The sequence below is a fragment of the Xenopus tropicalis genome, chromosome 6 (assembly GCF_000004195.4).
Source record: "Xenopus tropicalis strain Nigerian chromosome 6, UCB_Xtro_10.0, whole genome shotgun sequence".
NCBI lineage: Eukaryota > Metazoa > Chordata > Amphibia > Anura > Pipidae > Xenopus > Xenopus tropicalis.
The window spans coordinates 145,829,528-146,116,728 of NC_030682.2; the positions used below are offsets into that span (position 1 = coordinate 145,829,528).

Below are 287,201 nucleotides of genomic sequence, written 5' to 3' on the forward strand. Positions count from 1 at the left end.
GTGCCTTTATATGAGCACAGAACCCCTCAGTGACTGCTAATATCCTTATCATTTACAGTAGGGGGTACATTATCCCTTATAATACATGAGTGATACTCAGAGTTCCCTGTATAACTCAGCCTGCAGCCTTGTGCCTTTATATGGGCACAGAACCCCTCAGTGACTGCTAATATCCTTATCATTTACAGTAGGGGGTACATTATCCCTTATAATACATGAGTGATACTCAGAGTTCCCTGTATAACTCAGCCTGCAGCCTTGTGCCTTTATATGAGCACAGAACCCCTCAGTGACTGCTAATATCCTTATCATTTACAGTAGGGGGTACATTATCCCTTATAATACATGAGTGATACTCAGAGTTCCCTGTATAACTCAGCCTGCAGCCTTGTGCCTTTATATGAGCACAGAACCCCTCAGTGACTGCTAATATCCTTATCATTTACAGTAGGGGGTACATTATCCCTTATAATACATGAGTGATACTCAGAGTTCCCTGTATAACTCAGCCTGCAGCCTTGTGCCTTTATATGGGCACAGAACCCCTCAGTGACTGCTAATATCCTTATCATTTACAGTAGGGGGTACATTATCCCTTATAATACATGAGTGATACTCAGAGTTCCCTGTATAACTCAGCCTGCAGCCTTGTGCCTTTATATGGGCACAGAACCCCTCAGTGAACCCCTTAAGTTCAATGTCAGATCTACATTCCTTGTGGTTCTGGACTGCTCTTTGTGTTTGTATTTATATATATATATTTATATAGAGAGTGAGAGAGAGAGACAGAGAGAATCAAATCTCAATAACTAAGACATTGTCCTTCTCAGAAGAAAGGAAGGTAAATAGGCTGAGACCATAGTAATTATACAATGTACTGCAGGACCTGACATGTTTGTTTACATTGTCAACATTCAAACATTTAATGGGATTTTGTCCTTTATTTACAGTTGAGATGCAATTAAATGATAGTACATATCTCCCAACCCAATTCTCACAGGACAGTTCCGATATTAACAGCTCAGCCCCCAGTCCCGGATTCTTACTCAAAAAGTCCCTAATTTCCCTTTAATCTCCTGCACTGAACACCAAAAAAGATACAAAGTTTCTCAAACTTAATTAAATAAGTAGCTTTTGGCAGAGCCCAGAATACTCACCCCCTTCACTGAGATACAAGTGTAACTAATAAGCTAAACAGGTCTCTTGGGGGAACTGAGACTCACAGCTTAAAGGGCAATTTCAGCTTTTTTAGTAAAACTGTAATAACACATAAAACAAGAGCCCAGAACCCCCCGAAATGTGTTCAAACTTTACATAACCTGCCAAATTTAGTAAAATGGGAGTGGTATTTAGGGGGTGTGGTCACAAAAAAGGGCATGGCCAAAAAGTGCTACCAAATGTCTGTAGCCACTTTCTTTGGATTTTTCACCTATAGGGTTTGACTAGGCCTTCGGGACACTGGGAAAAAACCCGGTGAGCCCCGGCAGCCTAGATCCGATGCTGCTCCCCCGGTCGCCGGTGTCCTGATGCGTTTCACTTATGCGCGCTCAGGGGAGGATGTTGGGAGGGGGCCCCTGCAGGGGGTTAGGAGGGCACGTCAGGGGACAGAGCTCGGTGGGGGCACCTTGGGGGGTGTGGTAGTCCCGGTGGGCCCTGTACCCCCAGTTCGACCCTATTTGCCTGTACCCTGCAATCCTTCCATTTCATTTAGACCGTATGTCTAGAGCTACATTTTTTTTTACTTTTGTATGGTAAATTCCAACCGACCAATGGAGCCTATTCCCAGTGTAGCTATTGAATAGCGATAAGCGAATCTGTCAAGAAAATTTGCGAAACCCATTTGTTGCCCGCAGTCTCTTTGTTGCCCATGTTTTTTTGTCGCCCACCTTTTTTTTTTGTCGCCCACGTCCATTTTTTATGTGACCACACCCAATTTTGATGCGACCACAGCTTTTTTTTTTCACCGCCCACGTTTTTTGTCTCCCACGTCCATTTTTTGACGTGACCACACCCAATTTTTGACGCGACCACTCCCAATTTGAGGCGACAGCAGCTTTTTTTTTCGCCGTACATGTTTTTTTGTCGCCCACGTCATTTTTTGTGCGACCACTGCCAATTTCACACGACCGCAGATTTGTTTTCTCCGCCCATGTTTTTTTGTCGCCCACGTCCATTTTTGACGTGACCACGTTCATTTTTGACGTGACCGCGTCCAATTTTGATGTGACCACACCCAATTTTTGACGCAACCACACCCAATTTTTGACGCAACCACACCCAATTTTGACGTGACCACACCCAATTTTTTACGCGACCACACCCAATTTTTTACGCGACCACAGCTTTTTTTTCACGCCCCGCGTTTTTTTTGTCTCCCACGTCCATTTTTTCACGTGACCACACCCAATTTTGATGCAACCACTCCCAATTTGAGGCGACCGCAGTTTTTTTTTTCACCGCCCACGTTTTTTTTGTCGCCATTTTTGGTGCGACCGCTGCCATTTTCACACAACCGCAGATTTTTTTTCGCCGTCCATGTTTTTTTGTCGCCTGCCTTTTTTTTGTCGTCCACATTTTTGACGTGACCACACCCAATTCTTGACACGACCACACCCAATTTTTGACGTGACCACACCCAATTTTTGACGTGACCACACCCAATTTTTGACGTGACTGCAACTTTTTTTTGATGTGCGGCGAATTTTTCCGCAGCCAATGGCGAAATGCAGAAATTCGGTGTGAATCCATGCCCAGCGACAAAAATTCGCTCATCACTACTATTGAAGCCTCAAACTATATTCTAATCCTATATTAAAAAGAATATTACAAGGTATCTAAACAGATTTTACCCTTCAAAGAGTCAAAAGCCCCATTTTAGAAAACAATATCGCCGCAGGCCTAAAGCCTCCAGGAAAGGGCTCATTACAATAAATGCGCAATAAGTGAACGGAATTAAAACACAAAAGGCTGTTTATATTACAGCGGTTTATTTCATTTCCATTAAACAAGGCAGAAGCACTGATGCAAACACCGCAAGTCACCGGGAAATGTTCCAACAAGGGCAGAAAGCGTTTCTGTACGGGACATTTGCCGCTTCATTAGCCAATAAGTACTTTGCGTTATTTAAACTAAGGGTTTTGGGGAATTGTTCAATTTTTTTAAATTTTTGTCTTTTTGTGATTTTTAGAATTTAATAATAAAAAAAAACCCCACCAAGAAATAGAATAGTCAGTGGCAGCCTGACCTTGGCACATTTTCAAGGGGAATTATTGTTTTCTTTTTCACACACTTTCAAGGGCAACTTAAACACATTTTTTTCCGTTTCACACATTTTTCAAGACGAAGTTAAACACAGTAGGGCTGATTCACTAAAGTGCGATAAAATGTGCGCTATTTATAGCGTACGTTTAAAATTTTATACTTTTCACACGATTCACTATAACCATACTTGCGCTATTTTACGCGCAATATTGCATGCATTATTTAACTCGCGAAGACTATTTCCATGCGGTATTTGACGGAACATGCGCTAAATAACGCACGCTAATAGTCGCCGGATATAAATAGTAGCATATTTCCAAACTAAGATATAATTACCCTTTATCGGTGGCAGAACAGCCCTATTGGGTTTATTTAATGGTTAAATGATTCCCTTTTCTCTGTAATAATAAAACAGTACCTGTACTTGATCCCAACTAAGATATAATTACCCCTTATTGGGGCAGAACAGCCCTATTGGGTTTATTTAATGGTTAAATGATTCCCTTTTCTCTGTAATAATAAAACAGTACCTGTACTTGATCCCAACTAAGATATAATTACCCCTTATTGGGGGCAGAACAGCCCTATTGGGTTTATTTAATGGTTAAATGATTCCCTTTTCTCTGTAATAATAAAACAGTACCTGTACTTGATCCCAACTAAGATATAATTACCCCTTATTGGAGCCAAAACTATCCTATTGGGTTTAATTACTTTCTAAATATTTTTTTTAGTAGACTAAGGAAGGAGATGCTAATTACAGACCTAAAGACCCCTTATCCGTTAAACCCCAGGTCCCAAGCATTCTGGATAACAGGTCCTATACCTATTCTGTATATGAGGTTCCATGTCTTTGCCGGTGGGCGGGTCATTGGGAGCAGGTTTGTTACATATGTTCATGCATTATACATGAGATGGATTTTATACAAACGACTGTTAAATTGCCCTGTGAAATTGAGTGGAACTTGCAGTTCAGGTTGTTCAGGAGTCGTATCTGTTCCATAAGGGAATCTGCGTCTCCCCTTGGCCTCTCGGCTGCCATGTTGCTCGCTGTATATTGACTACGGACAGAAAATCCATAAAGGCAATTACTATTTGTGCTTCCAGTGTTGTTCCATCTGCAGCCCATTTCTACTCTGTATCCCTCACCGCTTCAACTACTTTATTCACACAGAAAATATACAGGAATCTGGAAACCCTTCCTGCCGAGTCTTTCTGCCTTTTCTATGAATCCCCTTACTGGCAGGAACATCCAGAAACCTCCGCTTAATGGGAATGCTGGACGCAAAAAAATTATTATCACTAAAATTTATATTACAGGTATAGGAGCCATTATCCAGAATGCTCGGGACCATGGGTTTTCCAGATAAGGGGTCTTTCTGTAATTTGGATCCCCATACCATTATAAAATCAATAAAACATTAAATAAACCCAATAGGATTGTTCTGCCCCCAATAAGGGGTAATTATATCTTAGTTGGGATCAAGTACAGGTACTGTTTTATTATTACAGAGAAAAGGAAATCATTTAACCATTAAATAAACCCAATAGGGCTGTTCTGCCCCAATAAGGGGTAATTATATCTTAGTTGGGATCAAGTACAGGTACTGTTTTATTATTACAGAGAAAAGGGAATCATTTAACCATTAAATAAACCCAATAGGGCTGTTCTGCCCCAATAAGGGGTAATTATATCTTAGTTGGGATCAAGTACAGGTACTGTTTTATTATTACAGAGAAAAGGGAATCATTTAACCATTAAATAAACCCAATAGGGCTGTTCTGCCCCAATAAGGGGTAATTATATCTTAGTTGGGATCAAGTACAGGTACTGTTTTATTATTACAGAGAAAAGGGAATCATTTAACCATTAAATAAACCCAATAGGGCTGTTCTGCCCCAATAAGGGGTAATTATATCTTAGTTGGGATCAAGTACAGGTACTGTTTTATTATTACAGAGAAAAGGGAATCATTTAACCATGAAATAAACCCAATAAGGCTGTTCTGCCCCCAATAAGGGGTAATTATATCTTAGTTGGGATCAAGTACAGGTACTGTTTTATTATTACAGAGAAAAGGGAATCATTTAACCATGAAATAAACCCAATAGGGCTGTTCTGCCCCCAATAAGGGGTAATTATATCTTAGTTGGGATCAAGTACAGGTACTGTTTTATTATTACAGAGAAAAGGGAATCATTTTTTAAAATTTGAATTATTTGCTTATAATGGAGTCTATGGCAGACGGCCTTACTGTAATTCGGAACTTTCTGGAAAACGGGTTTCCGGATAAGGGATCCCATACCTGTATTTCCTATTTATGAAGAACCAATGCATTTCCTGTTTATAAGGAAGCAATGTAGCACTTTGCCATTTGCTTCCAGTATCTCAGTAAATTCCCTCGTTGTATACATGTTAAATGTCGTGTTGGTGTATGTATTTGTAGGGTAGGAGAGAACCCTTTCCTCTGTTTTTTGGTCTGCCTGGTTACAGGCTGGAGAGCAATCCAATTGAATGGGAGCCCCCGACCAGAGAGAGACAGGGTTTTGGTGCCAAATCCTTGGGGTGGGCAGGAGGGGTTATAAAGGGACCCCTGCTGCAGGTCCAGCCAGATCCATGGAAAGAGAACACAGAGAGCAAAAGAACAGCGAAGAAAGTGAAAGAACTGCTAGTAATGTGAAAAGGCTACGGTGTTCTCATCTTGGGAGAAGCCTTCAGATCCATCCACATAGAGATAGGTTTTGGGGTTAACGTGAAGAAAACAGCACTTTTCACCCAATTGTGTTCCCTGGTTTTCCATCTAAATAACAGAAGCTAAGGGGCGTAGAGCCGACAGTGCTGGGTTCATGGGAAACGGTTCAATTCAGGGTGCAAAGCTGGAAAAGATTACTCTTTGTACCCAGTTTTTGTACTTTGCTCTCTGCCTGCTTTGTAAATGAGGCCCAAAGAGTTTCCACCAAGTTATTTCAGTCTTTTTACATTTAGCCCTGTTACATTTCCATTTAACACAACCACAATGTAGATCTAAGCCAACTTCAGATTGTGGTAAGGTGTTCTCGTATATTTGTGTGATTTATTAAGGGGACCCCAAACTGCTATAAGTAAAATGGCGGGCTTTCAAAGCAAAGAGTAGAAAATGCCACCCTTGGGGCCATGAGTTTTATATGAATCTACTGATTGTGGGTTATAATTGTATTACTTGCTGTATCTAGGGTTGCCAGCTTTTCTGAAAACAAAATACAAACCTAATGCCTATAAGAGGGGCCTGGATGAGTTCTTGAACAAGCAGAATATCCAAGGCTATTGTGATACTAATATCTACAGTTAGTACTAGTGGTTGTATTTATAGTTTATGTATGTGAGTGTATAGATTGGTAGGTGTGGGTGCTGGGTTTACTTGGAAGGGTTGAACTTGATGGACTCTGGTCTTTTTTCAACCCTATGTAACTATGTAACTATGTAACTATTTAACCTTCCTATATTTCTATCATTCTTACCTATTAATAACATGAGAATCAATGTTTAATCATTAATACCAGCGAGCCTCTTGCTGTGTCCGGTTCTGTACTTGAGTTTGAGGCTACCTTCTGTGACCTGGATAGGCTGGAGAGCCTGAAGAACAATATGCTGCTCAGACATCTCACATGAGAACCATTCAACAAAAATCCTATTTTCTGTAAGTTAAGCAAAAAATTGTCTGAAAGAAAAGAAAAACATTCAAATGCCTCTGCCTTCCTGCGAGCCTGAGTTCATTTAAAATTCCCTGGATGATAAATTGCATTTGGCTTTATTATACAATTGAATGATAGAATTCTGGGAAAAGGGCCAGGCAGGTGCGGTGCCAAACCACCTGTTCCTAAAGCCCAACGTGTACATATATATATTCTGCCGTTCTATCCTTGCTCCAGGTTTTGTTGGAGCTGTGGCGTAATGGCTGCAATGTTATGCTATATCTGCAGCCCTTGTTATTAGCTGAGCAGGCCCTGACTATATGTTGTAGGGGCAAATGTGGGGCTCTCCTGGGAATTGAACTGGGGACCTTCTGGTCTTCTCACTCCCTTCCTCTAACCACTGGGCCAGGAGCTGAGAGGTTCCTTGTTAGTGTGGGCTTATCTGCTTTGCCCAGTGTGTGTATATCAAATCCCATCAGACTTGTAGGCTAATTAGGGCCACACAATTGCAACAGAGTCCTCCCAATATAAACTTTCCCTTTCTTCACTCCTGACAAGATGAGGATGAGGTTGAGTCCCTAGCTTTTCCTACTCCTGTGTAGCCAGAGTGCTGTGGTCTGTCCCTAATTCTTGGTCCTACTGCCTTTAGCCTGAGCTTGAATACTTACCTCTGAATATACCTGTTTTGCTTTGCCATTGAATGTCCTGTTCCAGTTTAATCTGTTCAGCACTCATTCCATTCTGCTCCAGTCTGTCCTATTCTAAGCCCACTCTATCCTGCTCCAGTCTTTCTTCTTCTATGCCCACTCCATTCAGCTCCATTCTGTCCTCTTCTATGCCCACTCCATTCAGCTCCATTCTGTCCTCTTCTATGCCCACTCCATTCTGCTCCAGTCTTTCTTCTTCTATGCCCACTCCATTCAGCTCCATTCTGTCCTCTTCTATGCCCACTCCATTCAGCTCCATTCTGTCCTCTTCTATGCCCACTCCATTCAGCTCCAGCTTGTCCTCTTCTAGGCCCACTCCATTCTGCTCCAGTCTTTCTTCTTCTTTGCCCATTCCATTCAGCTCCATTCTGTCCTCTTCTATGCCCACTCCATCCTGTTCCAGGCTGTCCTCTTCTATGCCCACTCCATTCTGCTCCAATCTGTCCTCTTCTATGCCCATTCCATTCTGCTCCAATTTATCTTCTTCTATGCCCACTCTGTCCTACTCCAGGCTGTCCTCTTTTATTGCCCACTCCATCTAGCTCCAGGCTGTCCTCTCCTACGCCCACTCGATCCTGCCCAGGCTGTCCTCTTCTACGCCTACTCCTTCCCACCGTAGACTGCCCTCTTTTTTACACCTTCTCCATCCTGCTCCAGTCTGTTTTCTTCTACACTCACTTCATCCTGCCATCATCTTCTACTCCCACTCTGTCCTACTCAAGTCTGTCCTCTCATTATGCCCACTCCGTCTTGCTCCAGACTGTCCTCCTCTATGATCACTCTGTCATGATCCAGGCTGTCCAGTTCCAGTCTCTGTAGATCATCAACCACCCCAACTTGTCCCAGCTTATTTTTAAATACCCTTTGGACCCTTGTTGTATTTTTCCAGAAAGAGCCACCATCTTCACCCTTACACAAAGGTGCGCTGGTAGGAGAGTGGCACCCCCTCAACTGTGCTCCCATAGTGTGATGTTAAGCAGCCAAAGGAAAAAATATTTTCCTACATAAACCCCCATGAATCTGCCTACAGAGAAAACATGGCCCTAGGTCAGGTGGGTTAAAATCAGTGATAACCTTTGGCACATGGAGAAAGTCACAGCTATCCGTCTGGCACATGTGCCATGTTGATGGTGCAGATGCCCCCCCTCCCCGTATCTGAGGTTGGGAGGGGACACCCCTAAATGCTGGGCTCACCACACACTGCTTGAACGGTATAACTTCTAATAAATGGTTTTAACATAAGGATATCATTCTCTATTGAAATAGTGTGTGCTTGCCTGGACTCTATAGCAGATGACCAGTTTAGCCATCTGCTCTCAGTTATTCTAACAACACACACAACAGATGTACAATAAGTCTGCAGCCGGCAGTGAAAACCCACAGCGCCCAACTGCAATTATAAATAGCCAGATACACCCGGAAATACTACAATACACAGATGGACAAGCAGAAAAAATGATAGACAGATGATAGATAGATAGACAGATAGATAGATAATAGATTGATAGATAGATAGATAGATAGATAGACAGACAGACAGACAGACAGACAGACAGATAGATAGATAGATAGATAGATAGATAGATAGATAGATATGGGAGGCCCATAGATACATAGGTAGATACTGTAGATAGATAGATAGATAGATAGATAGATAATAGATTGATAGATGGATAGATAGATAGATAGATAGATAGATAGATAGATAGATAGATAGATAGACAGGCAGATGATAGATAGATAGATAGATAGATAGATAGATAGATAAATAGATAGATAGTTAGGGGAAGCCCATAGATACATAGGTAGATACTGTAGATAGATAGATAGATAGATAGATAGATAGATAGATAGATAGATAGATACATAGATAGATAGAAAGATAGGTAGATAGATAGATAGATAGATAGATAGATAGATAGATAGATAGATAGATAGATAGATAGACAGGCAGATGATAGATAGATAGATAGATAGTTAGGGGAAGCCCATAGATACATCGGTAACGATAGACCTGTAAATGTTTTTCTAGCAGAGAAGTAAATGATATGTCGGATGTAGTGTTTATAATTATATTATTTACAATTCAAATACAGAATTTACATTATTCTACATTATAAACACCGCTTACTTTTTAAAACGACACCATCAACAGCATTAGGCAAATGTGCAAGAGTAAGTCTCAGTGGCATTACAGGGAACAGCAGTTAATTATCCCAACAGAAGAAGAAGCAGAAGGAAAGGCAAGTCTCGTATTTATAGCTGTACATTTAACCCTTAGGTGCCACAGGGTGGGGTACATACTGCTCACTCTTCCTCCTCTAATTGCACATATTCAGCCAACAGTACCCTATAGGCACCTAATGCCCTAATGGGCTGCTGATTAATGACTCCCCCCCCCCCCCCCTCCATTGGCCATTGGGTACAATTATCTTTGCACCAAGAGTGGAGTTTGTAGTCTTTACCTGGAACCATTTATTGAACTGGTGCCCCCTAGTGTACAGCTATATGGATGTGTGCAAATTTATGGTCTGTATGTGCATAGCTCCCAAGAGCTTATAATATCAGTGCTTATAATGCTATACAAACAATACAACTTAAAGCTATAAGACATGTTTCCCAGATACAAGAGCTCATAGTTCAGTTATACTCCCTCTTAAAGAAGGTAAATTAATAGTTCATCCCGTACAAGTAAAGGTATGGGATCCGTTATCCAGAAGGTTCCAAATTACGGAAAGGCTGTCTCCCATAGATTCCATAATAAGAACATAATTCTAATTTTTAAAAATGATTTCCTTCCTTTCTCTGTAATAATAAAACAGTACCTGTACTTGATCCCAACTAAGATATAATTACCCCTTATTGGGGGCAGAACAGCCCTATTGGGTTTATTTCATGGTTAAATGATTCCCTTTTCTCTGTAATAATAAAACAGTACCTGTACTTGATCCCAACTAAGATATAATTACCCCTTATTGGGGCAGAACAGCCCTATTGGGTTTATTTCATGGTTAAATGATTTCCTTTTCTCTGTAATAATAAAACAGTACCTGTACTTGATCCCAACTAAGATATAATTACCCCTTATTGGGGCAGAACAGCCCTATTTGGTTTATTTAATGGTTAAATGATTCCCTTTTCTCTGTAATAATAAAACAGTACCTGTACTTGATCCCAACTAAGATATAATTACCCCTTATTGGGGCAGAACAGCCCTATTGGGTTTATTTAATGGTTAAATGATTCCCTTTTCTCTGTAATAATAAAACAGTACCTGTACTTGATCCCAACTAAGATATAATTACCCCTTATTGGGGCAGAACAGCCCTATTGGGTTTATTTCATGGTTAAATGATTCCCTTTTCTGTGTAATAATAAAACAGTACCTGTACTTGATCCCAACTAAGATATAATTACCCCTTATTGGGGGCAGAACAGCCCTATTGGGTTTATTTCATGGTTAAATGATTCCCTTTTCTCTGTAATAATAAAACAGTACCTGTACTTGATCCCAACTAAGATATAATTACCCCTTATTGGGGGCAGAACAGCCCTATTGGGTTTATTTAATGGTTAAATGATTCCCTTTTCTGTGTAATAATAAAACAGTACCTGTACTTGATCCCAACTAAGATATAATTACCCCTTATTGGGGGCAGAACAGCCCTATTGGGTTTATTTCATGGTTAAATGATTCCCTTTTCTCTGTAATAATAAAACAGTACCTGTACTTGATCCCAACTAAGATATAATTACCCCTTATTGGGGGCAGAACAGCCCTATTGGGTTTATTTCATGGTTAAATGATTCCCTTTTCTCTGTAATAATAAAACAGTACCTGTACTTGATCCCAACTAAGATATAATTACCCCTTATTGGGGGCAGAACAGCCCTATTGGGTTTATTTAATGGTTAAATGATTCCCTTTTCTCTGTAATAATAAAACAGTACCTGTACTTGATCCCAACTAAGATATAATTACCCCTTATTGGGGCAGAACAGCCCTATTGGGTTTATTTAATGGTTAAATGATTCCCTTTTCTCTGTAATAATAAAACAGTACCTGTACTTGATCCCAACTAAGATATAATTACCCCTTATTGGGACAGAACAGCCCTATTGGGTTTATTTAATGGTTAAATGATTCCCTTTTCTCTGTAATAATAAAACAGTACCTGTACTTGATCCCAACTAAGATATAATTACCCCTTATTGGGGCAGAACAGCCCTATTGGGTTTATTTAATGGTTAAATGATTCCCTTTTCTCTGTAATAATAAAACAGTACCTGTACTTGATCCCAACTAAGATATAATTACCCCTTATTGTGGGCAAAAGGTGGACATGTGTTCATGAAACAACAGTGAAATCCATGTTATAAGTATTGTTATGACAGTATCAAGAAGAGGAGAAATATTCTTTGATTTGTTGAGGTCCCCCCATGCAAACATCTAAAGGTGGGTTGTCCAGTGGATTCCCATGGAAATTAAATGAGCAGTAATTGTCCCCCCAGTCCAGCATTGCAAGATTTCCGAAACTGGCAGGTAGTTCTCTGATGTTATTGTTCCCCAGCCACAAACAATGCAATTTGGTCAGCGAGCAGAGCTCCTCCGGCAGTTTGTTTATGCCGTTAAACAGCAATAAAAATGTTTCCAGGTTTTTCAGGTGATCAATGGTGGGTGGAATTATTTCTATTTTGTTATCGCTGATGTCTAGAAAGGTTAGGTTGGGATAACGACAAACCACAGAGGGAAAGATTGTGAAACTGTTATTCGCCAGGTGAATGCTCTGCAAATGTTGAAGCATCTCCAGTTCTAAAGGGAGGTCGCACAGAACATTGTTGCTGAGAACCAGTCTCTTTAAATTCTTCAACATTCCGACTTCCGGTGGGATTTCTTGAAGGTCGTTGGAATCAACGTACAGAGCCGTTAAGTTCATTAGATGGCTGATCTCTTTGGGGACAAAGCCCATTTGGTAGTGCAGGCAGCTCTCCCGTTCTGGACTCATTTTCAATATCCGGGTGTCTTCAAAGGCAAACAGTTCTGCTGGCAGGGAGGAAAGCTCTTTGCCCTCAACTTTCAGCTTTCGTTGTGCCTTTCCACTCATGCTTGTCTCTGAGAGCAGTTTCCAGAAAGGTTTGTAGGGAAAAGATGGTCCAGAAGGAGCTGCCTTCATTCTAAGTCTCTGTAATGGAAATGAGAACAAACCCAGTTTGGAATGTGCTTCCTTGAGATGAAGCCCCTTGGCCTGCCTTGAGCTGAAGGGTTGGTTGGAGAGCTAAATGCACATTTTATAGTTCCACGCACTAAGAGCACTGATAATACATGTCATACCTGCTTCAGTTCTGCTCTTTATAGCATTTTGGTAGTTGCTTAGAGATATTATTAAGGCCTATCAATAAGTGCCCTTCCCACTTTACTCTTGGGTTAAGGCAGCTAAGTGATGCAGCACATTGCTCGGTCAAGCACAATGGCTTAGAAAGGCTTATTCTCTTGTTTACTTTCACGTTTAACCCTAATGAGTCACAGAGAATTTATGAGATAACACAAAAGGACCAATTGCTAAAGAAAACTCAAGGTTTGTTTTGATAATCTTGTTTAGAATTTATCCTTGACTTGAATACGGTTCTGAACTGATCTGCTGACTGTGCCAACCAGGATTGATTGAGTGCTATTGAGATATTTATTCTTGCTACTGTTGTTTGCCACTAGGTTATTCTACTAGTCAATATTTTCATATTTTCTACCTGCCAACATGCCAGTAATTCTATACATGTTGTGCCAATGTACACACTGAACTTTTCACTAAAACCATTAGGGGTCATTTACTTTGGCCCTAGACACAGGGCAAAGAGTAAGCATAGGGCCCTATGGGGATTCTTATGGGCTTCCCCAACTCCTTACAATGACCTGTCCATCCAATATCTGACATGGGGCTGGCAAGAGCAGGTCTGATAACCATGTTTGGAGAGGACTACCCAGTGGGACCCCTTGCTGATCCAACTGGATCCAATTCCTCAATAGTCCCCTGCTGATCCAATTGGTTCAGCATAATTTGGCTCACCCCTTTGGTGGCTAAATCTGCTATAGATCAGCACAAGCATATAATTCTGGATATGGCTTTAAAAGTCCTGGGGGGCAGCATGCCAAAATAACATCTGAAACTATGTTGTGAGCTTTATTAATTGGAACCTGAGATGGGAAACGAGAAAGATGCATAATAAAAGCCGCATTTCACTTTTCTTAACTCTTCTTTCACTTTTGAAATGGCTCAGATGCACTTGGGGGGTTCTATAGTGCAGCCATGGTAACTTTTATTTATTTTCATCTGCTAAGAAAGTCAGTTATATAGACTCTGAACAGCTACAACCTCATTGTACAATCTGATCTGCTGGACAAAGCACACAGTTGCATTGTATAATTCAGTTGGCCAGTATAGAGGTGCCCAGTGCTGCTCTCCATTGCAGCTGGATAGACAAACTGCCATAGCTGTACTCTATGACCCAGTTCAACTGGTAAAGCAGCCATAGAATGCCATCGTGCAGGGCCATTGCTATATGAAACTACAGGGGCGCCCAGTTACAACTGCATTTGCCCTTTATTATGGGCCAATTTACTGATGCCAAACCGGGGCACATGTACTTGGTTACTCCGGGTCAGGACTAGGAGTAGGCAACATGTGCTTTGGGTGCAATAGGGTTACCCAGTTTAAGGGGGACCATCAGCTTCAGAAGAAGACCACTGCCTGGATTGAGTAGTGGGTGGGGAATGGTTGGCCTGGGCTGTAGCAGGGGGCATTTAACTGAGCAAATGAGCATGGGGGGGCAGACAGGGCTCAGGGGCAAGTAATATTACCTTAGTCACCAATAATTCTTGGGCAGAACTGTGATAAATGGCAACTGCTAGGTGGGGGCCCAAGTCTGCTCACCTTACTCCTCACATTCAGTAGAAGGTACAATTGGCACATTGGTGCACAGTGCAAGTATAGAGGAGAGACGATGCTTTGTGCAATTATTTTTCTTTTTGTACTTTTATGCATCATTTTTTTTTTCTTATGTTGCCCCTCTAGTTTGAGGGAACTGCCCTACCGTTAAACTGACCCTGATAATACAGCCAAAGCCTGTAGGTATTTGATTCTCCCTTCTGATCACGGAACAATCCTGTTGCGCCCGATGCCCTTAATTATACATGCCCGTGCTGTTTAACAGCTTCTCTTATTATAAATGGCCAATATGATCAAAAGGAAATGAAAGCCCCGCTAAACACACACACACAGTGCCACGGGCATGACATAAATATTTAATTAATCCTATGTAATTACAGCGCCGTGTCTGCATGCGGAATTTCCATTTACCAACAGCAATTACTAACAATGTGCCTGACATCCATTTCCCAATAAAAAAAAAAGCAAAGAGCAGTTAAACCGTAGCTACACCAGAGTGGGACGAGGTCTCTATGACAAGGGACCTATTCCTTTCCAGGCTTTACCTTGTCTTTCTATGTAGCCTCTGTCACTTGCATATAGGCTTGGGCTTGTCTTGCCATGTTTGAACTATGCCTTTTGTCTAAGCCAGTGCTGTCCAACTTCTACGGTGCCGAGGGCCGGAATTTCTCTAGCATACATGGTGGAGGGCCGCTAATGGAAGCCAGTTTTGACCACTCCCCTTTTTGAAACCACACCCACTTCAAACCACACCTATTTTATCACAATGGTGGTAGCACAGCAAAATCCCAAATGCTTGGTCCTTACTGTGGGGATATCAACCATCATTCATATGTGAAAGAATTATGTCATATTAAGATATACCCTTAAATTCCATATGCCTCCTCCCCTGTGGATAGCAGAGCAACCCCCAGTACATAATTACACACCTTAGGGACCATTTAATGGCTATTTCCAACTGCTAACAAACTCCCACAACAAACCCCTGCCAGGTTCACCTCACACAAGCAGCATAGGGCAAGCGGAATATGGCACACACAGGCAGCACTCTGCCTGTCCTATGCTGTCTGTGTGTGCCATACTCTGCCTGTCCTACCCTGCCTGTGTGTGCCATACTCTGCCTTCCCTATGCTGCCTCTGTGTGCCATACTCTGCCTGCCCTACCCTGCCTGTGTGTGCCATACTCTGCCTGCCCTACCCTGACTGTGTGTGCCATACTCTGCCTGCCCTACCATTCCTGTGTGTGCCATACTCTGCCTGCCCTACCTTTCCTGTGTGTGCCATACCCTCCCTGACCTATGCTGCCTGTGTGTGCCATACCCTCCCTGACCTATGCTGCCTGTGTGTGCCATACTCTGCCTGCCCTATGCTGGCTGTATGTGCCATACTCTGCTTACAGTACCTATGTCTGAGGTGTGAAGAAGTGAACAATGGGAGTGATTACAGTCTGAGCCTGAGGTGTGAACACTGCAGGGGGGGAACAATGCAGAGATTAAAAGGTGTGAAAAACACAGGGGATTACATTTTTAAACAATATAGAGGGATTACAGCCTGAATCTGAGGTGAGAACCAAGCAGGGGCCAGTTAATCTCAGTACTGATACCATTTAATGCTTACTCAAAGGTAAGCCATCAAAGCAGCCAGACAGGTGGGGGGCCACACAGAGGGGGGTCGCGAGCCGCCAGTTGGACAGCACTGGTCTAAGCTATTAGGTCTACACCAGTGATCTCCAACCAGTGGTCCTCAAGCAACATGTTGCTCACCAACCCCTTGGATGTTGCTCCTGGTGAATTCTTTGCTTGGAGGCAGGTTCTGATTGGCAGTTCATATAGAGGCTACCAAATAGCCAATCACAGCCCTGGACTACACTGACCCTGGAAATATCTCAACAATCCATTACCAGCTATGCATTGAGGCTGAGGGTTTATGTGAAGGTACCCAGGATTATCTCTGCTGAAGTTCTTGGAGAAGAGCCACTTGCTAGGGGACATGGTCACTTTTTACAAGTACATTAGAAGGCAATATAGACAGATAGCCATGGATCTTTTTCTGATAGAAAAGAATAACAAACCAGAGCCCCCCCTCCCTCTTTACATTAGAGAAACAGAACTTTCAGTTAAAGCAGTGTAGGGGGTTTCTCACTGTGGCAAATTCTATTAACGACTTTATGAGTGGCTTGGACAAATTCTAGAACAGGCATAATATCCAAGGCTATTGGTATCTTAAGACCTTCAGTTAGTTAGTAAAGGTACTTGATGATCTTGACGATGAACTTGATGATCTTTGGTCTGTTTTCAACACAATTTAACTATGTAACTATTTAACAATATTTTAGACCAGATTTCTTTTTCTGGTGTGAGTTATATACCCTATGACTCTCCTATATAATGTAATGTAAACCCTATATATGACAAGAGTATGAATAAAAATGTTTCATTTTGCACATTCTAGAGAGATGGGGGTTGTGTAGACTATTAGGAATTAACCTGAGATTACAAACGAGCTAAACAATAAGCAAAAATTATAAACAACGCAGCTTTCATATTTTAGCCAATGTAAAGTCATATTAACATACTATGGAAAGGCAATTCAACATGAATTTACCCCAGTGGTTCTCAAAACACATATTTCCGATGGTTTTAGGAATAAATTTATGGTTGGGGGTCACCACAACATGAGGAACTGTATTAAAGGGATTTACACCATGATACTTGCCCACTTACCCAATAAATGGTAGGTATGAGTTTTTGTTTTGGGAATATCCCACAGTTTCAGAGAATCCCTGTAGGGGATCTATTGCCCCCATTCATAATACTGTTTCAGGGGTCACATTGCCGCCTCATGGTTAGGTCTTATATTTAATGAACATCAAAAAAATGTTCTGCGAAGGGTAACATTTCCACAGCTCTTAACAAACCTGAATGAAAATTCATTAGTTCCTTGAGCATGAAAGTCAACTCCAGCTTCCCATTAACTCGACACGACCAAATATATATTTTATCTCAGTGATGCTTTGAAGTATTTTATTCCAGCCTGTGGCTATGTCTCAGCATACTACAGAATGAAAGCTATGCCTGAAATGAGAACAGTATTCATAAAAGGCAAAGCAGCTCATGAAATTTGTCTGGGACCAAAGAGAACCAGCCGGTACCTGTGACCCCCGCTTAAGAAAGAAACAGCATCAAATTCAACTATAAGGGGGCTGGTGAGAAATGTAGGTCATCAACAGCTGCTGGGCAGAAGAGTGGACATGTTAGGATAGAATTTATGTTGGATATTATGCAATATAATGATAAATCATTTATGGACCTTGCAGTGGTTGGGTGTCCAGATAAGATACTGTACTAACAGGGCCATCCCTGCTTAGCTTTTATAGATCAATCAAGATCAGGTTTATTTGGGCCACAGGCGTCTTGGTTTAAAATTTTTGAAATACATTGGCAAAGTGTAAAAGTCCAGAGAAAGAATCAAAGTTGAGAAAGGCGGCAAGCTAAAGTCAAAAGGGCCATGACAAAATTCAAAGAGTTAGGAGACCAGCTGTACACAACAGTCTCCCTTCCAAGTACTAAACAGGGCCAGCCCTGCTTAGCTTTCCAAAACAATCCACTTTAGACTTATGTGTGTGGCTGGAAATCAAACATTGCCAATACCACTACAAAAATAGAACTATATTCAATATACAGATTCAGCCAAGTTCCTTTACCATGTTGTCACACCGGGGGGGTAAAAAAATCCCAAAATTTGCCACCAGGTGAAGCATGGTCTATGACATTTTCTATTGTGTTTTGCTAGCGCCATCTAGAGGCAGGATTTAACTCTCAATAAATGGTGTCTGAACATGGTGAGACAAAATGTGAAAACTCTTCCATTCTGTTTCATGCTCTTCTTTTCTTTCGTAGGGTTATAAATAAATATTGGCTTGCTTGTGAGGGGTGGGTTGGTGTCACGGTCGGTATCCCAAAACTCAGAACAGTTCCCAAGGGCCTGGTCTCGGCTCACGCTTCTGCCTATAACCGCCGCCTTTCACGTCGGGAGGAGCCCTTCGCTACTCGGATGCCGCCAGGTCTTACAGTGAGGAGCCCAAGGAAAGGGTTCTGAGCAGTCAAGGGAACCAGACCCACGCTACAGGGAGAATGGGCACAAGGAGACACAATCGGAGATCAGGCCAGGGTCAACAACGTTCAGAGAGTAAAGTACCAAATCAGAATCCGGAAGGGTAGTCAGTAGTCAGGCCGGGGTCAACAACAATAAGGCAGCGTGGTACCAACAGAATCCGGAAGAGTAGTCAAAATTCAGGCAAAGGTCGGTTCAGGCAGCAGTACAGGAAGGTCAAGGACAGGCAGAGGTCAAAACAGATCAGCAGAACAGGAAAACACACCCAGGAACTCACAGGAGGAAAACCTACGTTGGGCAACCATTATGCTGCAGAAACCGCTTTAAATAATTCAAATTTGGCGCCATAGTGACGTCACACGCAGCGCCGGATGCTAGAAGCAAATGCGCATGCGCGCGCAGCCAGAGAAGGAACGCGCATGCGCCGAACGCGTGTATGGGACAGAGTTTAAAGGGCTGCACGCCGAGCGTGCGCAGCCCTAGGAACAGTCGGCGGGCGTCCCCGCAACGAAGGAGGCGGCGGGCGTCCCCGCCGCCCCACTGGACCACCAGGTAACCTTACAGTTGGCTAGTGACATGGGTGGGCGTGTCCATGCCATAGGAGGGGCAGGCAAACTACACAAAGGGGTGGGGCTATAGAGTAGACTGTTGGTGCAATGGTATTGAAGGGCGGGTTTCCAAAAATGGTAGGAAATGGGTGAATCAGGAGCGGAACAAAAGGTAATTACAAATACACGTATTCTGTCATATATATTGCCTTGGCCGCTATTTTATTGCTTAAGCTGGTAGAATACTGGCAGGGTGGCAACCTTACTCTTTTATTTGATACATTTTTATGGACCCCTATTTAATTTTCTGCTGCCTTTGTCCCTTTTTATTTTGCTACCAGATTGTCCTCTGGTTAAGTTGCCCTTTAGTTCTTCCTCCTGTTTCTTTTCTTCCTTCCCTTCAGCTCTTTGGCTTTCCCATTCTGTTCTCACTGTTACTATAATATTTCCATGTTTTCCCTCGTCTCCTGTCTCTCAGACTTCTCCTTTATGTCTGATTTCTAATCCTGGAGGGGGGTAAAAACATTTTGAATTGACATTTATCTCTATTCTGTAAATGTAGATAGTGTCTTGCAAGCAGATGTGTTTTATTATGGAATATTTGCTCTCAGCTCTTCTTCAACTTTCCCTAAAAATCTCTACCAGAAAAAGAACCACTGGCGGATTTTTTTCGTGAAATGGATGCAAACATTTACCAATGGCGTAATGCAGAATTTTCGCAGTGAATCCATGCCTACGTCTGGACATTTATGCCAGGTTAGGGGGCTTTTTTGCCAGGGGCATAAATACAGAGGAAGCAGGCCCTGCGGTTGCAGTGGGGCCCTGTAGTGTAGGGGGGCCCTAAGGGCCCTAAATAAATGAACAATTTCAATACATATTGGTAGAACAGGTCAATTTACTAATGTTTTGGGGGCCCTAAATTGAAGTTGCTGTGGGGCTCAGTAACATCTAGTCATGTCATTGTTTTTTGCTTAATCGTTCTGTGATCCTATTGGAAACAATGTTTAAAAATGTAGATTTACCATCAGTGAGTGTATGGGGTATTGATGGAGTTGTAGCTCCTCTTCACTTAGTGCAGTTCCAATCTTTGGGTTGTCAGCGCCAGTAAGTAGAACAATAAGTAGACGGCTATAAGCACCATCAAGTCTTTAGGCCCCCCCTGGCCCCCTCGCCACTGGCGAACATTGTCCCTTCCCCCACATACAGGACACTGTTACCCCCACAATACAAGGCAGGGCCTTTCCTTTGGCAGCAACAAAAGGAACAGAGACAGGGACAGGCAGCAGGATTAGGCTGGGGGGCCAGGACTAGGCTTGGGGGCCAGGATTAGGCTGGGGGGCCAGGACTAGGCTTGGGGGCCAGGATTAGGCTGGGGGGCCAGGACTAGGCTGGGGGGTCAAGACTAGGCGGGGGGGCCATGACTAGGCTAGGGGGCCAGGACTAGGCTGGGGGGCCAGGATTAGGCTGGGGGGGCCAGGACTAGGCTGGGGGGCCAGGACTAGGCTGGGGGGGCAGGACTAGGCTGGGGGGGCAGGACTAGGCTGGGGGGGGCAGGACTAGGTTGGGGGGGCCAGGATTAGGCTAGGGGGGCAGGACTAGGCTGGGGGGCCAGGACTAGGCTGGGGGGCAGGACTAGGCTGGGGGGCCAGGATTAGGCTGGGGGGCAGGATTAGGCTGGGGGGCCAGGACTAGGCTGGGGGGTCAGGACTAGGCTGGGGGGCCAGGACTAGGCTAGGGGGCCAGGACTAGGCTGGGGGCCAGGACTAGGCTGGGGGGGCAGGACTAGGCTGGGGGGGGGGCAGGACTAGGCTGGGGGGGGCAGGACTAGGCTGGGGGGGCCAGAATTAGGCTAGGGGGGCAGGACTAGGCTGGGGGGCCAGGACTAGGCTGGGGGGCCAGGACTAGGCTGGGGGGGGCAGGACTAGGCTGGGGGGCAAGGATTAGGCTGGGGGGCAGGACTAGGCTGGAGGGCCAGGATTAGGCTAGGGGGGCAGGACTAGGCTGGGGGGCCAGGCCCCACTGGGATATTCATTAAGGGAAATATATGATTTGCTTTATTTTCCCACAGAGGTTAAACATTTCCTATTGCCCCTAGATGGTTCCTATTGAAAGCAGCAGTTGTAGTGCATAGATTGCCAGATATCTCTGTTCGGCCAAGAAACTCTGCTTATTGTTGTTTACTCGAGCTGATAATTAGTGGGATGATTAAATGCAGGTTATGGTGGTGCTTTCCAAATATCTATGTCACGTGGGATTTATGGGATTTTCTATGAAATGTGTTCAGTGCATTTGGCTGCTGCGTCTCAGTGTTCTGTACTTAGCAACGCGTGGGTCTGGAATTAGCATTTTCATATAAATATACTTGTTTAGCAGTATGTGCCATTGGGTAATCCTAAATAGGAAACTGCCATTTTAAGTACTAAGGGCCGCCCCCTGGGATCATAGGAGTCACAGTGCACACAAACAAGCCAAGGCACACATACATGCTAGGCCCCATCAGCCAATGAATGGACAGAGTTCTGCCTTTTGCTCCCACACTACTTCCTGTTAGTTAGAGCTGCATCACTTCCTGTCAGCTGATCTCTGAGGGGGCACACAGCCCATCACTAAATGGCGGCTCAAGGGAAAGGATGTAAAAGGGCAATATTTACTGATATATATATTCCAGTTTGGGGAGATTCTTCAATAGGCCACTTAACATAATATAAACTGTCTGTTGGTTACGTATTCATTCTGGGGGTTTAGTTTCCCTTTAGGTTGAAATAAAAACCCGGACTAGATACATCTATTGGGCGACAGGCAGGTTCCGCTGTGATGCCAAAGAGGAATACGGGGAATGGAGAAGATTTAACTGCACAGACAAGAGGCACAATATTATATTTACACATTTCAATAAATCCACAGAAGCTGCCATTTTACAAAAAAAACAGCATTATTTTTAAAAACATTTATAAATATCAACATCACAACAAGAGGTCCATCAGATGAAGGCAATGCTTTGACAGATTACGGATATATCTGTGTGCGTTTTGTATCGAGGGTACGAGGCCTCTGGGACTTACATACAGGAATTAAAGCTTTGAATTAAAGTCGGGCGGAAACCTAAATTCCGTTCCGTTTGTGCCGCGGTTGGTTCATTCCAGCAATCGGCCTCGCGCACTTCTAGCCAATGCGCTCAGCCCTAGTATTTCTTATACTCTCTATGGACTGAATCAAATGTACCAACTAGACACCAGGGGGCACTTTTTCAAAAATCCCTTAAAACTAGGGATGTTCCGAATCTCGGATTCGGTTCGGGATTCGGGCAAATCCCGGCTTTTTTTTTAAGGATTCGGTTTCGGCCGGATCTGCGGTCCTGGGCAAACCGATTCCGAATTAACATAAATTAGCATATGCTAATTAGAATTCAGAAAGGGTTAAATGGGCAGTGAAAACAAATTTTGTCGCGTGCGCAGCCATATGCTGATCAGGATTCGGATTCGCGATTCGCCCAAATCCTCCTGGGTGGGTTCGGCCCCCGGTTAAAGCAGGGATCCTCAAACTACGGCCTGCTGGCTGGATCTGGTCCCCCAAGGTAATTTACCAGGCCCCCCAATAGTTTGATGACTACAGTCCGGCCCCCCCCAATAGTCTGAGGGATCAGGAACTTAGTGTCAAACAGCTGAACATGAGGGGTGTATTGGGCAAATTTCAAACAAGGCAGGTTTTCCGCTGTACGTTTGATAAGACTAGATATATGGGAAAAAATATCTTTTGTTTTCTATGAAAGGGGCATATTTACTATTGTGTGATGTCCACTTTGCAGCACTACCAGAAACCAAACTTTTCAGCAACATTTTCTCCTATAGGCAAAAGTTAGCAAACTGCTATTTTGCTCCCTTCCCATTGTTCTGCTGATCGGCTGCTGGGGGGGAGGGGGGGGATATCACTCCAACTTGCAGCGCAGCAGTAAAGTGTGCCTGAATCTGAGCTTTCAGAAGGAGCCAGCGCTACACATTAGAACTGCTTTCAACTAACCTATTGTTTCTCCTACTCCCATGTAACTGGAGGAGTCCCAAGCCGGACTTGGATTTCTTACTATTGAGTGCTATTCTGATACCTACTGGGAGCTGCTATCTTGCTCCCTTCCCATTGTTCTGCTGATCGGCTGCTGGGGGGAGGGGGGATATCACCCCAACTTGCAGCGCAGCAGTAAAGTGTGACTGAGTCTGAGCTTTCAGCCAGCGCTACACATTAGAACTGCTTTCAGCTAACCTATTGTTTCTCCTACTCCCATGTAACTGGAGGAGTCCCAAGCCGGACTTGGATTTCTTACTATTGAGTGCTATTCTGATACCTACTGGGAGCTGCTATCTTGCTCCCTTCCCATTGTTCTGCTGATCGGCTGCTGGGGGGGAGGGGGAGATATCACTCTAACTTGCAGCGCAGCAGTAAAGTGTGAGTGAAGTTTATCAGAGCACAGGTCACATGGCTGTGGCACCCTGGGAAATGAAGAATATGGCTAGCCCCATGGGAAAAACAGATTACAATGCAGGATTCTGCTGGAGAAGCTCTATTAACTGATGGGTTTTGAGAATAAGCATGTTTTCCCGTGACAGTATTCCTTCACACTATATCAGATCATGACAAGATGTAACTTAATATTTTTTAAAAAATAAAGGTGTTAGAATCGCATGTTAAAAAAATATAAACATAAAATCTAAAGAATATATTAAATACTTGCGAAGCGCTTACAATGTAAAACCGCTGTCATTACAGCTGAACTTAAATAAATATCACATGCACAAAACTATTTTAACTTTACAAAATTCCGGAACTACTGTTCTACAATAAAAACAAAATGACTGTTCTAGCTCTATCAGTGCCTCGGGCTCCTACAGAAGCACCATAGAGTTGTACATGGCGTCACCGACTGAGTAGGAAGCTGCGTGTAGCCAATTTCCCTCTCTGGGGACCATTTAGCTCCTTGTACCAAGTTTTAACTCCTAATAAAACAATAGTATAATACAGAGCAGCTTGACTTTGTTGCCAAATGAATGCTGATCATATGGTCAATGGAACAAGTCAACAAAGTTGGAAGATCTTCCTGTCCATATGACCCTCACATCAAGATGGGATGTGGTACCAAGGGTCTGCCAGACCCAACTGATTTCCAAAGACAGGTGACCCACCACTTTGTACTGTCGCCCAGTCCTTGAAAAGTCAAGGGGGTGATTTTATCAACAGTCGAGTTTGATTTTTTTCTTCTCGATTCAAGTTTTTTTTTGCGTTCAAAAAAATTGAATGTGAGTTATGGTTCCAAAACTAGAATGTCTGGTTTGCCGGGCCAGAACTAGGGGTAGGCAGAAGAGGCAGCTGCCTAGGGTGCAACGACTGGGGGGCGCCAGACAGGAGCCTCTCCTGCCTACCCCTAGCTCCTTTTTCATTGCCCCCGTCACTTGTCATTACGTGGTGGGGGCAATGAACTATTCTGTAGCCGCCACCCCAGTGGCTGACCGGGTTGCCTAGGACGCCTGGTCGGCTTGGCCCGCCCATGCTGGTTTGTTATGAACTTTCAAGATGCTCAGGGAAGTGCCAATAACTGTGAAAATGATAGCGACTGCTATAAATACTCAAATTCTGCCTGTGTAAGCCTGCATTCTTATTAAGTGTAAAAAAACACCCCAAAACTGCCATCTAAAAAGAAAATTGATAAATGAGCCCAAGTGTGGTTTTCCGACCACGTTCATTCTATTTCTTTCTGGCTTTTGCTTTCCAGGGACCTGAAACAACTATTGCTTCCTGCACCCTAGGGATGTAATGGTTTTACTTCTATTTTATAGGCTGATCTTGTCATTTGGTTGCCATGGGTCACTAAGATAGAAACACCACCCAGTAAACACTAGGGCAATGGTTTCCAAAATTTGGGCTCACCCTCATGTTGGGGTTCAGAATAGGGTGAGATCTGGGGAGAATGAATAATTGTTCTCCTAAAGCCCAACACGAATGTCATTTTGGGTGATTTTTGGGGGCAAATACTTATTTAACTACTTATTTACTGCCCTATATATTCATGGAACTATAGCTAAATGGTTGAACCCCCAATGTTTCCTATAACCGTTAAAAGGTCAGGAGTAATCTGGACCTGTTCCTGTCACTAATTTATCAAGTTATAATTACAGCTTATAAAAAAGATAATAGTAAGAAGTTCCTGGTCACAGGAATTATTAGTAGTATTTTTACCACTTTCTAAATTGTTAGTGTGTTAGAGCTCAGAGTGCTCTAACGCCCATAGGAGAGAACTCAATAAAATGACTAAAAGTTCTCAGTTCTGTTCTGTGATAAATATGTCTGGTTTGTTATGAACGTTCAAGATGCTCAGGGAAGTGCCAATAACCGTAAAAAATCATAGTGACTGCTATGAATTCACAAGTTCTGCCTGTGTAAGCCTGCATTCTTATTAATTGTAAAAAAACAAAACCAAAACTGCCATCTAAAAGCTTGCGAGTTTATATAGAAGTCAATGGGAGTTGTCCTAGGCCAAGTCAAGCCGTATGTTCAAACTCAAATTTTTCAACTTTTTGAGTTTTTTTTTTTATTCAGACGAATTTTCCTTATTATAAATAAGTGGGTATAAGATATGCGAGTTTATTCGATTTAGAAAATTAAACTCGAAAATCCATAAATAAGCCGGTAAGTGTGGTTTTCCGGCCACATTCCCTTTCTTTGTGGCTTTTGCTTTCCAGGGAACTGAAACAACTATTGCTTCCTGGGAATGTAATGGTTTTACTTCTATTTTATAGGCTGATCTTGTCATTTGGTTGCCACGGCTCGCTAAGATAGAAACAGCACCCAGTAAACACTAGGGCAATGGTTTCCAAAATTTGGGGCTCACCCTCATGGTGGGGTTCAGAATAGGGTGAAATTTGGGTGATTTTTCTGGGGCTAATATTTATTTACTGCCCTATATATAGCTAAATGATTGAAACCCCAATGTTTCCTATTATTGTTAAAAGGTGAGGGGTAATCTGGTAATCTCACTGATCTACCAGACAGGGACCTGTCCCTGTCACTAATGTATCAATTTATAATTACAGCTTATAAAAAAGATAATAGTAAGAAGTTCCTGGTCACACACATCAGAATTATTAGTAGTATTTTTACCACTTTCTAAATTGCTAGTGTGTTAGAGCTCAGAGTGCTCTAACACCCATAGGAGAGAACTCAACAAATCGACCAAAAGCTCTCAGTTCTGTTCTTTGAGAAATATGTCAGTTTGTTATGAACGTTCAAGACGCTCAGGGAAGTGCCAATAACCGTGAAAATGATAGCGACTGCTATAAATCCTCAAGTTCTGCCTGTGTAAGCCTGCATTCTTCATTGCATGAACTTTACAGCACATGTGTTGATTGCAGATGTAAATGTCACTGAAGATATGTGAGAGGGAAAATGGCCGCCAGGTGAAAGCTAGTATTTGTTTTGGTGTGGTTTGGGTAGGAAATGTAGGGTTTATATGACCTACAGAGTCACATATATCCACTAGAAAAGGGCATAGCAGGATCTATTGCTAGATACTGGTTATAAGGTTCTTCTGAAGTCTATAGAGTCCATCTCTGTAAGCACCATCACTCTTACCTTCATGCACAAATTCAGATAATACTATATACTATATGGAACTGCTAAAAACACAACAGAAGCAGGGTATAGTTTCCCTTTTAAACATAGGTAGGATATTTCATAGTTTCCCTTTGGGACACCTTCAACATAATGTTACAGTACTTTTCAGGGTTTGAAATGATCGACTGAGGAACCTTGATTATTTAGCACCCTGGTTAAACACATAATAGTGGGAGTTTGCTTGACTATGAAGCGCTATACCCACACATTATGAATTGATAGAGACCAGTCTATGGTCAGCACCTTAGGAGGGTCCTGTTGCACCTACAAAAAAACATCTCTGAAAAGAGCGAAGCATTGTAGCATTGTACGATTCTATCTTCAAACAAAAGATATAACGAGAGAGCCAAAAATATATGTATATCCCAAAAGAAACGGAGGAAATCGATTCATCTTCACCGACCTGCAGTAATTGGTGGTGTCTTCTGTTAAAAATAAAAACAAACCCTAAATCAAACATCTCCCTAAGGAATTCGCCTTAGAGTGAAATAAACCTATCAAATATTCTTGCACTCTTCAGTTTTTGGGTGGTTTAAACAATATGTTCAGGTTTCAGAAACGAGTTCGTAGGTCCTTCAGGAAATTAAGGTCCCTTGACGTTGCCAGGTCTTGAAGCAAGACTTGCATAGTAGGCACATTGGGATAGATCACATTGTCCGTTTTGACCTGGTGGTCCTTGAGGTCCAGCAGATCCTGGTAACCCTGGTTCTCCTTGAGGTCCTGGGGTTCCTGGTAGACCATCTTTAGCATACCCCGGCTCACCCGCCAGACCTTGATCAAGAAAGGAAACATGGTTGAGGCCTCAAGAGAAGCTAAAAGAGCACAGTACACATTTAGGGGCAGATTTACTACAACTAGAATAATTCTGGCATTGAATCTCGTATAAACTCAACTTGGTATGTTTTTAAATAAAACATGATCATTCTTGCATTTATTAAATATCACCATAATGTTGGTTGGGTCGAAAGAGAATATTGAGTTTATTGTCCAAAAATCATTTTTTAAATGCCCATTTCCATGAATCCTCTTTATTTTCCCCAAACAAGAAGTGCTCCAGCGGCCATTTTAGGAGCATTAGAGTTCATTCTTGGAAAACAATAATGTGTTTAAGTTTCACTTGAAACTGTGTGACTTTTTTAAATGCCCATTTCCATGAATCCTCTTTATTTTCCCCAAACAGGAAGTGCTCCAGTGGCCATTTTAGGAGCATTAGAGTTCATTCTTGGAAAACAATAATGTGTTTAAGTTTCACTTGAAACTGTGTGACTTTTTTAAATGCCCGTTTCCCGTGGATCCTCTTTATTTTCCCCAAACAGGAAGTGCTCCAGAGGCCATTTTTGGAGCATTAGAGTTCATTCTTGGAAAACAATAATGTGTTTAAGTTTCACTTGAAACTATGTGAAATAGAAAACAATGATGTGACTACCTTCCCCTTGAAACTGGGTGAATTAGAAAACAATAATGAGATCAACTTCTCCTTGAAAATGTGTCAAGGGCAGGCTGTGACTGACTATTCTATTTCTCTATCCTAAGCCTCCATAGTACTCGTCATATTGTTCTCGTCAGCTTAAACCTGGCATACTTTTTGTCGGTCTAAAAAAGTCACACAAAGGTTTATAAATCTTGAACGTTTTAAAAAAATTCTTGAATTTCTTGAGAAAATACTCAGAATTATCCCAAATTTTTCAAGAAAAAAACCCAAAACAATCGTATACTGCCGAAAAACACATACATAAGTCTCGAAAAAATCTAACTTTTCTTAGAAAACCTTCTCAGTAAATAGGCCCCTCCCTCACTATACTGTACACCTTTATAGGTCAAGGGAAAGCTCCATCACAAATTACTAGTCTTCCATTCTAGGGTTTCCATAATAAATTCAATATATTTTACGTGCACTGCAGCCTTTGGGGAAAGAATTACTTCCAGGTGAAGCACTGAAAGAGCTGTATAGCATATAAACATTGTAGGAAGGTCTACTGCTCTATTTACTGCAACTGTTCATCATAAATTCGACAGCAACATATAATATACCTGGTGTTCCCGGGGGGCCAGGGTCTCCCCTCATTCCAACTCCAGCTTCTCCTCTTTCTCCTTTGAGGCCTCTGTCACCTATAAGAGATCAAATTCAGTTAATATCATTTACACACAAAACTCTGGTAACCCTACTGGGCCCTAGGAAAAATTGGCATTTATTGCCTCCACAGAGAGCCCGGTTAGGACTAAATGGGTCCCTGGGCAAGTAGTACTTTTGGGGCCCCCCACCTCCAACCACCTAAAGCTACAGCTGCAAAAGTAGCGCATCTTTATAACTGCTCTGCACAGTTGCAACACTGTTCGAAAACTGACAGGAGGTATTTATTCAATGTCTTCTGGTTTGTGGCACTTACTAGCATATTTACAATACACCAAGTGCATAAAGGGTTAGTTTGTTTATCATTTCAACTTAAGGTTGTTTATCAGTTCAACTTAAGGTGGCCATAAACGTTACCCAACCAAGATCTGGCCTAAATTGGACCATATATCCGCCATTTTAATTCGATAGTATGGCCCTAGGGCCTATGCCTGTCGGTTCCATTTGATTGTTTGGGAAAAGATCCGCTCATTTGGTGACCTCGCCAAAAGAGGTCCTATCTGGTGACCTCGCCAAAAGAGGTCCTATCTGGTGACCTCGCCAAAAGAGGTCCTATCTGGTGACCTCGCCAAAAGAGGTCCTATCTGGTGACCTCGCCAAAAGAGGTCCTATCTGGTGACCTCGCCAAAAGAGGTCCTATCTGGTGACCTCGCCAAAAGAGGTCCTATCTGGTGACCTCGCCAAAAGAGGTCCTATCTGGTGACCTCGCCAAAAGAGGTCCTATCTGGTGACCTCGCCAAAAGAGGTCCTATCTGGTGACCTTGCCAAAAGAGGTCCTATCATTTGATACCATATGTCTTGGCATCAGTCTCTTCTTCTATAGTATCACTGATACTTACTTTTATAGTATGCCTCAATACCATATCCCTTGGCATCACTATTTATCCGTGGAGTCTTTTTGCATTTTATCCTACTTTATATACCAACACAAAGAGCTCGGACAAATAGGACCACAGTCCTAGGCCCCCCACATAGTGGAGCTTTGCAGATCAGTATTTGAAGGTAAAATTGGTACATCAAGATGTCATTACTAAGGCAACAAAAACCAGTTTATATTAGTTATATAACGTTATATAAGGATAATGCTTTGTATCAATGTTGTCCCAACTGCAACCCTTTAGCTGTTGTTAAGGTTAAACTTGATGCACCCACACACATACCCAAGGGCATTTCAGGAGTCTTTGCACGGATAATGCTTTCTAATTATAAGATGGCCACACAAGGTTCATTTTGTCCTCCAACACCACCACAAAACACATTTCTGTCCCAATTAGTTTGCAAGTCCCTTATTATATATACAGCTACAACCAAGAAGAATAAATTAACCAACCTTTTGGACCCATTGGTCCTGCTGGCCCCTCGCGTCCCATTTGCCCTGGTATTCCTGGTTCTCCTGGTGGCCCAGGGCGACCATCATGTCCATCTTTTCCGGGGGTGCCTGGGGGTCCGGGTCTGCCTTGTGAAGCTTTGATATGTGCTGGTTGCATCTGAGACATGAGGTAGGCTATTTTGTCTGTTTAGTTCATTAAAACAGAAACAGTTAGTTGCATACATTAATAGATAATACCATCTCTGACCGCACTGTAGCAACCAACCGAGCCTTTCTTAAAAACTATCTATTTTATGAGCCAGAACAATCCCTTTGGTGAATGATTCCCACAATTTTACTGTAACAACTGCAGAGACGACGGAAGGAGAGAACTCCGCATTATCAAGAGGACAGTTTTCACCTTTAATCGAGTTAAACGAAATGAATAAATAGAGCGGGCAGGGAGCAGCTCCTATTCGCTAACTGGCACAGTAGGTAAATAGGGCTCAGGAGAAAGGGAATAACAAGCGAGCTTACTCTCAAGCTGTTTCCCAAGTTCTTCTTGGATGAGCCTTCGGAGAGTATCCAGCGACGGGGTGTCTCCCTGTAACAGCAGATTTCATTATTATTCTCATATTCTTTTATTCTTCCTTATAGTCGACTGCAGTAGGCAAAAAAAATTCCTTTTGAAGAAACAGGCTGGCAACAAAACCGGAGATGCTGCTTATTAAGAACTTAATGCATCTTATTCAAAGTCCATTCAAGCTCTACGCGTTTTGTGCTGGGCACTTAATCTGGACAATAATGAGTAAAAGTGGCCATACACGTTAAGATCTTCTCCCAATATCCCCACCCATGGGTGGGCGATATCGGGCAAATGTAGGCTAAATGTAGGCCCTGGGGCCAAGCAATCAAATTCTAACGACGGCAATGGCACAGTCGGTTCGGGGACCGCATCAACGAGCCGATGTGGTCCCCGATTCGACTAAATCTTTTAACCTGCCCAATCTATATCTGCCCAATTTCAGGTCAGACATCGGTCGGGCATGGCTGTAGTTTCTGCCCCTACACGGGCCGATAAGCTGCCGAATTGGTCCAAGGGACTGATATCGGCAGCTACAATCGGCCTGTGTATGGCCACCTTAAGTGCCCTGCATAGGCGTGAAATGCGTAGGGCTTAAATGGACTTTGAATAAAATGCATTAAGTTCTCAATTAACAGCGTATTTAAGCCCATTTCTTCAAGAAGAATTTGTGGTTACTCCCCATAGCTGAAGGTCTGGGGCACGTGTACCCGGAACCACCTGTTCAAGTGGTGAGTTCTACTCTGAATGGGACTTATTTTGATTTGTGTGCAGTAGGCAAAACACTGAATAGGAATATACAGTATTCATTCCGGGCACCATTTGATCATTTTCTGAATATTGTCACTGTACATTGAAGTTGGGGGGTGCCATGTTGCTTTTTTTGTCTGACTTGTCTTCAATAAAGTCAACAACTAAGTGTGTAAAGGGATGGTTCACCTTTAAAATCAACTTTGTATCTGTTGCACACATTGATATTCTGAAATAATTAGCATTTGGTCTCTATGTATTCAGTTATTTAGCTGTTTGTTCAGCAGCTCTCCATTTAGTTGCTAGGTTCTTTTCTTACCCTAGTAACCAGGTTGTGGTTTAAACAAGAGATGGGAATATGAATGGTAGAGGGCCTGCACAGAAAGATAAGTAATAAAAAGTAACAATAATAATAGAAATGTAACCTCACAGAGCAATAGTTTTTTGCCTGCTGGGGTCAGTGACCCCTGTTTGAAAGCTGCAAAGAGAGCAAATAATACAAAAACTATAAAAAAAATATAAAAAGGAAGACCAACTGAAAAGTTGCTAGGAATAGGGCCATTCTATAACATACTAAAAGTTAACATAAAGGTGAGCCCACCCCTTTAGAATAAATTGGATGTTGTTATATTGTCTGTGTAAATGGTTCTGTTTGATCTGGATCCTTCTGTCATTATCCCCCATGCTGTTCCCAGATCCAACTCTTAGGAAGCACTCAAGCGCCATGCACATTTGGGGTTTCATTGAACAGACTACAGGAGGTACTTATGGACTTATGAAACCTAAAATGGTGCCTTTTTTGCAGGTCTGTGTCCTTTTTCCCAGAAATAACTACTCCTGCCAGATTTTGTAGGACAGTAGAGCCACCATACATGGCCAAAGCTTGAAAGGACCACAAAATTGGTTTTAACTTCTAATAGGGCCAGGTGCAGGGTAGATAGTACTGTAAAGGAAATCCAAGATGGTGTTTTAATAACTTATTTATATTGGCTGAGCTCAAACAGGCACTAAGCCAGGAAGAAGCTCTAGGACCTTCTAGACATGACTGGTTCCACAGGGTAGAAGTCCCATTTGGTTTTGAGAATAGGAACACTGAGGCATACAATTTAATTGTATTTTGTGCATTAATCCCTAAAGATTATTGTCTGGCCACTGAAAGATGAAGCTGAAGTATGAGAGATGGAGGGCTAATGCATTGCAGGGAAGCTCGGGGTCCCAAACTGAGGAAGGCTGGGAATGTGGTGCTGTAATTGAATATGGGGGTCTGTAGGTTGGGCTTCTTTAACACATCCCCCCCTAACGTATCTACAGGAATAAAACATATGACATTTTTCTGTAATTATATGTTTTTTTAATGCAGGCTCCTCTTCCATTGCCATTTATGGATTACATGAAATATATATACATATGTATAGGGCCCCAAACTAGCGTTCACTGGTTATCGTGTCAAATTCTACTCTTCAGTAATGTAGAGAGTTTGTGCAAATTAATGCAAAAATAGGTGTAAAGTTTGTTTCAGGTCTAGTAACCCGGGGCAACCAAGCATATGTTTACTTTACATGAAACAAAAGATCTGTAATTGTTACCTACTGATTGGCTGCTGGGGGTTACTAGACCTGAAGCAATAATTTCATCTAATGGAGTCAGCCCACCTCTAATTTCATTATTACTGCTGATAGCACAATCGCAATCCATGACTGTCCGGACAAACAGTAGTGAGCCCTGGACCCACTGGGTGATGTTGCCCTGGCAGGCCAGTACGGCCCAGTAAGTAATGAAAAGGATAACTTGGCTACCTGATTCTGACACTGTAACGACCTTATCAATATGTGAAATGCTTAATTAAGTAGGCCCATTAACGTCTCCCAGTCATATCTTGTATCAAGCTATTAGAAAGGCCATAGTAATTTCTAATCAAACCAATAGGCAAAAAGTATGCAGAGAACAAGCCTACTGATTGGACCTGAGCTGAACAAGGAGTTATGTTAGTTAAACAAGATTACCCTCGGACCAGTTAATCCTGGTGATCCTGGTGGACCTGGCATCCCAGATTGACCCCTTTCTCCTGGTGGTCCTGCCGGCCCCATCAATCCAGTGTGACCTTTATGTCCAGGTGGACCAGGTTCTCCAGCTTGACCTTTGTCTCCTTGCATCCCCTTGTCGCCTTTGTTGCCAGGATCTCCCTATACATGACAACACAAAAGCTAAGGTAAAGTAAATGCACTGGACCATCTTCTATTATATTAATAGGACATGACTATTTCTAGATGTTTAGCATCTCGGCCACTGGCTTCTTTAGAAGGATGGATGTAAGAGATAAAGGCCATTCGGAATGGTTATCTAGAGCAGTGATCCCCAACCAGTGATTTGGGAGCAACATGTTGCCCCCCAAACCCTTTGGATGTTGCTCCCAGGGCCCAAAAGTAGGTGCTTATTTTTGAATACTTGGCTTGGGGGCAAGTTTTGGTTGCATAAAACCCAGTGTAAAGCCAAACAGAGCCTTCTATAGGCTGCCAGGCCACATAGGGACTACCAATAGCCAATTATAGCTCTTATTTGCACCCCCAGGAACTTTTTCCATGCTTGTGTTGCTCCCCAACTCTTTTTCCATTTGAATGTGGCTCACGGGTATTAGAGGTTGGGGATCCCTGATCTAGAGGCTCCCATACCGAGACACCCAGAGAACTGAATACAAACAATTATAGTAACATCAAGCTTACGCGGTCTCCTTTGGTTCCTCGGTCACCAGGTTTTCCCATTAAGCCCTGAAAAGAAAAGAAAGTCATTTTAGTCCCAAATTGGGCTTAAACCTTTCCAAGATTTTATAAGGTCAAGGAAAAGGAAAGATGAAGTAGAAAGCAAATAAACCCAGGTAATGTATAAATGATTATTATTATCAGAATAACAATTGTTACTTATACCTAAAATAAAAAAAAGACACTGATTAGTACCTTAACTATAATGGTACAAGACCTGAAATATTTTTTAATGTTCACAAAACTCCTCCTTATCATTTACAGTAGGGGGTACATTATCCCGTATAATACATGAGTGATACTCAGAGTTCCCTGTATAACTCAGCCTGCAGCCTTGTGCCTTTATATGGGGGGCACAGAACCCCTCAGTGACTGCTAATATCCTTATCATTTACAGTAGGGGGTACATTATCCCTTATAATACATGAGTGATACTCAGAGTTCCCTGTATAACTCAGCCTGCAGCCTTGTGCCTTTATATGGGCACAGAACCCCTCAGTGACTGCTAATATCCTTATCATTTACAGTAGGGGGTACATTATCCCTTATAATACATGAGTGATACTCAGAGTTCCCTGTATAACTCAGCCTGCAGCCTTGTGCCTTTATATGGGGGGCACAGAACCCCTCAGTGACTGCTAATATCCTTATCATTTACAGTAGGGGGTACATTATCCCTTATAATACATGAGTGATACTCAGAGTTCCCTGTATAACTCAGCCTGCAGCCTTGTGCCTTTATATGGGGGGCACAGAACCCCTCAGTGACTGCTAATATCCTTATCATTTACAACAGGGGGTACATAATATGTGACATGACTAAGTACTGCTGAATTGATTACATCACAGATAACCACTATAAGAATATATTTTGCTGGAGATGACAATCCAGTTGGCACTGTTTAGCCCAATGCTGATAGTGAGAACACCATGGTAATTATATACAGATTACATGCACGCCGGCAGTAGCAATGTATTATTCCTGAATGAGAACAGAGAGAGAGAGAGAAGGAATGGATAGGGATTTGCGATGTGATTTATCACTGTGTATGGCGGATACGAGCCTCCCGTGCATCTCATTACCCTGAGACTCGGCAGATCAGTGTTGTTCTCTCACACAAACGTACTGTGCGCTCTAAACTGCTGTCACACAAACCCAAATGTGGAGCAATAAATGTCATTAATACTTATTTTTGGATGAATGCAGTATTTCACAAACCTAAACCTTTCCTCATGCCCTGGGGTACACGGTAAGGGTGGGGCTTCCTGGCACCTGTATACAGTAAGGGCGGGGCTTCTTGGCACCTGTATACAGTAAGGGCGGGGCTTCCTGGCACCTGTATACAGTAAGGGTGGGGCTTCCTGGCACCTGTATACAGTAAGGGTGGGGCTTCCTGGCACCTGTATACAGTAAGGGTGGGGCTTCCTTGCACCTGTACACAGTAAGGGTGGGGCTTCCTTGCACCTGTAAGCAGTAAGGGTGGGGCTTCCTTGCACCTGTAAGCAGTAAGGGTGGGGCTTCCTTGCACCTGTAAGCAGTAAGGGTGGGGCTTTCTTGCACCTGTACAAAGTAAGGGCGGGGCTTCCTTGCACCTGTACAAAGTAAGGGCGGGGCTTCCTTGCACCTTGCATTGGGCATCATTAAATGATCCCCAATAAGTCAAAGTGATTAGCTAATACCAACATTTCAGGCCGCATTTACATTCATTGTGGAAGTGGCAGGTTCCAATGCTCCAGTAGCCCAATGACCCGTAGTAAAACGTAGGGAAGCAGGGGCATGACAGACGCGTTGGACAGACTTAGCCACTCCCAGTTACAGGTGATTGGTTAGTTCGTAAGGGGTATAAAATGCGGGTAACTGTTCCCGCTTCTCACTACATTTTAGTCAGCAGAGTAAAACGCCCACCCTCCCTCCCTATAGAGGTGGAGGTAGCGGAGTGTCGTTGGCGGGGTGATTAAGTTGGGGGAAAGCAATGGTTGGGTTAAGAGGGGAGTTTTATAGTTAAGTGGGGCTGGCATGCTTGGAACCTCAGGGGTAAGAAAGTGGATTAGGAGGTGAGTTTTGTTGGGTAGTTGGTTCCGGGCCAGAAGGGCAGCTGGCAGCGCCAGTTGCGCTGCACAGTTATTGGATTGTTACAGTGTTTGGCTATTTAAAAGTTGATTTGTTTGTTATACAAACATTTGTGTTATGTTTGAGATGTTGTTTCACATTTGTTATTTATGTTATGTTTTTAATTAAAACTTCACTTGTTGTTAATAAATTTTCTGCGGCCATTTTTATCCCAAGAATTGGTGTCTGTGTGTTTATTGGGGATGGTAAGTAAAGAGGTAAAAGGGGGTTGTTGGTTGGGAGAAGGGCGGGTCAAGTTCCAACGTTGCTCATGTCAAGAATTAAAGTGAGGGCACTTTTTTGGAAACAAAGACATAAGCTGAGCCTGGGCAAATTACCAATGACTGCACAGCCTGGAAACTGCCCATAGCAGTTAACAATAAAAAATAAGGGAAATAATTCAAACACTTACCTCTTTTCCTGGTGGGCCACTTTCTCCAGGCTCTCCCTAAAATATACAATGAAGCAATTTAAAGCAATACTGTCATGGGAAAACATATTTTCTTCAAATCCCATCAGTTAATAGAGCTTCTCCAGCAGAATCCTGCATTGTAATCTGTTTTTCCCATGGGGCTAGCCATATTCTTCATTTCCCAGGGTGCCACAGCCATGTGACCTGTGCTCTGATAAACTTCAGTCTCACTTTACTGCTGCGCTGCAAGTTGGAGTGACATCCCCCCCCCTCCCTCCCCCAGCAGCCGATCAGCAGAACAATGGGAAGAGAGCAAGATAGCAGCTCCCAGTAGGTATCAGAATAGCACTCAATAGTAAGAAATCCAAGTCCGGCTTGGGACTCCTCCAGTTACATGGGAGTAGGAGAAACAATAGGTTAGCTGAAAGCAGTTCTAATGTGTAGCGCTGGCTGAAAGCTCAGACTCAGGCACACTTTACTGCTGTGCTGCAAGTTGGAGTGATATCCCCCCCCCCCCTCACCCCCAGCAGCCGATCAGCAGAACAATGGGAAGGGAGCAAGATAGCAACTCCCAGTAGGTATCAGAATAGCACTCAATAGTAAGAAATCCAAGTCCGGCTTGGGACTCCTCCAGTTACATGGGAGTAGGAGAAACAATAGGTTAGCTGAAAGCAGTTCTAATGTGTAGCGCTGGCTGAAAGCTCAGACTCAGGCACAATGCACTGAGATTGCGCCTACACACCATTGTCGATAAATGTGTTATTTACTCACCCTTGGTCCTTTGGGTCCTTGAAATCCTGGCATACCGGCACTGCCAGTGTCTCCTTTGCTTCCCTTGGGGCCCTAGATTAAATGAATGACACAAGCAAAATAAGATCAAATAATTAAATAAAAAGGTAAAACTCAACTTATTTGGTAGCTGTCATTTATACTCACAGCGCTCCCTGGAACCCCGGAGGTCCCCGGTGGGCCTGCTTGTCCATTTTTACCCTGAAAAATAGAATGGCATTCTCAGAGGGCATTATCAAACAATGTGCTAAAGCTAAATCCTGGTTTGGCCTATATTATATAAAGCAAAACACTATAGCCATTGGGGCAAATAGGGTGAAGCGTCAGAGTGGAAACAAGATTCTGCCGGGGAGCTTGGCCATTAATCATAGTTCTCTCAACACAAAAGTCACGGGACTCGAGACCTTGTCTGATTTATTGATGCAAGTCACAGATAAGTGCATGTACAGGCTGACGCTAAAGGTTATTATTACAGTATATCCCTTTCCCGTAACGTTCCTTTCATTCTAATGAGATAGAAATTTGCCCTTTTATTCAATTCAAGTCACTGACCGAATACATTGTTACCCTGTCCTGCTCTTGGGAAAATGATCTTTTTATATTGTATTCAACACCCTCTGATATCAGAGAGAAGTTTTAAAACATTTCAAATTGATATTAATATGTCTATGCCAATGTTACAGTATAGAGTACTTATAATTTAATAATACAGGTATCGGGCCCCTTATCCGGAAACCCATTATCCAGAAAGTTCCAAATGACAGAAAGGTCATCTCTCATAGACTCAGTTTTAATCAAATAGTTCCTTTCCTTTCTCTATGTAATAATAAAACAGTACCTGTACTTGATCCCAACTAAGATATAATTACCCCTTATTGGGGCAGAACAGCCCTATTGGGTTTATTTAATGGTTAAATGATTCCCTTTTCTCTGTAATAATAAAACAGTACCTGTACTTGATCCCAACTAAGATATAATTACCCCTTATTGGGGGCAGAACAGCCCTATTGGGTTTATTTCATGGTTAAATGATTCCCTTTTCTCTGTAATAATAAAACAGTACCTGTACTTGATCCCAACTAAGATATAATTACCCCTTATTGGGGCAGAACAGCCCTATTGGGTTTATTTAATGGTTAAACGATTCCCTTTTCTCTATAATAATAAAACAGTACCTGTACTTGATCCCAACTAAGATATAATTACCCCTTATTGGGGCAGAACAGCCCTATTGGGTTTATTTCATGGTTAAATGATTCCCTTTTCTCTGTAATAATAAAACAGTACCTGTACTTGATCCCAACTAAGATATAATTACCCCTTATTGGGGCAGAACAGCCCTATTGGGTTTATTTAATGGTTAAACGATTCCCTTTTCTCTGTAATAATAAAACAGTAACTGTACTTGATCCCAACTAAGATATAATTACCCCTTATTGGGGGCAGAACAGCCCTATTGGGTTTATTTCATGGTTAAATGATTCCCTTTTCTCTGTAATAATAAAACAGTACCTGTACTTGATCCCAACTAAGATATAATTACCCCTTATTGGGGGCAGAACAGCCCTATTGGGTTTATTTCATGGTTAAATGATTCCCTTTTCTCTGTAATAATAAAACAGTACCTGTACTTGATCCCAACTAAGATATAATTACCCCTTATTGGGGGCAGAACAATCCTATTGAGTTTATTTCATGTTTAAATGGCTTTTTAGTAGACTTAAGGTAGGAGATTTGAATTACGGAAATACCCCTTATCCGGAAAACCCCAGGTCCCGAGCATTCTGAATAACGGGTCCCATACCTGTATATGTATTTATAGCAGTGGTGATTATCAATGTCTTGGTGCTGTGCTTGGGTTGGACAACCCTAAGGCTTCTTCTTTGTGCAATCTCTATATTATCAAACCTCTACAGTGTACATGTTTATGCCCTACTCCCTCCGATTCAATTTAGGAGAACTTACAGGTGGTCCTCGAATGCCTCGTGGTCCCTGAGGCCCTGGAGGTCCTGGGTCGCCCTAGTTTGAGAAGTAAATGGAGACAATCAAACATTTATTTAAAAAAAAAACAACAGGTTCTAGTAAAGGTTCTTCCTGAATATTATGCATAGCCAAAGCCAAAATGAGATTGATAAGTAAAATAAAAAGAATTTATTACCATTATACAATGAGTGGAGCAGTGGGGGAGCTTCCAACCAGCAGGGTAGTGCCCCACTGTATGTGACAATTCTCAGTTAGCTAGAATATGAATTAAGGTTCTGTCTCTATGCTCGGTTACAGCTCTCTATGTTCATGGAGGACCTACTTGCATGACTAAGAGGTTCTACTCAGGACCCAAATGGGAGGAGTCACTTACGTCCTTTCCTGGGCTCCCTTCTCGCCCTGGGGGTCCAGCTGCTCCCGGCTCCCCCTGCAGGATGAATAGTAGAGTGAATATAAAATCTTTTATACAGTCAAATACTCTTCCTTTACTCTACATTAGAGATGGGTTTCACATGCAGCTGCCAAGGTTGATGTGAGTTTAACGAGACTAAAAGGACTTTATTTAATGCTGTACATTGTATATACAGTTCATGTAATACTCACTCTGGTGCCCGGGGGCCCTGCATCTCCCCTGTGTCCCTTGAAACCCTGAAAGAGTAAATGTAGTATCTCAGGTCAGATATTTACATGTCTAGCCATCCATCTATATATCCATCCATCTATATATCCATCCATATATCCATCAATCAATCCATCCATCAATCAATCCAACCATCCATCCATATATCCATATATCCATCCATATATCCATCAATCCATACATACATCAATCCATCCATCCATATATCCATCCATCCATATATCCATCCATATATCCATCAATCAATCCAACCATCCATTCATATATCCATATATCCATCCATCCATTTACACATCATCAATACTTACAGGTAACCCTCTGGTACCTTCCCGGCCTGGGATACCCGGTTCTCCTTGTTTTCCCTTAAAAAACAAAGTGTTTTTTCCATTAAAGATTCTGTACTGTGTATAATGTTATAGATGGTATTATTATTAACTATGGTTAGATACCAATTCCTATCATAAGTAAAATGGAATCATAGAATAGCATTTGCCCCAGGTCTAGTAGCCAACAGCAAACAACCAATAACTGGTTTGCGACAATTCAATAAAGTTTTTTATGACTTTTCTCCAATCAGACATTTGGGAAAACAAAGTTTGGTCAATTTAAAAAAAAAAAAAGAATTCTTATACAATTTGTTAGTAGACTTAAGGTACTGAGATCCAAATTATGGAAAACCCCAGGTACTGGATAACGGGTCCTATATCTATAGTATTAAAATGATACATAGTTGGTTTTAGGGGCATCGGAAGCATCAAAGTCATTTTTCAAGCATTTTCAAAAAATGTCACCACTCAGTTGTCATTGGATGCTCAAAACACGACTTAAGGTGGCCATACACATTAAGATCCACTCGATTAGTGAGGTCACCAAGCGTGTGGATCTTCTCACAATATACCCACCTACGGGTGGGCAATATCGGGCAAATTAGGCTAATTCATTTGGCCCTGGGGTCCCCGATCCGACTAAATTTTTTAACCTGCCCAATCGATATCTGCCGATTTCAGGCCAGATGTTGGTGGGGCAGGCCCGTCATTGCTGCCCCTACACGGGCTGATAAGCTGCTGAATCTGTCTAAGGGACCAATATCGGCAGCTACAATCGGCCCGTGTATGGGGACCTTTAGTAATGTTGGTAAAATCCAAATACTTGAATCCAGTTTCAATGTGTTGGCCAATTTAATCGTCAATTATATTTTTGTTCAATGGCTGCCATCAAAAGGGTCATCTACGTTAGCGAGTGCAGCGTCAAAATGCCCCACATTGACCCAAATGTCCACTTTGCCTGGTTTGTCCATCTATAAATAGGCCCTTGATTTATTTTGAAACCATTAGTGGAAGAATTAATACAATTGACAAAGCGTTTCCCCCAACATGCTGAGCAAACGACACGTCCTCCTTTTCCTGCAACCATTTCTGTAGGTAAATTCCTCGTCAATATCTGCCAAGTTAATTGATGGGGAAAAAAGCAGGAAACGCAGATGTTCCAACTGACTCAATAAATCACCTTGACTGTACGTAAATGCCTTACGTTTGCCATTGGGGGGGGGGGGGTTACTCAATAAAACAGACATACTGTTTCTCCGGGAGCTCCTGGTTTTCCATCCTTTCCGTCCTTCCCAGCAATGCCCTGAATTACAGAATAAAAAGCAATAAATAAAACTGAATAAAGATTGTGCATGATATTTATTATGTAAAATGAAATTTTTGTTCTAAAATTTTCATTTATTTCTAAATGTTTTTGCAACTGAAAAATCACTAATTTCATTTTTTTTTTTATTTGTATCTTTATAACTTACCGGAAGTCCTGGTAGCCCTGGTGGCCCTTGAGGACCTGATGGACCTTCTTTACCCTGCAAGTAAAACAAATCATTTCAAATTCAAATGGAAAACAAATTAAACCTATTCAGTACCAGGCTGAAATTCAGGTGGTGCAGGAATTACATTTAGACCAGTGATCCCCAACCAGTGGCTCAGGGGCAACATGTTACTCCCCAACCCCTTGGGTGTTGCTCTCAGTGCCCCCAAACCAGGGAGTTATTTTTGAATTCCTGACTTGGGGGCAAGTTTAGGTTGAATAAAAACAAGATTTACTACAAATAAAGCCCCTGTAAGCTGATAGGGTGCATAGAGGCCCCTAATAGCCAATCACAGCCCTTATTTGGCTCCTCCATGAACTTTTATGGTGCTTGTGTTGCTCCCCAAGTCTTTTTACATTTGACTGTGGCTCATGAGTAAGAAAGGTTGGGGATCCCTGATTTAAGAGGACTAAAAAAACTTGAATGTCTGGTTTTTATTAAGTGCAAAAAAAAACCCTGAAAATTTAAAAATTTGCCATCTAGAAGCTTGTGAGTTTCTATACAAGTCAAAGGCAGTTGCCCTAGGCAAAGTCAAGCCATATTTTCTAACTCAAAGTTTTAGGGGCTGATTTACTAACCCACGAATCCGACCCGAATTGGAAAAGTTCCGACTTGAAAACGAACATTTTGCAACTTTTTCGTATGTTTTGCGATTTTTTCGGATTCTGTACGAATTTTTCGTTACCAATACGATTTTTGAGTAAAAACGCGAGTTTTTCGTATCCATTACGAAAGTTGCGTAAAAAGTTGCGCATTTTGCGTAGCGTTAAAACTTACGCGAAAAGTTGCGCATTTTTCGCGTAAGTTTTAACGCTACGCAAAATGCGCAACTTTTTACGCAACTTTCGTAATGGATAGGAAAACTCGCGTTTTTACGCAAAAATCGTATTGGATCCGAAAAATTCGTAAAGAATCCGAAAAAATCGCAAAACATACGAAAAAATCGCAAAGTACCGATCATTACGAAAAAAACGCAATCGGACTCCATTCGACCCGTTCGTGGGTAAGTAAATCAGCCCCTTAGAGTCTTTCAAGTTTGTAAACTCGAAAAATGGGAGATATTCTTTTTATTCGAACAAGTTTTCCTTGTTAATAATCAAGCCAGCATTCGATATGCGACTCGAATTCAAAAATTTGATAACTGATAAAATAGTGATAAGTGAATCTGTAGCGAATCTGTGAAAAATCCGTGAAATGCTTTTATCGCGAGACGTATTTCGCCCTCGTCTTTTTTTGATGCAACCTCGCCCATTTTTATGAGACCGTGCCCAATTTGACCATGGCCACATCAAAAACAAGTTGTTTATTTTTTTATGGTTATGTTTTTTTATGGTTCAGCTGTTTATTCAGGAGACGTTTTCTATAAATGTAATCATATGTTTAACATAGATTTTCTTTAACATGTATATCAGGAACTGGATTCAGTTCAATTACTTACAATATTTCCTGGAGATCCTGGTGGCCCCATTAGTCCTGGAAGACCATCTGCTCCCTGAATAAATTGGAAAGTGATTAAACACATTGATAGCTAAATTACATACCGCTAATTTGCTAGAGGTGTAATAGTGTAATACATATGAGTATGGGTATTAATAATATTACTACAATATAAGATATGGAGTAAGTACCTAGGGGCCTTAAGGACAGTACTGACTGTGTAACTGTTGGTGAAACCCTAGGGTAGATATTCTCAGATATCTGAGCTTCGTTTATTAAAGGAGATGAAAACTGTAGAGTCTCTATAAGGTGTATCCCCCTTTAAAAGTCAAAGGTAAACTACGAAGACCCAGTTCCCTAGCCATGTTATCAAAAGCTCTACCTGACCAGATAAATAGCATGGTAACTTTCTTCAGGTGGAAAGAAACTGCCATAGAAGTATTATGTGGGTTCCCAGAGAAATAACATAGTGTTATTAGAGTATAACATACACCTACAGACTGGGGTATTTTGTGTGTAATTTCCCCCCTATACAATTATACTTGATATGATTGTAATTCTTTTTTGAGCATAGATTACTGCTCTGTTTGCTTTTTTGGAAAGAAACTACAGTCAATAGGCTGGAGACCCTGCTCTAGCCAACTGGGTCTTTGCCTCATACTCTAGATTAGATAAAACCATAGAGTCTTTATAAGTCTTATTCCCCTTTAAAAGCTGAAGGTAAGCTACTGAGCCCTAGTCATTAGGTGGGTACCCAAAATCTACACCTGACCAGTCAAACTACTTGCCCACAGAGTCCTTCATGTGGGAGGAACCTCCAGTCAATAGGCTGGAGACCCTATGGACGTTGGTGATCTAGCCAATTGGGTCTTTGCCTCAAGCTCAACATTAGATAAAACCATAGAGTCTTTATAAGTCGTATCCCCCTTTAAAAGCTGAAGGTAAGCTACTGAGCCCTAGTCATTAGGTGGGTACCCAAAAGCTACACCTGACCAGTCAAACAACTTGCCCACAGAGTCCTTCATGAGGGAGGAACCTCCGGTCAATAGGCTGGAGACTCTGTGGATGTTGATGCTCTAGCCAACTGGGTCTTTGCCTCAAGCTCAACATTAGATAAAACCGTAGAGTCTTTATAAGTCTTATCCCCCTTTTAAAGCTGAAGGTAAGCTACTGAGCCCTAGTCATTAGGTGGGTACCCAAAATCTACACCTGACCATTCAAACTACTTGCCCACAGAGTCCTTCATGTGGGAGGAACCTCAAGTCAATAGGCTGGAGACCCTGTGGACGTTGCTGATCTAGCCAATTGGGTCTTTGCCTCAAGCTCAACATTAGATAAAACCATAGAGTCTTTATAAGTCGTATCCCCCTTTAAAAGCTGAAGGTAAGCTACTGAGCCCTAGTCATTAGGTGTGTACCCACAAGCTACACTTGACCAGTCAAACAACTTGCCCACAGAGTCCTTCATGTAGGAGCAACCTCAAGTCAATAGGCTGGAGACCCTGTGGATGTTGATGCTCTAGCCAATAGGGTCTTTGCCTCAAGCTGAACATTAGATAAAACCATAGAGTCTTTCTAAGTCTTAACCCCCTTTAAAGATTGAAGGTAAGCTACTGAGCCCTAGTCATTAGGTGTGTACCCAAAAGCTACACCTGACCAGTCAAACAACTTGCCCACAGAGTCCTTCATGTTGGAGGAACCTCCGCTCAATAGGCTGGAGACCCTGTGGACATTGGTGATCTAACCAATTGGGTCTTTGCCTCACACTAAAAATTGGCAAACATGACTGAAGAGATGTCAGAATCGGACACAGGAAATTAAGGGCATTTTGAAGTGATGTTGGTACTAGAGCCTTGTCGAAATGAGTCAGGGTCAGAATAAGTCTGTTATGTGCTCAGAAGATAAATGATCCCCCAGTATTTATTTTATAAACAGCAAATTCCCATTCCTGAACTACATACTGAATCCCAAGTAGGGGGCGTCGCTGCCTAAGATAAGGTGTTTTCAGCACAAATGATAGAAACCTTTGTAAATAAATAAACTTACCGGTGGGCCAACGACACCAGGGGGTCCAATAAAGCCAGGCATTCCCGGTATTCCCTGCGGGACACAAGAAAGAGTCCATAGTTATCACATAGTTCTAAATAATGATGAATTGCAGGGGTGCCGGTATCAGTACTGCCCATCCCCACTCGTCAGTTACAGACTCAACAACCAATTAGAAAGCCAATACCTGTATTTATGAAGCAAACCCGGAAACCACCCCCTTTGGTTAAATACAGGTATCGGCTGTTCTTGAACAGTTATCACGTGCCATTTATAATTAGAGGGTTATTTATCGAAATTTAAATTTGGGAATTTAAGGGGCTTATTCATTAAAGCACGATTGAGAAAAATTAGTATTTTTTCTAACTAATAGAACATTTCAAATATGCACGATAATTTCGTTAAAATTTCATGACTTTTTTGTGGTACGTTCGTTATTCCACAAAAAAGTCATACTTTTCGTAACTACTATGAAAATTTTGTTGTTCATTCCAGCTCTGGTACCGTGACTATCTTTTCGCCGGGTTGGGTCTGTAGGGTGCCATTGAGTCCTATGGGAGGCTTTCAACACACAGCACATTTACTAAGCAATTATGAGATAAAGTCAGATTTTTCTTACTTCTAGATAATTTTGAGATTTACAAGCAAGGTTTTCAGCAGAACTCGATTTTTTTCGTAATTTTTCCCAGAAAATAACTCCCGTAATGTCGGGTCCATACAACTTTCAATACCAGAAAAAAACGAATTTTGGTAAATGTGCCCAGGGGCAGGCCAAGCCAACCGGGCGCCCTAGGCAACCCGGTCAGCCAGCTCGCCCCCACCCCCCTACTTTCGTGCATGCGCAGTCAAGGGGGCGGGGTTTGAAACGCGATAGATCATTGCCCCCACTGCATGACAAGCGGCGGGGCAATGACTAAGAGAGCAGACTAGGGGTAGGCAGGAGGGGTTCCTGCCTGGCGCCCCCCAATGGTTGCGCCCTAGGCAGCTGCCTCTTCTGCCTACCCCTAGTTTCGCCCCTAAATGTGCCCCTAACTGAAGGTTTTCACCCCTGTTTCTTCTCTAACCTACCTTGTCCTACTACTCCTGCTCCCATTTTCCATATTTTTTCCAAATTCTCATCTGCATCTAACTCTTCCCTCTTAACCTCTATCTATTTAACCCCTTCCTCCTAATGCAACTTTTCCAGAATGATCCTTTCCCATGTATGTCTTTACCTGTTCGCCTTTTTGTCCCGATTCCCCATAAGCTCCTCTTTCTCCTTTAGTCCCCTAAAAACAGGAAACATTAGAAAACATTAAACGCAAAAATATTATACTATTTATATCATATTTCTATATTAAGCCCAAATAATATAGGGCTATAACAGTACATTAACTGAAGACGGAACTTGATCAATCTGCTGTAGGACATGCTATGATTAAGTCCATATGAAGCAAACTTTAGGGGCTACCTTCCCTCTTATAAAGCTTCCCCCCACTAGAGCATTGGGTTGGCCCATTCTACCACCTCTCCAGGTGGGACAACAACACTGATACTGACTTCTCATTGAGCTGCTCCTGATGGATGGATGAAGTGCTCACAGTGATATCTTGGCACAAATATGGGGCACTGACAAGCCCACGTGGCAGAAACTTGGAATCTTCTTTGATATGGACATACACAAGCTCTAAATCTGCAAATATCAAACAACTGTCCAAGTTGGTGGCTGCCATAGCAACTCCATGCTAATGTCAGACGCAGCCAAATAATCTGCTCAGTCAACCAATATAATGACTTATTTACTGATCAAAATGAAATCTTCGTCCAGTAACTGTTCTACTGTTCTACTTCTTCTCTTTAGCAACAGCTCAACCTCTACTAATAACTTCTCTCCAAACGTCTGGCAATTAATAACATCTGTATTTCTACTCTAATAACTTAATTGATATATTTTTCCTACTAGGTCACCTTCATTCCATCCAATCCTGTTGGGCCTGGAGGACCCATAATGCCAGGTTCACCCTATAAAAGAAGTAAGGACAATAAAATCAACAACCACATGGAAATTTTTATATGTAATGAGAGGAGTAGAGGAAAAGTCTAAGTCACTAGTTTATTACCTTTTTGCCATCAATGCCATCCCTTCCTGGGGATCCTCGCAGACCTTTGTCTCCTTTAAATCCTGGCATTCCAGGGAGCCCAGGGGGCCCCGGTGGGCAGTCTGTGCAAATGTCCTTTAAATGCAGAAATCAGAATAAGATCAGTTGCTGACTGTATATTCGGGTCAATAAAGCTGATCTGGTTAGTTACCCTTTATAGCTTATAATAAAAAACTGTAGTGGCAGAACATTGGGCCATAATTTCATACTGAAAAAAAAAGTATTGGTGCATAGTGAATCAAAGTGAATCAAAGTGTCTCAGATCCAGAAAGAGGTGTGTCAAATAGGGTGGGACTGGAATGGTCAAGAGAGTTAGGGCATGGTCAGTAGAAAGTGGCAAGACTAAAACATCCTAGCATGGCCAAAAGAATACAAAAGAAGAAAGGCAAGGCCAGTAGAAAGGGGCAAGACTAAAACATCCTAGCATGGTCAAAAGAATTAGGGCATGGTCAGTAGAAAGTGGCAAGACTAAAACGTCCCAGCATGGTCAAAAGAATTAGGTCATGGTCAGTAGAAAGTGGCAAGACTAAAACATCCCAGCATGGTCAAGAGAATTAGGCCATGGTCAGTAGAAAGGGGCAAGACTAAAACATCCCAGCAAGGTCAAGAGAATTAGGGCATGGTCAGTAGAAAGGAGCAAGACTAAAACGTCCCAGCATGGTCAAGAGAATTAGGGCATGGGCAGTAGAAGGGGGCAAGACTAAAACATACCAGCATGGTCAAGAGAATTAGGGCATGGCCAGTAGAAAGGGGCAAGACTAAAACATACCAGCATGGTCAAGAGAATTAGGGCATGGCCAGTAGAAAGGGGCAAGACTAAAACATCTCAGCGTGGTCAAGAGAATTAGGCCATGGTCAGTAGAAAGGGGCAAGACTAAAACATCTCAGCATGGTCAAGAGAATTAGGGCATGGTCAGTAGAAAGGGGCAAGACTAAAACGTACCAGCATGGTCAAGAGAATTAGGGCATGGTCAGTAGAAAGTGGCAAGACTAAAACATACCAGCATGGTCAAGAGAATTAGGCCATGGTCAGTAGAAAGGGGCAAGACTAAAACGTCCCAGCATGGTCAAGAGAATTAGGGCATGGGCAGTAGAAGGGGGCAAGACTAAAACATACCAGCATGGTCAAGAGAATTAGGGCATGGCCAGTAGAAAGGGGCAAGACTAAAACATACCAGCATGGTCAAGAGAATTAGGGCATGGCCAGTAGAAAGGGGCAAGACTAAAACATCTCAGCGTGGTCAAGAGAATTAGGCCATGGTCAGTAGAAAGGGGCAAGACTAAAACATCTCAGCATGGTCAAGAGAATTAGGGCATGGTCAGTAGAAAGGGGCAAGACTAAAACGTACCAGCATGGTCAAGAGAATTAGGGCATGGTCAGTAGAAAGTGGCAAGACTAAAACATACCAGCATGGTCAAGAGAATTAAGGCATGGTCAGAAGAAAGGGGCAAGACTACACATCCCAGCATGGTCAAGAGAATTAGGACATGGCCAGTAGAAAGGAGAAAGACTAAAACATCTCAGCATGATCAAGAGAATTAGGGCATGGTCAATAGAAAGGGGCAAGACTAAAACATCTCAGCATGGTCAAGAGAATTAGGTCATGGTCAGTAGAAAGGGGCAAGATTAACATCCCAGGATGGTCAAAAGAAGTAACACATAGTCAGTAAAAAGTGGCAAGACTAAACATCCCAGCATTGTCAAGAGAATTAAGGCATGGCCAGTAGAAAGGGGCAAGACTAAAATGTCCCAGTTTTCAAATGATGAGATGTGGCAGGTGTAGGATGATAAAGTCTTATATGGACTTTTTTTTGCCGACCTCTGGATCAAATAGAAGTCCAGAAGGATTTATTTGAGAAACAAGCCAATTTTCATGGAGGACTTTATTCAACTTTAGCTACTATGTAACATATGTAACTATACAACCAAGATCCTTCCTTTACTCTAACAATGTAAAGAACTCTTCTGCCCACAATCCCTTTGTAGCCCTATATTACAGTATAAATCCATGTTACTGGAGCTAAAATATGGCTGTTCTTACCTTCAGATTTAGCTCTCCTAGGGAAAGTGCTGATGCCGGGCCCTTTAACACAATAAAAAAACATACAACAGTGGAAATTAGTATAAGTATGGGATCCCTTATCCTGAAACCTGTTATCCACAAAGCCCTGAATTACAGGAGGGCCATCTCCTATAAAGTCCATTATTAGTAAATAATTCTATTTTTAAACATGATTTCAGTTTTTTTCTGTAATAATTAAGGTACCTGGTACCCAGCTATACTATCCATAGATAGAATCTATATTGGTGGCAACATAATTCTATTGGGTTTATTTAATGTCTAAATGTTTTATTAACAGATTTAAGGTAGGGAGATCCAATGTGATTGGAGTGCCAGGGCCTATTTTGAATTCCAGCCCAAGTCAGCCTGGTGTTACCCCCACGAACAGGGTACTTCCATCCAAACACACTCCTTGTACTTCCATCAGGGTTGGACTGGGGGGGTGAAGGGCCCACCGGGGCTCCCACCCCAGCTGCCCTGCCCCCCCCCCCCCGCAGGGCCCCCCACCCAATGTCCTCCCCCAGTCGCATAAATTTAATGGGTCAGGGGAGGAGCGGTCAGGCGGGGGAGCCGGAAAGGGTCAGGTCTGGGCCGCCGGGGCCCACCGGTCCGACCATGACTTCCATGGTAGATATGCTAAGGGCGAGAATGTCAATAACGTAGGTGTATTTAACAATAACAGGTCTAGATTTCTGATCTATTTTCTACTAAACACTTACTTTTGAGTAATTAGGGACATCCTATTTTTACATGTAGGAAAGTATACTATATCATATTTGATTAATTACCAAAAAGCTAGAGTTTTACACTGATACCGGAGCTAAAAATAGAAGGAAAGACGTACCGGCTCTCCGGGAAGTCCTCTCTCCCCTGGGCTTCCTGGAAAACCCTGTAGAAAAAAAACACAAATGAATGAATTAATCTGAGAAACCACAGAGCGGGGTTGGGATCGCAGTACATTCATTATTTATGGCATCTTTCATAAGTAGATTAATGTGCCTCTAATCTGTATTAATAAAAAAAAAATATCAAAAACCCTATTAATAATGAACCCAACACATGTTTTTTACTTTTAGGACAGGGTACCCAGGCTTCCTGCACTGCACCTAGTAAACGACCCCCCAGTGTATTTCCAAGAAGTCCCTACCTACCACCAGAAAAGTCTATGGTAAAAAGTGGAGTCAATGCAAGCAACCAATCAGGAATTAGCTTTCATCAGTCTGTTGCAGGCAGAAACCTAAAAACAAATCTTTGACTGGTGGTTATGGGATAGGATTGCTACCTTTCCCCATCCGTAATGGGGACATGGCATGGCGATCAGTGATTGGCCAATTGCTGCATCAATCTTGGAGAACCCTGTCTGGTTTTCTTATTTTGGAAAGCCAGGCAGGCAGTTTTGAACCGGACCCTTCCGAAAACCGGGCTGTCAAAACTGGACAGGTGGTAACCCTACTATGGGAACATTCACAAATCTATAGTTCGGCTTCAGTGTATTTCCCATTCAGTGGACACAGGCTTATTGACTGCCTAAGGTCTTCCCAAAAGGGTCAAAGGAATCTATAAGGATGCCATGATTATATGGAATTAGTTAGTAGCATTAAGAGTTTACTAGATAACATAAACAAATCAATAGGATTGAGGAGACCGCTATTGATTTGATTGTGGATCCACACCCCTGATCAGCTATTATCCCGGCTTTTGCTTTAAAACCCAGTGGCTGAGCTGTAGCCTATAGGATAAACCCATGTAAGTGGGTTTTTCTTGGAGCTGTTGGGGATTGGTCCCAGAATTCTTTGTGTTTATTTTCATATGTACAAGGGGCTCTACTCAACCCCAAGAAGGGTGAAACCAGTTTGTAGTTGGGAATCTGACCAGCTATTATCCCGGCTTCTGCTTTAAAAACCCAGTGGGAGAGCTTTAGTCTATAGGATAAACCCATGGAAATGGCATTTTTCTAAGAGCCTTAAGGAATTTGTTCCCAGAATCCCTTTGACCTATTTGTATACATATGAGGCGGTCTCCTCAACCCTTTTGACTTGTTCAAGAATCCCCACTCCTGGCTCTACCTAAGCTGATCAGAAAACCCTGCACTACACTGATGAGCCCCAAGAAGGGTGAATCTGGTCTGTAGTTGGGAATCTGATCAGCTATTATCCCGGCTTTTGCTTCAAAAACCCAGTGGGTGAGCTTTAGTCTATAGGATAAACCCATGTAAGTGGGTTTTTCTTGGAGCTGTTTGGGATTAGTTCCCAGAATTCTTTGTGTTTATTTTCATACGTACAAGGGGCTCTACTCAACCCCAACAAGGGTGAAACCAGTCTGTAGTTAGGAGCTGTTTGGGATTAGTTCCCAGAATTCTTTGTGTTTATTTTCATATGTACAAGGGGCTCTACTTAACCCCAAGAAGGGTGAAACTGGTCTGTAGTTGGGAATCTGATCAGCTATTATCCTGGTTTCCCAGTGGCTGAGCTTTAGCCTATAGAATAAACCCATGTAAATGGCATTTTTCTATAGGATAAACCCATGTAAATGGCATTTTTCTAAGAGCCTTAAGGAATTTGTTCCCAGAATCCCTTTGACCCATTTGTATACGTATGAGGTGGTCTCCTCAACACTTTTGAGGGATTAGTTTCCAGAATTCCTTTTGTCTAGATAACATAAGAATGGTCACCATACTTACATCTTGTCCAGGTGGCCCCTGAGGACCTGGAGGTCCAGCAGTTCCCCTTGCACCCTATGGAACAGAGTTATTACATATTAGTACAGACAATGTGCCATGCCGACCCCGGTAATTAGATTCTAAATATCAGTTTAGCGACAGGCAGAACAGAAAGAGAAGCTACGAGCAAGAGGGCCGAGACTGTCTCAGAATATCAATGTCTCCATTGTGCCAACACTCAATTCTTCGACGTTCTTCCCCATTAAGTTGCACCTCTGCCGGCGGAATACGTAAACTGTTTACAGACTTCGGCATTTTTCATGAGAACAATATTGATATTTCATTTATATTTCTCCTTCCAAATAATCACCTGAGCTCCTTTCTCTCCAGAAGGGCCGGCGGGTCCCTGCGGGAACACAAAAAGTGTAAACAAACCAATAATTTATGCTGCTCGTCTGAAAGACGGAATATCAATTGATTTCGAGATTTCACACTCTCCTGGAATCTGTTAAGGTGGAATAAAGCGAATAGGTTCAGACCTGGTCATAACCAATCCTTATACTACTGGTCGGCCAAAAATAAACCCCTGTTTAATTGTGCTTTGAGGGTAAAGGAAGTAGAATCATATATTTTTGGACTTGACCCAAAATAAAAGTGAATGAGCTGATGAGCATTATATGATGAAACTGGAAACTGTTAATGTGAAATAAAGCAAATAGGTTCAGCCCTGGTCATAACCAATCCTTATACTACTGGTCGACCAAAAATAACCCCCTGTTTAATTGTGCTTTGGGGGTAAAGGAAGTAGAATCATATATTTTTGGACTTGACCCAAAATAAAAGTGAATGAGCTGATGAGCATTATATGATGAAACTGGAAACTGTTAATGTGAAATAAAGCGAATAGGTTCAGCCCTGGTCATAACGAATCCTTATACTACTGGTCAGCCAAAAATAACCCCCTCTTTAATTGTGCTTTGGGGGTAAAGGAAGTAGAATCATATATTTTTGGACTTGACCCAAAATAAAAGTGAATGAGCTGATGAGCATTATATGATGAAACTGGAATCTGTTAATGTGAAATAAAGCGAATAGGTTCAGCCCTGGTCATAACGAATCCTTATACTACTGGTCGGCCAAAAATAACCCCCTGTTTAATTGTACTTTGGGGGTAAAGGAGGTAGAATCATATATATTTTTGGACTTGACCCAAAATAAAACTAAATGAGCTGATGAGCATTATATGATGAACAGTAACATTTACCAAATTTACTATGTTTCAGGGCACATTTCTAAAAATTATAGTTTTGGGGGAAAAACTTGCATAATTGAGACAAGGGGGAATGTTAGCGGGACAAATGTAGCTTGAATGTTGCAAATAACGTCCCCATTGACTCCTCTGGTGTCTTGACCGGTTTTAGTCAGCACAATTTCATTTTTATCTCTATTTTTTTTTGGGGGGGGGGGGGAATTCCATAAGATAAACCTCAAAAAACCATATTTTTTGACCAAAAAAAAGTCTGAGATAAAGAAGAAACTCAAAAACTCAAAGACTTGAATAAAATTGATTTCTTAAACATTTTGATTACTAGTTTATGTGTGCAAAAATCTTACCCCCCATATGTAATAAAAGGCCCTAAATTTGCCCAGGAACAGTAACCCATAGCAACCAATACTATGTTTGCTTTTAAACAAGTGACCACAAAATGCTACCTGCTGATTGGTTGCTATGGGTTACTGCTCCTGGGCAAACTTAGAGCCTTTTATTACATACAGTAACCCCCCTATATCTTCCCAGGGACATACCCCCATTATTGCGTAAAGTAAAGAAATAATCCCATTATTTTATTCATTTTGGCAAAAGATTATTGGTATTTTTCAACGTGTTCTGTTTTATATATTTTTTTAACCAAATTTGAATTCTTGACATCCAATAAAAACGTTGCATATTGAAGATTATGATCAGATATAGCGTGTTACGTGTCTATGGCGAGGAAGAAAATGTTAATATAGTCCAATAAACAATAAAGTTTATTTATGTGATTCAGAAAACCACTTACTTGTGATCCATCAATTCCGATCCCAGGGGGTCCCCTGCTTCCAGGTTGCCCGGGGAGACCCGGAGACCCTCTCTCCCCCTAGAGGTTAAAAAGGGAAATATCATCATGATCTTTTTAATTCTTCGTTGCAAGGAGAAAACACGGGAAAATATTCCACCATTTATTTTCATTCTTCCCTGGAAGCAACCACTGCGCTGACTCCCATACGGCTCTTTAAAAGTTTAATAAAACACTTATTCCAAGGCAAGTTGAACTCGAGTTCTACTGCTTTTAGTCATCGTTTAATGAGATTTCTAATAAAGAACGTTGTTATGAATTTAGCTTCAACTTGATTAACAAAATTAAATATTTATAATACCCGGAAACCGTCCAAAAACTCATCCTTTATGAATTCTCACAGCAAAAAGGCTTTTATCATCTACGCTCCCTTCTTAATACAGCGGCCAATTAACCTAACCAAGAACCTAATCAAGAACTTAATCAAGAACCTAATCAAGAATATTGCCCCTCCTCCCATATTCCTGACATCTACTACACTGTTTTTTAGGATTCACACCTAGAAAACTGGAATTACATTTACAAATAACTTGAAAACCATTGGAAATGTTTCCTTATTATACATTGGAAAGCTGCTTAGAGCAGTATATACTTCATTACGTGCACATCCCCTTTAAACGACAGGCCAGAATGGATCTAGATAATCAGAAATGGATCAGGAGAAAATGGAAAGTGTCCAACAGAAGGAGAAGAAAGGAATAATGTTGTCCCCTCGTACCCCCATATGACAAGTTATTTCTAATAAAAGCATGGCATCCCTTATCCGGAAACCCGTTATCTAGAAAGCACGTCTCCCATAGACTCCATTTTAATCAAATAATTCAGAATTTTAAAACTGATTTCCTTTTCTCTGTAATAATAAAACAGTACCTGTACTTGATCCCAACTAAGATATAATTACCCCTTATTGGGGCAGAACAGCCCTATTGGGTTTATTTAATGGTTAAATGATTCCCTTTTTCTCTGTAATAATAAAACAGTACCTGTACTTGATCCCAACTAAGATATAATTACCCCTTATTGGGGGCAGAACAGCCCTATTGGGTTTATTTAATGGTTAAATGATTCCCTTTTCTCTGTAATAATAAAACAGTACCTGTACTTGATCCCAACTAAGATATAATTACCCCTTATTGGGGGCAGAACAGCCCTATTGGGTTTATTTCATGGTTAAATGATTCCCTTTTCTCTGTAATAATAAAACAGTACCTGTACTTGATCCCAACTAAGATATAATTACCCCTTATTGGGGCAGAACAGCCCTATTGGGTTTATTTAATGGTTAAATGATTCCCTTTTCTCTGTAATAATAAAACAGTACCTGTACTTGATCCCAACTAAGATATAATTACCCCTTATTGGGGCAGAACAGCCCTATTGGGTTTATTTCATGGTTAAATGATTCCCTTTTCTCTGTAATAATAAAACAGTACCTGTACTTGATCCCAACTAAGATATAATTACCCCTTATTGGGGCAGAACAGCCCTATTGGGTTTATTTCATGGTTAAATGATTCCCTTTTCTCTGTAATAATAAAACAGTACCTGTACTTGATCCCAACTAAGATATAATTACCCCTTATTGGGGGCAGAACAGCCCTATTGGGTTTATTTCATGGTTAAATGATTCCCTTTTCTCTGTAATAATAAAACAGTACCTGTACTTGATCCCAACTAAGATATAATTACCCCTTATTGGGGGCAGAACAGCCCTATTGGGTTTATTTAATGGTTAAATGATTCCCTTTTCTCTGTAATAATAAAACAGTACCTGTACTTGATCCCAACAAGATATAATTACCCCTTATTGGGGGCAGAACAGTACTTGTACAAATGGGCAGTATTTCAGCCCTGTATAGCTTGAACGTAGAAAGTATTTGAAAGTCATTGGATCAAACAGCGCACCCCCATTCTTAATTTCCTGCTAGTAATGAAATTGCATTCAAGTCATGAAATGCTCAGACCGCGGTTTAATTGGGGCTTCGGAATGCAGATTTGTATCAGAATTTAAAAGAACATGGGATTACAGTCTGATCTGGGGAGAAGCACAGGTTAATTAAACGTACACCAGATTTGGCCAAAGGCCTTTAGACCGAAGACATTAGAGAGACTTGATAATTAGACTGGTTAGAAAAAACGAGCAGAAGAAAATAAATATGTTTTTTGTGAATATTCACTTGGCCACAATCGCTGGAGCTGAGCCGAGACATGATATCTTTTAGCCTCTGTTGGATATCTTCTGGCCTCTGTTAGATATCTTCTAGCCTCTGTTAGATATCTTATGGCCTCTGTTAGATATATTCTAGCCTCTGTTGGATATCTTCAGGCCTCTGTTGGATATCTTCTGGCCTCTGTTAGGTATCTTCTAGCCTCTGTTGGATATCTTCTAGCTTCTGTTGGATATCTTCTGGCCTCTGTTAGATATCTTCTGGCCTCTGTTAGATATCTTCTGGCCTCTGTTGGATATCTTCTAGCTTCTGTTGGATATCTTCTGGCCTCTGTTAGATATCTTCTGGCCTCTGTTAGATATCTTCTGGCCTCTGTTGGATATCTTCTGGCCTCTGTTGGATATCTTCTAGTCTCTGTTGGATATCTTCTGGCCTCTGTTGGATATCTTCTGGCCTCTGTTAGATATCTTCTAGCCTCTGCTGGATTTCTTCTGGCATCTGTTAGATATCTTCTGGCCTCTGTTAGATATCTTCTGCCCTCTGCTGGATATTTTCATCTTTTTCCAGGCTTGAGGTATTAAGGCAAGGATCTCCAACCTTTTTTTACCTGTAAGTCAGATTCAAATGTAAAAAGGGTTTGAGAGCAACACAAGTTTCTGGGGGTACAAAATATGATCTCTTATTGGTTATAGTCCTTAAATGGACTGATTGATTGAATGAGAGCAAAATAGTGTCTGTCTTTGATCCTAGTATCAAAGGGGGGTTGAAACAAGGGCCATAGACATATCTAGGAGTAAGCGTAAACAAGTTTTAGGAAATTCCTCTAATTGGGGGCAGTGAGGACCCCTGCTGCCAACAGAGGCCGGAAGATATCCAACAGAGGCTAGAAGATATCCAACAGAGGCTAGAAGATATCCAACAGAGGCCAGAAGATATCCAACAGAGGCTAGAAGATATCCAACAGAGGCCAGAAGATATCCAACAGAGGCCAGAAGATATCCAACAGAGGCCAGAAGATATCCAACAGAAGCTAGAAGATATCCAACAGAGGCCAGAAGATATCTAACAGAAGCTAGAAGATATCCAACAGAGACCAGAGGATATCCAACAGAGGCCAGAAGCTATCCAACAGAGACCAGAAGATATCCAACAGAGGCCAGATGATATCCAACAGAAGCTAGAAGATATCTAACAGAGACCAGAGGATATCCAACAGAGGCCAGAAGCTATCCAACAGAGACCAGAAGATATCCAACAGAGGCCAGATGATATCCAACAGAGGCTAGAAGATATCCAACAGAGGCCAGAAGATATCCAGCAGAGGCTAGAAGATATCCAACAGAGGCTAGAAGATATCCAACAGAGGCCAGAAGATATCCAACAGAGGCTAGAAGATATCCAACAGAGGCCAGAAGATATCCAGCAGAGGCTAGAAGATATCCAACAGAGGCTAGAAGATATCCAGCAGAGGCTAGAAGATATCCAGCAGAGGCTAGAAGATATCCAACAGAGGCTAGAAGATATCCAACAGAGGCTAGAAGATATCCAACAGAGGCCAGAAGATATCCAACAGAGGCCAGAAGATATCCAGCAGAGGCCAGAAGATATCCAACAGAGGCTAGAAGATATCGAACAGAGGCTAGAAGATATCCAACAGAGGCTAGAAGATATCCAACAGAGGCCAGAAGATATCCAACAGAGGCCAGAAGATATCCAACAGAGGCCAGAAGATATAAAGGTAAGATGGAAGCTGGAAGGTCAGAAGAAGGCCTACACTTGTAATGGGTTTTAGGAGTAGGTAGGAGGTCAGACCATATTTTTTTTCACCCTGGTACCCATATGTGCCTTCATTGCATCTTCTTTCCTTTTTTTAGATTTATCTATTTTTCTTTTTTAAGTACTTATATTTAACCGGTCTGTAGCCTAATTTCCATATGCAAATTAAGCTTCAGGTTCGGTACGGTTTTGGCCTGAATCTTTCATGAGCCCCTAAGCCCCCTCGCAGGGCCCCCCTCCCGACGTCCTCCTCTGAGCGCGTAAATTTGACGCGTCAGGGGAGGAGCAGTCGGGAGGGGGAGCACCAGCAAGGGTCGGGTCTGGGCCGCCGGGGCCCACCGGGATTTTTCCTGGTGTCCCGGCGGCCCAGTCCGACCCTGGTTAGTAAGAAAATGATGTTGCTCTTCACATAAAAATTATGGAGGAGAGTCCTCTGCAGGGTCAGACTGGGCCTGGGCAGGGAAAAACACGGTGGGCCCTGGCAGCCCAAACCCAATCCCTGTCGCTGCTTCCCCAGCTGTCAGTCGGGCAAGTGGCGGGGGCCCCTGCTGAGGAGGTTAGGGTGGCGTGGCGGGGGCCCCTGTGGGTGGTATGGGGGACTCGGTGGGGGCCCCTGTGGATGGTGTGGGGACTCAGTGGGGGCCCCTGTGGGTGGTGTGGGGGACTTGGCGGGGGCCCCTGTGGGTGGTGTGGGGGACTCGGCGGGGGCCCCTGTGGGTGGTGTGGGGGACTCAGTGGGGCCCCTGGGGTGGTAGCCCCCAGTCCAACCCTGGTCCTCTGAGGTTTCACTGATCAGTTCTAAGCAGAGCAACAACACTTTCCTTTTTCCAACAGCTTCATTTTTCTACCTTTTTTTCCCCAAATTATTGGATTTGGTAATAATAATAACAACTACACTGAGGAATCTCAAAAAATGATCCAGTGTTACACTGGTAAGTGCTGAATACTATTGCAGTCGGTGACATTTGGACCATAAATGACAATATATTAAATATATTAAATAGGGCAACGGTTCCAAACAGAAACTTTAATTAACAACTCGGGGAGCAATTAAGGAGAACAACATAATGAATTGTACAGCGCGCTGATTAGCTAACATTTCTCTTATTCCTCCTCGACTTTGTGTCAGAAATTTAACCCTTTCCTGAGACTTTTTTTTCCCATAATTCTGTGTAATTATTTATTTATCTTATTTCATTATATTTTTCATCATTATTCCCCTATTTATTTGGAATCCCAACAGGTTAGAGAATGTATTGTAATGAACTCTATGCAGTGTCACTGAGCTGGATTAAGATACTAAGCAAATACTGTTTTTTATCTATTTAAAAAAAAATAGGAATACATATATTTATTATTATATTAATATTTAAGTAATATTAAGTGTTTGAACTAGTGCTCATAGGAGTCCTGATCCGCTTTGGGTTCCCAGACCAAAGTCAATCAAGTTCAACCTCTCCAAATAAACCCCAGTGCACATATACTGTATACTCACACTCCTACCAACCTATCTGTTAGGGATGCACTGAATCCAGGATGCGGTTTGAGATTCGGCCTTTTTCGGCAGGATTTGGCCAAATCCATGCTCCTGGCCGAACCAAATCCTATACAGCTGTTTAACTCTAATGTAGCCTAATTTGAATTCTGGTTCGGTATTTGCCCGAATCTTTTACGAACGATTCAGGATTCGGCCGAATCTGAAAAAAGTAGATTGGGTGCATCCCTACTATCTGTACAATCGCATATATAAACCATATATACCAATACCGAAACTGTAGGTATTAGTATCACAATAGCCTTGGATATTCTGATTGTTCAAGAAATCACCCAGGCCCCTCTTATAGGCATTAGCAGAATCTGTCATCAAGAAAAAACGACACTGTTTCAATTGAACCATACACTGGGTGAGGCCTTACCTGGGACCTGGTCAATTTATGTTTTCATCCCTCAAATTAATACTTTTTTTTAATGCAAGACAGCACTAAGGATCAACAACAGGATCAACAATTGGACACTGGTCCAATTAAAAAATGCTGCAATTACCCCCCCCCCCCCCCCTTTGTAATCTATCCTTCAGCCAGGTCTCTATCCAAGTACAAATATTATGCTCCAGTTTGGTACTGTAGCAAAAGCTTAAGCAAAGGTCTAAGTAGAACACATCCACTGCCATCCCACAGTCTAGGTTCCTGCTCACAGAGGGCAAATACATTAGTCTGGTAAGATCTATTACCCATGCAACCATGCTGTAACCAACTGATATTCAAGTATCTTAGCCCTTATTACCCCCTCTGTTAATAAGGGCCCCACCCCTGCTCTTGGCTTATCTGTTCTTCCAAACTGGCAGTTATTTTACACTCCTCGCAACAATATTGTACCTAGAAGCGCTGACCTTGGGAAATATAGATTCCAATTAGACGGCTGGCAGCACAACTGCCAATAACTCAATCAATTCCTGTATATGCATTGCTGTCAATGTGTTGCTGCCAATGTGGCTGGTCAACTCAAGAGCAGATTGACTAACCCCAGACCTGATTATACAAATTTGCCCTTGCGGATTCACGCCATGAAGAGGTCTTATCATGTGATTTAATGCAATGTGAGAATGGACAGACTCTTCCCATTAAATATACTAAGCATGGTGGATAGAATGCCTGATAAATGGAACAGCAGACTGGTTAGTGAGTCTTGGCCATCTTACATGTGTCCAAAAAGTCTCCGTCAATCAGTCAGTCGGGTAATCGTTTGGCCAGAGTGGCCACCATTAACAGCTGAGTTGATCCCACCTAACTCCATCCCTGTTCTTTGGCTTCAGAAGCCAGCATCACTGGTGATGTTGCCCATAGCAACCAATCAGCAATTAGGTGTGAATGGTCACTTACAAGGCAGAAAAGAAAACCAAATATCTGATTGGTTGCTATGGGCAACATTACCAGTGATTGGCTTACACACTATAATAAATTCCAGTGAAGCCAAGAGTTCCAAGGATTCTGGGAGTTGCGGTTATACAGCAGCCATCAGGATTTTCCTTGAACATCTCTATATCTAGAAATGTAATGATTACACAACATATTATGATCATGTGATCACTACCTGAGCCACAATGGAGTTTCTGTGATTAATCTCGAGCATTACAGGTGCCCCATATTTCCTTTACTCGTGTCCCCCTATGATTTATAGAGAGAATTATACACTCAGGGCACAGTCCTTATGATCTACAATCACAAAATCAATAGCTGGGATAAATGACGCCATGTTCCGTACAGTGTTGTGTTTATTTTGCTTTACTGCACATAAATGCCATCTGTTCTGTATTTGCCGCATTGTCTTTCTGTCGGCTCGGCCTTTTCAGCTGTTTCTTATTGTTCCCAGGGATCCCGGGCAACTCTGGAAAACTCCTTCCCTGGGTTATTGCTTAGAATAATATAGTGCGGCATGAAATCCCATAACCAACAGCAAACTGGGACTGACTGAAGATGGATGTACTACTATATAGGGATGAGCCAATCTGTCCCATTTCGCTCCGCCATAAAATTAGCGAAACGCCGAAAAATTCACGAAATCGCCCAATTTGTGGGCCACGTCTTTTTTGTCGCCCGCGTCTTTTTTTTTGTGACCCGTGCTTTCGAAGCGACTACACCCATTTTTGACGAAACCACTCCCAATTTGACATGACCACACCCTTTTTTATGCAACCACGCCCTTTTTGTGGCATAACATCCCATAATTATTAGCCTGACTGAAGATGGATATACTACTATATAGTGATGAGCAAATCTGTCCCGTTTCGCCATTAAATTAGCGAAATGCTGGAAAATTCACAAAATCGCCTAATTCACGAAATCACCCAATTTGTGGCCCAATTTGTCGCCCACGTCTTTTTTGTCGCCCGCGTCTTTTTTTTTTGTCACCCATGCTTTCGAAGCGACCACACCCTTTTTGACACAACCGCGCCCAATTTGACATGACCACACCCTTTTTTATGCAACACCGCCCTTTTTGTGGCATAACATCCCATAATTAATAGCAAACTGTGACTGACGATGGATGTACTACTATATAGTGATGAGCGAATCTGTCCCGTTTCGATTGGCCATAAAATTTGCAAAATGGCAAGAAAATTTGCGAAATCGCCCAATTTGCCGCGCGACTAAATTTTTTTATGCTGAATTTTTCCGCGCGAATTTTCACGGAAGTTTCAGGAAACAATGGCCAATGGCATCACTATTCCTATATTCTGATTTTTACGGGGGTCAAAAATTGTGATGGCAATGGATTTGCCATTCCAGGAGCTCTTGTACTGGTTGGACTCTCCCAAAGAGTTATATCTGGAAGAATTCCTGGGGAGGACAGAGGCATTGTGGGGAAAATGGCACTTTGCTTTGTTTTTGCCTTAGCCCCCCCACCCCCCGAACCATCCTATAACAAAAACTCTTTGGCCTCAACTGGGGTAATACATTCAAACAGAAGATCCATGACTTTTGTGACTTGATGCTTTATTATAAAGCGACTTAAAGGAGACCTGTCATCCCAATAAATAATTCAACATTATTTTCTATAACGTTAGCCAAGCAGAATAAACTTCACTTACGCTATATAAATTATTTAAATGTTGTCTCTTTCAGTCTTGGGATTACACAACTATAGCAAGCAGGAGGGCGCCATTTTGTTTGCATGGAAAGCTTTGTATCATACCAAATATCTTGTTTATGTGCCAGAATGGGGGGGACCTGATGCCCAGGCCTATACACTGGCTACACAGTTAGATGATGAGGAGGGAGGGGGAAAGTGAGGAAGGCTACAAAGTACATAGAGGCGGGGCAGGCACTATATGATTGACAGCTGGGATTTTTAAATGCCTTTATAATGGGTATGGATGTGTTTATAAAAAAAGGAATTGGGATTGTGTGTTTAATTTAAACAGGACTTTTATTATAAGGAGAAGGAAAGGCTAATAAAGAGTTAATCCCAAGCTGCAGGCATACCTTCAGTTCTCTCAATAGTGCCCTTAAGTCTCCCCATATTTCACCCGTTCAGATGATCAGAAGCCTCATAGGAAAAAAAACGCTGAGCTGTGTAAAGAAAGTTCCCATAATGCCTCACTCCTGCACCGAGAGCAAGACCCCTGTACATGCTCAGTTAGTAAGGCTATGAGGAAGCTTTCTGCTGATTGGCTCAGATCCACATTCCTTAGCATTCCTGAGGGAGGGGGGGAGCAGAAGAAAGCAGAGAGCTGCGTGTCTCTGGCACAGGAAAACAGACACAAGAAATCTTTTGATAGAGGACTCAGTGCAGCGTTTCTGTGAGTGCTTATGGCTGTATTTACACAGACCATAGGGAAACATCTCATCCCTTTCATGAAGACACAATCCCTGTCAAATTTGATGGACCAGGGTATGAAGAAAGAAAGCAACCACATAACGGTCCAATAATAACATCCCCAGCACTGGTACAAAAAGTGAATAGGACTTCCCTTTAGCATCTTCTTACCTTTGAGCCAGGAGGTCCAGATGTCCCGGGGTCACCACGTTCTCCCTGGGTAAAACAGAGATTAACATCTTCTTACTGAAAAGTTCATGCTAAGGATTTCAGGAGGAGTTCAAGGCACGGTCACTCTGGCTGGCAATTTGGCACGTGATTGGTGGGTTTCAGTGAATAAGAAGATACCTACTGAAACCCCTGAGACAACTGAGCTCTTATGATCAGGAAACAATGGGGCTTAGGACTGGGGTTAGAAAAGGGGGAGTCTGTGGCAATACAGTAATGGTGGGGTTGAGTAAAATGACATAAATCGAGGGTGGACATCCTGCAGCCCTCCAGCCATTGCTAATCCTCAACTTCCAATACCCATAAAAGCCTCTGCCAGTAGGATGCTCGAACTACTGGAGCTTGTAACTACAAATATCAAACAGTTTCTCACAATATAAAATTCTTTTTTTCTCCTGCTCTAAGAAAAACATCACATCTTGAATGAAGATACATTATCAGGAAGAAGTTTATAGGTCACTTACCGGTTCTCCAGTCTTTCCTTTGCCGGGGAGGCCTGGTATTCCTGCAAGACCTGCTTCTCCTGGAGGTCCTTGTGGTCCAACCTTTCCTTCTTTCCCAGCTTCACCCTGAAAATGGACAATAATTTGAGTGCATACGAGTAAGCAAAGAGTTGGGTTAAACAACTCAGGATTATCCTTTTTTCTTATATATTTCTTGGGACACATCAGGGAGAGACCTGAGACTTGACAGAAGAGTGCTCCATCTGTTAGTTATTTCTTATTCAAGCATCTAAGGCATCTTCCATATTAGCTACCTTACCATTATTATGTATTGCTGTTCTTGTCTATAGCTTATTCCTTATATTCTAGGGGTCACTCCTTACTTTCCCCAATAATTCCCTGTGCTGATAGGAAGATCATCACGGTCTCATTTTGGCAGGGCTTCTATCAAGCTTTCTATCCAATAGCAGCCTTGCTTTGTGGCTTTCTAATCTTCTTTATATTTACCATTTTGATCACCATTTACCTATTCCTACTATTCCGATCTTACCCCTGGGGGTGGTGGATATCATACTGGGAGAGCGAGAGGGCACTTCGCACACAATAATACAAACAAACATAGTAACACCTATAACATATAACACAACACACAGTTGTTACATTACCTTTTCCCCTTTCACACCATCATTTCCAGGCAAGCCAATGTCCCCAGGGCTCCCCTGAATAAAAACAAGTTGTTAATGGGACTTTAGTGAGTTGAAAATCCACAACAATGTTTTACTGATCACAAATATGAACGTATCTGATGGTGTATAAAATAGCTGTGAAGTATATACGTAGGGCGAGATTTACTAATCCACGAATCCCGAATGGGAAAAATTCGGATTGGAAACGAAAATTTCACAGTCTTTTCATCGCCGTCGCGGCTTTTTGCGCATTTGTCGCAACTTTTTCGTCGCCGCCACGACTTTATCGTATCTTGCGCAACTATTTCGTCGGCGTCGCGATTTTTTCGTATGGAGCGATTGCAAACGGTGGAAAAACCAATCCGATTTTTTCACGACGCCGACAAAAAAAAGTCGCGGAACATACGAAAAAGTTGTGACGCCGTCCAAAAAGGGATTCCGACGCTTTCGGACCGTTCGTGGATTAGTAAATGAATAATTAGTGGTTTCATATGTGAAGGTTCTTAGGAACTGTAGAATGAATGGGGGGAGTTCTTGAAACTATGGGATATGTGGGTAGATCTGTGTCTGTTATCTCCATCAGTGTAACAAAGTGCATGAAGATTATTCTTCTAAATCAGTGACCCCCTACCAGTGACCCGGGGGCAACAAGTTGCTCCCCACCCCCTTGAATGTTGCTCCCAGTGGCCTCAAAGTAGGGGCTTATTTTTGAATTTCTGGCTTGGGGGCAAGTTTAAAACTGTCAACTGCCAAGCAGAGCCTCCTGTAGGTGGCCATTTCATATAGGGTCTTCCAGTTGCCAATTACAGCCCTTATTTAGCACCCCAATGTGGCTTTTTGCATGCTTGTGTTGCTCCCCAATAGTGATGGGCCAAATAATTGTCATGGATTAGCAACAAATTTTCGTGTTTCTCCATTGGCGGATTGTTTCGTGAAACGGGGCGTCAAAAAATCTCCGCCATTGGTTTCCTGTGATCACCTATAAAAACCCCACACTCCCTACCAATAGTTCTTGTGCTGACGTATCATCCGGTGCCATTTTAGATAGGGGTGCACCGGACCCACCTTTTTGGGTTTGGCCGAACCCCCGAACCCACACTAAAGGATTCCTCTGAATCCTGAACCAAATCTAATTAACTTGTGTTAGGCACGTAGCAAAATTTTTTTTCACCTGGTAATTTAACCCTTTCCAAATACTAATTAGTATATGCAAATTTATGCTAATTAGGATTCGGATCTGGTTCACCTGGGACCGCGGATCCAGCCAAAACCGAATCCTTAAAAAAATGCCCGGATTCGCCCGAATCTCAAACTGAATCCGGGATTCAGTGTATTCCTAATTTTAGACTAAATGTCTGGATACTGTTGTGTCATTAACTGGTGCCCACCACTGGTTTGCCACCCTTTTTGGCTTTAAATCCCTTTTGCCCTTGCCCAAACTGGCTACCATTGCCTCAGTTCCTGCTCAAACCAGTTTTTGACTAGTGATGGGCAAAATGTTTCGACAGGCATGGATTTGCGGCAAAATTCACCGAACGTAGAAAAAATTGTCGCCGGCGTCAAAAAAGAATAGTCGCGGGCGTCAAAAGAATAGCCGCGGGTGACAAAATAATAGCCGCAGGTGACGAAAAAATAGCCGCAGGTGACGAAATAATAGCTGCGGGCGACAAAATAATAGCTGCGCGACAAAATAATAGCCGCGGGTGACAAAATAATAGCCGCGGGCGACAAAATAATAGCTGCGGGCGTCAAAATAATAGCTGCGCGACAAAATAATAGCCGCGGGTGACAAAGTAATAGCTGCGGGCGACAAAATAATAGCCGCGGGTGACAAAGTAATAGCCGCGCGACAAAACAATAGCCGCGGGCGTCAAAATAATAGCCGCGGGTGACAAAATAATAGCTGCGGGCGACAAAATAATAGCCGCGGGCAACAAAAGAATAGTCGCGGGCGACTATTGCCTTCGGCATAGAGGCGGGGCAGGCAATATATGATTGACAGCTCAGATTTTTAAATACATTTATAACTTGTACGGATGGTTTTATTAACAAAAAAAATTGGCTTTCATGTTTAATTTCTAAAGGACTTTTATTATTAAAGGCTTTTTATGTGTGGGTGACATTTCCCCTTTAAGACACAACCTCAGTTTATCTATTTTAAATGATTCAAACGGGTCTCAGCCGACCTGAGAAATGAGAAAGAGCTTAAACACAAGCGGCCCCGGTACCAGCCGCCTCCCCGCCGCTCCGGGTAATTAATCAGGATCCAGAAGAATAATCTGTTGTTTCCATCCAGGCACCGGGGACTCCCGGCCGGTGATACAGAGAAGAAACACTTACCACGCTCCCTGGCAAGCCTCTCAGTCCTGGGGGGCCGGCGGGTCCTTGGGGGCCCTGTTATGGGGAAATACAATGTAAGCCAATACGTGAGCCGACTATTAACATTAAGAGATTCCCATTTATCTCCTGTCCGAGGGTTTTATACAGAAATACGGGGAAGGGAAGGTTCCACATTGCAGGGATAGTATGATGGATGTAAAAGGCCAATACTTACAGAGTCTCCCTTAGGGCCTGATTCTCCTTTTATTCCATCTTGTCCTCCTGAGCCCTGTATGGAACAAGCAGTGTGTTATTATTCCTCTGTACTAAGCACAATTCAGCAGGAACAGCCCCCTAAGTTTGCTCATAGCCTGTACAGAGAGATACCATAAAACTATGGCACATAGGGATTCCTCTGTACTAAGCACAATTCAGCAGGAACAGCCCCCTAAGTTTGCTCATAGCCTGTACAGAGAGATACCATAAAACTATGGCACATAGGGATTCCCCTGTACTAAGCACAATTCAGCAGGAACAGCCCCCTAAGTTTGCTCATAGCCTGTACAGAGAGATACCATAAAACTATGGCACATAGGGATTCCCCTGTACTAAGCACAATTCAGCAGGAACAGCCCCCTAAGTTTGCTCATAGCCTGTACAGAGAGATACCATAAAACTATGGCAGCATAGGGATTCCCCTGTACTAAGCACAATTCAGCAGGAACAGCCCCCTAAGTTTGCTCATAACCTGTACAGAGAGATACCATAAAACTATGGCAGCATAGGGATTCCTCTGTACTAAGCACAATTCAGCAGGAACAGCCCCCTAAGTTTGCTCATAGCCTGTACAGAAAGATACCATAAAACTATGGCACATAGGGATTCCCCTGTACTAAGCACAATTCAGCAGGAACAGCCCCCTAAGTTTGCTCATAGCCTGTACAGAGAGATACCATAAAACTATGGCAGCATAGGGATTCCCCTGTACTAAGCACAATTCAGCAGGAACAGCCCCCTAAGTTTGCTCATAACCTGTACAGAGAGATACCATAAAACTATGGCAGCAAAGGGATTCCCCTGTACACAATTCAGCAGGAACAGCCCTATACAGACAGCTAGTATAAGACCTTTTTCACCTTTAGGCTGTTTTTTTGCAAATACTGTCTGGAACCCAGTGGATGTGCAGACATTTGTGGTTGAGTTGTACAAGTAATAATGAGCCAATACTTCTTCCAGAAAGGAGATCACCCAATCATAATTGTTGCCATGGACTTGAGACAGTTCTTAGTATATTGGGCCACGTGACTGTAAAGAGCAGATCATGGCTGGTTGCCTCCATTAATCACAAACATTAGATTTTTCCCTCAGCCAAACTCAAGAGTAATAAGCAGAAGGATCTGCAGCGTTCCAGCCAATCAGCAATAATACGGCACAAGTAAGTGGCGTCTTTTATTTTTATTAAAGTGGAACTTCATACAATTTGTATAATGAGAGAAATATCATTCTGAAGAATCGCTCTGCAGACAAGAGCATTTATATCCAATATAATGTTAAGAAAATGCTCATTTCCATCCCCAATTGAGAGAAAGTCCCGGCCACTCTACATTCCCGACTCCATTAGAGCAGCCCCGGGGGGGGGCCATTCCCATCGGGATATTGCACAGTGAGGATAATGGGGAGAGCTGAAGAGGAGACATGCACTTCCCTAGGCAATGAAGGGCAATGAGTTGGAAGAGTAAAGGCTCTGCCGCCCTATTCCCTGCCCTGCCCAACATTCAGTCCTGTAGAGTCATTAGCACTGAGGTGGTTTGACAGTTGCTCATTAAGGCCCTGTTGGGATTTCAGCCATGGACCTTTGGGTTTTTGGGCCAGGTGAGCAGTTAGCACGCCCACTCATTATCTATCACCTGGCCTCTCCATCCTGTTTCCCAGCTTCATCGGTGGGTTGGGTCAGCCAATCAGGGCTGACCCCGCTCTATGTAAGGCCAGCCCTCCGCACTACTGGCGCCTAAGCATTGTCCATTTATGAGCACTAAGGCACTGTCCCTGGCTCCTGTTTCCCTACACTCGCCCCTGTGCTCCTAGTCTTGTACCAATTCTGTTTCCTACTCTTGTACTTTTCTTGTTTGGTTCCTGCACTTGTTCTGTTCCTGATTGACTCCTGATCTAGTCCTGCTCCATTGTCTCTTCTGTACTACTTTATGGTCAATGTCTTGCTTTCCCAAAATCTTTGTCCCCACTCCTGACTGCCTCTGATCCTGCACCTTCTCCACCCCACATACTTCCCGATCCTGTATCCTTGCCCTCCTCATCCTGCATATCCATCACCCCTTTTCCAGCTCCTGAGACATCTAAGTGAAGGACTTTTATCTTCCTATTCTAGTGCTCAGCGCCCCCTACCACTTAACAGTTCCTTCTCTAAAACTAGCCGAATATGCTCACTTGGCCTATAGAATGCTAGATAACTCTGCCTACAGTGCCACCCACACTTACATCATTGTATCAGTCTTTAAATACTTCCTGTGGCAGTTCTAATGCAAACAGACTGTTGGGCACCCTAAAGGTCCCCATACACGGGCTGATAGTAGCTGCCGATATAGGTCCCTTAGAGCGATTCAGCGGCTAATCGGCCCGTGTATGGGCACTACCGACGGGCCTGGCAGACCGTACCTGGCCTGAAATCGGCCAGATATCGATCGGCCAGGTTAGAAAATCTAGTCAGATCGGGGACCGCATCAGCTTGTTGATGCTGTCCCCGGACCGACTTTGCCTATACCCGTCGTTATAATTCAATCGTTTGGCCCCAGGGCCAAATGATCGAATTAGCCTGGATTTTCCCGATATCGGCCACCCGTAGGTGGGAGATATCAGGAGAAGATCAGCTCGCTTGGTGACATCGCCAAGCGAGCGGATCTTATGGTGTATGGGGACCTTTACCCCCCTGTAGGGCAATGGCTAGAGAGCTGGCCAAGCTTTGCATCCCAATACCATGGTACCAGAGGACACTTTAGTCACCCTTATTCTGCTTGCTGTTGCAGTTATTTGTGGTTTCAACTGGGATCACCAACATGGGGCCGTTGTTCAGGCAACTTTGTGTTTCTTCCAGGATATCTAGGAGCTTTAATGTTGTTATTAGACTTTGTTCTAACATGGGAGCTTTCTGGACCTGCCAAGCTCACTACTGAAGGATTTTGCCTCTTCAGACCATGCAACAAATTCCTCTGGATGTAAATAGTTCTGATTTTCTGAAATCCACAACAAAGGCACTGACTCTTCAAAAGACTGGGTGGGGGGGGGGGGTTATTTTGGTTGTATAATGTAACTTGGAATTATTGGCCGGCATGTTGGTCTGAGTTATGTTAATCTTTTCTTGTGAGGTTTACAATAAAAAAACATAAAAACCCTGAGGTCCTCCATGGAAAAATATAGACTTACGAATAATAACAGAGCAATAGATAAGCAGCTAGAAGGCAACCTCCAAGCCAAACTAAGAGCAGCTGTGACAGCTATCAGTATATTGAATACTAGACTGAGTCCAAACCTGAGTCCAGAGATTGTTCCCCATTAGAAACTACTGTTAAAGAATCATTGCATATAGGCACTCATCCTGAAGGTAGTGGACGGCCACCATTATCAAGTGCCACCCCATATTCGTTCCCCATAGACAGTATGTGATATGGAACCACCTGCCATTGAGAGTTCCCCTGTTGGTGGAAGAATGGGATCACTAGGGTGGCCCTGCTGGTGATGTATGTGTCAGCTGACCCTTCCCAGAGTACCCTATTGATACCCAACCCAACAGTGTTTAGAGTTCAAGGTCTTTCTTGACAAATAAGCTCCTCGTAGCAGCTATGGGGCTCATTGTGTTCAAACATGAGCCTAACTTTGCTTTGGAGTTCTGGGTACGTAAAGCATTTCAAGCAGTATCTAAAAGAGTATAGAGGGCCCAGGAGGGGGTCCTGACTAATTCATAATATCAGTATACTGTATGTGTGTGTGGGTTAGGAGAGAGCCTACTATAAATATCTTTGGGACCAAGTGACTTGTTGTGCCAATGGGAATTGAGTATATTTTAGAGGCCAATATTGTAATAACCCACAAAGATAAGAATATCGCAAAGGGGAGACCTGAGCCTGAGAATGGCAAAGTCATGTAAAATAAATGCCCAAGAGACTGCAAGACAGCAGGTTATAAATGGTCTCTCATATTGGTAATAAAAAATACAGACGGATTCCTTCCATGGCTGCGACAGCTCTCTTTGTTTTTATTAGTGACCCAGTTACTGAGTTGCTTCCCCAGAGGCTAATATAAGCCTCTTATGGCACTTAGTATGGGAGATTTATAAATAAAACATGTTTCATTTAAGACCATGTAAAATGCAAAGGGGCGAGTCACTGAGTTATATTTAATACACTTTGAAATAATCATATTAGTATTTCTTATTTATGGGAGAAGAAATTATTCTGCAGAGGAGATGTCTGTGTCCAGCACCTCTTGGTATGTTCTAGAACATCTTCCATAGCCCTGGAGGCATGGCTGGTAACTAGCACTGGGGGTGGGGGTTCCAAACAGGCCCTGCTGTGAAGGTTGGAAGAGTGGAGGACAGCAGTTCTAGCAGGGCAAGGTGGTTACACTGGGGCAAGATGGAGAACAAGATGGAGGCAGTAGAACAAGGTGGAGACAGTAGGGCAAGATGGAGACAGTAGGGCAAGATGGAGAAAGTAGGGCAAGATGGAGAAAGTAGGGCAAGATGGAGACAGTAGGGCAAGATGGAGAACAAGATGGAGACAGTAGGGCAAGATGGAGACAGTAGGGCAAGATGGAGACAGTAGGGCAAGATGGAGAAAGTAGGGCAAGATGGAGAACAAGATGGAGACAGTAGGGCAAGATGGAGACAGTAGGGCAAGATGGAGACAGTAGGGCAAGATGGAGACAGTAGGGCAAGATGGAGAAAGTAGGGCAAGATGGAGACAGTAGGGCAACATGGAGGCAGAAGGACAAGGTGGAGACAGTAGGGCAAGATGGAGACAGTAGGGCAAGATGGAGACAGTAGGGCAAGATGGAGAAAGTAGGGCAAGATGGAGAAAGTAGGGCAAGATGGAGACAGTAGGGAGAGATGGAGAACAAGATGGAGACAGTAGGGCAAGATGGAGACAGTAGGGCAAGATGGAGACAGTAGGGCAAGATGGAGACAGTAGGGCAAGATGGAGAAAGTAGGGCAAGATGGAGACAGTAGGGCAAGATGGAGGCAGAAGGACAAGGTGGAGACAGTAGGGCAAGATGGAGACAGTAGGGCAAGATGGAGACAGTAGGGCAAGATGGAGGCAGAAGGACAAGGTGGAGACAGTAGGGCTAAATGGAGGCAGAAGGACAAGGTGGAGACAGTAGGGCTAAATGGAGGCAGAAGGACAAGGTGGAGACAGTAGGGCAAGATGTAGGCAATAGACAACAGAGCAAGATGGCAGCAGAGCAACAGAGAGACAGTATAGCAAGACAAATATAGTGGGGCAGGATGGAGACAGTAGGGAAAGATGGTGGCAGAAAAACAAGGCGGAGACAGTAGGGCAAGATGGAGAGAACAGAGCAAGATGGAAACAGCAGGGCAAGATGGAGAGAACAGAGCAAGATGGAAACAGCAGGGCAACATGAAGATATTATGGCAAAATTTTACTTTATCCTAAAATTGTGACTCACAATTCTGTTTGGCCTGTGCCATCCCACAGTTAAAGATTCCTGGCACAAAAACGGGACCAAACTGAGGCAGAGCGGTAGTAGCCGGGGGTGAGGAGGCAGTGGCAGTGAGAGGTGGGGGCCGGGGGGGAGCGTAGTTTGAAAACTAACAATAATCCGGCCCCCCAACAGGGACTGTGAACTGGCCCCCTGCTTAAAAAGTTTGAGGACCCCTGTTATATAGGCTCACAGGCAGACTTGGCGCCCCCTGCTGGCTGACCTTCACATTGCTTAAACTATTAACATTAAGGAAATAAAAGTATATATTTCATCCTCTTACAGACTTATATATTATTATAAATTGCCTCTGTTCCTGCTGAATTGTGCTACATCCGGGGAATGACTGTGTGGCATAATCTTATGTTGTCTCTTTAGGGGCTGTTCCTGCTGAATTGTGCTACATCCAGGGAATGACTGTGTGGCATAATCTTATGTTGTCTCTTTAGGGGCTGTTCCTGCTGAATTGTGCTACATCCGGGGAATGACTGTGTGGCATAATCTTATGTTGTCTCTTTAGGGGCTGTTCCTGCTGAATTGTGCTACACCCGGGGAATGACTGTGTGGCATAATCTTATGTTGTCTCTTTAGGGGCTGTTCCTGCTGAATTGTGCTACATCCGGGGAATGACTGTGTGGCATAATCTTATGTTGTCTCTTTAGGGGCTGTTCCTGCTGAATTGTGCTACATCCGGGGAATGACTGTGTGGCATAATTTTATGTTGTCTCTTTAGGGGCTGTTCCTGCTGAATTGTGCTACGCCCGGGGAATGACTGTGTGGCATAATCTTATGTTGTCTCTTTAGGGGCTGTTCCTGCTGAATTGTGCTACGCCCGGGGAATGACTGTGTGGCATAATCTTATGTTGTCTCTTTAGGGGCTGTTCCTGCTGAATTGTGCTACATCCGGGGAATGACTGTGTGGCATAATCTTATGTTGTCTCTTTAGGGGCTGTTCCTGCTGAATTGTGCTACACCCGGGGAATGACTGTGTGGCATAATCTTATGTTGTCTCTTTAGGGGCTGTTCCTGCTGAATTGTGCTACACCCGGGGAATGACTGTGTGGCATAACCTTATGTTGTCTCTTTAGGGGCTGTTCCTGCTGAATTGTGCTACGCCCGGGGAATGACTGTGTGGCATAATCTTATGTTGTCTTAAGGGGCTGTTCCTGCTGAATTGTGCTACGCCCGGGGAATGACTGTGTGGCATAATCTTATGTTGTCTTAACGGGCTGTTCCTGCTGAAGTCTGTTTTTTCCAAATACTGGAAAATGGGGTTAAATTTAATAGAATCCTAAACTCATTCATATTACCCCTTCGTATACCCCTGACTACAGTCCTATTATCATCAAGAAGTAGGTGATTAAATCAAAGGCTGAAATAGATTTTCTGCAAATGTCAAAATGTGCCAAAAAGGGGGGGGGGAACAAACTGACACTTTATCACGCAGTTTCCAGCGGCGACGTTGTGTGAAGTGAAAATTAAACAGCGTTTGGACTATTAAAAGATTCATCAGAATTAAGGAGCCGCAGAGACACCCTCCATCTACCATAGGCAAAGCCTGATTAATGCCACTAATTAAACTTCCCTGAAAAAAATTCCATTTGTATTATGGGCCGACGTCGGCATCAATAACGGATTCCTCATAAATACACATCATTCATCTGTATTCTACATATATTCAAGGAGATATATACTCTGATGTGATGCATCTGGCACGTGCAATGCATACAGCATCATACGTTACAATAGGCCAAATACCCATATATATATGTTGTATATATTCAGTTTCCTATCGCTGTCCTGTCCTCACCTAGTGCTAGGGGTTGTGCCTAGGGCAGGGCATGACGTAATAGGGGATGGAGCGCACCGTCATGGGGGTGGGGCTATGACACAGCGATCGGCGATTGGACAATTGCCCCGTCAGTCTTAGAGAATCCCGCCCGGTTTTCCAAATTGGGAAAACCGGGCAGGTAGTTTTGACCTGGACAGCCCTACCAAAACCGAACAAGTGGAAACCCTACCTAGTGCCAGGGGTAGATGTGCTGGAAGCCTGAATCATAAGGCCCCACTATCAAGCTGCGTGACCAATCACCTTAGTGAAGTCGGGGTGCAGGGACCCTGATAGCAGGTTAAAGGTAGCGGATAGAAGCTGCAGTCATAGCGACCTCATAGAAGTTGGGAGTCAGACAGGCCAGCCTAGTAAGGACAGTATTGGGCTCCACTGAGGAGTAGCAGTGGGCAGGTAATCCCCCCTGCCTAAGTGCCTACACTTAGGCGGGGGAGTTACCTGCCCATTGCTACTCCTCGGTGGAGCCAAATACTGTCCTTACAATACAGGCTGGAAAGGGGCTCAGGTCTGTATGGTGAGACTTCTCCTTCTCAATATCTATGGTTAATGGTATATGAGTGCTGTATTGTTACCCCCACACTCAATTATTGCCTCTCCATTTCCTGAGCTCATTTTGCTATTGATGTGTTTAAGAAACCTAGTTAAGGACCATCTGCACCTAATTCCTTCTATATGAGGTTTATGTTGGGAGTTACAGGTCCCCTAACACTTTGTGAGGGCCCGGCTGGGAGAGAGAGGGAGCCAATGAGTCAGAGGGTTTGGCAAAATAGATGAAATTATCATCATCAGTTCAACTCGAAATGCAGGAGTCAGATTTGCTCAGGTCCTAACGCATAGCAACCAAACTCTGCTGAGCTTTAGCAGGCCTAGTGCCTCTTCAATAATAAAAGGGGTTGCTATGGGTTACAGGACTCTGGCAGCCATCTGTTTTGGGGCATAGTTATGATATAGTGAACTGTATGGGGATTCTGGTTTTGAGGTTGCTCCTCAGAAGGAGTTGGGGATAGACACGGGGCAAGATAACATTATGCACGTACCTTTGGCCCTATTGGCCCCACTGGGCCTTCTTTGCCAGCTTCTCCTTTCAGACCCTAAAACAATTAAAAAAAAAAAAAAAACTCATTATGGCAATCAAGTTAAAAGTCCTTATATTTATTATTAGGTTCATTAGCCAAATGGACATAATCAATGTTATTGGTCAACCCATGCAGATGCCCATACTGGGCACCATCCAACCATTCGGCCTGTCTGCTCCAACCCAAAACATCATCATTCAGCCCACCTTCCGGTTTCCAGGCATCTCCATGAACAGTGCAAAACATTTACAAATGGTGATATTTAAAAAATATTCCCTTACGTGTTCTCCGGGATCTCCTTGTTCTCCCTTTTCACCCTTCTCCCCTGGGGGTCCCTAAAATGGAAACAAAAATCTTAAAAAGAACCCACATAGCACAATAAAATATGTATATCTGATCAGCCAAATAAACATATTATATATATATATATAGGCACACACACATGCACACATCCAAGATACAACTCTATCAAAGCATCTTTAATTGGTATTTATGTTGTGGGCGCCCTCTTGTGGTTAAAATGAAAATTAAAGATTTTAATAAAATATAACTTGTAAAAGGGACATTGAGCCACAGTACAAGTTCTATATCTAGAAGCTGCTGCCATGGTGCGGTATATATGTATTATAAACACAGTACATGAATTTTACCCAGCAATGTTACCCGCTGGCAGGCTTTACAAGGAAACATGAGCGAATGAGTGAATCATATATTGTGTTTAAGTGGATATTATAAGCACATATTCATTTGCTCCCTTTTGTAAACTTTATACAATGTTTCATATAGTTTAATGTTCATTGCACATTTTCGGGCACTGGTTTATCACAGATGGCCAGTAGAGGTCACTCTTTGTGGGAAGAGTGCTAGTCAGATATCACAGATGGCCAGTATAGGTCACTCTTTGTGGGAAGAGTACTAGTCAGCTATCACAGATGGCCAGTAGAGGTCACTCTTTGTGGGAAGAGTACTAGTCAGCTATCACAGATGGCCAGTAGAGGTCACTCTTTGTAGGAAGAGAACTAGTCAGCTATCACAGATGGTCAGTAGAGGTCACTCTTTGTGTGAAGAGTATTAGTCAGCTATCACAGATGGCCAGTAGAGGTCACTCTTTGTGGGCAGAATGCTAGTCAGATATCACAGATGGCCAGTAGGGGTCACTCTTTGTGGGAAGAGTACTAGTCAGATATCACAGATGGCCAGTAGAGGTCACTCTTTGTGGGCAGAATGCTAGTCAGATATCACAGATGGCCAGTAGAGGTCACTCTTTGTGTAAAGAGAACTAGTCAGCTATCACAGATGGTCAGTAGAGGTCACTCTTTGTGGAAGGAGTACTAGTCAGCTATCAGAGATGGCCAGTAGAGGTCACTCTTTGTGGAAGGAGTACTAGTCAGCTATCACAGATGGCCAGTAGAGGTCACTCTTTGTGTAAAGAGTACTAGTCAGCTATCACAGATGGCCAGTAGAGGTCACTCTTTGTGGAAGGAGTACTAGTCAGCTATCAGAGATGGCCAGTAGAGGTCACTCTTTGGGAGAAGAGAACTAGTCAGCTATCACAGATGCCCAGTAGAGGTCAGTCTTTGTGGAAGGAGTACTAGTCAGCTATCACAGATGGCCAGTAGAGGTCACTCTTTGTGGAAGGAGTACTAGTCAGCTATCACAGATGGCCAGTAGAGGTCACTCTTTGGGAGAAGAGTACTAGTCAGCTATCAGAGATGGCCAGTAGAGGTCACTCTTTGGGAGAAGAGTACTAGTCAGCTATCAGAGATGGCCAGCAGAGGTCACTCTTTGGGAGAAGAGTACTAGTCAGCTATCACAGATGGCCAGAAGAGATCACTGTTCATGGAAAGAGTGGGCCATAGCAATTACAACATTTCAAAATAGCATACGTACTGGACAAGATGGCAAATAGGTAAGTAGGCAAGATGGCAGCAGTAGGACAAGCTGCCCAACCTAAAGCCATTGCTGTTGATGTTGTCACAAGACTGGATCTGCTGTTTCCTCAATATTTTCCAACCTGGTGCCACATGCTTGTCTCTAGCAATAACACATGTGATGGTACCTGCCATTAAGGTTACTTACTGGAAGTCCAGGCTCGCCCGTTACAGGATCTACCTGAAATGATATTAAATCATTTACTTATATACACATCGTACAAATCTCTGATTCAATGCTTGATCCTGCTTGAGTTGCTGGCCCTAATGTTGGGCATTTAATAATATGCCCCTTTCTGATCTGCACAACTGCAATGATCTGCCACGTGCAGTGGCCACGGGAGCCTTGTGTGTCTCAGATGTCACACTATTGGAATATATTTATTGGGGCCATAATTGCTGATCTATAGAGGCCTATGACAAGCAACACGGCAGCACCCGTAGATATGTAGGAGGGTTGCCCTGGTAGGAGGTGCTGCATAATATAAATCCACATATTGTTGAAGAGATCAAAATTGGTAGATAGATCCAATTTATATATTAAATTTCTCTTCAGAACATGGAGCAAGGATGGAATTCCTTAGTGTTTAATGGAGAACAGTGCAACTTATAAAGAGACAGTCAATCAAGAACTTGGACAGAACTCAAGAATGTGTGAGATATTTGATGTTCTTTGACTTTTATGTTGACATTGTTATGCCGAGTTATAGGCCACATCTCAGCTAAGGGCCTATAGAAGCCTTCTATTTCTCTCTTCTGAGATTGGTCATAGTCACTGGGCTCCTATACTCTAATCTTGAGGTGTCCCTGGCAATTTATTCATGTTTTTGAGAACCTGTGTTCTAAATTCTGAATTTTTGGTGGCCCTGTCTTTCAATATTCCCATTTTGACTCTTCCTGCTGGTGCTGAGCTTTGGTCAGTTCACTAGACTTTGCCTGTTTATTGCATTCCTTGACCTTCTGCCTCTTTGTAAGAAGCCAGCCTCTAATATCTAGTCTAGAAACTGGACTTATCTGTCTGATACAAGGCTTGCTCTTTGGTCGGTTCCACCATGAACTTCCATAACTCATCATATGATCAGTCTAGAGAGTTCTGGGTAAAGTAGAGGTGAATGAATTGCCTCTGTAGAGCGCCATACTTCCATTCACCCTTGCATATCAAACCCCAGAATATTTTGTTTTCTGTCTACAGCACCAGTGGGCTCCACTTTGTGGTTGAACGTTAGGTTATTTAATACATATATGTATATGACAGTACCGTATGCGCTGTGCCAGGCAAACCAGGGGGTCCAACTGCACCCTGACAAAGTAAAGATAAAACTCTCAGTCAAGGTAGCAAGCATAACATAAATCAATAATACAAAAACAGTGGTATTTTTCCCTTTAACTCTTCAGTACATGTATAATGGGCAAACACCAGTCCCTGAATTACACATGGGGCCACAGGGATCTTACCTTTTCCTTTGGCAAAGTAAAATCACAACATATTTACTCACAATAAATAATATTAGAGTTACCTTTTCTTATATATATATCACAAGGACTCACTATTTTACCTGATCTCCTTTTTCCCCCTTAAATCCAGCTTGTCCAGCGTTTCCCTTTTCTCCCTGGACATGAAATAAGAACATAATAAGTCATTTCATAATATCATTATTACACTAAGTGGCACAAACACATGTCTAATTGGCAAGCTTCATATTCTGGTCTGCCAAACGCAAAGTTCTAATTGGTTGTTGTGTTGGCCAAGTTCCCAAACTACTGAGCTGGACACCTTAGGGGGGCCTAAAGCAGAGGATCCTCAGCCCAACCAGAGGGCTAGTTATGATGAGTTCTAGGCTAGATAACTGCAACTAGGGTCTAATTAAGGCTGAAGAGTAGGTACGACTGGTATAACAATGATTTATACATCTAAGGGGAGATTGTGTTGGTTTATAAAATGTGTTTTTAGCCCAAAAATGTCTGGAGAGTATAAATAAACCAGTCCTTTATAGCTGAGAATTGTGTAAATATGGCTGATAAAATCTATTACTATTACTAATATTGTCCCAAATGAATGTTCTATAGATGTGTCCTCCATACTCTCGCTCTGGGTGGAGTCATGTAGTCCGAGGAGAGTGCTACAAATGAGGGTCTCCCCATATCTAGGGGGCTAAGTGGTTTCAGGTTATAAACCTACCACCTCAGCAGTCTTGATGCCCTAGCAGACAAATGGAAGTGCCCTACCCCTCAGACATGGCAAATCTTTGCCAATACTATTAAGTGCCAGTGGCTGTGACTCAAGGGACTGCCAATATCCATAGTTACGCCCGACCTGCTGTGTCTGGTACCCACCTAGGCCTATAACCTATCACTTTGCAGTCTTTGTAGAAGCTCCATCATGCACAGAATTGTGGGTAAAAAACTATAACCATCTCAATTCTCATCTGTATGTTGAATAATGAGTAGAATTTAAAGTGAAAGATCACGGTTCTGCCACTGAAATATAAAATGAGACATTTTACCTTATTACTTTTTGGTTTAAATCAAGCCTACCTGATCCCCTTTGTCGCCTCTCTGTCCATCAGCTCCAGGGAGTCCTGGTGGGCCTGCTTCTCCCTGGGACAAAAAGACTCACATTTAAGATGGCACATCCTCGTAAGTTACCCCAAGTGATAAAATCCAAAACACATGCTTTCCATAAACTGCAATTAAAATGGAAGATTGTGTGTCCTTTGGTGCCACTGGGGTCTGAAGAACATTGGAACAGATATAAGAGTAGATATATTTACTGCCATTATGCACATTAAGGACAGATCTCTGCCCCACGTCTGTCAGTGGGGATGGGACATGTTCATGATGGTCATGGGCTTTGGGTGGCAGTTGGGTAGATGGCGGCATTGCCAAAATGTGATGATTGGGAGTTGAGATGAAAGTTTGGTCAGTGGTCTATATTATCTGGCAAGAGCTATTCTGTATAATCCTATTGTGTTTCACATCCCAAGGGATTGGGCAACCAGGTCTTTGAAGGTCCTAATAGCAATGGGTCTTTCCCCATTGGGGCAGGTACTAATGTTGATTTGTTTTGAGAAGAATAATGATTACATTTTCACCAGCAGGTCCAGGCCGGCCTTGCCCTCCGCTTTCTCCCTGTGAAAATAAAAAGAAAATATGGGAGTTGAAGAAGGGACTAGCTACATAGGTGCAGATGGTAAACCAGAACTGGTCCTGGCACAACGGCTGAAATGTAGGGAACTGAGATGAGTAAATAGCACCTACATCCAGAATAAGTAACGTATTTGGCTGCTTGAGGATGGGGCACCAGTAGTCATGCCCATATAATGTCATTTCTGGTGTTGCAACTATATGTACTATATGATTCAGGTTGCACCTCCTATTAAGCTGTACGTTAAAGTATCACAGTGCAATTTATTATAGAATTTGGGCTTGCAAAGAGCTTCAGCATCCAGGATTCCCCTCAGCAACCAAGGACACCAAATACCAACATGCCCCAAAGGTGCCTCAATGGATTCTTGTGACCTTGTAGGAAACCAATGAACAGTTTTGACTAAATATATTAAGAGCCCCAAACCCATCTCGCCCTCACCTGTATTTATACCATGGGCAGGGGAGGAGCAATGGGCACGGTCATAAGGGGTGATTGGTCAAGGGGTAATGACTATACTATGGGCAGGACCACAAATACCCCCAGATGTGGTTCCCTACAGGCTTTCCTCTCTGCTCAAACACCTCAATGTGAAAGTCATTACCTTGGGGCCCATTTTGCCTGGAAACCCGTCCAAACCTCTCTCTCCATGTTCTCCCTGTTGGCAGACAAAATGTCCCATGTGAATAAATCAAATATTATTACAGTTATTTTGCAATTCTAACGGCTTCACAGTGGTACAAAAAGAGAAATGTTACCTTGGGACCAATAGGTCCGGGGACTCCATCCACCCCATGTTTTCCAGGTAACCCCTAAGGGTAAATACGAGTACATGTTAAATCATGATTCATAGCAATGCTACAGGGTAAGAATATTTAGATTTGTTCCAATCATCTGCAACAACCAATCAGGAAATAGCTTTCATTAACTGTCAACAAAACTGTCAACATTAAATGTCAACAAAAATGTGTGGATGAACAAGGGCCAAATGACCCTTGCCTCACTGCCCCTCGGCTAATAACCCATAGTTCACATATTTGTTAGACTTCATTGGGGCCCATTTATCAACACTGGACAAATTAGCTTGTGGGCAATAACCCATAGCAACCAGTCAGTGATTGGCTTTTGTTCAGCCAGTTGCTGGTAGAACAATGAATGCCACAGTTAGATTGGTTGCCATGGGTTACTGCCCATGGACACATTTACCCAGTGTTGATAAATAAGGCCCATTCTTGTTTATTTCTTACACTTTAAAGCTGTGACTTTGGCTTCACCCTTGCTTTACTTTGCTTCTTTGCAGCCATTTTATAACTTTTTCCCAGTGTGCTGTGCGGTGCTGAAAGGGTACCGTTAACACATTTATTTTCTCAACCTGTTTAATTATCTCTACTGTCTTGTCCCAGAGAACAGCCCCCAGCAAGTGTTCTGTAGCTGATGCACTCTCCTCTCATGGGAGCCATCTAGTGGAGCAGCATGATATGACAGCTAACACGTCTATGCTATTTTATCAATACCAGTTATTACGAGAACAAAACATTTGGGATATGTAAACTTGAATAAACACTGCCAGTTCCAGTTGCAGGAACAAAGAACATGGAGCTAGGTTTAAAGAGATCAGCTGGGATTCTTATTGGAGGATTCTTTGGCATTTTAATTGTGTTGTTGGCCCCTGAGAGCTGGGAACAGGTTTTGTTGAGCCACATTGCTTTAAGTGTGTAGCTCCCAGAATGCTTCTGCCTAGCTTCTGCAAGTTCTGACTAAAGTGTTTTTGAGCAGCAAAAAGTCCCTTCTTATTACATTACATTACATGAGCATGTATAAAAATAAAATACAAACTAGCAATGTTCACCTCATGTAGGGGAACACCAATGTCAAATGTCTTCATCTTGCCCAACAGTCACAACATTGTCCTGCTGTCTCCTCTTGCCCTACTGTCTCCATCTTGCCCTACTGTCTCCATCTTGCCCTACTGTCTCCATCTTGCCCTACTGTCTCCATCTTGTCCTACTGTCTCCATCTTGCCCTACTGTCTCCATCTTGTCCTACTGTCTCCATCTTGCCCTACTGTCTCCATCTTGTCCTACTGTCTCCATCTTGCCCTACTGTCTCCATCTTGCCCTACTGTCTCCATCTTGCCCTACTGTCTCCATCTTGTCCTACTGTCTCCATCTTGCCCTACTGTCTCCATCTTGTCCTACTGTCTCCATCTTGCCCTACTGTCTCCATCTTGCCCTACTCTCACCATCTTGCCCTACTGTCTCCATCTTGCCCTACTGTCTCCATCTTGCCCTACTCTCACCATCTTGTCCTACTGTCTCCATCTTGCCCTACTGTCTCCATCTTGCCCTACTCTCACCATCTTGCCCTACTGTCTCTATCTTGCCCTACTGTCTCCTCTTGCCCTACTGTCTCCATCTTGCCCTACTGTCTCCATCTTGCCTTACTCTCACCATCTTGTCCTACTGTCTCCATCTTGCCCTACTGTCTCCATCTTGCCCTACTGTCTCCATCTTGCCCTACTCTCACCATCTTGTCCTACTGTCTCCTCTTGCCCTACTGTCACAACACTGTCCTGCTGTCTGCATCCTATCATACTGTCATTATCTTCATCATCTTGCCCTACTCTTTCCTTTTGCCCTACTGTCAGCATCTTGTGCTACTGTCTTCTCTTGCCCTACTGTCTCCATCTTGCCCTACTGTCTCCATCTTGCCCTACTGTCTTCTCTTGCCCTACTGTCACCATTTTCTCTTAATGTGTCCATCCTACTATTACCATCTTGTTCCACTGTCTACTTTGACTGTCACCATCTTGCCCTACTGTCTCTAATAGCCTGTCATCCAATTTATCCAGCTGTCTCCATACTGTTACCATCTTATCTCACTGTCTCTATCTTGCACTATCCTTACCATTTTTCCTATTGTCTCCAATTGGCCTACTGTCAACATCTTTCTCTACACTTGCCATCTTTCCCTGCTGTATCTATATTGCCTAACTGCCACCATTCTCTCTTACTGTCTCTATCTTGCCCTACTCTGTCCAATGTTTCCTACTGTTTTGCTATAGCTGTTATCCTAGACTTTATCTTTGCTCTGCGAGACCCTGATATATGGGGGCCCAATCAGGTGCCCCTATTTGATGCCAAACAACATGTTTTGTTCTTTGGAAATTAAATTACTTTTTTTTAAGCAAAACGATAGGCCAGGCTGGAGGAATATTGTCTACTGAATATTGTCTAATTATTACCCGCCACATTGCAACCGATCCATTATTCCATGTTATACGCAGTACTTACCGTCAGCCCAATTTTCCCTGGTTTCCCTGGAAATCCGATTTCTCCGGGCAGTCCCTAGAAGCGGAAGCAGAATTAGCCTGAGAATGTTATTGCACCGGTCTCTTTTGCTCCAATTACTGTTATGGTTGACTTGAATAAAACATGGGGCCACTCCTGGTCTCTCTTACTTCAAAGGTCTCCGTGCACCTTGGGAAATCAGAGCCCCATCTCCCTGCAGCGTGAATGTATTTGCCGGCCTCTATACACCCACAGTTACATGTGGCCTCCCAGGAAACCTTCACTGCCCACTCGTGTGATGTATAATCAACTGTATATATCAGAGGAGCCGGTGGGGGGACACCTATCAGTCTCATGTTTCCCAGAGAGAAGGTCCAGTTTTCTCTTGTGGTTACTAAACCTCACTATAAGGTGCAATATTTCCCCTTCTCCTGACCCACAGCACGTGGATATATTGCCACTGTGCAAGGACACTTTCTCTATCTAGCATTCTTTATCTGATATTTAATTATCTTTAATTTACATGATTCTCCCCTAATTCTCTCCAGCACATCCATAGCCCCCAGACAGTCTCTCTCTCTCTCGGCTGTTAGACAAGGGAGGGAGCAGCCCCTGCTCATAAATGTCTTTGCTTCATTTGGAATAACATATTGGAAGGTACAGTCACAATGTGCTACTGATGTTCAGATAATGAGGGTTCATCATGCTTTGCTTCCAAGACACATCCATGGTTATATAGAGGGAACGTGGCCAAATAATCATTATTCCCAATGAGACTTGTCATTTGGGGAGTATTTCTCCAAAAGGAGATGCAATTATTTTCTCCTGGATGTGCAATATGAAAAGGTCACTTGTTCTATAGATATATATACATTTTCTATAATGAAATACAGTATATATTCCATACCTGAGGACCAGGAAGTCCTGGGGGTCCAGCAACACCAGCAGGTCCAGGGGGGCCCTGAAATGAAATGTCAGTAAATAATCTCGTTTTTTTCTATATTTAATATGCGTCTAAACGGCTAAAAATCCAAATTCGCCAGGTAAAACTTGCCGACTGAGTTCATGTAGAAGTCCATGGCAGACTGAACTTTTTTTATCTCGAAACTTTTGTCTCAGATTTTTTTAGTAAATGTTGGACATTCAAGGAAATGAGTTTAGTCGAGTTTGAAAATTTTAAAAAATGAGAAATTATAGATTTTTAGTCAAAGTGGGGCCCTTAGTGTAACATTTTAGTAGCCTTGAAAGTTTGGGGATATTAGGGAGGCCATTGTTTCCTTCAGCTCTGCTTTTCCTATGCTCTCACAATGGTGCACACAGAGCAGAATCTTTTTGTAAAATATTTAACTTCTTAGGGTAATTGTTTCCAGCAAACTCAGATACACAACCTTGTCCATTTCTATAAGTGAAAGTAGGCAGTTTGCTAGTTCATCGTGGCACAAAGCACCAACCCAAGGGGGAAACAGTTGATGACTAGTGATGAGCGAATTTTTTTGCCTGGCATAGATTCGCAGCAAATTTCCACATTTCGGCATTGGCAAATTGTTTTGTGAAACTTCAGAGAAAATTCGGCGCCGAAAAATTTGTTGCGTGTCAAAAAAAGTCGCAATCGCATCAAAATAGCCGTGGGCGCTAATAAAAGATGCGGGCGACAAAAAAATCTTCTGAGAAACCGGTTTTGCAAATTTTTCGCCGTTTCCCGAATTTTGCTGTCGTTTCGCAAATCGGGACAGATTCGCTCATCGCTATTGATGACAAGGTGTCTTATCCTAGAGGGACGATTTTAGCTGCCGATATCGGTCCCTTAGGCCGATTCGGCCCATGTATGGACACTACGGACAGGCCTGCCCGACCATCATCTGGCCTGAAATCGCCCAGATCTCGATAGGGCAGGTTTAGTCAGATCGTTAATGCGGCCCCTGAACTGACAGACCCATATGCCCATCGTTATAATTCGATCGTTTGGCCCCAGGGCCAAATAACCGAATTAGCCCAATATCGCCCAACCGTAGGTGAGGATATCAGGAGAAGATCCAATCGCTTGGCAACCTCGCCAAGCGAGCGGATCTTAGAGTGTATGGCCACCTTAAGCCTAACCCTACATGGGCACAAGAAGGGCACAGTCTTATATAGGCAAACGGTCTGTTCTATTTAATATTATTTTGCTTTTTGGGTAACCAGCCTGACCTTCATATTCATCCTCTTGAATGTCAAGTATTTGTCAAAATTTGCTGCTTAATAGTGGATAATAGACTTATTTTTGGGTATAAAGACTGTCCTGTACCTATTTAAGTCATGTCCTTTATAAATTGGTGTCTTTACATTCTTTGCATATGGGAAATACCTGGAAGAGTCCACACCAAGGGGAGAGAACACCTTGGCTAATTGTTTTTCTTTCATTAAATCTAGTTAAGTAAAAACTGGTAACGTCTGTCATTTGCTAGCAAAGAGTTGTATTTGGGCTTAAAAGAGGCAGCCATCTTGGTTTTCGCACACTAGAGGGCACACATGCACCAAGGAAAACAGACTCTGCCTCGCTATGTAACTGTTAACTTAAGTCTGAAAATGTCAACTACCAAAATGTCAGGCTATTATTATACTCTGCATAAATATACACTGAAATAATAATATAAACAATAATACATTAGCATGTGATATAAATAACAGCCACAATTATAAAAGATTATTTCAGAATGAGCCAAGATAATGCACAACATGCACTGGGCACATATTTTTAAATACAATAAAATATATATATAATAGTGTGAAAGCCCCTGAGCATAGAACTAAAGTTCCAAACCAGTCGTTGATACACAACTTACTGAAATAAGAAGGAATGGGTAGCGGCCAGACTAAGGCAACGCAGCTCAAGCAGTGATAGGCCATAGCCCACCAACAAAATGGCCCTCAAAATGTATGGTTTTGTAGGCCAATGGCTACTGGGTTACACAGGTGGTATAAACTCTCAGGAGGTGAGTAACTAGAAGAGGTCCCAAGCCATGACCAGTTTCCTAATGTGGTCAATATCCCTCAGCCTAAGATAGTAAGATAGTGATCAGGATACTGAAGTTTTTTTGCTTTCAAAATGCTGGGTGGACCATCATTGATGTAATACTTCCCAGTAGATGTGCCCCTACTCCCAGAAACACATATCTGAAGGCAAGCCCCTAGATTTTGGTGTAAACTATAGACCCAATACTGATAAGTCTACTCTTGTTTTCCCCCAGATTACTGCCCCCCCCCATGAAGTATAAATTGGCATCATATCCATAAATAATGTAACAGTTAATTTTGTATTAAGCTACCCATGCACAGGCTGACATTGGCTGCCATCTCATCAGTTAAGACAAACCCTTATTGGCCTGTGAATGGAATCAAAATGACAGACTTTATGACCAATATCTGGTCAAAGAAAAGCAAGGGACATCGAGGAACATCGAGCCAATTATGCCTTCTTCTACCAACAGGTCTTCATAGGTCTCAATTGTGATCCAGGATCAAAATAATCACATTTTGGTCTTAATTAGTCCAAGATCCTCAGTTTGGCAACTTCATCCAACAAACTGAACTTTCCATGTATGGCCTGGTTTACTTTTCCCTTCTGCTTCTTATCTTTAGTAATCAAACTCTATTCACCTCAACTCCAGGTAGACCATCAATTCCAGCCAAACCATCTTCTCCTTTCTGTCCCTGTAAAGGCAAATACAGTGTCATGAACAATGGGCTTAATTGTAATGTGATGTATATATCTCAGATAACGATCTGTGTAAACCATGGTCAATATTTTTAAAAAATATACTAATACATAGAGGGAAAGAACAACATCCTATGAGGTGTAGCATTTCCTACATTTCCTGTAGCATTTCCTACATCTTTGGTGAAGTTGAACCCTTGTAACCCATGGCAACCAGCAAGTAGCTTGATTGGATGCCATGGGTACAAAGGCCACTGGTGTTGAACTGTTCTGGAAAAGAACCAGTTCGTTTGGACCATTTTAAGTTCTTCTAAAGTGACTTAATTTCTAGACAAATTATTGCATCTAAATGATCCATCATTTTCTTATCTTAGCCATTTTATGCTGAAAAATAGCTTAATGAGCAGAGATATTTTCCATAAAGGTCATAGATAGTCTCCATAAAGGTCAGTAGAAGAGAGTATGTACTCACTGTCAGACTAGGAACCTGAATTTTGTCCAAAAACATCTGTATTGGGTCCAAGGTTAGACCATCCTCTTGTTATTGGAATGGGAGGAGTCTCACTTCCAGTTTAAAAGAATAGAACGTTTCCCTGTTCTCTGAATTGTGTTTTTGTGGTTTATGGTGTTTATTGTATTGTGTGAATGCAGGACTGTGATTGGCTATGCTCCTCCTACTGTGCTTCTGGCAGGGACACACCCACAAATCATTACAAACACAGACATGGAACACAGGAGATCTATAGGGATCTGTATCATCAGGGTCAGACTGGGGGGTGCATGGCCCCCGCACACCCTAACCCCCACTGGGGCACCCGCTGAGCCTCCCTTACCCCCCGCAGGGACCCTGCTGAGTCTCCCTTACCCCACCCAGGGTCCCCCACCCCACATCCTCCCCTGAGCGTGCATAAGTATAACACGTTAGTGGAGGAATGGTCGGCTGGGGGAGCGCCGGCAAGGGTTGGGGCAGGGCCACCGGGGCACGTCGGGTTTTTTCCCTGTGGCCCAGTCCGACCCTGTATATCATTAATGATGATGGTCATTTTTAGCCCAGCGAACTCTGATACATATTATTATTCATTACTGCCTACAAATTTTGGGGGGGTGGGGGTTTCAAATAGAATTTTTCTCCTTTACCCCATTCCCATCTCTTATCATACATATTAACATCATCCAAACATTAGCATTTCTAATATCTCAACCAATAAGCTTTCAAGACCTTTTATTTTTTTTTACTCACCCTCTGTCCTTCAAGACCTGGAAGTCCAGGGCCTCCTATGGCTCCCTGTGGTCCCTTTGGGAAAAAAGTAATATATCAATGTTTGAGTTTGATTTTTGTTCACAATTCAAGGTTTTTTTGCACTAAAGAACATTGAACGTTCCATAAATTATCATTTAACTGCAATAAAAATATTGGCCTTGCAGCTATAGTGCCCTTTATTAGGAGAATACAGTTACAGATGCAAAGGGTTCTTCCCTTAGTTATTATCTAATAAAGATGGCATTCAGTTCTACATATTATCATGATATCTCTGCAGGCCATAATGTGGCTCAGCCCCTTTCTTATAAGACTGATAAGGGGGTAATGCAATAAATGGTCTTAGGTTTGCTACTTGCCTAGTAAAGGGAACGTAAAAAGTACATTTATTTAGGAGTAGCATTGAGCCAAATTTTTCGCCAGGCATGGATTTGTTGCGAATTTCCACTTTTCACCATTGTTGGATTTTTTCCCAAAATGGGCGCAAAAATTTGGGAGCTATCAAATTTTGCCGCGTGTCAAAAAAGTTGCATCAAAATGGGCGCAGTCAAGTCAAAATAGGCGCGGTCACGTCCAAAAAAGTCACATGTATCAAAAAAAAAAAGTTGCATTACACAAATTTTCCGCCATACGTTATTATATATAAGCCAACATACTTACTGGAGGTCCAGGTGGTCCTATAGGACCATGAGGTCCACGAGGTCCGGGAATTCCCTGGAAATAAATTAACAAAAAAAAAAACATCAAAGAAGCAGAGCAAATGATACATTTGGTATATGTACTGGTCTTCTTACCATTGGCTGAAACCTTTTATTGTTGATTAATCTTCTGATAGCACTATTACTATTATAGAGCCAAGATAGGTCTATAGAAATCCCTCAGTGATAATGGCCAATGGCTGAAGATGCGCTATCCAAGCTTTAATGCTGTTTATTTTATAATGCACAGTAATTTGCAGAAATATAATATGTCCCCCATACACGGTAAGATCTGCTCACTTGGCGAGATCGCCAAGCGAGCGGATCTTCCCCCGATATCCCCACCTACGGGTGGGCGATATCGGGGAGCTTGAAGTTAAAAAAAAAAATAATCCAGGGCCAAACGACCGGATTATGTAGGCGGCAATGGGGCAGTCGGTTCGGGGACCGCATCAACGAGCTGACGCGGTCCCCGATCCAACTGGATTTTCTAACCTGGCCGATCGATATCTGGCCAATTTCAGGTCAGATATCAGTCGGCCAGTCCGATCGTTTCTGCCCCTACATGGGCAGATAAGATGCCGAGTCGGTCCAAGGGACCCATATCAGCAGCTTCTATCGGCCCGTGTATGGGGGCCTTTAGTTAAGCTAAGCTGTCTATTCAGTCAACAAACATACAAACCCAGCTCAGGAATGTTCTCTTAATCTCCTACAGTTCCTTGTCCTCAACTTAATAAAAGAATGTGGACATCCAAATATTCCCTCATTAGGAAGCGTGAATGAGTATTATATTTATATATCATGTTCAAAAGTAGAATATATAATTGAAATTACCTTGAATACTAAATTCTTTCAAAATTTGCAAACTCCAAGTTGTCTCAAGCAATTCAGAAACTGCCTTCGGTGTCTCGCTAACTGAAACTTAGTGAAAAGACTTAGGGACATGAAATCGTTCTTCTAGACGCTTCCTTGTTTAGATGTCTCATTAAATATGACCAGTATCGGTTATTAACTCTTTTAAGTGAAGACAAAAGATGGAGGGAGTAAAGCTTGGGGCTCCCTAATGAGAGAAGATTCTCACAGGAAAGGTCAGTCAACATGAAAGGGGTCTTCTGCCCACCTAGGGCTTTGTTAGAATGACCAATAGTTCGGCTTCTTCTGCCTGGTTTTACTTTCATGTCCCGACCAATAACGTCTATATTCATTAATTCCATTTTGCTGCCTTTCCCAGGAAATATGTGCTGCTAGTGCACTAAATGGGGCTCATTATATTCGTAATGGAAAAAGAAAGAAGAAATGGCAGCTTACTTGCTCTCCCTTCAGCCCTTCAATCTGAACCTAATAGAAACAGAGAAAAAGAAAACAACATATAACACTCGGTTGATTGCAGAATGTTTAGGGTTACATATAGAAAATGCATTGAGTTTAGGTTCTGACACCATTTACTTACTGGGTTTCAAGTGACCTGTGGTCAGTAGGGGAAGTAAATATGGGGCTGGGGCACTGGTTACCCCTTTCCACCTTGCAGCATTTTTAAGTAAAAGAGACATCTTGCTCCCAGTCATGGTCAGGTTCTTGCTATAGTATTAGACATGCAGGCCTAGGCTACACTCGAGGGAGGCAGTTCTACTGATTTTAATAGAAATAAGGTTGATCATGTTCAATTATTGGGCATCACAAGAAAAGGTTTTGAACCTAGGTATGCACTCTTTGTCTGATCCACAGTTTTGACTCTTTCTAATTCCCTGCTTTTCCTCAGCATTGCCTGTTTTTTGGCCTTCTTTCCTTCCCTGAACTTACCCTGTTTGGCTACTCTCTAACTCTCTTGCTCTCCAACCTTTACCTACAAATATGTCTGACTACAAAAAACTATCTTTTCAGTTTAACCAAGATTCAGAAGATGCTTCTAACCCTTTACACAAGCCTTACGCCAGAGATGTGGTGGCCTCAACCAAAATCCAAAGGTGGCTTCAAAGAAGAAGCACACAATAAGAGGGAAAGCTGGAAAACAGGGAAAGTTCCTTCCTGCCATGAACTCATCCAGTCTGGCTACATGGATCTCTCCAACCTTTATCTACAGATATGTCTGACTACAACTATCTTTCAATGTAACCAAGATTCAGATGATGCTTCTAACCCTTTACACCAGGCTTACCACAGTAGAGATGCAGTGGCCTCAACCAAAAGCCAAAGGTGTCTTCAAAGAAGATGCACACATGAAGAGGGAAAGTTGGTCATTCAATGGGAACACCTACAGGGTGCCCTAAAGGACCCTCTCTGCTTACTCAACGGTTGGGCAATATGCTTGGGAAGCTAAGAACTGTAGCAAATATGGCTTCCTATAATACTAGCGTGCAGAATGTGGACATTAAGAGGAAACATGATCCCCACAATTTACACAAATGGGTCTTTCTTCCAATGGTGTCCCCATGTGCCAATCATTACCCTAATACATAAGCACCATAGCTTACAGCACTGCCCGGCAGTCCCGGAGGTCCGGCTTCTCCTTTGTCACCCTGCAAAAAAAATATTGATTAGATTGTTAATAAAACTCTTCTAGATTTAAGAGTCATTACTGTGGCGAATCTTCATACTGAGTTTCTGCAACGCAAGATGCCTTCTCCTAATACTTGCACAAAGGGGCAATTTATCTCTCCAAAGCCTGTTGGCCCAAAACAATGTATCATTTGTGAGTTAATAGGATTCCTTCCTGGGTGCCTGTATACTTTAGGTATAATATAATTACATGAAAGCAATTATCTTAATAGTATTCTATAAAATCGCTCTGCGCCGACCATCTGCTGGCTAAGCTGAAAACTCCGGTTGAAAAAACGGAAATTTCTATGAAAACAGAACGTAATAGGGAGCCGGCACTATATGCTGACACAGTAATATGGAGTAATTGTTCTATGCAGGCATCTCAGGGATCTAATGCATGGAAAGTGCTTGATAAGTAAAATAGGATGATGGTAAGTTGATTACTTAGTGTGCTCTGCTTAGGTAATTCATATTCCTTGATATACCAAGTCTTGGAAAGCAGTAGAGTGCCATTATAAATGCAGCGGCCTCCACCGAGGCTACAGAAGGGAAAGGTTGTTATTATAGAGTAAAAACAGCTACCGGGGTGCTTACGAGGGGAAAACTGAGGTCCTTATGGCTCTTCCCACAATGGGGCTTCACTTGTTGATAAATTATTATAGAGTAAAAACAGCTACTGGGGGGCTTAAGAGGGGAAAACTGAGGTCCTTATGGCTCTTCCCACAATGGGGCTTCACTTGTTGATAAATTATTATAGAGTAAAAACAGCTACTGGGGGGCTTAAGAGGGGAAAACTGAGGTCCTTATGGCTCTTCCCACAATGGGGCTTCACTTGTTGATAAATTATTATAGAGTAAAAACAGCTACTGGGGTGCTTACGAGGGGAAAACTGAGGTCCTTATGGCTCTTCCCACAATGGGGCTTCACTTGTTGATAAATTATTATAGAGTAAAAACAGCTACTGGGGGGCTTAAGAGGGGAAAACTGAGGTCCTTATGGCTCTTCCCACAATGGGGCTTCACTTGTTGATAAATTATTATAGAGTAAAAACAGCTACTGGGGTGCTTATGAGGGGAAAACTGAGGTCCTTATGGCTCTTCCCACAATGGGGCTTCACTTGTTGATAAATTATTATAGAGTAAAAACAGCTACTGGGGGGCTTAAGAGGGGAAAACTGAGGTCCTTATGGCTCTTCCCACAATGGGGCTTCACTTGTTGGTAAATTATTATAAAGTAGAAACAGCTACTGGGGCGCTTATGAGGGGAAAACTGATGTCCTTATGGCTCTTCCCACAATGGGGCTTCACTTGTTGATAAATTATTATAGAGTAAAAACAGCTACTGGGGGGCTTAAGAGAAGCAAACTGAGGTCCTTATGGCTCTTCCCACAATGGGGCTTCACTTGTTGATAAATTATTATAGAGTAAAAACAGCTACTGGGGGGCTTAAGAGGGGAAAATTGAGGTCCTTATGGCTCTTCCCACAATGGGGCTTCACTTGTTGATAAATTATTATAGAGTAAAAACAGCTACTGGGGGGCTTACGAGGGGAAAACTGAGGTCCTTATGGCTCTTCCCACAATGGGGCTTCACTTGTTGGTAAATTATTATAGAGTAGAAACAGCTACTGGGGCGCTTATGAGGGGAAAACTGATGTCCTTATGGCTCTTCCCACAATGGGGCTTCACTTGTTGATAAATTATTATAGAGTAAAAACAACTACTGGGGGGCTTAAGAGAAGAAAACTGAGGTCCTTATGGCTCTTCCCACAATGGGGCTTCACTGGTTGATAAATTATTATAGAGTAAAAACAGCTACTGGGGGGCTTACGAGAAGAAAACTGAGGTCCTTATGGCTCTTCCCACAATGGGGCTTCACTTGTTGGTAAATTATTATAGAGTAAAAACAGCTACTGCGGCACTTAAGAGAAGTAAACTGAGGTCCTTATGGCTCCTCACTTCACTTGTTGATAAATTACACCATTATAGACCCAGTAAGGCAATATGGGAGCAGCAGGACAACTATAACCCTTCATATCTTTGATGCCTTCAACAACACTTGCCATATCCATGTTACATACCCTCTCTCCTTTGAATCCTTGCCCGCCGGGCAACCCGGTGCCGCCCTTAGGACCCTGTAATGAAATATATTAATCACCGGTTGTTTGCTGAAAATAACTCAAAGACACAGGGATGAGTCACGGCCAATCATCACTTGCGTTCCTCTTACAAACTGTAATTGTACATTGCTATTTAAAGAGAATTTATCCCTTGGAGAACAGTGATTCTTAATTGGTTTAATATAAGGGCTTCAGACTTGTCAATCTACCCCATCCTCTGCCACTGCCCTGCGTGGGGGGTCACTTGTACAGAATACTGAGCGGTGATGTGTTCTTAGCGAATATAAGAAAGGAAAGAATGCGCTGCCTACTTGGTTGCACCATGAGTCAGAGGATGGACCCATAGAGAGATCAGTACTGTAATGAAATAATAAACACTAAATAGAAACATGTCATTGGTTCATTCCCTACAAGTCCCTTGATATCAGTGTCTGTTTAGCTGCCGATAGATAGGGGGGGCCTTTGCTCTCACTGTATATGATATAGAATAGGGATGTGGGTGCAGTGGGTGCAGTGGGTGCAGTGGGTGCAGTGGGTGCAGTAGGTGCAATGGGTGCAGTACTTACCTCTCTCCCTTCTGAGCCCGGCTTTCCAGGAAACCCATCTATTCCGTGTTCACCCTGGGAGAATAGAAACGAGCCTATTTGTACATTACATTGCCTTCCGACGCACGGCCGACTGATAAATACGGTTCAATTAAACAGCTCTATTGACTTGTTAGAGAGATTTGCTGTTCCCTCAGCGGCCATTATTTGTATGGAAATCATTTGGCTTCGCCGAGTTCCAAACAACAGATCAATCTGTTTAATGTCGGCTTGGGAAGAAGGGGGCAGAATGACACGATGGGGCAAATGGGGGGAGCCATGCAACTCTGTGCTCTGACATGGAGGTCTGTATTAAAGGAAACTATACTTCCGAGCAATGTAGGTCTCTATAAAAATATACTTTTATAGCAGTATGTGCCATTGGGTAATCCTAAATAGGAAACTGCCATTTTATGTACTAAGGGCCGCCCCTGGGATCATAGGAGTCACAGTGCACACAAACAAGCCAAGGCACACATACATGCTAGGCCCCATCAGCCAATGAATGGGCAGAGTTCTGCCTTTTGCTCCCACACTACTTCCTGTTACAGTTAGAGCTGCATCACTTCCTGTCAGCTGATCTCTGAGGGAGCACACAGCCCATCACTAAATGGCGGCTCAAGGGAAAGGATGTAAAAGGGCAATATTTACTGATATATATATTCCAGTTTGGGGAGACTCGTTAGTAGGCCACTTAATATGATACAGACTGTTGGTTACGTATAGTATAGAGGGGTTTTAGTTTTCTTTTATGCATTTTATTCTGAATACTGCCCTACAATGCCGCCCAGACAGTAAATACGATATTTTTTTTTACCCAAAATGCAGCATTTTTTCCTACAATCCCAGGGTAAGTGCACCCACCAGATGCGACGTGCTTCTACATAAATCAGATGCAATTGCACTGAAATCTTTTGACATTTGCCATTTTCAGTGCCAAAAAGTGGAAACTCCATGGTTCTACTTCCACCTTTGAGGGTCAGGGCAGCTTCAGCTTTCATGAATGCCATTGTTTTGCGCAATGATGGTGGCAAACTTGGTGAGACTACACAGCACTGAGAGCTCCTAAATGAGCCCTAAGTGTCATGGTGTAAGAGACATGGAATGGAGGTAGGTCCATGCCCTGGATAATATACAGGCACAAATAGGGGGGCAAAAGTGCATGAAGGTTTGGGCATCAGCCCTTAAAGGTCTCCCTAAAATTGTTTCCCCCACCAAAAGTGCTAGGCTGCCCTAGTGTTGGGCACATAATGAGCAATAATGTTTGGTCAGGTGTATGTGCCAGAACCTACTTCTAATATCCTTATCATTTACAGTAGGGGGTACATTATCCCTTATAATACACGAGTGATACTCAGAGTTCCCTGTATAACTCAGCCTGCAGCCTTGTGCCTTTATATGGGCACAGAACCCCTCAGTGACTGCTAATATCCTTATCATTTACAGTAGGGGGTACATTATCCCTTATAATACATGAGTGATACTCAGGGTTCCCTGTATAACTCAGCCTGCAGCCTTGTGCCTTTATATGGGGGGCACAGAACCCCTCAGTGACTGCTAATATCCTTATCATTTACAGTAGGGGGTACATTATCCCTTATAATACATGAGTGATACTCAGAGTTCCCTGTATAACTCAGCCTGCAGCCTTGTGCCTTTATATGGGGGGCACAGAACCCCTCAGTGACTGCTAATATCCTTATCATTTACAGTAGGGGGTACATTATCCCTTATAATACATGAGTGATACTCAGAGTTCCCTGAGCAAGTTCTATTTCAGAGAAGCCGGCAGCTCTTTCTGGAACCCAGCGGAAGGTTTAAATAAACAGCCTCCCTACAGAAATAATCCAAAAAGTCATTGTTTCCTGACAAGCGGCTTGTACGTTCCATGGAAAAAAAAGTGCGACAAGAAAGAAAGAATATTGGGTTTAAATATCTTTATCTCTGGCAGATCTTTTTATTCCTGGGAAGAGATGCTGAAGGTTTTCTGTTATCTGGAAATAATGTTGCTCAGCGGCAGGAAAATTAGATCCTTCTGAAGTCGAGCCAAATACTCCCACTGCCCCCCCTCAACCCTTCCTCTATGGGAACCCGTGTAGGAACAACATTCAGCAGCATAGGGATTCCCCTGTACTAAGCACAATTCAGCAGGAACAGCCCCCTAAGTTTGCTCATAGCCTGTACAGAGAGATACCATAAAACTATGGCACATAGGGATTCCCCTGTACTAAGCACAATTCAGCAGGAACAGCCCCCTAAGTTTGCTCATAGCCTGTACAGAGAGATACCATAAAACTATGGCACATAGGGATTCCCCTGTACTAAGCACAATTCAGCAGGAACAGCCCCCTAAGTTTGCTTATAGCCTGTACAGAGAGATACCATAAAACTATGGCACATAGGGATTCCCCTGTACTAAGCACAATTCAGCAGGAACAGCCCCCTAAGTTTGCTCATAGCCTGTACAGAGAGATACCATAAAACTATGGCACATAGGGATTCCCCTGTACTAAGCACAATTCAGCAGGAACAGCCCCCTAAGTTTGCTCATAGCCTGTACAGAGAGATCCCATAAAACTATGGCACATAGGGATTCCCCTGTACTAAGCACAATTCAGCAGGAACAGCCCCCTAAGTTTGCTCATAGCCTGTACAGAGAGATACCATAAAACTATGGCACATAGGGATTTCCCTGTACTAAGCACAATTCAGCAGGAACAGCCCCTAAGTTTGCCCATAGCCTGTACAGAGAGATACCATAAAACTATGGCACATAGGGATTCCCCTGTACTAAGCACAATTCAGCAGGAACAGCCCCTAAGTTTGCCCATAGCCTGTACAGAGAGATACCATAAGCAGTGTGCTTGTTGGCATTCTGTGTAATAAACATATTTTTTTGCCAATAACAGCTTCTAATTACTGTAATGTAACAGTAAAGTTATATAGGAAAGTATTCACAGACGCACATTCATTTACAGATACGTGCAGCAGCGCAGGATTCCCCCCTTTCGTCAGCAGGGGGCAGCAGAGATGCACAGATGTAATTTTTATTAATCACAAATACACACCATCCAAAGAGGTTTCATGCCAGTTAACCCTTGAAGTGCCATCATGTTACACAATGTACTACACCTGCCCATTCAGCCCTTATGCCCAGCTCTTCGCTCCGTGTCGCACCATTGTTTTTATATTGGATCACGAATAACCCAAAAGGGTTATTTCCCCTTTACAAAACTTCTAGTTTTTACATAATTCTGCACAAACCACATTATTTTTATACGTTACCGTTTCTCAAAAATGAATTTGCTGCATTGCCCTAATTATTATATCCAAGTGTCGGCTCAGTACTCCCAGCCGCCTTCTCTCTAAACTGTCTGATTTGTTGCGCTCATTTTTCTTCAATTCTAATTGAATCTGTTACAGAGCAACTGCTCCCATCTGATAAATTCAATTGGTCTTCACTTTTTATTTTCGGTGGTTTTGGAATAATTTAGCTTTTTGTTCAGCAGCCCTCCAGTTTGGAATTGCAGCAGCTATCTGGTTGCTAGGGTTCAAATTACCCTAGCAACCAGGCAGCGGGTTGAAGGAAAAACATGGTATATGAAGAGGACAGCTAGATACATAATTAAGAAGCAGCAATAGCAATAAAATTGTAGTCTCGCTAGCAATAGTGTTTGGCTGCCGGGGTCGGTGACCCCCCTTTTAAAAGCTGGAAAAAGTCAGTAGAAAATAATTCAAAAACTACTGTATACGATATCAAAAATGAAGACCAGTTAAAAAGTTGAATATGCCACATGTTTTGCCCCACAAATGGTTTGAGAAACATGCATTGAAGAGAAATACAAGCTAATGGGTAGAGGGACTCATGGGGTGGGATGTCACTTAGCACCTTAATCCCTAGTCCTTATGATATGAAAACTCACAAAGGGTTAAGGCCACACATGGAGGAACCCCCTCCCCCACCCTATGATAAAAGTTAATAGCAATTGGCTAGTACTAATTCTGTAACATTACAAAATGCATATGGTCAGTCCCCCCGCCCAAAGAGCGTCCATAAGGTTATTCTACTTGAAGAGACCCAGGTGTCCTCCAAAGAGCTCCTCCACCAGTTCTGTGGAGGCACAAATCTACTTTATTGGGTCATTAGAGTGGCTGAAGCATTTTTGTGGTAGACCGCCCATAGAGTTCCTACTGGTTTGTTTATAAGACAAAAGCTATGCCCCGCCTCCCCCATCAATATCTGATTGGTGCTCCAGATATGGATCTTGAAGGCTCGATCTGCACAGGTTCCCTGGATTCATCATTGTCCTGGGGGCCAAACCCTTGGCAGTAACTAAGATAGCATAACTCTATGTTCATGTTAAACAATCCTATTGGTTTCCAAACGTTCCGGATAATAAGTTTCACACCTCTGAAGCGTCCGTAAGGTTATTCTACTTGAGGAGACTCAGGTGTCCTCCAAAGAGCTCCTCCACTAGTTCTGTGAAGGCACAAATCTACTTTATTGGGTCATTGGAGTAGATGAAGCATTTTTGTGGTGGCCCGTCCATAGAGTTCTTACTGGTTTGTCTATAGGACAAAAGCTATGCCCCGCCTCCCCCATCAATATCTTATTGGAGCTCCAGCTATGGATCTTGAAGGCTAGATCTCCCCAGGTTCCCATGTGGATTCATCATAGTCCTGGGGGGTAACTAAGCCAGCGTAACTCTATGCTCATGTTAAACAATCCTATTGGTTCCCAAACGTTCCGGATAATAGATCCCACACCTCTGAAACAGCCAGAAATCCAGGCGAGAAGAAGAAAAGGCTGAAGCGACTGCTTTGCAATATCCTTTAGCAATGACTTTGCACTCTAATGCTCGACCCTGGGGCTTATAGTAATTCATTGGTAAGTACTTTGGTGTAATTAGATCTGGGGGAACGGGGGTCCCAAAACAGCTCAAGTAATGTATTAAGCTCAAATGAAAGGAACATTTCAGGCATTAATTGATCACCTCTGATTAAGGTGGAATATGTGCGGATGTGAAACTTTATACAGAAACTTATGTTGCACATCGTGTGGGTACGAGGGTGAAATGTTGGTTTCTTACCTTCTCCCCTCTGGAGCCCTTCTCTCCTCTTTCCCCTTGTAATCCCTAAATCAGAAATGACATGTTAATTGTATATCAGATACAGGCAAAACAGACAATGAGCCCATAGCCCTACAGCTGTTGTTGAACTACAACTCACAGTAGCCCTTCAGTCATCAATGGCCAACTGCAATTGTCTTCCTGAAGCAGCAGAAGCTCTGCGATTTTGGTCACAATTTCGCCTTACTGTCACCCCATTGCCTAGGACATCCTGCCCTACTGCCTCCATCTTTTCCTACTGTTTGTATCTTGCTACACTGTCCACATTTTACATTACTGTAGCCATATTGGCCAACATTTACCAACTTTTATTATTGTTGCCATTTTGCTACAATGAGTTCATTTTGCCTATCTGTTTCTATCTTGTCCTACTGTAGCCATCTTGTCTCCATCTTGCCCTACTGTCACCATCTTCCCCACAGTCACCATCATTTGCTACTATCATCTTGCCCTACTGTCTCCATCTTGCCCTACTGTCTCCATCTTGCCCTACTGTCTCCATCTTGCCCTACTGTCTCCATCTTGCCCTACTGTCTTCATCTTGCCCTACTGTCTCCATCTTGCCCTACTGTCTCCATCTTGCCCTTCTGTCTTCATCTTGCCCTACTGTCTCCATCTTGTCCTACTGTCTCCATCTTGCCCTACTGTCTCCATCTTGCCTAACTGTTTCCATCTTGTCCTACTGTCTCCATCTTGTCCTACTGTCTCCATCTTGCCTAACTGTCTCCATCTTGCCCTACTGTCTCCATCTTGCCTAACTGTTTCCATCTTGTCCTACTGTATCCAACTTCTCTCCATATTGCTCTATTGTCACCATATTGTCCTTCTATATCCATCTTGTCCTACTGTATCGGCCTTCTCTGCATACTGCCCTATTGCCACCATATTGTCCTTCTATATCCATCTCATCCTACTGAATCCAACTTCTCTCCATATTGCCCTATTGTCGCCATACTGTCCTTTCATCTCCATCTTGTCCTACTGATGTCATCTTGGCCTGCTGTCTCCATCTTTCTTTACAGTCATCATCTTGCTCTGCTAAAATTATTAAGCCCATTTTCTTACTGGGCCATATTTATTAACCATCATCTCACTGGAGTGTTTTTCCCCCCAAAATTACAGAGTAATTGTTTTGGCTGTAATATGTTGTACCTAGAATGCAGGTGCAAGATTTGTACTTGTTTGTAAATGTTGCACATTTGGACCCAGGCCATTATGGGCATTTTGTAGGCAAAGGGCATTCTCTTCCATGAAAAAAAAGGACCATTGGTGCAGCACAGAACTTTCTTTCCCCTACCCCCCTAAACCTAGACTTCCTTTACTAACATCCCTCCATCCCCCCCGCCCTAAATACAAACTTGTCCATGTTCTTTGATTTTTATGCAATGTTCAAAGTTGTGTTTGCTCTTTGGAATCTTGGAAATCTCAAGAAAATACTAATTCAATAATAGTGGATAAAGTACTAAATATAACTTACAGGTGAGCCAATTGGGCCGGCAAGTCCAGGTGGTCCCCTTGGTCCTTCCAGTCCCTATGGAGGAAACAAAGGCAATGAATCTATTGAATTGGCTTTAGAATATTGGCAAAGTTTAGGTCAAAATACTGATATAAAGCTCAAATTTGCACAGCTACAGAGTGCAACCTTCTATACCCACCATATCCCAAAACATTGTTTCCCCAATCAAGTGTACTTGCCCTTTAAATGTATGTGTCAAATTGCCCAGCTATTGAAATAAAAATATCCATATGAACTTTTACTTATTTGCGTAAATGATGCTAAGGGCAAGTATCTCTGACTGTGCCACTTCCTCGGGGAGCAATAATGATACAATGGAAGCTTGTCCTGGAACCAACCATGGGCCGATGCTAATCTCATATCAAAACCACGCAGAATAAGGATTTCCTAACAAAACCCCTAACAAAAATAGTATTGTTGCTCTGAACTTTCCCAGCACCAATTAGAACATTTCCTGTTAGCCGGTTGGGGGGCCCTGTGATTCATTAGACAATACTCCATACATTGTAGTTTCTGTACATTTCCCCAGCATAGAGTCATGGGCAGATCCTTATCAGTCCGTCCTCGTCAGCTTTCTTCAATGAATAGTGAGGAACCCATCGGTTCTTCTGGGATGTTTATAAAGGGTCCCTATAAACCACAAACTACAGTAGAGTAGAGTAGCTGTGAATGGGTCGGCCCAACGTCATGGCTATGGGGTGGCTCGTGGGACTCTTTCCACTGATGACTTTACTGTAATAAACTCCCCTCTTGGTGAAATCTTGGGCTAAGTTGGGCCAAGGTTGAGAAGGTGTAGGTTACTGTAGGTAAAGACTATGAATTCCTAACCTGGGCATCTTTAAATCAAATCATCAATCAAGTTCCTCCTGTTAATTCTGTATCCAGATCCAGTACATCTGTTAGACCTCATCAGTAGATGGTCATATCTGTTAGGCTCGACTGTCCCAATTTGTGGATCCCAAAGGATTTTTTTTTTGGATGTGGTTTCGTAAGGATTGGAACGTCTGGACATGGGCAGGTTGAAAATATAAAAGCAGAGGAACCAATAAAGGTAGGATGTGGAGGTCGAAAAAGAACTAAACATTCTCAAAGATGTGGTGGAAGGGAGTTGGCCCATAAGGGCATAGGTGGTGATACTCATGGGTTGTCAAGTGGGTATAGTTTGGAATCTTCCCTCCAGTCTTCTACTTCTTATTAGGACTAACAGCAAAGAAAAACATGGTGGCTCAATGGCTTCAGAGCAATCTTGCCCCAGATTCGATTCAACTATCTACAAGGTATATGTACGTTCTCCTCATGTCTGTATGGGTTTCCCCTGGGTACTCTGGTTCCACAGTGCTCCAAAAACATGCAGGCAGGTTAAATGGCTCCTGATAAAACTGACCCTAGCGAATATGATTGGGACGTTAGATTGTAAGCTCCACTGGGGCAGGGACTGATGGGAATGATGTATAATCACTGTGGAATATGTCAGTACTATATTTGGTGAGGCCCAATCTTCCCCAAAAGCCACCTAGCTAAAGGTGGCCATAAACAGGCATATTTAAGCTGTCCTATAGACCAATTTGGCAGTTTATATGCCCATGTATGGGGACCCCCAATGGATCTACCCAACCGATATCTGTCAGATCATCAGCCAGGTGTCAATAGGGCAGGTTTGATGTCTTAGTTGAATACAGAACCACTTGTTGACATGGTCCTCACTCCAACTGCTCCTATCTAATCCGATCGCTTGACCCTAGGGACAGTATTTCCCACCTTAGTTGGGCATACAGGGGAAAGATCCACTCATTGGCCGCCTTTATTGCAACCAAGGTTCTGCCTCCTCATTCCTCATTTCATTTGTAAGTCTGCAGACTCCCTTGTATTGGGCTGAGGTTCAGCATCGGTCAGCGAAGCTCGGCACAATATTCCCATCTCGGAGGACATTGTCTCTGCTGCCCGTCACGCGGCTTTGATGCTGAACTTCTGATGTCAGGTTTTTATCATTTGATATTGATTCCCAGGGTCCTTCCCTCTGTTCCTATCGAGCTATCAAACCTGAGCTGAAAAGAAACTCTCAAATAAAATTGACCTGAAAAAGGTACTTGTGTTTCTCTGCTACGTGTTTGGCTTCCCTGACTTGCAGTAATTAAGTAAATATACTGAAATGTTAATAAAAACAATATGAATTTTACCAGAAGTCCAGGGGGGCCTGCAGCCCCGGTTTCACCCCTTTCACCTCTGTCTCCCTAAAAAATAAACAAACACATAGTAAGTTAAAAGGCCTATGTGCCCTAGCCCTAGCAAGCAGCAAGTGTGTAGGGTGGGTGCAACTCCCAGCATCCTCCAGCATCTGGTTTTCAAACCAAGGGTATTATTTGTAGTACTGACTCTACTAGAGGGTATAAAGCAGTGGATTGTGGGTGCAACCTGAAGGTCAAGTAGGATGAGATATGGGGTGAGTGCTTATTTGTGCCCTGGGTACCCCTGGAACTATAGCAGGGTGACTGTTACCCCAATGTTTCTATATATCTGTAACCTTGTTATGGGCTAAGGGGGCCCAGCCTGAAGGCCAGTTAGGGGGGGATTTGGGGTGAGTGCTTATTTGTGCCCTGGGTACCCCTGGAACTAAAGCGGGGTGACTGTTACCCCAATGTTTCTATATACCTGTAACCTTGTTATGGGCTAAGGGGCCCAGCCTGAAGTCCAGTTAGGGGGGGATTTGGGGTGAGTGCTTATTTGTGCCCTGGGTACCCCTGGAACTATAGCGGGGTGACTGTTACCCCAATGTTTCTATATATCTGTAACCTTGTTATGGGCTAAGGGGGCCCAGCCTGAAGGCCAGTTAGGGGGGGATTTGGGGTGAGTGCTTATTTGTGCCCTGGGTACCCCTGGAACTATAGCGGGGTGACTGTTACCCCAATGTTTCTATATATCTGTAACCTTGTTATGGGCTAAGGGGGCCCAGCCTGAAGGCCAGTTAGGGGGGGATTTGGGGTGAGTGCTTATTTGTGCCCTGGGTACCCCTGGAACTATAGCGGGGTGACTGTTACCCCAATGTTTCTATATATCTGTAACCTTGTTATGGGCTAAGGGGGCCCAGCCTGAAGGCCAGTTAGGGGGGGATTTGGGGTGAGTGCTTATTTGTGCCCTGGGTACCCCTGGAACTATAGCAGGGTGACTGTTACCCCAATGTTTCTATATATCTGTAACCTTGTTATGGGCTAAGGGGGCCCAGCCTGAAGGCCAGTTAGGGGGGGGATTTGGGGTGAGTGGATATTTGTGCCCTGGGTACCCCTGGAACTATAGCGGGGTGACTCTATACTTACTCGATTGTTTTGGAAACCATGAAATCAGATATATACATTAACAATAATATGAAAATAATATGAATGCAGTGAATGGATTGAGCCAATTTTGTGCCACATACAGGAAACTGAAATATCAAAATATCTCTTACTCTCTCTCCTTTGGCTCCTTCTCTTCCAAAAGCCCCAGGTAAACCAATAGATCCCTTAAAAAAGTAACACATTAGTAAATTAATTACCGTAAATGATATAAATAACATGGTTAAGGTTACAGCATTCTGCATTTAAAGGCAACAGTAACGAAGATACATATTTACCCCACAAATAACCATCATGCAGCAGCTCAGCCAATCATATACAGTATCTGCCCCATATTATCAGTTATTTATCACAGCCTAGCTGGCCCTCATTGTACAAACATCTGCTTTGCAAGCATGAAATGTTATTATTTACGTGGAATTTCTTGAGAACTTACATAGAAATGGGGCCCATAGCGCTCGGAATGATTTGTTGTGCCGAGTTACGTTACTGGGAGTAGAAGATTTATGGGGTTTTGTAACTTGTGTTTATTATGATGTGTCAAATGGAAAGATCTGTAGTTTACCCAGAGCTGACAGGTTCTGTACTGAAGTATTTCTATTAGGGCTTGTGGGATATTTATCAGGATAGTAGTTCAGCGGCACATACTGTACCCAGAGGGATTCCGTCTGAACCAAATTGTTGTTTTTATGGTCCTTTATGGAAACCCAGAACCCGTTTCTGCAGCCTGGTCTCCTTGATCCTATAATATCTCCTATGATATCTTTGGTCCTACAGAAACCTCATAGGCACTGAAGTAATGTGCCCAAAAATTCATATAGACAGCAACAAAGCTCCCCAGGCCAGACCGGGGGTGAGTGAGTGTAGGACAGGCCAGACTGGGGGTGAGTGAGTGTAGGACTGGCCAGACTGGGGGTGAGTGAGTGTAGGACTGGCCAGACCGGGGGTGAGTGAGTGTAGGACTGGCCAGACTGGGGGTGAGTGAGTGTAGGACAGGCCAGACCGGGGGTGAGTGAGTGTAGGACTGGCCAGACCGGGGGTGAGTGAGTGTAGGACTGGCCAGACTGGGGGTGAGTGAGTGTAGGACTGGCCAGACTGGGGGTGAGTGAGTGTAGGACTGGCCAGACCGGGGGTGAGTGAGTGTAGGACAGGCCAGACCGGGGGTGAGTGAGTGTAGGACAGGCCAGACCGGGGGTGAGTGAGTGTAGGACTGGCCAGACCGGGGGTGAGTGAGTGTAGGACTGGCCAGACCGGGGGTGAGTGAGTGTAGGACTGGCCAGACCGGGGGTGAGTGAGTGTAGGACTGGCCATACCGGGGGTGAGTGAGTGTAGGACTGGCCATACCGGGGGTGAGTGAGTGTAGGACTGGCCAGACCGGGGGTGAGTGAGTGTAGGACTGGCCAGACTGGGGGTGAGTGAGTGTAGGACTGGCCAGACCGGGGGTGAGTGAGTGTAGGACAGGCCAGACCGGGGGTGAGTGAGTGTAGGACAGGCCAGACCGGGGGTGAGTGAGTGTAGGACAGGCCAGACTGGGGGTGAGTGAGTGTAGGACTGGCCAGACTGGGGGTGAGTGAGTGTAGGACAGGCCAGACCGGGGGTGAGTGAGTGTAGGACTGGCCAGACTGGGGGTGAGTGAGTGTAGGACAGGCCAGACCGGGGGTGAGTGAGTGTAGGACAGGCCAGACCGGGGGTGAGTGAGTGTAGGACAGGCCAGACCGGGGGTGAGTGAGTGTAGGACAGGCCGGGGGTGAGTGAGTGTAGGATAGGCCAGACCAGGGGTGAGTGAGTGTAGGACAGGCCGGGGGTGAGTGAGTGTAGGCCAGACCGGGGGTGAGTGAGTGTAGGCCAGGCCAGACCAGGGGTGAGTGAGTGTAGGACAGGCCAGACCCGGGGTGAGTGAGTGTAGGACAGGCCGGGGGTGAGTGAGTGTAGGCCAGACCGGGGGTGAGTGAGTGTAGGCCAGGCCAGACCAGGGGTGAGTGAGTGTAGGCCAGACAGGGGGTGAGTGAGTGTAGGACAGACAGGGGTTGAGTGAGTGTAGGCCAGGCCAGACCAGGGGTGAGTGAGTGTAGGCCAGACAGGGGGTGAGTGAGTGTAGGCCAGGCCAGACCAGGGGTGAGTGAGTGTAGGCCAGACAGGGGGTGAGTGAGTGTAGGACAGGCCAGACCAGGGGTGAGTGAGTGTAGGACAGACTGGGGGTGAGTGAGTGTAGGCCAGACAGGGGGTGAGTGAGTGTAGGACAGACCGGGGGTGAGTGAGTGTAGGACAGGCCAGACCAGGGGTGAGTGAGTGTAGGCCAGACAGGGGGTGAGTGAGTGTAGGCCAGACCGGGGGTGAGTGAGTGTAGGACAGGCCAGACCAGGGGTGAGTGAGTGTAGGCCAGACAGGGGGTGAGTGTAGGCCAGACAGGGGGTGAGTGAGTTTAGGACAGACCGGGGGTGAGTGAGTGTAGGCCAGACCGGGGGTGAGTGAGTGTAGGCCAGGCCAGACCAGGGGTGAGTGAGTGTAGGCCAGACAGGGGGTGAGTGAGTGTAGGACAGACCGGGGGTGAGTGAGTGTAGGCCAGACCGGGGGTGAGTGAGTGTAGGCCAGGCCAGACCAGGGGTGAGTGAGTGTAGGCCAGACAGGGGGTGAGTGAGTGTAGGACAGACCGGGGGTGAGTGAGTGTAGGCCAGACAGGGGGTGAGTGAGTGTAGGACAGACCGGGGGTGAGTGAGTGTAGGCCAGACCGGGGGTGAGTGAGTGTAGGCCAGGCCAGACCAGGGGTGAGTGAGTGTAGGCCAGACAGGGGGTGAGTGAGTGTAGGACAGACCGGGGGTTAGTGTGACACAGTTGGCCAGCTTGAATAAATTGCAATACGGGGGAAGTGGGGGGACTATAGAACTTGGCTACTAGGAAACCTGGTGATTTAACTGCTGTGCTTTATCGGAGCCCAAATGACAGTTCTCTGTTCCATACAGTACCTTCTCTCCCTTTTCTCCTCTGATTCCAGAAATCCCTTGTTTCCCTGTATCTCCCTGAAAAAGACAAAAAGAAAAACAAAATAAGTCCATGTTGCACTGGGGGTGTGTTTAGGAGAATGGTACAGCAATCGTTAATGGCAACATTAGCTGTGAGCCATAGGCAGTGAAAGCTATCAGCCGTCAGATTCATTATTTTCCTTGAGAAAGTAGAAGGGAGGCTCACACAAATGGTCCCCAAGATATTGCCCTGTATGCTCCTCAGTCCAGGACTCATCAAACTCATTGCTAGATAAATATCTTGTTTTCAGTATTTTAGTTGCCAGTCTGGGTTACTATAGAGCAGGGGTCTTCAACCTTTCTTACTCGGGAGCCACAGTCAAATGTAAAAAGCCTTGGGGAGCAACACAAGCACCATAAAAGTTCATGGAGGAGCCAAATAAGGGCTGTGATTGGCTATTAGGGGCCTCTATGCACCCTATCAGCTTACAGGGGGCTTTATTTGGTAGGAAATCTTGTTTTTATTCAACCAAAACTTGCCCCCAAGTCAGGAATTCAAAAATAACTACCTGGTTTGGGGGCACTGAGAGCAACATCCAAGGGGTTGGGGAGCAACATGTTGCCCCGAGCCACTGGTTGGGGATCACTACTATAGAGTGATCCCCAACCAGGGGTCAGGAGCAACGCTACTCACCAACCCATTGGATGCTGCCCCCAGTGGCCTCCATGAAGGTGCTTCTTTTTGGAATTTCTGGATTTGAGGCAGGTTTTGGTTGCATAAAGTCTAGTTGTTCAGCCCTGCCAGTCCACATAGGGGCTACCAAATACCCAATTACAGCCCTTATTTGAAGCCCTCAGGAACTTCTTTTATGCTTGTGTTGCTCCCCAACTATTTTTACATTTGAATGTGGCTCACAGGTAAAAAAAGGTTGGGGTTCCCTGCTATAGAGGTTGCTGAAACTAGGGGTGCACCAAATCCAGGATTCAGTTTGGGATTTGGACTTTTTTTAGAAGGATTTGGGCGAATCAATGCGTCTGGCTGAACCGATGCATCTGGTGCAAGGGGTTCACCATTCATTGTAATACCAAAAAGGTTGTGGCTCTGTGTGTGCCAGATGCTTCAATCAAGCCTCATCCATCTATATATTACCCAAGCCCAACAAGAACATCTCAGCTCATGTGATTCAGTCCATGTGATTCAGCCCATGGGATTCAGTCCATATCACTGTTTGTTTGGGCTGTTGGGATTAATTGGGACACGGCTCAATGAGCAGATAATCCTTCCCGTTCCATATGAGAACATTGGATTCACATATACGACACCTACTCGCGTCTATCTCGAATATATTAGTTGTAAAATGTCAAGTTTATTTAAACAAATTGTTACAGAGTTGGTTTTCTCTTCGTCGCCGCGTGCAAACCTGGCATTATCCATTCTTACGATGATAAATCTGTGCTAATGTTTAGACTGCTCCTTCCAGGTGGAAAGTTACTGTAAGTGCTACGTGCGTCTCTCCGTGATTAAACCCCCGGATCTACGGTATCTTTATTCTCCATAACATGAAGCCGTATTCTCAATTCCAGCTGTAAATCAGGATTTGCATTTGTGTCGGCCATTTTTAAAATCCTCAATTCAGGTCTGCAGGTAGTGAAGAGATGGGCTCCTGGTTGTCCAGGAGTTCTGGGACCCCTCTGATGCTGGGGACCCAAGATGAAATATTATTTTTGCCCTACTCAGTAAACCCTTGTGTGTGTATGAACCCATTAAATCAAAATGGCTGTAGTTTTGGGTGGCAAATCAATATGGCTGCCGTTCTAAACCTCCAGGTTAACAATACATATCTCACTGCCAGGATAGGGGTGGTAAGGTGAGGGCCATAACTAGTGCTTCTGAACCAGGGGCGATGCTATAAGGTGAGCTGAGAAAGGTAGGGGTGCCTCACAAGTTACCAGGGGCGGCAAAAAGTTGCCCCCGGTAACTTTAACAGGGGGTAATTCGGAATTTGGGCTCTTAATCGGAATTTGGGCTCTTAATCGGAATTTGGGCTCTTCTATTGCAGAGAGCACAATTGCCCTTTCTTCACTAGCAATGTGCCCTCAACCCGTGCCAAAGCTCCAAATGGCAGGTGTGGGGGGCAAGGGGAAACGGCATCTGAAAGCCCACCTCAGGGTGGCCAAGGGTGCAGAATCACCACTGGTCCGAATGATTAGTGGACAGGCAAGGGGAAAGGAAGGGGGGACAACTACATGGCTGCCCTCTCCCACCCCTCATGAATTGGCTGCATTGCCCCCGTTTTTGCATTTGGAACAATTGACCCCTGATGAATCTGGTAGTAGAGAGTTTTCTATGTTCTGTGTGGTGCAATGTGCCCTCAACCCGCGCCGAAGCTCTGAATGTGAGGTGTGGGGGGCAAGGGGAAACGGCATCTGAAAGCCCACCTTAGGGTGGCCAAGGGTGCAGAATCACCACTGGTCCGAATGATTAGTGGACAGGCAAGGGGAAAGGAAGGGGGGATAACTACATGGCTGCCCTCTCCCACCCCTCATGAATTGGCTGCATTGCCCCCGTTTGAACAAATGACCCCCCCATGAGTCCAGTGGTAGAGACTTTTCTATTTTCTGCACGGTGCCCCCTTGTTACCGAGGATAAATCCAGTGTAAACCACTCTGACCTTGTATCTCATACAGTTTTCCCTTTTTTTTTAGTCTACATCACGTTCCGAACCAGCTGTTTCGATGCTGTGACATTTTACAAGAGCATGGAGACCTGTGTCTGTGCCGTCGCTGGTGCAAGAGGGACACGTTCCTTGGCTGCGGGCAGTTTCCAGCTCGAGAATTTCAAGCATGAATCACATTCTTTCTCCCCAGCTGTCGTTACTTTGCTTAAGGATCACTCCATGTTTCATGGGTTTCAGGATGTCAGAACTGAGTGAATCATCTGCCTGAGTTGTTCCGCAATGAAATATGAAGGTTGATCCTCGGTTTTTATTAGAAATGAGAATCTGGGCCTGGGTGCTGTATCTGTGTGCGTGTTGCATTGGTGTCCATTTATTTTATATAAAGTAATACTGCCCAACATGTAATTGTTAGTCAAGAACAACTGGCATAGTCACCATATCTCCCTGCCACCTCTATCTTGCTCTACTGCCCCCATCTTAAGCTGCCTATACACCGTGGTTATTTGTATATGTATGGAGACTCACCGATCCAGAGTGATAACCATGTACTATGGATACTAAGTGCTCTGGAAACTGGAAGGGTTTGAACGTTCTGCTCACCATGAATTGCCTTATAGGGGTATCAATCAATTCATGGTGCATCAACAGATGAGAAAGTGAAGAAAGGGGGCCACAGAGATCATACTGTATATGTTCTTTGCACCAATGATCAGAGCAATAGACATGAATTCATACTGTTCATTCTCTTTTCATTCAGGCCATAGGCCAAGCAGTTGGAAAGTGTGCCCATCAGACTTTGTTTTGCCACCTTTTGCCTACTCTTGACATCTTACACTGCCAACTTTTACTACTGTCACTAATTCACCATTTGCTCTTCTGTTGCCATCATGCCATAACATCTCCATCGTAGTCTTCTGTTGCCATCATGCCATAACATCTCCATCTTAGTCTTCTGTTGCCATCATGCCATAACATCTCCATCTTAGTCTTCTGTTGCCATCATGCCATAACATCTCCATCTTGCTCTTCTGTTGCCATCATGCCATAACATCTCCATCTTGCTTTTCTGTTGCCATTGTGCCATAACATCTTCATCTTGCTCTTCTGTTGCCATCATGCCATAACATCTCCATCTTGCTCTTCTGTTGCCATTGTGCCATAACATCTTCATCTTGCTCTTCTGTTGCCATCATGCCATAACATCTCCATCTTGTTCTTCTGTTGCCATTGTGCCATAACATTTCCATCTTGCTCCAATGTCTCCATCTTGCTTTACTTTCACCATCTTGCTCTTCTTCTGCCATCTGACTCTATAGTTACCATCTTGCTCTTCTTCTGCCATCTTGTTCGCCTGTCACCTTCTTGTTCTAATATTGCCATCTTGCTCTACAGTCACCATCTTGCTGTATCGTGGACATCTTGATCTTTCCCTTCTACAATGGATCTAGCTTCCTTGGACCACCGGGAGTAACAAATTTATTCAATTGTATATAGTTCTGTTTTCTTTTCGGCATCTTCAGGACCTCCGCAGCAAACACCTGGACTCTACTTGGACTGAGATGGTATTTGCTAAGATTTATATTTTGTTTTCAATAAACTACATAACACCCCAATATTTCCCTAATAAACCTGCTATACCACATTCTTTCTACCTACAGCTGATCCTGCTCGTGGCCACATTATTTGCAGGTCCCTGGTCAGTCGACATGATCCGAACCTCCTAAATAAAAGCTCCGTAGGAGCACATTCTATCTACAAGCACTCAGCCTTAGAAGTTATTGAATTCATTATATATTCACATAGGGTCATTACATAGTACTAATGATCCTCAGTACAGGAACCCAGCACAATTACAGAGGCCTTCATGGGTCATTATAAAGACATTAAAGCACCGATTTACAAAACAGCAAATTGACATAAAATTATCATTGAATCTATTCATCTCAACACGCTTGATGTGTATCCAGCAATTGTACGAACTGATCACAGTGGGCACAGAATTAATATATAAAAAAAGACTAAAGGTAGGGTGCTGGGGAAGGTTAAAAAGTGATTAAAGAACGGTATTGACCCAAACCCCCCCCCCCCCCCCATTCCATTTGGTACATAAACATCAAAGCATCAAAGTCAATTCATCACAAAGAAGACAATGTAAAAGTGTAATTGATGCTCGTGGTGATTTCTGCTCATGGAATTAAATCATTAAGGACTCCTGTCCGGCAGTCAAAGATCTACCTGGTTCAATGGATTGTGGGTATTTAAATGTGAGTGATCTGTTCAATGAGGTGCAAGTTGGACTTTCAGTACAACTGCTGTGGGTAGGGTTGGAAACAACCAAGCTAGAAATAATGTTGGTCAACGTCTTCCGTTAACGTTAGGTGCAGATCTAGACCAACCCAACACATCTCTACAGAGACAGATTCTGTCAATAGTTGAGTTTATCTCTTTTGTTTCCATGCTCCATCTTGTTGGCCAGTTCATTCGTGTTCATCAGTCAAGAGGAGTCTATTCTAGTCTTCTATACATCTCCCACTTTGACTTTAATAAGGAATAAATATATTCAGCATTTGTTTTGCCTTACAACAATTCCTTTCTTTCAAATGCACCATCTGGCAGAAATAACCTAACTGCCAAATTGGGAAATTATACATAGTAACCGCGGTTTAGAAAAGACACAATCCTCAAGTTCTTTATATTGATAAGGAAGGGAAGTGCAATCCTTACCTACTTGAGCCCCACTAAGGGGAAATTCCTTTGTAACCAGAAGATACCATTTTTCATTAGTTCAGTAACCTTGAACAACTTTGGGAACTAAAATCCCTTCTAATAAATAATTTTTATACAGAATAATCAGCCCCGTGGAATTTGCTCAGTTCTGAGAATAAAGAGTTCCCTTGAGAAATCCCAATACTGACCTAGAATGTTTTATTCACGTTAATTAAACCACATCTAGGTCACCTTCTTGGTCAACCCTCAAAGAAAAGTCCTTCTCCATAACACAACCTTTACAACCCCTTTATTAATTTATTTGCCCTTCTGTGATATCTTTCAAGTTCATTGATGTTTTTTCTGTGCTACTGACCCATATTTTAGGTATGATCTGAAATAGCTTTATAATTACAAACAGGGAAAAAGATATTTTCTTCTCTTGCATCAACCTCTATTTTCAGACAAGACAATACATCAAAAACCCCATTAAGCTATGTCTAAAACTGAAGGAAAAGACTGAAAAGAAGGAAGGAAGGAAGGAAGGAAGGAAGGAGGGAAGGAAGGAATGAAGGAAGGAAGGAAGGAAGAAAGGAGGGAAGAAAGGAAGGAAGGAATGAAGGAAGGGAGGAAGGAGGGAAGGAAGGAATGAAGGAAGGAGGGAAGGAAGGAAGGAAGGAAGGGAGGAAGGAGGGAAGGAAGGAATGAAGGAAGGAAGGAAGAAAGGAGGGAAGAAAGGAAGGAAGGAATGAAGGAAGGGAGGAAAAAAGGAGGGAAGAAAGGAAGGAAGGAACTACTTACACTGTTACATAGCAAATAATTCCCTCTGCCATTTAACATTTTATTCTTGAACCAACAAATGTATTTGTAGCTGTAATATTGGTGTGTAGGCGCCATCTCAGTGCCTTGTGCCTGAGTCTGAGCTTTCAGCCAGCGCTACCCATTAGAACTGCTTTCAGCTAACCTATTGTTTCTCCTACTCCCATGTAACTGGAGGAGTCCCAAGCCGGACTTGGATTTCTTACTATTGAGTGCTATTCTGATACCTACTGGGAGCTTCTATTTTGCTCCCTTCCCATTGTTCTGCTGATCGGCTGCTGGGGGGGAGGAGGGGGGATATCACTCCAACTTGCAGCGCAGTAGTAAAGTGTGAGTGAAGTTTATCAGAGCACAGGTCACATGGCTGTGGCACCCTGGGAAATGAAGAATATGGCTAGCCCCATGGGAAAAACAGATTACAATGCAGGATTCTGCTGGAGAAGCTCTATTACCTGATGGGATTTGAAAAAAACATTGCAGTAAATATATTAGTGATGAGCGAATTGGTCCCTTTTCAGTTGAAGTCTATAGGCAACATTTTTTACATGCAACTTTTTTTACTCACTCCAAATCCATTAAAATCAATGGGCGTTTGTTTTTTGCCACAACTTTTTTGTCTCGGTGAGATTTTTGTCTTAGCGACTTTTTTGTCTCAGTTTCACAAACAATGCGGAATTTCGCTGCAAATCCATTCCTTGAAAAAATTCACTCACCACTATTATATATATATACTGTAGCTACTGTATATACAGCTGCTGTGGGTATATACACTTCACAGTTGCCTACGGCCGGTGCTACAGCATCTATAAACTGCGTTCCGGTACTATCTTCTCCTCAAAATAGCACTGATATATATATACAGTATCTATATATATATATATATATATATATACATGAAGGGCCTTTATATTACTGTATATAAATGATCATTCTGGGAAACACATATTGGCCCAGTTTATTCCTCATTGGGAATTTATATGATTAAGGTTGACAATCTGTTCCCTATCACAGGAGACCATGGAATCGCATTCATTATAAGCAGCAAATCTGTGGCCTCTAGTAGAAGACATAAGGGTCCAATTAAAACTCCTTTTACTTAGCGGCATAAAGCTGGCCATACACGGGCCAATTGTAGCTGCCGATATCGACCCCTTAGACCCATTCGGCAGCTTATCGGCCCGTGTATGGGCACTAATGATGGGCCTGTACCCATATCCCGTAGGTGGGGATATCGGGAGAAGATTAGGAGGAATAAGGTACAGCAGACCCAGCAGTTCGGGCCCCCCTGCTGCCTGGACCCCCCCACAACCCCGCGGGGTCTGCTGTATATATAGTTACGCCTAGGGTTGCCGCCTCTGCCGGCGTTTGTTACCGGCCAGGGGTGGGCAGTAGTGATGAGCGAATTTTTTCGCCAGGCATGGATTTGCAGCGAATTTCCGCATTTCGCCATTGGTGAATTATTTCACAAAATTTTCGTGAAAATTCGGCGCAGAAAAATTTGTTGTGCAGAATTTTTTGCCACGTGTCAAATTGGGCGCGGTCGCATCAAATGGGGCACGGTCGCGTCAAAAAAAGGTGCAGTGGCGTCAAAAAAGCACAAGCGGCAAAAAAATATATGCGGGCGACAAAAAATAGACGCGGGCGACAAAAAAGACGCGGGCAGCAACAAAAACTGCGTGACAAATGCTAATTTTTCGCCGTTTCACGAATTTTCTTGCTGTTTTGCGCATTTTATGGTGAAGCGAAACGGGACAGATTCGCTCATCATTAGTGGGCGGGGAAGAGGCGGGCAGTGATGCCACAGGGGGCGGGGAAGAGGCAGGCAGTGATGCCACAGGGGGCGGGGAGGAGGCAGGCAGTGATGCCACAGGGGGCAGGGAAGAGGCAGGCATTGATGCCACAGGGGGCGGGGAAGAGGCAGGCAGTGATGCCACAGGGGGCGGGGAAGAGGCAGGCAGTGATACCACAGGGGGCGGGGAAGAGGCAGGCAGTGATGCCACAGGGGGCGGGGAAGAGGCAGGCAGTGATGCCACAGGGGGCGGGGAGGAGGCAGACAGTGATGCCACAGGGGGCGGGGAAGAGGCAGGCAGTGATGCCACAGGGGGCGGGGAAGAGGCAGGCAGTGATACCACAGGGGGCGGGGAAGAGGCAGGCAGTGATGCCACAGGGGGCGGGGAAGAGGCAGGCAGTGATGCCACAGGGGGCGGGGAAGAGGCAGGCAGTGATGCCACAGTGGGCGGGGAAGAGGCAGGCAGTGATGCCACAGGGGGCGGGGAAGAGGCAGGCAGTGATGCCACAGGGGGCGGGGAACAGGCGGGCAGCAATGTCACAGGGACAGGGAAGATGTGGGGCCGTGACAACACTGGCCAGGGTTATGATGCGGCGGTCATTGATTGCCCCGATTGCCTCGTCAATCTCAGTGAGTCCTGCCCAGTTTATCTAATTTGGAAAACCGTTCAGTAGGTTTTGACCCGGACAGACCTTCCAAAAACCGGGCTCTCTGGGTCAAAACCAGACAGGTGGCAACCCCAGTTACATTACATTGCCTAGTTACTTAACTTTTTATTTCCAAGTGTATAAAGAGTACAAAGAATATGTATTTACCTGCTCTCCTTTCTCTCCCTTTGTTGCAAGAATCCTTCCCTGCAAGGTAAACACAAACATTTATTTGTATCCGGCAATTATAGGCAATAAGTCTGTAAGGAACGTATCGCTGGCGACACAAACGTACAGTAATGGGAAATATATTGCTGGCTTTGCAGACTTCATGGCCATTGGGAAAGCCATGTATTACTGAATAAATTGCAGAGACTTTCTTGTATAATTTGAAATAATTGAATATAATGCAGTGTATTCGTTATATTAATCAAGGGCAAATAGTGCTGCCATTATTCTATGTATAAATAATATAAAGTAGGATTGTTTTGCCCTCAGCATTAATTTCAGCTTCATTAACAACAAGTCCAAGGTTCCTGCTCTCTTTCCTCTCTACAGGCTACTACAGGACCATACAGTAAATGACCTTTGTGTGTTATAGAGATTTCTGGATAATGGGTTTCTGGATAACAAATCTCACATCTGTACAACAATATCTATTACACGGATCACAGACCCAATGAATATAGAAAGAAGCTGCAATGAACCCTCAGTACTAACAGCTGAGACAATACTTACAGGCTCCCCTTTCTCTCCTTTCAGCCCCGGAGCTCCAGACTTGCCTTCTTCTCCCTTTTTCAAAGAAATAACATGCTTTATAATATTTTTAAGAAAAAGACAATATTTTTTTTCATCTGAGATGGGTCAGATAAAGGTATGAAAGAGTATGGCTCAAGATAGATAAGAGAGCACAGTGCAATATATCTACACAAAGCACCGTTGTTTTACCCACAATGCAATTCTTTTCCCAGATGCTTAGGGGCTAATTTGGTCACCCCCATGGGGAAGAAATGTATTGTATGTGTAGGCTCAACATACAAAGAAACCCTGGAAGTGACAGTTGCTAAAGGCAGGTGTTGATTTCAGGGCTCCTTGTAGTAAAGTGTGGGTTGACCTGCAACCTTTGAGTTTACCCATAGGTCAGGCGGGTTAGGGTTGCGATTTGGCATCCATTGCTGGTTTTGCTTGGGTTTGGGTAAAATTGGCAAGATTCAAGAAGTACACTTGTAAGAGGGATGAAAGGGTTCAACAAAGTTAGTGTGGGATCATTTTAGTTATTTTCAGGTAATTACAGCATATGGCCCCTAAATGGTGTAAAGTTGGGTTAAGTTAGGTTAAAAAGTTTTAGTTGTAGTATTAGTGCCTGGCCACTAGGGCAAGGGAAATAGGGTATAAAAATAAGAGTAGGACAGGGTGCAGCTGTCTATGGCCAATGGGAAACATCTGCACAACAAGATGGGACCAAAGACAGAGGAAACACCAAGCAGGAAGGAAGTCACCGGGTGAGTATTACAGGGTAGCTAGAATTAGGGTTAGTTTTTCTTAGGATCTCACCATTGGGAATGTGAGGCAAGGACATCTAGTACGGGCAGCACGTGCCCCACCAAGGAGAGAGAAGAGGTTAGCACCTTGGTGGGTACTATGCAAGTTAGGTGTTTAGTTAAGGGTGAGGGACCCAAGAGCATCTGGTTCCATTGGGCTAAGCCCTGTGATAGGGGGTTTGGAGTCCCCCTGAGGAAAAGTACTGGAGGCTGAAGGTGGAAGGGGTGAATGAACAGTGGGAAGGGCAGTGTGTGTGATTAATAGGGACTAACTGTGTATGGAGGTGTGTTAACCTGCTTGGTGGAATTAACATCCGCTACACACTCTTCCTCTGCTCCTGTAGTTTCCCTGTTTCGGAGCCTAAGGTGCACACAGGTGTAGCCTACAGAGCGGCAAGAAGAGGGTTGGGTGCTGCTCCTACAATGGCAACATTCTGCGCGTTAGAGCTGGGGGCAAGTTGAGTATTTCCTGACCCGCACATCATTACGTCCAAGGGGCCTGTCCTGAACAAGTGCTGCTCAGAGGGCGACATCTAATCCTTTATTTATTATAAAAAAGGTTGGCTGTTGGATCAGCACTTTTGCAGAATAGAGAGATGCTAATGTTTGTCCTTCCATGGGAGCCGCTGCCCTTGCCGGCAACCAAAGCTGAATCACGCCGAGTCTCCGGTGATGAATGACTTACTGTATCACAATGTACTGACGGGTTTTTTTTTTCTCTTTTGAACAAAAGCACCAAAAAGGATTTTTAAGTCTTGCAACTAAAACCACATTAAGGCCTGGCCTGGATCCATCAGACTGCGGAAGCTCAGTTCTTAAAGGGAAACTACACCCCCAGAATGAATACGTAACCAACAGACAGTTTATATTATGTTAAGTGGCCTATTAAAGAATCTCCCCAAACTGGAATATATATATCAGTAAATATTGCCCTTTTACATCCTTTCCCTTGAGCCGCCATTTAGTGATGGGCTGTGTGCTCCCTCAGAGATCAGCTGACAGGAAGTGATGCAGCTCTAACTGTAACAGGAAGTAGTGTGGGAGCAAAAGGCAGAACTCTGCCCATTCATTGGCTGATGGGGCCTAGCATGTATGTGTGCCTTGGCTTGTTTGTGTGCACTGTGACTCCTATGATCCCAGGGGGCGGCCCTTAGTACATAAAATGGCAGTTTCCTATTTAGGATTACCCAATGGCACATACTGCTAAATAAGTATATTTATATGAAAATGGTTTATTTAGATGAAGCAGGGTTTTACATATGAGCTGTTTATGCAATATATTTGTATAGAGACCTACATTGTTTGGGGGTATAGTTTCCCTTTAAAGTGGTGCTGATGCCTCAGAGTTATTGAAGGTACTGGATTCCTCATGCATACAAAACTTACAGAATGGGTTCTATCTTTTGCAGTTCTTTGGGTTTGACATAATATTAGGGTTGAAGTATTCTTCCTATGTCTAGTGTTGCCACATATCCGGTTTTGACCCAGACAGCCCGGTTTTCAGAAAAAATTTCCATATTAGGAAAACTGGGCAGGACTCACTGAGATTGACACGGCGATTGGCATGTCAATCTCAGTCAAAGCCCAGTGACATCACTTTCCTTCTCTTGCCCCGCCCTGTGACACCATGGCCCCGCCTTTTCCCCACCCCTGTGACATCACCTCCCGCCCCCTGCTCGTCAAAAAGCCAGCAGAGGTGGCAACCCTACCTATGCCCCACCTAGTAGTGCAGGCAGGGAATTATGACAAGCTTGGGTTCCAGTAGAACAAGTTCCTTCAGGCTTCTGCCACCAATACCCTGTATTTGCACCTCCCTGTCATATATCAACTTCCAATGGAGAAAGAGGGCGCCATTTTGTACCGTGTAAGCGTGCTCTGCCTAGGTGCCAACTATAACAGCAGGGTACAAAAACAATCAAAGCAATCCCTGATGAAGATACAACCTGCAAAGTATTCTGCCACCTACTGGGTGTACTTATATACAGTGAATATCTATGGTCTGAAGAACAGAACATTCCATGGTCTTTAATGGGCCAAGCTGAAATCCCATAGCATATACTGTAACCTTCCCATGGTCTTAAATCTGCCCATTCAGTAAATACCCCAGCAACACAATTACATCTAAAATACAAATACTCACCTTTGGCCCCATTGGACCTTCTGGACCTGGTAAACCCGTTTCACCCTATAAATAAAAACATAAAATGCAGAAAAGTATTGAAAACAACCAAGTACAATAACAATATAATAATATAATAAACAATAGAACTCATTTTATCACAATTAAATAAATATTGTATTTATCAGTTAACACAGTTCTGTCTGGTTCTGTCCTGCTATTTGTTTTATATAATCATAAAGTAAAACATTTCATAATAAAGGGGTACCTTCTCTCCATAGGGGCAGTGAGAGCAGTTGAGAATGTTGTGCGTTACCCTCTGTTCAGCGGCCGTGGGTGTTGGCACAATAGGAGGTGGTTCTGTGACTACAGTGATTACACACTAATAAGGAAAATTTAAAAAATACATGAAATTATTTAAAACTTAAATTCAGGGTGCTATATAAAAAAAATTTAATAAAACTTCCTAATGATGGTGGCATGTCCCTTGCAAGTACCCTGCATGTACCCGCCATGTCCCCGGTATGTCCCCGGCATATCCCCACCATGTCCCCGGCACATCCCTAGAATACCCCCCTCGCATGTCCCAGGCATATCCCCGCCATGTCCCCGACATGTCCCCGGCACATCCCTAGAATACCCCCCTCGCATGTCCCCGGCATATCCCCGCCATGTCCCCGGTATGTCCCCGGCATATCCCCACCATGTCCCCGACATATCCCCGGCATATCCCTGGAATACCCCCCTGGCATGTTCCCGGCATATCCCCGCCATGTCCCCGGTATGTCCCCGGCATGTCCCTGCCATGTCCCCGGCATATCCCTGGAATTCCCCCCTGGCATGCCCCCAGCATATCCCTGGAATACCCCCTGGCATATCCCCGGCATAACCCTGCCATGTCCCCGGCATGTCCCCGGCATATCCCTGGAATACCCCCCGGCATGTCCCCGGTATGTCCCCGGCATATCCCTGGAATACCCCCCGCCATGTCCCCGGTATGTCCCCGGCATATCCCCACCATGTCCCCGACATATCCCTGGAATACCCCCCTGGCATGTTCCCGGCATATCCCCGCCATGTCCCCGGCATATCCCCGCCATGTCCCTGGCATATCCCCGGCATGTCCCCGGCATGTCCCCGGTATTTCCCCGGCATATCCCTGGAATACCCCCCCGGTATGTCCCCGGCATATCCCTGCCATGTCCCCGCCATGTCCCTGGCATGTCCCCGCCATGTCCCTGGCATGTCCCCGGCATGTATCCGGAAATTCTAAATCAAGCTGAACTAATTCCTGTTTAACATCTTTCTATAGTGCTGGGGAAAAGATTAGTAAATAGCCCAAACCATTATTCTTCTTAAATTTTTTAAAATTTGGTCCCAATATAAAAGTGATAAAATTCAGTTATATTCGTGGTCAGTCATTAGCATATTAATAAAAACTTATTAAAAAAAACTATTAAATAAATTAAAAAAACTTAAATAAAACTTGAATTGGAGAAAAAACGATTGAATTTAATTTAATTTTATTGTAATGAAAATCGCCTTGTTCTGTTAATATTTGCAAATCGGACTGTTTAAAAAACAAATAAAAAATGGAGAACTTAAATTTGAAAAAAATAGAGATTGTATGTTTTTACCGATTTTATTTTAATCGTAAAAAAGAAGCAATCTTGAGTTTCAATACACAGGCCCCGGGCAGGCTGATTTCTATAAGGCACGTAGAAGCTTGTAGAAGATTTTAGCTGCCCAATTATTTTCATTTGATTTTTTTGAGAATTTTTAGATTAAAAAATCTCAAAAATCTGCATTTTGGAAAAAACATTAGAGATTGTGTTTCACCCAGATTTTCTACAATCATTTTCAACTTGAAAATGAGCCTAAATATTGAGAATACAGCTGAACAAATTAGCACTTTTGCCCCCTATAGACTAGAGATGAACCGAACCCCCGAATCCATCCCAAGGGAATTGGGCGAATACCGAACTGAATCCAAATCCTAATTACATCTCCAATCGGTCATTTCTAGGAAACAGTTTCGTATCCTCGTAATGTTTCTTTGAAGCGCAATTTATTGCTATTTCTCCATCGCTGAACACTGAGAACCAAAACTTTATTTTTTATATATTTACACTTTCTTGTTTCATTTAATGACCTTTTCCCACCGCTGTGCGTGGAGGTAATTAATTCAGGATCATTGAGAATGAGATGAAGACTCGGAAATAAAAGTGGAAACAAACTCTCCTTTTCCAAAGAATTTAGATTGTAGTTAATGAGATTTTTCCCCCACTATCCGTGCACTTGTGCAGCTAGAATATTAATAGGGATTCTTATTGGCCCATTGGGAATATAAAGAGGATTTCTTACTGGCCCATAGGGAATATAAAGAGGATTTCTTACTGGCCCATTGGCAATATAAAGAGGATTTCTTACTGGCCCATTGGGAATATAAAGAGGATTTCTTACTGGCCCATTGAGAATATAAAGAGGATTTCTTACTGGCCCATTGGGAATATAAAGAGGATTTCTTACTGGCCCATTGGGAATATAAAGAGGATTTCTTACTGGCCCATTGGGAATATAAAGAGGATTTCTTACTGGCCCATTGGGAATATAAAGAGGATTTCTTACTGGCCCATTGGCAATATAAAGAGGATTTCTTACTGGCCCATTGGCAATATAAAGAGAATTTCTTACTGGCCCATTGGGAATATAAAGAGGATTTCTTACTGGCCCATTGGCAATATAAAGAGGATTTCTTACTGGCCCATTGGGAATATAAAGAGGATTTCTTACTGGCCCATTGGGAATATAAAGAGGATTTCTTACTGGCCCATTGGGAATATAAAGAGGATTTCTTACTGGCCCATTGGCAATATAAAGAGGATTTCTTACTGGCCCATTGGGAATATAAAGAGGATTTCTTACTGGCCCATTGGGAATATAAAGAGGATTTCTTACTGGCCCATTGGGAATATAAAGAGGATTTCTTACTGGCCCATTGGGAATATAAAGAGGATTTCTTACTGGCCCATTGGGAATATAAAGAGGATTTCTTACTGGCCCATTGGGAATATAAAGAGGATTTCTTACTGGCCCATTGGGAATATAAAGAGGATTTCTTACTGGCCCATTGGCAATATAAAGAGAATTTCTTACTGGCCCATTGGGAATATAAAGAGGATTTCTTACTGGCCCATTGGCAATATAAAGAGGATTTCTTACTGGCCCATTGGGAATATAAAGAGGATTTCTTACTGGCCCATTGGGAATATAAAGAGGATTTCTTACTGGCCCATTGGGAATATAAAGAGGATTTCTTACTGGCCCATTGAGAATATAAAGAGGATTTCTTACTGGCCCATTGGGAATATAAAGAGGATTTCTTACTGGCCCATTGAGAATATAAAGAGGATTTCTTACTGGCCCATTGGGAATATAAAGAGGATTTCTTACTGGCCCATTGGAAATATAAAGAGGATTCCTTACTGGCCCATTGGGAATATAAAGAGGATTCCTTACTGGCCCATTGGAAATATTAATAGGGATTCTTACTGGCCCATTGGGAATATAAAGAGGATTCCTTACTGGCCCATTGGAAATATTAATAGGGATTCTTACTGGCCCATTGGGAATATAAAGAGGATTTCTTACTGGCCCATTGGGAATATAAAGAGGATTTCTTACTGGCCCATTGGGAATATAAAGAGGATTTCTTACTGGCCCATTGGGAATATAAAGAGGATTTCTTACTGGCCCATTGGGAATGTCGCAGCAAGTCTCCAGTTCAGCATGGCGAGAATCACAGTATATAACGATGCGTTGGAGATCAAACTGAAAAGACAAATGAAAAAAAAAATCAAATCTTGGGGTACATTATCCCTTTATATGGTCACAGAACCCCTCAGTGACTTCTAATATCCTTATCATGTACAGTAGGGGGTACATTATCCCTTATAATACATGAGTGATACTCAGAGTTCCCTGTATAACCCAGCCTGCAGCCTTGTGCCTTTATATGGGCACAGAACCCCTCAGTGACTGCTAATATCCTTATCATTTACAGTAGGGGGTACAGTATCCCTTATAATACATGAGTGATACTCAGAGTTCCCTGTATAACTCAGCCTGCAGCCTTGTGCTTTTATATGGGCACAGAACCCCTCAGTGACTGCTAATATCCTTATCATTTACAGTAGGGGGTACATTATCCCTTATAATACATGAGTGATACTCAGAGTTCCCTGTATAACTCAGCCTGCAGCCTTGTGCCTTTATATGGGCACAGAACCCCTCAGTGACTGCTAATATCCTTATCATTTACAGTAGGGGGTACATTATCCCTTATAATACATGAGTGATACTCAGAGTTCCCTGTATAACTCAGCCTGCAGCCTTGTGCCTTTATATGGGGGGCACAGAACCCCTCAGTGACTGCTAATATCCTTATCATTTACAGTAGGGGGTACATTATCCCTTATAATACATGAGTGATACTCAGAGTTCCCTGTATAACTCAGCCTGCAGCCTTGTGCCTTTATATGGGCACAGAACCCCTCAGTGACTGCTAATATCCTTATCATTTACAGTAGGGGGTACAGTATCCCTTATAATATTATTATATAGTGGAATACCAAACATACTTCAATGGGCACACTGTCATAAAGGCGTTTTCCAATCACAGTTTTCCCTTGAATGTCGATATTTTCTCTCTCTTCGATGGGTACAGTCATTACAAGTTTGCAGTCGATATAAAGGGAGACCGTGTTGGACTGGACACTCATCGCTATCTTGTGCCAGTTACGGTCAAACAGATCGCTGACTTGCGTTCCACGAAAGCTCGCCTTCACTGCGTCCTTGGTGACTCCAACAGAACTATATTCCAAAGCTTTATTTTCCCCATCCAGTCTCAGAGACACCTTTTTAAATAGAAGAAGAATTTTTCTAATTTGATTGCTGTATCATAAATTACAGATATGGGACCTACTATCCAGAATGAGTAGGACCTGGGGTTTTCTGGATAAGAGGTCAGGTACAGGTACTGTTTTATTATTACAGAGAAAAGGGAATCATTTAACCATTAAATAACCCCAATAGGGCTGTTCTGCCCCCAATAAGGGGTAATTATATCTTAGTTGGGATCAAGTACAGGTACTGTTTTATTATTACAGAGAAAAGGGAATCATTTAACCATGAAATAAACCCAATATGGCTGTTCTGCCCCAATACGGGGTAATTATATCTTAGTTGGGATCAAGTACAGGTACTGTTTTATTATTACAGAGAAAAGGGAATCATTTAACCATTAAATAAACCCAATAGGGCTGTTATGCCCCCAATAAGGGGTAATTATATCTTAGTTGGGATCAAGTACAGGTACTGTTTTATTATTACAGAGAAAAGGGAAATCATTTAACCATTAAATAAACCCAATAGGGCTGTTCTGCCCCAATAAGGGGTAATTATATCTTAGTTGGGATCAAGTACAGGTACTGTTTTATTATTACAGAGAAAAGGGAATCATTTAACCATTAAATAATCCCAATAGGGCTGTTCTGCCCCAATAAGGGGTAATTATATCTTAGTTGGGATCAAGTACAGGTACTGTTTTATTATTACAGAGAAAAGGGAATCATTTAACCATGAAATAAACCCAATAGGGCTGTTCTGCCCCAATAAGGGGTAATTATATCTTAGTTGGGATCAAGTACAGGTACTGTTTTATTATTACAGAGAAAAGGGAATCATTTAACCATTAAATAATCCCAATAGGGCTGTTCTGCCCCAATAAGGGGTAATTATATCTTAGTTGGGATCAAGTACAGGTACTGTTTTATTATTACAGAGAAAAGGGAATCATTTAACCATGAAATAAACCCAATAGGGCTGTTCTGCCCCCAATACGGGGTAATTATATCTTAGTTGGGATCAAGTACAGGTACTGTTTTATTATTACAGAGAAAAGGGAATCATTTAACCATTAAATAAACCCAATAGGGCTGTTCTGCCCCCAATAAGGGGTAATTATATCTTAGTTGGGATCAAGTACAGGTACTGTTTTATTATTACAGAGAAAAGGGAATCATTTAACCATTAAATAACCCCAATAGGGCTGTTCTGCCCCAATAAGGGGTAATTATATCTTAGTTGGGATCAAGTACAGGCACTGTTTTATTATTACAGAGAAAAGGGAATCATTTAACCATTAAATAAACCCAATAGGACTGTTCTGCCCCAATAAGGGGTAATTATATCTTAGTTGGGATCAAGTACAGGCACTGTTTTATTATTACAGAGAAAAGGGAATCATTTAACCATTAAATAAACCCAATAGGACTGTTCTGCCCCAATAAGGGGTAATTATATCTTAGTTGGGATCAAGTACAGGTACTGTTTTATTATTACAGAGAAAAGGGAATCATTTAACCATTAAATAAACCCAATAGGACTGTTCTGCCCCAATAAGGGGTAATTATATCTTAGTTGGGATCAAGTACAGGTACTGTTTTATTATTACAGAGAAAAGGGAATCATTTAACCATGAAATAAACCCAATAGGGCTGTTCTGCCCCAATAAGGGGTAATTATATCTTAGTTGGGATCAAGTACAGGTACTGTTTTATTATTACAGAGAAAAGGGAATCATTTAACCATTAAATAATCCCAATAGGGCTGTTCTGCCCCAATAAGGGGTAATTATATCTTAGTTGGGATCAAGTACAGGTACTGTTTTATTATTACAGAGAAAAGGGAATCATTTAACCATTAAATAAACCCAATAGGGCTGTTCTGCCCCAATAAGGGGTAATTATATCTTAGTTGGGATCAAGTACAGGTACTGTTTTATTATTACAGAGAAAAGGGAATCATTTAACCATTAAATAAACCCAATAGGGCTGTTCTGCCCCAATAAGGGGTAATTATATCTTAGTTGGGATCAAGTACAGGTACTGTTTTATTATTACAGAGAAAAGGGAATCATTTAACCATTAAATAAACCCAATAGGGCTGTTCTGCCCCCAATAAGGGGTAATTATATCTTAGTTGGGATCAAGTACAGGTACTGTTTTATTATTACAGAGAAAAGGGAATCATTTAACCATTAAATAACCCCAATAGGGCTGTTCTGCCCCAATAAGGGGTAATTATATCTTAGTTGGGATCAAGTACAGGCACTGTTTTATTATTACAGAGAAAAGGGAATCATTTAACCATTAAATAAACCCAATAGGACTGTTCTGCCCCAATAAGGGGTAATTATATCTTAGTTGGGATCAAGTACAGGCACTGTTTTATTATTACAGAGAAAAGGGAATCATTTAACCATTAAATAAACCCAATAGGACTGTTCTGCCCCAATAAGGGGTAATTATATCTTAGTTGGGATCAAGTACAGGTACTGTTTTATTATTACAGAGAAAAGGGAATCATTTAACCATTAAATAAACCCAATAGGACTGTTCTGCCCCAATAAGGGGTAATTATATCTTAGTTGGGATCAAGTACAGGTACTGTTTTATTATTACAGAGAAAAGGGAATCATTTAACCATGAAATAAACCCAATAGGGCTGTTCTGCCCCCAATAAGGGGTAATTATATCTTAGTTGGGATCAAGTACAGGTACTGTTTTATTATTACAGAGAAAAGGGAATCATTTAACCATGAAATAAACCCAATAGGGCTGTTCTGCCCCCAATAAGGGGTAATTATATCTTAGTTGGGATCAAGTACAGGTACTGTTTTATTATTACAGAGAAAAGGGAATCATTTAACCATGAAATAAACCCAATAGGGCTGTTCTGCCCCCAATAAGGGGTAATTATATCTTAGTTGGGATCAAGTACAGGTACTGTTTTATTATTACAGAGAAAAGGGAATCATTTAACCATGAAATAAACCCAATAGGGCTGTTCTGCCCCCAATAAGGGGTAATTATATCTTAGTTGGGATCAAGTACAGGTACTGTTTTATTATTACAGAGAAAAGGGAATCATTTAACCATTAAATAAACCCAATAGGGCTGTTCTGCCCCCAATAAGGGGTAATTATATCTTAGTTGGGATCAAGTACAGGTACTGTTTTATTATTACAGAGATAAAGGAAATCATTTTTAAAAATGAGAATTATTTGATTAAAATGGAGTCTATGGGAGATGGCCTTTCCACAATTTGGAACTTTCTGGATAATGGGTTTCTGGGTAACGGATCCCATACCTGTACTTCAAATTGTTGCCCAAATGAAATTAACCTAGGTTACCGGGGAAGGTTTATAGGTTATTAGGGTGCTCTAGTGGGTAATTGTTGATATTTTTTCCATATTTTGATTGTTACTCATGCAGAATGGAAGTCAGTGGGGGCCATCTATAAAATTTGTGCAGCGCCGAATTATCCGCACAGTGAACATATTTGCCCTGCCCGTTAATCTCTAAACTGATTTCAATTGCGAGTTTATATTCACAAAGTGGAAATGGGCGCTATATTCGCACACAGAGGGCACGATCATGTAAATCACAATCTCATTCGCAAATTTTTGTGACCAATTTCGCATTTCACCATGATTCAAAAAGTCAAACAGGACAAAGAGAAGACGCGGGGCGCAGCAGGGACACGTTACCTGGGGGATTCCATATTTGTCAATAATTTGCCATATATACCAGTCCTCTCGCCTGGAAGTCTTCCTGAATCTGAATGTTGTTACAAAGGCATATTCATCCGGAAGTCCTTGTGGGAATATGTCCCTGGGAAACAGATACAGCTTACAAAAAAACAGCTTACAGGGGCAAATAGGTACGGGAAGGTACGGCAGGGAAGATTAAATTTATTATATTATATTTAATTATATTAAAAGGTTGCTATTATATAAGAAATATTAAATCCAAAAATGATTAAACTTAATGTCTACAACACTGATAGGCAACCCAAAGCCCTCCAGAGATGCCTAAATATGAGTAGTTCAACCTCAAGTGGAAGGTACCTGGGTGCTTCTCCTCTTCCCCTTCTCTAAATATTAGGAATTATTAATGTATATATATATATGTTTGTTTAAATGGAATATATGTTGAGGGAAAAGTGTAGGCCTGGAGCCACCAAGGGTCACTTTATACCAGAGCATATAAATTACTCTCCATTTCACAAAGAAAATGTATCTAAGGAAGTCTTCACTCTTACGCACAAATTGCTCTATAACAGGCCTGGCATCTAGTAAATGTGTCTCCTAATGACTGCTCTAATGGGCCTCACACGGCCCCACGTCTATCTGATACCCTGAGTGCAGCTTTATTGTCAGTAATATCAGTAAATAGACCATTGGGTTCATCGAAATGGGCAGACAAATTATTAAAGGGAATGTAAACCCAAACAAAGCAAAGCCATGGAGTTCTTACTCAGTCTGCTGCACAATGGGCATGGTTCCAAGTCGGACATAAGAACTCTGCACTCCATTCTCCTTCATTCCGAATGTCTCTTTCACGCGGAATAAGTCCATGAGATCAAAACCTGATGATTTGCCACACACAGAGAAATGGAATTAGTGAGACTCGTTATCGGGGCTGAAGGAGATAATAATCAGTTTTATCAGCGAAGGGCAACATCATCGGCACGAGATAAGGGTAAGCAAGTTATACATATAAGCAGGATTTGTAGAGAGGAATGTTCCTTGCAGTCATACTGTGCTCTGTTTGCCCCCTCCTGGGATTGACTTACTTTTCCATATGGACACACAGATCATAGGTCGATTCATCAATAGATACCACAAAGGTTCTCCATATGGCCAAAAGTATCTGGACACCTGCCTGTCCAATATCTTATTCCCAATCCAAGGGCGTTAATATGAAGTTGCCCCTCCCTTTGCTGCAATAACTGCCCCTACCCTTGCTGCTATAACTGCCCCTACCCTTCTGGGAAGGTTCCCACTAGATGTTGGAACAGTGTTGCTGGGAGTTGCTCCCATTCAGCCACAAGAGCATTAGTGAGGTTGGGCAGTGATGTTGGGGATCAGGCTCACAGTCGGGGTTCCATCCCACAGGGGGTCAGTTGGGTTGCCCCTCCCCTTGCTGCTATAACTGCCCCTGCCCTTCTGGGAAGGTTCCCACTAGATGTTGGAACAGTGTTGCTGGGAGTTGCTCCCATTCAGCCACAAGAGCATTAGTGAGGTTGGGCAGTGATGTTGGGGATCAGGCTCACAGTCGGGGTTCCATCCCACAGGGGGTCAGTTGGGTTGCCCCTCCCCTTGCTGCTATAACTGCCCCTGCCCTTCTGGGAAGGTTCCCACTAGATGATGGAACAGTGTTGCTGGGAGTTGCTCCCATTCAGCCACAAGAGCATTAGTGAGGTTGGGCAGTGATGTTGGGGATCAGGCTCACAGTCGGAGTTCCATCCCACAGGGGGTCAGTTGGGTTGCCCCTCCCCTTGCTGCTATAACTGCCCCTGCCCTTCTGGGAAGGTTCCCACTAGATGTTGGAACAGTGTTGCTGGGAGTTGCTCCCATTCAGCCACAAGAGCATTAGTGAGGTTGGGCAGTGATGTTGGGGATCAGGCTCACAGTTAGGGTTCCATCCCACTGGGGGTCAGTTGGGTTGCCCCACCCCTTGCTGCTATAACTGCCCCTACCCTTCTGGGAAGGTTCCCACTAGATGTTGGAACAGTGTTGCTGGGAGTTGCTCCCATTCAGCCACAAGAGCATTAGTGAGGTTGGGCAGTGATGTTGGGGATCAGGCCTGGCTCACAGTCAGCATACCGACTGATCCAATGGATATCGCTTGAGAATAAGACTTTTAACGTTGTTGTATAGAGAATTATCTGGTATAGACTGATATACCATGTTGGGGTAACTCTGGCTACGGAACATGACGAAGAGTCATAAGCTTCATTCCAACAAAAATTAAGAAAACTTGTGAGCACCATATATTGCATTAAAGAGGCTTCTCCCCTTAATTGTAGACTTATCAACTAATAACACAATAAATATATTTTATTTGTATTAATTTGATTTAGTTGAAGAAGACAGTGCTTTTAAATGTGTCTCCCTGGCACAGACATACATTGGTGATCTTGGGTACAGCAAAGTGTGGAATTAAGGACACAGAGATCCAGTACTGGTTGCAATACGCCATGAACAGCAACAGAGAAAAGGGGGACATGGGGGTGATAGTTTCAGGGAGCTTGAAAGTCAGTATTTAGTGAAGTGAAACGGTGGAAGCACCAGCAGAATACAAGGGAGTGCTGGGAGAAGTATCAGGAATAGGGAGAAGGAGGTTTTATTGCAGTTGGTCACTGGTGACACCTCACCTTGAGATTTGCATTGAATTCCAGGACACCTATCTACAGAAAGACATTAATAAAATAGAAACAGTTCAGAGACGGACAGCTGAGATGGTGCATGGTTTAAACAATATCACATTAGGATAGACCTCAGTACATACAGCTCAGAAGAAAGAGAGAAAAGAGTGATAGTATGGAAATAAAAAAAACTTTTGACAAGAAAGGAAAGTATGTTCCAGAAGAGGAGAAGGGCAAGAACAACAGTTGGAGCACTGTCTATTGACTGAGCTGACTGTGAAAACCATTTGCAACAAGTCCAACATTAGTGGGAACCTAGAAAACAGCCACATCCACATGGACAGCAAATGTAACCAACCGCAGTACAAGGTTCTTGGCACCAATAAACAGAGCTCCATCTGTGGTGAGCCCATACTGAAGGAGAAAGGGAGAAACTGAACATTAGAGATTTCTTCTGTAAGAAACAGTCACTGATACATGGAATTGTCTACTGGCGAATAAGATGAAAAATACCGCAATACAGCAGAGGAATGATATTAGGGATGCACCAAATCCGGGATTCTGGTCGGGATTTGGCCAAGATTCTACCTTTTTCGGCAGGATTTGGATTTGGCTGAATCCACGCATTTGCAAATTAGGATCCAGATTCAGTACGGTATTCAGCCGGATCTTTTATGAAGGAAAAAGTGGATTCGGTGTATCCCTAACTGATATAAAGAAGTGATACAGAGCAGCTGTAGGCACAGAAGCCACCTGAGATCCATGCATTCAACTTTTTGCACTAAAGGTCCTTTGGCTCCTTTGTCCAGCTCCTGCTAGCCATATGCATAAAGCCATTGCCAAGGAGTGCACACTCAAGCTTGAGTTGGCTTGAGCTTCAAGCTTGGCTGAAAGACCACAAACCATGAGTCAGGAGCCCAACACAAGCAACTCAGGGCAGATTTCCAAAATAACTGTAATCTAGAGGGATTCTCAGCAATTCAACCTTTTTTTGACATTTATTTAATGGAGCATCACCAGCCATGCACAAACTGTGCTGATCTGTAGCCAGACCACTAGTCCACCAAGCGCCTACAGCAGCCCAATCCCACTGAGCGAAGGAGGGTTTAGAGCCAATAATGGTGCTCATGTAGGGTTGCCATATTTATGGGATGATATTTGCAGATAGAACTGCCAACATCCAGACCCCCAACTTACCTAAGGCAGTAGATAGTAGAGAGCTTATCTGGCTCAGTGTTTGGTGGCTGACAAAATGAAAATAAGGATTTCCTACCAACATGTCCGTTGGCCTGAGGGCCTCCAGATGCACAGACTAGGACCAGGATGTCAACTTGAATTTTTTTTTTATTTGGAAGTGTTTATGGGGCTGCAAGCATGAGTTCCACAGGTAGCAACCAGTCATGATTGGCCCCCAAAAGGCATGTTAGAATGAGCATTCTTGTACTTGATGGCAGCCATTCCTTGGCAACGATATCATTTGTTGGTTACAAATAACCAACAAAACCTTTTGCACAACAAAGCAATACTCGTGTGCCCGACTTTCCTTAGGTCATGTGACTTACATAGGAACCCTACTGTACAGGCTCTCTCAGAGTCATTGCAAAGCAATTATTGCCCATCAAATAAAGACATTAGCCCCCACTGTGCAAGCAAATAAATGGTTTCTAGACTCCAGAACCTAATTCCCAGGCTAAGTAATTCAAACTTTATATTAATGGAAAAGGTCACTTTGCAAAACGCTTTGCTTTCCCAAATGTATGCTCAATAAGGGAATAGGGGTTGTACGTGGTAGAATGGCATGTATAAATCCCTTTATGACAGATTAATAAATAGCGCATAAACCTGTAAGATGATATTGTTACAGTTCCTGCTCTCTGCTCAACAGATGGCAAAGGCATCATTTCTGGGCTTGTGAAACTCTCGCCAATATTTTCATTGTGTACCTTTACTGCTGTTTTGACCAACAACTGCCACCAGAGCCAGGGCTACATTTCAGATCCCCATTGTGGTGCAAAATGACCCCAAACTGCAACTAGTGGTTCCTGATCATTTATCAGGTGTGTTTTACCCACAACAGTTCAGCTCCAATGAGGTTCCTCTACCAAAGATTACCAGGGATCTAGCATATACTGTATTTTAATACCTATGGACTGGACACTTCTCACTGTAGCTCTAAGCTACTCAATGTGTAGCCTCACTACTTTACACTGTTAGAGAACATCAGAGTAGGAATTTGCCCTTACATCTTCTACTTAGTAATTCAATTATCTGTTATCTTACTTGGGCTTTACTAAAGCCTTATGCCTGAAGCTCTGGACTACATCCATCCTATTTACATCTAAAAGATACAACCTTCTCCTTTATACAACCTTCTCCTTTGAAACAGTGGGTGGAATGGACTCCTGACTTATACAATACAGAAGTGTTCCTCTCTGCTCTTCCACTTCTTCTTCCCCAGAGAAAGGCAGGTAGGTTCCATGTCCCATACTCCCATACTCTCTTTAAAACAAATATATTATGTAGCTAGAGCTATGCAACTAAATACTGTACTACACACACTATATAGTTATACACAACATTTTAGAAAAGCTACGGTATATAATCCTGTAAACCAAGGACCATATTGGCCTGCATATACAGTCACTTGTCAACTGCTCTGCATGTAAATGTCCATGGTGCCGCCTAGTTATGAGGCTACAGTCAACACCCACTGAAACAAAGCAATATGATCGGCCTCAGCACATTTGTACTCCAGCATAGGCTCCAGGCCAATAACTAACCTCATATATAGCCTAAATCTTGAGTGTTTGCCTATGAGTATACAGGACTTGAGTCTGGACATCCATGTGATCAAGTCTTGAGGCCCAGTTTGGTCCTTATTGTCTCTCTCAAAGGATTGATAAACTCTTCTTATAGACCAAAGGCCTCAGGGCTATATCAGATTAGCTTTTGAACAATGATTTATGTTCAGCCTCGTTAATGTTATCAGGTAGGATTGTACCAATTGGTACTTTATACCCATGGATAATGTCAAGAGCTCAAGGTCAATTTTATAGTAAAAAATCACATTCAACAGAGGTCAGTAGGTACAACTTCAAATGCATTCTGATCCATACAGGTCTGTCCAGTTGACCATCATGACAATGGTCCAAGCAGCTTGAAACAATTAGCCCTGGTTTCTTCGGGGATCAGCATATTGTTTGGTGGAGGAGAGTAATTGTGTATAGGAAGCTTATCTGTATTATTTTATTCACTTATACTAACTTTGACCAAAAAAAAAGGTTTGACAAATTGTCCACTAGTTCAGTCGGCCACAAAACCCACGTATAAAGGAAGACGGGCAAATTGAGACCATTAAAGAAAGAGCAACATGTAAGAAAAAGGCATCCAACCCAGAGCTGTGGATAGAGGACCAAGCATCTGCAAAATGCCACCAGCAGAAGCATTAGACATCAATGCACAATTTCATTAATCATCTGTACAAGATATATTTCCAGATATCTCTGCTCACAAAATGGTTTGGCCCATTTTTGATTCCATAGTTATCTAGATACTGTAAAACGCCAAAGCTTTGTCTTCTTTTTGATTTACTTTACCTGGAATTTCATCTCTTTCGCCGTTTTTGTGTTTGAATCGGTCTCCTTCGATCCGAACATTTGGACACAGGACATCTGAAAGAAAAACACAAAGGAACTTTAGGTGACATTTGTTGGGGTTCGACGCCTGAAAACCAAAGTCTACAGGCTCATCTAGGTGACATTAATTATCCGCCCAATGCAACTGCCCTTCATGCATCATTGTAGTGTTCTACAGTGGTAGAAGACTAAAGACGGGCAGTTTTATTTACTTTTATTCACCTCTATCAATGAGCACCGTTGGTCAAAGGAAACTGAGTCAGCTGAGAACTGCACAAGGTTCCCCAACAAATTAGTGGTGAACCCCATATCAATACATCCAATGTATACAGTCCAACTGCAGACTTGACCATCCACGTAGGTTATGGGCAAAGAGTGGAAACCTCTGATATTAATGGAAACATCTCTACTCTTTGGCATTCGCACCACTTACAGATTCCGCGGTGTCGCTCGCTATCTGTCTGTGTCAGTTGCTGTCGGAATGCTACAAGAGATTATAGGAGATTATGGAATATCGGCTCCCAGTGTTCTTCCTTAACCACTTTGTACGTCGGCGAACAGTCGGAGCTTGATAACTGCACTGACGTTTATCAACAACTACAAGTGCTAATTTCCCCGGAGTGCCTTTCATGTTTGTAGGATAAAATATATAAGGGGTTTTGTGGAGTTTGTGCCAAACTGTGCACAGTTTATTTAATAAGATATTTTATTTGCATGTTGATGGTGTATCTGTAAACACATTTTCTCTTGTTGTATTATAGAACAGTCCAACTTATTACATGTAGTGGCCAATTATATCCCATACAGCAGGGGTCCCCAACCACCGGTCCGGGGGCCGGTGCTGGGCCATTGGCTGTGCTGAACCGGGCCATGTCTGGTTCCAATTACCTGTGATCCCAACTCCCCGCTATGCGAAGCCCAGGAAGGTTTCTACTGATCACGGCAAGGACCAAAGTACTTTATTAAGCTGTAATAATAATAATAACAAGTGTATAATATAAAATGTAATGATTACATTTACATTATATATGTAATTATTGAATTATATACTGTGCACTAGCTGCGCCACCCCCCCTTCCCCATCCCCGGTCCTTGGAAAAATTGTCTTGCATGGTGCAAAAAAGGTTGGGGAGCACTGTTATACAGCCTGTTGGGGGCAGATTAAATTAAAATGATGGTTTCAAATAGTATAGCCTATACATAGTATTGACTATGGAGCCTCTGTGCAGACTGGCGGGCCATAAAAATCCTTTGGAGGGCCACATTTGGCCCCCGGGGCCTCCAGTTGTGGGAATAAAAGGAGGAGGGGTAGATTTAGGAGGAAGAATGCATCAGTTGATGTTCTCTTTGACCTAGAAATTAGCTTTTTTTTAGCACTATGAACATGTATCCCTCCCTTGGTTTATTATTAATAGGACCAGGGAAAAGGGCAGCTTTGAGCCCTTACATGGAGCCCATAGAGCCCAAGTGCAAACTGTATCATTGTCAATTATGGGGGCACGTGGGTTGGACATTGGCATTAACTTACACGCTGTCTAATTTCTCACAGTTTCATTGTGCCTCCACCCCAAAAAAAACACCTATGGGTGCAGTGCACAAAGGGAACCCTGGATTTTAATCCTGATGAATAGTAGGTGTAAAGTGCTGGGGTTCTTTGCCCATTCAGCTCATGTATAACTCTGTTTCATCTAAATAAACCATTTTCATATAAAAATTATTATATAAATATACTTTTTTAGTATTAGGTGCCATTGGGTAATCCTAAATAGGAAACTGCCATTTTAATTACTAAGGGCCGCCCCCTGGGATCATAGGATTCACAGTGCACACAAACAAGCCAAGGCACACATACATGCTAGGCCTCATCAGCCAATGAATGGGCAGAGTTCTGCCTTTTGCTCCCACACTACTTCCTGTTACAGTTAGAGCTGCATCACTTCCTGTCAGCTGATCTCTGAGGGGGCACACAGCCCATCCCTAAATGGCGGCTCAAGGGAAAACATATAAAAGGGCAATATTTAGTGATATACTGTATATATTTCTGTTTGGTAAGATTTCACTTTTGAGTTAACCTGTAGTATGATTCTAAGATAATATGCAATTGGTCTTCATTTTTTATTATTTGTAGTTTTTTTTTTAATTATTTCAGTTTTTGTTCGGCAGCTTTCCAATTAGGAGTTTCAGCAGCTGTTTGGTTGCTAGGGTCCAAATGACCTCAGTAACCAGGGTGTAGTTCGAATGAAGGACTGATATATGAATAGTAGAGGACTTAAATAGAAAAATAAGGAATAAAAAGTAACAATAACAATTAAACTAAAGCCTCCTAGTATTTTGGCTGCCGGGGTCAGTGACCCCCATTTGAAAGAAGTAGGCAAATAATTAAAAAAAACTATAAAGAATAGATAATGAAGACAAATTGAAAAGTTGCTTAGAATGGTCTATTCTATAACATAATAAAAAGTCTTTTTTCCTGGGGCTAAGAGACAACAGTTCTCATTTATTACATGGAGAATGAAGGATTTTGGGCAAATGAAGCCACATAGGAACATATACATTTATTGGGTCATTTAACACAATGCAAAGACCTAATTACCAAGCAGCCGCCTATAGACCAGACCCCCCCCCCCAGAGACAGATGTCCTTACGCATGAACTGCCCCAACGCACTGAGGAATCTCGCTGCCGAGTGTAATTAGCAGGTAGGTAATGACTGGCTAAACAAGTGCTTATTGCTTTAATCACAAGTCAGGCTTTAAATTACAGGGGACTCGGAGCCACTGGCACAGATTGTTGGCTTCCCAGCCTGTAAGACGGTGAGTTGCCATCACGGCTATTTATTCTGAGAGAGATTAAGGACATGCCCTGAGCCTTGGCACTCGCTCTATATACGGTCAGATTAAAGCCGTGGGTGCAAACAGCTGGTCTGGTTCTGTGGGTTTATCTGCAACAACAGGAAATCTGACTGCAAACGACTTCTTTAGAAATCCATTCACTTGGCGTGTCTGTGCTATTAAATTGCTTGGTAAATCCCTATGTGCCATAGTTTTATGGTATCTCTCTGTACAGGCTATGAGCAAACTTAGGGGGCTGTTCCTGCTGAATTGTGCTTAGTACAGGGGAATCCCTATGTGCCATAGTTTTATGGTATCTCTCTGTACAGGCTATGAGCAAACTTAGGGGGCTGTTCCTGCTGAATTGTGCTTAGTACAGGGGAATCCCTATGCTGCCATAGTTTTATGGTATCTCTCTGTACAGGCTATGAGCAAACCTAGGGGGCTGTTCCTGCTGAATTGTGCTTAGTACAGGGGAATCCCTATGTGCCATAGTTTTATGGTATCTCTCTGTACAGGCTATGAGCAAACCTAGGGGGCTGTTCCTGCTGAATTGTGCTTAGTACAGGGGAATCCCTATGTGCCATAGTTTTATGGTATCTCTCTGTACAGGCTATGAGCAAACTTAGGGGGCTGTTCCTGCTGAATTGTGCTTAGTACAGGGGAATCCCTATGTGCCATAGTTTTATGGTATCTCTCTGTACAGGCTATGAGCAAACCTAGGGGGCTGTTCCTGCTGAATTGTGCTTAGTACAGGGGAATCCCTATGTGCCATAGTTTTATGGTATCTCTCTGTACAGGCTATGAGCAAACTTAGGGGGCTGTTCCTGTGTAGAATGTGTAGGCGAGTGATACACGGCTGTGGCTGTGCCACATATTATCCGCCCCAGTGCAATACTCCCTAAACACACAGACATTTTTATTCCGAGAGTTCAGAACAGCAGAGAATCAGTTACTGGGAGTTGGGAGAATAAAAGAAGTGATAATTGAAGGGGAGATGACAGTCGGTCAAGAGGCGCTTTAGAGCGTCAGTACGTTGCCTAATAACACTGGAAACAGTGAATCTGATGGCAGATAAGAACCACTTGGCATTTGCAGTCGCTCCCTGTCCATCTATTCAGAACTTCAAACAAACCCATTGCCCAGAGTCGGACCCTGCCCGTCCCTGTCTCTATTCACTTATTATACACAGCATTGTGCCCCTGCATCATAGGCCGATCAGGTTATGGGCACCGCTGGCAGCAAAACCAGTATATTAATATAGTAGTTATGGTTGAATAAAGATCCCCATCCTCCACAATGCTACCTACCCTTCTAAATCATGAAAATAACCCAAAACACTGTACAGCCAGTGCAGTCTGCAGCATCAAAAATGTACTGGGGATGGGGACTGTATGTGTCTAGCTTTAAAGGTTGTGGGGTGGGATTTTGCAGCCCTGATCTCCCAATACATTCTTTTGGGATGCAGCAAATCCTGCCCAACCAGTGGCTCGGGGGCAACATGTTGCTCACCAACCCCTTGGATGTTGCTCCCAGTGGCCTCAAAGTATTTAAAATTCCGGTTGGAGACAAGTGTTGGAAGCCCAGAGACACAGTTTTACCCCAAGCAGAACCTTCTGCAGGCCAGCAGTCCCCATGGGGCTACCAAATAGCCAATCACAGCCCTTATTTGGCATCCCCAAAGAACTTTTTTCGTGCTTGTTTTTAACACTTTTTACATGTGAGTGTGGCTTACAAATAAAAATGGTTGGGAATCCCTATAATAGATATTTCAAACCTGTGGTTCTCCTGTTCTAGACATCTCACCACTGGACCTAAAGGGTCTAAAGTCTGATCTGTACTGGAACCCTAAACATTACCAGTTTATCTCTGATCTGAAGCCACATTTCAACAGTTAGGTTTAAATTTATGTTTGTATCCCCTAATATCTCACTAAAGCCGTACAAATTATCCATTCATCTAACCATCTTGGTGCTCTCAACCATAAAGGGGACTGAGAGGTGCAATTTCCACCTCAACCCTTATACAGTTCCATGCATATTAAATTCATACCCCACATCAGTGATCCCCAACCAGTGGCTCAGGGTAACATGTTGCTCCCCAACCCCTTGGGTGTTGCTCTCAGTGCCCCCAAACCAGGGAGTTATTTTTGAATTCCTGACTTGGGGCAAGTTTTGGTTGAATAAAAACAAGATTTCCTACCAAATAAAGCCCCTGTAAGCTGATAGGCCTAATAGCCAATCACAGCCCTTATTTGGCTCCTCCATGAACTTTTATGGTGCTTGTGTTGCTCCCCAAGTCTTTTTACATTTGACTGTGCCTCATGAGTAAAAAAGGTTGGGGATTCCTGCCCCACATGGATAATTAATGGTTAATTTAGATCCATGTTCCCGAATATATTTTGGGTCATTTATCAATATTGGGAAAATGTGCCCATGGGCAATAACCATTGGAAACCAATCAAATTGTTTCATTCATTGTTCCTCCTGCAGCTTAACGGAAAGAGCCTGGAGATGGGCCTAGATGAGTTCTTGAACAAGCAGAATATCCAAGGCTATTGTGATACTAATATCTACAGTTAGTACTAGTGGTTGTATTTATAGTTTATGTATGTGAGTGTATAGATTGGTAGGTGTGGGTTGTATGTGCTGTGTTTACTTGAATGGGTTGAACTTGATGGACACTGGTCTTTTTTCAACCCTATGTAACTATGTAACTATGTAACTGATGAGCCCCACTGTCTTTTGTGCATCAGAGTTCTTGACCTATTGAGGTGGCATCATTATCTCCAGGAACACTGATAAGGGGGTAACTGATAACCACTAATCAGATTATTGATTTCTCTTTGACCAATCAGAGCTATTTGCTCACTAGACTTCCTTATTGTCATTTATTCCACCTTAAAGTTTATGTTCCTGCTGAAAGAACAATCCCATGATCCTTCTTTAAGGAAAAAACTCTTAGTTTGTTGTTTTTCTGTTTGTTCCAGAGCAGACAACACTTTGTGTTCAAGATAAAACACCGTCTGGCACCTCACGTTTTCCTACCAGCAACCAAACCAGCGAGGTGAAGGGCTCTACAAAGTAAAGTGCATCCATATTTTACATGGTGTCTATTTGAAGGGCTCGGATGCTGTCAGATGAAAGGCAAGAGGGATATATATGTCTTTTGATAATGTTTGTGCAATTTCATTTCATTGCTCTTCGTAACGATGAGGCTTTGGGGGAGCAGCACCTGCCTTTCAGCTGGAAAACCAAATATGAAGATGTGTGTTGAGTATTTTCCTTCTGCCAACACTGGGGAAATAGTCAATAAGGGATACAATACAACTGAGGGTCTGTTCCTTATTAAGCGTGAGCAAACACTTTCCATTGCTCTTTGGTATTCAACCAATCAACCTACCTGTGTATTGTTCTGTTCCTATGGAGCAAGAGCCTGGCCAACAACAGGAGGAAATGAAGAGGAGCTCTAATTCATCCTCATTTCTACTCTTCTACTTTGTTCTGTTTGTTTGGAACAAGAGCCTGACCAAAAACAAGTGGAAATGAAGAGGAGCTCTGGTTCATCTACTCTTCTACTTTGTTTTGTTTGTTTGGACCAAGAACCTGGCCAACAACAGGAGGAAATGAAGAGGAGCTCTAATCCATCTTAATTTCTACTCTTCTACTTTGTTCTGTTTGTTTGGACCAAAAGCCTGACCTAAAACAAGTGGAAATGAAGAGGAGCTCTGGTTCATCTACTCTTCTACTTTGTTCTGTTTGTTTGGACCAAGAACTGGACCAACAACAAGAGGAAATGAAGAGGAGCTCTGGTTCATCTACTCTTCTACTTTCTTCTGTTTGTTTGGACCAAGATCCTGACCAACAACAGGGGGAAAGGAAGAGGAGCTCTGGTTCATCTTCATTTCTACTCTTCTACTTTGTTCTGTTTGTTTGGACCAAGAACCTGACCAACAACAGGAGGAAATGAAGAGGAGCCCTGGTTCATCTTCATTTCTTCTCTTCTACTTTGTTCTGTTTTTTTGGACCAAGAACATGTCCAACAACAGGAGGAAATGAAGAGGAGCTCTCTTCAACTGGCCAACATGGCACATCAAACAACCAACCAATATGGTGCTATGATATCAGTCAGTCAATCATGCAAAAGATGTTTGTGGCCAGCTTTAAGCAATGATCATCCCATCAAAATTAGGGTCTTGACTATATAATTGGGAAGACCCCCTTGACAATATTTTGGCTCGTTTTGGCTAATGGTCTCAAGACTCTGAGCAAGACTCTTAGAACATGACTATGAAGATTTTTATTCTTCCAGGTCATGGTATATCTAGTATAAGTAAATCCATAGGAACTGGATTTGTTGAGTAATCATTACTCCATTTGCTCTAGATTTACTTATACTTCATATGCTCTTGGAACATGACCAGCAGGAGATGCAATGATGAAGAAACCAGGATGCTGGTCTTACATGGGGAACTGTGGCCATTATTTTGCCATTAGTTGGCCAGGGAAATTAGGGTATTGGTAGTAGGGCATGTGGGGAGTGGCTTGTAGGGCATGTGGGGAGTTGGTAGTAGGGCATGTGGGGAGTTGCTAGTAGGGCATGTGGGGAGTTGGTAGTAGGGCATGTGGGGAGTTGCTAGTAGGGCATGTGGGGAGTGGCTTGTAGGGTATTGGCAAAGGTTTGGGGGTTTAGGAGTTTATTTAATAATAAAATATGGGTTTTTGTACTTTTCCCAGCTGGTTATTTCTAAGGGAGGGGCAGTTCTGTCTTTGCCCTTTAAAAGACATTTAAATATCCATAACTTGCGGAAGGGCAGATTTACCCTTTATCTCTCGCGGTACATTTATAAATTATTCTTTATGCCTGAATGTTGACGTTATAGAGGAAACAATTAAATGTCTGGAAGAAACGTAGCTGAGACCTGAGGGATGTTCCTATCTAGCAGGACACGAGGAGGAACTCACTCAGATAAAGTGTTCCGCCGGCGAGAGGGAGAAACACGGAACATTTCATTGTTCTCGGTTCTTGCCGTTGCTTATTTATGAGTGTAATCTGGTGTTTGGAAGGTATTGGGGCCCAAAGACTAAGAGAGAACAGGCAGTTTGCAGTAATGGCTTCCCAAGTAGGACATCATTAAGAACAAGGCACAGATTACTCCTACCTGATACACAGACATGTATTTATTGGGGGGAAATATGGGGCCACTTGCCTGGGCCCTACAAACTCATGGGCAGGCTCAATAAATAGCCTCCTTTTTGAAGGGACTGTCCAGTTCGAAACCTCCTGTTGGTTTATATTGGTTGTAAGACCAGGAAAATTTCACCACATCATGCAACCATGTCCCCTAAACTGGCCTACCCCTAATGTCACCAGTCTGCCCCCTAATGTCACCTGTCTGCCCCCTAATGTCACCTGTCTGCCCCCTAATGTCACCAGTCTGCCCCCTAATGTCACCAGTCTGCCCCCTAATGTCACCTGTCTGCCCCCTAATGTCACCGGTCTGCCCCCTAATGTCACCGGTCTGCCCCCTAATGTCACCGGTCTGCCCCCTAATGTCACCTGTCTGCCCCCTAATGTCACCGGTCTGCCCCCTAATGTCACCGGTCTGCCCCCTAATGTCACCGGTCTGCCCCCTAATGTCACCGGTCTGCCCCCTAATGTCACCGGTCTGCCCCCTAATGTCACCGGTCTGCCTCCAGCATCACTAAACCTGTCCTTTGATGTCACAGGCTTGCCCCTTTCTCCAACTTTTGCAGTCAACAAAGGTGGTAACTCTACACCTAGTGGGATCCAATGCAGTAGATTAGGGTCCAGCCTGTAGGCCAATTAGGTTAAGATTTAGTTGTTACTTTCTTCCCTTGGTAACCCTGGAACTGTTACCCCAATGTTTCTATACCTGTATATCTGTAACCTTGTTATGGGCTAAGGGGGCCCAGCCTGAAGGCCAGTTAGGGGGGGATTTGGGGTGAGTGCTTATTTGTGCCCTGGGTACCCCTGGAACTATAGCAGGGTGACTGTTACCCCAATGTCTCTATATATCTGTAACCTTGTTATGGGCTAAGGGGGCCCAGCCTGAAGGCCAGTTAGGGGGGGATTTGGGGTGAGTGCTTATTTGTGCCCTGGGTACCCCTGGAACTATAGCCGGGTGACTGTTACCCCAATGTTTCTATATATCTGTAACCTTGTTATGGGCTAAGGGGGCCCAGCCTGAAGGCCAGTTAGGGGGGGATTTGGGGTGAGTGCTTATTTGTGCCCTGGGTACCCCTGGAACTATAGCAGGGTGACTGTTACCCCAATGTCTCTATATATCTGTAACCTTGTTATGGGCTAAGGGGGCCCAGCCTGAAGGCCAGTTAGGGGGCGATTTGGGGTGAGTGCTTATTTGTGCCCTGGGTACCCCTGGAACTATAGCCGGGTGGCTGTTACCCCAATGTTTCTATATATCTGTAACCTTGTTATGGGCTAAGGGGGCCCAGCCTGAAGGCCAGTTAGGGGGGGATTTGGGGTGAGTGCTTATTTGTGCCCTGGGTACACCTGGAACTATAGCGGGGTGACTGTTACCCCAATGTTTCTATATATCTGTAACCTTGTTATGGGCTAAGGGGGCCCAGCCTGAAGGCCAGTTAGGGGGGGATTTGGGGTGAGTGCTTATATGTGCCCTGGGTACCCCTGGAACTATAGCAGGGTGACTGTTACCCCAATGTTTCTATATATCTGTAACCTTGTTATGGGCTAAGGGGGCCCAGCCTGAAGGCCAGTTAGGGGGGGATTTGGGGTGAGTGCTTATTTGTGCCCTGGGTACACCTGGAACTATAGCGGGGTGACTGTTACCCCAATGTTTCTATATATCTGTAACCTTGTTATGGGCTAAGGGGGCCCAGCCTGAAGGCCAGTTAGGGGGGATTTGGGGTGAGTGCTTATTTGTGCCCTGGGTACCCCTGGAACTATATCAGGGTGACTGTTACCCCAATGTTTCTATATATCTGTAACCTTGTTATGGGCTAAGGGGGCCCAGCCTGAAGGCCAGTTAGGGGGGGATTTGGGGTGAGTGCTTATTTGTGCCCTGGGTACCCCTGGAACTATAGCAGGGTGACTGTTACCCCAATGTTTCTATATATCTGTAACCTTGTTATGGGCTAAGGGGGCCCAGCCTGAAGGCCAGTTAGGGGGGGGATTTGGGGTGAGTGCTTATTTGTGCCCTGGGTACCCCTGGAACTATAGTGGGGTGACTGTTACCCCAATGTTTCTATATATCTGTAACCTTGTTATGGGCTAAGGGGGCCCAGCCTGAAGGCCAGTTAGGGGGGGATTTGGACTGTAGCTACAATCTCTTTACACTGTTAAAGCACTGAAACAGTTAAATGCCTTAGATTTCAAGAGGACTATAAAGCTTTAAATATCAATATAGCAAGCATTTGCCTATTAACTCTTTGGTTCTGGGGAATAAGGTTGTTATCTATATCTAATGAATACATTCTATATCTATAACTTTGTACATCTAACCCCAAATTCTAGGAATCCCAGTGGTTCTGATGTACAGGGCATGTGGGATTCTGATACAATATTGATCCTTCTGCAGTGACTGACAAGCAGTGATTTTTTTACACTAAATGCTTGGGGGTTGCTGGGCCAGGTTGGGTCTATTTATGAATTCCGTATAGCAGTGGGTTTAGTGGCAGGAGATTGCTAGAAGTGCCAGAATCTATTAAACAAGTATAAAGTTATTACTTCTGTGTAATCATCATAAAAAAAGTAGAAACAGGACGCTTTTGGGCCTATGAGCGCGGGAGGAATTCTCAGTCTGGCCAGCAGGGGGCACTGCTGCAATAGCAAAAAGTCACACATTTCAACCTGCGCTTCTGTGCAAATTCCACAAATTCCGCATTATCATTATTATTATCCATAGCTCCCTACAGTACAAAAGTGTATACAGATACTGACCAGTACAGGGCCATGTACAAATATAAAGGAGCATTACAGTAACTGCAGACACAAATATATAATACAGCATCTATTCTTTTAAAATGCACATGTTCAGCCTATAGCCCTTAAGAGAGATACCAGAGAGATACCATAAAACTATGGCACATAGGGATTCCCCTGTACTAAGCACAATTCAGCAGGAACAGCCCCCTAAGTTTGCTCATAGCCTGTACAGAGAGATACCATAAAACTATGGCACATAGGGATTCCCCTGAACTAAGCACAATTCAGCAGGAACAGCCCCCTAAGTTTGCTCATAGCCTGTACAGAGAGATACCATAAAACTATGGCACATAGGGATTCCCCTGTACTAAGCACAATTCAGCAGGAACAGCCCCCTAAGTTTGCTCATAGTCTGTACAGAGAGATACCATGAAACTATGGCACATAGGGATTCCCCTGTACTAAGCACAATTCAGCAGGAACAGCCCCCTAAGTTTGCTCATAGCATGTACATAGAGATACCATAAAACTATGGCACATAGGAATTCCCCTGTACTAAGCACAATTCAGCAGGAACAGCCCCCTAAGTTTGCTCATAGCCTGTACAGAGAGATACCATAAAACTATGGCACATAGGGATTCCCCTGTACTAAGCACAATTCAGCAGGAACAGCCCCCTAAGTTTGCTCATAGCCTGTACAGAGAGATACCATAAAACTATGGCACATAGGGATTCCCCTGTACTAAGCACAATTCAGCAGGAACAGCCCCCTAAGTTTGCTCATAGCCTGTACAGAGAGATACCATAAAACTATGGCACATAGGTATTCCCCTGTTCTTTCTGTGGAAGTTATGAGAGATTAGGGGGGGAAGCAATGCCTCTAGCTATGTGGGTCTCTCACTCCCCAGACCATTTATAATGGAGATTAGATATGTCCCATTGTGCCACTGTATAGAAATGATTGTTTGGCTTCTTTTCATGATTGTAACTCGGGGCCCCTAATCAGGGATTTAGCCGTAACACACCGTGCCGGTGACCCGCAGGGAGAGGCTCCTACCAAGCAAAGCAGAGCCGGGCACAATGGGGCCTTCAGTCCAACCGCTTTAGCTTCTGTGCCCAACAATTCATTTGTCCCCACAAAAGCCGCGAGATTGTCAGCGTAACATTCGGATTATTAAGGCCCTGATTCCGAGTCGCCGGAGCCCGTCCCTTTATAGTTTGTGTCTATAAAGAGAGATAAGTGCAGGGGGCAGAATGCCATAGCGGGGGGTAATGTCATCATGTGTAGCACTGGCTCCTTCTGAAAGCTCAGACTCAGTCACACTTTACTGCTGCGCTGCAAGTTGGAGTGATATCCCCCCCTCACCCCCAGCAGCCAATCAGCAGAACAATGGGAAGGGAGCAAGATAGCAGCTCCCAGTAGGTATCAGAATAGCACTCAATAGTAAGAAATCCAAGTCCGGCTTGGGACTCCTCCAGTTGCATGGGAGTAGGAGAAACAATAGGTTAGCTGAAAGCAGTTCTAATGTGTAGCGCTGGCTGAAAGCTCAGACTCAGTCACACTTTACTGCTGCGCTGCAAGTTGGAGTGATATTCCCCCTCACCCCCAGCAGCCGATCAGCAGAACAATGGGAAGGGAGCAAGATAGCAGCTCCCAGTAGGTATCAGAATAGCACTCAATAGTAAGAAATCCAAGTCCGGCTTGGGACTCCTCCAGTTACATGGGAGTAGGAGAAACAATAGGTTAGCTGAAAGCAGTTCTAATGTGTAGCACTGGGTCAAGAATAAAAGGTTAAATGGCAGAGGGAATTATTTGCTGTGTAACAGTGTCATTTAGAAATAAAAAGTACCCCATAAATATCATGGCAGTGTCCCTTTAAGAGGGCATTAGCTTTAAATATGGGCTCTAAGGGGTGCAATTTTGATCCCCACAATTCTGTTCCATCTGAGGATTCCGGTGACCAGTAATAAAGCCCTGACTCTGTAATTCTTTCCTTTTAGACTTTCGCTGTATATATATATATATATTTTCTCTCTGGAGTCAGAAGGTGAAAGTTCTCAGAGTGGGAGGAAGAGCGAGTCCTACCCCGTAATTTGGAGGAGAGGATCCCAACCAACGATTGTACCGAGTAATTACTGCTCAGCTAAATCCCACCGCTCCCTACACACGTCTTATTCCTGCCCCCGGAAAGGCCAGGGTCCCCTTCTAGAATATTCCATGCACTCGGCCTACTAAGGGGACATAAATATCAATACCTGCAGCCCCCAGGCTGTTGTTGAACTACACCTTTCATATTCCCCATGAACTTTGGCCCCTAGCCACTGGGGCAGGGGCTGGTGGGAATAATGTGTAATCTCTGACTTGGAATAAGTCGGTGCTAAATAAAAAAGATAATAATAATATTAATAATAATAGCAATAACCTGCATAGAGTAACAGTGGGCAGATGGATACTCAGAGGTGCCTCAGTACTGCACAGACCATAATAACATGGGTATAAGCAGCACAACACTTGGGGCTCAGTATGGCAGAAGGATACACAGTGCAGGGGGCAGAATCTAATTTTGGGTGTGGCCGCTAAAGAGTTAAAAATACCCAGTATTGTATATTATCCCAGCTCTGAGAGTCAGCGCAGAACGACTTGAGCAGCACCTGTGGCAGCAGCAGCCACCCTGGGCTTTCCAAGGGGGCAACACAAACACACATTAACACTGTAGCACTTATTACTGTTATGGCTCTAGGCATTGCAGATGGTGAGCCAAGGCACCCGTAGTGGGCTAGGGAACTGGCAACCAGCTGGCACACTAAGAATGGCATGCTCTGGGCCAGGCTGGACCGGAAGGAAATGTACATTCTGTATATGTTACTGTGTATGTACTAGTAGCAGCTACTTTCTACAACAGTAGCTCTGTGTGTCTTCACCTTTAATGAGACAGTTGTACTGGCAGATACATTAGACAGCTTTAAGAAAGGGCTGGGCACCTGTGTAGCGAACACTAAACTGTTACATATACAGAAAGTACATTTCCCTCTGGTCCAGCCTGGCCCAGAGCTTAGTGTGCCAGCTGGTTGCCAGTTCCCTAGCCCACTACGGGTGCCTTGGCTCACCATCTGGAATGCCTAGAGCCATAACAGTAACAAGTGCTAAAGTGTTAATGTGTGTTTGCCCAGGGTGGCTGCTGCTGCCACAGGTGCTGCTCAAGTCATTCTGCGCTGACTCTCAGAGCCAGGCTGGGATAATATACAATAATATAGAGTTATTTTTAACTCTTTAGTGGCCGTAGCCAAACTTATATTCTGCCCCCTGCACTGTGTATCCCTCTGCCATACTGAGCCCCAAGTGTTGTGCTGCTTATACCCATTTGCTTGAAGATTTGCTTGTTTGGCGAGGTCGCCAAATGAGCTGATCTTCTCCCGTTATGCCCACCTAAAGGTGGTCAATATTGGGCTAATTCAATTATTTGGCCCTAGGGAATAGGCGCCATTGGACCAAGCAAAAGCAAACCTGCCCCATCAAGATCTGGTCAATTTTAGGCCAGATGTTGGTCGGGTAGGCCCTGCTGGGGTGCCCATACACGGGCAGATAAGCTGCCGAATCGGTCTGAAGGAACAGAATCAGTACATGTATAGGCACCTTTAGATATCAGTCCAGGGTTGGACTTGGGGGTGCAGGGCCCACCGGGGTGCGATTGCCATCCGTGTCCACCGCAACCCCTGCAGGGGCCCCTGTCGACCCCCCCCCCCGACATCCTACCCTAAACACGCGTAAGTGAAACGCGTCAGGGAAGGACAATGGCGGCCGGGGCAGAGGTAACAGGGATCGGGTCTGGGTTTTTTCCTGTTATCCCAGTGGCCCAGTCAGACCCTGTATCAGTCACTCCGGTCTGGAGCATATTGAGCTGATGGGGCTGCCTAGGCCCCTATTATGCTCCAATCATTGGAGTTTTATGTATAATTCCTCCAGACCTGCACCTAGTAACTGGGTATTTATGTATCTAATGATTTATTTCCTACTCCCCCTCCTGGGAAAGTAAATCCGATCATAAAGAGGGTCCAGCAGTCATTTTCCTATAAACGACCCGTAATTAAGGAGTAACTATATAAATATACATACAAGAGCCGGCACGCGGAAAAGTAATATTTTCCCTTTTCTATGGAAACGCACGCAGGTTGTTTGGGGCCACTGTCAGTATTTTGTCAGAACATGATTTTTTAAACATAATTAAAAATGCTGCCAATATTTATATGTTTTCTGAATTTATAGGCGTGGGGTTTCATTTGCCGGCGGCACAAACCACCCGCCGCGGTCGCATTCCGTATGTATCGATGCTGCTAGAAACCAGTTTTCCCTCGTAAAATAAATTTCATTCAGTTTGTAATGAGTAACAAGCTCACAAGGATAATTTACTTCAACCACGATCTGGCCACTAGGGGAGCTGTTACATTGGAGTCCACAGAGGCTATTGTAATAAAGGCGGCCATACACAGGCTGATTTCAGTTGGTCCTTTAGAGCAATTGGGCAGCTTATCTGCCCGTGTATAGGAACCACCAACGCCCCCCCCCCCCCGCCTGAAATCAGCCAGATCTCCATTGGGCACCCATCAGAACGGGGGCCGCATCGGCATTTTGATGTGGTCCCCGAACCGATGGCGACCTATGCCCTAGGGCCAATTGATCAAATTAGCCGATATCGCCCACCCGTAGGTGGGTATATTGGGTGAAGATCCGCTCGCTTGGCAACCTCACCAAATGAGGGGATCTTACCGTGTATGCCAGGGTCGGACTGGGGGCTCTAGCCCCAGTGGCCCCACACCCCCCAAGAGGTCCTCAGTTCTCCCCACCCCCCACACCCCCCAAGGGGTCCCCAGTTCCCCCACAGGATGCCTCCCACACCCCTGCTGGGGTCCCCACCACCTGCCCCTCCCCGAGTACACATAAGTTAAATTTACCTTTAATGCATCGGGGGAGGTAGACCAGTGGCCCAGGGGAAGTATCCGGCGGGGATCAGGCCTGGGCCCGGCCCTGGGGTATACCAGGCACCAGGCACCCTCCTACGTTCTCGGGGTGCTGCCATTGACAATATGTTTAATCAGCATTAAACATTAATACATTAAATACTAAAATCTGATTGGCTCTGGGCTCCTTCTTTCATTGTAGAAGTTTCCTGCTCCGCAGAGAACAATGGAATCAGTGAAAGATGTTGTTACTCAGGAGACTCTCTCCCTTTCTTGGCCGGCCAACAATGATTTATAATAAAAGCGCTCCTTCAATTACCCACGGCTCATTGCGGCCGCATCACAGGCCACTTCAAACAGATCCTGATTAGGTAGGAAAAGGGGAGGGAGATAAATTGGGATTCTTCAATAAAGATCAGTCAGGAAGCAGGTCCTACACCTTCTGGTTAATATTAAAGCACAACTAAACTTTATCTGTGTGTCTCTCTTTGTATCTGTCAAAAGGCAGCAGGGGAGATTGACTATGGAAACATATATTCAGCCTTGCATAGGACACCATTGTTCCCTAGAATCTTACCACACTCTTCCTCCTCTGTATGCAACTCTTTATGGTACAGGTATAGGACCCGCTATCCAGAATGCTCGGGACCAAGGGTATTCTACTAAAAAATCAGTAAAGCATTAATAAACCCAATAGGGCTGTTCTGCCCCAATAAGGGGTAATTATATATTAGTTGGGATCAAGTACAGGTACTGTTTTATTATTACAGAGAAAAGGGAATCATTTAACCATGAAATAAACCCAATAGGGCTGTTCTGCCCCCAATAAGGGGTAATTATATCTTAGTTGGGATCAAGTACAGGTACTGTTTTATTATTACAGAGAATAGGGAATCATTTAACCATTAAATAAACCCAATAGGGCTGTTCTGCCCCCAATAAGGGGTAATTATATCTTAGTTGGGATCAAGTACAGGTACTGTTTTATTATTACAGAGAAAAGGGAATCATTTAACCATGAAATAAACCCAATAGGGCTGTTCTTCCCCAATAAGGGGTAATTATATCTTAGTTGGGATCAAGTACAGGTACTGTTTTATTATTACAGAGAAAAGGGAATCATTTAACCATTAAATAAACCCAATAGGGCTGTTCTGCCCCCAATAAGGGGTAATTATATCTTAGTTGGGTTCAAGTACAGGTACTGTTTTATTATTACAGAGAAAAAGGAAATCAATTTAGACATTTTTAGACAGGCTTTTCGTAATTTGGAGCTTTTTAGATTACGGATCCGGATTACGGATCCCAGACCTGTACCAGCACAACTTTTTACATATTTTTTCTCTCTAGGGACAAGGGGTTCCGTTCTCTCCAGGCCTGGATATTTGGGAATGTGACAGAGCTGAGCCATGGTGGCCAAGGTGGCCCTGTGACAATCACAAAATTCAGGCCTGGAGAGAAGGGGCTTTAGCCAGAGAGTAACGCAGTCTAGACTGGGAAAAAAAGCTTCTAATCTCTGACCTGCACTTATAAGTTAATTACTGAATTATAGGGACTCCCTGACTATGAAGTGTAATTGGACAGTGAGTGTTGGCTGGACGGCTGCCCGGCGGGATCCCATTGAAGGGAAGGGGATTATCAGGGGTTATAGTTTTCAACACTTGGTTAGAAAATGCTAACAAGGAGCGTCGTTACAGTATCTCAGCCAGACTGACATTTCCTATTCAGTGACTTGGTGAAAAGTGACAGCCCCTTCCAGCCAGCAGTCTCTTCATGTGACCGACTAAAGGCTGCAGCATAATGTGCCATAATATCCATTATGTCTGTGTTTATCTACAAACCTGATATATATTCTTACTGTGATGAGTTCTCTATTCCTCTATACTATACTCAGTTGTAAATGCTGCCACCCAGTCTTCTAATAGGGAAACTGAGTAATACTCAGACTTCTAATATCCTTATCATTTACAGTAGGGGGTACATTGTCCCTTATAATACATGAGTGATACTCAGAGTTCCCTGTATAACTCAGCCTGCAGCCTTGTGCCTTTATATGGGCACAGAACCCCTCAGTGTCTGCTAATATCCTTATCATTTACAGTAGGGGGTACATTATCCCTTATAATACATGAGTGATACTCAGAGTTCCCTGTATAACTCAGCCTGCAGCCTTGTGCCTTTATATGGGCACAGAACCCCTCAGTGACTGCTAATATCCTTATCATTTACAGTAGGGGGTACATTATCCCTTATAATACATGAGTGATACTCAGAGTTCCCTGTATAACTCAGCCTGCAGCCTTGTGCCTTTATATGGGGGGCACAGAACCCCTCAGTGACTGCTAATATCCTTATCATTTACAGTAGGGGGTACATTATCCCTTATAATACATGAATGATACCCTGTATAACTCAGCCTGCAGCCTTGTGCCTTTATATGGGCACAGAACCCCTCAGTGACTGCTAATATCCTTATCATTTACAGTAGGGGGTACATTATCCCTTATAATACATGAGTGATACTCAGAGTTCCCTGTATAACTCAGCCTGCAGCCTTGTGCCTTTATATGGGGGGCACAGAACCCCTCAGTGACTGCTAATATCCTTATCATTTACAGTAGGGGTACATTATCCCTTATAATACATGGGTGATACTCAGAGTTCCCTGTATAACTCAGCCTGCAGCCTTGTGCCTTTATATGGGCACAGAACCCCTCAGTGACTGCTAATATCCTTATCATTTACAGTAGGGGGTACATTATCCCTTATAATACGTGAGTGATACTCAGAGTTCCCTGTATAACTCAGCCTGCAGCCTTGTGCCTTTATATGGGCACAGAACCCCTCAGTGACTGCTAATATCCTTATCATTTACAGTGGGGGGTACATTACCCCTTATAATACATGAGTGATACTCAGAGTTCCCTGTATAACTCAGCCTGCAGCCTTGTGCCTTTATATGGGCACAGAACCCCTCAGTGACTGCTAATATCCTTATCATTTACAGTAGGGGGTACATTATCCCTTATAATACATGGGTGATACTCAGAGTTCCCTGTATAACTCAGCCTGCAGCCTTGTGCCTTTATATGGGCACAGAACCCCTCAGTGACTGCTAATATCCTTATCATTTACAGTAGGGGGTACATTATCCCTTATAATACATGAGTGATACTCAGAGTTCCCTGTATAACTCAGCCTGCAGCCTTGTGCCTTTATATGGGCACAGAACCCCTCAGTGACTGCTAATATCCTTATCATTTACAGTAGGGGGTACATTATCCCTTATAATACATGAGTGATACTCAGAGTTCCCTGTATAACCCAGCCTGCAGCCTTGTGCCTTTATATGGGGGGCACAGAACCCCTCAGTGACTGCTAATATCCTTATCATTTACAGTAGGGGGTACATTATCCCTTATAATACATGAGTGATACTCAGAGTTCCCTGTATAACTCAGCCTGCAACCTTGTGCCTTTATATGGGCACAGAACCCCTCAGTGACTGCTAATATCCTTATCATTTACAGTAGGGGGTACATTACCCCTTATAATACATGAGTGATACTCAGAGTTCCCTGTATAACTCAGCCTGAAGCCTATATCTTATTATTGTATGTGAAATATATACCATAGATATACAAGTAATGTTGCACCATTCATATGCATCACACTAGTATACTGAGAGGGAATGTTCTGTGTGTGTTTGCACAATAAATTAATACCTTTGTACAATACTGTGTATAGGAAACAACATGGCAGCTCCCACCTATATATAGTTTTGCATTGTACTGTACTGTCTGAGCTATGAAACACAACCCCCACACTTTATTGTCGGAATATCAGAAATAGAATAAAATAAGCTCTGCTTTTAAAAAGGGACCAGTTTCCAGTTACTTAGTTCACTTTCTATTAATACAAATTGATTGGCTACTGCTCCCCAGCCAACCAGGACGCGAGCTGTAACTTCAGAACATACCCAAATGCATATTTTTAGCCGATTCGTTAAGGTGTTTCCTGAATAAATAGACTCTCAGATTAAAATGATTCTCATTCCGGAGCCAGTTATGTTGCCTTCCATCCTTTTTCCCCCTCTTATGCTATAACGAGCCGGGGCAGATCCATGAATGTAGGGCATTAGCCGAGCTGTAACCTTATAAATACACATGCCCGGACTCAATGGAGCCTTCCAAAATAGAGCGAGCAGATGAAGAAGTATCTCTGGTTGGACTATTTCAGTCAGTGGTTGCTGGAAAATTCTTCCATCCCGACAGAGCGGGCAGACTGACAGCAGGGCTGGGCTTTAGTTGTGGTGGGACTTGGGGCTAAATAGGGGTTGCAGGACCCCTGCTGCTTATATAAACTAGGATCGTATAGCATATGGTTCCCTGCCTGTACTTGTGCTGGAACGCCAGCTGGAAATACTTTAACAACACAAGGGCTACAGGTTGATATGAAGTTTTACTATTTCCATCTTGGTTCTCTGTTGTTATTTTGCTTTAGTGCCACCATCTTACTCTACTGTCATCATCTTGTTCCACCAACTTACTGTCATCATCATGTTCCACCAACTTACTGTCATCATCTTGTTCTATTGACACCATTTTGCCCCACTGTTGCTGACTTTCCCTACTGTCCCCTTCTGACTTTGTTGTCACCATCTTATCTATTTGTCACCATCTCGCCCTACTATAACCATCTTGTTCTGCTTTACAACACATTTCCCCAGGGTCCCAGTGCACCATCTTGTTCTACTGTCTCCATCTTGTCCTACTGTCTCCATCTTGCCCTACTGTCTCCATCTTGCCCCACTGTCGCTATCTTGCCCTACTGTCTCCATCTTGTCCTACTGTCTCCATCTTGCCCTACTGTCTCCATCTTGCCCTACTGTCTCCATCTTGCCATACTGTCTCCATCTTGTCCTACTGTCTCCATCTTGCCCTACTGTCTCCATCTTGTCCTACTGTCTCCATCTTGCCCTACCGCCGCTATCTTGTCCTACTTTCTCCATTATGTCCTACTGTCTTCATCTTGTCCTACTGTCTCCATCTTGCCCTTCTGTCTCTATCTTGCCCTACTGTCTCCATCTTGCCCTACTGTTGCTATCTTTTCCTACTTTCTCCATTGCGTCCTATATGTCTCCATCTTGTCCTACTGTCTTCATCTTGCTGTACTGTCTCCATCTTGTCCTACTGTCTCTATCTTGTCCTACTGTCTTCATCTTGTCCTGCTGTCTCCATCTTGTCCTACTGTCTCCATCTTGTCCTACTGTCCCCATCTTGCCCTACTGCCTCCATCTTGTCCTGCTGTCCCCATCTTGTCCTACTGTCTCCATCTTGTCCTACTGTCTCCATCTTGTCCTACTGTCCCCATCTTGCCCTACTGTCTCCATCTTGTGCTACTGTCCCCATCTTGTCCTACTGTCCCCATCTTGTCCTACTGTCTCCACCTTGTCCTACTGTCTCCATCTTGTCCTACTGTCCCCATCTTGCCCTACTGTCTCCATCTTGTTCTACTGTCTCCATCTTGTCCTACTGTCTCCATCTTGCCCTACTGTCTCCATCTTGCCCCACTGTCGCTATCTTGCCCTACTGTCTCCATCTTGTCCTACTGTCTCCATCTTGCCCTACTGTCTCCATCTTGCCCTACTGTCTCCATCTTGCCCTACTGTCTCCATCTTGTCCTACTGTCTCCATCTTGCCCTACTGTCTCCATCTTGTCCTACTGTCTCCATCTTGCCCTACCGCCGCTATCTTGTCCTACTTTCTCCATTATGTCCTACTGTCTTCATCTTGTCCTACTGTCTCCATCTTGCCCTTCTGTCTCTATCTTGCCCTACTGTCTCCATCTTGCCCTACTGTTGCTATCTTTTCCTACTTTCTCCATTGCGTCCTATATGTCTCCATCTTGTCCTACTGTCTTCATCTTGCTGTACTGTCTCCATCTTGTCCTACTGTCTCTATCTTGTCCTACTGTCTTCATCTTGTCCTGCTGTCTCCATCTTGTCCTACTGTCTCCATCTTGTCCTACTGTCCCCATCTTGCCCTACTGCCTCCATCTTGTCCTGCTGTCCCCATCTTGTCCTACTGTCTCCATCTTGTCCTACTGTCTCCATCTTGTCCTACTGTCCCCATCTTGCCCTACTGTCTCCATCTTGTGCTACTGTCCCCATCTTGTCCTACTGTCCCCATCTTGTCCTACTGTCTCCACCTTGTCCTACTGTCTCCATCTTGTCCTACTGTCCCCATCTTGCCCTACTGTCTCCATCTTGTGCTACTGTCTCCATCTTGTCCTGCTGTCTCCAACTTGTCCTACTGTCTCCATCTTGTACTTTCCCACTGTCTCCATTATTCCCTACTGTTACCATCTTGCCATAATGTTACCATCTTGTCCCACTATAATCACTCTTTATACCTGCATCTACTACTCTTTGTGGCCTAAGTATGTGAATGTGAGTGTTACTAAAACCCATGTTTAGGGAATTTAAAAATGTGTATGTTTGCACCCCCTAATAGGCAGCTCTGACTGATAGAACTATTGTATAATGGAGAAAGCCATTCTAGACTAGTTCTGATTGAGGTAACCTCACTCCAGGGGCTTAGAGGAAACCCAGGCTGTAACCTTTCAGCAGTCCAGCAGTGAAAGATTTATTCAACAAATGATCCCATTGACATTCCATGGTACAGTTAAAAGCCCCCAATAGGAGGACTTGGCCTCTGTAGAAAAGACAAATGTATGGCAGTAGGCATTCCCAAGGTGATTTATGGAGCTCACACCGGTACAGGCAGCTGCTTGGGCCACAAAGTGGTTAGTGAATAGGGAAAGGAGTTCTGAAAGGTTTACGGCAATATTGTAAATCACCAGCTGAGCGAGAGTTGTTATATTCCTGGTATAGATCATTTCATAGACTATGAGATATCTAGTGGCCATAGACCGACTATGTTAATCTGCTGAAATCTAAACTCAGTCTCCCATCTTTATACTGTACTGGAAAACTATATTATGAAATAAAAACAGAGAGAATGTTCTGGGCACACAATCAATACAAACTCATACTGTATGCCTATGGTAAACCATTGCGTTATTGCCTACTTGCAGAGTATTACTATTATTGCACTGTATTTCCAGTGCTTAATATGCTGTAGTTATAATATAGAGTCCAAATCTTTAGGGGCCATTTCCCTAGACCCAGGGGAGAAGTGAAGAGCAGAAAAGTGCACCCCTTAGTGCTCATTCATGTGTGGCACGAGGTACAGAGCGTAATAGGGCAATAGTCATAGGGCAGGGGGTAAGTACAGGGCCCCAATGGGGCCTCCCCCACTCCTATCCCTAATTTGTGCATATGAATGACAAGCAAGTTAGGCAACAGGTAAGGGCAAGAGAAAGGTGTTTATGTGCCACAGCCCTTTATGAATACTGCTCTGCCAAATGCAGGCAGCACTGTATTCATTGGTGGGAACTCAACAATCTGTCATTAGAGACTCGGTGCAACGTGCAAAGTTTAGTCACTATCAGTGTCGGACTGGGACCCCAAGGGCCCACCAGAAAACCTTAGACCATGGGCCCACTCCTTTCCTCACCCAGCATCTTTATTCTCCTAGTCTCTTTTATTTACATGCTAGCATCTATTCTTCCATCTATTTCTTCTCTTTGTTCCCATTCAGAAATAGGGAATGATCATGAAACAGGCCAAATGGTCAGGAGCAGGAGGGCCCACTGACACCTGGGCCCCCCGGGAGTTTCCCTGGTATCCTGGTGGGCCAGTCCGACACCGGTCACTATACAACATTATAACACTGCATGAATGAGTTCTATTTATTGATCTCACCCATTTCCCCTTATTGCCCCCTGTGTATTAGGCCTATAGGTAGAGAGGAGTATATTTGACAAGGAATTTAACTGGGAGGGGGAATCTGATTAAATACATTCACTTCCTCCAACAATAGTAGAGCAGAGTCAGAGAGAGCATATTTCTGATACAAGCCCAAAATCTAGCAAAAATAATCATTTAATCTATAACAAACACAGTAAAAAAGGGTAAAGGTTAATCAGAATGAAGAGTTGATAACAACAAATAAGTTCTGGAAAATGAATATCGCTATTTTGGGACATGCATGGAAGTTTCCATGTGATAATAGGGGTAGGAACATAACTAATATTAGTTGATGAGACGGGGTCTCAGATGACAATAGACATTGAGACAATAGAGATTAATGTAACAGGAGGTTAAGTAAGGAGACCAATAGGGGAAGGGAATAGAGCTGATTAACCTGTAGGCTTGAAGAATTGTTATTTTATAAGACTGACACTTCTAGTGCCTTTCTGCTTTATCCAAAAGAAACCGATGTCCTCCATACCAGCCAAACCAAAAGGGTGCCCAACCTCCGCTCAACACAGCTATTTGGCTGCACTTTAGGTAACCTGAATATCATCACATCTACCTGTTCCTTACAGTAGCCTATGGAGCACTTTATTAGCCTTTTGCATCACATATAGTGGGGCACCACAGAACAGCACGTATTGGAATGTTCAAGGTAATTGGTATAGTAGGGCATCATTTTGACAGGAACTTGGCATTAGGGCATGATGGCATTAGTAACAATTTATAGAAATATTAGCCCCCATGACCCTTTGGTTCTTGTCTTGTACCTTTCCCTGCCATCACTGATAAAGCTGTCATGGACTCTGCAAGATATAGTTCCACAACTACTGAGCCTCACAGGCTGGGTAATATTTGTTATAAAATGTTACTTTTGCCACCATTTTGCTCTACTGCTACTCTACTCTACTGTCCTCATCTTGGCCATAAATTTCGTTTTTTTTCCCTACTATACAAATTATCTTCAACAATTCCAACCGCTGATGTGTGGTGCCCCTAAAGATGGCCATACATGCTAAGATCCGCTCACTTGGCGAGGTCACCAAGGGAGCAGATCTTCTCCTGATATCCCCACTGATATCCCCTACAGGTGGGTGATATCAGGCTAATTTGGTAGTTTGGCCCGGGGTTGAGGGACTGCATCAACGAACCAATGCGGTCCCCGATACGACTTATTTTTAAACCTGCCCGATTGAGATCTGGCCGATTTCAGGCGGGCAGGCCTGTTGTTAGTGCCCATACACGGGCTGATAAGCTGCCGAATCTGTCTAAGGGACCAATATCGGCAGCTAGAATCGGCCCGTGTATGGGGACTTTAAGTCCTGGATTAACCCACTATAAGGAACAGGTAAATCCTAAGAAATTCAGCTTACCTAAAGTGTACTGAGATAGTAGCTTTGAGTCTTTAACGAGGTTGGGCACTATTTTGATTTGGCTGGTATAGAGATCATCTGTATGGACATTTTTTGCTTTATTTACATAGCTAAAGAAAGATGTGGGTAAATTTTGACCTGCTAAGATCTGAAAGCCTGAAGCCTGAAGAGATTATAAGAACATGATGAACTTACTTTCACAAAGTCTTCTTCTCAAAATTCCTCTGATCTTATCGATAGCATTGTAGTCAGACACGTGGAAGACGTGAGCGGATTTGGGATCAGAGGCGATCTCATCCAGTTCTTCTTTTAGAGCTTCCCCAACTCCAACGGCAAATATCCTGATCCCTGCTTTATGGGCAGCAGTGGCTGGTTCCAGCACCAGATCTTGGCTCCGTCCATCTGTCAAAAGTATGGCTACTTTTTTAATCGCCCTGTCCCTAGGCCTCCCGCCGGCCTCTTCAGAGAAACTGTACGTTGTTATATATCGAAGTGCATCCCCAGTGTTGGTGTTTCCTCCATAATATTTAATATTTCGAGCAGCTTCTTTCACATCTTCCAGAGTCTGGTATCTTCCCAAATCAAACTCAGTATAAGGTTTCCCACTGTACCGTACAACGCCCACGCGGGTCTTATCTGGCTCGATCTCAAACGTGTCCACTAAATTTGCTACCCACTGCCGAACCTTTTCGAAGTCTTCTTTGCCTACGCTTGAAGAGGTGTCCAAGATGAAGACCAAGTCATAGTGAACGTTCTTACACCCTAAAGATTTAAAACAATGGAACTGAGCAAGTCAGGAGAATAACAACACCAAGCATGTCTCTTTCAGACTCAGGGTCGGACTGGGGGGTGAAGGGCCCACTGGGGCTCCCGCAGGTGTCCCCTAACCACCCCCCCCACAGGGGCCCCCCTAACCCCCCACGCAGGGCCCCCCACCCGACATCCTACCCCAAGCACGTAACTTTAACGTGTCAGGGGAAGAGCGGTTGGGCAGGGGGAGCGCCGCAAGAGTCGGGTCTGGGCCGCCAAGGCCCACTAGAGCCGGGGGCCCACTGGGATTTTTCCCAGTGTTCCGGTGGCCCAGTCCGACCCTGTTCAGACTGATTTAATGCACCTTTAATGCGTCAGGGGAGGAGCGGTCGGGCAGGGGGAGCGCCGCAAGAGTCGGGTCTGGGCTGCCAGGGCCCACTAGAGCCGGGGGGCCCACCAGGATTTTTCCCGGTGTCCCGGCGGCCCAGTCCAACCCTGTTCAGACTAATTTAATGCACTTTTATGAGCAGTGGTCACAAAGAAAGTCAATTTATTGATGGACATGTTTGACTAAGAAGTAGTAGAGCTGAAGCTCATAGGCCTCAGCTTTCTTCTCACTCCTAAATAAAACCCAAGCCATTGCCACCTATTTCTCATTTCTCAAGTCTAGCAACTCATAGTGCTTTGGTTGAACTGGATACTGTGATGGTTCTCCAAGATGTAGCACATGAGATTGATTGTGAAGAGAGGAGGAAGAGAAGCAGAATCCCAGAGGTCAGGAGAAGCAAGAGAAATAAAATTGAAGCAGAAGAAAGTGCTGTGGGTAGGTTGCAAGGAAAGCCAGTGATTCAGCCAGGAATAGAGAAATGCCGGGCCGTGTACCAGAAGACTACAGATAGTACAGTCATTCTGCAAATTATGTGTTGCTTGATGCGAAGCAGTGAAATATTTATGTCCTCTTTTTGGAAAAAACTGCAAGTATCTGAGCAGTAGCATTTAATTCAAGTCAAGAGGGCAAGAAGGAGGGCGGGATTAGCAATTAAGCGGGGTTGGATGAGGGCAGGCAAGAGCAGTTTAGTAGCATAAAAGCTTCAAATTACAGGGAGATAGATTACAGGGGTGTAAATAAGGTGGGCTAATAGGGTAGGGTTTGCAGAACAAAAAGCTCTGTACGAATTCTGTATATAATAAATCTAGGTTGATATTACATTTTATATTTATTCCTATCTACTACATTAATATACACTATAACACTATATGGCCAAAAGTATGTGAACATCCAACTGGAACACCCATCATTGCCAATGCAGGTGCCACTACGTTATGGAGAAGGTGCTTTTCTGTTCCAACGGGGTAATGCCCCGGGGCATAGCAACAGTACAGAATGTAATAATGAAGCCTAAGAACATGAATAACCTGCACAGTCCTGGCCTCAACCCTATTGAAGTCCCCATGGGATGACCTGGAACCTGGACTGTAAGCTAGGCCTGAACCCAAACATCAGTAACCAAAGTCTTGGGTATGAATGGAAGTAACAAGAATGTTCCAGCATCTACTTGTCTTCCCAGGATCCCAACTTCCTATCAAATCCCCATGGATACAGTACGAAGAAGGTGTTGACGTACTTTTGACCACGTAGTGTATATGACAACGATCTGAACTCTATAAACTCAGTTGAAGGCAATGTACTCACCAATGGCCAACTTAACATTCTGTGGACAAAATAATAGGTAACCAGTTTCTCCCATGCCTTGTAGCCCATAATATCCAGTCTGCAGCTAGACTATACCTTGCTCTTTAAAGGTAAAGCTCTGATTGGTTACTATGGTATGCTACACATATGTGACTGGCTCCTAGAGATGGGGAAAACGTTGTGCTTATTATGACCATGGCTGGTGTGAGAGTATAGCAACTGAAAATGACTTACCTGCCCTCTGCACTTGGGTGTTACCTCCGCTGCACGCTAAAAGGAAAAGTAGAAGCGCTAAGGGAGATATTTGATAAACAGTTGTACGCGGCATTTCTCTGGCCCCGCTCTTCTATGAAATGCATGCAGATCATCCAAAGAGTCACCTGCAAAAAAAGAACCAATATATATCATTTCACATTGCCAAGTCTATTTTTTTTAATTGATTACATAGTATATGCTAAATCATTGGTGAGGGAAACTTGCCATTCTGCCACCATCTTGCCCTACTTTCTCCATCCTTCCCTATTGTCTCATATTGACCTATTGCCACCATCATTCCATACTGTCTCCATCTTGCCCTACTGTTTTCATCTTGTTCTACTGTCTCCATCTTACCCTACTGTCTCCATCTTACCCTACTGTCTTCATCTTGCCCTACTGTCTCCATCTTGCCCTACTGTCTCCATCTTGCCCTATTGTTTCCATCTTGCCCTACTGTCTTCATCTTGCCCTACTGTCTCCATCTTGTCCTACTGTCTCCATCTTGTCCTACTGTCTTCATCTTGTCCCACTGTCTCCATCTTGCCCTACTGTCTCCATCTTGTCCTACTGTCTTCATCTTGTCCCACTGTCTCCATCTTACCCTACTGTCTCCATCTTGCCCTACTGTCTTCATCTTGTCCCACTGTCTCCATCTTGCCCTACTGTTTTCATCTTGTTCTACTGTCTCCATCTTACCCTACTGTCTCCATCTTGCCCTACTGTCTCCATCTTGCCCTACTGTCTCCATCTTGCCCTATTGTTTCCATCTTGCCCTACTGTCTTCATCTTGCCCTACTGTCTTCATCTTGTCCCACTGTCTCCATCTTGCCCTACTGTCTCCATCTTGCCCTACTGTCTCCATCTTGTCCTACTGTCTCCATCTTGCTCTATTGTCTCCATCTTGTCCTACTGTCTCCATCTTGCCCTACTGTTTACATCTTGTCCTACTGTCTCCATCTTGCCCTATTGTCTTCATCTTGCCCTACTGTCTTCATCTTATCCTACCGTCTCCATCTTGCCCTACTGTTTCCATTTTCCCTACTGTCTCCATCTTGTCCTACTGTCTCCATCTTGTCCTACTGTCTTCATCTTGCCATACTGTCCATATACTGCTATACTTTCTCCATCTTGTCCTACTGACTCCATCTTGCTTTACTGTTGGACTGGTGTTCTTTGCTATATAAAAACTCCACTTGATGTAGTATTTAGTATTGCTGCCTTGGAGTCCTGGGCTGGGTTCCAGCCAAGTCACTATCTGCAAGGAGTGCGTATGTTCTCCCCGTGTCTGAGTGGGCTTCCTCAGGGTACTCCAGTTTCCTCCCACAACCTAAATACATACATACATACAAGGTTAACGGGTTCTTGGATAAAACACAATTGTGACTTTTTCAAAGGTATTTATTTCTCCAAACTCCACTCTTTCAGACAATATTTTGCATTGTTTTCTGATACAAGGTAACACTTTGCCTCTGACAACCCATTAGCCTTGGGGCCAACACCTCCTCCTATTACACAACATGGTTTCCTGTATTAATAGCTGCACTGTACCCTCGGATAAAGGCAAATTGCACAAGATGAGCTAATTACTCAGTGATGCAAGTGACCTTAATATACCCTGGTGCTAATTTAATGGGAGAACTTGATGCCAAGGGTAATGTGAGGCAAGTGCCGACATCAGTCAGCCATCCTATCTGTGTTATAATCTGCCCACAGACAATTATATATAATTTGTCCCTGACTTTGTATATCTGATGGTGGATCTGAGCCCCCACCCAATGCAACACCCACCATAACAAAATAAGTATTTACTCATTATCGGCTGTAAAGTTTTGGGTGTTTTTTATCTGTGCTTGGTGCTTCCCTAGATTGCTCCTTAGGGTGGGGGAAAAGGTATTTGCCCTGGATCCCAGTATCAAAAGGGGCCCTAGTGGGAGAAAGGAAGATATAGGTATCGGTATATATAGGTATATATAGGTATATATAGGTCATGGTATGACAAATGGTGATCTAAGGCAGAGGGAAAGGTGGCACTGTTAGACAAGATGGCAGCAGAGGGAAAGGTGGCACTGTTAGACAAGATGGCAGCAGAGGAAAAGATGGCACTGTTAAACAAGATGGCAGCAGAGGGAAAGATGGCACTGTTAAACAAGATGGCAGCAGAGGGAAAGATGGCACCGTTAGACAAGATGGCAGCAGAGGGAAAGATGGCACTGTTAGACAAGATCGCAGCAGAGGGAAAGATAGCACTCTTGGACAAGATGGCAGCAAAGGGAAAGATGGCACTCTTGGACAAGATGGCAGCAAAGGGAAAGATGGCACTGTTAGACAAGATGGCAACAGAGGGAAAGATGGCACTGTTAAACAAGATGGCAGCAGAGGGAAAGATGGCACCGTTAGACAAGATGGCAGCAGAGGGAAAGATAGCACTCTTGGACAAGATCGCAGCAGAGGGAAAGATAGCACTCTTGGACAAGATGGCAGCAAAGGGAAAGATGGCACTGTTAGACAAGATGGCAGCAAAGGGAAAGATGGCACTGTTAAACAAGATGGCAGCAAAGGGAAAGATGGCACTGTTAAACAAGATGGCAGCAGAGGGAAAGATGGCACCGTTAGACAAGATGGCAGCAGAGGGAAAGATGGCACTGTTAGACAAGATCGCAGCAGAGGGAAAGATAGCACTCTTGGACAAGATGGCAGCAAAGGGAAAGATGGCACTCTTGGACAAGATGGCAGCAAAGGGAAAGATGGCACTGTTAGACAAGATGGCAACAGAGGGAAAGATGGCACTGTTAAACAAGATGGCAGCAGAGGGAAAGATGGCACCGTTAGACAAGATGGCAGCAGAGGGAAAGATAGCACTCTTGGACAAGATCGCAGCAGAGGGAAAGATAGCACTCTTGGACAAGATGGCAGCAAAGGGAAAGATGGCACTGTTAGACAAGATGGCAGCAAAGGGAAAGATGGCACTGTTAAACAAGATGGCAGCAAAGGGAAAGATGGCACTGTTAAACAAGATGGCAGCAGAGGGAAAGATGGCACCGTTAGACAAGATGGCAGCAGAGGGAAAGATGGCACTGTTAAACAAGATGGCAGCAGAGGGAAAGATGGCACTGTTAAACAAGATGGCAGCAGAGGGAAAGATGGCACCGTTAGACAAGATGGCAGCAGAGGGAAAGATGGCACTGTTAGACAAGATCGCAGCAGAGGGAAAGATAGCACTCTTGGACAAGATGGCAACAGAGGGAAAGATGGCACTCTTGGACAAGATGGCAGCAAAGGGAAAGATGGCACTGTTAGACAAGATGGCAACAGAGGGAAAGATGGCACTGTTAGACAAGATGGCAGCAGAGGGAAAGGTGGCACTGTTAGACAAGATGGCAGCAGAGGGAAAGGTGGCACTGTTAGACAAGATGGCAGCAGAGGAAAAGATGGCACTGTTAAACAAGATGGCAGCAGAGGAAAAGATGGCACTGTTAGACAAGATGGCAGCAGAGGGAAAGATGGCACTGTTAGACAAGATGGCAGCATAGGGAAAGATGGCACTGTTAGACAAGATGGCAGCAGAGGGAAAGGTGGTACTGTTAGACAAGATGGCAGCAGAGGGAAAGATGGCACTGTTAGACAAGATGGCAGCAGAGGGAAAGGTGGTACTGTTAGACAAGATGGCAGCAGAGGGAAAGATGGCACTGTTAGACAAGATGGCAGCAGAGGGAAAGATGGCACCATTAGACAAGATGGCAGCAGAGGGAAAGATGGCACCGTTAGACAAGATGGCAGCAGAGGGAAAGATGGCACTGTTAGACAAGATGGCAGCAGAGGGAAAGATAGCACTCTTGGACAAGATGGCAGCAAAGGGAAAGATGGCACTGTTAGACAAGATGGCAACAGAGGGAAAGATGGCACTGTTAGACAAGATGGCAGCAGAGGGAAAGGTGGCACTGTTAGACAAGATGGCAGCAGAGGGAAAGATGGCACTGTTAGACAAGATGGCAGCAGAGGGAAAGATGGCACTGTTAGACAAGATGGCAGCAGAGGGAAAGATGGCACCATTAGACAAGATGGCAGCAGAGGGAAAGATGGCACCGTTAGACAAGATGGCAGCAGAGGGAAAGATGGCACCGTTAGACAAGATGGCAGCAGAGGGAAAGATGGCACCGTTAGACAAGATGGCAGCAGAGGGAAAGATGGCACCGTTAGACAAGATGGCAGCAGAGGGAAAGGTGGTACTGTTAGACAAGATGGCAGCAGAGGGAAAGATGGCACTGTTAGACAAGATGGCAGCAGAGGGAAAGATGGCACCATTAGACAAGATGGCAGCAGAGGGAAAGATGGCACCGTTAGACAAGATGGCAGCAGAGGGAAAGATGGCACCGTTAGACAAGATGGCAACAGAGGGAAAGATGGCACTGTTAGACAAGATCGCAGCAGAGGGAAAGATAGCACTCTTGGACAAGATGGCAACAGAGGGAAAGATGGCACTCTTGGACAAGATGGCAGCAAAGGGAAAGATGGCACTGTTAGACAAGATGGCAACAGAGGGAAAGATGGCACTGTTAGACAAGATGGCAGCAGAGGGAAAGGTGGCACTGTTAGACAAGATGGCAACAGAGGGAAAGATGGCACTCTTGGACAAGATGGCAGCAAAGGGAAATATGGCACTGTTAGACAAGATGGCAACAGAGGGAAAGATGGCACTGTTAGACAAGATGGCAGCAGAGGGAAAGATGGCACTATTACACAAGATGGCAACAGAGGGAAAGATGGCACTGTTAGACAAGATGGCAACAGAGGGAAAGATGGCACTATTACACAAGATGGCAACAGAGGGAAAGATGGCACTCTTGGACAAGATGGCAGCAAAGGGAAATATGGCACTGTTAGCCAAGATGGCAACAGAGGGAAAGATGGCTCTGTTAGACAAGATGGTGACAGAGGGAAAGATGGCACTGTTAGACAAGATGGCAGCAGAGGGAAAGATGGCACTGTTAGACAAGATGGCGACAGAGTGAAAGATGGCACTGTTAGACAAGATGGCAACAGAGGGAAAGATGGCTCTGTTAGACAAGATGGCGACAGAGGGAAAGATGGCACTGTTAAACAAGATGGCGACAGAGTGAAAGATGGCACTGTTAGACAAGATGGCGACAGAGTGAAAGATGGCACCGTTAGACAAGATGGCAGCAGAGGGAAAGATGGCACTGTTAGACAAGATGGCAGCAGAGGGAAAGATGGCACTGTTAGACAAGATGGAAACAGAGGGAAAGATGGCACCGTTAGACAAGATGGCAGCAGAGGGAAAGATGGCACTGTTAGACAAGATGGCGACAGAGTGAAAGATGGCACTGTTAGACAAGATGGCGACAGAGTGAAAGATGGCACCGTTAGACAAGATGGAAACAGAGGGAAAGATGGCACTCTTGGACAAGATGGCAGCAAAGGGAAATATGGCACCGTTAGACAAGATGGCAACAGAGGGAAAGATGGCACTGTTAGACAAGATGGCAACAGAGGGAAAGATGGCACCGTTAGACAAGATGGCAGCAGAGGGAAAGATGGCACCGTTAGACAAGATGGCAGCAGAGGGAAAGATGGCACTGTTAGACAAGATGGCAACAGAGGGAAAGATGGCACTGTTAGACAAGATGGCAACAGAGGGAAAGATGGCACTATTACACAAGATGGCAACAGAGGGAAAGATGGCACTCTTGGACAAGATGGCAGCAAAGGGAAATATGGCACCGTTAGACAAGATGGCAACAGAGGGAAAGATGGCACCGTTAGACAAGATGGCAGCAGCAGGGTATGGTGGTGGCTTTAAAAGAAAATAGTGATAAAGGGAAAGATTGAGACAGTAGGTTGAGATGCTGACAGTTGGATACATGGAGACAGAAGGGGAAGGGTTAATGACACTTCAACTGTATATAAACAATGGTACCCTGTCTTGCACAGGTTGAGCTTTAAATAAATATAATCCTACATACTGCAAACACATTATTATTATTATAATTTCAAGAAACTTTGCAATATACATCAATTAAAATATATGCAGCCTTTTTATGATGTTTAATGTAATAATCTGGTTTGGAACAGTTCCCTAAGCCCCACCCCCTGTTCCCTAAGCCCCGCCCCCTGTTCCCCTGCTGATCTGGCTGACTACTTTGTGACCCAAATAAAATGTAACAGTAGTCGCCTGTCCCTCAGCCTGCCTTCAGCCTGCCTCCTCCCAATCCCACAATTCCCTGCTGCACACGTGATGTCAATAAGGAAAGGAACATCCCAGTGCAATGCATTGTGGGTTATGTAGTTCCTGCATGCTGTCTGTAAGCTGTGGGGAAGTTTTTACAATGTGTAACATCAGTGTTTTAGTCCCTCCTCCCCTGCCAGGATTTCAAATGATGCAGAAAGAGAAGAACTGATTTGCAGCTGGATTTCAGCATATAAACATGGGATTTATTCCTACTGTTTGAAGGAACAGATTGCAGGGATAGGGATATTAGGGGTTTCTGTGCTGTGTGGGGCTCTTTAACACATTTTTAAATGGTATTCCGTTAAGCACTGGGGCAAATCAGCAATTAACTTTCATAAGTTTAATGGAGGTGGAATAATAAAAGTTAAGATTGTTTTATAAGGGTTCCAACACTTAAGCACATTTGCCCAGTTTTGGTATATTAACCTGGTTCCATTAAACGGCATTAGCGCCTGCCTAATAATCCTGGCCTAAAATGATATGCCCCACCCACGAGGAACAGATGGGTGTGGCCACAATCTCAGTGCCTGGGATTGTGGTGAATGTCTACAATTTCGCTGAAATCCAACAATGTATTGCAGCTTTGTTTTCAGAGCAGGGCTGAACTCTTTATGTTTAGCAACTAATGAGGGGAACTTCTATCACTATGGCAGCTTCTATAGCAACGAGCAAAGGAAAAAAATGACAAATGTTTGTTTGAATTATTAGTACAAATAAACTACACAGGGTTTGTTATAAACCAGCACAGAGTCCTCTCTTTCTATATTTAATTCCATCTTTCACCTCTAATGATTTGAACCCCCCCCCCCCCCATCGATCCGTCTCTTGCATTAAACCCAAATCTCAGGGTACACTTACCCTTTAGTTCACAAAACACTCGGCTTCCCTTTGAATGAAATGAATGTGACTGAGCTTTAAAGAGGGCTCTGGGTATTGGAGGGGAGTTAAAATCAATGGGATGTTTGATAGAGCGCACGTTTTATAATAAGGATTATACTGGAACAATAAATACTCATATCCTTAATAAGGTGTTTGGGGAACTGAATGCAGCTATTTATCATCTCCGACGCGCAATTATCTGATTTGTTACAAGTCATCTGAAAAGTTACATTTAAAAAAAAAATAGCAATTTCAGATTCAAGGCCCACTGTACCATTGTATATATTTCAATGAATCCCCCAAAACAACGTTTGGCCTCAATTCTATGCGACTTTCCAATATACCATACATTGTTTCAAGAGTCAGAACCAGCAGAGCAGAAAGGGACAGACAGGCACTGATTTCAATAGCAATTACATTTAGAAACAACTTTAAAAGCATTGATGGTGTGTAATGAATGTATAATGGAAAGTATATTGGGGGCAAATCTGTATCCCCATGGTAGCCCATATAGAGTGCTTTGCCCTGTGCTTTCCCAAGGGATACAGGTATGGGACCCATTATCCAGAATGCTCGGGATCTGGGGTTTTCCGGATAAGGGGTCTTTCTGTAACTCTGATGTTCTACCTAAAGTCTGCTAAAAACAATATTTAACCATGAAATAAACCCAATAGGGCTGTTCTGCCCCCAATAAGGGGTAATTATATCTTAGTTGGGATCAAGTACAGGTACTGTTTTATTATTACAGAGAAAAGGGAATCATTTAACCATGAAATAAACCCAATAGGGCTGTTCTGCCCCAATAAGGGGTAATTATATCTTAGTTGGGATCAAGTACAGGTACTGTTTTATTATTACAGAGAAAAGGGAATCATTTAACCATTAAATAAACCCAATAGGGCTGTTCTGCCCCCAATAAGGGGTAATTATATCTTAGTTGGGATCAAGTACAGGTACTGTTTTATTATTACAGAGAAAAGAGAATCATTTAACCATTAAATAAACCCAATAGGGCTGTTCTGCCCCCAATAAGGGGTAATTATATCTTAGTTGGGATCAAGTACAGGTACTGTTTTATTATTACAGAGAAAAGGGAATCATTTAACCATGAAATAAACCCAATAGGGCTGTTCTGCCCCCAATAAGGGGTAATTATATCTTAGTTGGGATCAAGTACAGGTACTGTTTTATTATTACAGAGAAAAGGGAATCATTTAACCATTAAATAAACCCAATAGGGCTGTTCTGCCCCAATAAGGGGTAATTATATCTTAGTTGGGATCAAGTACAGGTACTGTTTTATTATTACAGAGAAAAGGGAATCATTTAACCATGAAATAAACCCAATAGGGCTGTTCTGCCCCCAATAAGGGGTAATTATATCTTAGTTGGGATCAAGTACAGGTACTGTTTTATTATTACAGAGAAAAAGGAAATAATTTTTAAAAAAGTGAATTATTTGATTAAAATGGAGTCTATGGGAGACGGGCTTTCTGTAATTAATCTGCCTTTTTACCTGCACTGTATTCATGAGGGGCAGGTTGGGGTAGGCATATAGAAGTTACCCTGCCCCCTATCTGCAACCTCCTGTTCGACCCTGCACCCACCAGGGCTGTGTTTTCCCCTTGCTCCAGATTTTTAAGTGCAAAGTGCAGCAAAGTCCCAGATACAAAGTGCTGGTTAAACAAGTGATTTTGCACCCCCTACATGGTAAGATCTTCTTAAGGTGGGCCATATCTGGCTAATGCAATCATTTGGCCCTAGGGTAGAACGGTCTAAGTAAACCGGCGGGCACATGTGCCATGGGACCGAGGACCACAGCAACGATCCAATGCGGCCCGTAATCCGATGGAAAATCAATCCTGCCCAATTGAAGATCTAGTCAATTCTAGGCCAGATACTGTATCAGTCAGGTTGGCCAGAATCGGCAGCGATAATCTGCCCATGTATGGTCACCTTAAGTTCTCACCCATTTGCGTCTGGGGTAATGGTAATTAACCCTTACTGTCCATTGGTTCTTTATGGTTCTCAGTGGGTGTTGTGTGTTTGGGGGCATCATTTCTGGGCACCTTGTCTATAGGCAAAACCTTTCACTACCACTAATCCCTGGTCTAAATGCCAATTACATTACTTTCTTAAAACCTCAGCAAAACATCTTAGAAAACTCCCGAGCCCAGCGATTCCTGTGCAGCCGCTTTATCCGTATAATGAACGAGGCCAAACGCTTGTGTGACTGATCCTATTGGGTCGATGCACCTTGATTAATAGCCCTCCCCAAACCCCAGCTCATTGTATCTCCCAGAGACTCCCCTAATCTGCCCTGTATGGGGAGCGAGTGGGATCAAATTTATCAGGAGAAAGTTAATTTGGCTCCGTTGGTGTCAGACAAGTCATTTGGAAGCAAAAGGCACATTTGATAAATAGACCAAAATCCAAACGGGGGGCACTCACAGTTTTCATAAGCCAATGAGACTCCATATACAGTATATTCATTTGTTCCTAGCAAATTTGTCTTTTAAAGGGACAGTACAGGTATAGGACCCATTATCCAGAATGCTCGGGACCAAGAGTATTGCAGATAAGAGGTCTTTCTGTAATTTGGATCTCCATACCTTAAGTCTACTAAAAAATCAATAAAACATTAATTAAACCCAATAGGATTGTTCTGCCCCCAATAAGGGGTAATTATATCTTAGTTGGGATCAAGTACAGGTACTGTTTTATTATTACAGAGAAAAGGGAATCATTTAACCATGAAATAAACCCAATAGGGCTGTTCTGCCCCCAATAAGGGGTAATTATATCTTAGTTGGGATCAAGTACAGGTACTGTTTTATTATTACAGAGAAAAGGGAATCATTTAACCATTAAATAAACCCAATAGGGCTGTTCTGCCCCCAATAAGGGGTAATTATATCTTAGTTGGGATCAAGTACAGGTACTGTTTTATTATTACAGAGAAAAGGGAATCATTTAACCATGAAATAAACCCAATAGGGCTGTTCTGCCCCAATAAGGGGTAATTATATCTTAGTTGGGATCAAGTACAGGTACTGTTTTATTATTACAGAGAAAAGGGAATCATTTAACCATGAAATAAACCCAATAGGGCTGTTCTGCCCCAATAAGGGGTAATTATATCTTAGTTGGGATCAAGTACAGGTACTGTTTTATTATTACAGAGAAAAGGGAATCATTTAACCATTAAATAAACCCAATAGGGCTGTTCTGCCCCCAATAAGGGGTAATTATATCTTAGTTGGGATCAAGTACAGGTACTGTTTTATTATTACAGAGAAAAGGGAATCATTTAACCATTAAATAAACCCAATAGGGCTGTTCTGCCCCAATAAGGGGTAATTATATCTTAGTTGGGATCAAGTACAGGTACAGTTTTATTATTACAGAGAAAAAGAAAATAAGTTTTGAAATTCGGAATTATTTGATTAAAATGAAGTCTATGGGAGATGGGCTTTCTGTAATTCAGAGCTTTCTGGATAACGGGTTTCCGGATAAGGGGTCCCATACCTGTACTTTATATTGGGGTTTACAAATGTATGAATTAAACACAGAAATACAGATAAACAAGATTAGCACCTATGGCTGGGTGCCTGAGACGCTAGAATACAGGTGCAAAACTGTGACCATTGTTAAATATGGCCCCGGCAGCACTGACTGTTAAGGTGCAAAAAAGTGCTCCTGGATCAGGGTAAAATGGCAGCCTCTGCTTATACCTGCAAATGTGCCAAATAAATAATCATTGCCTATCATAGATGATGCCTATCCTGAATAAATGCCAACTGAGCGCCATTGATTCTACCCACAATGCATCGTTGTTTCTGGGGAATCTGGACAAACTGTTTTGGGGGGTGTCGCACTGTTCATGGTAGGTTGAGTGTAGATAAATGTAAGGCTATGTACACACATAGGGAAAACCCATCATGGAGCAGTACCTGGGGATAATTCTGAATAATAACCAAAGAAAATGGCGATATTAAATAGTGGGATGAGAGGCCAGCCTATAGCGATATAACCTGGGTAAGAAGGTTGGAAGGTCTAGGGGGATATCACCTACAAAAGACACTGGTAGGTTACAGATCCTATGGATCCCTATAGTTATTATTATTATTAATAATAACAAATTCCAAAGCACTGTACAATAAATGGGTGCATACATTAAACAAACAAGATTACATAGAGAAGCAACCAATACAAAAGCCCTGACTATAGAAGCTTACAATCTAAAAGCACGGGGCTAACTTTACATTTTCTTTAAAAAATACAAATTGATACATATTACCGGGTCGGGCTAGCTGGCATCGGCCCAAAAGAAAAACTTACACAAGAAATCTTTAGATTTAGTTGCTTCATATCCCCTTACAATGCAGCATTGGATCAGACCGCCAGGTCCCCTTATCTCCAAGCCTTCAGTCCTTCCCCTGCTACCCACCTTCTTCTTCTTCTAAGCTGGTAGTACATCCAGCACATCCATAGCAACGCTCATTTCCTATATGTATTAACTTTCATATAACTTCATTTTGCATTAGCCAGCACCGCTATCCCAAAAGCACCACAACCTCCCCTTATAATGATACAAGTTCACTTTGATCCTCCATATCTTGGGAGTCATTTGCTGCCACTACAGAGTCTTTCCTACTGTTCCATTAAAATTATAAAGCAGCGACACAAAAAATATATAGAACAGAGTCAGCCTGACCTCTTGTGTCTCCTTGTTTCATCTTTACAGTAATCCTGCTATGATGCGTCTAACTCTCCTTGCTTCAGATATGGCTAAAGTCGGTGATAATACAAAGTCACATACTGTACAGTGTGGTATAAACTGGGGAAATGTATTCTTTATCACTTTCTGACATTGGGGGGTTAAATGCTTGGAAAAACGGTAGATAGCAGGTAAGAGAAAACAAGGTGGAAAAAGTTTGACACAGTATAGATAATGTGGCAAGATGGAGAGAATGGTTCAAAATGGAGTCAGCAGGCAGTGGATCAAGATGGGGACAGTACAGCAAGATGGAGAAAGTGGGTCAAGTTGAAGATAATGAATATTGAAGAATATTGAAACAGTAGGACAAGATGGAGTCATTGCGTCAAGATGGGGCCAGTAGGGCAAGATGGAGTCAGTATGTCAAGATGAAGAAAATTAGGCAAGATGGAGAGAATGGGTCAAGATGAAGACATTGAATCAAAAAAGAGACAATGGGAGAATATGGAAACAGTAGGGCAAGATGGAAAGAATGGGTCAAGATGAAGACATTGAATCAAAAAAGAGACAATGGAAGAATATGGAAACAGTAGGGCAAGATGGAGTCAGTGGGTCAAGATGAAGACATTGAGTCAAAATAGAGACAATGGAAGAATATAATATGGAAACAGTAGGGCAAGATGGAGTCAGTGGGTCAAGATGAAGACATTGAGTCAAAATAGAGACAATGGAAGAATATGGAAACAGTAGGGCAAGATGGAGTCGTTGCATCAAGATGGAGTCAGTAGGGCAAGATGGAGAGAGTGGGTCAAAATGGAATCAGTACGTCAAGATGAAGAAAATTAGGTAAGATGGAGAGAATGGGTCAAGATGAAGACATGGAGTCAAAATAGACACAATGGGAGAATATGGAAACAGTAAGGCAAGATGGAGTCAGTGGGTCAAGATGAAGGCATGGAGTCAAAACAGAGACAATAGGAACATATAACAACTGGAGGTCAAGATGGAGTCAGTGGGTCAAGATAAAGACATGGAGACAATGGGAGAATATGGCAATAGTACGGCAAGATGAAGACAGTAGGGCAAGATGGAGACAGTAGGGCAAGATGGGGACAGTAGGGCAAGATGGAGACAGTAGGGCAAGATGGAGACAGTAGGGCAAGATGGGGACAGTAGGGCTAGATGGGGACTATAATGATTTATGTCAGTGTTGCCCAACCTATTCACCTACTCAAGACAGACGGTCGATGTGGTGTTGCTGCAGTGGAACGTAGTGTTGGGGAGGATAAAACTTTCCCCTCTACATTTGTCATAGTTAAAAAGCTGGAAGAAACAGGACTACAAAGCTATCAATGTCACCAAAGGATCAGATTCCATTCCAAACCCATTAAAATGTTTTAAAGTACAGACAAACCTCTGCTTTGAAACTTGAACTGTGGCCCTTGCTCACTCCGCAGGAAACATCCCTAAATATATCATCCTGGGGTCAGCATGGGCCCGGGGGTGGCCCCACGCAATTTAAGGCAGGAAATATAAAAACTCAACACCGATTGCGCTACCAAACACATCTAGGGATCATTTCCCCTACATTAGAGATCAGAAAACATTCACGTTGGGACAGGGGCAATACTGTGTTCTGCACTGCAATAAAACTCCATAGGGCAGGGGGTAAGTACAGAGCTGCTCTGCAAGCCCTGAGTAACATGTAACGCCCGTTCCTCGTGGGCCGGCAGCACTGTATTCATGGGGCAGCAGCACTGTATTCATGGGGCAGACGTTGGTCTTTGTTCTTCATTTATGAGTGCCAAGGCCAGCAACCATTAATGGGCACAAACATGGCAGTTTGTGCCCATTTGTCATACATTGGACCCTGCCATTTGAATTGTAAATAAGGCAGAGAAGCAGAGAGTTGTATTGCTCTACCTGGCACATAGGGAATAATCTATGACCATGTAGTTTTGACTCCCTGACTATGGATGAGGTCAACTTAGTGGGTCCAAAGCCGGGGAGGGGGCAGCTACATTGATAATTAGGGGTGAGATTTGGGCTGACAAACCCAGAATAAAATTGCTGCCTGGCAGCACTGGGGTCCTAGGGTCCATTCCAGCCAGCATTGGACTACGGTGTCCACCTGGGCTGTCACCTTACACCCCACATCCCCTCAATGACCCCCACCAGTGACCGCCCACCATCAGCCCCTTAATTACCCCCCATAGTGCACGTACCTTATACTGACTTAGCCACAATCAGGGCAGGTAGGTTAGAGGAGAGCACCAGTACTTACCACCTTTTCTGGTAAAAAATTCCGGCCTTCCTATATTGTTATGCCTCTTTTCTATTAATAACATTGGCATTAAGCATTATTTTTACCCCCCAGGCCAGTAAAATACCAGCCAGGTTGCACCCCTACCGGCAGGGCCCACCAGGCCTGGGGCCCACCTGTCTGACCCTGATTGGAAGGAGTGTGTATATTTGCCCTGTGCCTGCATGGATTTCCCCCGGGTACCCCAGTTACCTCCCATGCCCCAAACACATATCAGCAGGTTAACTGGCTCCTGATTGGCCCTAGTGTGCGTGAATGTGATAAGGGTCATTTATTCATTTAATACAACCAAAAACTATACACATGTTTAGAAGAAACCCCAATCACTTTACCATGGAATCCAATTAAGGACATTTTGCAAACAATGGGATTTATAGAGGATCTTGGCCCACAGAGGCTGAATGTGCTGTTGTAAAGATGAATGGAATCTCAGCCATAAAGCAGGACAGAAGTGCTGCAAAGCACCCCAAACACTGGATTGCACACAGGCACAATAAGGGCAATAACTGCTCTCTCAGGCATTATACTTGGGTTTCTGGCACAAACGTTGTATTCTAACGAGAGTGTCCCTTGCAGAACGTTGCATTGTGGTTACACCAAACACCATTTCCGTTGCACTTTACAAGGCAGAAGTAGGTGTGAGACAGGCCGGACATAGTACAAATACCGCCTAGAAAGGGAAAGTGCTGCCCTGTAACGTTCCCAGCAAGCAATAAAGCTGCTACAGGCAGTGAGAGAGAGACATGCCGCTTAAAGGGAAACTAAAGCTCAACTAAGAATCAGGCTACAATTTACAGAATTTAGTATTGAGTTTTATTGCTATTGTTACTTTGTATTACTTTTCTGTTGAGGTCTCTCTCCTATAAATATATCGGCCTCTCATCCAAACCAATGCCAGTGCGCTAAGGTAATTGAACCCTAGCAACCAGATAACGGCTGAAATTCCAAACTGGAGAGTTACTGAACAAAAAGTGAAACAATTACAAAACCACAAGTAATAAAAAATGAAGACCAATTGCAAATTATCTCAGAATATAACTCTCTACATCCTACTAAAAGTGAACTCAACCCCTCTAAGCTCAAAATATTTTCTATGAGCATTTTACCACCATGATCTGCAGAACCCTTGGAATGAAGCTCAGAAGAGCTTTATGGAAAGGAGCTATACTCTGGGTCAGGAAGGGACAGGCAAGTTTGAAGTTGGTTCTATGGGGAGGACAACAGGCTGGTCCATGGTGAATGCTGGGTACTGGTGGCATAAGGGGGCAAAAGTCATGAAAAGGTGGGGGGGGCCTGCCAAGGGGGTATAAGGTAGCTGTGCCCACACACAGTCCCCCCTTTTCCCCAAAATACAAGTACTAAGCCCCGCCCCCTGGGATCATAGGAGTCACAGTGCACACAAACAAGCCAAGGCACACATACATGCTAGGCCCCATCAGCCAATGAATGGGCAGAGTTCTGCCTTTTGCTCCCACACTACTTCCTAGTTAGTTACAGCTGCATCACTTCCTGTCAGGTGATCACACAGCCCATCACAAAATGGCGGCTCAAGGGAAAGGATGTAAAAGGGCAATATTTACTGATATATATATTCCAGTTTGGGGAGATTTAATAGGCCACTTAACATAATATAAACTGTTGGTTACATATTCATTCTGGGGGTTTAGTTTCCCTTTAAACACAAGGGTGCTGAGGCTGGTTGGTGGCATCCTTGGGCATGGGGCCCCATGAGAAGTGGCTGGCATGGCAAGTAGCTGCAAGCATTCCCAAAGGGGGTCCTTCTTTGTTATAATAAACCTGTAGTCCATCCAACATCCCAGGACCTCCTAGTTCTTGTGTTGGGTTGGTTTGGGCTGGGCCCAGTGTGGGTCGGCTCCATGGCGCTGCACCCATAAATGGGACAGACAGGACAGTTGGGCCGGCTGGGTTGCCAGTATCAGATGGTACATGTGGGTAAATGTAGCCGTATATATATATATATTATGTCTTGTGATAGAAATAGTGAATTCCCGCCCGGAACCTAGTTTGTTCTTTATAGAACAAATAAAAACAAAATAAATCCACTGACTTTTCCCGACAATAATTATTCCGTGACTTTGAAAAATGAACCCGACTTTGAAAGGTTCCTCTCCCCAAAGGCCACGAGCGAATCTGCGTTTGTTTATTTATTCTCGCTCGGTTTTCCATGGACTTCTGTTGAGTCATCAAGTAATAGGGGATAAAATATTCAGATATAAGCGTATACATGCCCCGGCTCATCTGCGGAATAATCCCCCCCGCGCCCCCCGGGGTTATTTTCTTTTATTTCTTCAAACAACAGAATGACGAATGCGCCAGACAATAGTCGCATTTCTATACAGAGAGAAGAGGCCGGGGAATTCATCATGTTGATTTGTTTGTTCCGTTAGTCACTTCTTTGTAGAAAATTCCGCTGGAAGGGTTGGAAGTCTGAGTCCTTGGAAATGCTGACGTTTCTGCACTCACTGCTATTGTGGGGTGCCCAGTAGCATCGTTGATACTATGACATCACACAGTGATGTCACATGATCAAATGATGTCACGGAGGATTCCCGCAACATCATACAGGAACTGGCAGCTAGAACATACAGCAGGGTCATATGGAAATCCTGCGACAATACACTGCAATGATGTCATTAAAGAGTGATGTCACAAAGAGATCCCCGCATAATGTGTAATGAGGTCACACAGAATGATTGACAGACAGAGTGAGTTATTGCAGATATTAAAGACTTCCTATTCATAGCGACATTGAAATTGCTCTTCATTATTTATAGTTTTTTTTAATTATTTATATGCCGTCCTCTACATCTTTCCAGCTTTCAAATGGGGGTCACTGACCCCAGCAGCCAAAAACAACACTGCTCGGTGCACTTACAATTTTAATGTTATTATTCCCATCTCTCCTTCGAACCACTACCTGGTTACTAATGTTAAAGGGAAACTATAGGGTTACTATATATATATCAGTAAATATTGCCCTTTTACACCCTTTCCCTTGAGCCGCCATTTAGTGATGGGCTGTGTGCTCCCTCAGAGATCAGCTGACAGGAAGTGATGCAGCTCTAACTGTAACAGGAAGTAGTGTGGGAGCAAAAGGCAGAACTCTGCCCATTCATTGGCTGATGGGGCCTAGCATGTGTGTGTGCCTTGGCTTGTTTGTGTGCACTGTGACTCCTATGATCCCAGGGGGCGGCCCTTAGTACATAAAATGGCAGTTTCCTATTTAGGATTACCCAATGGCACAAACTACTAAAAAAGTATATTTATATGAAAATTGTTTATTTAGATGAAGCAGGGGGCCTCTGTGAAGTCACTACTTTAGGTCTGCCCCCAATCTCACATTTGACACCAAGGATATTTAATTCCATATCCTGATTGGCTGATTAGATAATAATACATCAAGGTACAAATACCAAGGCAACCTGTATATGGATCTTAATACAATGCTTATTAGCCATTCAGGGAGTAGATCTTATATCTGCTATGAGATGGCAACCTTCCCTGGGCTACTGAATCCCTATCCTGATGGCATCGGCCATCAAATGTATCTGTGTATGGGCAGCTGCACTAGTCACTGGATTTCCATGTGGGCAGCAGTGGCGCCATCTATGTGTGTCTCTAGGGACTGCAGTCCATCTTTAATATATATATATATATATATACCAAGTAAATGATACCGCACTCACAGGACTTACTTGAGAAAATTAGTGATTTATTATTCACAACATAGTACTGACGTTTCGGCTGTATCCGCAGCCTTTTTCAAAGTGAACACAAAAAACAAAACACTCAGTATTTAAACCCATTATGGCGCCAAAAGTCTCTGATGACGTCATACATTCAATCTAACAAACCCCCCACATGTGTACGTGACCCAAACATACTTAAAACACAAACCTATTACATAGAAATAAAAATGTGTATAAAAGATGGGAGTGAACCCCACAAGAGGAGTAATACAAGTGCACACAACACAAGGGAAAAGTTTTAAACGAAAAGAAAAGTTAAAAGGGTGTAGCACGTAACCTGCATTGGCTGAACTATAACTCACCGTCACGGGCCGACCGATGGGCGATAATTGGTAAAGCAACAGGGGTGTGGGTAGCAAGTAGCAGGTAGCCTCGTTCAAATAGCCCAGAAGTCATAGAGAGCAGTAGGATCAGTGGGAGCAATATGATCAGTAGAAATGCCAGGGTGGCCGCGTCACTCCTGCTTACCGCTCCGTTACCATGCTGTATGCGCGTTGTTATGGCAACGAGGACGCGAGTCGCGCTCCTCACGAGTCTTGATCGGCTCCATATAATAATGTACTTCAGCACTGTAGGGTATCTATACGGGCATCAAAGACACTGGGCATTTTCGTCCCCTTACCACCTATCCATCAGGTGACCGTAGTCTCAAGCGGGGTGTTCATTTAATCAGGGGGTGCGGACCCGAGGTTACTGAGTTATCACAGGTTATAGCCGTGACCCTCATTAACCATATAGAGTCACCCCGGCCCTGTGTACTTGGAGCGTGCCCAACCCTGTGCTGTCAAAGAATAAGACATTGCTGTTAGATTCCTAATAGTCCAGCTCCATTCAATGATTGGGCTTTGGGCAGGGAGAACGAAACTTCTGCACACAATTCTCTTCACTGTAAATATTAATTTAAAACGCATCCAAAGGATTTTTTATGTATAAATTGCCAATGTATAGAAAGCCAATTCAGGTTAGGGTGCATAAAGAAGAGGACACCTTGTGAATGTTACAGCTGTCATATATGGGAACAAAATAAAGAGGAAAGCAAGGGAGCATATATAGATTAGAGAAAAAAACAGCACAAGAGTTGAAATCGCACTTTAACTTGGTATTTATAAAATTCTATTAGGAAATACTTAAATAAATAAATAAATAAATTCAAGTTTTGTTGCTTAAATGTTTCGCACATTCCAATTAACAGGGCATTCCTGTGTTCAGCATCAGGGAGCATTGGAGGGAAGCAGTGTGATTCCTAACACATCACATATATGTTTTAGTTCATGTAATAGAATCAATAATTATTACAGATAGAATGCAATAATATTGACTTTTGCAAAAGGTGGTGCCAAATCTTGAACAAATGCTCTATGGACTTAATGTTGTTGGTCATTGAGGAGGTGAGCAAGAATTTGAAAGTTACACACACTGATATTTCTGCTTTTGAATCAGCACATATACAGACACTGTCACATGACAAAGATCACAAATGGTTAGATAAATTACAAGCTCAACTAACACAATATACCACTGATCTCCATAAATTCAAAAAACAGAAAGTCAGCACGGTTACTGGGGATTATCAAAATAGAAGAGTTTACAGGTGGTTAACAGGAGGGGAGACACGAACAGGGGGTAACACGACACATTTCCATCGACAAATTCGCACGGACCGCATTGATTCCTCACCATATTCAACATCAACTGACTCCGACACCCCTATACGAGGTCGAGGTTATAGGAGAGGGAGACTTACCCGTGCCCCCATTTCACATACTCCCAGCCCCCCCCAGTCCCATTTTTTAGGACATCACACAGGGGCCGCCCAAACAAGAGAAGGGGTGGGAGTAAGCACCCGTTCCACAAGAAACAAAAGAGTATGGAACAAGTAGTGTTCAATCTCAGTACCCACACGCTCACTGAGGCAGAAATCAGTCTACTGTCCAAGGGATTATCATTTGTACCCACACAGAAAACACAAACCCTAGACACAATGATTGACTTACACAAATTTCAACGCACAATGAAACTTAAAGAACATTTTCGTACCCCTAGTGAAGCACCTCGAGTATTTAAACCCCAGAGTCACTACGAACCTCCTAACACACCAAAGTCCATTGAAGCATATACAAGACTTCTTATTGATGAAACATATAAACATGTTCAAAAACCACAACACCACTCTAACCTTACCAATTCTGAACGTGAAGCCATTAGAAGTCTGACTTCCAATCCCAACATCATCATCAGACCAGCGGACAAAGGGGGTGGGGTGGTGGTTTTGGATTACTCTGACTATAGGCAGGAAATTATTGGTCAATTATCTGATGGAGCCACCTACAGAAAGCTGGACAAGGACCCCACTAAGGTGTTCAAAAAACAAATAGACTCTTTTTTACATCTGGGCTTAACTAAAGGGTGTATCAACACAGATGTGTTCAATTTCCTCACCAAAGAATACCCAGTATGCCCTATTCTATACACCCTACCAAAGATTCACAAGAGCTTACTCTCACCCCCGGGAAGACCTATTGTGAGCGCTAGAGATTCATTACTACAGCCACTCTCTGTGTACATGGATCACTTCCTCCAACCTATTGTGAAAGGAACTGACACCTACATAAGAGATACGAGTGACCTTCTCCTTAAACTACATGACCTATATCCTTTACCATCTACCATGAAACTGGCCACAATGGATGTTTCATCATTATATACAGTTATTCCAACCGTAGAGGGCATTGCTAACATCAAAAACTTCCTCGTGACCCATCCTGACAACAAAAGACCTCCAATTGAATTTCTCATTGAAATACTGACATTTTGTTTGACATGCAATTACTTCAAATTTGAACAGTCATATTATTTACAAACCAGTGGAACAAGTATGGGGTCTAACGTCGCGCCATCCATTGCCAATCTTTACATGGCCCACTACGAACAAACCCACATTCTACCAGTGTATGGTAAATTTATACATAGGATGTATCGCTTCATTGACGATCTACTTCTCCTTTGGACTGGTACGGAAGATCAATTTTGGTCAATGGTGAATGATCTAAACCAACTCCCCTCTACAATACGCTTCACAGCACAAATTGACAACACTTCAATTGTATTTTTGGATCTTAAACTGACTGTAACAAACTCTACTCTTATCACAACCACACACAGAAAAGATACAGACCGGAACACATTGTTACATTTTACGTCATGTCATCCTCCACATACGTTACAAAGTATCCCTTACTCACAGATGGTTAGAATGGTGAGAAACAACTCTGATCCTGTGACTCTACAACATCAACTTGATGACCTGAGGACACGTTTCACCCAGAGAGGTTATAAACCATCAATCCTCGATATTGCGGAGAATAAAATCTCAACTCTAACACAAGCATCAGCCTTAAAACCTAAAACAGAAGCTACACAAATGAAGTTTGAAGACAGACTCATGTTCACTACCACTTATACTCCAGACAAGCGGCCCCTAATTAATGCCATCTTTTATCACTGGTCCGTTCTGGAGAAGGATCGCACCCTCCCCCCTATTTTCAGACACCGTCCACGCATTGCTTACAGGAGGGGACGCAGCTTGAGGGACATTTTAGTTAAGACGGACCCTAATCACTGCTATCAATCTGGTACATCCAACTCCTGGCTTCCATCTCTGAAATTGGGGTGCTATAAATGTCCAAACTGCACAACCTGCAACGCTTTAATCTCAGGACCTACGTTTAACCATCCACATACGGGGAAAGCGATCCAAATCAAACACAGGTTGACATGTACATCGAAATTCATTATTTACTTTATTAAATGTCCGTGTGGTTTGATGTACATAGGGAAGACAGTCACTTCATTTAGAGATCGTATGGCCAACCATAGGTCGGCGATCCGCGCAGCCCTTTCCTCAGGGGAGGCCAGCACCCCAGTGGCAGCCCACTTCTTAGCCCACCAACATACATTGGCAAGTCTGAGGTGTATGATCATTGACCACATCCCGCCCCTGACACGAGGTGGTAATCGCGAAAAAATCCTTTTACAAAGAGAACTTAAATGGATGCATCGATTGAATACCATCAGCCCCTATGGACTTAATGAACTTATTTCTTATTCGGCATTCTATCTGTAATAATTATTGATTCTATTACATGAACTAAAACATATATGTGATGTGTTAGGAATCACACTGCTTCCCTCCAATGCTCCCTGATGCTGAACACAGGAATGCCCTGTTAATTGGAATGTGCGAAACATTTAAGCAACAAAACTTGAATTTATTTATTTATTTATTTAAGTATTTCCTAATAGAATTTTATAAATACCAAGTTAAAGTGCGATTTCAACTCTTGTGCTGTTTTTTTCTCTAATCTATATATGCTCCCTTGCTTTCCTCTTTATTTTGTTCCCATATATGACAGCTGTAACATTCACAAGGTGTCCTCTTCTTTATGCACCCTAACCTGAATTGGCTTTCTATACATTGGCAATTTATACATAAAAAATCCTTTGGATGCGTTTTAAATTAATATTTACAGTGAAGAGAATTGTGTGCAGAAGTTTCGTTCTCCCTGCCCAAAGCCCAATCATTGAATGGAGCTGGACTATTAGGAATCTAACAGCAATGTCTTATTCTTTGACAGCACAGGGTTGGGCACGCTCCAAGTACACAGGGCCGGGGTGACTCTATATGGTTAATGAGGGTCACGGCTATAACCTGTGATAACTCAGTAACCTCGGGTCCGCACCCCCTGATTAAATGAACACCCCGCTTGAGACTACGGTCACCTGATGGATAGGTGGTAAGGGGACGAAAATGCCCAGTGTCTTTGATGCCCGTATAGATACCCTACAGTGCTGAAGTACATTATTATATGGAGCCGATCAAGACTCGTGAGGAGCGCGACTCGCGTCCTCGTTGCCATAACAACGCGCATACAGCATGGTAACGGAGCGGTAAGCAGGAGTGACGCGGCCACCCTGGCATTTCTACTGATCATATTGCTCCCACTGATCCTACTGCTCTCTATGACTTCTGGGCTATTTGAACGAGGCTACCTGCTACTTGCTACCCACACCCCTGTTGCTTTACCAATTATCGCCCATCGGTCGGCCCGTGACGGTGAGTTATAGTTCAGCCAATGCAGGTTACGTGCTACACCCTTTTAACTTTTCTTTTCGTTTAAAACTTTTCCCTTGTGTTGTGTGCACTTGTATTACTCCTCTTGTGGGGTTCACTCCCATCTTTTATACACATTTTTATTTCTATGTAATAGGTTTGTGTTTTAAGTATGTTTGGGTCACGTACACATGTGGGGGGTTTGTTAGATTGAATGTATGACGTCATCAGAGACTTTTGGCGCCATAATGGGTTTAAATACTGAGTGTTTTGTTTTTTGTGTTCACTTTGAAAAAGGCTGCGGATACAGCCGAAACGTCAGTACTATGTTGTGAATAATAAATCACTAATTTTCTCAAGTAAGTCCTGTGAGTGCGGTATCATTTACTTGGTACACATCTTGATCTGTTGAATACTGCACCCGGGCATCCAGTGACCTTTAAACGTGAGTGCCGGCTCCCAAAAAGACTTTTATATATATATATATATATATACACATTTATATATATATATATATATATATATATATATATATACAGAGAGACTCTATTGTGTTATCTGCAATTTCATTACATTCACTTTATTCTTTTTCCTATCATGAAAATGGGCACCCCAGCCTGTGTGTCACAGGATTTGCTTCCCCATCATTGTGTGTAAGAGTTTCCTTTCTGCTTCGTTAAATTGCATTTAATTTTGTACAGTACTGCAGAAAAGCCCTTTATACTGTAAGTGGGGTATAACAATGTACATCTTTGTACCCACAAAGGAATAAAGCACAGAATTGCAGCTATTTTAATTCCAGCAATGCAGGGGTTTTATCCCAGGGATAATTATTTTATATTTAAAATTAATTTTGTAGCAGGAGTTGAGGCTGTGTATGGAACTTTTATTTCCCCTTGTATAACAGGTTGCCATCTGTGTTTGCATAGTGTACAGAATACACACATTCGGTTATTTCAGTAGTCACTCAGTGATGCCTGTGAGGGGGCTGCAAATAACATTAAGGTGCCGCGGTGCTGCACTTGGGGAGTAGGAACAGGACTGCTGCTTACAATGGGGGGATCAGATAGGATCTGTGCCACTGTGACAGAATGCTCTGTTATACAGATAGCTAGAATCTCAGCCATAAAGCAGGGCAGGACTGCTGCTTACAATGGGGGGGATAGGATCTGTGCCACTGTGACAGAATGCTCTGTTATATAGATAGCTAGAATCTCAGCCATAAAGCAGGGCAGGACTGCTGCTTACAATGGGGGGGATAGGATCTGTGCCACTGTGACAGAATGCTCTGTTATACAGATAGCTAGAATCTCAGCCATAAAGCAGGGCAGGACTGCTGCTTACAATGGGGGGATCAGATAGGATCTGTGCCACTGTGACAGAATGCTCTGTTATACAGATAGCTAGAATCTCAGCCATAAAGCAGGGCAGGACTGCTGCTTACAATGGGGGGGATCAGATAGGATCTGTGCCACTGTGACAGAATGCTCTGTTATACAGATAGCTAGAATCTCAGCCATAAAGCAGGGCAGGACTGCTGCTTACAATGGGGGGATCAGATAGGATCTGTGCCACTGTGACAGAATGCTCTGTTATACAGATAGCTAGAATCTCAGCCATAAAGCAGGGCAGGACTGCTGCTTACAATGGGGGGATCAGATAGGATCTGTGCCACTGTGACAGAATGCTCTGTTATACAGATAGCTAGAATCTCAGCCATAAAGCAGGGCAGGACTGCTGCTTACAATGGGGGGATCAGATAGGATCTGTGCCACTGTGACAGAATGCTCTGTTATACTGATTTCCCAGATAAGCAGGGAGAGATGTTATATTCTGAGCCCGGGACAGAGTCTAATCCTGGGTTGTATTTAGGGTGAGGGAGCCAGACGGGCGAGTGGGGCAGACACATGAGTAAAGCCCCAGCTCTGTATCTTTAGTTTCCCCGGGCGTCTCTCTTCCCAAATGAGCTAATTTAGGAGCCCGGCAGCTGCCGAAGTCATAAAAATCCCCTGCAGATTCCTGCAAAGCCCCCAGCGGCCTGAAAACTCTTTTCTTAGTTGTGAATTTATTTACAGATTTAGCCCCAATGTAGAACCGAGCGGAACCGAGCGGAACCAAGAGCATCTCCTGCCCCACAGTCACCTTGTGTCGCCGGGGCTACAGGAGTAGGGGCCCAGGGTGGGGGGAAAGTGTCTCTGCCCCAGGGTGGCTAAGGGGCGTCTAGACACAGAGTTTGGCATCATTTGTCTTTAATCGTCTGTGTGGGAGCTGCCATACTGCCAACCCAGAGACCCCAGTAACCAGCTCTGCCGGGGGTCACATGACCCTGGACCTGATCAGTGATAAATGTAGGGTTTAAAGGGAAAAGAGCTGTTTATGAAACTGATTATTTGGAAAAATGTCATGTCATTAGATATTTGGGCAGGGGGGGGGTATTTGGTCTGGTTAGACAAATAGATTGAGTAGAGATAGATGATAGATAGATAGATAGATAGATAGATAGATAGATAGATAGATAGATAGATGATAGATGATAGATAGATAGATAGATAGATAGATAGATAGATAGATAGATGATAGATAGATAGATAGATAGATAGATAGATGATAGATAGATAGATAGATGAAGATGGTGATCATGATAGATAGATAATCAATAGATTATTCATAGATGACAGATAGACAATAGATATATAAGTTGATAGATAGATAGATAATAGACAAACAATACACACACACATATATATATATATATATATATATATTATACATATATATTGATTTATAGATAATAGATATATAGATAGATGATTGATACATAGATAGATAGATAGATAGATAGATAGACAAACAGATAGATAGATAGGTAGATAGATAGATAAATAGATAGATAGATAGATAGATAGATAGATAGACAGACAGACAGACAGATAGATAGATGATAGATAGATAGATAGATAGATAGATAGACAGACAGACAGACAGACAGACAGACAGACAGACAGATAGATGATAGATAGATAGATAGATAGACAGACAGACAGACAGACAGATAGATAGATGATAGATAGATAGATAGATAGATGATAGATAGATAGATAGATAGATAGATAGATAGATGATAGATAGATAGATAGATAGATAGATAGATAGATAGATAGATAGACAGACAGACAGACAGACAGACAGACAGATAGATGATAGATAGATAGACAGACAGACAGATAGATAGATAAATAGATAGGTGCATATATGAGTACAAGGGCAGCGCAGGGAATACACAGATCACTATGACAGTAAGGAATAAAGGAATAAAGGATTCTGACATTCCTGCTGCTCATTTCACAGCTGAACGTGTCGGTACATGAATATCTCAGAGTGGGTCCCAAGGTTCCGGCTCAGGTAACAGGCACAGCGCCACAGGGGTTAATCCCATACTGACACGGACATTTCTGCATTATTCACTCACCTAGAAAAGGTCATTTACACACAGGGATGGGGGGAACCATCCCATACAGATACCCCAGTGTAAACCTTGGTACTTGATGTCCCACTGTGGCCCCTGTACCTGGGGGAAGGGACAGGCCGGGTTGGGCTGAACCAATAAAATGGAAAGCAGGGGAGTGACTATGACTTTCCATCATTACCCCTATTCAGTAAACCATTTATCAACCTTTTTAATTCCCTCTCATTTCATGGCATTTAGTTGCTGCAGTTACAGTGACCCCTGTGTGCGAGACCGTGACCTTGGCTAACGGCGCATCTAATGCTCTGTGGGAGGTCCGGCGTTTGGTTACACGTATGACACTCGTATGACACGTATGTGGGTGTGCAAAGGTTTCATTACTGTGGGGGTGCAATAATAATATATAGCTACACATATATACAATAATCTGAGGGGGTGCAATAATAATATATAGCTACACATATATACACTTCCCTGTGGGGGTGCAATAATAATATATAGCTACACATATATACAATAATCTGAGGGGGTGCAAAAATAATATATAGCTACACATATATACAGTTCCCTGTGGGGGTGCAATAATAATATATAGCTACACATATATACAATAATCTGAGGGGGTGCAAAAATAATATATAGCTACACATATATACAGTTCCCTGTGGGGGTGCAATAATAATATATAGCTACACATATATACAATAATCTGAGGGGGTGCAATAATAATATATAGCTACACATATATACAATAATCTGAGGGGGTGCAATAATAATATATAGCTACACATATATACAATAATCTGAGGGGGTGCAATAATAATATATAGCTACACATATATACAATAATCTGAGGGGGTGCAATAATAATATATAGCTACACATATATACAATAATCTGAGGGGGTGCAATAATAATATATAGCTACACATATATACAATAATCTGAGGGGGTGCAATAATAATATATAGCTACACATATATACAATAATCTGAGGGGGTGCTCATATTGAGCCTATTGGGGATACTGAAAGAGTGTAACTCTCACACGGTGACACTGTGAGTTTCATTTTACGGTTAATAATATCAGTGATAATAATGAGCAATTCCCAGTCCCTCAAGAGCGGGCAGTTGTGCCCATTGCATAGTGTGTCTGAGTGTGTAAATGTGATGTAAAGGTCATACTGAGGGGGGCACTATTCTGCTCACTCACTGTAGGAGCTGGTTTGTTAACAATCGGTCCTACTGTCTCCATCTTGCCCTACTGTCTCCATCTTGCCCTCCTGTCTCCATCTTGCCCTACTGTCTCCTTCTTGCCCTACTGTCTCCTTCTTGCCCTACTGTCTCCATCTTGCCCTACTGTCTCCTTCTTGCCCTACTGTCTCCTTCTTGCCCTACTGTCTCCATCTTGCCCTACTGTCTCCTTCTTGCCCTACTGTCTCCTTCTTGCCCTACTGTCTCCTTCTTGCCCTACTGTCTCCTTCTTGCCCTACTGTCTCCATCTTGCCCTACTGTCTCCATCTTGCCCTCCTGTCTCCATCTTGCCCTACTGTCTCCAACTTGTCCTGCTGTCTCCATCTTGCCCTCCTGTCTCCATCTTGTCCTACTATCTCAATCTTGTTCTACTGTCTCAATCTTGCCCTACTGTCTCCATCTTGTCCTACTGTCTCCATCTTGCCCTACTGTCTCCATCTTGCCCTACTGTCTCCATCTTGCCCTACTGTCTCTATCTTGCCCTACTGCCTCCATCTTGCCCTACTGTCTCCATCTTGCCCTACTGTCTCCATCTTGCACTACTGTCTCCATCTTGCCCTCCTGTCTCCATCTTGCCCTACTGTCTCCAACTTGTCCTGCTGTCTCCATCTTGCCCTCCTGTCTCCATCTTGTCCTACTGTCTACATCTTGTCCTACTGTCTCAATCTTGTTCTACTGTCTCAATCTTGCCCTACTGTCTCCATCTTGCCCTACTGTCTCCATCTTGCCCTACTGTCTCCATCTTGCCCTACTGTCTCCATCTTGCCCTACTGTCTCCATCTTGCACTACTGTCTCCATCTTGCCCTACTGTCTCCATCTTGCCCTACTGTCTCCATCTTGCCCTACTGTCTCCATCTTGCCCTACTGTCTCCATCTTGCCCTACTGTCTCCATCTTGCCCTACTGTCTCCATCTTGCCCTACTATCTCCATCTTGCCCTGTTACTATTAATGCTGTTTTCTAAAAAAAAAAACACATAAGTGGCCGGTATAGTTACAGCTCAGCTATTACTATTGGGTGTAACTATCATAAATTTTATTTGCCATATTTTCACTGCAGACATTGGAATGAGACTAATAACACATTGCTCATGTGGGAACCTGGAGTCTTTATAGCTGTGTTATGGGACTTTCCCAGTTACAGCCCCTTCTTGAAGGTCCAATCTGTGTTACCTTATAACTAAGCTACAGATTCAATCCCCCCGCTATAGTTCCAGGGGTACCCAGGGCACAAATAAGCACTCACCCCAAATCCCCCCCTAACTGGCCTTCAGGCTGGGCCCCCTTAGCCCATAACAAGGTTACAGATATATAGAAACATTGGGGTAACAGTCACCCCGCTATAGTTCCAGGGGTACCCAGGGCACAAATAAGCACTCACCCCAAATCCCCCCTAACTGGCCTTCAGGCTGGGCCCCCTTAGCCCATAACAAGGTTACAGATATATAGAAACATTGGGGTAACAGTCACCCCGCTATAGTTCCAGGGGTACCCGGGGCACAAATAAGCACTCACCCCAAATCCCCCCCTAACTGGCCTTCAGGCTGGGCCCCCTTAGCCCATAACAAGGTTACAGATATATAGAAACATTGGGGTAACAGTCACCCTGCTATAGTTCCAGGGGTACCCGGGGCACAAATAAGCACTCACCCCAAATCCCCCCCTAACTGGCCTTCAGGCTGGGCCCCCTTAGCCCATAACAAGGTTACAGATATATAGAAACATTGGGGTAACAGTCACCCTGCTATAGTTCCAGGGGTACCCAGGGCACAAATAAGCACTCACCCCAAATCCCCCCCTAACTGACCTTCAGGCTGGGCCCCCTTAGCCCATAACAAGGTTACAGATATATAGAAACATTGGGGTAACAGTCACCCCGCTATAGTTCCAGGGGTACCCGGGGCACAAATAAGCACTCACCCCAAATCCCCCCCTAACTGGCCTTCAGGCTGGGCCCCCTTAGCCCATAACAAGGTTACAGATATATAGAAACATTGGGGTAACAGTCACCCTGCTATAGTTCCAGGGGTACCCGGGGCACAAATAAGCACTCACCCCAAATCCCCCCCTAACTGGCCTTCAGGCTGGGCCCCCTTAGCCCATAACAAGGTTACAGATATATAGAAACATTGGGGTAACAGTCACCCTGCTATAGTTCCAGGGGTACCCAGGGCACAAATAAATTGGAGGGGGGGCTAAAAAGCTCATGGAAACAGAGACATTACTCCCTTATGTTACAAGTGACAGTTACGAGACCCCAGAGACTGCCCTGTTTCTCCTTATATCGCAGCACAGTAAATATTTCCCTTTCAGTGGTTCCCAAACACTAATAAAGAATCTCTAATGAGGCGCAAACAAGCGGTGACAAAAGGGACGATTATCCGACTGTTTATTCTGGAAGCGCAATAAAGGGGACGTGAAAGCCGAGTGATGTTTTTTCTCTTTCCTAGGAAAGTGCCGCGTTCTCTCATTCAATAAACCTTCTCATGTAAATAATAAGACTTTTAGCACCGGCGTTAATTAACTAGGGCAAAGTAGGTGATTGGGTGCAATTATTATTGCGTGGTGGGTGCCGAGAGCAAAAACAAACTTTGCCACCATCGCAGCCCTCAGTAGCGCAGCGGCCCTGGGCTCTGTACAAATAAACATTAGGGGCCTCTGTGTCATACAGATACATTCACAACTTTATTTCCAGGGCCCCCATATAGGCATCCTACCTGGCTGGTATGTTGCAGCCTATTATCCGCCCACTGCTACTATAGGCACCATCTCTCCCTACTATACCTGCTATCCCACAGCCCCAGTCCCTTCCCAGAGGCTATTATCCCCCCACTGCTACTATAGGCACCATCTCTCCCTACTATACCTGCTATCCCACAGCCCCAGTCCCTTCCCAGAGGCTATTATCCCCCCACTGCTACTATAGGCACCATCTCTCCCTACTATACCTGCTATCCCACAGCCCCAGTCCCTTCCCAGAGGCTATTATCCCCCCACTGCTACTATAGGCACCATCTCTCCCTACTATACCTGCTATCCCACAGCCCCAGTCCCTTCCCAGAGGCTATTATCCCCCCACTGCTACTATAGGCACCATCTCTCCCTACTATACCTGCTATCCCACAGCCCCAGTCCCTTCCCAGAGGCTATTATCCCCCCACTGCTACTATAGGCCCCATCTCTCCCTACTATACCTGCTATCCCACAGTCCCAGTCCCTTCCCAGAGGCTATTATCCCCCCACTGCTACTATAGGCACCATCTCTCCCTACTATACCTGCTATCCCACAGCCCCAGTCCCTTCCCAGAGGCTATTATCCCCCCACTGCTACTATAGGCACCATCTCTCCCTACTATACCTGCTATCCCACAGCCCCAGTCCCTTCCCAGAGGCTATTATCCCCCCACTGCTACTATAGGCCCCATCTCTCCCTACTATACCTGCTATCCCACAGTCCCAGTCCCTTCCCAGAGGCTATTATCCCCCCACTGCTACTATAGGCACCATCTCTCCCTACTATACCTGCTATCCCACAGCCCCAGTCCCTTCCCAGAGGCTATTATCCCCCCACTGCTACTATAGGCACCATCTCTCCCTACTATACCTGCTATCCCACAGCCCCAGTCCCTTCCCAGAGGCTATTATCCCACTGCTACTATAGGCACCATCTCTCCCTACTATACCTGCTATCCCACAGCCCCAGTCCCTTCCCAGAGGCTATTATCCCACTGCTACTATAGGCACCATCTCTCCCTACTATACCTGCTATCCCACAGCCCCAGTCCCTTCCCAGAGGCTATTATCCCCCCACTGCTACTATAGGCACCATCTCTCCCTACTATACCTGCTATCCCACAGCCCCAGTCCCTTCCCAGAGGCTATTATCCCACTGCTACTATAGGCACCATCTCTCCCTACTATACCTGCTATCCCACAGCCCCAGTCCCTTCCCAGAGGCTATTATCCCACTGCTACTATAGGCACCATCTCTCCCTACTATACCTGCTATCCCACAGCCCCAGTCCCTTCCCAGAGGCTATTATCCCCCCACTGCTACTATAGGCCCCATCTCTCCCTACTATACCTGCTATCCCACAGCCCCAGTCCCTTCCCAGAGGCTATTATCCCCCCACTGCTACTATAGGCACCATCTCTCCCTACTATACCTGCTATCCCACAGCCCCAGTCCCTTCCCAGAGGCTATTATCCCCCCACTGCTACTATAGGCACCATCTCTCCCTACTATACCTGCTATCCCACAGCCCCAGTCCCTTCCCAGAGGCTATTATCCCCCCACTGCTACTATAGGCACCATCTCTCCCTACTATACCTGCTATCCCACAGCCCCTGTCCCTTCCCAGAGGCTATTATCCCCCCACTGCTACTATAGGCACCATCTCTCCCTACTATACCTGCTATCTCACAGCCCCAGTCCCTGTTTACTCGCTGTATCAGATATGCCTTTGCAGCATGTAACAAATCTTACTTTTTTCCTTGGTGCCGGTAAAGTATTAATCTCAAATTAACAATTCACAATCCATCAAATTTGACATATTTCAAAATCTAACCGATAACAACACTTGAATGAACAAGGCCAATGAGTATCTCGCGTCTATTCCAGGCATTGCCTAAGGACATACAGTTAAATCATTATTTGTGGTGTTTGTTCTACCAGCCCAGGGGGGCAGGACTGAGCCACTTACTGACCCACCTTTGCTCAGCAAGTCTCTGGCTACAAGAAACACACAAACCCTATACCTATACTACTTACTCTGCAACATAGTTAAAACTGCCCCCTAGTTACATATACAGATGGCAGGGCAGTTTGGTTGGCTCTTCGATGACTCTGCCAAAGGTGCCGTTACCATGATGGTGGATAGTAGTTACCAACTCATGTCATTGGCTCTGGCGCTTGTCCTCCATGTTGGACAGCTGTGTGGCCCAGTTAGTTCTAGGCAGGACCCTTATAGTAACACCGTCACACGTAAATCCCCCCGTCATGTACTAAATATTCTTACTCCTCCGCTGTATTTATATCCCCCTTACATACTGTACTACACCGGCAACAAGAAGCCCCACATGCTGCAATACCATCTCCCACCAGTGTGTGGTGTTCTGCAGGAGTTCAACTTGTTCATTTATTGAAGGGGTTGTACAGCTTTGAGTTCATTTTTACCATGAGTAGACACTTTGCAGTTGGTCTTCCTTTTTTATTTTTAGTAGTTTTTTTATTTATTTATATAAATTTTTGTTCAGCAGCTCTCCAGTTTGGAATTTCAGCAGTTATCTGACTGGGGGCGGGGAGGGTGCAGGGCCCACTGGGGCACCCACAGCAGCCCACCCCCCCCCAAAGGGGCGCCCACCGTGGAGATATTCCGTAGATAAGGGCCTTACAGCTATTGTTGATTGACATTTCACAGCCCTTTCGCTCTCCGGGGGGTCTGGGAGTTGGACAACAGGTGGGGATTTTACACCTCATATAAACCACTTGTCAAAGGCTCTCACACTCATTTACCCATGATTCCATGGGATTCTGCATCACATGGGAAAGCATAAAGGGAAGGTGGTGAGGGGGAGGAACTAATGCCCTGAACTCATTATATATATATATCTATATACACATGGTGTGTAAAAAGTGTAAAGCATTAGCGGTGCCCAGGGCAACCAATCAGCAATTAGATTTCAACAGTTAGAAAACCAAAGCAAAGCATCTGATTGGCCTGATTCCTCAATGTGTAATTTCCTTCCCAGAGACAGTAATACAAAAAACCTATTATCATTTTACTGGAATAATCAAATAAATGGGAATATTTTACTGCAAAGCAGTATGGAAAGATTGCCCCATTTTATGGATAGAGGCACAGGGGCAGTCATTTTTCTCTCATTGTTCTTAAAGATTAAAACCAAACCATTAATTTTACAATTAGTATGTGATTTATCCCTTCTGACACGGCCCCGGCTGCCTCACAGGCTTCACACAAACCTCCTAAGCATTTCTACCCTGTCAGAGTGCAGGACTGTACCGGCCCAAACGGCCTTAAATAGTTCTGTATTCTCTATGGGGGTATCTGAGTCTCAGCTGCGCGAAATGTGTGGAGACTTGTCCGTCCTACAGCAGCTCCTCTGGCACCGACCCGCGCGCTCACATTACTGTGCTACATCTCTCTGCTCATTTCCCAACTGAACTGATCCCCCCATTGTAAGCAGCAGTCCTGCCCTGCTTTATGGCTGAGATTCTAGCTATCTGTATAACAGAGCATTCTGTCACAGTGGCACAGATCCTATCTGATCCCCCCCCATTGTAAGCAGCAGTCCTGCCCTGCTTTATGGCTGAGATTCTAGCTATCTGTATAACAGAGCATTCTGTCACAGTGGCACAGATCCTATCTGATCCCCCCATTGTAAGCAGCAGTCCTGCCCTGCTTTATGGCTGAGATTCTAGCTATCTGTATAACAGAGCATTCTGTCACAGTGGCACAGATCCTATCTGATCCCCCCATTGTAAGCAGCAGTCCTGCCCTGCTTTATGGCTGAGATTCTAGCTATCTGTATAACAGAGCATTCTGTCACAGTGGCACAGATCCTATCTGATCCCCCCATTGTAAGCAGCAGTCCTGCCCTGCTTTATGGCTGAGATTCTAGCTATCTGTATAACAGAGCATTCTGTCACAGTGGCACAGATCCTATCTGATCCCCCCATTGTAAGCAGCAGTCCTGCCCTGCTTTATGGCTGAGATTCTAGCTATCTGTATAACAGAGCATTCTGTCACAGTGGCACAGATCCTATCTGATCCCCCCATTGTAAGCAGCAGTCCTGCCCTGCTTTATGGCTGAGATTCTAGCTATCTGTATAACAGAGCATTCTGTCACAGTGGCACAGATCCTATCTGATCCCCCCCCATTGTAAGCAGCAGTCCTGCCCTGCTTTATGGCTGAGATTCTAGCTATCTGTATAACAGAGCATTCTGTCAGAATGGCCAGTTCTAAGCAACTTTTCAATTGATCTTAGTTTTTAAATAGTTTGCCGTCCTCTTCTAACTCCTTGTAGCTTTCAAACAAGGGTCACTGACCCCGGCAGCCAGAAAACTATAGCACTGTGAGGCTACAATTATATGGTTATTGTTACTTTTTATACTGTCATTTTCATTCAGGTTCTATTCCTATTCCTGTCTCTCATTCAAACCACTCCCTGGTTGCTAAGGTCATTTGGACCCTAGCAACCCGATAGCTGCTACTATGCCAAACTGGAAAGCTGCTGAACAAACACTAAATCAATTACTACTACTACAAATAATAAAAAATGAAGACCAACTGCAAACTGTCTTGCAATATTACTCTCTACATCATAGCAAAAGTGAACGCAAAGGTGAACAGCCCAAAATGAATGAAGGACAAACACAATATACATTGATGGGGTTGGGTATTATACGTGCCCCTCCTGGATCTTAATAAGTAGCAGTGTTGTAGTTCAACAAGATCTAAAGGAGTAGAAATCACCATTCCCTGTACCAAGTGCATTCCCCTAAATATTAATCACTGCTGCTATAGAGCTTGAGTGCAAATCCCGGGGGCAATAGAGAGCAATGCCCTGGCTCAGCGCTGCCCCGGGGGCCACAAATCATTCCGGCAAAGGGCAAAGATACTTTTATTAAACTTGGCAGAACTTCTTTATAGTGAAATCTGAACTTTTCAGCTCTAGGGAAAGGTAGAAAGGAATCAGCAGCAACAGGTGTAGCCATAGAAGAAATAGAACCCCCCATCTTACCTACTCAGGGGCTCATCCTACGGTGATTCTCAGTGGCACTTTTCAATTGGTCTTCATTATTTATTTTTTATAGTTTTTAAACGGTTTGCCGTCCTCTTCTAACTACTTGCAGCTTTCAAACAGGGGTCACCGACCCCGGCAGCCAGAAAATTATATCACTGTGAGGCTCCAGTTATATGGTTATTGTTACTTTTTATACTGTATTTTTCTATCCAGGTTCTCTTCTATTCCCTGATTCCCACTCCCTGATTGCTAAGGTCATTTGGACCCTAGCAACCGGATAGCTGCTAAAACGCCAAACTGGAAAGCTGCTGAACAAACACTAAAGCAACTACAAATAATAAAAAATGAAGACCAATTGCAAACTGTCTTGCAATATTACTCTCTACATCATAGCAAAAGTAAACACAAAGGTGAATAACCCAAAATGAAGGACAAACACAATATACATTGATGGGGTTGGGTATTATACGTGCCCCTCCTGGATCTTAATAGTAGCAGCGTTGTAGTTCAACAAGATCTAAAGGAGTAGAAATCACCATTCCCTGTACCAAGTGCATTCCCCTAAATATTAATCACTGCTGCTATAGAGCTTGAGTGCAAATCCCGGGGGCAATAGAAAGCAATGCCCCAATGCCCCGGCTGAGCGCTGCCCCGGGGGCCACAAATCATTCCGGCAAAGGGCAAAGATACTTTTATTAAACTTGCCAGAACTTTTATATAGTGAAATCTGAACTTTTCTGCTCCAGGGAAAGGTAGAAAGGAATCAGCAGCAACAGGTGTAGCCATAGAAGAAATAGAACCCCCCATCTTACCTATTCAGGGGCTCATCCTACGGTGATTCTCAGTGGCACTTGGGGGGCACCGGGAAGCGTCACATAGATAAGTTCCCACTCTTCCTCCCCAAAAAAAAAAGGGACTTGTAATCAATAATAAGAAAGCTTCAGATCATCCTGAGGGGCCCTTGTCACATCAGGGAAAGGGTGGGCTGCTGCGGCCGCTGCTGCATTGCACAACATACATGGAATTCCTGAGTTGGTTGGTGGTAGGGGGGACAATGATCCTGGTCTGAGGGGGATGAATGGCACAAGAATGGTGCTCCAGCCTGTTCCTCGGCAGGGAGGGGAGCTCAAGTGGAATAGACAAGGGAGGCTGATCTGTCTGGGGACTGCACAGAGGAGGGGCCGCCATAAGGATTGGGTTTCAGGAGCAACTATAGAACTGGGCGAGAGAGGGCAAAAATGGCTCTCGGGCTGGCAGCTCTGGCCAATTATAGCCCAAGTCGACTTTTCTGGGTATTTCTGTCCCCCTTACAGCAGCATCTGAAATAACTTGTCAGGTTGTTGATGGGGGCAGACAGCAGATGGGCTGGGGGAAGTGTGTGCAGCGGCCAAGGGAAAAGCAGTTTTTCACTATTCCACTAAAGGGGGTATTGGGGAAGGGACTGCAGTTATATCCATGGGAGCAGAATAGGTCTATAGTGGCAGCTTGGCACATTGGCACTGGCTTATACGGCACAGAGACACTGGCACTTTCTGTAATAAATGATATAATTTGTAATATTTACTTTCTATCTCTAAATGACACTGTTACACAGCAAATAATTCCTTCTGCCATTTAACCTTTTATTCTTGAACCAACAAATGTATTTGTAGCTGTAATATTGGTGTGTAGGCGCCATCTCAGTGCATTGTGCCTGAGTCTGAGCTTTCAGCCAGCGCTACACATTAGAACTGCTTTCAGCTAACCTATTGTTTCTCCTACTCCCATGTAACTGGAGGAGTCCCAAGCCGGACTTGGATTTCTTACTATTGAGTGCTATTCTGATACCTACTGGGAGCTGCTATCTTGCTCCCTTCCCATTGTTCTGCTGATTGGCTGCTGGGGGTGAGGGGGGGGATATCACTCCAACTTGCAGCGCAGCAGTAAAGTGTGCCTGAGTCTGAGCTTTCAGCCAGCGCTACACATTAGAACTGCTTTCAGCTAACCTATTGTTTCTCCTACTCCCATGTAACTGGAGGAGTCCCAAGCCGGACTTGGATTTCTTACTATTGAGTGCTATTCTGATACCTACTGGGAGCTGCTATCTTGCTCCCTTCCCATTGTTCTGCTGATTGGCTGCTGGGGGTGAGGGGGGGATATCACTCCAACTTGCAGCGCAGCAGTAAAGTGTGCCTGAGTCTGAGCTTTCAGCCAGCGCTACACATTAGAACTGCTTTCAGCTAACCTATTGTTTCTCTTACTCCCATGTAACTGGAGGAGTCCCAAGCCGGACTTGGATTTCTTACTATTGAGTGCTATTCTGATACCTACTGGGAGCTGCTATCTTGCTCCCTTCCCATTGTTCTGCTGATCGGCTGCTGGGGGTGAGGGGGGGGGGATATCACTCCAACTTGCAGCGCAGCAGTAAAGTGAGACTGAAGTTTATCAGAGCACAGGTCACATGGCTGTGGCACCCTGGGAAATGAAGAATATGGCTAGCCCCATGGGAAAAACAGATTACAATGCAGGATTCTGCTGGAGAAGCTCTATTAACTGATGGGTTTTGAAAAAATCACGTTTTCCCATGGCAGTGTTCCTTTACGGTATAAAGGGGTTGTTCACCTAAAACTGCATATTCTTAGCAACTTGTTCTTCATTTTTTATTTTTTAGAGTCTTCGAATTATTTGACTTCCATTTCTGCCTCTTTCCAGTTTTCAAATGGGGGGTCACTGACCCCAGCAGCCAAGATAATTTATAGCCAATAAACAAAGCCATGCACTGCCCCCTTAAGAGCTTTAAACTCTTATAATATATCTTTTATTATATATAAGGCATTAATCCAAATTACAGCACAGCCTGTGGCCGTCGGGGAGTACTGGGAGTTACTGGGAGTTACTGGGAGTTACAGCTACTGAGATACATGTAGATATCTCAAACAATCAATCCTTGTATCCTTATGATAAAGCAAGGGGGGTTATTTATACATTATAATAATGTAAAATACAAATAGACTGCCCCCAGACGCGGCTGCGGGGTCACTTCCCTGAGTCCCGAACACTGCGGTCACTCTGCTAAATGTCAGCGCGGAGACCGAGGCCGGGCCGCAGCCGTGGGCGTATGGGAAATGTGCATTGTACGAATAACATGTTTGTTCCTCACTGGCCTGTTTATCATTGTCTGGCTGCGGATCCAGCAAACCCAACCATGGGATTAATACAGGGAGAATGTGTTTTATTAATAGTGGGGCCCAACTGCCACCTCAGGTAGCCCCTATATACCCGCGAGCAATGTCTCTATAAAAATATATTGCATAAACAGCTCATATGTAAAACCCTGCTTCATCTAAATAAACCATTTTCATATAAATATACTTATTTAGCAGTATGTGCCATTGGGTAATCCTAAATAGGAAACTGCCATTTTAAGTACTAAGCCCCGCCCCCTGGGATCATAGGAGTCACAGTGCACACAAACAAGCCAAGGCACACATACATGCTAGGCCCCATCAGCCAATGAATGGGCAGAGTTCTGCCTTTTGCTCCCACACTACTTCCTGTTACAGTTAGAGCTGCATCACTTCCTGTCAGCTGATCTCTGAGGGGGCACACAGCCCATCACTAAATGGCGGCTCAAGGGAAAGGATGTAAAAGGACAATATTTACTGATATATATATTCCAGTTTGGGGAGATTCTTTAATAGGCCACTTAACATAATATAAACTGCCTGTTGATTACGTATTCATTCTGGGGGTTTAGTTTCCCTTTAATTAAGGCCCCCAGCACCTGCAGAGTTTTCTGCCCCTGTAAGTAAAGTATATCTCTAACAGCTGTTGATACTGCCACTCTTTCAGGCTGGGGCCCTCCTGCCCTGAACCTTCACCATCTACATTTATAGATACTAGGGGTACTACCTGTACCACCGCCTACAGGCCTTGGTGGTACTGCTCAAACAAGGATGACTGGGGGAGCCTTCCACCACCCCCTACAATAGGCTCTTTTCACTGATCCAGTTAGACCAATAGAAATATGCAGAAAATTTTGATTTAATTTGATTTATTCTTATTTTATACTCAGCAAAGCCCATCATTTTACATTAAAAAAGTGTTTATTTTGTTATTGGTCCATCTGCCCTGGGTGCGAAACTCTCTGAAAAAGAGCCAGTAATTAATGATCTTGTTATTCCGTGCCCGGGGGGAACCACCTGTCTGACAGAAACTTCCTTCCCCAACTGGGATGTGTTTCTCTGGTTACCAGACCACCTACACTGACCATTCCCTAACTGGCCGGATAAGATACTTGATGGCCTGTCTCTATGACTACTTGCCCATCTGGTCTTCCTTTCACTTGACTGTCTAATAAAATTAGGCCATTAATGGTTTAGCCTTTATTGTTCTTCTGGATTCCATGTTTCTATGCGGACTGGTCAGTCTGGACTCCCTGTCAGTGAAAGAACAATGTGGCACCTTGTTGATCCCAGGTTTTCTTCAGCACTTCTTTCTTCTTCAGGCAAATAATTCCCCCAGTACCCTTCTCACTAGTGCCAATAATAAATGAAGGTAGGTATGTATAACAGTCACCACCATGGGTCGTATTTACATAGCAGGTGGCCAGCACTAGCCTACAGGCTCTCACAGTGTTGCCTTATAGCAAATATCCACTACGCTACTCATGGCCACTTGAGCCTGGGGTCAGACTGGAGAGTGCAAGGCCGAACAGTCCTGGTACCACCGGGGCCCCAACACCTCCCCTGCCACCTGTCCACTTACCCACCACCAGCCCCTCCCCCCGTGTGAGCAACTTATACTTACTTTTGCCATGATCAGGAGAGGAGGGTGTCATGGTGCCCCACTGGCCCAGCCTCAACTTTGGCAACTCATTGCCTGGAGAACTAACCCCACACTTCTCCCTACAGTTATCTCAGTGAGGATTTATTGTACCTTAAAGTGCCTCTTCTTTATTGATCCCTCTTTCCTCAGGTTCCTTGGCACCATCCACCCTTCTCCATGGTATTGGGAGCGATAAAGGCATGGACCCCCTAAACTGCTTCTCCCCATAATCCTCTGAAACCCAATGGATGAGCATCAACTTACTCCTTGGCACCACCCACCCTTCTCCATGGTATTGGGAGCTGAAAAGGCATGAACCCCCTAAACTTCTTCTCCCCATAATCCTCTGAAACCCTATGGATGAGCATCAGCTTACTCCTTGGCACCACCCACCCTTCTCCATGGTATTGGGAGCTAAAAGGCATGCACCCCCTAAACTTCTTCTCCCCATAATCCTCTGAAACCCAATGGATGAGCATCAACTTACTCCTTGGCACCACCCACCCTTCCCCATGGTATTGGGAGCCAAAAAGGCATGCACCCCCTAAACTTCTTCTCCCCATAATCCTCTGAAACCCAATGGATGAGCATCAGCTTTTAGGATTCTAGGGCAAAACATGTTTGAGGTTTTTCATAGAAAGAAGGTGAAACCCAAAGGGAAAAGGCAAAAGGTAAATGACGAGGGGAAATGGGGAAATCGAAGTCTCTTTTTCTCAATATCCCATCCCTCCGATAGTTGTTCCAGATGGAGCAGACAAAACAAGATAATGTGCATTTAAGGCAACTAATCGGATCACTTGTGTTTGACAGAAGACTGTGTAGAACGTTCCACCTGACTTGACGTATCCCGAGGGGCTCTCAGTCGTCACATTTTATATTTCTATTACACGAAGAGCCTCCGCTGGGGATATTTAGGTAATGTTTAAGCAGATGAACATGTAGCATTCCTCAGCCGGCTCAGGTTTCTGTGGAACAAAGGAATGTGCTACCTGTCTGATCCGTAACTCACTGCTCCGGGGTAACCCAACTACTGTAAATCTCTTCTAAGTATTTATGTATTTTATTTGTCATTACACCAATAATACAGTCATTATGTTTCACTTTCCGTAATCCCGTAACCCTACATGGACTTTTTAAGCACATTCTTGGAAATGTTTTGGGATAATTGGAATCAGTAATGGCTAACAACGTTATTTTGGAGCTGTGAAGGCAACCGAGGGATTTCTATGGATGGGGAGTCCTTCACTCACTCATCCCCAGTCTGGCCAGTCCTTCACTCACTCATCCCCAGTCTGGCAAGTCCTACACTCACTCACCCCTGGTCTGGCCTGTCCTACACTCACTCGCCCCCGGTCTGGCCAGTCCTAAACTCACTCACCCCCGGTCTGGCCTGTCCTACACTCACTCACCCCCGGTCTGGCCTGTCCTATACTCACTCACCCCCGGTCTGGCCTGTCCTACACTCACTCACCCCCGGTCTGGCCTGTCCTACACTCACTCACCCCCGGTCTGGCCAGTCCTACACTCACTCACCCCCGGTCTGGCCCGTCCTACACTCACTCACCCCCGGTCTGGCCTGTCCTACACTCACTCACCCCCGGTCTGGCCTGTCCTACACTCACTCACCCCCGGTCTGGCCTGTCCTACACTCACTCACCCCCAGTCTGGCCTGTCCTACACTCACTCACCCCCAGTCTGGCCTGTCCTACACTCACTTTCATTAAGAATTCTACTGCTTCCTTATACATTTAACAAAGGGACAGGGTTTTATCTGCAACTTATTTGCTTTCATGGTTCTCAGTGGCTTAATGCCCTATATATATATATATATATATATACAGTATATTGATAATGGGTAGGTGCAGAGGGGCTCTTGTTGCCTCATTGTACCCCGGCCTAATGGTTTATAATGTAGGGGTTCAGCACAACTTTCCCTTTTTTTGCAATCAAATAACAAGGCAGGTATGAGACTGGAGAGGCTGAAAGTCTGGAACAGGATTGGGATGGAGGGGGCAATCAGGAACTATCAGGATCAGGAACAGGAGCGCAGACTGGGGTGCGCAAAGCTGACCAGGGCTGTTACCCCAGGGCCCCCCACACCCCCTCTGGGGCCCCCTGGTGGCCATAAATCAGTCTGTATGATATTATATTTCTACTTTTGCCTGCGGTCATTAGCCCCATAGCAACCAAATAGACTTCGTATCTTTCCCAGATACCCGCGCTGAGTGCACGCTCACGGGAACAAGTGCTTGTACCATTACACGCCAGTAAATACCTGTGTAATAAGGATGTCTCTTGCCCCAGGGGACGACAACAGCTTGTAAAAATCCATATTTATTGCCTCCTTACACAACAATTGATATTTTTGTGAGGTTCTGCTGCATTTGGAAAATGTCTCCACATTTTTTCTCCTAAACGTGGTATTAGTGTAACCCTTTCCTGGCACAAACTTCTAGGGCAAGATCCCACTTCAGTTTATACAGGGCACCTACCTGCTGGCAAACCGGCAAACTTGGGAACAGTCTGAAGTACAGGTATCGGATCCCTTATCCGGAAACCCATTATCCAGAAAGCTCCGAATTACGAAAACCACGTCTCCCATTGACTCCATTTTAATCAAATAATACAGAAGTTTCCTTTTTTTCTGTAGTAATAAAACAGTACCTGTACTTGATCCCAACTAAGATATAATTACCCCTTATTGGGGCAGAACAGCCCTATTGGGTTTATTTCATGGTTAAATGATTCCCTTTTCTCTGTAATAATAAAACAGTACCTGTACTTGATCCCAACTAAGATATAATTACCCCTTATTGGGGGCAGAACAGTCCTATTGGGTTTATTTAATGGTTAAATGATTCCCTTTTCTCTGTAATAATAAAACAGTACCTGTACTTGATCCCAACTAAGATATAATTACCCCTTATTGGGGGCAGAACAGCCCTATTGGGTTTATTTAATGGTTAAATGATTCCCTTTTCTCTGTAATAATAAAACAGTACCTGTACTTGATCCCAACTAAGATATAATTACCCCTTATTGGGGGCAGAACAGCCCTATTGGGTTTATTTCATGGTTAAATGATTCCCTTTTCTCTGTAATAATAAAACAGTACCTGTACTTGATCCCAACTAAGATATAATTACCCCTTATTGGGGGCAGAACAGCCCTATTGGGTTTATTTCATGGTTAAATGATTCCCTTTTCTCTGTAATAATAAAACAGTACCTGTACTTGATCCCAACTAAGATATAATTACCCCTTATTGGATGCAAAACAATCCTATTGGGTTTAATTAATGTTTTATTGACTTTTTAGTAGACTTAAGGTATGGAGATCCAAATTATGGAAAGACCCCTTATCCAGAATACCCTTGGTCCCGAGCATTCTGGATAACGGGTCCTATACCTGTATTGGGGTGAGATACTGGGCCACTGGGGACTTACAAGGGTGCTAAGGGATACCCCTCAGGGAGATGAGCTGGTAAGTAACCATTATAACACAGGTGTAACAACAATAGCACTCTCTATATTAGAATAGGTGAATAGTTGGCAGTCTACTCACACGCTCAGTGGAGGTCTCAAACCTCTCTGCAATGTTGGGAATCACTGTCGCACCAGGCTGAAGTTGCCATATTTTAGTATGACATTGTGGTACTGCTTGTTTCAGCTTAGCCGCCCTTCCTCAGGTCCAAGCAGTAACAAACACTGTGATATAAATACCCTTCTTATAACCACATGTGCCCCAGCTCCATAGTCTGGTCAATGTATAGGAAACGGTACATCCAGAACCCCAAATTGCACAGTGCCATCTAGTGGCCATTCACTAAAACACAAAAGCACCAATAATTCCCACCTATGTGGCACTGTCCCTGTCTGCTTTTAATTAGCCAGTTGAGGGTTTTACCAGTCCATATTCATTTATGTTCAAATAAAAGGTCCATATACACTTTAACACCTGAAATAAAAATAAACAAGGGGTCACTTAGGTAGATCTAGGGAAAAAGTGTTAAAGCACCCCTATTTGGCAGTAGGGCAAAATGGCGACTGTAGGAAAACATGGTGGGAGGAAGGCAAGCTGGGAACAGTAACACTTATATCTGTGTAGCTTAACTTCCAATTTGGAATTTCAGCCGCTATCTGGTTGCTAGGGTCCTGCTTACCTAAGCAACCAGGCAGTGGTGTAAATAAGAGACTGGAATATAAATAGAAGAGGGACTAAATAAAAAGATAAGGAACAAAAAGTAACAATAAAAATAAAATTGTAGTCTCCCAGAACAATAGTTTTATATTGCTGCCGGGGTCAGTGACCCCCTATGTGAGAGCAGGAAAAATAATTTAAAAAAAAACTATAACAAATATTTAATGAAGACCAATTGCAAAGTTGCTTGAAAGAGTACATTCACTAACATACTAGCCCTTCAGTATCGTTGGACTGCCCTTGACTGAGATGTTTATCTGTAGCCAGGGATGTATATAAAGGTTACGAGCCAAGGCCAAGTATGCACCCTGCCCAAACAAGCTGTAACACAGCACGTGTGCATAGAAACCCACAGGAGACTGGGGCTGAAAGGGTTAATTTAGAAGCAGCATCTTTCAGACCTCTAGGGTATGCCCAGTACATTCTATACACACAGCGGGAACCATATGATATGTGTGTGCCAGATACTTCACCAATGTACGCTGCATCTGTGAACCCCTCAGATAAATTATATACTGTTTAAATGGGTTGTACACCTTAGTGTGATGTAGAGAGTGATATTCTGAGATAATTTGCAATTGGTCTTTATTTTTTATTCATTGTGGTTTTTGAATTATTTAGCTCTTTGTGCAGTAGCTCTTCAGTTTGGAATGTTAGCAGCTGTCTGGTTGCTAGGGTCTAAACCACCCTAGTAACAAGGCAGTGGTTTAAATGAGAGATTGTAATTATATATATATATATATTATATATGTAATATGAGTAGGAGAGGCAGGGTCGGAATGGGAGATGCAGGGCCCACCGGGGCTCCCCAAGGTACCCGTCCCCTGCAGGGACCCCCGCCGCGGACCCCTTAACCCCCCCCTTTCCCGCAGGGGCCCCCGCCCGACGTCCTCCACTATATGTGAATGCATCAGGGGAGAACATCAGTGGCCAGGGGAAGCGCCAATAGGGTCGGGCCTGGGCTGCTGGGGTATTTTCCCGGTGTCCCGGCATCCCAGTCTAACCCTTAGGAGAGGACCTAGATAGAAATATAAGAAATAAAAAGTAGCAATAACAATAAAACTGGAGCCTCACAGAGCAATAGGATTTGGCTGCCGGGGTCAGTGACCCCCATTTGAAAGCTGCAAAGAGTCAGGAGTAATTAATTCAATTATACACAATAAAAAATGAAGACCAATTGAAAAGTTTCCAAGAATTGTCTATATGATACTAAATGTTAACTTAAAGCTGAACTACCCCTTTAGTGACCCCGACACAGGGAATTTCTATTCTCTCATCACCCCATCGCCTTATAGTGTGAGCCCAATGCCCTTGTGTATTTAATTACCCATCATTCCGGCGTTTCCCACTGAGACTGGGAATAAAATAACCAGCCACTCACAGTAGCACAAACACAGCGAGACGGCCGCACTATTACTTATAGGGGAATTTAATTAAAAATCTCCATTTTTATGAGTATTATTATTAATGAAAGCCGCACAGAGTTCCATAGAAGGGCACAGTACTGGGGAAAACAGATAAAACGAAGCTAAACTGAAAATACCGGTCTTAAAGGGGCAGTTCCCCATTAAATGACCTTATACTATCATGTAGGCAATGATATTCTGAGACCATTTGCAATTGGTCAATTTTTATTTTTTCATGTTTGTTCAGCAGCTCTCCCAAACTTGTATTTAAGCAGCTATGTGGTTGCTCGGGTCTTATTTACCCTAGCAACCAGGCAGTGGTTAGAACGAGAGATAGGCATATGACTAGGAGAGGAACTGAATAGAAAGATAAGTAATACAAAGAAACAATAACAGAGCAGTCGGATTTGACTGCCGGGGTCAGTGACCCCCCCTTCTTATTTGAAAACTGGAAAGAGGCAGAAGAGAAATGCAAGTAATTCAGAAACCTATGAATAAAGACCAACTGCAAAGTTGTCAGGAATAGGCCATTCTATAACAGTCTAAAAGTTAGCTTAAAGGTGTACCCACCCTTATAACGACTATGAAGGGCAAGTGGTGGCACTTCTGGTTGCCCATGGCCTAGGGCTATACACTAGAGGAGAGGATTAACCCTAAAATCTAATCTGCAGTTGTCCATAGCAACCAATCAGCAATTACATTGGGATCAGTCTGCTACAAGTTTATTATTAAAATCTCTGCTTTGATTGGTTGCTATGATTTACTGCACTGCTGCAGTTAAGTATCTATAGGCCAGTATGGGGCTTCAGTGTGTTATAGAATGTCCTATTCCTAGCAACTGGTCATACTGTAAACCTAATAGGGCTGTTCTGCCCCCAATAAGGGGTAATTATATCTTAGTTGGGATCAAGTACAGGTACTGTTTTATTATTACAGAGAAAAGGGAATCATTTAACCATTAAATAAACCCAATAGGGCTGTTCTGCCCCAATAAGGGGTAATTATATCTTAGTTGGGATCAAGTACAGGTACTGTTTTATTATTACAGAGAAAAGGGAATCATTTAACCATTAAATAAACCCAATAGGGCTGTTCTGCCCCAATAAGGGGTAATTATATCTTAGTTGGGATCAAGTACAGGTACTGTTTTATTATTACAGAGAAAAGGGAATCATTTAACCATTAAATAAACCCAATAGGGCTGTTCTGCCCCAATAAGGGGTAATTATATCTTAGTTGGGATCAAGTACAGGTACTGTTTTATTATTACAGAGAAAAGGGAATCATTTAACCATTAAATAAACCCAATAGGGCTGTTCTGCCCCAATAAGGGGTAATTATATCTTAGTTGGGATCAAGTACAGGTACTGTTTTATTATTACAGAGAAAAGGGAATCATTTAACCATGAAATAAACCCAATAGGGCTGTTCTGCCCCCAATAAGGGTTAATTATATCTTAGTTGGGATCAAGTACAGGTACTGTTTTATTATTACAGAGAAAAGGGAATCATTTAACCATTAAATAAACCCAATAGGGCTGTTCTGCCCCAATAAGGGGTAATTATATCTTAGTTGGGATCAAGTACAGGTACTGTTTTATTATTACAGAGAAAAGGGAATCCTTTAACCCATACCTATATCTGAAAAAGCTAAAAAAAAAAAAAATAATTGAAGACCAGTTGCAAATTGTCTCAGAATATCATTGCCTACATGATGCTAAAAGGTGAACTACCCCTTTAATAGCATCCAGGCAATGTGTATCCCATTATACAGTATATCCTGCCCCGGGGGCCCAGGGAAATAAACACACATTAAAGCAATAGGACTCAGATTCACACACACAAAAATCACATTTTTAACAAATCTGTGGTTTTGCTGCAGAAAAAAATAAATCCTAAATACACGTCTCCTTCCTCACAATAATACCCTGAACTTGCTGTTTTTGGACTGTGGTTCCTGTAATGATATACAATATTCTGGTTGAGACTAACCAACCGTCTGTAGCCGGCCATGGCAGGAATGCGGCTCAGGGGAACGTGCCAGTCTGTAGGGGGCCCTCGGGGCACCGAGTCAGGGCACTGCTAGGGTTAAATCAACTCGGTTCATTAAACGGAAAAAGCACTCAATAATCAGTGTAGATTGAGCAAAGTGCTGGGGTTTGAATCCCCCCAGAGCCTGATTATGATCATGTTGTCTGGCTGAAGGAAAAGTAAAATCTCAGAAAAGACTATGTAAATATACCATAAGCACTCACAAAAACACTGCACTGAGTCCTCTGTCAAAAGAAACACAGGATTCCTTGTCTCTTTGTTATCCTTTTAGATAAATAAAGGTATTCAAAGGTTGTGGGTTCGAGTCCCACCAGAGTCGGCATTTTTAATGCGTATGTCTGGCTCTGTGGCGCAATGGATAGCGCATTAGACTTCTAGATAAAGAAAAGTATTTAAAGGTTGTGGGTTCAAGTCCCACCAGAGTCAGCATTTTTAATGCGTATGTCTGGCTCTGTGGCGCAATGGATAGCGCATTGGACTTCTAGATAATTTAAGGTATTCAAAGTTTGTGGGTTCGAGTCCCACCAGAGTCGGCATTTTAAATGCGTATGACTGGCTCTGTGGCGCAATGGATAGCGCATTGGACTTTTAGATAAATAAAGGTATTCAAAGGTTGTGGTTTCGAGTCCCACCAGATTCGGCATTTTAAATGCGTATGTCTGGCTCTGTGGCGCAATGGATAGCGCATTGGACTTCTACATAAATAAAGGTATTCAAAGGTTGTGGGTTCGAGTCCCACCAGAGTCGGCATTTTAAATGCGTATGTTTGGCTCTGTGGCGCAATGGATAGCGCATTGGACTTCTAGATAAATAAAGGTATTCAAAGGTTGTGGGTTCGAGTCCCACCAGAGTCGGCAGTTTAAATGCGTATGTCTGGCTCTGTGGCGCAATGGATAGCGCATTGGACTTCTAGATAAATAAAGGTATTCAAAGGTTGTGGGTTCGAGTCCCACCAGAGTCGGCAGTTTAAATGCGTATGTCTGGCTCTGTGGCGCAATGGATAGCGCATTGGACTTCTAGATAAATAAAGGTATTCAAAGGTTGTGGGTTCGAGTCCCACCAGAGTCAGCATTTTAAATGCGTATGTTGGGCTCTTTGGCGCAATGGATAGCGCATTGGACTTCTAGATAAATAAAGGTATTCAAAGGTTGTGGGTTCGAGTCCCACCAGAGTCGGCATTTTAAATGCGTATGTCTGGCTCTGTGGCGCAATGGATAGCGCATTGGACTTCTAGATAAATAAAGGTATTCAAAGGTTGTGGGTTCGAGTCCCACCAGAGTCGGCATTTTAAATGCGTATGTCTGGCTCTGTGGCGCAATGGATAGCGCATTGGACTTCTAGATAAATAAAGGTATTCAAAGGTTGTGGGTTCGAGTCCCACCAGAGTCGTCATTTTAAATGCGTATGTCTGGCTCTGTGGCGCAATGGATAGCGCGTTGGACTTCTAGATAAATAAAGGTATTCAAAGGTTGTGGGTTCGAGTCGCACCAGAGTCGGCATTTTAAATGCGTATGCCTGGCTCTGTGGCGCAATGGATAGCGCGTTGGACTTCTAGATAAATAAAGGTATTCAAAGGTTGTGGGTTCGAGTCGCACCAGAGTCGGCATTTTAAATGCGTATGTCTGGCTCTGTGGCGCAATGGATAGCGCATTGGACTTCTAGATAAATAAAGGTATTCAAAGGTTGTGGGTTCGAGTCGCACCAGAGTCGGCATTTTAAATGCGTATGTCTGGCTCTGTGGCGCAATGGATAGCGCATTGGACTTCTAGATAAATAAAGGTATTCAAAGGTTGTGGGTTCGAGTCCCACCAGAGTCGGCATTTTAAATGCGTATGTCTGGCTCTGTGGCGCAATGGATAGCGCATTGGACTTCTAGATAAATAAAGGTATTCAAAGGTTGTGGGTTCGAGTCGCACCAGAGTCGGCATTTTAAATGCGTATGTCTGGCTCTGTGGCGCAATGGATAGCGCATTGGACTTCTAGATAAATAAAGGTATTCAAAGGTTGTGGGTTTGAGTCCCACCAGAGTCGGCATTTTAAATGCGTATGTCTGGCTCTGTGGCGCAATGGATAGCGCATTGGACTTCTAGATAAATAAAGGTATTCAAAGGTTGTGGGTTCGAGTCCCACCAGAGTCAGCATTTTAAATGCGTATGTTGGGCTCTTTGGCGCAATGGATAGCGCATTGGACTTCTAGATAAATAAAGGTATTCAAAGGTTGTGGGTTCGAGTCCCACCAGAGTCGGCATTTTAAATGCGTATGTTTGGCTCTGTGGCGCAATGGATAGCGCATTGGACTTCTAGATAAATAAAGGTATTCAAAGGTTGTGGGTTCGAGTCCCACCAGAGTCGGCATTTTAAATGCGTATGTCTGGCTCTGTGGCGCAATGGATAGCGCATTGGACTTCTAGATAAATAAAGGTATTCAAAGGTTGTGGGTTCAAGTCCCACCAGAGTCGGCATTTTAAATGCGTATGTCTGGCTCTGTGGCGCAATGGATAGCGCATTGGACTTCTAGATAAATAAAGGTATTCAAAGGTTGTGGGTTCGAGTCCCACCAGAGTCGGCATTTTAAATGCGTATGTCTGGCTCTGTGGCGCAATGGATAGCGCATTGGACTTCTAGATAAATAAAGGTATTCAAAGGTTGTGGGTTCGAGTCCAACCAGAGTTGGCATTTTAAACGCATATATTTGGCTCTGTGGCGCAATGGATAGCGCATTGGACTTCTAGATAAATAAAGGTATTCAAAGGTTGTGGGTTCGAGTCCCACCAGAGTCGGCAGTTTAAATTCTTATGTCTGGCTCTGTGGCGCAATGGATAGCGCATTGGACTTCTAGATAAATAAAGGTATTCAAAGGTTGTGGGTTCGAGTCCCACCAGAGTCGGCAGTTTAAATGCGTATGTCTGGCTCTGTGGCGCAATGGATAGTGCATTGGGCTTCTAGATAAATAAAGGTATTCAAAGGTTGTGGGTTCAAGTCCCACCAGAGTCAGCATTTTAAATGCGTATGTTTGGCTCTGTGGCGCAATGGATAGCTCATTGGACTTCTAGATAAATAAAGGTATTCAAAGGTTGTGGGTTCGAGTCCCACCAGAGTCGGCATTTTAAATGCATATGTTTGGCTCTGTGGCGCAATGGATAGCGCATTGGACTTCTAGATTAATAAAGGTATTCAAAGGTTGTGGGTTCGAGTCCCACCAGAGTCAGCATTTTAAATGCGTATGTTTGGCTCTTTGGCACAATGGATAGCGCATTGGACTTCTAGATAATTTAAGGTATTCAAAGGTTGTGGGTTCGAGTCCCACCAGAGTCGGCATTTTAAATGCGTATGTCTGGCTCTGTGGCGCAATGGATAGCGCATTGGACTTCTAGATAAATAAAGGTATTCAAAGGTTGTGGGTTCAAGTCCCACCAGAGTCGGCATTTTAAACGAGTATGTTGGGCTCTGTGGCGCATTGGATAGCGCATTGGATAGCGCATTGGATAATTTAAGGTATTCAAAGGTTGTGGGTTCGAGTCCCACCAGAGTTGGTATTTTAGATGCGTATGTCTGGCTATGTGGCGCAATGGATAGCGCATTGGACTTCTAGATAAATAAAGGTATTCAAAGGTTGTGGGTTCGAGTCCCACCAGAGTCGGCTTATAAATGCGTATGACTGGCTCTGTGGCGCAATAGTTAGCGCATTGGACTTCTAGATAAATAAAGGTATTCAAAGGTTGTGGGTTCGAGTCCCACCAGAGTTGGCATTTTAAATGCGTATGTTGGGCTCTGTGGCACAATGGATAGCGCATTGGACTTCTAGATAATTTAAGGTATTCGAAGGTTGTGGGTTCGAGTCCCACCAGAGTCGGAATTTTAGATGCGTATGTCTGGCTCTGTGGCGTAATGGATAGCGCATTGGACTTCTAGATAAATAAAGGTATTCAAAGGTTGTGGGTTCGAGTCCCGCGAGAGTCGGCATTTTAAATGCGTATATCTGGCTCTGTGGCGCAATGGATAGCGCATTGGACTTCTAGATAAATAAAGGTATTCAAAGGTTGTGGGTTCGAGTCCCACCAGAGTCGGCATTTTAAATGCGTATGTCTGGCTCTGTGGCGCAATGGATAGCGCATTGGACTTCTAGATAAATAAAGGTATTCAAAGGTTGTGGGTTCGAGTCCCACCAGAGTCGGCATTTTAAATGCGTATGTCTGGCTCTGTGGCGCAATGGATAGCGCATTGGACTTCTAGATAAATAAAGGTATTCAAAGGTTGTGGGTTCGAGTCCCACCAGAGTCGGCTTTTAAATGCGTATGACTGGCTCTGTGGCGCAATAGTTAGCGCATTGGACTTCTAGATAAATAAAGGTATTCAAAGGTTGTGGGTTCGAGTCCCACCAGAGTTGGCATTTTAAATGCGTATGTCTGGCTCTGTGGCGCAATGGATAGCGCATTGGACTTCTAGATAAATAAAGGTATTCAAAGGTTGTGGGTTCGAGTCCCACCAGAGTCGGCTTTTAAATGCGTATGACTGGCTCTGTGGCGCAATGGACAGCGCATTGTACTTCTAAATGAATAAAGTTTGTGGGTTCGAGTCCCACCAGAGTCGGCATTTTAAATGCGTATGTCTGGCTCTGTGGCGCAATGGATAGCGCATTGGACTTCTAGATAAATAAAGGTATTCAAAGGTTGTGGGTTCGAGTCCCACCAGAGTCGGCATTTTAAATGCGTATGTCTGGCTCTGTGGCGCAATGGATAGCGCATTGGACTTCTAGATAAATAAAGGTATTCAAAGGTTGTGGGTTCGAGTCCCACCAGAGTCGGCATTTTAAATGCGTATGTCTGGCTCTGTGGCGCAATGGATAGCGCATTGGACTTCTAGATAAATAAAGGTATTCAAAGGTTGTGGGTTCGAGTCCCACCAGAGTCGGCTTTTAAATGCGTATGACTGGCTCTGTGGCGCAATGGATAGCGCATTGGACTTCTAGATAAATAAAGGTATTCAAAGGTTGTGGGTTCGAGTCCCACCAGAGTCGGCTTTTAAATGCGTATGACTGGCTCTGTGGCGCAATGGACAGCGCATTGTACTTCTAAATGAATAAAGTTTGTGGGTTCGAGTCCCACCAGAGTTGGCATTTTAAATGCGTATGTCTGGCTCTGTGGCGCAATGGATAGCGCATTGGACTTCTAGATAAATAAATGTATTCAAAGGTTGTGGGTTCGAGTCCCACCAGAGTCGGCTTTTAAATGCGTATGACTGGCTCTGTGGCGCAATGGACAGCGCATTGTACTTCTAAATGAATAAAGTTTGTGGGTTCGAGTCCCACCAGAGTCGGCATTTTAAATGCGTATGTCTGGCTCTGTGGCGCAATGGATAGCGCATTGGACTTCTAGATAAATAAAGGTATTCAAAGGTTGTGGGTTCGAGTCCCACCAGAGTCGGCATTTTAAATGCGTATGTCTGGCTCTGTGGCGCAATGGATAGCGCATTGGACTTCTAGATAAATAAAGGTATTCAAAGGTTGTAGGTTCGAGTCCCACCAGAGTCGGCTTTTAAATGCGTATGACTGGCTCTGTGGCGCAATAGTTAGCGCATTGGACTTCTAGATAAATAAAGGTATTCAAAGGTTGTGGGTTCGAGTCCCACCAGAGTTGGCATTTTAAATGCGTATGTTGGGCTCTGTGGCACAATGGATAGCGCATTGGACTTCTAGATAATTTAAGGTATTCGAAGGTTGTGGGTTCGAGTCCCACCAGAGTCGGAATTTTAGATGCGTATGTCTGGCTCTGTGGCGCAATGGATAGCGCATTGGACTTCTAGATAAGTAAAGGTATTCAAAGGTTGTGGGTTCGAGTCCCACCAGAGTCGGCATTTTAGACACGTACGTGTGGCTCTGTGGCGCAATGGATAGCGCATTGGACTTCTAGATAAATAAAGGTATTCAAAGGTTGTGGGTTCGAGTCCCGCGAGAGTCGACATTTTAAATGCGTATATCTGGCTCTGTGGCGCAATGGATAGCGCATTGGACTTCTAGATAAATAAAGGTATTCAAAGGTTGTGGGTTCGAGTCCCACCAGAGTCGGCATTTTAAATGCGTATGTCTGGCTCTGTGGCGCAATGGATAGCGCATTGGACTTCTAGATAAATAAAGGTATTCAAAGGTTGTGGGTTCGAGTCCCACCAGAGTCGGCATTTTAAATGCGTATGTCTGGCTCTGTGGCGCAATGGATAGCGCATTGGACTTCTAGATAAATAAAGGTATTCAAAGGTTGTGGGTTCGAGTCCCACCAGAGTCAGCATTTTAAATGTGTATGTCTGGCTCTGTGGCGCAATGGATAGCGCATTGGACTTCTAGATAAATAAAGGTATTCAAAGGTTGTGGGTTCGAGTCCCACCAGAGTCAGAATTTTAGATGCGTATGTCTGGCTCTGTGGCGCAATGGATAGCGCATTGGACTTCTAGATAATTTAAGGTATTCAAAGGTTGTGGGTTCGAGTCCCACCAGAGTCGGCATTTTAAATGCGTATGTCTGGCTCTGTGGCGCAATGGATAGCGCATTGGACTTCTAGATAAATAAAGGTATTCAAAGGTTGTGGGTTCGAGTCCCACCAGAGTCGGCATTTTAAATGCGTATGTCTGGCTCTGTGGCGCAATGGATAGCGCATTGGACTTCTAGATAAATAAAGGTATTCAAAGGTTGTGGGTTCGAGTCCCACCAGAGTCGGCATTTTAAATGCGTATGTCTGGCTCTGTGGCGCAATGGATAGCGCATTGGACTTCTAGATAAATGAAGGTATTCAAAGGTTGTGGGTTCGAGTCCCACCAGAGTCAGCATTTTAAATGCGTATGTCTGGCTCTGTGGCGCAATGGATAGCGCATTGGACTTCTAGATAAATAAAGGTATTCAAAGGTTGTGGGTTCGAGTCCCACCAGAGTCAGAATTTTAGATGCGTATGTCTGGCTCTGTGGCGCAATGGATAGCGCATTGGACTTCTAGATAATTTAAGGTATTCAAAGGTTGTGGGTTCGAGTCCCACCAGAGTCGGCATTTTAAACGCGTATGTTGGGCTCTGTGGCGCATTGGATAGCGCATTGGACTTCAAGATAAATAAAGGTATTCAAAGGTTGTGGGTTCGAGTCCCACCAGAGTCGGCATTTTAAATGCGTATGTCTGGCTCTGTGGCGCAATGGATAGCGCATTGGACTTCTAGATAATTTAAGGTATTCAAAGGTTGTTGGTTTGAGTCCCACCAGAGTCGGCATTTTAAACGCGTATGTTGGGCTCTGTGGCGCATTGGATAGCGCATTGGATAATTTAAGGTATTCAAAGGTTGTGGGTTCGAGTCCCACCAGAGTTGGTATTTTAGATGCGTATGTCTGGCTCTGTGGCGCAATGGATAGCGCATTGGACTTCTAGATAAATAAAGGTATTCAAAGGTTGTGGGTTCGAGTCCCACCAGAGTCGGCATTTAAATGCGTATGACTGGCTCTGTGGCGCAATGGATAGCGCATTGGACTTCTAGATAAATAAAGGTATTCAAAGGTTGTGGGTTCGAGTCCCACCAGAGTCGGCATTTTAAATGCGTATGTCTGGCTCTGTGGCGCAATGGATAGCGCATTGGACTTCTAGATAATTTAAGGTATTCAAAGGTTGTGGGTTCGAGTCCCACCAGATTCGGCATTTTAAACGCGTATGTTGGGCTCTGTGGCGCATTGGATAGCGCATTGGATAATTTAAGGTATTCAAAGGTTGTGGGTTCGAGTCCCACCAGAGTTGGTATTTTAGATGCGTATGTCTGGCTCTGTGGCGCAATGGATAGCGCATTGGACTTCTAGATAAATAAAGGTATTCAAAGGTTGTGGGTTCGAGTCCCACCAGAGTCGGCTTTTAAATGCGTATGACTGGCTCTGTGGCGCAATGGATAGCACATTGGACTTCTAGATAAATAAAGGTATTCAAAGGTTGTGGGTTCGAGTCCCACCAGAGTCGGCATTTTAAATGCGTATGTCTGGCTCTGTGGCGCAATGGATAGCGCATTGGACTTCTAGATAATTTAAGGTATTCAAAGGTTGTGGGTTCGAGTCCCACCAGAGTTGGTATTTTAGATGCGTATGTCTGGCTCTGTGGCGCAATGGATAGCGCATTGGACTTCTAGATAAATAAAGGTATTCAAAGTTTGTGGGTTCGAGTCCCACCAGAGTCGGCTTTTAAATGCGTATGACTGGCTCTGTGGCGCAATGGATAGCACATTGGACTTCTAGATAAATAAAGGTATTCAAAGGTTGTGGGTTCGAGTCCCACCAGAGTCGGCTTTTAAATGCGTATGACTGGCTCTGTGGCGCAATGGATAGCACATTGGACTTCTAGATAAATAAAGGTATTCAAAGGTTGTGGGTTCAAGTCCCACCAGAGTCGGCATTTTAAATGCGTATGTCTGGCTCTGTGGCGCAATGGATAGCGCATTGGACTTCTAGATAATTTAAGGTATTCAAAGGTTGTGGGTTCGAGTCCCACCAGAGTTGGTATTTTAGATGCGTATGTCTGGCTCTGTGGCGCAATGGATAGCGCATTGGACTTCTAGATAAATAAAGGTATTCAAAGGTTGTGGGTTCGAGTCCCACCAGAGTCGGCTTTTAAATGCGTATGACTGGCTCTGTGGCGCAATGGATAGCGCATTGGACTTCTAGATAAATAAAGGTATTCAAAGGTTGTGGGTTTGGCTCTCACCAGAGTCGGCATTTAAATGCCAGGTGCCAATAAGGCCCAACATATTAGTCATTGGTCAGAGGAATGCACTGAATCCAATATTTTGGGATTTGGCCGAATACTTAACCGAATCGAAATCCTAATTTGTTTATGCAAATGAAGGAGGCGTGGAGATAAAAAGAACCATGTGAGAAGATTTTTCACCTTATGTGCTTATGTGACGAAATGTAGGGATGCACCGAATCCTGGTTTTGGATTTGGGCCGAATTCAGGCTTTTTTGGAAGGGTTCAGAATCTGAATCCTAATTAGCATAAATTAGCATATTATAATTAGCATTCGGAAAGGGTTAATGGTGAGGGGAAATACATTTTCCCTTTCCGATCATAATTAACATATGTTAATTCAGATTCGGTTCGGGATTCGGCTTAATCCCTCAGGGTGGGTTATGGGGTTCGGCCGAACCCAACAAAGTGGTGCATCACTAATGAAAAGTCACACGAGATTCGGTTTGGCCGGGAGCGTGGATTTGGCCGGATCTGAATCCTGCTAAAAAGGGCTGAATCTTTGCCGAATTCCAAACCAAATCCTGGATTTGGTGCCTCCCTGATTATTACATAGTTTATATCTACTGGGCAGATGGATGGTGGGTACGCAGCCTGGGGTAGAGTAGGTCCTTAGGAAGCCTGGGCTTAAAGCAGGTATCAGAGATGGGCAGGAATGAATGTGGATTAGTGGGAGGAGGTCTAGACCTTAGAGCAGTGATCCCCAACCAGTGGCTCGGGGGCAACAGGGTGCTCATCAACCCTTGGATGTTGCTCTCAGTGCCCCCAAAGTAGATGCCATTTTTAAATTTCTGTCTTGAAGGCAAGTTTTCCTCCAAGCAGAGCCTCCTGCAGGCCAGCAGTCCCCATGGGTGCTACCAAATAGCCAATCACAGTCCTTATTTGGCACCCCCAAAGAACTTTTTCCATGATTAAAGTCAGGAATGAATGAGGATTTGCTGGAGGAGGTCTAGACCTCAAATGGTAGATACTAAACCTTAGTTACAGTAGGTATCACCGTATCAGGGTTGGTCAGAAGGAATGAGGATAGGAGGACATTAAAGGGTAGATACTAAACCTTAGTTACAGTAGGTATCAGGGTTGGTCAGAAGGAATGAGGATAGGAGGACATTAAAGGGTAGATACTAAACCTTAGTTACAGTAGGTATCAGGGTTGGTCAGAAGGAATGAGGATAGGAGGACATTAAAGGGTAGATACTAAACCTTAGTTACAGTAGGTATCAGGGTTGGTCAGAAGGAATGAGGATAGGAGGACATTAAAGGGTAGATACTAAACCTTAGTTACAGTAGGTATCAGGGTTGGTCAGAAGGAATGAGGATAGGAGGACATTAAAGGGTAGATACTAAACCTTAGTTACAGTAGGTATCAGGGTTGGTCAGAAGGAATGAAGATAGGAGGACAGCTAGACATTAAAGGGTAGATACTAAAGCTTAGTTACAGTAGGTATCAGGGTTGGTCAGAAGGAATGAGGATAGGAGGACAGCTAGACATTAAAGGGTAGATACTAAAGCTTAGTTACAGTAGGTATCAGGGTTGGTCAGAAGGAATGAGGATAGGAGGACAGCTAGACATTAAAGGGTAGATACTAAACCTTAGTTACAGTAGGTATCAGGGTTGGTCAGAAGGAATGAGGATAGGAGGACAAATAGACATTTAAGGGTAGATACTAAAGCTTAGTTACAGTAGGTATCAGGGTTGGTCAGAAGGAATGAGGATAGGAGGAAGTCGGGAATAAATGAGGATTTGATGGAGGAGATCTAGACCTTAAGGAGTAGATACTAAAGCTTAGTTAGAGAAGGTAGTGAGCACTAACAATACTAAGGAATTATCCTTTCGGGGCAGTAATTCAAAGCCCAGAATATCTCGTTCCTCTGCAGTTTCCGGGCCAATAATCCTTTTTATACTCAGATATTAAATGTTACAGAGAAGCTTACAAAATTTTTGTCAGATCCCGCAGTAAAAATCAATATGGAGTCTCGTCCGGGCGACCTCGGGTCTAACAAGAATTATTGAGTAAAAACTCTTGGCATTCGGCTGGCATTGATTCTGTGTCCAACCAACTCCTGATTCCCTGGACTGTGACTATTGGCTTCTTATAGGTTAACAGACTGTGTCTAATGCATGTTTTATGATAAACTAAATTATTCAATGGACAGAGACAGGGGAAAGTGTTGGAAGGGTTACTGCCTGCCCTGCTCTCATTTCCCTACAGAAATAGGGGTTGGTAGCACTAGGTAGGTTCCTAATATATAGGGGCAGAGACAGGGGAAAGTGTTGGAAGGGTTACTGCCTGCCCTGCTCTCATTTCCCTACAGAAATAGGGGTTGGTAGCACTAGGTAGGTACCTAATATATAGGGGCAGAGACAGGGGAAAGTGTTGGAAGGGTTACTGCCTGCCCTGCTCTCATTTCCCTACAGAAATAGGGGTTGGTAGCACTAGGTAGGTTCCTAATATATAGGGGCAGAGACAGGGGAAAGTGTTGGAAGGGTTACTGCCTGCCCTGCTCTCATTTCCCTACAGAAATAGGGGTTGGTAGCACTAGGTAGGTACCTAATATATAGGGGCAGAGACAGGGGAAAGTGTTGGAAGGGTTACTGCCTGCTCTGCTCTCATTTCCCTACAGAAATAGGGGTTGGTAGCACTAGGTAGGTACCTAATATATAGGGGCAGAGACAGGGGAAAGTGTTGGAAGGGTTACTGCCTGCCCTGCTCTCATTTCCCTACAGAAATAGGGGTTGGTAGCACTAGGTAGGTATCTAATATATAGGGGCAGAGACAGGGGAAAGTGTTGGAAGGGTTACTGCCTGCCCTGCTCTCATTTCCCTACAGAAATAGGGGTTGGTAGCACTAGGTAGGTTCCTAATATATAGGGGCAGAGACAGGGGAAAGTGTTGGAAGGGTTACTGCCTGCCCTGCTCTCATTTCCCTACAGAAATAGGGGTTGGTAGCACTAGGTAGGTACCTAATATATAGGGGCAGAGACAGGGGAAAGTGTTGGAAGGGTTACTGCCTGCTCTGCTCTCATTTCCCTACAGAAATAGGGGTTGGTAGCACTAGGTAGGTACCTAATATATAGGGACAGAGACAGGGGAAAGTGTTGGAAGGGTTACTGCCTGCCCTGCTCTCATTTCCCTACAGAAATAGGGGTTGGTAGCACTAGGTAGGTATCTAATATATAGGGGCAGAGACAGGGGAAAGTGTTGGAAGGGTTACTGCCTGCCCTGCTCTCATTTCCCTACAGAAATAGGGGTTGGTGGCACTAGGTAGGTTCCTAATATATAGGGGCAGAGACAGGGGAAAGTGTTGGAAGGGTTACTGCCTGCCCTGCTCTCATTTCCCTACAGAAATAGGGGTTGGTAGCACTAGGTAGGTACCTAATATATAGGGGCAGAGACAGGGGAAAGTGTTGGAAGGGTTACTGCCTGCTCTGCTCTCATTTCCCTACAGAAATAGGGGTTGGTAGCACTAGGTAGGTACCTAATATATAGGGGCAGAGACAGGGGAAAGTGTGGAAGGGTTACTGCCTGCCCTGCTCTCATTTCCCTACAGAAATAGGGTTGGTAGCACTAGGTAGGTATCTAATATATAGGGGCAGAGACAGGGGAAAGTGTTGGAAGGGTTACTGCCTGCCCTGCTCTCATTTCCCTACAGAAATAGGGGTTGGTAGCACTAGGTAGGTTCCTAATATATAGGGGCAGAGACAGGGGAAAGTGTTGGAAGGGTTACTGCCTGCCCTGCTCTCATTTCCCTACAGAAATAGGGGTTGGTAGCACTAGGTAGGTACCTAATATATAGGGGCAGAGACAGGGGAAAGTGTTGGAAGGGTTACTGCCTGCCCTGCTCTCATTTCCCTACAGAAATAGGGGTTGGTAGCACTAGGTAGGTATCTAATATATAGGGGCAGAGACAGGGGAAAGTGTTGGAAGGGTTACTGCCTGCCCTGCTCTCATTTCCCTACAGAAATAGGGGTTGGTAGCACTAGGTAGGTACCTAATATATAGGGGCAGAGACAGGGGAAAGTGTTGGAAGGGTTACTGCCTGCCCTGCTCTCATTTCCCTACAGAAATAGGGGTTGGTAGCACTAGGTAGGTACCTAAGATATAGGGGCAGAGACAGGGGAAAGTGTTGGAAGGGTTACTGCCAGCCCAATAAATAGTGAGTGTCTATGGCACCTTACAGCAGCTCCCATTTGCCAGAAGCCACAGATTGCCATAAAGTGATTTTATGGCTCACATGGGCCGTGAGTGGCTGCAGTGGGGGGGGAGACTGGGTTGGTACCAGTTCTGGGAGATGGGCACGTGTGCGCTTGTGTGAGTGCCCAGCGATTGCCGGCTACAATGGCAAATTGTAATAGTGGTGCCTAAGGGCATCTTCATGGTCCAAAACAGACAAACAGCTGGTTCTGTTCCAGTGGGACTTTCCTTTCCGCCCAATGGATCCTGTGTTCTGCCGGATGGAGCTGTGACAATGCCACTCACACAATGCCACTCACACAATGCCGCTGGCACAATTCCCATTCATAGAGGAAATGACCCCAGTGTGTATAAGCTCACCCCACATGCACTCACATCAGTTAAAGGGGAACTAAACCCCCAAACTGGGTCAATATAAACATATAGCTTCTGCAATTACCATGTATTTTCTGTTTTTAGTCATCTCTCAGAATGCAGCAGTTTTAGACTGCTAATACCAAGCTATGTATGCCATGTAGAGTCTGTTAACCCTAGTGCAGCGGATGTCTGATATAAGTAGTCTAAAACTGGAATTATCTGAAGAACCTTTCAAAATAGAAAGTTAATTTAAATTGCCCAGAGAAGCATTCTGAGCAAGCCGACAGCAAATTCAGATTTTGGGTTTAGAAACCCTTTGAGAGTAGTCAGCCCAGACAAAACCAGCAGTAGAATCACAGGCTTTTTATTTGTTTCACTGAATGTGTGACTGGGGTCACTAAGGGTAGTGGGGACAGTAAGGCACCCTGCGGTGGCGGGATGTGTAAGATGCAGCAGTGCTATAGTGTACATAGAACAGCAAGATTGTGTCAAGGAAGGGGTTAAAACTGTGGGATACTGTGTATGGTAAGTTAATAAGAAACAGCTAGGCTGGGAGTTGTAGTTCAGAATCATCTGTAGGGGTGCAGTTGGTTATAACTAATACTGATCCATACAGGGTATTGTAGCAAGGAATCTGCCACCATCTGGCCCAGCAGCACAGAGATGCCCCAGGGGTTAAAGGAACAGTAACACCAAAAAATAAAAGTGTATAAAAGTAACTAAAATATAATGTGCTGCTGCCCTGCACTGGTAAAAGTTGTGTGTTTACTTCAGAAAGTCTATTATAATTTATATAAATAAGCTGCTATGTAGCCATGGAGGCAGCCATTCAAAGGAGAAAAGGCACAGGCACATAGCAGATAACAGATAAAACACCATTGTATTCTACAGAGCTTATATGTTATCTGCTATGTAACCTGTGCCTTTTCTCCTTTTTTCCAGCTTGAATGGCTGCCCCCGTGGCTACACAGCAGCTTATTATATAAATTATAGTAGTGTTACTGTAGCAAACACACCAGTTTTACCAGTGCAGGGCAACAGTGCATTATATTTTTATTACTTTAAAGCTCTTTCATTTTCTAGTGTTACTGTTCCTTTAATAAGTGCTTCAACATAAGGATCTGCCCGGCTTCTGCCTCCCTTTTATTAATACAGAAGTGAGACATCTAGTGGCCGAGAGGAGCAAAGCAAGTGGAGAAAAGGTTCCATATGTGGGGTCTCTGGGGATCACTTGGCTGTTGATAAAGTACATTTCCCTAAAATTGGGAACAGCAGTAACCCATAGCAACCAATCAGTGTGCAGAATCTGCCGGCCACCTGTTTAAAAGCAAACATCTCATTGGTTTCTATGGGTTACTGCTGGTACCTCTTATTACATATTAGTTTTCCTGGGAGCAGTAACCCATAGCAACAAATAAGATGTTTGCTTTCAAACACGTGACCAGTAAATGCTGCCTGCTGATTGGTTGCTATGGGTTACTGCTCCTGGGCAAACGTAGTGCCTTTTATTACATATTAGTTTTCCTGGGAGCAGTAACCCATAGCAACAAATAAGATGTTTGCTTTCAAACACGTGTGCAGTAAATGCTGCCTGCTGATTGGTTGCTATGGGTTACTGCTCCTGTGCAAACTTAGTGCCTTTTATTACATATTGGACCAAGTCCTTCAGATGTTGACTGAGCCCTTGAGTAGTTTGGCCCTTATAGCCAGGTGCCCGGGCCCACAGATCTCATGGGATTAGGCCCCGCCCCCACCCTACTGGGGGGCCCTGTATCAGCCAATGGTTTCCTGGCTCTGGGCAAATGACTGAGTGGAACCCTAGGGTTTGGGTTGGGTCAGAATCTGCCCTTGTATTGTCGGCTCTTACTCACCTTTCTCTAAGTGGATTCCCCACACATTGACCTTAATCCCTTTGTCCCTTAATCTGGGGCTGAGCCGTGTGGGTGACACTCGCCCTGCTGGGTCCGGATGTGCCGCAGCTCCAACACTGGCACTAATGGAACCAAACCAGAAACTGGGGAGAAATGGGCCGGCATCATGTACTTACCCGGTGAGTCTGGGGGGCACAGTCTCATTCTAAGGGCAAGTTAACCCGTCTGTGAGTAGGGAGAGATAGACTTATAGGGAAATTCACTATCAAACAGATATTTATAGAGGGAGGTAATCATAGCCACCCTGCGGTTGGTCTGTGTGGTTCTGTGCTTCACTCTCTGTATTGGGATCAACGTTACTAAAAAGAAAAATAAATGACCGCAGATTTAGTTGGTTGTTACATTGTTGTTTAAATCTAATTCTGAGCTGGGTGCAAAGTGGGGCTCAGCCTTTGGGGCAGGGGTTAAACAGGTTTCCCTCTTTTCTGGGAAAGTGCTGCAGTGTGTATAGTAAGGAGGTACAGGGAAAGGGCTGTAGTTATAGTAAGGTGTGTATAGTAAGCCAAGAGGGTTGGGGGAAAGTGAGGAGGTACAGGGAAAGGGCTGTAGTTATAGTAAGGTGTGTATAGTAAGGCAAGAGGGTTTGTGGGAAAGCGAGGAGGTACAGGGAAAGGGCTGTAGTTATAGTAAGGTGTGTATAGTAAGGCAAGAGGGTTGGGGGAAAGTGAGGAGGTACAGGGAAAGGGCTATAGTTATAGTAAGGTGTGTATAGTAAGGCAAGAGGGTTGGTGGGAAATGATGAGGTACAGGGAAAGGGCTATAGTTATACCCTGTTTTCCCGAAAATAGGACATCCTCCGAAAGTAAGGCACCCCCGCCGATTTTTCACCCCCTCGGAAAATAAGGCACCCCCCGAAAATAAGACACCCACCCAAACGATGGAATAAATGTGTACTGTATTCTTCTTCATGGAAAAATAAGACATCCCCTGAAAATAAGTCCTAGTGCATATTTTGGAGCTTAAAAAAATATAAGACAGTGTCTTATTTTCGGGGAAACACGGTAGTAAGGTGTGTATAGTAAGGCAAGAGGGTTGGGGGAAAGTGAGGAGGTACAGGGAAAGGGCTGTAGTTATAGTAAGGTGTGTATAGTAAGGCAAGAGGGTTGGGGGAAAGTGAGGAGGTACAGGGAAAGGGCTGTAGTTATAGTAAGGTGTGTATAGTAAGGCAAGAGGGTTGGGGGAAAGTGAGGAGGTACAGGGAAAGGGCTGTAGTTATAGTAAGGTGTGTATAGTAAGGCAAGAGGGTTGGGGGAAAGTGAGGAGGTACAGGGAAAGGGCTGTAGTTATAGTAAGGTGTGTATAGTAAGGCAAGAGGGTTTGTGGGAAAGTGAGGAGGTACAGGGAAAGGGCTATAGTTATAGTAAGGTGTGTATAGTAAGGCAAGAGGGTTGGGGGAAAGTGGGGAGGTACAGGGAAAGGGCTATAGTTATAGTAAGGTGTGTATAGTAAGGCAAGAGGGTTTGTGGGAAAGTGAGGAGGTACAGGGAAAGGGCTATAGTTATAGTAAGGTGTGTATAGTAAGGCAAGAGGGTTGGGGGAAAGTGAGGAGGTACAGGGAAAGGGCTGTAGTTATAGTAAGGTGTGTATAGTAAGGCAAGAGGGTTGGGGGAAAGTGAGGAGGTACAGGGAAAGGGCTATAGTTATAGTAAGGTGTGTATAGTAAGGCAAGAGGGTTGGGGGAAAGTGAGGAGGTACAGGGAAAGGGCTGTAGTTATAGTAAGGTGTGTATAGTAAGGCAAGAGGGTTTGTGGGAAAGTGAGGAGGTACAGGGAAAGCGCTGTAGTTATAGTAAGGTGTGTATAGTAAGGCAAGAGGGTTGGGGGAAAGTGAGGAGGTACAGGGAAAGGGGTATAGTTATAGTAAGGTGTGTATAGTAAGGCAAGAGGGTTGGGGGAAAGCGAGGAGGTACAGGGAAAGGGCTGTAGTTATAGTAAGGTGTGTATAGTAAGGCAAGAGGGTTGGGGGAAAGTGAGGAGGTACAGGGAAAGGGGTATAGTTATAGTAAGGTGTGTATAGTAAGGCAAGAGGGTTGGGGGAAAGTGAGGAGGTACAGGGAAAGGGCTGTAGTTATAGTAAGGTGTGTATAGTAAGGCAAGAGGGTTGGGGGAAAGTGAGGAGGTACAGGGAAAGGGGTATAGTTATAGTAAGGTGTGTATAGTAAGGCAAGAGGGTTGGGGGAAAGTGAGGAGGTACAGGGAAAGGGGTATAGTTATAGTAAGGTGTGTATAGTAAGGCAAGAGGGTTGGGGGAAAGTGAGGAGGTACAGGGAAAGGGCTGTAGTTATAGTAAGGTGTGTATAGTAAGGCAAGAGGGTTGGGGGAAAGTGAGGAGGTACAGGGAAAGGGGTATAGTTATAGTAAGGTGTGTATAGTAAGGCAAGAGGGTTGGGGGAAAGTGAGGAGGTACAGGGAAAGGGCTGTAGTTATAGTAAGGTGTGTATAGTAAGGCAAGAGGGTTGGGGGAAAGCGAGGAGGTACAGGGAAAGGGCTGTAGTTATAGTAAGGTGTGTATAGTAAGGCAAGAGGGTTTGTGGGAAAGCGAGGAGGTACAGGGAAAGGGCTGTAGTTATAGTAAGGTGTGTATAGTAAGGCAAGAGGGTTGGGGGAAAGTGAGGAAGTACAGGGAAAGGGGTATAGTTATAGTAAGGTGTGTGTATAGTAAGGCAAGAGGGTTGGGGGAAAGTGAGGAGGTACAGGGAAAGGGATATAGTTATAGTAAGGTGTGTATAGTAAGGCAAGAGGGTTGGGGGAAAGTGAGGAGGTACAGGGAAAGGGATATAGTTATAGTAAGGTGTGTATAGTAAGGCAAGAGGGTTGGGGGAAAGTGAGGAGGTACAGGGAAAGGGATATAGTTATAGTAAGGTGTGTATAGTAAGGCAAGAGGGTTGGGGGAAAGTGAGGAGGTACAGGGAAAGGGCTGTAGTTATAGTAAGGTGTGTATAGTAAGGCAAGAGGGTTTGTGGGAAAGGGAAGAGGTACAAGGAACGAGCTATAGTTATAGTAAGGTGTGTATAGTAAGGCAAGAGGGTTTGTGGGAAAGGGAAGAGGTACAAGGAACGAGCTATAGTTATAGTAAGGTGTGTATAGTATGGTAAGGTGGGAGACAGTTGTATCCAGTACAGTATGACAAGGTGGTGTTAGGGGTCAGGAGACAGCGCGGGTGGGGGGGGTGCAGTAAGGTCCCTACAGCCCCTAGCGCCAGTGGGGGCCCCTCAGGACCCAGGGCCATTTCACACTGTAATGCCTGAAGGGGCTCATTTACACCACTAAGATAACTACCCTCCGACATTATTACTATTTGAAAGTCAATGAGAAATGTTTTGCACCTGGCAAAATCCCAGGATTCCCAAAGGGTGAGTGAAAATGTATTGATGAGCTCTCAACCAAGCTTCCAGCAACAAACTCATGCTGTGAGTCACCGACAGCTGTGCCCTGCTCTGATTGGCTCTGATGACACTAACTTGCAATTCACTAGCATGGCTGAAAGAATCACAATGACAATACATTTACATGTTTTTTTCTTATCGTGGATGGTTCCCCTTTAACTCCAACAGAAACCATCAGAGTAAGGAACATTCCGATTCGGGCTTTATAGACAAGGCCCTAAATCTTTCCCAGCTGACACGCGTCAATAGGAGATTGACTAAACTGCCCATAGGGGGGGCTATAGATTTGTTTGTACTTTATTTCCCCATAAATAACTCAGTTTGTCTGTTCGCAGGTTATACCCCAAGCTAAGGCAGCAGCTAAAGGGAGCAATGGGCTGAACTTGCCCTTGAATACCAAAGCCAATCAGAAGCAAGAATCCCAATTCGAAAGTCACATGACACCCCCGTTTGTTGCAATGGATACCACACACGGCCAAAGAGACCAGGATTGTCCACGGCAGCTGCTTTACCCAGAAGGCAAGGAGGGCCGCATCCTAAATCGACCAATCAAGTTGGCTCCATTACGTCTCCCAGCCAAGGTCAGGGAGGCACAACGTCAAAAAATAATGGGGGCGGGAAATGAAGGTTTCTCCAATCAGCAAACACTTTCCGTCCATAATAGTAATGGGCACCCATCTTGTACATCCGGACCCATAAAGACCAGTACAGGTAGAAGGACACTCCCAACTGGAACCCAACCGGTTTTCATAGATGAAGCTTTAAAGGTCAATGAAGAGAGAACCCCACAATGTCACATGACCATGAGAGGCTCCTTGAATGAAATTTACTCAACTGAGAAGAAACTCCCAAAACTAAAAAAGGCCAATCACGTCGCCCAAGACAAATTGGCTTTACTTCCGCCATCTTCTACGTTCCGTACGGACCTTGCACTCGAGGAGCACCCAACCTCATTGTCCAATCTAAAAGAGTCGGGTAGGCTTATCTACGCCCCCCCACCTGATACCGTCAGGATTAACCCCCCTGAGAGACAACTCGTTTCTACCAATCGACGGTTTAGGTTCGCAGGGAAGCAGAATGAGAATCAGAGCAAAAGTAAGGCGGGGAAGGCCTTGGGCATAGATACTGAGGGTACAAGTCAAAGAGAAGACAACCATGAATAAACATATTGGGCTGTGGGGGGTACTATGCTACTCTTTCTCAAGTGAGCTCCCTAGGGAAGTGTCTAGAGCAGGGGTGGGCAAACTATGGCCCACGGGCCACATCCGGCCCACTGGCCTTTTTAATCCAGCCTGTCGACTCCGGCCCCTGATTGGTCACTCCCCATGCGTGCGCGTAACATCAGCAAGCACGGGACGCAACTATATAAAAGGATGCAGCAGGGAGCCGGGGTCAGAAGCAGCCAGAGGATGGAGGGAGCCTCTGGTCGCTGGGGGGGGGGGAGCTGGAGGATGCTGGGAAGGACGCTGGGGGGGAGCTGGGGAATGGAGCTGGAGGATGCTGGGGGTGGAGCTGGAGGATGCTGGGAGGGATCTGGAGGATGCTGGTGAATGGAGCTGGAGGATGCTGGGGAATGGAGCTGGAGGATGCTTGAGGGGGAGCTAAAGGATGCTGGGGGGAGCTGGAGGATGCTGGGAGGGAGCTGGAGGATGCTGGGGAATGGAGCTGGAGGATGCTGGGGAATGGAGCTGGAGGATGCTTGAGGGGGAGCTAAAGGATGCTGGGGGGAGCTGGAGGATGTTGGGGAGGATGCTGGGGTGGGGAGCTGCACGATGCTGGGGAGTGGAGCTGGAGGATGCTGGGGTGGGGAGCTGCAGGATGCTGGGGAGTGGAGCTGAAGGATGCTGGGGTGGGGAGCTGGAGGATGCTGGGGAGGGGGTGGCACTGAAGTATGCTGGGGGTGGAGCTGCAGGATGCTGGGGTGGGGAGCTGCAGGATGCAGGGGAGTGGAGCTGAAGGATGCTGGGGTGGGGAGCTGGAGGATGCTGGGGAGGGGGTGGCACTGAAGTATGCTGAGGGTGGAGCTGCAGGATGCTGGGGTGGGGAGCTGCAGGATGCTGGGGAGTGGAGCTGGAGGATACTGGGTGGGATGCTGGGGGGAGTTGAGAGGCCCCATGATTTCTGATGGCAGCCCTGGGTGTAACGCTGGCCCGGCCCATCTGTAAGTCAATGTGGCCCCTGAGTCAAAAAGTTTACCCACCCCTGGTCTAGAGGATGTAGATGAACTACAACTTTACCACGGAACTTTATTAAATAGAAAAAAATACCCTTGGAATATTTAATAGTTGAGGCACACAAAGGAATGGGGTTAAGCTTCTTTTCATCTGATTACCAGGCTACCTTCCCTCTGGCAGATCCACCTACCTCTATGGTGGAGTCCAGAGACCAGAGATTGAGCACTTGTCCCTTCACAAAGGAATGGGGTTAAGCTTCTTCTCATCTGATTACGAGGCTACCTTCCCTCTGGCTGATCCACCTACCGCTATGGTGGAGTCCAGAGACCAGAGATTGAGCACTTGTCCCTTCACAAAGGAATGGGGTTAAGCTTCTTCTCATCTGATTACGAGGCTACCTTCCCTCTGGCAGATCCACCTACCGCTATGGTGGAGTCCAGAGACCAGAGACTGAGCACTTGTCCCCTGACAAAGAAATGGGGTTAAGTTTCTTCTCATCTGATTACAAGGCTACCTTCCCTCTGGCAGATCCACCTACCGCTATGGTGGAGACCAGAGACTGAGCACTTGTCCCTTCACAAATGAATGGGGTTAAGCTTCTTCTCATCTGATTATGAGGCTACCTTCCCTCTGGTAGATCCACCTACCACTATGGTGGAGTCCAGAGACCAGAGACTGAGCACTTGTCCCCTTTCCTTCTATGTACCGGGGAACCTGGAGCTGATGTAAAACCCCTGGGTGGAATACTCTCCTCTCACTGGGTTACTGACCGGGATTTCCTGAGCAGTTCGGTAAAGTTAACCCTGTGGGTCCCCTACAGCAGGGGTGGGCAAACTTTTTGGCTCAGGGGCCACATTGACTAACAGACGGGCCAGACCGGGCCGGGACAGCGTTACGCCCGGGGCTGCCATCAAAAATTATGGGGCCTCTCAGCTCTCCCCCAGCATCCTCCATCACCTGCAGCTCCCTCCTCCAGCGACCCGCTGCTTCCTCCGTCCCGTCCTTCTGTTCCCCGGCTCCCCAGTGCATTCTTTTATATGGTTGCGCCCCGTGCGTGTTGACGCTGTGCGCACCGGAGGGCTGGAGACGGCGGGCCGGATTGAAAGGGCTGACGGGCCGGATGTGGCCCGCGGGCCATAGTTTGCCCACCCCTGCCCTACAGGAACAAGACGATGGTCACTTTTACTATCCAAATCTGAACCCTGATAACACGATTAGAGATAATGAACAGCAAAGTAATGAAAACCAATGGGAAGCCAAGATGGCGGCTGACGTGTATAGAAACAAGCATTGTGAATAGATGGAAAGCGGTTGAGTATTTATGTCGGGGCGACTAACCCTCTGTTCTGCATTAAAGCTACAAAACGTTCATTTTATGGTTTCGAGTGCCGGTGACGAGGGAGAGAACGTATATAGATATATATTAATGGGGTTTTGCTCTCTCTACATCAGCGACAATTACCCCTATCAGCAACTGCCATTAGTGATCTTTTCTTCCCTTTATTTTCATTAGACTGCGGCTCAGTGGGGGGACATTCCTTATTCACTGCCAGCGCCAAAGCTATTAAAATTCAATTCCTGGCGTCTTCCGTTCCTTTCAGGGTTATTTTATGTACTGATATTATTGAAATAACGTTTTCATAGGCAACGTTTCTCCTTTCCCGGAGAGAGAGGAAAGGAGGTAGAAATGAAGCAACATGACTGCGGCTTGGGTAATCTGTGTTTAACAGATGGGCCCCTTTCTATACCTACATCTGCCGTGATTGATGACTTACAGGTCTATTCATTACTCCTAAGGAGCCACGGGAGACGCCAGACTCTCAGTATTGTGTAGGGCCGGCGGGTTTCAGTGCAAGAGTAGGGGAGGCTCAGATTAAAGAGCACTTGCGCCAAAGTGTCCCCTCTCGTTCTGGATCGGTTCTGTATATTTTAGTTGGAAATCCTTTGCAGAAGCCTTGGCTCTGGCGCTAGAGTTCAAGGGATGCGGAGATAATAGCAGGGGACCCTTAGGGGACTCCGGCAACTCCTAACAATGCCGAAGAGCGTTTCGTTTAGGTTAAGTCAATATCCTGCCCAGGTCACTGGCAATGACGGCTGCTTGTTATTTTATTTATATAAATCGTAGCCTCATACGAGATGGACTCCCAGTCATGGCTGATATTAGAGAGAAAGCACTTGGATATATTGAAGCCCCGGTGGGTTGTAATATAGTTAGTTAGGCAAAAATGAAATCTATAAAGGCTGGAGTGGGCAGATGTCTAACATAATAGCCAGAACACTACTTCCTGCTTTCAGCTCTCTAACCTCTTAGTTAGTCAGGGATTTTAGGGGGGTCACGTGGGACATAACTGTTTGGGAGCACACAGGTCAGATTCAAAAGCAAACTAAAGGCGGCCATACACGGGCCAATTCTAGCTGCCGGTATCGGTGCCTTAGATTAGGCAGTTTATCGGCCCGTGTATGGGCCCTAACGACGGGCCTGCCCAACCGACATCTGGCCTGAAATCGGGCAGATCTCAATCAGGCAGGTTTGAAATTTAGTCAAACCGAACCGACAGACGCCTCCAGGGCCAAACAATCGAATTAGCCCGATATCGTCCACCTGCAGGTGGGGATATCAGGAGAAGATCTGCTCACCAAGCGAGCAAATCTTAGCGTGTATGGCCACCTTAACTGACAGTTATTTCCCATATAGCCCTCCCTAAAGTCACTGATTGGCTACTGACTGCTAACAAATTATAGAGCTGAAAGCAGGAAGTAGAGTTCTGGCTATTATGTTAGACATCTGCCCTCTCCAGCCTTTATAGATTACATTTTTGCCTAACTATATTAGAAATATTTTTTATTTTGCCTGTTATTTTGTCTGTCTTTTTTACCCAGTTTAATTTTTACACTGAACTTTTCCTTTAACACGAGGGGACATGTGCTTTCCTATGGCGTACTTAACTACTGTGCCCTACAGGATGCTGGAATAAGTGCTGGGTTAAGGACCAAAGAGAAAGTTCAGGTCCAGGAACAGTTTAGGGTTGGAGCAAGTAACATTCAGGCAGAGTCAACTCAAAAAGTCCAACCAGGTTTCGCTCATAGACTCCAATGGCTGCAAAAAAAAGTTGCATGGTAATACAAAGTTGCACTGTAGCACTCTGATATTGTATAAAGTCCACTGATCTTCAGGCCTTGGTTCTGGGAACCCAGAATAACAGAATGCCCACCATACCCAACACTCCTAGCTTTGATACAGTGTACAGTCTAAATATGTTTCCATTCCCAGGGTCAGACTGGGGGGTGCAGGGACCACCGGGGCTCCCGCCCCAGGGGCCCTGCAGGTGCCCCCACCCGGCGTCCTCCCCTGACCACATGTCAAGGGAGGAGCGGTCGGGCAGAGGGAGCGCAGCAAGGGTCGGGTCTGGCCCGCCGGGGCCAACCGGGATTTTTCCCGATGTCCCGGCGGCCCAGTCCGACCCTGTCCGACCCTGTCCATGCCTCTGAGAATCCTTATATAGTACAACTGGAGGCTTGTGGGCCAGATGAGGCACTTACAGGGATTTTTAGCTTCCCCCAGTCTTCTCAAGGGCTCCATAGATGTCTTTGTTTGACATCATCATAATACATAGACCTACATAGACCTACACAGACCTACATAGACCTACACAGACCGACATAGACCTACACAGACCTACATAGACCTACATAGACCTACATAGACCTACATAGACCTACATAGACCTACATAGACCTACATAGACCTACACAGACCTACATAGACCTACATAGACCTACACAGACCTACATAGACCTACATAGACCTACACAGACCTACATAGACCTACATAGACCTACACAGACCTACATAGACCTACATAGACCTACACAGACCTACATAGACCTACATAGACCTACACAGACCTACATAGACCTACATAGACCTACACAGACCTACATAGACCTACATAGACCTACACAGACCTACATAGACCAGGCAGACCAAGCTCTTTATGGTTCTTCACATTTTTATTGCTTTTATGATTCAATTCCAGGCACAAATGTAGGTCAATGAAGCTCCATTCACACAGCGTGGATCTATTAAAGAAGCAGCAGCAGCCGCCCCTATGGGGAGAACAATGGCACCTGTTAATGGAACAGTTCTTTGCATAATTATTAATTGCCCTGCGACACTTTGTAACGGGGCGACGCGGAGCCGAAGATGCTTCCATTATTAGCAATGGCATGCCTTTGATCTACTTATTAAACTGCGTATGTGGCAGAAAAAGCGTGTTCCGTGAGCACATTCCAAGCATGGAACGTCCTGGTAACCGTTCCTATAAAACATAATTGACTCCGCGGTGAGTCCACTGTCCCGATCAATCACTGCTCTTGATTTTGAAGTAGAGAAAATGAGAGCCAAACGAGTGGCAATTAGGTAATAATAGCATTCAACGTGCCTCAGAAGTGCATTGAGATGATAGGATGAAGGTGCTATTAACGAACAAATTATGGTCATTAAAGCAGAGCGCAAGCAGTGGAGCTTAATGGCACCCGTTTGCAGTGCTCCCTGAACGTCCTTGGAGAAAGCGAGTTCCATGGGCGCGTTTGTGGGGCCCCATTGCCGCAATTTGGGTCACGGCTTCCCATAATAACAGTAATGCCTGTATAGGAGCAAAACAAATACGTCCATTAAAAGCTGAAGATCGGAAAACTTAATTAGTTGAAATGCCAAAAGCAATCTAGGAGCCCAGAAGGTATGAATGAGTTTAGGAAGGGGGGGGGCAGAGTTTAAAGGAGAACTGAAGGTTGGCATCGCTGGTGGGTAGATCACTAGCCTTGTGGCCTAAGCTGGTCATGAGTGCAGCCATGTTTGATATGCTTGGTATTTGACCAGCCTGGTCGGTACTGGTATTAGAAATTTACTGGCATTATAGCTGTAAGTGTGGCAACCCTAACGATAATCCCTCCCTCCCCTGACTCTCTCCGTGGAAAACCACTCCCTTTTATATAGAGGCCATCCTCTTCCCCGCCCATTTCCCCACCCATCACCCTACCTAGCCTGCCCATTTCCCCACCCCAGAGTGATGTCACTGCCCGCCCCATAACCTAAAGGCCGGTAATAAAATTTAAAAAAAGGTGGAAACCCTACTGATAACCCCTCCCTTCCCCGACTCTCTCCATGGAAAACCACTCCCTTATATATAGAGGCCAGCCTCTTCCCTGCCCATTTCCCCACCCATCACCCTGCCTAGCCTGCCCATTTACCCACCCATCACCCCGCCTAGCCTGCCCATTTCCCCACCCCAGAGTGATGTCACTGCCCGCCCCATAACCTAAAGTCCGGTAATAAAATTGAAAAAAAGATAGCAACCCTACTAATAATCCCTCCCTTCCCTAACTCTCTCTGTGGAAAACCACTCCCTTTTATATAGAGGCCAGCCTCTTCCCTGCCCATTTGCCCACCCCAGAGTGATGTCACTGCCCGCCCCATAACCTAAAGGCCGATAATAAAATTGAAAAAAAGGTGGCAATCCTACTGATAACCCCTCTCTTCCCTGGCTCTCTCTCTGTGGAAACCCACTCCCTTATATATAGAGGCCAGCCTCTTCCCTGCCCATTTCCCCACCCCAGAGTGATGTCACTGCCCTCCCCACAACCTAAAGGCCAATAATACAGTAAAACTGAAAAAAAGCAACCCTACCGATAATCCCTCCCCTGACTCTCTCCGTGGAAAACCACTCCCTTTTACAGGTATATAGAGGCCAGCCTCTTCCCTGCCCATTTCCCCACCCCAGAGTGATGTCACTGCCCTCCCCACAACCTAAAGGCCAATAATAAAATTGAAAAAAAGGTGGCAACCCTACTGATAATCCCTCCCTTCCCTGACTCTCTTTGTGGAAAACCACTCCCTTTTATATAGAGGCCAGCCTCTTTCCTGCCCATTTCCCCACCCCATCCACCCACCACCCTGCCTAGGTAATAGAATTGAAAAAAGGTGGCAACCCCAGGTGCAGGGGACCCTGGGAAATGGGCCAAATCTGGCGGCTCTCTTATCATTTTCCCTTTTTCATTCCCTTTCATTCCGCACTGATCTTGCCACCGGTTATCGGATTTCTCTCGCACCCACGTGTCTTTGCGGATATTTTTTTGTTGCTGTCGTATAATTAAAACTCGCTGCACATTACAAAGAACAGAGGGATTTATCAAAAGCAGCGCATTAAGCCAACCATTAATGTAATCTCATTTAGCGTGAAATTAATAAAGAGATTTACATGGTCTAATTATCCGTTAACAGGCCGTGTTTTATGTAAAGGATTTGCTGTCTCCCTAATTTCCCGAGGGGGGCAAACGATATTCATTTTTTTTAAAGACTCTTCAAGTGGAGTAAAAAGGGAAAGCTAATTGTATTGTGGAACATAGAAAAGTGTTAATTGACTATGGTGGCTCCACAGAGGCAACTCACCAGCAGTGGTGCCGCAGGAAGGACCCAATGGGCCCGGAGCAGAGAACTCTGGTTGGCCTGTTGAATGTGCCAATAATAATGAGGGATACTTTAGGACTGTCTATGCCACAAGCACCCCAGGCCTGAGTTTCCGGATGCGCTTATGTATGTGACCAAGTCAAAAGAAGACTTAGAAGTTGCCTACTGATCTCCAGACCAAGTGAAGCCCCAGCCTCAAAATAACTGTAGGTGATTCTTTGGGCACAAAGGCTTCTGCCCCTATGGACACAGCCTCCCCATGAGAACCCTGAAATTTACTACCAACTTGAAAGTGGTGTTGGCTTTAGGCTTCCCTTGTGCAATTCTGAACAGGAGGCAGGATGGATCCACTGGCCAAGCACAACTATAGGCAAATACAAGGAGCATCTTGACTTTGTCCATAGTATGTAGGGACCCATAGGGTTAATCTGCCCCTATGGCTTTAAACCCTACCATTTCCTGATTTACACTGTTACTGGGCAAAGACCCTTGTATCAGTTTACCTTTATGCACCTCTACCTTATTGGTTTATTTGGTTGACCACACCCCCTGCAATCTGATATAGTGTTTAGCAGGAGGTTGGGTCTTCCTCTGTGTCTCAGGTGAAGGACCACTGAGCCTGGAATCAACAAGGCCCCAGTAAAGCCATTTTTGCCCTAGAGTCACCACCTGCTCTAGAGAAGTCGGGGACAGGGACCCCGTGAACGAGGACCAGTTAGATAGTTACTCTTGTAGAGCACTCTCTAGGAGAGTGAGATAGGGAGGGAAGGAAGCCAGAGCAGTTTCGGCTCCACCCAGGAAAGTAGCTGGAAGTATTTTTTCCATACAGGCACTGTTGCCTCAGCATAGGGACATGGTTAAGACATAGGAGACAGACAGTACCTAAACCCCGATCCACAGTCGGCTGTAAGACTAGAGGTATTCAACCTGAGGACTGAAGTATCTATCCTGACTGCTTCCATAGGGGCGCCAAGCTGCATTTACCCTGCCCAGACTCTAAAGGAGTTGGGATAAACCGGGGTGCATCCTTTCTTGTTGCCCTCAGAGTACTATCATATACATCTGTTTGTGAGTATTTGATCTAACCATGCTTCTCCATTTGTCTCTGGCAATAAATCTTCTCCTTTGTTAAACTGCAAGAACCTGCTGGCGTCCATTTTTGCTAATCTGCACTGCACACACCTACAGTGAGTTGTAGTTCCACTACACCCTTAGCTCCGCTGGTCTCTTCCATCTAGCGAAGGCCCATCCTGCTTAAGAGAGTCGTGTGTACCCCATGCTCTAACACCTATACTAGCCTGGGTTGGACTGTTTACAGCCAAATGGGGGTTACAGTTATCTGGGTTTGGTGTGCATCTCCCTTGCCGATATGTAACAATCCATAGCAACCAATAAACAGGTGACCAGTAAATGCTATCTGCTGATTGGTTGCTATGGGTTACTGCCTTTGGGCAAACTTAGTGCCTTTTATTACATATGGGGGGTCTAATCATAGTGTCAAATCCATATTACGCAGTAGATAGCAAGTCCTTGTGTTTTCCATTGACAAAGTCTTCTTTCTTCTATTCATCTTTGATTTATCCTTTCATATACATTGTATATCGGCTCGCCGACTACGTGAATTTATAATGTAGCCATTCGCAGTCCTCCAATCATTTGCTCCCGAGAGCTCCAAACTGTATCAATGTACAAACACATTTATATTTTCAGAAACACATTCAGGCTCCCAAGTCGAGAGAGAAGCAGAACGGCGCTCGGATAAACAGAGCAAGGATGTAATTTTATTTGAATAGAAATGAGATTGGCCACTGGAAGGACCTGGCAGGCGTCGCAATTAAACCGGTGGGTCAAAAAAAACCCTGCCGATCGCTCAGAATTGGCTGCTAACAGCATTTCACATTCTGTAACAGCTCCCAGAAGTTGGGAAAGATATTTTAATGGGCCCAGGGAAATTGAGAAATAGATTGAGCATGTCAAACAGGAATGACAGATCCGGAGTCTGCTCCGTGGGCCGGAAGAAGCGGGAAATCCCGGGGAACAAATACATTTGACAGTCGGAAAGTGGCAGTGATCATCTTTGTACCCTCAGACGTTCTCCTGGCAAACGTTATTGCAATATATATATAAAATATAACGTTGCCGCGTATATTATGTATTCTTAGTGGGGACGTCGCCACCCAATGACGACTGAACGATTTAGCAAAGGTCCAGACAAGAAATTTAGTTCAATTTCAATTTCAAAAATTCATGTTTCTCCTTATCTAGTAGAATTAAGTCTAAAACAACTGGAGTTTTCTGAGTTTTTCTTGAAAACTTTTCACCACTCATCCGAGTGGCTTCTGTGGCTTACCAGTCATTCCAACTGAAAAAGCCACTCAGATGAGTGGTGAAAAATTTTCAAGAAAAACTCAGAAAACTCCAGTTGTTTTAGACTTAATTCTACTAGATACTGTATATCATAGACATGTTTCTTCTTCAAATAGAGATTTTTGGATATCAGATTTTTAACCATTTTTCTTCTTCTTCTCGCCCAAAGCTTCTGGGCGTTAAGGTGCCTAGATACCTTCAAACCAAAGGGAGCACAGTTTAGATGGAAATCATTCTATTACTCCACTTAAGTCGGCCATATACATATTGGGGCTGCACCGAATCCATTATTTTTGGATTTGGCCAAACCCCAAATTTTTGTAAAAAGATTTTGTGGAATACCGAACCAAATCTGAATCCTAATGTCCATATGGAAATTGGGCTTAAAGAGAAGGGAGTGCTTATTTTTTTTTTTTACTTTCGTGTTCATGTAACCAAAAGTCACATGATTTGGATTAGGTTCAGCCAGACACTAGGATTCGGCCGAATCCCGCTGAAATAGGCAGAATCTTTGCCAAATTCCAAACAGAATCCTGGATTTGGTGCATCTCTAATACATATAAATCTGCTTGTCGCCAACAAGCCGATCCTTGTCTAATTTTACCACCACCAAATTGGGCAAATTTGGCTGATAACATCATACAGCCTCCGGGCCAATGATTGGAATGAAACAAGAATTTGTGCAGGGCGGGAGAGGACCCCATCAATGTGCCGATGCAATTCTGATCTAAAAAGGGAGGGAGGCAGGCAGGCAAGGCCCACACATGGGCAGATATGCTGACACTCGATCCAAATCAGCAGTTTAAATCTGCCCGTGTACAGCCAGCTCTACTCAACAATGCTGCTTGGGCATTAAAGTTTATGGAAACCTTGCATGGGCCCCTTGGGGGTGACAGCACGTTTCCTGGTCTTTACTTCCTGTCTCACAAATGGCAGCAGTCCTGTCTTACTTTATGGCAGAGATCCTAGATACTTCCCATTTAATACAACAGAAAAAAACAAATTATGCAACAAGGGATTAATGACGTTACAACATCAGAAAAACCCTAAATAAGTGAAATCTTACCCCCTGCTCTTTTTTTCTATCCACCGATATGGTGTTCTGTCGCTTTAAGAGCATCTGTGTGTGATTGTGTGTAGCACATTCCATCCAGGGCTGCCTTTAAAAATAAAAAGATATTATTGCTACGGTAACACCTGTTTACTTTCCCATGCATGGCCCCCATGTTAGCGGAGTCACATTGCTATTAGCATCCCCGGTTGCCGGGCTGCGTGACACTGACTGGCAACCAAAGGCGACTACTCAGAACATCCCAGCCCTAAAGATACTTTCAGTGGCTGGAAATTTCCATCCGCACGGGGGGGGGGGGGAGACGTCGAGATGGGATCTGTGCACTTTGCAGAACTGATCTACCCACTAATTAGGTCTAATCGCCCAGCTGGTCAGGAAGTCACCGCGCTCGGCATGGAGTCACTCCACCATTGTTATGGCTTCTGTAGCTTTAACTATTGCACGGCCGCAGTGTAGTGAGCAGGGAAGGGGTTAAATACAGGCATGCTCAGTCCCCTTAGTTAAGAAAGGTGGCAACTCAACATTCACCTGGCATTAAAGGGAAACTACACCCCCAGAATGAATACGTAACCAACAGACAGTTTATATCATGTTAAGTGGCCTATTAAAGAATCTCCCCAAACTGGAATATATATATCAGTAAATATTGCCCTTTTACATCCTTTCCCTTGAGCCGCCATTTAGTGATGGGCTGTGTGCCCCCTCAGAGATCAGCTGACAGGAAGTGATGCAGCTCTAACTGTAACAGGAAGTAGTGTGGGAGCAAAAGGCAGAACTCTGCCCATTCATTGGCTGATGGGGCCTAGCATGTATGTGTGCCTTGGCTTGTTTGTGTGCACTGTGACTCCTATGATCCCAGGGGGCGGCCCTTAGTACTTAAAATGGCAGTTTGCTATTTAGGATTACCCAATGGCACATACAGGTATGCAACCTCTTATCCAGACTGCAAGGAACCTGGGGTTTTCCAGATAAGGGATCTTATTTGAATCTCCATAACTTAAATCTGCTAAAAAAAAAACATTTAAATATTGAATAAACCCAATAGGATTGTTCTGCCCCCAATAAGGGGTAATTATATCTTAGTTGGGATCAAGTACAGGTACTGTTTTATTATTACAGAGAAAAGGGAATCATTTAACCATTAAATAAACCCAATAGGGCTGTTCTGCCCCAATAAGGGGTAATTATATCTTAGTTGGGATCAAGTACAGGTACTGTTTTATTATTACAGAGAAAAGGGAATCATTTAACCATGAAATAAACCCAATAGGGCTGTTCTGCCCCCAATAAGGGGTAATTATATCTTAGTTGGGATCAAGTACAGGTACTGTTTTATTATTACAGAGAAAAGGGAATCATTTAACCATGAAATAAACCCAATAGGGCTGTTCTGCCCCAATAAGGGGTAATTATTTCTTAGTTGGGTTCAAGTACAGGTACTGTTTTATTATTACAGAGAAAAGGGAATCATTTAACCATTAAATAAACCCAATAGGGCTGTTCTGCCCCAATAAGGGGTAATTATATCTTAGTTGGGATCAAGTACAGGTACTGTTTTATTATTACAGAGAAAAGGGAATCATTTAACCATGAAATAAACCCAATAGGGCTGTTCTGCCCCCAATAAGGGGTAATTATATCTTAGTTGGGATCAAGTACAGGTACTGTTTTATTATTACAGAGAAAAGGGAATCATTTAACCATTAAATAAACCCAATAGGGCTGTTCTGCCCCAATAAGGGGTAATTATATCTTAGTTGGGATCAAGTACAGGTACTGTTTTATTATTACAGAGAAAAGGGAATCATTTAACCATGAAATAAACCCAATAGGGCTGTTCTGCCCCCAATAAGGGGTAATTATATCTTAGTTGGGATCAAGTACAGGTACTGTTTTATTATTACAGAGAAAAGGGAATCATTTAACCATTAAATAAACCCAATAGGGCTGTTCTGCCCCCAATAAGGGGTAATTATATCTTAGTTGGGATCAAGTACAGGTACTGTTTTATTATTACAGAGAAAAGGGAATCATTTAACCATGAAATAAACCCAATAGGATTATTCATTTACATTCCATTTTCTTTATTGTAATATTGGAGAGATTCTGGGCGGTCACGGTTTGGTTCCTCCAATAAAAATCCATCCTCACCCCCCGTCGTGACATCTGATAATCATAATAAAATATCTAAAAATGTAAGTACTGCTTATTCTGTATTGTTGCGCCGGGCGGCCGACGTCCCAGGGCAGAAAGATTTATTATTAAAGGCAGGTTGTTACAAACGACTCCCATTGATTTCCATCGCTGTAACCACGGTGATAGATCAGGTGGGATTCTGCTTATCTTGGCATTAAAGTACCTGGCGCTGCTGTTCTGTGACTCATAATGATTTGGGTTAAAGGCCACATTACAGCGCCGTTCTGTTAATTAGATTTGTTAGGGAGAAACATTACACTCAAGTTATGAGATCCCCGACGGATCCATTTTAAAGGGGAAATGCACCCAAATGTAATATTTGAAACAAATTTCCAGTGTATATTTAGTAATAAAATGTCAGTGGTTTAATTCTTACCTTTGACTTTTTTACGCGGGTAACAACCCGTTTCGCGAAATAATCAACCAAAGGCGAAACAAGGAAATTTGCCACAAAGCCTTGCCTGGCGCATTATTTCACCCATCGCTACTTGTCATGAGCGACTGCCCAGGTGTAACTGGGACCATTGTTATAAAGTGTTTAAATGAGCCCCACTTGTGTGTGCCCAGGTGCAGTAACCCATAACAACTCATAAAATGTTTCCTGTTAAACAGGTTACCAGCTTAATGTCATTTATCAAGCATGGGGAAAAAAGTGCAAAAAATGGTGCAAGCCACCACGTTTTTTAGACTTTTTGTGGCAAATTGTAATATTTTTATGTGTTACAGAAAAGGTGTATCCAATATCCCATACCATTAATAGAAAGGCATATTGGTGATGTTAGATATCCCTGACCGGACCAGTTAAACCTGCAGCCTTGTGCCTTTATATGGGCACAGAACCCCTCAGTGACTGCTAATATCCTTATCATTTACAGTAGGGGGTACATTATCCCTTATAATACATGAGTGATACTCAGAGTTCCCTGTATAACTCAGCCTGCAGCCTTGTGCCTTTATATGGGCACAGAACCCCTCAGTGACTGCTAATATCCTTATCATTTACAGTAGGGGGTACATTATCCCTTATAATACATGAGTGATACTCAGAGTTCCCTGTATAACTCAGCCTGCAGCCTTGTGCCTTTATATGGGCACAGAACCCCTCAGTGACTGCTAATATCCTTATAATTTACAGTAGGGGGTACATTATCCCTTATAATACATGAGTGATACTCAGAGTTCCCTGTGTAACTCAGCCTGCAGCCTTGTGCCTTTATATGGGCACAGAACCCCTCAGTGACTGCTAATATCCTTATCATTTACAGTAGGGGGTACATTATCCCTTATAATACATGAGTGATACTCAGAGTTCCCTGTATAACTCAGCCTGCAGCCTTGTGCCTTTATATGGGCACAGAACCCCTCAGTGACTGCTAATATCCTTATCATTTACAGTAGGGGGTACATTATCCCTTATAATACATGAGTGATACTCAGAGTTCCCTGTATAACTCAGCCTGCAGCCTTGTGCCTTTATATGGGGGGCACAGAACCCCTCAGTGACTGCTAATATCCTTATCATTTACAGTAGGGGGTACATTATCCCTTATAATACATGAGTGATACTCAGAGTTCCCTGTATAACTCAGCCTGCAGCCTTGTGCCTTTATATGGGCACAGAACCCCTCAGTCTATCAAAAGGTCTAGTGTGGTAAATACAATACCGTGTCCTCAGCGCTTTGTGATTAATGACATAGAGTCAGTGAAGAAAGTGATGAAAACTCTGTGTGTTCCTGCTGCTCCTCCTCAAGTCACCCCTTTGACTGGGTCCCAAACGCATACAAAGAATTATGGCAGGAGCGCATGTGGAAAATAAAGAACAAAGAACAAATAATAGTGCAATATTGTAATGCAAATCAGGGATCAGGAGGAATAACTACCGAATCCCAAAGAAAGTGTGTGAAAGGCTAATTTGCTTAATGTATCACCACGTGCTGTAATGTTAAATGCTCACCAGATAGCAATATTGAGTAGGCAAATAGAAATTTCTGATTCAACTTGTAGCCGTCTCCTCACATAAAGGCACAAAATGGAAGAGAAAGCAGCAAATAGTGCAAATCATTTATTAAAAGTAACAGAATAAGATGGATCTACTTACAAAGTGTAGATAATGTACAGGCTTTCATAAAACTCGACGCGTTTCACGTACTGGCGGTACGCTTTCTCAAGAGTGTTTACAGTGTGGCCTCCTTAGGGCCCTTTTATACAGTACTACAGCATGGGGTGAGTGCCCATCCCCCTCGTAGTAGATGTGGCTGGTAATGATGACATCACCGCTAGTGTGTGACGTAAGAACCCCTCAGTGACTGCTAATATCCTTATCATTTACAGTAGGGGGTACATTATCCCTTATAATACATGAGTGATACTCAGAGTTCCCTGTATAACTCAGCCTGCAGCCTTGTGCCTTTATATGGGCACAGAACCCCTCAGTGACTGCTAATATCCTTATCATTTACAGTAGGGGGTACATTATCCCTTATAATACATGAGTGATACTCAGAGTTCCCTGTATAACTCAGCCTGCAGCCTTGTGCCTTTATATGGGCACAGAACCCCTCAGTGACTGCTAATATCCTTATCATTTACAGTAGGGGGTACATTATATATACAATCATTTATACAAATATCGATTGTGTGGTTCCAAATGGGCTAATAAAATGATTGATATGGTCACTAATGTGCCGCCTACTCTATCCCACAGTCACTTCTAGCAAAAAGAAATCTAAACATATTAAAATCATCAGCTGTCAGCCTAAATTAACATTTTAACAAACTGGCTGAAACCCACTCAAAACCATTAATTCATCTTATTTATTATACGCCTTCCCTTGGAGAGTTTGTATATTTACGAAAATAAATGCAGATGAGGAATAAATAAAGAAAAAAACAAACCTGGGATGGCGAATTTCATTAAGTAATGGCGCATTCAGCCCAGCAGAATTAATTAGTCCGACTCACTGTAATCAAGTAATGTACTGCGGCGAATGGCGTCCGTAAGGAGCGGGATCAGTGCCAGGTGTAGCTGCATGGGCTTATACACATAATGGGTTACTTACCCTTACTTCCCTCTAGTTTAGGTTGTTTTTAAACAGAGCCAAAATGAAACCAATCACAATATATTCCCAGTAAAGGTAAGGGATCCTTTATCCAGAAAGTTCCAAATTACGGAAAGGCCATAGACTCCATTATAAGCAAATAATTCTAATTTTTAAAAATAATTTTTCTTTTTCTCTGTAATGATAAAACAGTACCTGTACTTGATCCCAACTAAGATATAATTACCCCTTATTGGGGGCAGAACAGCCCTATTGGGTTTATTTAATGGTTAAATGATTCCCTTTTCTCTGTAATAATAAAACAGTACCTGTACTTGATCCCAACTAAGATATAATTACCCCTTATTGGGGGCAGAACAGCCCTATTGGGTTTATTTAATGGTTAAATGATTCCCTTTTCTCTGTAATAATAAAACAGTACCTGTACTTGATCCCAACTAAGATATAATTACCCCTTATTGGGGGCAGAACAGCCCTATTGGGTTTAATTAATGGTTAAATGATTCCTTTTTCTCTGTAATAATAAAACAGTACCTGTACTTGATCCCAACTAAGATATAATTACCCCTTATTGGGGGCAGAACAGCCCTATTGGGTTTATTTCATGGTTAAATGATTCCCTTTTCTCTGTAATAATAAAACAGTACCTGTACTTGATCCCAACTAAGATATAATTACCCCTTATTGGGGGCAGAACAGCCCTATTGGGTTTAATTAATGGTTAAATGATTCCTTTTTCTCTGTAATAATAAAACAGTACCTGTACTTGATCCCAACTAAGATATAATTACCCCTTATTGGGGGCAGAACAGCCCTATTGGGTTTATTTAATGGTTAAATGATTCCCTTTTCTCTGTAATAATAAAACAGTACCTGTACTTGATCCCAACTAAGATAAAATTAATCCTATTGGGTTTATTTAATGTATAAATTTAATGTATAAATAATCTTTTAGTAGACTTAAGGTATGGAGATCCAAATTATGGAAAGATCCCTTATCCGGAAAACCCTAGGTCCTGAGCATTCTGGATAATGGGTCCCATACCTGTACTGTTTTATAATTGCAGAGAAAAAGGAATCATTTTAAAAAATTCGAATTATTTTCTTATAATGGAGTCTATGGGAGACGGCCTTTCCGTAATTCTGGATAACGGGTTTCCGGATAAGGGACCCCGTACCTGTACAGCATAGCAGCACAGCAAGGTTGGGAAGCTGTAGGGGATATTGCCGGATCAGCGCTCTCCCTCGTACAATAGCGCGCTGTTTTTCCGTGTTAGTGCTTTTTTAAATAACCTGTTCTTTCTTAAATAATAATAAAGGGCATTTAATAGTATAAAAAGCTGCGAGTAGCGAATTGTACAAACACAATGATCAAGCGAAAAAGAAATTACAGGCTTACAGCTCCGAATAGTCATCCTTTTTTTTTTTTTTCTATCGCCGTTTTTCTTTCCAATTGCTTTTTTCCCCCCCTCCCCGGGCCTGACAGACACGGCTGACAGATTAATTATTGGGGTTGTGAAATGGATAAAGACATTTGCTCTGCGACTCCCACTCACTAAACATTGCAAATGCAGCTGCGAGAATGGCAGAGTTAAGCAAATCTCAGCTAATAATTTTCTTTCTTTCTCTCTTTTCTTCCCCCCCCCCTTATTCCCGTACCCGCTACCTTGTCATTTGTTTCATGTGTTTAACAAGGGACGGCCGATGCCAACGCACGGAAACTCCATTACCTGGTTTGTTTTTCTATTTATGTTGCTTTGTGCCAAGTACAAACTAAAGAAGCCATTTTTGGAAGCGCTGGGTGGGGGGGGGGGGCATCTACAATCTATATGCATAAAAGCCTTTGGGACCGTCATGTGATTGGATGGCTGTTGGTGTTTATCCACCAATGAAAGGACAGAGTGGTCACTGGCAGATCCAGAATTGTAAGGGGCATAAATGCTTTATTTTGGTTACATGCAGGGATATTGGAATTAACATCCCACGGTCCCCTAAACGGTAATAATCACTGGGGGGGGGTTCAAAAAATGTTAGTCACCCCCAGTGATTGTAATCACTTACCTTATACCCCAGGCTGCAGTGGTTTTCTCCTAAGGGCAAAGACACACAGGGTGACTTTTTGAAAAGTCTGTCGCCGCGACTAATTGCTAAACTTTTCTGCCATAGGTTACAATAGAAGTCGCCTGGACTTTTGTAGATAGTTTTGTTGATAGTTAGATAATCCCTGCAAGACCAGAGGCTTCAAACCCCCCCTAGACCCTTACTGGGCCCAGGGGGAACTTTGTTCAACAGGAGCTCCTACACCACACGTCTGCTCTCTTTGGGGATCAGATAGGATCTGTGCCACTGTGACAGAATGCTCTGTTATACAGATAGCTAGAATCTCAGCCATAAAGCAGGGCAGGACTGCTGCTTACAATGGGGGGGGGATCAGATAGGATCTGTGCCACTGTGACAGAATGCTCTGTTATACAGATAGCTAGAATCTCAGCCATAAAGCAGGGCAGGACTGCTGCTTACAATGGGGGGGATCAGATAGGATCTGTGCCACTGTGACAGAATGCTCTGTTATACAGATAGCTAGAATCTCAGCCATAAAGCAGGGCAGGACTGCTGCTTACAATGGGGGATCAGATAGGATCTGTGCCACTGTGACAGAATGCTCTGTTATACAGATAGCTAGAATCTCAGCCATAAAGCAGGGCAGGACTGCTGCTTACAATGGGGGATCAGATAGGATCTGTGCCACTGTGACAGAATGCTCTGTTATACAGATAGCTAGAATCTCAGCCATAAAGCAGGGCAGGACTGCTGCTTACAACGGGGGGATCAGATAGGATCTGTGCCACTGTGACAGAATGCTCTGTTATACAGATAGCTAGAATCTCAGCCATAAAGCAGGGCAGGACTGCTGCTTACAATGGGGGGATCAGATAGGATCTGTGCCACTGTGACAGAATGCTCTGTTATACAGATAGCTAGAATCTCAGCCATAAAGCAGGGCAGGACTGCTGCTTACAATGGGGGGATCAGATAGGATCTGTGCCACTGTGACAGAATGCTCTGTTATACAGATAGCTAGAATCTCAGCCATAAAGCAGGGCAGGACTGCTGCTTACAATGGGGGGATCAGATAGGATCTGTGCCACTGTGACAGAATGCTCTGTTATACAGATAGCTAGAATCTCAGCCATAAAGCAGGGCAGGACTGCTGCTTACAATGGGGGGATCAGATAGGATCTGTGCCACTGTGACAGAATGCTCTGTTATACAGATAGCTAGAATCTCAGCCATAAAGCAGGGCAGGACTGCTGCTTACAATGTCAGAGACAGGGACACAGACACCCAAAGTCAAAAAACTCTTAACCCAAATACATACTCTTGCCCCTTGGTGTAAGACACATTTCAGAGCTGCAAATAAAAAAAAAAGCTCATTCCTCATATCTGACAGCCTCCCTTTGTGAGATGAAATATTACATTAATATTAAAATAGTGTAATTTCAGTACAAGAGCGAGAGGAGCGGCTTTAACCCGAAAATGAATTATTCAAAGAGAAAATGATTATGGAGGATTTTTCATGGGGTCAATTTTTCTTCTCTTCTTCCCTATCCAGACCCCCCTGGTGCCAAGTGTTATCTGCAGCCTTCTCCTTTATAGATAGAAAAATCCCACATTTATATCATTTCCTTTTAAATCTCCATTGGAATCTTTTGTTTCCCAGACACGCCGGAATCGCCGGGCCAAATTTTAATTTCAAATTGCGGCGACGCTCATGAATAAGGATTGATTCCCTCGGAACATTAGGTCAGGCCGTAATATAAATACTATGGGGCGTAACAGACAAATAATGGGAAGAATAGGCAGATATTTATAGAGGGGCTGCGGGTCCAGCGCGATACACAGGTTACTTATTGGCTCTGTATGTCAGGTTCTGTCCGATTGGATGAGGGAATCAGACTGGAGAAGGAGATAAGAATTCTGTGTGTTGCCACCGTGATTGGGATATAACTCATTGATCTGTACATAGGTCTGGGTATTATACACATAGCCTGTAGGTCAGGGCCAGAGATAAACATGTTAGGGCCAATACAGGGGCCACTGTGTGACAGAGCCAATCAGTGTTGGACTGGGGGATCTGGGCAGAGCAGGCAGTAACCCTTCCAACACTTTCCCTTTGTCTTTGTAAAGTTTTCAATAAAACATAAAAGCCCTATATATTAGGTACCTACCTAGTGCTACCAACCCCTATTTCTGTAGGGAAATGAGAGCAGGGCAGGCAGTAACCCTTCCAACACTTTCCCCTGTCTCTGTCCCTATATATTAGGTACCTACCTAGTGCTACCAACCCCTATTTCTGTAGGGAAATGAGAGCAGGGCAGGCAGTAACCCTTCCAACACTTTCCCCTGTCCCTGCCCTTATATATTAGGTACCTACCTAGTGCTACCAACCCCTATTTCTGTAGGGAAATGAGAGCAGGGCATGCAGTAACCCTTCCAACACTTTCCCCTGTCTCTGCCCCTATATATTAGGTACCTACCTAGTGCTACCAACCCCTATTTCTGTAGGGAAATGAGAGCAGGGCAGGCAGTAACCCTTCCAACACTTTCCCCTGTCTCTGTCCCTATATATTAGGTACCTACCTAGTGCTACCAACCCCTATTTCTGTAGGGAAATGAGAGCAGGGCAGGCAGTAACCCTTCCAACACTTTCCCCTGTCTCTGCCCCTATATATTAGGTACCTACCTAGTGCTACCAACCCCTATTTCTGTAGGGGAATGAGAGCAGGGCAGGCAGTAACCCTTCCAACACTTTCCCCTGTCTCTGCCCCTATATATTAGGTACCTACCTAGTGCTACCAACCCCTATTTCTGTAGGGAAATGAGAGCAGGGCAGGCAGTAACCCTTCCAACACTTTCCCCTGTCTCTGCCCCTATATATTAGGTACCTACCTAGTGCTACCAACCCCTATTTCTGTAGGGAAATGAGAGCAGGGCAGGCAGTAACCCTTCCAACACTTTCCCCTGTCTCTGTCCCTATATATTAGGTACCTACCTAGTGCTACCAACCCCTATTTCTGTAGGAAAATGAGAGCAGGGCAGGCAGTAACCCTTCCAACACTTTCCCCTGTCTCTGCCCCTATATATTAGGTACCTACCTAGTGCTACCAACCCCTATTTCTGTAGGGAAATGAGAGCAGGGCAGGCAGTAACCCTTCCAACACTTTCCCCTGTCTCTGCCCCTATATATTAGGTACCTACCTAGTGCTACCAACCCCTATTTCTGTAGGGAAATGAGAGCAGAGCAGGCAGTAACCCTTCCAACACTTTCCTCTGTCTCTGCCCCTATATATTAGGTACCTACCTAGTGCTATTATCAGACACTTAGACTGTCATTTAACCATTTATAAGGTGAATTTTAATGCTGGAGCTGAATGACAGCTTTTTTAAAGGAGAACTAAAGCCCAACTAAAGAAGTAGGCCAGAAATGTTGTACCTTATGTTTGTGCTTCTGTACCAGCCCAAGGCAACCAAAGCACTTTAGCAGGGAAGATCTGTGCCCCCAAAGATGCCCCCAGTAGCCCCCCATCTACTTTTCTGCATGATCTGTGCTGCTGGCACTCAGTGCTGGCACTGAGCTTAGGTTTAGTTCTCCTTTAAGCTGTACCTGCTGATAAGTATCCTCTCCTGTAGGTGCCAGACTATTCCTGTTCTGACAGATATAATCCTCTTAGTTTGGTACAGAACGATTATTCAGCAGAAAACCGCAATGTGCTTAAATATTAAAATGACTTTCTCTGGACATCTGCCTTCATCATCGTGCCGTTTAGTCTAGAGATTAAAAAACTGTGCGTGGGTGTCGCTGCACGTTAGTGTATATATAATGGGGGACATGCAGGAAGGAAGAGATTCATCCGAATGTTACAGACATCATTGGAACTGACTCCTCAAAGGGCAACTTTCCCATCTCTAAGTTCCAGGTTCCTGCGAGGCTGCTTATCGGATCCAGTGCAGAGTAAGGGGGAAGACACACGGAGCTACTAGTAGCAGCTACTTGTCGTGGCATCATTATCATTTACTGATAATTGTCTCTACGTGTGTTTTAGCAACGGCAATTCTCATTATTGTCTATGGCAGGGGATTTTCTAGAGTTTAGTAGCCATGAAAAAGTAGCTGCTACTAGTAGCTCAGTGTGTCTTCACCCCAAGGGCGAAGACACACAGAGCTACTAGTAGCAGCTACTAGTCGTGGCTACTAAAACAGGCAATGTTGATCATTTACTGATAACTGTGTCTATGTGTGTTTTAGCAGCGGCAATTCTCATTGTCTATGGCAAGGGAGTTTAGTAGCCATGAAAAAGTAGCTGCTACTAGTAGCCCAGTGTGTCTTCACCTTTAATGTATAATGGACTTATTATCAGGTGGGTTTCCCAGGTACAAACCCCCCAAGGTACAGTTTTGGGCTATTTTTTGGAGCCTTGGCGGGTTTGTAGTTTGGAAACTAGCCAAAGTTTTGACATGTCTATCCCATTGCATGCTGGGTAATGTAGTTTGTATCTGACATTTAGCCTACAGCTAAGATTAATATAAAACTACAATACCCAGCATGCAATTATAGACAGAAGTTCCATTTTCTATTCCTCTTTGCTGAATCTGAACCTTGAGTAGCAAAACTACTATAACCTGCATGGAGTGGGCACAGAGGGCAGGGAAACATCAGCCAGCCCAGTAACTGGAGAGGGGCCACAGGGCTTGGGTAGTCATTATATGCTTTAAAAAGGCAAATTTACCCATATATACTGACTAATAGTGATGAGCGAATCTGTCCCGTTTCGCTTCACCGTTTCGTAAATTTTCCGGCGTTTCACGAATCTTTCAAAAGATTCACGAAACGGCGGAAAATGAGAGAAAATGTCACACGTCAAAAAAAATTTCGTCGTCTGCGGCTATTATTTTGTCGCACTGCTATTATTTCGTCGCCCGCGGCCATTATTTTGTTGCACCGCTATTATTTTGTCGCCCATGGCTATTATTTTGTCGCCCGCGGCTATTATTTCGTCGCACTGCTATTATTTCGTCGCCCGCAGCCATTATTTTGTTGCGCAGCTATTATTTCATCGCCCGCGGCTATTATTTCGTCGCCCGCGGCTATTATTTTGTCGTGCGGCTATTATTTTGTCGCGTGGCTATTATTTTGTCACGCGGCTATTATTTTGGATGTGCGGCGAATCCATGCCTGGCGAAACATTTCGCCCATCACTACTGACTAACACCAAGTTCCTTCAGGAACAGCAAGTAACGAGTTTTCCATTTCACCAGTCCTTCCCCAGTACCGTATAATGAGCGCCTCCCTCATCTTTCTCTAATTCAGCTGCTATAGAATCTATACTGACGGTGGATATGATGGGAATAAAAGTAAATAGATTTCCAGTTCCAGATGTTGTTTAATGGGAATACTTTTAACAGTTGCTGATTTAATTCGAAAGGCAAATCTGTGGTACACTTCTCCCATTTGAAATTTATTAAGGTTAATTTGTTATGGGTGGGGGTACTAGGGCTAGAGAACAAACAGACACAAAATTGCACCCATCAGATATACATAAAGCACTGGCCACCCCTATGCAGGGTCATATTTATATATAGGTACCCGAGGGCCTGTGCCTAGGGTGGCAGGTTTTGGAGGGCAGGCCTTAGGTGTCTATATATTGTATTTTTAATATATATACATATATATATATATATATATGCCAACAATTGAGCTAGGGGGTAAGGGATAGGGGGTTGGGTCACATCACTTACACACCATAGGGAACGTATTTAGGGTGGAACCAGGCCTAAATACTGCTCTGCCTCTGCCTGTAGCAAGTGCAGCCTGTGGCTCAGAGTGCCCACCACTCGGCTTCCATTTTGACAGCAACATATTGATCAGGGGAGTGACATATTTGACCCCTCTCCCACCCTTATGCATGTCATTCAGATGCGCGAAGGAAAGAGCCCTGACATTGGCACTTACCCTTAGGACTGGGCTACCTTGTGCCCACCAGCGACCAAATTTTTAATCCAGCACAAGGTCCAGGGTGTAAGTATGCCTCATATGCAAGTGCTTACCCAAAGAGCACTAAGGGTCAAAATCTTCTGCTTCTTAGTGCTATAGTGCAGTACAGCCCAACTTATTACATGTAGTGGGACAATTGTTTCTCATACAATATGATCGAGGGCCTGATTAAATGTAGATCTTGATGTTATATAGTGGAGTTTGTGGAGCATTTGAGCAGACTGGGGGCTATAGAAATACTACAGAGGGCCACATCCACCCCACAGGCTTTAAGTTGGACAGCTCTACTGAACAAGCATCTGAGAGTAGGTAAATTAAGCCTTTCGTCTGTATTTTTTAAGCAACTTTTATAAGTTGACTTTTGGCAACCAGAAGAGTGGCATTTCTTGGGAATTTACTATCTTCGCTCTTCTCAACAGCAGCTGCATGACTGTTGCGACTATTGTGACTGTTGAGCCTCTCCATCTTGTTGCTGGACATCTGCTTCCTATTTTCCCATCACCTCTTCTGACTATAATTGTCTTTTCCAATGAAATTAGTCTTTGGATATGTCCCAAATAAGATAGCTTCAGTCTGGTCCTTGGTACTTTAAGTGGAGGGTTAGGTTTGATTTCATCAAGGCTCCATTTGTTTTTTTAACTTGTTTCCATGTTATTCTCAAGTCTCTGACAATAGCAAAGTGTAAAGCCATCAGTATTTTGTCCTACTTCTTCACTATCCAGCTTTCCCATCCAATAAAAGTCATATCTACCAGACCTTAGCCTGGACAGTTGTGATCTTTGTCTTTGTCAACTCATTGGTATGTCTTTTCTAGGTCTTTCAGTCTAACTCCACAAAGTGCCAGTTGGATTCTGGATCCTTTATTGTTAACAAGTGATTCAAGAATGCGAAAAGTATCTACAACTTCTATGTCTCCACCGTCTGATGCCATAACTGTTGCTTTCTGTGTATTTATATGTAGTCCCATCTTTGCCCTCTGAAGGTATAAGGATCGTCAGGTCTTCTTTATTTTAGCTAAGAATAAAATCTCCTCATCATTCTGAAGGTATGTGGGTCTAGGGTCTTAAGGTCTTTTTTTATTTTTATCAATGAGTGAATTTTCTTCATCATACTAAAGGCATATGGGTCATTAGGTCTTCTAAATTTTTAGTTATGACAGTAGTCTCCTTATCATACTAAAAGTATGTGAATCTAAGGTCTTCAAGTCTTCTTCATTTTTAACTATGATTGTAGTATCTTTATAAGGCTTGAAGATCTTTAGGTCTTCTTTATTTGTTTTATCTTTAGCTATAATTGTAGTCTTGTCATCATACTAAATATATGGGGTCTCCGCGGCTTCTCTATTTTTTGCTATGAGCCCATACTTATCATCATACTAAAGGTATGTGAGTCTAAGGTCTTCAAGTCTTCATTTATGTTAGCTATGATTGTAGTATCTTCATAATACTGAAGGCTTGAAGATCTTTAGGTCTTCTTTATTTCTTTTATTTTTAGCTATAAGTGTAGTCTTGTCATCATAAAGGTATGAGGGTCTTCAGATCTCCTTCATGTTTAGCTCTGAGGGCTTGTCATAATACTAAAGGTATAAGGATCCCTAGATCTACTTCATTTTTAGCTAAGAGTGTAGTTTCATCACCATACTGAAGGTCAAGGATCCTTGGGCTTCATTCCAATCTTGCTCCTCTTATTACATATATAGGATGAATAAGTATGGCTATATTATCCAGCAGTGTCATCAGTCCCCAATATATTTATTACATTTAGTCCATGGAGAGTAGTTTGAAAATACATTATAATGCTTGTGTTAATCTGGGGTGCAGAAATAATTCCTTTATCCCTAGCACCCCCTTTTCCGTTATGCACTTACCACGCCACCCGATCCCAGTTCCCCAGTTCACATGACTCTACGAGTATTTGTTGATCACTTTCCTTTCTAATCTCCGGCACGAAGAGGTTCAGCCTACTCTCCAAAGTGGTGCAATCAGATTAACCATCAAATCAATCTAACAGGCTTATGATTTCTGAAACGGCAATTTACTATATTAGATCTGGGAATTTGCCTTCAGAGCGCATTAACATGTGCTGCCGAGTTCCAGGAAAAAAAGAAAAAAAAAATTATATATGTTGTATGGCAGGAACACAGAGATAGAGCCGCTGGTGAATTATACATGAGACACAGCGACTGTACCGTGTTTGACTTCAAAGGAATTGTGTAATAAAAATCGCATTAGCGGAAAGCTCATTTTTGGTTGGCATTAAACAAGTTCTCTACAGGGTAAAGGCCCGACAAGAAGCAATGGCCCTCTGGCTGGGATTGTTTCTCCCATGTAAATCCAACACATACATTAAACACAGGCAGAACTGTATTCCTATGGAAGCACCGGTCTCTGTAATCCATTCTGGGGCTCAAGGACTAGAGATGTAGCGAACCTCACAAAAAAAGTTTGCGAACTTCCGCCAAAAAGTGCGAACTTTTGCGAACTTCCGCCAAAAAGTGCGAACTTTTGCGAACTGTGCGAACCCCATAGACTTCAATGGGAAGGCGAATTTTAAAACCTAGAAAAGCCATTTCTGGCCAGAAAACTGATTTTAAAGTTGTTTAAAGGGTGCCACGACCTGGGCAGTGACATGCAGGAGGGGGATTAAGGGCAAAAATTTCTCTGAAAAATACGTTGTTGACACAGCGTTGCGTTTTGTGCTGTAAAGGGCAGAAATCACACTACATTTCTAAACTTGTGTAATAAACTGCTTTAAAACGTCCGGCGTCTACATGCCAATCAAGTCGTGTAACGGTTACAGCCGGTTCACACGCAAAGACAAAACGCCGCAGTAGTGGATACGGAATATATTATTGCTGGTGGAAAAACATCGCTCAGGTGATTTTATTGCAATGCAATGTCACTACTATGTGTAACGTGTTTGGTGCACTACTATGTGTAACGTGTTTGGTGCACTACTATGTGTAACGTGTTTGGTGCACTACTATGTGTAACGTGTTTGGTGCACTACTATGTGTAACGTGTTTGGTGCACTACTATGTGTAACGTGTTTGGGGCACTACTATGTGTAACGTGTTTGGTGCACTACTATGTGTAACGTGTTTGGGGCACTACTATGTGTAACGTGTTTGGTGCACTACTATGTGTAACGTGTTTGGTGCACTACTATGTGTAACGTGTTTGGTGCACTACTATGAACAACAGCAAACAGCACTGGACATGTTAAAGAACAGTAAGTTAAATAAAAAAAAATTAATAATAAAAAAAAGTGATCTCTGGTTGGTGCTGGGGGTGAACTACTAGGAGCAGCACACCAGTCCCCAACACAGCTAGACTAATAGCACTCGGCTCTATAAATTACAGTAGCAAAGTAAAAAAACACAAATAAAAAAAAATGATGTGAATGTGTGGTTGGTGCTTAGTGCACTACTAGGAGCAGCACACCTGTCTCCAACACAGCTAGACTAATAGCACTCGGCTCTATAAATTACAGTAGCAAAGTAAAAAAACACAAATAAAAAAAAATGATGTGAATGTGCGGTTGGTGCTTAGTGCACTACTATGAGCAGCACACCTGTCTCCAACACACACAGACGGAGCTGCAGTACACAATGAAAAGAAGAGTAACAGTAATCAGAAAATAAAAGCAGTCCTTACAAGGACTATTGGGTTACAGCAGATGAGATCAGCAGGACAGCTGTCCTAGTCAGCAAAGCTACCTAAACTGTCCCTCAAACCCCTGCACAGCTCTCTCCCTATGCTAACTCATCAAGCACACACAGGCAGAATGTAAAATGGCTGCTGGGCTTCGGTTTAAATATGGAAGGGAGTGGTCCGGGGGTGGTCCAGGAGGGAGAGCTGCCTGATTGGCTGCCATGTATCTGCTGGCTCTGGGGTGAGAGGTCAAAATTTGGCTCCAGCTAAGGCGAACCCAAAATTGCGAACTTCGCTAAAAGTTCGTGAACTTGCGAACTTGCGAACACCCGATTTTCGTGCGAATTAGTTCTCCGGCGAACAGTTCGCTACATCCCTATCAAGGACATGCCCACATCTGCTAATGGAAGGTATGGGGCAAAGTGCAACAAACATGGCGGCTTGCTTCAGTTTTTTTGCACTTTGTACCCTGCAAAATGATTACAAGGACCTCTCACATGGGATCCTAGTAGCTGTCAGGCTACAGTATACTTTTCCATTACACTCAGCACTTACATTTGCCTATTTGTGTCAGTAAGTTACCCTCCCATATAGATTGTAAGCTCTACGGGGCAGGGACCTCCATCCTCTTGTGTCTTTGACTTTTAACTTGTTGCAACTGTATTTATCTTGTATTTATCTGTATTTATTGTTATACTTTGTACTGTATTTATCTATTATTATCTTAATAACCCCCTGTAGGTATTAATGTATTCTACTGTACAGCGCTGCGTACATAAGTAGCACTTTATAAATAAAGATATACATACATACATACATACATACACATTACCTATGTGAAGGAAGGTTCCTACTCCTCCCTTATTCATCAGGGCGCATTAAAATAGGGGCACCGGCTGGTATAGGTTCCAAGCTGGTTGTATCTCTTCACCAGTAAAGAAAATGAATCGGCAGCGGCATTTTTAAAGGGGACCTGTCACCCACGCATGAGCTCTTCTGCCTGCTCTCCCCGCCTGCGACCTTACACTGCCAGCTTGAGCGTGTGCCCCGCCTCTTTTGTGATGTCATTGGAAGGGTGATCTCTATATAGAGGCCACCCCAACACCCCCCAAGGTGTCCATGCCGCATCCCCATTCTCCCCCCGCAGGCGCCCCCAACACCCGTCCAACACTCTCCCGTAAGCACACATAAGTTAAACTTACTTTCTGTGCATCAGCGGAGGGAGACCAGCGGCCTGGGGGAACGCCCACAGGAATTGGGTCTGGGGGCCGGGGCCCACAGGGTATTTTCATGGTGGCCCAGTCCGACCCTGGAGGGGGGAAGCCAGGCAGGGTCGGACTGGGGGGTGCAGGGCCCACTGGGGCTGCCGCCTCAGGGGCCCCACACCCCCCAAGGTGCTGCGTCGCTCGCTCTACGTCTTCCCCTGAACTCACGTATGTGAAAAACGTCAGGTGAGGACATTGGGGCCAGAGGAAGCGGCAATAGGGTTGGGCCACTGGGGCCCACCAAGTCCGACCCTGAAGCCAGGTCGGGTAGGGTTTGGGTTCGGGTTCAAGTTTTTCTTGACCTCAACGTCACTACTGTCAATAATATATTGCCTGCCCCGCCTTTATACCTCAGGCATAGAGACAGGGCAATCAATTACTTTCACTTTCCATTCTGCTCTTCCTTGATGACTCTGCACTCCTTCCATCCACCCTCCTTCCTACGGCCCCCATTCTAGCACAAACACAAGATTTTGGGATAATGCAAAACTTACCCTAATAACAGTGTCTACAAAATGGGGCCTGTGTGCTGTGATTGTGTAATTCCAAGACAGAAGGGAACAAAATTGAAATAATTTATATTGTGTCGGTACAGTTTATTTCGCTCGTCTAACACGATTAAAAAAAGGATTTGGATTTTTTTTCTTAGGGTGACAGGTCCCCCCTTTAAGCATAAATCAGCGGGAGAAGGTTAGGAAATAGTAACCATTAAAAATAATCTCTTTAACATGATGACATTTAGGACAGGGCGTGGGGGGTTAATTATACTTGGCAAATATTGGGCACGCCTGTGAAATGCTCGCCCCTTAGATCTTAATAAATGTAATTACTTAATACAAGCTCTGCTTATTAGAGCCCACAACAGAGGCACAATAGCTCCCTTACAAGAGGCATAATCGTATCCATCTTAATGAGAACGAGCAGCGTGGGGCTGTCTAACGAACAACCGAGGCAACTTGATGACTAATTGTAAATTAGGCGACGGGAGATCTAAGGCCTGTGAGTGTAGAAGCGCAACTGAAGCCAGAGGTCTCTGCTAAATGGGTCTCATTGGGTAAGCTGGGTGTCTGTGGTGCCCGCTGTATCCAATTTACTGCTGCGCTGCAAGTTGGAGTGATATCCCCCCCCCTCCCCCCCAGCAGCCAATCAGCAGAACAATGGGAAGGGAGCAAGATAGCAGCTCCCAGTAGGTATCAGAATAGCACTCAATAGTAAGAAATCCAAGTCCGGCTTGGGACTCCTCCAGTTACATGGGAGTAGGAGAAACAATAGGTTAGCTGAAAGCAGTTCTAATGTGTAGCGCTGGCTGAAAGCTCAGACTCAGGCACAAGGCACTGAGATGGCGCCTACACACCAATATTACAGCTACAAATACATTTGTTGGTTCAAGAATAAAAGGTTAAATATCTAAACAGATAAAGGGCATAGCTACAGAATGAGATTTGATATTTTGCACATAAAAAGGTGGTTCTCCTTTAATTTAACTTTTAGTATGTTATTGAAAGACCAATTCTAAGCAACTTTTCAATTGGTCTTTATTATAGTTTTTTTTTTATTTATAGTTTTTAATTATTTCCCTTCTTCTTCAAACTTTGTAGCTTTTAAATGGGGGTCACTGACCCCGGCAGCCAAAAACGATTGCTCTGTGAGGCTCCAGTTTTATCGTTATTGTTATTTTTTATAACTTTTATTTTCTATTCAGTCCCTCTCCTATTTATATATCAGTCACTCAGAACCACTCTTTGGTTGCTAAGGTAATGTGGACCCTGGCAACCAGATAGCTGTTAAACCTCCGCACTGGAGACCAATTGCAAATTGTCTCAGAATATTACTCTCTACATCATACTAAAAGTTAACTCAAAACAACCAAACCACAGCTATTACATAAAAGCCAAATATTTGGGGTTACGGTACTTTCACCTTGCTGTTATATTTTAATTCTTATTGTTCTTTAACAATACCGAGTAGTGAAATGGAAACCACATTCAATATAGAATTGATCCCAACTGTTTGCTCCGAAGAACTGTGTTAGAGGACGCGGTTAAAGAATAATGTACTCACTGTAATAATATCTATCCATCTCAGTCTGAGGCAGCAGCTGACAAAAGGTTGGGTTAGTTTATACAGAGCTCATTATCATACCTTCCGAACAACGTAGGTTTCTATAAAAATATATTGCATAAACAGCTCATGTGTAAAACCCTGCTTCATCTAAATAAACCATTTTCATATAAATATACTTTTTTAGTAGTATGTGCCATTGGGTAATCCTAAATAGGAAACTGCCATTTTATGTACTAAGGGCCGCCCCCTGGGATCATAGGAGTCACAGTGCACACAAACAAGCCAAGGCACACATACATGCTAGGCCCCATCAGCCAATGAATGGGCAGAGTTCTGCCTTTGGCTCCCATACTACTTCCTGTTACAGTTAGAGCTGCATCACTTCCTGTCAGCTGATCTCTGAGGGAGCACACAGCCCATCACTAAATGGCGGCTCAAGGGAAAGGATGTAAAAGGGCAATATTTACTGATATATATATTCCAGTTTGGGGAGATTCTTTAATAGGCCACTTAACATAATATAAACTGTCTGTTGGTTACATATTCATTCTGGGGGTTTAGTTTCCCTTTAACTCTATGCTATATAGAATACAGGGTTATGGGGGATAGCTCTCAGTACAAGTGAGGGAATACAGGGGTAGGGGGGATAGCTCTCAGTACAAGTGAGGGAATACAGGGGTAGGGGGGATAGCTCTCAGTACAAGTGAGGGAATACAGGGGTAGGGGGGATAGCTCTCAGTACAAGTGAGGGAATACAGGGGTAGGGGAGATAGCTCTCAGTACAAGTGAGGGAATACAGGGGTAGGGGGGATAGCTCTCAGTACAAGTGAGGGAATACAGGGGTAGGGGGGATAGCTCTCAGTACAAGTGAGGGAATACAGGGGTAGGGGAGATAGCTCTCAGTACAAGTGAGGGAATACAGGGGTAGGGGAGATAGCTCTCAGTACAAGTGAGGGAATACAGGGGTAGGGGGGATAGCTCTCAGTACAAGTGAGGGAATACAGGGGTAGGGGGGATAGCTCTCAGTACAAGTGAGGGAATACAGGGGTAGGGGGGATAGCTCTCAGTACAAGTGAGGGAATACAGGGGTAGGGGGATAGCTCTCAGTACAAGTGAGGGAATACAGGGGTAGGGGAGATAGCTCTCAGTACAAGTGAGGGAATACAGGGGTATGGGAGATAGCTCTCAGTACAAGTGAGGGAATACAGGGGTAGGGGAGATAGCTCTCAGTACAAGTGAGGGAATACAGGGGTAGGGGAGATAGCTCTCAGTACAAGTGAGGGAATACAGGGGTAGGGGAGATAGCTCTCAGTACAAGTGAGGGAATACAGGGGTAGGGGAGATAGCTCTCAGTACAAGTGAGGGAATACAGGGGTAGGGGAGATAGCTCTCAGTACAAGTGAGGGAATACAGGGGTAGGGGGGATAGCTCTCAGTACAAGTGAGGGAATACAGGGGTAGGGGAGATAGCTCTCAGTACAAGTGAGGGAATACAGGGGTAGGGGAGATAGCTCTCAGTACAAGTGAGGGAATACAGGGGTATGGGAGATAGCTCTCAGTACAAGTGAGGGAATACAGGGGTAGGGGGGATAGCTCTCAGTACAAGTGAGGGAATACAGGGGTAGGGGGGATAGCTCTCAGTACAAGTGAGGGAATACAGGGGTAGGGGGGATAGCTCTCAGTACAAGTGAGGGAATACAGGGGTAGGGGAGATAGCTCTCAGTACAAGTGAGGGAATACAGGGGTAGGGGGGATAGCTCTCAGTACAAGTGAGGGAATACAGGGGTAGGGGGGGTAGCTCTCAGTACAAGTGAGGGAATACAGGGGTATGGGAGATAGCTCTCAGTACAAGTGAGGGAATACAGGGGTAGGGGGGATAGCTCTCAGTACAAGTGAGGGAATACAGGGGTAGGGGAGATAGCTCTCAGTACAAGTGAGGGAATACAGGGGTAGGGGGGATAGCTCTCAGTACAAGGGAGGGAATACAGGGGTAGGGGGGATAGCTCTCAGTACAAGTGAGGGAATACAGGGGTAGGGGAGATAGCTCTCAGTACAAGTGAGGGAATACAGGGGTAGGGGAGATAGCTCTCAGTACAAGTGAGGGAATACAGGGGTATGGGAGATAGCTCTCAGTACAAGTGAGGGAATACAGGGGTAGGGGGGATAGCTCTCAGTACAAGTGAGGGAATACAGGGGTAGGGGAGATAGCTCTCAGTACAAGTGAGGGAATACAGGGGTATGGGGGATAGCTCTCAGTACAAGTGAGGGAATACAGGGGTAGGGGAGATAGCTCTCAGTACAAGTGAGGGAATACAGGGGTAGGGGGGATAGCTCTCAGTACAAGTGAGGGAATACAGGGGTAGGGGAGATAGCTCTCAGTACAAGTGAGGGAATACAGGGGTATGGGAGATAGCTCTCAGTACAAGTGAGGGAATACAGGGGTAGGGGGGATAGCTCTCAGTACAAGTGAGGGAATACAGGGGTAGGGGAGATAGCTCTCAGTACAAGTGAGGGAATACAGGGGTAGGGGAGATAGCTCTCAGTACAAGTGAGGGAATACAGGAGTAGGGGAGATAGCTCTCAGTACAAGTGAGGGAATACAGGGGTAGGGGGGATAGCTCTCAGTACAAGTGAGGGAATACAGGGGTAGGGGAGATAGCTCTCAGTACAAGTGAGGGAATACAGGGGTAGGGGGGATAGCTCTCAGTACAAGTGAGGGAATACAGGGGTAGGGGGGATAGCTCTTAGTACAAGTTGATCCAGGGACTGGTCCGATTGCCATCTTGGAGTCAGGAAGGAATTTTTTCCCCTCTGGGGCAAATTAGAGAGGCTTCAGATGGGGTTTTTTGCCTTCCTCTGGATCAACTAGTAGTTAGGCAGGTTATATATAGGCATTATGGTTGAACTTGATGGACGTATGTCTTTTTTCAACCCAACTTACTATGTTACTATGTTACTATGTTACTATGTATATATTAGCATCCTGTAGTTTCCCATCTCAAGCAAATAAATAGTGCAAGTTGCTTTCCCAAGCCAGTACCGGATCTTCTTTAATCCTTATCATTGTTTAGGGTCATTTTGCAGTCAATAAATTTTTTTGAGGAAAAAAAACTGGAGTTTCCCTTTGATACTTGGCTTTTATGTTATTCCTAAGAATTTGGTTCTGTTATTAGTGAATGGGTTGAACAATAAATGAGCCCAGTTGGAAGTTGTTTAGGATGGGTTCCATCTGTCTGTTGTTTCCCCATTAAAGGAGGGTTCCACCATGATGTGTGTTCTCTCTGGTGGTCCTAGATTTCCCCTAGTGAGATTCATCTCCCCAGGCCCCAAGTCAAAATAATAACACTGATATGATAACACTGATATAAAATTATATGAAAATACATCTATATAAAAATGTGTTTTTATAATAACAGTGAAGTTCTAGAACTATCTACACCTGTGCCAGCAGATACATTATATAGCTACAAGAAAAGATTGGGTGCCTTACCAGTTAATAGAGTTTCTCCAGCAGCAGAATCCTGCTTTGTGATCTGTTTTAGCCATATTCTTCATTTCCCAGGGTGCCACAGCCATGTGACCTGTGCTCTGATAAACTTCACTCACACTTTACTGCTGAGCTGCAAGTTGGAGTGATATCCCCCCCTCCCCCCCAGCAGCCGATCAGCAGAACAATGGGAAGGGAGCAAGATAGCAGCTCCCAGTAGGTATCAGAATAGCACTCAATAGTAAGAAATCCAAGTCCGGCTTGGGACTCCTCCAGTTACATGGGAGTAGGAGAAACAATAGGTTAGCTGAAAGCAGTTCTAATGTGTAGCGCTGGCTGAAAGCTCAGACTCAGGCACACTTTACTGCTGTGCTGCAAGTTGGAGTGATATTCCCCCCCCTCACCCCCAGCAGCCGATCAGCAGAACAATGGGAAGGGAGCAAGACAGCAGCTCCCAGTAGGTATCAGAATAGCACTCAATAGTAAGAAATCCAAGTCTGGCTTGGGACTCCTCCAGTTACATGGGAGTAGGAGAAACAATAGGTTAGCTGAAAGCAGTTCTAATATGTAGCGACGGCTGAAAGCTCAGACTCAGGCACACTTTACTGCTGCGCTGCAAGTTGGAGTGATATCCCTCCCCTCCCCCCCAGCAGCCGATCAGCAGAACAATGGGAAGGGAGCAAGATAGCAGCTCCCAGTAGGTATCAGAATAGCACTCAATAGTAAGAAATCCAAGTCCGGCTTGGGACTCCTCCAGTTACATGGGAGTAGGAGAAACAAGCTGAAAGCAGTTCTAATGTGTAGCGCTGGCTGAAAGCTCAGACTCAGGCACACTTTACTGCTGCGCTGCAAGTTGGAGTGATATCCCTCCCCTCCCCCCCAGCAGCCGATCAGCAGAACAATGGGAAGGGAGCAAGATAGCAGCTCCCAGTAGGTATCAGAATAGCACTCAATAGTAAGAAATCCAAGTCCGGCTTGGGACTCCTCCAGTTACATGGGAGTAGGAGAAACAAGCTGAAAGCAGTTCTAATGTGTAGCGCTGGCTGAAAGCTCAGACTCAGGCACACTCTACTGCTGCGCTGCAAGTTGGAGTGATATGGACGTGTCTGTTGTCAGTCCAACTACTACTATTTTTCTTATATTTCTTATATGAACGAGACGGTTATACAAAGCGTGCTGGATTCGTTATTGCCGTGTTACTGTGACTCATGTACAACACTGATTTGTACCTGCGCTGACATAATGTACCACACAGAGCCGATTTGGTATATTACAACTCACGTATCATGCGCCTGCTGCATTACAGAAATATGGCCTAAATATAAAATAAGCCCAGCTGCATAAAGAAGCATCCTTTCTGTATTCCACAGGGGGACTTAATAATAAGCATTAAAGTCACAAGTGGCCAGTCTATTCTAGCAACTACAAGTCCCAGAATCCTTTAAAAAAAAAGTTGAAAAGGGAATCATTTAACCATTAAGTAAACCCAATAGGGCTGTTCTGCCCCCAATAAGGGGTAATTATATCTTAGTTGGGATCAAGTACAGGTACTGTTTTATTATTACAGAGAAAAGGGAATCATTTAACCATTAAATAAACCCAATAGGGCTGTTCTGCCCCAATAAGGGGTAATTATATCTTAGTTGGGATCAAGTACAGGTACTGTTTTATTATTACAGAGAAAAGGGAATCATTTAACCATTAAATAAACCCAATAGGGCTGTTCTGCCCCCAATAAGGGGTAATTATATCTTAGTTGGGATCAAGTACAGGTACTGTTTTATTATTACAGAGAAAAGGGAATCATTTAACCATTAAATAAACCCAATAGGGCTGTTCTGCCCCCAATAAGGGGTAATTATATCTTAGTTGGGATCAAGTACAGGTACTGTTTTATTATTACAGAGAAAAGGGAATCATTTAACCATTAAATAAACCCAATAGGGCTGTTCTGCCCCAATAAGGGGTAATTATATCTTAGTTGGGATCAAGTACAGGTACTGTTTTATTATTACAGAGAAAAGGGAATCATTTAACCATTAAATAAACCCAATAGGGCTGTTCTGCCCCAATAAGGGGTAATTATATCTTAGTTGGGATCAAGTACAGGTACTGTTTTATTATTACAGAGAAAAGGGAATCATTTAACCATTAAATAAACCCAATAGGGCTGTTCTGCCCCAATAAGGGGTAATTATATCTTAGTTGGGATCAAGTACAGGTACTGTTTTATTATTACAGAGAAAAGGGAATCATTTAACCATGAAATAAACCCAATAGGACTGTTCTGCCCCAATAAGGGGTAATTATATCTTAGTTGGGATCAAGTACAGGTACTGTTTTATTATTACAGAGAAAAGGGAATCATTTAACCATTAAATAAACCCAATAGGGCTGTTCTGCCCCCAATAAGGGGTAATTATATCTTAGTTGGGATCAAGTACAGGTACTGTTTTATTATTACAGAGAAAAGGGAATCATTTAACCATGAAATAAACCCAATAGGGCTGTTCTGCCCCAATAAGGGGTAATTATATCTTAGTTGGGATCAAGTACAGGTACTGTTTTATTATTACAGAGAATAGGAAATATGTTTTAAAATTTTGAATTATTTGATTAAAATGGAGTCTATGGGAGATGGCCTTCCTGTAATTTGAAACTTTCTGGATAATGGGTTTCCAGAAAAAGGGATTCCATAACTGTATCGCATTTATTCAAAATCTCACACTTAATGACCCTGTAAGTGAGTTTTCCTGTGTATCTATGAGAGTAAGCTGACATTCTCCCTATATCACACCCCACAAGACAGAGATAGTTGCACAAGATGGTGACAGTAATTTAAGATGGTGACAGTAGGATAATATAGAAACGGTAGAACAGGATAGAGTCACTAGGGAAGATGAAGACATCAGTAAGAAAGAAATGGTGACTGTAGAGCAGGGGTGGCCAGACTTTTTCCATCGGCGAGCGACCAATGACTCCTCCCCCAAGACACAGCGGACGTACGCATTCACGGCGCAACTCCGCACCCGCGGCCTCGACGCGGTCCACCAGAAATCCGCGGGGCATCGGCTGGTGGACCATTATCGACTTCTTGCCCAGCCCTGCTGTAGAGCAAAATAGAGACAGTAGAGACAGTGGAGCAAGCTGTGACAGTAGAGCAAGGCTATAGGGAGATACTGATGTTGTAGCATCCAGAAAACAGCTATTTGGGAGTCAGTTGGTAACGTTTATGGCTCTAAGTGTCTGCATTAGAAATGACATTACTATCTATTAAATAGACCATGTATTGAATATAATCTGTGCTTAACTGGAAGCTGTTTGTGGGGTGATACAAAGCTATGCTCAACTCATCAATATCATCATGGGTCTCTAGGAAGGTCAAATGTTCCCAACTAGTTGAAGTGATGCAATTTGTTGGGGCTAAACTTTATGTTTCTACAAGGTGGCTGTAACTAAAGGTGGCCATACACGGGGCGATTCTAGCTGCTATATCGGTCCCTTAGACCAACAGTTTATAGGCCCGTGTATGGGCACTACCGAAGGGCCTGCCCGACCCATATCTGGCCTGAAATCGGGCAGATATCGATTGGACAGGTTAAAAAATTTAGTCGGATCGGGGACCGCATCGGCTTGTTGAAGTGGTTCCCAAACTGACTGCACCTATCACTGTTGTCCTAATTCGATCGTTTGGCCCCAGGGCCAAACAACCAAATTAGCTTGAATTTGCCTGATATCACCGACCCGTAAGTGGGGATATTGGAAGAAGATCCGCTCGCTTGGTGACCTCGGCAACTTAACGCTACCCAATCTGTCAGGGCCGCTGCTGGCCAAATGGGTGCCCTAAGCAGAAATTTACTTTTGTGCCCCCTCCCCCAAATATTACGGTAAAAAAAGTAAAAATAAAATAATTAAAAAAAACCTACTATAGGGGCCCCACACACAGTGCCCCCAATATCCCCCATAGACAATGCCCCCATAGTAAGTGCCCCCAATAGCCCCCATAGACAATGCCCCCATAGTAGGTGCCCCCAATTGCCCCCATAGATTGATTGAACTATCCGGGACAGCGGGATGCACTATAAAAACCGGCGGGACAGTGTTGGGGGGTATGTTATAATATATTAAAATTATTTTTTTGAGCAGCTGGGATGGTGCCCCCCTGGGAGTTGGTGCCCTATGCAGACTGAGTACTCTGTTTATAGGGAGCAGCGGCCCTGCAATCTGTGTGCCAATAGTTACACAGGAAAAGCCTTTAGTCACGATATAACAATTGACCCCATCCTGGTTCCTATGAGGGGTAAATGGCAGCCCCTTTTACCCGGGGGCCGTAACACAGCTGGGGGTTAGTTGTCCTTATACTTCTGTCATGGCTATAAGCAAATACATTGAGTGAATTAAGGCCTGTGGGAAGTCTACACCCTGCAATGTTGTACAACACAGGGACAAACTGCCCTTGAGCAGATACCTACACACTGACATTGGGATTGGATGGGTTTCACTCTTCAGGGTTGTCTAAATTTATACATATTGATTGTATTGTTAAGAGCAGCCAAAGTGCAATGACTTTCTTTCTCCTTTAAACCTGACCCTTGGATAATCTTCCCCTCCAATACACTTCAGATATTAAGGTTATCGGTTCTTGTAGACTGCTGTGGCTTTATATCTAACCACAAGCCTGCAACTCTGTACAACAACCAGTGTTCATAGGACTGCCATGATTTTTATGGGGCACTTTTTATTTCTCAATTACAGCCCAGAGCCCACTGAGCATGTGCGGAGCCACTGACACACAAAAGATGTCTAACAAGATCCAAGATGAGGGCCTGCTGGGGGCAACTGTGAAGGCCTGGATCGTTACTGTTATAGGGAGGCAGAACTTCCGGGCTGATACAGTGAGTTCAGTATATAAAGTACAGCATTTTTTAGCCAGATTCTACTTTTAGGTTCAAATTAATTTTAAGGTGTGGATTTTTTTTTACATGAGTCCCTCTGAACCACGACATTTCCAGATATTTTTTTCTAAATGTAATTTGTAAAATCTTAAAATTGCTGTGAAGCGAGAGGATCTCAATTAGAATCTCATGACGTGACTGGACTTTGCCGCTCCTTGGCTCCGAGCTGCCCTGGAAATGCGTTGGATGGGAAACAAACGTCATTAATTACAAGTTTGCCAAAGGGACATGACAGTACATGAGATTTCAAGTAGGGAAACAGTCATGTCAGTTTGTATGATGGTCATCTGCTGTCTCGTGATTGGTAGAGACAGCAAGGCAGTCACATTAATACAGAGAAAATGGAATCATTTAACCATTAAATAAACCCAATAGGGCTGTTCTGCCCCAATAAGGGGTAATTATATCTTACTTGGGATCAAGTACAGGTACTGTTTTATTATTACAGAGAAAAGGGAATCATTTAACCATTAAATAAACCCAATAGGGCTGTTCTGTCCCCAATAAGGGGTAATTATATCTTAGTTGGGATCAAGTACAGGTACTGTTTTATTATTACAGAGAAAAGGGAATCATTTAACCATTAAATAAACGCAATAGGATTGTTCTGCCCCAATAAGGGGTAATTATATCTTAGTTGGGATCAAGTACAGGTACTGTTTTATTATTACAGAGAAAAGGGAATCATTTAACCATTAAATAAACCCAATAGGGCTGTTCTGCCCCAATAAGGGGTAATTATATCTTAGTTGGGATCAAGTACAGGTACTGTTTTATTATTACAGAGAAAAGGGAATCATTTAACCATGAAATAAACCCAATAGGACTGTTCTGCCCCAATAAGGGGTAATTATATCTTAGTTGGGATCAAGTACAGGTACTGTTTTATTATTACAGAGAAAAGGGAATCATTTAACCATTAAATAAACCCAATAGGACTGTTCTGCCCCAATAAGGGGTAATTATATCTTAGTTGGGATCAAGTACAGGTACTGTTTTATTATTACAGAGAAAAGGGAATCATTTAACCATTAAATAAACCCAATAGGATTGTTCTGCCCCAATAAGGGGTAATTATATCTTAGTTGGGATCAAGTACAGGTACTGTTTTATTATTACAGAGAAAAGGGAATCATTTAACCATGAAATAAACCCAATAGGGCTGTTCTGCCCCCAATAAGGGGTAATTATATCTTAGTTGGAATCAAGTACAGGTACTGTTTTATTTTTACATTATTTTTAAAAATTAGAATTATTTGCTTATAATGGAGTCTATGGGAGATGGCCTTTCCGTAATTCAGAACTTTCTGGATAACAGGTTTCCGGATAAGATCCCATACCTGTAAATGCTCAGAAAAAATAAAGGGGGATAAAATCCTGATTTTTAGCAGGGTTAAAAAAGGTTGTTTCTTGTTTATTGTTTACAGTATAAATAATACTACTCTTGGAATGGAAAATAGAATCTTCAAAATGACTAGAGATACTGGGACTACAAATAACCTTGACAGAGGCCTTTATTCTTCAGGCAAAGTTAAAATAGATAATATTCCCAACATTAGAAAAAAAAATAGAAAGCATCTCCGTACGAGGGAAGGGGGCCGCCGCCGCCGCCGCTGGATACAACAAGCGCAGGAATAAATATAAATTCCATAGATCGTCTGATAATGGCCTGAAAAATGAATTCACGTGTTTTGATGGATTGAGCATTTCCCCTTTATCAGTAAGTTAGATACAGTATATACCGTAACCACAGTTATGTATATTTATTTATTTTCATGCAATATTAAAAACAGAATTTAATCATTATCTGCTCTGAGCTGAATACCCAACACTTCTCTGCTTCCTTATCCCCTTGACCTTCTTGTTATGATCGGAGGCTTGCCCTATTTTCTTCTCCTTCTTTAAAGGGGCAGTTCACCTTTCAGTTAACCTTTAGTATATAGAATGGCCAGTCTTAAGCAACTTTTCAATTGGTCTTCATTATTTCTTTTTTTGTAGCTTTCAAATGGGGGTCACTGACCCCGGCAGCCAAAAACTATTGCTCTGTGAGGCTCCAGTTTTATTGTTATTGTTACTTAGTATTACCTATTTTTCTCTTCCTATTCATATGTCTCTCATTCAAATCACTCCCTGGTTGCTAAGGTAATTTGGACCCTAGCAACCAAATAGCTGGTGAAACTCCAAACTGGAAAGCGGCTAAACAACCACTGAAATAATTAAAAAAAAACTACAAATAATAAAAAACGAAGACCAATTTCAAACTGTCTTTGAATGCCTTCTAGTGAAGAAGAAAAGAGCCATTGAGGAAATTTAAGTGTCTTCTCCTAACAAAAATGAGTTAAGTCCATGGCTTTGGCGCCCAACATGTCGATATCTTTAGGCATAGCCAAGCAAGATCAGCTGCCAATAGCCAACATCTCAAGGAGGTCCTCCTATTAGAAATTATGTGTTGGAAGAGTGTGGTATAAATCATGCATATTGGCAGATGGTGACAGTAAAGAGTATAGCAAGATGGTAGTAGGGCCAAGTTGTATGGTCACATTAAACAGTAGAGTTGAGATGGAGACAGTAGGACAAGATGGAGACAGTAGGGCAAGATGGAGACAGTAGGGCAAGATGGAGACAATAGGGCAAGATGGAGACAGTAGGGCAAGATGGAAACAGTAGGGCAAGATGGAGACAGTAGGGCAAGATGGAGACAGTAGGGTAAGATGGAAACAGTAGGGCAAGATGGAGACAGTAGGGTAAGATGGAAACAGTAGGACAAGATGGAGACAGTAGGGCAAGATGGAGACAGTAGGGCAAGATGGAGACAGTAGGGTAAGATGGAAACAGTAGGGCAAGATGGAGACAGTAAGACAATGGTCACAGCAGGACAGATGGAGACAGTAAGACAATGGTCACAATAGGACAAGATGGAGACAGTAAGACAGTGGTCACATTAGGCAGCAGCCAGTCCCTCATATTGCCCCAATCTGTATATTTGATAGCAGGCAGCCAATCCAAATTGCACACAAAATCTGTATATTTTGCCCCCAAATCATATGTACCTGTGCCAGCAACAGCAAGAATTGCCCCCTTCCTGTACCAGCAGCCTGCAGCGTCAGAGAATTCACAGCCAGTTCCTGCTCAGGCCTCAGGTTTTCCCCGCGCAGCGCGGCGCTGCACACACCGTAGCACCCCAGAGCTTCTGCCTCTCGGCACTTCTGTCTCCTTGTTTAAATGACGTGCATGCGTAAGGACGCTTCACTGCCTACTACGCATGCACAGAGCGCCAACGTCGACACAGAGGTGAGCGCCAGTAAGGAGAGGGGTGGGTCCCGAGAGTCACACATCTTGCCAGAGGGGGGTTGGGGGCGGCGGTTTATTAAAGGAAACGCTAACAAAAAAAACTACTAATAAAAAAAAAAAATTCTTTCACCTTTAATGTGCGCCCCCCCAGTGATTGCGCCCTAGGCAGGTGCCTACTCTGCCTACCCCTAGTTCCGGCCCTGGGTGACAGTAGGGTTGAGATGGAGACAGTAAGACAAGATGGAGACAGTAGGAAAATGGTCACAGTAGGACAAGATGGAGACAGTAGGACAAGATGGAGACAGTAGGGCAATGGTCACAGTAGGACAAGATGGAGACAGTAGGACAAGATGGAGACAGTAGGACAAGATGGAGACAGTAGGGCAAGATGGAGACAGTAGGACAAGATGGAAACAGTAGGACAAGATGGAGACAGTAGGACAAGATGGAGACAGTAGGACAAGATGGAGACAGTAGGACAAGATGGAAACAGTAGGACAAGATGGAGACAGTAGGACAAGATGGAGACAGTAGGACAAGATGGAAACAGTAGGACAAGATGGAGACAGTAGGACAATGGTCACAGTAGGACAAGATGGAGACACTTTGTGCTGATACCAATCTGAACCCAGTTGCTGTTGAAGATACCCATAGCATCCAGCTGAAGGCTCTCACAGGGTACTGAATTTACTACTTCAACAACAGCTAAAAGGCCACAAGTCTGATATTTTAGGAATTATCCTAATAATCTTGGACTGGGGGGTACCAGGGGCCCCGGGTATTGCTCCACAAGAAGAAACAGCGCCCTTGAGGCCCTATACAAACGTATTTGGTCTCCTGCCTTCATGGTGGTCCCGTCAGGAACTGAAGCCTGTCTGTTCTTGTGTAACTGCAGGGCTGTGATTGGCTCTCCCCCTCCTACTGCGCTTCTGGCAGGGATGGTTAGGACACGCCCACCCCTCATTTGAAACACAGACAGGGACCTGAGAGGATCTATAGGGAGCTCCAATAAAGGGGCCATTTTTACAGCTAGTATTAATGTGAAACCAGCACCGTATATTATTCATAACTACCTACAGTTTATCCAATACGTCTCCTTTAATATCAGTAGAATGTGTATTTCCTACCCTGTTATTTCTAAACGTTTCCCGTTGGTCATTTGTATGTTTGTATTGAGTTCTTCCCTTTAATGCTGCAGTGCGCCTCTCCCCGCTTCCATTATTGGTTTAACCATACTGTACAATATAATCATTTTTATTCTTAATTGCTCCCTGGGGCTTCCATTAAAATATTTGGATACTTTGCCCTTCAAAAAAAAGCAAAAAAAAAAGCAAAATGCTTAATGCGGGCAGAGTACATAATGTTCCTCGCAGTTATCCAGTAGCGCGAGTGCAGTTTAATGGTTTGTTATTAGAATATCTGCACGCAGGCCGTTTAAACCACTGCAAGAAAAAATATATATATATAATTACGAGTAGTGTTTTAATATATACATAGAAAAAAATAGGAAAGCAAAATACAAAAGTGGAATTCCTAAAATATGTAAAAATGTACTTAAATGAGAACTGCAGTGTTTTGTATATAGACGGTAACAGTTTTGGGTGGTGTTCCCCTTTACATTGCATTAATATTAGCCCTGTTATGTCTGCTGGTGTTATTCTTAATGCTAACGTAATGCTGTAGTACAATTACAACTGTCTCTATTAGGGGTTCATATAGGGGTAACTCAGTAGAGCCCCTTAATTAGCAGTTCTATGGAGGAAGGTATACAGTAGGGCAAGAAGGCAACAGTGCAGGGTCGGACTGGGGGTGCAGGGCCCACTGGGGCTGCCACGTCCCCCTCACCCTCTAGGGGCCCCCGCTGAGCCTCCCTAACCCCTCGCAGGGTTCCCTGCCGGATGTCCTCAGTTTAACACATCAGGGGAGGAAACCCGTCTGCAGGGGGAACACCGACCCTGGAACAGTAGGACAAAGGACTAGTGATGGGTGAAATCATTCGCCGGGATACCGGGAAAAAACCCTGTGGGCTCTGGCCCAGTCCGACCCTGGAACAGTAGGACAGAGGACTAGTGATGGGCGAAATCATTCGCCGGGATACCGGGAAAAAACTTTGTGGGCTCTGGCCCAGTCCGACCCTGGAACAGTAGGACAGAGGACTAGTGATGGGCAAAATTATTCGCCGGGATACCGGGAAAAAACTTTGTGGGCTCTGGCCCAGTCCGACCCTGGAACAGTAGGACAGAGGACTAGTGATGGGCAAAATTATTCGCCAGGCATGGATTGGCAGTGAATTTCGCCAGTTCGCTGTGCAACAAAAACATTTTGCCACGTCAAAAAATTGCCACTGGAATAAACCCTGTGGGCTCTGGCCCAATCCGGCCCTGGAACAGTAGGACAGAGAACTAGTGATGGGCAAAATTATTCACATGGACACCAGGAAAAAACCCGGTGGGCCATGGCCCAGTCCGACCCTGGAACAGTAGGACAGAGGACTAGTGATTGGCGAAATCATTCGCCGGGATACCGGGAAAAAACCCTGTGGGCCATGGCCCAGTCCGACCCTGGAACAGTAGGACAGAGGACTAGTGATGGGCGAAATCATTCGCCGGGATACCGTGAAAAAACCTTGTGGGCTCTGGCCCAATCTGGCCCTGGAACAGTAGGACAGAGGACTAGTGATGGGCGAAATCATTCACATGGATACCGGGAAAAAACCTTGTGGGCTCTGGCCCAATCCGGCCCTGGAACAGTAGGACAGAGGACTAGTGATGGGCAAAATTATTCACATGGACACCAGGAAAAAACCCGGTGGGCTCTGGCCCAGTCCGACCCTGGAACAGTAGGACAGAGGACTAGTGATTGGCGAAATCATTCGCCGGGATACCGGGAAAAAACCCTGTGGGCTCTGGCCCAGTCCGGCCCTGGAACAGTAGGACAGAGGACTAGTGATGGGCAAAATTATTCGCCAGGCATGGATTGGCAGTGAATTTCCCCAGTTCGCTGTGCAACAAAAAAATTTTGCCACGTCAAAAAATTGCCACCGGTGGCAAAAAGACAAATTTTCGCTGTTTCGCTCATCACTACAGGGGGCATTAGCTTGTGATTATTTGCCCACAAGTCTGTTGCATCTACTGATACAGGCTGCTGTGGGAACCTCGAAGTCGCAATGAGAGTGTAGGGTTGCCACCTCTCCTGGCCGGACATTACAGGGATGGGGTGTGACATTACAGGGGTAGGGCGTGACATCACAGGGGTAGGGCGTGACATCACAGGCTGGGGCGTGACATCACAGGCTGGGGCGTGACATCACAGGGGTAGGGCGTGACATCACGAGGCGGGGCTATGATGCGGCGATCTGCGATTGCCCAATCACCGCATCAGTCTTAGAGAATCCTGCCCAGTTTTCCAAAAAAAATTCTCAACATAAACATGTAAAATGGCGCAACAATATTTTTTGAAGAGCAACAGTTTTTATTGACTCATGCTAATTTTTTCCACAGCTAATTTTGGTGCCCATTTTGCGAAAAAATCCACCAATGATGAAATGTAGAAATTCACCACAAATTCATGTCCGGCGAAAATTTTCACTCATCACTAAATAGCATCAGTCAATATTATGTGACGGCATTGGGGCTTATTTCATAAACCAGCCCTTTTGGCTTTACTGCCCCCCCCCTCCCCAGTCTGGAATATTTTCCCGGGGTTATTTCCACATACAGGTTTTGGACCTGTTATCCTGGGGTTTTCCGGATAAGGGGTCTTTCCATAATCCGGATCTCCTACCTTAAGTCTGCTAATAAAATGATTTAAACAGTAATTAAACCCAATAGGGCTGTTCTGCCCCCAATAAGGGGTAATTATATCTTAGTTGGGATCAAGTACAGGTACTGTTTTATTATTACAGAGAAAAGGGAATCAATTAACCATTAAATAAACCCAATAGGGCTGTTCTGCCCCAATAAGGGGTAATTATATCTTAGTTGGGATCAAGTACAGGTACTGTTTTATTATTACAGAGAAAAGGGAATCAATTAACCATTAAATAAACCCAATAGGGCTGTTCTGCCCCAATAAGGGGTAATTATATCTTAGTTGGGATCAAGTACAGGTACTGTTTTATTATTACAGAGAAAAGGGAATCATTTAACCATGAAATAAACCCAATAGGGCTGTTCTGCCCCCAATAAGGGGTAATTATATCTTAGTTGGGATCAAGTACAGGTACTGTTTTATTATTACAGAGAAAAGGGAATCATTTAACCATTAAATAAACCCAATAGGGCTGTTCTGCCCCCAATAAGGGGTAATTATATCTTAGTTGGGATCAAGTACAGGTACTGTTTTATTATTACAGAGAAAAGGGAATCATTTAACCATTAAATAAACCCAATAGGGCTGTTCTGCCCCAATAAGGGGTAATTATATCTTAGTTGGGATCAAGTACAGGTACTGTTTTATTATTACAGAGAAAAGGGAATCATTTAACCATTAAATAAACCCAATAGGGCTGTTCTGCCCCCAATAAGGGGTAATTATATCTTAGTTGGGATCAAGTACAGGTACTGTTTTATTATTACAGAGAAAAGGGAATCATTTAACCAATAAATAAACCCAATAGGGCTGTTCTGCCCCAATAAGGGGTAATTATATCTTAGTTGGGATCAAGTACAGGTACTGTTTTATTATTACAGAAAAAATGTGAAATACTTCATTACAATGGAGTCTATGAGAGATGGCCTTTCCGTAATTCGGAACTTTCTGGATAATGGGTTTCCGGATAAGGGGTCCAATACCTGTATAATAAAGGCAAAAAAATAAATGAAGGCAAAGAAGTTTAGGAAGATCAGAGACTGCGGAGGTACCGGCCTCTCCTCGCAGGAATCCGATAGGAAACGCTCGCCGGGTTCTTTGATTTTACAATAATGCGCCGATCTGAAATATTATAATTCACAATATTTTATTTGTGCGGTTTATCTTTGCTTCTCACGCTGTCAGAGGGAGCCATTTGGGAGAGAAAAGAAGAGATTTTGGAGAATATGAAAGCTATCAATAATTCACATCTATAATTTGTTTTTTTCAGTGACATTTGAGGTGAAAAAAAAAGAAAATATGTCAGAGAGATAAATGAATAATTAGGGAACCAAAGAATTTAATGATATTTCACAGCACCATGTCCTGTACTTGCTTATAGGGGATGTATCATGTGTTTCCAGGGTCGGACTGGCCCCCCCGGGATACTGGGAAACATCCTGCTGGGCAAATCCATCCCCCACCTGCCCCATTACCCTGCTCCCGGGCACCCACCCAAATATCCTTCACTCTGCTGGGCCTCCCCATCACCTTTCCCACCCAACTGCTGGATCCCCCGCTGCCCTCCCCACCCGACTGCTGGCCCCCCACTGCCCTCCCCACCCGACTGCTGGCCCCCCGCTGCCCTCCCCACCCGACTGCTGGATCCCCCGATGCCCTCCCCACCCGACTGCTGGATCCCGCGCTGCCCTCCCCACCCGACTGCTGGATCCCCCGATGCCCTCCCCACCCGACTGCTGGATCCCGCGCTGCCCTCCCCACCCGACTGCTGGATCCCCGATGCCCTCCCCACCCGACTGCTGGATCCCGCGCTGCCCTCCCCACCCGACTGCTGGATCCTGCGCTGCCCTCCCCACCCGACTGCTGGATCCCCCGATGCCCTCCCGACCCGACTGCTGGCCCCCCGCTGCCCTCCCCACCCGACTGCTGGATCCCCCGATGCCCTCCCCACCTGACTGCTGGATCCCGTGCTGCCCTCCCGACCCGACTGCTGGATCCCCCGATGCCCTCCCCACCTGACTGCTGGCCCCCCGCTGCCCTCCCCACCCGACTGCTGGCCCCCTGCTGCCCTCCCCACCCGACTGCTGGATCCCCCGCTGCCCTCCCCACCCGACTGCTGGCCCCCTGCTGCCCTCCCCACCCGACTGCTGGATCCCCCGCTGCCCTCCCCACCCGACTGCTGGATCCCCCGCTGCCCTCCCCACCCGACTGCTGGCCCCCCGCTGCCCTCCCCACGCGACTGCTGGCCCCCCCCCGCTGCCCTCCCCACCCGACTGCTGGATCCCCCGATGCCCTCCCCACCCGACTGCTGGCCCCCCCCGCTGCCCTCCCCACCCGACTGCTGGATCCCCCGCTGCCCTCCCCACCCGACTGCTGGCCCCCCCGCTGCCCTCCCCACCCGACTGCTGGATCCCCCGCTGCCCTCCCCACCCGACTGCTGGCCCCCGCAGCCCTCCCCACCCGACTGCTGGCCCCCCGCTGCCCTCCCCACCCGACTGCTGGCCCCCCGCTGCCCTCCCCACCCGACTGCTGGCCCCCCGCTGCCCTCCCCACGCAACTGCTGGATCCCCGCTGCCCTCCCCACCCGACTGCTGGCCCCCCCGCTGCCCTCCCCACCCGACTGCTGGATCCCCCGATGCCCTCCCCACCCGACTGCTGGATCCCGTGCTGCCCTCCCGACCCGACTGCTGGATCCCCCGATGCCCTCCCCACCTGACTGCTGGATCCCGCGCTGCCCTCCCGACCCGACTGCTGGATCCCGCGCTGCCCTCCCCACCCGACTGCTGGATCCCCCGATGCCCTCCCGACCCGACTGCTGGATCCCCCGATGCCCTCCCCACCCGACTGCTGGATCCCCCGATGCCCTCCCCACCCGACTGCTGGATCCCCCGATGCCCTCCCCACCCGACTGCTGGATCCCCGATGCCCTCCCCACCCGACTGCTGGATCCCCCGATGCCCTCCCCACCCGACTGCTGGATCCCCCGATGCCCTCCCCACCCGACTGCTGGATCCCCCGCTGCCCCTCCCCACCCGACTGCTGGATCCCCCGCTGCCCTCCCCACCCGACTGCTGGATCCCCCGCTGCCCTCCCCACCCGACTGCTGGATCCCCCGATGCCCTCCCCACCCGACTGCTGGATCCCCCGCTGCCCTCCCCACCCGACTGCTGGATCCCCCGCTGCCCTCCCCACCCGACTGCTGGATCCCCCGATGCCCTCCCCACCCGACTGCTGGATCCCCGATGCCCTCCCCACCCGACTGCTGGATCCCCCGATGCCCTCCCCACCCGACTGCTGGATCCCCGATGCCCTCCCCACCCGACTGCTGGATCCCCCGATGCCCTCCCCACCCGACTGCTGGATCCCCCGATGCCCTCCCCACCCGACTGCTGGATCCCCGATGCCCTCCCCACCCGACTGCTGGATCCCCCGCTGCCCTCCCCACCCGACTGCTGGATCCCCCGCTGCCCTCCCCACCCGACTGCTGGATCCCCCGCTGCCCTCCCCACCCGACTGCTGGATCCCCCGCTGCCCTCCCCACCCGACTGCTGGATCCCCGCTGCCCTCCCCACCCGACTGCTGGATCCCCGCTGCCCTCCCCACCCGACTGCTGGATCCCCCGCTGCCCTCCCCACCCGACTGCTGGATCCCGCGCTGCCCTCCCCACCCGACTGCTGGATCCCCCGATGCCCTCCCCACCCGACTGCTGGATCCCCCGCTGCCCTCCCCACCCGACTGCTGGATCCCCCGATGCCCTCCCCACCCGACTGCTGGATCCCCCGATGCCCTCCCCACCCGACTGCTGGATCCCCCGATGCCCTCCCCACCCGACTGCTGGATCCCCCGATGCCCTCCCCACCCGACTGCTGGATCCCCCGCTGCCCTCCCCACCCGACTGCTGGATCCCCCGATGCCCTCCCCACCTGACTGCTGGATCCCGTGCTGCCCTCCCGACCCGACTGCTGGATCCCCGATGCCCTCCCCACCTGACTGCTGGCCCCCCGCTGCCCTCCCCACCCGACTGCTGGCCCCCTGCTGCCCTCCCCACCCGACTGCTGGATCCCCCGCTGCCCTCCCCACCCGACTGCTGGCCCCCTGCTGCCCTCCCCACCCGACTGCTGGATCCCCCGCTGCCCTCCCCACCCGACTGCTGGATCCCCCGCTGCCCTCCCCACCCGACTGCTGGCCCCCCGCTGCCCTCCCCACGCGACTGCTGGCCCCCCCCCGCTGCCCTCCCCACCCGACTGCTGGATCCCCCGATGCCCTCCCCACCCGACTGCTGGCCCCCCCCGCTGCCCTCCCCACCCGACTGCTGGATCCCCCGCTGCCCTCCCCACCCGACTGCTGGCCCCCCCGCTGCCCTCCCCACCCGACTGCTGGATCCCCCGCTGCCCTCCCCACCCGACTGCTGGCCCCCCGCAGCCCTCCCCACCCGACTGCTGGCCCCCCGCTGCCCTCCCCACCCGACTGCTGGCCCCCCGCTGCCCTCCCCACCCGACTGCTGGCCCCCCGCTGCCCTCCCCACGCAACTGCTGGATCCCCCGCTGCCCTCCCCACCCGACTGCTGGCCCCCCCGCTGCCCTCCCCACCCGACTGCTGGATCCCCCGATGCCCTCCCCACCCGACTGCTGGATCCCGTGCTGCCCTCCCGACCCGACTGCTGGATCCCCCGATGCCCTCCCCACCTGACTGCTGGATCCCGCGCTGCCCTCCCGACCCGACTGCTGGATCCCGCGCTGCCCTCCCCACCCGACTGCTGGATCCCCCGATGCCCTCCCGACCCGACTGCTGGATCCCCCGATGCCCTCCCCACCCGACTGCTGGATCCCCCGATGCCCTCCCCACCCGACTGCTGGATCCCCCGATGCCCTCCCCACCCGACTGCTGGATCCCCCGATGCCCTCCCCACCCGACTGCTGGATCCCCCGATGCCCTCCCCACCCGACTGCTGGATCCCCCGATGCCCTCCCCACCCGACTGCTGGATCCCCCGCTGCCCTCCCCACCCGACTGCTGGATCCCCCGCTGCCCTCCCCACCCGACTGCTGGATCCCCCGCTGCCCTCCCCACCCGACTGCTGGATCCCCCGATGCCCTCCCCACCCGACTGCTGGATCCCCCGCTGCCCTCCCCACCCGACTGCTGGATCCCCCGCTGCCCTCCCCACCCGACTGCTGGATCCCCCGATGCCCTCCCCACCCGACTGCTGGATCCCCCGATGCCCTCCCCACCCGACTGCTGGATCCCCCGATGCCCTCCCCACCCGACTGCTGGATCCCCCGATGCCCTCCCCACCCGACTGCTGGATCCCCCGATGCCCTCCCCACCCGACTGCTGGATCCCCCGATGCCCTCCCCACCCGACTGCTGGATCCCCCGATGCCCTCCCCACCCGACTGCTGGATCCCCCGCTGCCCTCCCCACCCGACTGCTGGATCCCCCGCTGCCCTCCCCACCCGACTGCTGGATCCCCCGCTGCCCTCCCCACCCGACTGCTGGATCCCCCGCTGCCCTCCCCACCCGACTGCTGGATCCCCCGCTGCCCTCCCCACCCGACTGCTGGATCCCCCGCTGCCCTCCCCACCCGACTGCTGGATCCCCCGCTGCCCTCCCCACCCGACTGCTGGGCACACAGCTGAACTCCCCTGACGACAGCAGGGCATATCGTCACTCTCCCTGCCAGAATGCTACCCCCACCAGCCTTTTGAAGGTGATAAAGAAGTTTAAAGATGGCAGGGAATTCCACTGTGGAACGCACAGCCATCTTTAATTTTTTTGCAGCAGGCAGAGCAGGGAAAGGAGCTTGGGAAGTGCACTGAGAAAGAAGAGCTGTTGATGGAATTCTGCTTGTGTAAAAGCGGGCAATGCTTTTAATCTTAATTATTTTCAGCATTTATCTTGCTGGCATGCTAGGCCCATCAGCCAATGAATGGGCAGAGTTCTGCCTTTTGCTCCCACACTACTTCCTGTTACAGTTAGAGCTGCATCACTTCCTGTCAGCTGATCTCTGAGGGAGCACACAGCCCATCACTAAATGGCGGCTCAAGGGAAAGGATGTAAAAGGGCAATATTTACTGATATATATATTCCAGTTTGGGGAGATTCTTTAATAGGCCCCTTAACATAATATAAACTGTCTGTTGGTTACGTATTCATTCTGGGGGTTTAGTTTCCCTTTAAAACTTGTTTTATCCCACGTTCATTGCAGTTACAATTCACCTTAACATAAAATGCTCTCGTTTGACTCGGGAAAGTTTCCATTGTGCGGAATCTCTTTATCTAAATGAAAGATGAGAGCGTCGCTATTTAAATACGGTTTAAATACGACGTCCTTGGGTAAATCAATCAGCGCAAATTACTCCTCGCTGAGTGGATCTAAACGACTCCGTTAATTTGAATATTGCATTTATCCGCTCGTTAGGGTAAAAGGGAGAGGCCCGAGCAGAGGATGGCACGAGTACAATTAGATTATTTTCTAATCACGCCGGTATTTTACAAAGAACGTCGGCCTTTGATCATTCATCTGCGGATGCTAAATTTGGGGGGGTGGGAATTTCGGTTATAGATATCTCGTTTTTCCATTTAGTAAGTTTAATAGTTTGTGAATAAAGGGGATACTGTCACGGGAAAACATGTTTGTTACAAAACCCATCAGTTAATAGAGCTTCTCCAGCAGAATCCTGCATTGTAATCTGTTTTTCCCATGGGGCTAGCCATATTCTTCATTTCCCAGGGTGCCACAGTCATGTGACCTGTACTCTGATAAACTTCAGTCTCACTTTACTGCTGCGCTGCAAGTTGGAGTGATACCCCCTCCCTCCCCCCCAGCAGCCGATCAGCAGAACAATGGGAAGGGAGCAAGATAGCAGCTCCCAGTAGGTATCAGAATAGCACTCAATAGTAAGAAATCCAAGTCCGGCTTGGGACTCCTCCAGTTACATGGGAGTAGGAGAAACAATAGGTTAGCTGAAAGCAGTTCTAATGTGTAGCGCTGGCTGAAAGCTCAGACTCAGGCACAAGGCACTGAGATGGCGCCTACACACCAATATTACAGCTACAAATATATTTGTGGAAATTTAACAAAAACCACGAAAAAGTTGTGGAATTTTAACTAGCTTTTCACATACATTCCAAAATGTTAGAAAAAAGTTTGAAAAATACAAAATTATCTCAAAATTGTTTAGTAAATGGGCCCCTATGTTTTGGGGTTCTGTACCAGCCCATTAGCAGGGAAGATCTGTGCCCCCAAAGATGCCCCCAGTAGCCCCCCATCTTCTTATCTGCTGGTTCCATGCACAATATACTGTATATACATAATATAAATGTCACAATATAAGGCTGATTAATAATTACTATATGAGACCAGTGCAATTAGCATTTTCTACTTGATAATTTTTCACGACCTCTAAGCTCAGCTTCCCAACAGCTGCCCAGAGCCCACTGAGCATGTACGGTGTCACTGACACTTTCCAAGATGGTGCCCACCTGTGACAAGTTTGAAGGCCTGGATCATTGCTGCTATTGAGATTATGAAACTGCTGTTGCAGTAAGTTCAGTATATAAAATATGGCATTTTTAGCCATATTCATCTAAAGGGTTTAGTTCTCCTCTACAATATATAAGAATTACAAATAAAGTGTATGTGGGGTTTTCTGGTTGCCGGAGTCAGAGATGTACAATGGCGCTGTCTATCACATTCCAAAATTACATTTAACAGTAAACTTCTTCAATGTTTTTTTTTTTCAAAATACTTTTAATGTAACTATTAATATGTTGTTTGTTTATTGGGTACAAAGCGCAGGCCTAGAGGCCCCACTGACCTGTTTGGCCGGCGGAAAGCAGGACGAGGCTTGTGTTGTTATCATCCTCCAATTGCATTTCCCAATGTCCCCCCTGCTATCGGCCATATTTCCCCTAATATAAACTCTGCCTCCAGAAGGAAACTCGATTCTCCCGGCACCGTGACGGATATTCAGCCCCGGTATAACCCAATACTGGCGCCTAATCGCTTTGGTTACACGTTAACGTGACCTTCTTTTCCCTCTGATGAAGCCAAGTGGTTGGAGGCACCAGATTTCCCTGCCTGATTCATACAGTAAAGCATTTACCCCCCTCCCAACCTCTAGATACATTTCATTTAAGGCTCATCAAAACAGCGAGATGGTAAAGTTGCCCTTTTAAACTGCAAAGGCTACACGGAGGCACATACAGTATGGGGGATGGATTAAAGGGCAACTAGCACATCTGAAGGATTATTTATATCTAGGGGCACTATACACCGGTACACACTTTTGCACACAATAAGAAGGACATGCATTTTACCTATTCATTTCATTTTCAGAGATATTTAATGTAAATCATATAGATCAAATAATTAATTTATTAAAATTGTTTTTTTTAGTTCTATGAACTGCCCTGTCACCCTGTACCCTGGGTAATTTGTTAAAAAGGATATAATGAGCTTTGTATAAACAATCCTCCCTTCCCTAAAGGTGGCCATACACGTAAAGATCCGCTCACCTGGTGAGGTCGCCAAGCGAGCGGATCTTCTCCCGATATCCCCACCTATGGGTGGGCAATATCAGGGGCATTTAGGCATATTCGGTCGTTTGGCCCTGAGGCCAAATGATCGAATTATAATGGCTGTAATGGGCGCAGTTGGTTCGGGGACCACATCAACGAGCCAATGCGGTCCCCGACCCGACTGAATTTTTTAACCTGCCCGATCGATATCTGGCCGATTTCAGGCCAGATATCGGTCAGGCAGGCCCGTCATTGCTGCCCCTACACGGGGCGATAAGCTGCCGAATCAGTCCAAGGGACCAATACCGGCAGCTACAATTGACCCATGTATGGGAACCTTAAGTTGCAGTGTTTGTTAGGCTTGGATATAAGAAACGGCTTATTTTACAGATTGGGCATATTTTACTAGCTGCTCCTCTGCAAACAGTGACTCCGTAGAACCTGGATGTGGGCCTATCCATATCTCCTATATCTCCCGATATTAACAGCTCAGGCCGCAGTCCCAGATTCTTATTGAAAATTCCCTCATTTCTCTTTGATCTCCTGCACTGAACCCCCCAAAAAGATACAAAGTTTCTCAAACTTAATTAAATAAGTAGCTTTTGGCATAGCCCAGAATAATCGCCCACTGCAATGAGATACAACTGTAACCAATAAGCTAAACAGGTCTCTTGGGGTCTCGTATGCTGCCCCTTTAGGACATAAGAAAACAGTGAAGCAAAAACTAGATATACCGAGCACTAAGGGCTCTGGCACACGGGGGAGATTAGTCGCCCGCGATAAAACTCCCTGTTCGCGGGCGACTAATCTCCCCGAGTTGCC

The 287,201-nt window shown here is 44.2% G+C and overlaps 1 protein-coding gene and 43 non-coding genes across 48 annotated transcripts; 43 read left to right on the forward strand and 1 right to left on the reverse strand.

The window, feature by feature from the left end:
- Positions 1–26,923: 26,923 nt before the first annotated feature.
- Positions 26,924–200,024, reverse strand: col22a1 (collagen, type XXII, alpha 1). Of its 5 annotated transcripts, none has more exons than XM_031903861.1 (66): positions 199,678–200,024; positions 163,307–163,452; positions 160,825–161,391; positions 135,626–135,700; positions 132,039–132,071; positions 130,136–130,247; positions 129,367–129,490; positions 125,396–125,671; positions 124,506–124,586; positions 121,024–121,137; positions 120,777–120,821; positions 117,834–117,887; positions 117,264–117,302; positions 108,460–108,513; positions 105,610–105,663; positions 104,345–104,398; positions 102,129–102,182; positions 100,613–100,657; positions 95,505–95,558; positions 94,900–94,953; positions 92,754–92,798; positions 91,591–91,620; positions 90,245–90,298; positions 89,567–89,611; positions 88,269–88,322; positions 85,540–85,593; positions 84,636–84,689; positions 82,101–82,154; positions 81,947–82,000; positions 81,282–81,326; positions 80,733–80,795; positions 79,754–79,807; positions 79,456–79,497; positions 78,346–78,378; positions 76,548–76,601; positions 76,228–76,281; positions 67,850–67,903; positions 67,636–67,689; positions 65,275–65,328; positions 64,631–64,735; positions 64,110–64,154; positions 54,622–54,699; positions 52,932–52,967; positions 52,583–52,636; positions 50,747–50,791; positions 49,882–49,923; positions 47,801–47,914; positions 47,649–47,702; positions 46,916–46,969; positions 45,702–45,755; positions 43,658–43,711; positions 42,160–42,213; positions 41,937–41,990; positions 40,670–40,723; positions 40,325–40,369; positions 40,095–40,148; positions 39,704–39,757; positions 37,886–37,939; positions 37,721–37,792; positions 36,950–36,985; positions 34,392–34,436; positions 33,675–33,854; positions 30,876–30,942; positions 30,360–30,542; positions 28,930–29,007; positions 26,924–27,669 (listed from the first exon to the last, which is right to left on the reverse strand). In XM_031903861.1, the coding sequence occupies exons 2-66, from the start codon at positions 163,398–163,400 to the stop codon at positions 27,482–27,484; spliced, it is 4,887 nt and encodes a 1,628-aa protein (XP_031759721.1). In that variant the 5' UTR covers positions 163,401–163,452; positions 199,678–200,024; the 3' UTR covers positions 26,924–27,481. The 5 variants fall into 5 exon arrangements, with proteins under 5 accessions (XP_031759721.1, XP_031759719.1, XP_031759720.1 ...); XM_031903859.1 differs by having other exon boundaries at positions 89,567–89,620; positions 199,678–200,023; XM_031903860.1 differs by lacking the exon at positions 199,678–200,024 and adding an exon at positions 198,863–198,903 and having other exon boundaries at positions 89,567–89,620.
- An 11,645-nt stretch (positions 200,025–211,669) lies between these two features.
- Positions 211,670–211,755, forward strand: trnar-ucu. Its single transcript is given in 2 exon segments — positions 211,670–211,706; positions 211,720–211,755. It is a non-coding gene; the product is annotated as a tRNA-Arg (tRNA).
- A 128-nt stretch (positions 211,756–211,883) lies between these two features.
- Positions 211,884–211,969, forward strand: trnak-uuu. The gene is given in 2 exon segments: positions 211,884–211,920; positions 211,934–211,969. It is a non-coding gene; the product is annotated as a tRNA-Lys (tRNA).
- A 21-nt stretch (positions 211,970–211,990) lies between these two features.
- Positions 211,991–212,076, forward strand: trnar-ucu. Its single transcript is given in 2 exon segments — positions 211,991–212,027; positions 212,041–212,076. It is a non-coding gene; the product is annotated as a tRNA-Arg (tRNA).
- A 21-nt stretch (positions 212,077–212,097) lies between these two features.
- trnar-ucu lies at positions 212,098–212,183 on the forward strand. The gene is given in 2 exon segments: positions 212,098–212,134; positions 212,148–212,183. It is a non-coding gene; the product is annotated as a tRNA-Arg (tRNA).
- Positions 212,184–212,204: 21 nt separating this feature from the next.
- trnar-ucu lies at positions 212,205–212,290 on the forward strand. Its single transcript is given in 2 exon segments — positions 212,205–212,241; positions 212,255–212,290. It is a non-coding gene; the product is annotated as a tRNA-Arg (tRNA).
- A 21-nt stretch (positions 212,291–212,311) lies between these two features.
- Positions 212,312–212,397, forward strand: trnar-ucu. Its single transcript is given in 2 exon segments — positions 212,312–212,348; positions 212,362–212,397. It is a non-coding gene; the product is annotated as a tRNA-Arg (tRNA).
- A 128-nt stretch (positions 212,398–212,525) lies between these two features.
- On the forward strand, positions 212,526–212,611 carry trnar-ucu. The gene is given in 2 exon segments: positions 212,526–212,562; positions 212,576–212,611. It is a non-coding gene; the product is annotated as a tRNA-Arg (tRNA).
- A 21-nt stretch (positions 212,612–212,632) lies between these two features.
- Positions 212,633–212,718, forward strand: trnar-ucu. Its single transcript is given in 2 exon segments — positions 212,633–212,669; positions 212,683–212,718. It is a non-coding gene; the product is annotated as a tRNA-Arg (tRNA).
- A 342-nt stretch (positions 212,719–213,060) lies between these two features.
- Positions 213,061–213,146, forward strand: trnar-ucu. Its single transcript is given in 2 exon segments — positions 213,061–213,097; positions 213,111–213,146. It is a non-coding gene; the product is annotated as a tRNA-Arg (tRNA).
- Positions 213,147–213,381: 235 nt separating this feature from the next.
- On the forward strand, positions 213,382–213,467 carry trnar-ucu. Its single transcript is given in 2 exon segments — positions 213,382–213,418; positions 213,432–213,467. It is a non-coding gene; the product is annotated as a tRNA-Arg (tRNA).
- A 128-nt stretch (positions 213,468–213,595) lies between these two features.
- On the forward strand, positions 213,596–213,681 carry trnar-ucu. The gene is given in 2 exon segments: positions 213,596–213,632; positions 213,646–213,681. It is a non-coding gene; the product is annotated as a tRNA-Arg (tRNA).
- Positions 213,682–213,702: 21 nt separating this feature from the next.
- trnar-ucu lies at positions 213,703–213,788 on the forward strand. Its single transcript is given in 2 exon segments — positions 213,703–213,739; positions 213,753–213,788. It is a non-coding gene; the product is annotated as a tRNA-Arg (tRNA).
- Positions 213,789–213,809: 21 nt separating this feature from the next.
- On the forward strand, positions 213,810–213,895 carry trnar-ucu. Its single transcript is given in 2 exon segments — positions 213,810–213,846; positions 213,860–213,895. It is a non-coding gene; the product is annotated as a tRNA-Arg (tRNA).
- Positions 213,896–214,023: 128 nt separating this feature from the next.
- On the forward strand, positions 214,024–214,109 carry trnar-ucu. Its single transcript is given in 2 exon segments — positions 214,024–214,060; positions 214,074–214,109. It is a non-coding gene; the product is annotated as a tRNA-Arg (tRNA).
- A 21-nt stretch (positions 214,110–214,130) lies between these two features.
- Positions 214,131–214,216, forward strand: trnar-ucu. The gene is given in 2 exon segments: positions 214,131–214,167; positions 214,181–214,216. It is a non-coding gene; the product is annotated as a tRNA-Arg (tRNA).
- A 235-nt stretch (positions 214,217–214,451) lies between these two features.
- trnar-ucu lies at positions 214,452–214,537 on the forward strand. The gene is given in 2 exon segments: positions 214,452–214,488; positions 214,502–214,537. It is a non-coding gene; the product is annotated as a tRNA-Arg (tRNA).
- A 128-nt stretch (positions 214,538–214,665) lies between these two features.
- On the forward strand, positions 214,666–214,751 carry trnar-ucu. Its single transcript is given in 2 exon segments — positions 214,666–214,702; positions 214,716–214,751. It is a non-coding gene; the product is annotated as a tRNA-Arg (tRNA).
- A 559-nt stretch (positions 214,752–215,310) lies between these two features.
- trnar-ucu lies at positions 215,311–215,396 on the forward strand. The gene is given in 2 exon segments: positions 215,311–215,347; positions 215,361–215,396. It is a non-coding gene; the product is annotated as a tRNA-Arg (tRNA).
- A 21-nt stretch (positions 215,397–215,417) lies between these two features.
- On the forward strand, positions 215,418–215,503 carry trnar-ucu. Its single transcript is given in 2 exon segments — positions 215,418–215,454; positions 215,468–215,503. It is a non-coding gene; the product is annotated as a tRNA-Arg (tRNA).
- A 21-nt stretch (positions 215,504–215,524) lies between these two features.
- trnar-ucu lies at positions 215,525–215,610 on the forward strand. The gene is given in 2 exon segments: positions 215,525–215,561; positions 215,575–215,610. It is a non-coding gene; the product is annotated as a tRNA-Arg (tRNA).
- Positions 215,611–215,737: 127 nt separating this feature from the next.
- Positions 215,738–215,823, forward strand: trnar-ucu. The gene is given in 2 exon segments: positions 215,738–215,774; positions 215,788–215,823. It is a non-coding gene; the product is annotated as a tRNA-Arg (tRNA).
- Positions 215,824–215,940: 117 nt separating this feature from the next.
- On the forward strand, positions 215,941–216,026 carry trnar-ucu. The gene is given in 2 exon segments: positions 215,941–215,977; positions 215,991–216,026. It is a non-coding gene; the product is annotated as a tRNA-Arg (tRNA).
- A 21-nt stretch (positions 216,027–216,047) lies between these two features.
- Positions 216,048–216,133, forward strand: trnar-ucu. Its single transcript is given in 2 exon segments — positions 216,048–216,084; positions 216,098–216,133. It is a non-coding gene; the product is annotated as a tRNA-Arg (tRNA).
- Positions 216,134–216,154: 21 nt separating this feature from the next.
- On the forward strand, positions 216,155–216,240 carry trnar-ucu. Its single transcript is given in 2 exon segments — positions 216,155–216,191; positions 216,205–216,240. It is a non-coding gene; the product is annotated as a tRNA-Arg (tRNA).
- Positions 216,241–216,260: 20 nt separating this feature from the next.
- Positions 216,261–216,346, forward strand: trnar-ucu. The gene is given in 2 exon segments: positions 216,261–216,297; positions 216,311–216,346. It is a non-coding gene; the product is annotated as a tRNA-Arg (tRNA).
- Positions 216,347–216,463: 117 nt separating this feature from the next.
- On the forward strand, positions 216,464–216,549 carry trnar-ucu. The gene is given in 2 exon segments: positions 216,464–216,500; positions 216,514–216,549. It is a non-coding gene; the product is annotated as a tRNA-Arg (tRNA).
- A 117-nt stretch (positions 216,550–216,666) lies between these two features.
- Positions 216,667–216,752, forward strand: trnar-ucu. Its single transcript is given in 2 exon segments — positions 216,667–216,703; positions 216,717–216,752. It is a non-coding gene; the product is annotated as a tRNA-Arg (tRNA).
- A 341-nt stretch (positions 216,753–217,093) lies between these two features.
- On the forward strand, positions 217,094–217,179 carry trnar-ucu. The gene is given in 2 exon segments: positions 217,094–217,130; positions 217,144–217,179. It is a non-coding gene; the product is annotated as a tRNA-Arg (tRNA).
- A 128-nt stretch (positions 217,180–217,307) lies between these two features.
- On the forward strand, positions 217,308–217,393 carry trnar-ucu. Its single transcript is given in 2 exon segments — positions 217,308–217,344; positions 217,358–217,393. It is a non-coding gene; the product is annotated as a tRNA-Arg (tRNA).
- Positions 217,394–217,414: 21 nt separating this feature from the next.
- trnar-ucu lies at positions 217,415–217,500 on the forward strand. The gene is given in 2 exon segments: positions 217,415–217,451; positions 217,465–217,500. It is a non-coding gene; the product is annotated as a tRNA-Arg (tRNA).
- A 21-nt stretch (positions 217,501–217,521) lies between these two features.
- trnar-ucu lies at positions 217,522–217,607 on the forward strand. The gene is given in 2 exon segments: positions 217,522–217,558; positions 217,572–217,607. It is a non-coding gene; the product is annotated as a tRNA-Arg (tRNA).
- Positions 217,608–217,628: 21 nt separating this feature from the next.
- trnar-ucu lies at positions 217,629–217,714 on the forward strand. The gene is given in 2 exon segments: positions 217,629–217,665; positions 217,679–217,714. It is a non-coding gene; the product is annotated as a tRNA-Arg (tRNA).
- A 21-nt stretch (positions 217,715–217,735) lies between these two features.
- Positions 217,736–217,821, forward strand: trnar-ucu. The gene is given in 2 exon segments: positions 217,736–217,772; positions 217,786–217,821. It is a non-coding gene; the product is annotated as a tRNA-Arg (tRNA).
- Positions 217,822–217,842: 21 nt separating this feature from the next.
- On the forward strand, positions 217,843–217,928 carry trnar-ucu. Its single transcript is given in 2 exon segments — positions 217,843–217,879; positions 217,893–217,928. It is a non-coding gene; the product is annotated as a tRNA-Arg (tRNA).
- Positions 217,929–217,949: 21 nt separating this feature from the next.
- On the forward strand, positions 217,950–218,035 carry trnar-ucu. The gene is given in 2 exon segments: positions 217,950–217,986; positions 218,000–218,035. It is a non-coding gene; the product is annotated as a tRNA-Arg (tRNA).
- Positions 218,036–218,056: 21 nt separating this feature from the next.
- Positions 218,057–218,142, forward strand: trnar-ucu. The gene is given in 2 exon segments: positions 218,057–218,093; positions 218,107–218,142. It is a non-coding gene; the product is annotated as a tRNA-Arg (tRNA).
- Positions 218,143–218,163: 21 nt separating this feature from the next.
- Positions 218,164–218,249, forward strand: trnar-ucu. Its single transcript is given in 2 exon segments — positions 218,164–218,200; positions 218,214–218,249. It is a non-coding gene; the product is annotated as a tRNA-Arg (tRNA).
- A 21-nt stretch (positions 218,250–218,270) lies between these two features.
- On the forward strand, positions 218,271–218,356 carry trnar-ucu. Its single transcript is given in 2 exon segments — positions 218,271–218,307; positions 218,321–218,356. It is a non-coding gene; the product is annotated as a tRNA-Arg (tRNA).
- Positions 218,357–218,377: 21 nt separating this feature from the next.
- On the forward strand, positions 218,378–218,463 carry trnastop-uca. The gene is given in 2 exon segments: positions 218,378–218,414; positions 218,428–218,463. It is a non-coding gene; the product is annotated as a tRNA-Sec (tRNA).
- A 227-nt stretch (positions 218,464–218,690) lies between these two features.
- trnar-ucu lies at positions 218,691–218,776 on the forward strand. Its single transcript is given in 2 exon segments — positions 218,691–218,727; positions 218,741–218,776. It is a non-coding gene; the product is annotated as a tRNA-Arg (tRNA).
- A 20-nt stretch (positions 218,777–218,796) lies between these two features.
- Positions 218,797–218,882, forward strand: trnar-ucu. The gene is given in 2 exon segments: positions 218,797–218,833; positions 218,847–218,882. It is a non-coding gene; the product is annotated as a tRNA-Arg (tRNA).
- Positions 218,883–219,109: 227 nt separating this feature from the next.
- On the forward strand, positions 219,110–219,195 carry trnar-ucu. The gene is given in 2 exon segments: positions 219,110–219,146; positions 219,160–219,195. It is a non-coding gene; the product is annotated as a tRNA-Arg (tRNA).
- A 660-nt stretch (positions 219,196–219,855) lies between these two features.
- On the forward strand, positions 219,856–219,941 carry trnar-ucu. Its single transcript is given in 2 exon segments — positions 219,856–219,892; positions 219,906–219,941. It is a non-coding gene; the product is annotated as a tRNA-Arg (tRNA).
- The last annotated feature ends 67,260 nt before the right edge of the window (positions 219,942–287,201 follow it).

Bases quoted from the DNA above. Each gene is read 5' to 3' on its own strand.
- col22a1 (XM_031903859.1), bottom strand. From the start codon at position 163,400: ATGCCGCGTACAACTGTTTATCAAATATCTCCCTTAGCGCTTCTACTT. The intron at 80,796-81,281 runs GTAATCATTATT...TTTTTGTCCCAG, and splicing joins CTGGACCTGCTGGTGAAAAT to GGAGAAGCAGGCCCACCAGG. The intron at 47,703-47,800 runs GTAATAAACTAG...CTTCTTTTATAG, and splicing joins ATGGCATTGATGGCAAAAAG to GGTGAACCTGGCATTATGGG.